The sequence below is a fragment of the Musa acuminata genome, chromosome BXJ3-6 (assembly GCF_036884655.1).
Source record: "Musa acuminata AAA Group cultivar baxijiao chromosome BXJ3-6, Cavendish_Baxijiao_AAA, whole genome shotgun sequence".
NCBI lineage: Eukaryota > Viridiplantae > Streptophyta > Magnoliopsida > Zingiberales > Musaceae > Musa > Musa acuminata.
In genome coordinates this window covers 40,713,051-40,994,662 of record NC_088354.1, presented here as the reverse complement: position 1 = coordinate 40,994,662, position 281,612 = coordinate 40,713,051, and the positions used below count along the sequence as shown (strand labels likewise).

The 281,612-nt window shown below is 40.4% G+C and overlaps 32 protein-coding genes and 2 long non-coding RNA genes across 60 annotated transcripts; 16 read left to right on the top strand and 18 right to left on the bottom strand.

Annotated features, from left to right (window-relative positions):
- Positions 1–6,124: 6,124 nt before the first annotated feature.
- Positions 6,125–13,519, top strand: LOC135581629 (uncharacterized). 7 transcript variants are annotated; one of them, XM_065153357.1, is made up of 8 exons: positions 6,125–6,752; positions 8,733–8,835; positions 8,978–9,043; positions 10,944–11,099; positions 11,174–11,270; positions 11,965–12,141; positions 12,412–12,494; positions 12,587–13,519. In XM_065153357.1, the coding sequence occupies exons 1-6, from the start codon at positions 6,230–6,232 to the stop codon at positions 12,097–12,099; spliced, it is 1,080 nt and encodes a 359-aa protein (XP_065009429.1). In that variant the 5' UTR covers positions 6,125–6,229; the 3' UTR covers positions 12,100–12,141; positions 12,412–12,494; positions 12,587–13,519. The 7 variants fall into 7 exon arrangements, with proteins under 7 accessions (XP_065009429.1, XP_065009430.1, XP_065009428.1 ...); XM_065153358.1 differs by having other exon boundaries at positions 12,584–13,519; XM_065153356.1 differs by having other exon boundaries at positions 12,326–12,494.
- Positions 13,520–14,227: 708 nt separating this feature from the next.
- LOC135640484 (transcription repressor MYB6-like) lies at positions 14,228–15,581 on the bottom strand. Its single transcript, XM_065154951.1, has 3 exons — positions 15,345–15,581; positions 15,066–15,195; positions 14,228–14,946 (listed from the first exon to the last, which is right to left on the bottom strand). The coding sequence occupies exons 1-3, from the start codon at positions 15,475–15,477 to the stop codon at positions 14,310–14,312; spliced, it is 900 nt and encodes a 299-aa protein (XP_065011023.1). The 5' UTR covers positions 15,478–15,581; the 3' UTR covers positions 14,228–14,309.
- Positions 15,582–33,405: 17,824 nt separating this feature from the next.
- On the top strand, positions 33,406–34,564 carry LOC135639683 (uncharacterized). Of its 2 annotated transcripts, XR_010497008.1 has the most exons (3): positions 33,522–33,988; positions 34,125–34,165; positions 34,356–34,564. It is a non-coding gene; the product is annotated as an uncharacterized LOC135639683 (long non-coding RNA). The 2 variants fall into 2 exon arrangements; XR_010497007.1 differs by lacking the exon at positions 34,356–34,564 and having other exon boundaries at positions 33,406–33,988; positions 34,125–34,298.
- An 8,070-nt stretch (positions 34,565–42,634) lies between these two features.
- On the top strand, positions 42,635–43,793 carry LOC135639679 (uncharacterized). 2 transcript variants are annotated; one of them, XR_010497003.1, is made up of 3 exons: positions 42,752–43,217; positions 43,354–43,394; positions 43,585–43,793. It is a non-coding gene; the product is annotated as an uncharacterized LOC135639679 (long non-coding RNA). The 2 variants fall into 2 exon arrangements; XR_010497002.1 differs by lacking the exon at positions 43,585–43,793 and having other exon boundaries at positions 42,635–43,217; positions 43,354–43,527.
- A 17,513-nt stretch (positions 43,794–61,306) lies between these two features.
- On the top strand, positions 61,307–68,857 carry LOC135639629 (casein kinase 1-like protein 2). 3 transcript variants are annotated; one of them, XM_065153474.1, is made up of 15 exons: positions 61,307–61,447; positions 61,524–61,648; positions 61,786–61,826; positions 62,721–62,790; positions 62,887–63,035; positions 63,460–63,555; positions 63,642–63,712; positions 65,167–65,228; positions 65,424–65,487; positions 65,577–65,661; positions 65,751–65,877; positions 66,006–66,088; positions 66,171–66,231; positions 66,494–66,639; positions 68,201–68,857. In XM_065153474.1, exons 2-15 carry the CDS (start codon positions 61,573–61,575, stop codon positions 68,252–68,254), a joined length of 1,185 nt encoding a protein of 394 aa, XP_065009546.1. In that variant the 5' UTR covers positions 61,307–61,447; positions 61,524–61,572; the 3' UTR covers positions 68,255–68,857. The 3 variants fall into 3 exon arrangements, with proteins under 3 accessions (XP_065009546.1, XP_065009545.1, XP_065009547.1); XM_065153473.1 differs by having other exon boundaries at positions 68,193–68,857; XM_065153475.1 differs by lacking the exons at positions 61,307–61,447; positions 62,721–62,790 and having other exon boundaries at positions 61,549–61,648; positions 68,193–68,857.
- Positions 68,858–72,917: 4,060 nt separating this feature from the next.
- Positions 72,918–74,781, bottom strand: LOC135639630 (glycylpeptide N-tetradecanoyltransferase 1-like). Its single transcript, XM_065153476.1, has 2 exons — positions 73,286–74,781; positions 72,918–73,056 (listed from the first exon to the last, which is right to left on the bottom strand). Exon 1 carries the CDS (start codon positions 74,641–74,643, stop codon positions 73,312–73,314), a length of 1,332 nt encoding a protein of 443 aa, XP_065009548.1. The 5' UTR covers positions 74,644–74,781; the 3' UTR covers positions 72,918–73,056; positions 73,286–73,311.
- A 191-nt stretch (positions 74,782–74,972) lies between these two features.
- Positions 74,973–75,733, top strand: LOC135639631 (small ribosomal subunit protein eS30z/eS30y/eS30x). The gene is made up of 3 exons (XM_065153477.1): positions 74,973–75,099; positions 75,201–75,338; positions 75,448–75,733. Exons 1-3 carry the CDS (start codon positions 75,096–75,098, stop codon positions 75,492–75,494), a joined length of 189 nt encoding a protein of 62 aa, XP_065009549.1. The 5' UTR covers positions 74,973–75,095; the 3' UTR covers positions 75,495–75,733.
- A 2,582-nt stretch (positions 75,734–78,315) lies between these two features.
- On the bottom strand, positions 78,316–83,095 carry LOC135639920 (vesicle transport v-SNARE 11-like). Of its 2 annotated transcripts, none has more exons than XM_065153937.1 (6): positions 82,942–83,095; positions 82,434–82,539; positions 82,266–82,324; positions 81,997–82,185; positions 79,971–80,141; positions 78,316–78,587 (listed from the first exon to the last, which is right to left on the bottom strand). In XM_065153937.1, exons 2-6 carry the CDS (start codon positions 82,525–82,527, stop codon positions 78,435–78,437), a joined length of 666 nt encoding a protein of 221 aa, XP_065010009.1. In that variant the 5' UTR covers positions 82,528–82,539; positions 82,942–83,095; the 3' UTR covers positions 78,316–78,434. The 2 variants fall into 2 exon arrangements, with proteins under 2 accessions (XP_065010009.1, XP_065010008.1); XM_065153936.1 differs by having other exon boundaries at positions 82,434–82,566; positions 82,942–83,086.
- A 580-nt stretch (positions 83,096–83,675) lies between these two features.
- Positions 83,676–89,321, bottom strand: LOC135641000 (vacuolar-processing enzyme-like). Its single transcript, XM_065155933.1, has 9 exons — positions 89,059–89,321; positions 86,994–87,158; positions 86,752–86,908; positions 86,222–86,307; positions 85,950–86,149; positions 85,239–85,287; positions 84,934–85,149; positions 84,563–84,769; positions 83,676–84,155 (listed from the first exon to the last, which is right to left on the bottom strand). The coding sequence occupies exons 1-9, from the start codon at positions 89,260–89,262 to the stop codon at positions 83,973–83,975; spliced, it is 1,467 nt and encodes a 488-aa protein (XP_065012005.1). The 5' UTR covers positions 89,263–89,321; the 3' UTR covers positions 83,676–83,972.
- Positions 89,322–91,301: 1,980 nt separating this feature from the next.
- Positions 91,302–95,000, bottom strand: LOC135640159 (uncharacterized). Of its 13 annotated transcripts, none has more exons than XM_065154343.1 (5): positions 94,688–95,000; positions 94,551–94,581; positions 94,401–94,463; positions 93,161–93,273; positions 91,302–91,815 (listed from the first exon to the last, which is right to left on the bottom strand). In XM_065154343.1, the coding sequence occupies exons 1-4, from the start codon at positions 94,898–94,900 to the stop codon at positions 93,245–93,247; spliced, it is 336 nt and encodes a 111-aa protein (XP_065010415.1). In that variant the 5' UTR covers positions 94,901–95,000; the 3' UTR covers positions 91,302–91,815; positions 93,161–93,244. The 13 variants fall into 13 exon arrangements, 6 of the variants coding, with proteins under 6 accessions (XP_065010415.1, XP_065010418.1, XP_065010414.1 ...); XM_065154346.1 differs by having other exon boundaries at positions 94,401–94,450; XM_065154342.1 differs by lacking the exon at positions 91,302–91,815 and adding an exon at positions 92,206–93,078.
- A 4,197-nt stretch (positions 95,001–99,197) lies between these two features.
- LOC103990025 (transcription factor MTB2-like) lies at positions 99,198–101,516 on the bottom strand. The gene has a single exon (XM_009409043.3). It carries the CDS (start codon positions 101,072–101,074, stop codon positions 99,467–99,469), a length of 1,608 nt encoding a protein of 535 aa, XP_009407318.2. The 5' UTR covers positions 101,075–101,516; the 3' UTR covers positions 99,198–99,466.
- A 4,754-nt stretch (positions 101,517–106,270) lies between these two features.
- On the top strand, positions 106,271–109,072 carry LOC135641485 (protein AMEIOTIC 1 homolog). Its single transcript, XM_065156847.1, has 7 exons — positions 106,271–106,292; positions 106,339–106,430; positions 106,508–107,514; positions 107,618–107,762; positions 107,861–107,944; positions 108,090–108,791; positions 108,896–109,072. The coding sequence occupies exons 1-7, from the start codon at positions 106,271–106,273 to the stop codon at positions 109,070–109,072; spliced, it is 2,229 nt and encodes a 742-aa protein (XP_065012919.1).
- Positions 109,073–111,858: 2,786 nt separating this feature from the next.
- LOC103990026 (GDSL esterase/lipase At1g28650) lies at positions 111,859–113,709 on the top strand. The gene is made up of 4 exons (XM_009409044.3): positions 111,859–112,151; positions 112,240–112,604; positions 112,685–112,961; positions 113,356–113,709. Exons 1-4 carry the CDS (start codon positions 111,872–111,874, stop codon positions 113,622–113,624), a joined length of 1,191 nt encoding a protein of 396 aa, XP_009407319.2. The 5' UTR covers positions 111,859–111,871; the 3' UTR covers positions 113,625–113,709.
- Positions 113,710–114,038: 329 nt separating this feature from the next.
- Positions 114,039–119,685, bottom strand: LOC103990027 (uncharacterized). 3 transcript variants are annotated; one of them, XM_009409045.3, is made up of 21 exons: positions 119,526–119,685; positions 118,667–118,746; positions 118,407–118,493; positions 118,210–118,260; positions 117,985–118,102; positions 117,748–117,852; positions 117,580–117,644; positions 117,370–117,453; positions 117,220–117,270; positions 117,062–117,124; positions 116,861–116,907; positions 116,677–116,746; positions 116,491–116,553; positions 116,194–116,283; positions 116,074–116,112; positions 115,711–115,938; positions 115,543–115,628; positions 115,390–115,438; positions 115,211–115,291; positions 115,044–115,137; positions 114,039–114,626 (listed from the first exon to the last, which is right to left on the bottom strand). In XM_009409045.3, the coding sequence occupies exons 1-21, from the start codon at positions 119,641–119,643 to the stop codon at positions 114,358–114,360; spliced, it is 1,938 nt and encodes a 645-aa protein (XP_009407320.2). In that variant the 5' UTR covers positions 119,644–119,685; the 3' UTR covers positions 114,039–114,357. The 3 variants fall into 3 exon arrangements, with proteins under 3 accessions (XP_009407320.2, XP_009407321.2, XP_009407322.2); XM_009409046.3 differs by having other exon boundaries at positions 117,748–117,804; XM_009409047.3 differs by lacking the exon at positions 117,062–117,124.
- A 6,156-nt stretch (positions 119,686–125,841) lies between these two features.
- Positions 125,842–128,354, top strand: LOC135639875 (protein trichome birefringence-like 34). Its single transcript, XM_065153861.1, has 5 exons — positions 125,842–126,216; positions 127,027–127,198; positions 127,305–127,507; positions 127,603–127,761; positions 127,853–128,354. Exons 1-5 carry the CDS (start codon positions 125,843–125,845, stop codon positions 128,208–128,210), a joined length of 1,266 nt encoding a protein of 421 aa, XP_065009933.1. The 5' UTR covers position 125,842; the 3' UTR covers positions 128,211–128,354.
- A 2,709-nt stretch (positions 128,355–131,063) lies between these two features.
- On the top strand, positions 131,064–133,296 carry LOC135639632 (laccase-3-like). The gene is made up of 5 exons (XM_065153478.1): positions 131,064–131,176; positions 131,263–131,414; positions 131,491–131,732; positions 131,889–132,017; positions 132,121–133,296. The coding sequence occupies exons 1-5, from the start codon at positions 131,090–131,092 to the stop codon at positions 133,197–133,199; spliced, it is 1,689 nt and encodes a 562-aa protein (XP_065009550.1). The 5' UTR covers positions 131,064–131,089; the 3' UTR covers positions 133,200–133,296.
- A 628-nt stretch (positions 133,297–133,924) lies between these two features.
- Positions 133,925–145,304, top strand: LOC103990030 (protein RETICULATA-RELATED 5, chloroplastic-like). The gene is made up of 7 exons (XM_009409050.3): positions 133,925–134,687; positions 137,071–137,200; positions 138,480–139,010; positions 142,417–142,524; positions 142,759–143,307; positions 143,793–143,915; positions 144,926–145,304. The coding sequence occupies exons 1-7, from the start codon at positions 134,050–134,052 to the stop codon at positions 145,088–145,090; spliced, it is 2,244 nt and encodes a 747-aa protein (XP_009407325.2). The 5' UTR covers positions 133,925–134,049; the 3' UTR covers positions 145,091–145,304.
- Positions 145,305–148,705: 3,401 nt separating this feature from the next.
- On the top strand, positions 148,706–151,891 carry LOC135641561 (ADP,ATP carrier protein ER-ANT1-like). Its single transcript, XM_065157003.1, has 3 exons — positions 148,706–149,120; positions 150,785–151,156; positions 151,303–151,891. Exons 1-3 carry the CDS (start codon positions 148,794–148,796, stop codon positions 151,615–151,617), a joined length of 1,014 nt encoding a protein of 337 aa, XP_065013075.1. The 5' UTR covers positions 148,706–148,793; the 3' UTR covers positions 151,618–151,891.
- Positions 151,892–152,120: 229 nt separating this feature from the next.
- On the bottom strand, positions 152,121–157,661 carry LOC135641560 (uncharacterized). Its single transcript, XM_065157002.1, has 5 exons — positions 157,515–157,661; positions 156,676–157,431; positions 156,213–156,591; positions 153,873–154,000; positions 152,121–153,058 (listed from the first exon to the last, which is right to left on the bottom strand). Exons 2-5 carry the CDS (start codon positions 156,769–156,771, stop codon positions 152,603–152,605), a joined length of 1,059 nt encoding a protein of 352 aa, XP_065013074.1. The 5' UTR covers positions 156,772–157,431; positions 157,515–157,661; the 3' UTR covers positions 152,121–152,602.
- A 2,555-nt stretch (positions 157,662–160,216) lies between these two features.
- Positions 160,217–162,795, bottom strand: LOC135639705 (aluminum-activated malate transporter 1-like). Its single transcript, XM_065153570.1, has 6 exons — positions 162,397–162,795; positions 162,166–162,306; positions 161,807–162,079; positions 161,292–161,404; positions 160,813–160,965; positions 160,217–160,717 (listed from the first exon to the last, which is right to left on the bottom strand). Exons 1-6 carry the CDS (start codon positions 162,677–162,679, stop codon positions 160,319–160,321), a joined length of 1,362 nt encoding a protein of 453 aa, XP_065009642.1. The 5' UTR covers positions 162,680–162,795; the 3' UTR covers positions 160,217–160,318.
- Positions 162,796–168,103: 5,308 nt separating this feature from the next.
- Positions 168,104–171,306, top strand: LOC135640203 (small RNA-binding protein 11, chloroplastic-like). Its single transcript, XM_065154435.1, has 4 exons — positions 168,104–168,325; positions 170,607–170,675; positions 170,769–170,875; positions 170,938–171,306. The coding sequence occupies exons 1-4, from the start codon at positions 168,166–168,168 to the stop codon at positions 171,043–171,045; spliced, it is 444 nt and encodes a 147-aa protein (XP_065010507.1). The 5' UTR covers positions 168,104–168,165; the 3' UTR covers positions 171,046–171,306.
- An 886-nt stretch (positions 171,307–172,192) lies between these two features.
- Positions 172,193–176,794, top strand: LOC135641791 (uncharacterized). Its single transcript, XM_065157509.1, has 10 exons — positions 172,193–172,363; positions 172,436–172,507; positions 172,598–172,690; positions 173,250–173,331; positions 173,440–173,496; positions 174,267–174,331; positions 174,433–174,528; positions 175,664–175,750; positions 175,844–175,924; positions 176,025–176,794. Exons 1-10 carry the CDS (start codon positions 172,271–172,273, stop codon positions 176,658–176,660), a joined length of 1,362 nt encoding a protein of 453 aa, XP_065013581.1. The 5' UTR covers positions 172,193–172,270; the 3' UTR covers positions 176,661–176,794.
- A 375-nt stretch (positions 176,795–177,169) lies between these two features.
- LOC103990036 (probable F-box protein At2g36090) lies at positions 177,170–178,669 on the bottom strand. Its single transcript, XM_009409057.3, has one exon. The coding sequence runs from the start codon at positions 178,471–178,473 to the stop codon at positions 177,529–177,531; it is 945 nt and encodes a 314-aa protein (XP_009407332.2). The 5' UTR covers positions 178,474–178,669; the 3' UTR covers positions 177,170–177,528.
- Positions 178,670–187,515: 8,846 nt separating this feature from the next.
- LOC103990037 (cationic amino acid transporter 7, chloroplastic) lies at positions 187,516–191,647 on the top strand. The gene is made up of 5 exons (XM_009409058.3): positions 187,516–188,031; positions 188,333–188,555; positions 189,024–189,375; positions 189,951–190,182; positions 190,832–191,647. Exons 1-5 carry the CDS (start codon positions 187,602–187,604, stop codon positions 191,407–191,409), a joined length of 1,815 nt encoding a protein of 604 aa, XP_009407333.2. The 5' UTR covers positions 187,516–187,601; the 3' UTR covers positions 191,410–191,647.
- A 4,684-nt stretch (positions 191,648–196,331) lies between these two features.
- On the bottom strand, positions 196,332–197,857 carry LOC103990038 (B3 domain-containing protein Os11g0156000). The gene is made up of 3 exons (XM_009409060.3): positions 197,020–197,857; positions 196,760–196,933; positions 196,332–196,648 (listed from the first exon to the last, which is right to left on the bottom strand). The coding sequence occupies exons 1-2, from the start codon at positions 197,744–197,746 to the stop codon at positions 196,773–196,775; spliced, it is 888 nt and encodes a 295-aa protein (XP_009407335.2). The 5' UTR covers positions 197,747–197,857; the 3' UTR covers positions 196,332–196,648; positions 196,760–196,772.
- A 5,397-nt stretch (positions 197,858–203,254) lies between these two features.
- LOC135640665 (protein SMAX1-LIKE 3-like) lies at positions 203,255–206,713 on the top strand. Its single transcript, XM_065155347.1, has 3 exons — positions 203,255–204,635; positions 205,121–205,355; positions 205,438–206,713. Exons 1-3 carry the CDS (start codon positions 203,431–203,433, stop codon positions 206,578–206,580), a joined length of 2,583 nt encoding a protein of 860 aa, XP_065011419.1. The 5' UTR covers positions 203,255–203,430; the 3' UTR covers positions 206,581–206,713.
- An 8,732-nt stretch (positions 206,714–215,445) lies between these two features.
- LOC135639647 (NDR1/HIN1-like protein 1) lies at positions 215,446–216,391 on the bottom strand. The gene has a single exon (XM_065153497.1). It carries the CDS (start codon positions 216,310–216,312, stop codon positions 215,680–215,682), a length of 633 nt encoding a protein of 210 aa, XP_065009569.1. The 5' UTR covers positions 216,313–216,391; the 3' UTR covers positions 215,446–215,679.
- A 3,516-nt stretch (positions 216,392–219,907) lies between these two features.
- Positions 219,908–225,148, top strand: LOC103990042 (uncharacterized). 2 transcript variants are annotated; one of them, XM_009409063.3, is made up of 5 exons: positions 219,908–220,040; positions 220,238–220,420; positions 220,582–221,220; positions 223,105–223,203; positions 224,594–225,148. In XM_009409063.3, the coding sequence occupies exons 2-5, from the start codon at positions 220,274–220,276 to the stop codon at positions 224,918–224,920; spliced, it is 1,212 nt and encodes a 403-aa protein (XP_009407338.2). In that variant the 5' UTR covers positions 219,908–220,040; positions 220,238–220,273; the 3' UTR covers positions 224,921–225,148. The 2 variants fall into 2 exon arrangements, with proteins under 2 accessions (XP_009407338.2, XP_065010160.1); XM_065154088.1 differs by having other exon boundaries at positions 220,136–220,420.
- A 1,628-nt stretch (positions 225,149–226,776) lies between these two features.
- Positions 226,777–228,786, bottom strand: LOC135640084 (pectinesterase-like). The gene is made up of 2 exons (XM_065154215.1): positions 227,820–228,786; positions 226,777–227,581 (listed from the first exon to the last, which is right to left on the bottom strand). The coding sequence occupies exons 1-2, from the start codon at positions 228,769–228,771 to the stop codon at positions 226,887–226,889; spliced, it is 1,647 nt and encodes a 548-aa protein (XP_065010287.1). The 5' UTR covers positions 228,772–228,786; the 3' UTR covers positions 226,777–226,886.
- Positions 228,787–235,488: 6,702 nt separating this feature from the next.
- On the bottom strand, positions 235,489–236,874 carry LOC135641484 (pectinesterase-like). Its single transcript, XM_065156846.1, has 2 exons — positions 236,403–236,874; positions 235,489–236,207 (listed from the first exon to the last, which is right to left on the bottom strand). The coding sequence occupies exons 1-2, from the start codon at positions 236,872–236,874 to the stop codon at positions 235,510–235,512; spliced, it is 1,170 nt and encodes a 389-aa protein (XP_065012918.1). The 3' UTR covers positions 235,489–235,509.
- A 5,779-nt stretch (positions 236,875–242,653) lies between these two features.
- Positions 242,654–244,663, bottom strand: LOC135640117 (pectinesterase-like). The gene is made up of 2 exons (XM_065154256.1): positions 243,697–244,663; positions 242,654–243,458 (listed from the first exon to the last, which is right to left on the bottom strand). The coding sequence occupies exons 1-2, from the start codon at positions 244,646–244,648 to the stop codon at positions 242,764–242,766; spliced, it is 1,647 nt and encodes a 548-aa protein (XP_065010328.1). The 5' UTR covers positions 244,649–244,663; the 3' UTR covers positions 242,654–242,763.
- Positions 244,664–253,342: 8,679 nt separating this feature from the next.
- LOC135640085 (pectinesterase-like) lies at positions 253,343–255,352 on the bottom strand. Its single transcript, XM_065154216.1, has 2 exons — positions 254,386–255,352; positions 253,343–254,147 (listed from the first exon to the last, which is right to left on the bottom strand). Exons 1-2 carry the CDS (start codon positions 255,335–255,337, stop codon positions 253,453–253,455), a joined length of 1,647 nt encoding a protein of 548 aa, XP_065010288.1. The 5' UTR covers positions 255,338–255,352; the 3' UTR covers positions 253,343–253,452.
- An 8,670-nt stretch (positions 255,353–264,022) lies between these two features.
- On the bottom strand, positions 264,023–266,036 carry LOC135640130 (pectinesterase-like). The gene is made up of 2 exons (XM_065154282.1): positions 265,066–266,036; positions 264,023–264,827 (listed from the first exon to the last, which is right to left on the bottom strand). The coding sequence occupies exons 1-2, from the start codon at positions 266,015–266,017 to the stop codon at positions 264,133–264,135; spliced, it is 1,647 nt and encodes a 548-aa protein (XP_065010354.1). The 5' UTR covers positions 266,018–266,036; the 3' UTR covers positions 264,023–264,132.
- Positions 266,037–274,300: 8,264 nt separating this feature from the next.
- Positions 274,301–276,310, bottom strand: LOC135640092 (pectinesterase-like). The gene is made up of 2 exons (XM_065154223.1): positions 275,344–276,310; positions 274,301–275,105 (listed from the first exon to the last, which is right to left on the bottom strand). Exons 1-2 carry the CDS (start codon positions 276,293–276,295, stop codon positions 274,411–274,413), a joined length of 1,647 nt encoding a protein of 548 aa, XP_065010295.1. The 5' UTR covers positions 276,296–276,310; the 3' UTR covers positions 274,301–274,410.
- Between the last annotated feature and the right edge of the window lie 5,302 nt (positions 276,311–281,612).

Genomic DNA, 281,612 nt, shown 5'->3' with positions numbered 1-281,612 from the left:
TCCGAATGTTGTTCATCAATCACAAACTATAAAGCATTTATAAGGTCACAATTCCATGATTCATGCTTCCCCAGAAAGAGAGAGTATAAAATAAGCAACAAGTCATAATGTTTCAACTATTTGGTGTTATTTAAACTAGTGTAGTTTAATATTTTACACATGATATTGATTATTTTTTCGCTGACTTTTTTATCATCGTCTTCATCGAGGTCAATCATTGGTCAACTATATCATTATAATTAGAAATGACAAAATATAATTAGACAAGTCCAGAAGTTTTGGTTGCCAATTTTTTTTTTAAAGATACGCTAATATACTAAAATGATGAGTGTTAGTTTGATAATATTTTCTAAATTTCTATACTAAATTATTTTTAAAGATACGCTAATATACTAAAATGATGAGTGTTAGTTTGATAATATTTTCTAAATTTCTAAACTAAATTATTTTTAAAGATATGCTAATATACTAAAATGATGATTTATAGATTCACTCACTAAAGGTTAGATGATTCAAAATCTCATCTGACATATTTTGTATATGTAAAATATTGATTTGATATAGGTGTAGGGGATCAACTTACCAAAGGTTAGAGATTCCAAAATCTTATTCAACATATTTTAGTGTGATAATATATCATACTCTTAGTTTGAAATATCATCCTATATATTTTCACACTTAAAACACAAATATGTGACCCACTTACTAAATGTTAAGATTCAAACTTCATCAACACGTCTCATATTTTCACACCTAAATCACCGATGTGTTGACCCACTTACGAATGATTGAGATTCAAACTTCATCGACACATTTTTATATCTTAATAGTTTGATGGTGAATCAAATTACCAATGTGTTGACCCACTTACTAATGGTTCGGGTTCAAACTTCATCAATACATTTTTTATATCTTAAGCATTAGTTTGATGGTGAATCAAATCACCCATACGATGGCCCACTTAACGATGATTGAGGTTCAAACTTCATCGATATATTTTTTATATCTTAAGCATTAGTTTGTTGGTAAATCAACTCCATGTCCGAGGGTTAAAATCTCATCTGATAAATTTTGAACATGCTAGCTTACTTGTCTAAGTAAAGATTTTATCACATCAACTTAATGATCCTGCGATCAAAACTATATATATATATATATATATATATATATATATATATATCTTGAGAAGTAATTTACAATGCTGGACATCGATTCCCTTCACTGCAGCTCTCTACCCATCCTTTTTCTCATTAGTTTCCTTATTTTTCTCATTCGGAGCAACCTAAGTTGCTGCAGTATTCTTGAAGTAGTGTCGTTTACTTCGGCGCTAATTATATATCTCTTGTATAACATTTTTAATATCTGGATCTTTAGGTTTAAAAAATTTATATTAAAATTCTAGTTATAAAAGTGAAATATCTAGATCTGTTTACCATAATATCATCGGTTTTACATGTACAAATATGAAAATAATAGTTAAAAAAATAATTTCAATGTTTCAATCAGTGGTGACAAACGATGATGCGTGGGGAGCCATGAGTAACTATCATGGATGAGAAGAGCAACGACGAAAGATGAGGGTCACTTTGCATCTACGTCGATGTAGTTGTCAAACGATCTTTTCACTATTCGATAATTGTATCGACGTTGACACAAATGCAAAGCGGTAAAAGGGCCGCTCACTACATCGGCGTTAACACTGTAGCCAAGCGGTAAAAGGGCTACCGATGCAGATGCTGAGTGACTTTTTAGTCGCTCGACAATTGCATTGACGCTGAGGCAAATGTAGAGTGATGAAACAGTTGTTCATTGCATCGGTGTTGATGTAATTGACGAGCGACGAAAGGGCCACTCAGCATCTATATCGGTGGTCCTTTTATCAATCAACAATTGCATCAACGTCGACGCAAATGCAGAGCGACAAAATAGTCACTCGACAACTACATTTGATGCCGATGCAATTGCCAAGCGACCCTTTTGTCGCTCGGTGATTGCGTCAATATCGATGCAGATGCAAAACGATGAAAGAGTCGCTCGGCAATTGCATCAGCATCGATACAGAGTAACCCTCATTTCTTGTTGTCATTTTCATTATCCACCTAGCGGCCTCGTCGTTCGCTTGCTCTCTCAAAGATCTTCTATCAAATCTTACGAGAAAGGAGAATCCCAAAGATATATTGGGTAATTGAATTTTTATCATGTACGAGAATCAAGAGAAATCTTAAAGATTTGCTAATTCCATGAAAAATTAAAGCAAATTCGAACATGACCCAGGTCAAGAAAATGCAAACAATTTGAATACCACACGTGCTACTTGATCTAGTCTGGCCGAATGCATCTGATGCACCCTAACTGGGAAAATAACTTGTATCTCCTTGCATCCTAATTGTACGAAGCATCTATTTGCACCTGATGTGTTCATCCATGACATGAACATTTAGAGCTACCACAACACATTCACCATTTGTTTCCACTGCAAGGTATGAAGATCGTACCGCGGAGGATTAATCTTATTTTTATTAATAAAAATATTTAGGATTATAGATTAATTAATATTAATCCTTATGGATTTTGTTGGAGAGCTGAGGGATTTTAGAGGCGGTGGTGTTGTGGTGGAGCTTGAGGTAGTGGTGGTGGTGCTAGCGGTTTAGGTGGTGGGGAGTCATCTTGGACAGAGGCAGGAAGAGGAGGATGATGATAGCGACGGTGGCGCAGATTACTCTTGTGATGTCTGATGTCTTTGACCTTTTCCTCCTCACTTCCATTGAAGGTCCATGGCGAAGCCATTGGACGTCACAATATCTACATCACCGTCGCTCTCCTTATCCTCCTCTTCATGCCCCTGTCCTTCCGAGCAACCCGCATCGCCACCACCGGCATCACCACCGTTGCCTCGAGCTCTCCACCGTGTGTGAAAAGATATTGCAGCAAGAGAGGAAGAGACGTGTAAAGAGAAAAGAAAACCAAACAAGGAAAGAATGACACACTACACCGCGCCATGGGCTTGATGTTGGTGCATGGCGAGAGGAAAGAGGTTTTAGAATCGAATAAGAGAGAGAAAAGGAAAAAATGTGCTCGATGCCTCATTTTTATTTATGTACATTTTTTAAATCTCATGAGTATCTATCTAGTAATCAGGAGAGTTGAGGGTTTATAGAGGCGGTGGAGATGTTGATGACGACTTTCGTGAGAAGTGGGAAGGAGAAGGATGAGGCGGGAGATGGTGGCGTAGATTAGTATCGTGGCACCCGATGTTTTCGCCATCGACCTTTCTCTCCTGGATTCCATCGAAGGTCGATGGTGAAACCATCGGGTGCCACAACACTAATCTACATCACCCTCGTCCGCCTCATCTTCCTCGCTTCTATCCCCTCGAGTAACCCCCACTAGCACCGCTAGCACCATCACTACCTCTGGCTCAGCCACTCCACCACTGAGTTGAGAGATGGGAAGGAGAAGGATGAGGAGAGAGATGATGGCGTAGATTAGTATTTATGGCAACCGACGTCTTCGCCATCGACCTTTCTCTCCTGGCTTCCATTTGAAGGTCGATGGCGAAATCATCGGGTGCCACAATACTAACTACGTCATCATCGCGCATCTCATCCTCCTCCCTTCTATCCCCTCGAGTAACCCCCACTAGCACCGCTAGCACCATCACTATCTCTGGCTCAGCCACTCCACCACTGAGTTGAGAAGTGAGAAGGAGAAGGATGAGGCGAGAGATGGTGGCGTAGATTAGTATTTGTGGCAACCGACATCTTCGCCATCGACCTTTCTCTCCTGGCTTCCATTTGAAGGACGATGGCGAAACCATCGGGTGCCACAATACTAACTACGTCACCATTGCTCATCTCATCCTCCTCCCTTCCATCCCCTCGATTAACCCCCACAGGCATAGCCAGCACCACCACTACCTCAGGCTCAGCCACTCCAACTTTTGCTGCTGCAGTTTTCTCAAGGCATTGTCATCCTCTTCTTCTCCTCCTCTTGGGAGGGGAAGACCAACATGGATTTCAGTGAAGAGTTATGGGAGCAGGAGCTGAACGAAGGGGAGCTGTGGCATCTGCAAACTACTTATAGAGCTTTAGGAAGTGTCCAAGCTTTTCTTCCAGCAAAATCAAATCTGATCATGTGCAAAAAGAAAATCTAATCCCAAAGATTTGCTGTCAAAATATATATAATCCTTTGAGAAAGACAAATCTCAAAGATCTACTAGCAAATTGAACATTGATCATTTGTGAGAACCAATACAAATCCTGAAGATTTGCTAAGCACACAAAGTTTAAACAAGGCCCAGACAAAGTGGCCAAGCTCGCTTCCTCAACCATAATTGAGTCTTGAAGATCTACTAGCAAATAAATAAATGTTGACTGAAGATCTATTGGCAAATAAAATTTGACCTTGTGAGAAAGGAAAGTCACAAATATATAAGAACAAGACAAATCTTAAACCTGGTAGCAAATAAATTCTGACCCTCTGAGGAAGCAAAAAGCTTTAAAATCCAAGAACAAGACAAATCTAAGAACAAATTGGGCCCCTGCATGATCCTTAAAATATGCATCCACCAGCAGCACTAACTCAAACCATCGTCTGTCTTTGCGTTTGTAGACCACCACTCCTTTACCACAGCACAATTCATGCCTTAATATTAATCTTAATAACAAATAAAAATAAGAAAACCCATTGGTTGAGAGAAAAAAATAAAAAAATATTCATCTCCTTTAGTTAGTCAAATAAAAGATGTTCATATGTTTTATACGTCTACCGAGACAAAAAGCATACAATGCACTTCACATGTCGTAATTGGATAAATTAACTTTCTATGCTTATAATAATGTATTCACTCAGGACATATGATGTGTTCTAATCCTACAAAGACAGCTCTCAATGCATGATGTAATCTCTTTAGGTAATTTCATGCATAGCACCTAATAGATAAAAGCATGAAAAGAGTCGCATTTCAAGCATTGGATAAATCAAAATTAGGTAACATGTCTTAAAGAAACAGCTTTAATCATGTAAAGTTGTCTACCTTACACAAAAGCATCTATAAAATTTTATATTTTGATGATAAGATCAATTAATAAATTTAAATAATTAATATTATAATTAAGTCTAGTGATACAATAGATACTTTGACTATAGCGTACGAACCATCGAAGAAACAGATATCATGTTAGATTATTAGATGTCTTGTTAGAAAAATAAATTTCATACTAGAGAATCGATTGATTATTAGAGGATAAGTCAATACATGGGAAGATATAATAATATGTTAGAAAAATCTATCAATGTGCTGAAAGATTTGATGACACACGAGGAATGATCGATGAGTTAAAGCCTTGGTCAAAGTAAATTGGGCAACGATTTGACTATTAAATGGACTAAAATTGGGCTATCTATCTTAGATGAAGGTTGTGGTGGGACATAGGTAGTAAGGAAAAGTCTTAGACTTGATTATAACACTGCCCTAGTACCTACCACCTGGTAAGTCCTAAATGGTTTGGGCAATATCGTTGCCATGATTTGGTGGCAGAATTGTCAATAACATCATTTGCTTGATTTACTTTATGTTTTATGATGTTTGGAACCTTTATAATTTCTTGAGCCTAAGCGAGAAATTTACTTGTGAGGAGTCATCTTTTAGTTAGTGTATTATCATACTTGTGTGAACCTACTAAAGGCAAAATCATTTGTAACTCCATTGAGTCTTTGTTAATTCTTCTGATATGTCGTTCTTTTCTTTTATGTATCGATGATATGGTATTCAACCTCGTTATATGAATGAACGGTTTAGACAAGGAAGGGCATATAATCGGACGGTTCCCACCGTCGCGGCTTCTGCCGTCTATACTAATTGACGCGACACGGGTGAGCTGCTTTCTATCCATTCGCCGAGTTATATGAAGTTTATGTGGGGCCCGGTTGTTATAAAAGACTTTTTGTGTTTCGTACCGCGGCCGAGACACACAAACCGCGTCATCACATCGAGCGCGTTCTACTGTAATCGGTATCGTCCAGTTCTTATCAGAGCCGTACAGTTACGTGGATCCCACTCCCACCCATCATTTCAAACGTGAACCGTCCGATCATAAATATATCCGAGAGCATGCTTGCGAACGGCGAATCCATGGCTTACTATCCTCCGCGGTGAAAATAGATCTTCCAACACCCCTTTTCGCTCACCCACACCTGTGCTTTTTTTCCTCCTTTCGATCGAAGGTCGATGGCGAAGCCGTCGGCCGCCACAATACTAATCTACGCCACCGCCGCTCTCCTCACCCTCCTGCTTCTCGCCTCCGTACCCCCGAGGACCCCCCGCCGCCACCGCCAGCACCACCACCGCCGCCTCAAGCTCAGCCACAACACCTCCTCCGCCTCCTCCCACCATCAAATCCCCTTCGATCCCATCATCGCAGACATCGAGCGCCGACGCGAGGCCCGGCAGTGGGAAGGGGACCATTTCCGCCTCCCTCACCACGAGGAGTCCCAGCCGGAATGGGACGACTTCTTCGACCCCAAGGACTACGTCGACGGCGAGGATCGCTTCAACATCACCCACCGCATCGTCGTCCTCTTCCCCCGCATCGACGTCGCCCCCGTCGATGGGTTCGTGAGCTCGACGGAGCTTGCAGAGTGGAACTTCCAGCAGGCTGCCCAGCAGGCGATCCACCGGTCCGGCCGCGAGCTGGAGCTCTGCGACAGCAACGGGGACGGATTTGTCTCGTTTGAAGAGTATCGACAATCTGGTCGGTGAGATCCCTCATATGATTTGTCTTCTTTGTATTGTGGTTTCATTCAATCGCAAGTCCCGACCATTAATAGTTACTACGTTGACTGCCAGTATTTACAAGAAGAAAGATGCCATCTTTAGGTAGGTTGTTCCTAAATTCATATATGTTATTTCCAAAGAAACATAGTGCTTCTTTAATCCACTACTTTTAACCGGGTTTGGTTTGTCATGAGGTGGATCGCAAACTTAAGAAAAGCAAGTTATGGAACCTGTTGCAATTGATCGATTCTTGTTCATTTGATTCCTTGCCAAGACATTAATGATGAAAAGAAGATAGTGAAATAGCAGTATGTGTAACTAATACAGGTTTTATTATTTTGATAACAAGCTTAAAAACCTTCCTTACATAATCTTTGTATTATTTTTATATAATCTTTGTATGTAAGATGGTTGAAATCCTACTGTGTTTCCTAATCATGCAAATGTTGAAGTTAATTCTACAAGTCTCAAGCTTCTATTTGCTGCATAACACATGACAACTCATGGCGTTTGAAAATTATTGCAATTTTATTTTCTAAACCCTTACAATTATAAAAAAAAATTCTTGATAAATCATGTCTACTTTGTGATACCACATGCGAGTTCCAATTGTCAAAACTTATATAGGAAACTGCTTCTGCTTGTCCATCTTTGAGCAACTTTTTAACCTATTATAATTTCATATCTGTGATGAAATGTGTATCCACTTTATCCTTCTTTAGACAAAAATATCCATTTCTTTCTCAATATCAAAAGATCACTTTTCTTGCGCTGACTCAGATCATGTTTAGTCAGGGAGTTTTGGTAGCAATTTATACTAACTATTTAGAGATCTTTTTGGATGACAGAACCATCACATCTTGGAAGAGGAGGAAGAATCAGCTCTTCTTCTGTACCTGTCCCACAAGCACTTTTTGTACTGTTTAGCCATGACAAGAAGGCGGCCTGTTCTATCAATATCAAGCATCAGCTGGAACTTGTCATTTTATTGTCATTTATAGCTGTGAATTAAACCCTTTCTCATAAATGCCACTGACTGGAGGAATATCCAACTCCTAACTCTTTTATTTAACTTATGGTTTCCTATATGGTTGGGACATAGTCTTCTGTTTTTGCATAAGATATGTAAGATGTAGTGGTGGGATTGAATAATATAGGGAGTTTTCTATAGATGTCTATTCTTAGATTCACAAATGTTTTTTCATTTTTGTGCCAATTAGCCATGACATTATGAGAAAGTATTTATCTAAGACGAGATTCATAAATGTCACATTACTATTTTCTCAAGGAACTTTAGTAAACCCTAATGGTGAGATCTTAAGTTATTTCTACTAGACAAATTTTGTAAATTACTGTAACAGTCTTGGGACCATGTGGAGAATAATCTGTTCCCACATCTAAGTCTAAGCATTATGGTCATTAGCCTTCTCAAACTCCTTTTTCACTGTTGAGTTCTTTGTCATTTATAGTGGTTTACCTAGGACAGCTTCATATTTGAGCTGACATACACAAGTTAACTACTATCCTGTACAACATCTATTATTCATATTATATTCTTTGAGGCTACCTAATTCTCTAATCTTTTCCCAATGTCCATGTAAAAACTTGGCTTTATATTTTTTAGGAGCTTGTATGATTCTTATAATTACTAAGAATTTTAGTTTTATATTAACATTGCTTCATGCTTTTGAGTTTCCAAAATATTTATATTTTCTCAACATTCTGGTGTAAATGGACAAAATTTATTATGTGGTTCTGTTGATCACAGTGTTTTGCATTATTCTTGCAACACTTATTAATGTTAATTAATGCAAAATTTCTCTATTTTCTGGAAGTTTGTTGTTTGCAATTGATAATGTGCATGATTTCCAAAGTAAAAAATTAAAGCATGCATAAATATAGCTAGCCAAGGATGATCTAATAATCCTAAGTGGGTGTTAGATGTAATATTCTCCAGTTAAAGCTTCGCCTGTTGATGAAACGGGATGGTGGAAGGAAGATCACTTCAATGCCTCAGATACTGATGGAAATGGACTTTTGAATTTGACCGAATTCAATGAGTAGGTTATTGAGAATTGTTATTTTTGACTTGTATCCTTTTTACCTTTCTAGCTGACCCCAAATATTTGGGATTTATGGTTTTGTTGTTGTTCTTGTACTATCCTTTTTACCTTTCTTCTAAATCTATTTCTGCTTCTTCAGCTTCCTACACCCTGCTGACAGTGGCAACCCAAAACTGATCCAGTGGCTGTGCAAAGAAGAAATAAGGTGCAACTCTTTCATTTATCTTTGAACTTTTGAGGTTCATTATTTTATCAATCTAATGTCTCTTTAGGTACAAGCAGTTATCTACAACATAAGCAGATACTTGTGCAATCTTTCAATTACTTATTTCATGTTGTTTGTATATAGTTTATCCATTTAACTATTGCGAAGCTAGCATAGTATGGATCCAAGAAATAAAAATTTGCATTAACATAGGGTTATGTTAGTTTGTTAGACTCTGTTTTAATTTCAATTTCATGTCTTTAGTTTACGATTTACATAGTTTTCTGGAAAACCTATAATCTGACCAACAAGCTCCACTCATTGTTGTCTGGTTTTATTTATCACGATCCAATACAAAAATTTGTTCTTTAAATTCAGCTACTCCTCTCAGCTTTTTGTCATAAACTATCAAAATTTTTGCTTTGTGCGAAACTCCTGCAAAGGGGTTTTTGCGATTCATGCCCCGCAAGATAGTGTGAATAAGATCTACCACACTGTTATATAATTGAAATATATGATGCCATTTGTTAGCCCCCTAACATCATTTGCAACCTAGATATCAAGGATCCAAGCAACAAAATTAGCCTGTGCACAGGCAGGGTTGCATATACATAATGCACCTGCAACAGCCAAATCATGGGAGCCTTGTGTGTGGCACTGCCTCATAGTGCTACAAGGTCTTGCAGCATACAAAGAAGAAATGGAAATATAAGCAGCCAGAGACATTGATGGGCTATCACTTGCATTGGCCACCTGGTGGAAAAAGGGGTTTAGGAATTTCTCTTTTTACTTATTCAGCAGATAGTAATGAAACAAGTCAAACCAGGATACAGTTGTTGGTTACTGAAAATCAACACTTACGGTGCCCAATCAGAAGTTGTTCACATCCGAGATAAAGGAAGTTCTTTTTTGTGCATGGAACAATCTGTTGTCTTTGAATGGAAGAATTGGAAGTTGGTATATATTTTCTAGAGTGATAATTTCATAGGTTTGTCATTACGCAGAGTCCACCTTTATAATTGAGATACAGCTAAAACCATCCGAAGCTCACCTATTGGTTCTGAAATTTTTTTATGCTGTGCAATGATGTGTTGCAGTGTTGATGTTAACATGATTGATGATGCAACTGACAGTTCTGTACATGCATCCATACATACCTGTGTGTCTCTGCATGTAAAGAACTTGAATGACGATGTGCTGCTTACAATGTCACTACACTGAAGAGTGATGTTTCATATAATTCTGTGGAACACTTATATCCTTACTAAATAAGATGTGGATGACCCAAAAATGATGAATGCAATGTCGAGGCAATAATTCATGAAACACTCTTTAGCCTCAAAGGTGTAGAATAGGTCACAAATATTAATTTATTTTTAGATATTTGATATATTGACACAGAATTGGTGTTAGGCCAAATTCTGATATATTTTTTATTACAACTATTCCATGTTTCTTTCTTACGTTCTTCGATTTTAACTGTCCAGGTAAGGCCAAACTCTATAATATTTGTTTTTACGACTGTTCCATGTTGCTTCATTCTTCTTTCTTTGGATTTCGTTGTGTAGAGTTTCAGTCACTTAATTAAGATAAATCTTAATTACTTTTACACAATTCAGTACAGAATTGGCATTGAAATGTCAACTTTCATGTTATCTAGTGTTAAGTCAGATTCTGTCATCATCCCCATATCACCTAGCAACCAAAAGAATACACTATGCAGAATAATAAATGTTTAGAGAAGCTTTTTAACAAATTTCTTTTCTCCTTTGTTTCTTACATGAAAATAGAGTTGGCAGATTGAGCTATTTGATAATCTGCATGTTGTAGTTTTTTGTTACTTTCTGAAACTATATGTTGGTAATCTAATGTTTGTTGGCTCCTAAATATATCCTTCCAGACAAAAAGATGGAGATGAAGATGGGAAGCTTAACTTCAAAGAATACTTTGTTGGATTATTTGACTCGATACGAGATGATGACGGACCCTACAATCATTCTGCCACCTTAGGACAAGCAAAAATGTTATTTTCAAGGCTTGACCAGGACAATGATGGGTATAAATCTGGAAAACTATTGACTAAGCAATTGGAAGCTTATTAATAGTGCTTATATTTGGTACTTGGTATAGGTTCTTATCGGGAGATGACCTCGTTGGTGTGATTGGTAAAATTCACCATTCTGAACGCTACTATGCAAAACAACAAGCTGATTATGCACTTTCAGAGGTTTGTATTTCCTATATCCTGGATCATCTATGCTTAAAAAGTAATATCCTTGGATATCGCGATGCAGATCAGACAATTTTCACTTTATATTGTCAAAGTCACAGGCGTTTGAAATGTCAGCATTAACTCTTTCATTTTTTTTCATCATGCAACTTCATGTCTTTAGCTTCTTGTCTGAGGGATTTGCCTTTAGGCAAACCCCATAACATGATTGTCAAAAAATGGCTTGCCGGAATCACCATTCTCTTGTTATTATATTGTCGAGCTTATGGTCTTCAGATTATGTTGTTAGTATTAGCTATTCCATATCCTCTTCCACCCGTTGTTTTTGTACTAGTGATAATTATGATTCATGTTGGTTGGTAATTAAGAATTAGATTTGTGTTGTATAGGGAAAAACTAAAATAGGAAATTGCAGATTTCCTTTGCATATAAATGAACATATCCTGCTAAATTAAGTATCATCACATGCCATATTTCTCAGCAGATAAGTGTTATTTTATTTCATTCATGGCACTGCTTCTAACCCTTGATAATTGCCATGGTCTGCAATTTACAGTTTCTTTTATGCCCTAAACTGTATATGGTTGTGCTTTCAGCAATCAGATTTTTTGTTTGTGCTAACATGGTATAAAGTTGCAATGCGTTTGAAGTGACGTTTTCCTTTTGTTCTTTTCCTCTTCTAATGTTTCAGGCTGATTCAGATAGAGACAGCCAGCTAAGTTTGAAGGAGATGATAGAACACCCGTATGTGTTCTATAGTTCTATCTTTAGTGATGATGAAGATGAAGACTTTGATGATTTCGATTATCATGATGAATTCCGCTAATGCTCCACAAGTTGCACACTGGGTTTCAATGAGCAACAGCGAGTGAGTTCTTCGTTTCCGGCAAATGTGCTCTTGAAGATCACCTGCTCAGCACTGGGCTCCTTTAAGTTGATTACTAAAGAAGCGATATATTTTCCATTTATATGGTGCACTTTAAATGTCAAAATTTTAAATTCCACGTTTTGTTTTTCCTTGTCAACTAACTTTATCTTTACAAACCGTTCAGCTCTTGGCACATGATTATTTATGGTCAGTGAGCCATTCTCTGCATGCTACCCAGTCAGTCTTGTTTCACTAATATGAATTTTGCAGCTGCTCCAGCCACTACCAGTAAATGACAGCTAAGGGTGCCAATCGCCATCCTAGCTTTACTTTGTGGAACAGGTTGTCTGATGGTAGGTACACTTTATGCATTGTAACATATTTACAGTTAGACTGGCCTAACATGATAGTTCTCTCTGATAAAGAGTTACCTTTCTCCAAGCAGCCAAGCTCTCAGCCGATTGATGATTTGCTTCTCTTGATGATTGATTCATGGATTAGACTGGTCCTTCTGCTACTCTACTTTTCTCTGATGAAGTACAATTTTCCAAGCAGCCATCCTCTTAAGAGATTGGTGGTGACTGTTCAATCAGCCAATTTGTTTTCATCATGTAAATCAATGCATTCCCCCCTAGAATGACAGCAAAGTTGATGATGAAAAATTCTTGTGTTGCAGAGACTATTAGTGTCTCCAAAAAAATTTATACTAGGATTCATGTACTGTGCATATTTGTGGAAACCTACGCTTGCACCAACTGATCTCATTCATAGAGTAATCTGAGATTACGAACCTATGTTGCATATGCTTGCATCGAGGCTTCGCCCAGCAATCTGAGTTGGAATCATAAAGGTAAAAGGTAGTAGACACAACATGAACTAAACGCCTTGTTTCTTGTTCTATCTATTATGTCACTGTTTTAACTTAATGGTTTGCCCAGTGGAAGCAGACCAGGCTTCCTCCATTGCAAGGGTCTGTCTTCCCCCTCACCGATCACATGCAATGTTGAACAGTATGCAGTAAGACACTTATATCATTTGTCCATATGTTCGTGCCTCCTCCAAATGCCAGCAAACTCGAAAGGAGAGGAGGCAAAAGCACAGAGGGGGATTTATGCGATGCTGGCATTTAATTCTATGAGGAGGTACTTCTGGTAAATTCCCCGTGCAGTGGTTTCAGTTCGTCATGCTTTTGGTATCGGTGCTTTAATTGAGTTGGACTATTCACTGTACTGGTCATCACTCTAGAGATGGGATGAGAGAGACAGATAAGTACTTGTTGATGAGACCAAGCATTCTGATCACATCAATATTCTTTGAGCAAACTTTGTTTAGACTTTTAGATTCTTGTATATGTCGATTGATTCTTATTCCAATCAAATTCTGAGGTTAATCATTGATAGCAAGCTAATTTCACTAAATAATTTGATTCATCTTTTTAACCTACTTTAAATTAATAAAAATTATGTTTGCTTGATTTTTTAAAATTAAACTCAATGTGATAGTTGTAGAAAAAGGGAATGAAGAATTGAAACTTTTTTGGTTAAAATGTCAAGATTCAATATATGCAGACTATGATTGGCCAATTTTGATATAGGTACATTAGGTAATGTTTGTCATTAATATTTATGTCGGATCGATAATCCCCTTATTGTTCAACTCAGACCAACTTTTGGCAAGATTTATATAAGAAACCTAACAATAAAATTTGGATGAAATATTAATAATATTGAAAGTGTCAAAAGACAAACCAAAACCCAATTAAAATGTTCTCCCAAGTTCAAGGATTAGTATTATAATGTTCTCCTCCAAGTATTTATGGACCAAAAAGATGAATTGAAGTGTACCATAATAAGATATTGGATATAAAACCCAAGAAAACATTACAGAAAGACAGCGATGCATGACGTACCACAGATGTTGCTCTTCTCTTGTATCCATTATCCATTACAAGGCATAGACTGCCACCAATATATATATATATATATATATATATATATATATATATATATATTAAAATGTCGATCTGACAGTTCTAAGAAGGCTCCCACACTGATGTATGCATATTTAACGCTTACATGATAGCGGCAGCAACTCGATCTTCTCTTCTCCATGTTAATTTTCTATCCAGATTTATACGACCTTTATTCTTGTCCAGGAGAACCTACGCCCTACTCTATCCAATGAGTTTGCACACCAGAGATATCAGCGAGGCTGTCACCGAGCACCACCGCTGGTGCAGACGATGACGCCATGATCGCATCCTTGAACCTCACCGTGTTTATGGAACCCTGAGGGTTGTTCGAGAGAGGCCGGGCGTTAGGGCACTCATTCGGTGCCGCAAAACACTGGATGATCGAGTCCTGGGTCTCCAGGGATTGATCGCAGTTGACTGCGAAACTTGTGGTTGCATGTTTAATGGCTTCTGTGTAATGCAAAGGAAGCGTGAGTTCTTCGTTGAACACCAGGAGATTGTTGCCGTTGTTGTTGTTGTGTTGCAGGTGGTTGTGATGGCGAGGATCCAAAGACCACGTCGAGCTGGAAGTTACACCATCGACGACGAAGCCGGGCAGGTCAGGGCTGTCGTAGCCTACCGGGAGGTTGATTCCATTCAGGAAGTAATACTGCTCCGGGCCACAGAAGAGCTGATTTCGATACGTGCTCAATGGTAGCAGTTCATCAGCACAAGGCATGGGGTTGAGGTTATCCATGGCCTGAGAGACGAGTTTCTTCTTTATGGTGGAGTTCCAGAAGTTCTTGACCTCGTTGTCTGTTCTTCCTGGGAGTTGCTTGGCTATCTGTGACCATCTGCAGAAGAGACGATATGATCCTATGATGATGACACTGTGAACCACACACTTGGAATGGGAAATCAGATACTGTTGCCTAGTTTTCTGTAGGAAGGAGAAGACCGTAAACCCTATTACCTGTTGCCAAGCATTCTGTGGAGCTCAATTATTAGAGATTCTTCTTGGGGAGTGAAGCTCCCTCTTTTCAAGTCAGGTCTGAGATAATTGATCCATCTAAGCCTGCAGCTTTTGCCACATCTTTGCAGCCCTGCGCCATTGCCAATTCATTCACATCTTGCAAAGTCCCACACACCAAACACGCACACACGCGCGCGCGCACACACAGTAGAAAAGGAAGAAGGTGGAAGAAAGTAACATGTCAAGTTCTAAATCAGATGTTGTCATGTAGAAAAGAACCTGCTAATCTCGGGACTGAGCTCCAGCAACCATGGCCGTAGGTGGAAATGTACTTTATGAGCTTCTCATCTTCCTCAGGTGACCAGAGGCCCCTCCTGACCTTTTGCTTGTTGCAGCATGAGTGATGGCCCATCTATTAGTTGCCAACTTCTTCCCCCACCCTTCTCCTACCTTTCAACTTGAGTGCCTCTCCTCCTGTGATCCTGCCACACATGCCAAAAAACGACACTGTGTCAAGTGCCAAACATCACCCAACTAGAGGGAAAAGGATGTTGAAGAAAAATAGAGAGGGAGAGAGAGAGAGAGAGAGTCATGGGTCTAGCCTTATCACTGAAACCCCCATGCAGGTCTGCAGTAGTGCCAGGAGATGGATACCCTGGTGAGGAATTTAATGTGGAGTGGTTGTACTAGGATGACTCAATATGGAGACCTAGATGAGGCAGCAACTGCTTGCCAGTTTGACTGTGGGAGGACATTGTTTATTGAAGAGACTCCTTTAAGAGGGAGGAATGAACAATGTGGTAGCTTCCCTCTGTCAAAAGGATTCAATGCTTGTAGTAGCAAAACAACAATGTTAATTTTTTGGGGAAGTTCTACAGACTAGGCTAGAGTCCTCATAGCATGCTATTTCAGAGCTCTGGTGCTCATATCTTTTTATTCTAACCTTTCCTTTGTATGATCTTAGTTTCAGTTCTTTCTTACATTCTTTCTAGGGTACATAACTCAGTGAAGATGAGATCTGGAGTTCCTAAGAGGATAGAAAGGTGCCACCAGTGCAACCAGTGGCATTACCTACATATGCATCCATCTTATATCTTGCATTGTTATAGTTAGGTAGGTGGTGACCTACTCTGGACTGGAGTACAATGTGGCATAAACTACACAGCTCTAGTCGTGAGTTAGATCTCTCCTTTTCTATTAACATGAAAAAAGATCAAGCAACTAAAATAAGTAGAAAGAGAATCTCCATTAGTTCCTACAAGTATTAGAGTTATAGACTATTGACTCAGATGCTGAAAGACAAAAATGATAAGAATCAACCACAAAAGATTGTAGTAACAGGCAATGCTATCTTCACAGAGAAAAGGAGTTCCAAGAACAGGTAAAAATAGTTTGCTTGCTTGCTGACAACTTATATATCTGACACTGTACTTTTTATATATTCTGGTAAAAGAAGTCAATGGGATTGTCTTGCAACACTTGCTCTGGTAATTTTGTTGCATTGCATCAGCAGAGCTAAAGGGTGCTGCAATTGATGGGTTCTCTTGCGAGAATCAATCTCTTTTTATGAGTTGACTTTTGCCCCATGCCAAGTATAGGATCAGGAACCTCTCCAACTCTGCAGCCCTCGGCTTGCCAGCGTCAGCACACCAACAGTCTCCTATAATACATGGGCCATGCAGAAGGAAACGAGAGAAGGAAACAAGACGAGTACGTTACAGTGAGATCCCCTTAGAGAGAGAGAGAGAGAGAGAGAGAGAGGAGGTTTTAAGGGTCTTGTGTCCTTGTTGCTGGCTTCAATACTTTGGGGCCACAGCTCGCCTTCTAATGGCAAGCAAGCCAGTACTGTCAGCAGTTCACTGGAGTAGGGATGGGGACACCGCACACTCTCCTCGGTGGCCTGCCTTCCCCACCTTCGACAGATGTGAGGCCTCAACTTCCAATCCTTGTGAACTCTCCCACAGTTACCTGCGTTTAATCTTCTCTTTCCTTACTGTTTTTGATGGAAAACATGCAGCGATAAGCATGAAATCACTGCAAACTTATGGCTATCGACACTTCTACGTTATCGATGTGGCGAATGAATCAATGCTTGCGGAGCGGAACATTAAGTGCTTCTTGGATCAAAATCTTGGCTTTTTTCTATACATCTAGACTTGATACACTTGGGAGCATTTGGCATGTTCCTCTTCAGATATGAACACAGTGTCATTGATCGTGAGTTCTCATCGTTCATCTTGTCGTTGTTCTTTTCCTCATTACTTCATTCTTATTTGGTCAGTATCTGCTGGAATGGATGGGCTGACACTTCTAACTGACATGAAGCCTGCTACATCCGGATCAAAAATGACACTCCGCTGACAAGTCATCATCCAACAGGTGGATGCCTTAATGCTGCATGGTCTCCTTCGTCAGCCGAGTGATGATTGCTTAGAGAGTATGCTTTGCTCATGACACGGTCTTACCTACTTCCCTGCTTTCTTTATAGCTCTCATCTGCTGTTTTGCCGTTCTCAGCTCACTCATTCGAAGTGTTAATACCGCATTAATGAAGCGAGGCAACGTTTCTTTCTGTCAGAAAAAGAATGTCTTGATGCTATATGAATACATTACAGATAGCATGGTAGAAGCTGTTTCTCTTTCCTCCAGAAACTTTGTTCCAAGAGAAAAAGTTGTCATCAACAGAAACAAAAGAATTAGCAAGAGAAAATATGTAGATCATGATCAAATTAAAGGAAATGTCAGGAAGACATGAAAGCTATAATTTGACTGGGGCTCTTAAACTGAGGAAACACACTATCAATGTTCGGACAAAAGTCACGGTGGAAGAGAAAAGTCAATGCCAAAATTTCTTTGATAGTTCTCATTAACTTCACACTTATTTCTTCTGCCATCTTTTACAAATCAGGAAAGCATCAGTAGCAGTTCATCGGGCTTTCTACTGTTCCATCATACAAGACAAAGATGTGCATCTATTACGGAAAGAACACATCTTGGAACACTGTCAAGAAAATGCCACATGAGTCATCTGGTTTTAGTTATCTGATGCAAGCTCATTTCAGGTAATTATGTTCAAAGAAGATGTTCATGTGTGAGGAGAGATTGAAAAAGATGACGAAGAAAATAGTCTCATATTGATAAACATCAAGAAAGCCGAATGATATACATTGGAGTCTAACCTATAATTTATTAACTTTAAAATTTTGAATTAAATTGACGTCCAACTCAATTTGAAATGGTATCGCCTATCCTTACGAGTAAACAGTTTGCATCACTTCCACTCGATAAAGATGTATTAATCTATCATTAACAGATTTTCCAATAAACAGTTTGCTTCAAAAGAGCATGCAATTAATAAGCTTGCATGCCAATGATAGAACAATGTTAGCTTTCCATCTCACAAGACTTCCAAGTAGATTCCCTCTAACAATTCTGCGAGGAATTCTTTCCCCTTGCTCTTAGTAGGAAAAGTAAACAGCTGATCCTTTCTTACCCGTCACATGTGGAGCTACAAATGGTCAGATGTGGAGCCTATGATGGATGGCTTGCTTGTAGTGAAAGAAATATAAAGGAAGCAGCCAATTTGTGGGTTCAAGATTGTACATTGTTCACCGGTGACTTGCATGCATGTTACTCTGTTAAGTTGCCAAAGAATCAATGCATGGCATTGATGGTCCTTTGTTTCTTTCCAGAATCTGGAGGAATCCATGACAAGAACTGATCGACTTCCAAGTCGCTGCTCTATGCACAAGGTGACAACTATGTTTCCCATTTGTTGTGGTAGTCCTCAAATGGAGGAAAAGAACCGGTCGATCGAGCTTGAGCGGAGAGTTGAAGCAAAGGACCAGATTCTTGAGCCGTATCTGAAACTGAAAGCCGTGAGTGCTGAATAATGTGCAAGCCTTACCTACCCTACTTAACCGCAGGAAGATAAGGTCCATGGTTCATGTAGTATGTTATCTGTGGACGCTTGCGGTGCCAAAGAAAGAAGATGGTTGCTTATTTAGGGTACTTCTTTCCTTCTCTTCATGGCAATGCTCTTGAGAGAAAACCCCATCCTCAAACAATAGAAAATTTGGTTCTCTCTCTCGCTCTCTCTCTCTCTCTCTCTCTCTCTCTCTCCCTCCCGTGTGAGTTTAGCATTGCAAATTTGGTCTGCTTGTTTAGGATACCTACTACACTGAACTCCTTTTCCTTTTCTTCATGGCAATGATCGTGAGAGAAGTCCCAATCCACAAACAAAAGATAATGTCGTTGCCAATTTCTGTCTCTCTCTTTCTCTATGTGTGTTTAGCATTGCAAATTTGATATGTACATTTCTACAGTATTATTTATAGCTTTCGAGGTGTGGAGATCTTATTGCCATTATGTGCACAGCAACTGAACGCAGGCAAAGGACAAATTCCACCAACAATATCTTCTCCTACGTAGCCATGCAACGTAACTCAAGCATATAATTTATGTCAATCTACTCCAACCTCTTGAAGGTGACAGAGAAACTACCAAGTTTCTACAATAAGCATTAATGTGTTTTACCGATCATATAATAGGTTTCAGGAGTCACAATTGATGATCTCCAAGATGAGATCAACTCAGCGCCCAATCTTGCATCATCTTAACTGCAGATCCCGTGTATATTGACTTCACCTCTTCAATTGTCCTTTCTGCTTGCTTCATCTCCCATGCAGCTCTTTCTCTCTGCATGCCTAACCTGACGTGAGCAGATGTACTGCGTCCTTCTTCGGCCATCAACCCATCCCAAACATGTAACAGTGGAAGAAAATTTTGTCCCCTGGAATACATCAAAGGCCGTAATAATATATCGCTATGCACCCACTTTGAATAAAAAAAAGTTTCGAAAAATATTTATTCCACACGATATATGACAGCATAATCAGTAAGAAAAAAAACAAATCCTGATCAACAATTGAGTTATATGGATATTAATCAATGTAAAACGTTGAAGGAATATTTCACTCATATGGTAGAATATTCATTCGGGTTAAGCCCATCGTGTTATAATAATTGAGATCAGTTATTATTTACTTGAAACTTTTGTCTTTCGTTCTAGGAGATCATTAGAGGAGTCATATCAGAAATTTCATCTAATCTTGATCTTTATATAGATCGACCATCGAGCAAACAAGGTCTATACTAAGTCGAGCTGATATGATCATCACCAACATCCACCATATCACTACCTCTCTCCCATATTTGCCTTCTTTTCATGCTTCTTGCCTTCGTCCAAACAAAATCCATACAAATCACTCGAGTTCATTGCGGAAACTGAAATCGATCTCTTGATAATAATGTAGGTTGCACAAACTCTTAGGATGAGCTTGATCTAGTCAAGTACTAGAGAAGGCTCATCACTATGTCTGTTGTCTTCTTGTAACCTCTGAAAGCTCACCAAGTTTATAACAGGATGCCAAGCATTTTCCTGTAACAAAGCTCCCTATAAATTATGCAGCAGACCGTATTGCTGAGCTTTGTACTTCTGCTGCTCAGTTTGCAAGTATATTCTCGAGTAGGTTTCATACTGATCAAAATCTTTCAGATTTATATAGGTATATGTACGTTATGCAATTCAGCCTTGCCAATATCTTCCTCAATTTCTACGAAGAATAAAACTGATTCCAGCTTCTCACAGATCCTAATGCACAACAGGATCACGCTCGATCGATGCAGTTTGCCTCTTCTCCAAAGAAATTGGTGCATGAATCGCTGCATAGGGCAGGGAGGAAGAATGTTGTATTTGTCCCACATCGCCATTTTAATTAAAGGTATAAACCTTATCTTAAGCTTTGGAAGCGCCTCGATCGCCGAGCCAGGTAGCGTTGGCTTGTAACCCAAGCGGGGGCACTTGAGGTTTGGGATGGTCAAAGGAACCAAAGATGGGTTGGTTGCGATCGTGTAGAAGCCTGGCCTGCCCGTTCCAAGTCAGGTAGCTGAGCCATGCGGCCTGGGCGAAGGCCCGAGCCCCATGGCTCTTAAAGCAGAGGGCACCGCGTCAGGCTGGCTTCACAGAGCAGCGATGACCACTCGCTCTTGACGGTGGGAGGACAACAAGTCGGCGCACATCGCATCCACCACGCCCACCTCGCTCCTTAGACCAAACCACCACCTTTTTTCTTTATTTTGTCAATATTTGTCCAAAAAATTAAAAAGTATTTTAAAATTTAGAAATATATATAATACATATTATTGTTAAAGATATATTATTTTTGATCAATTAGGACTCTTAACACAGAATGTAATCAATGCTAACGGGACTTGGCTATATTAACTACAGTAGAAAGCAAAAAACTTGTTTAGTATGTGCTACCAGTTGAGCATCTTTGAAGTAAATTCTCTAAGAAAATTAATAATTATAAAAATTATATCATTCTTATAAGTATATTTTTATTTTGAAATTTGCTAAATGAGTATTTATGGGTTTATATACACATAGACAGATTTTATCAAAAAAATCCCAAATATAGTTAATACTACCGAACACTTATTGGCCTTGAACCAAAGTGCTATAAGAGATACGGGATACATACATTATTTATTTTGAAAAAAAAATCATCATCTAAGTTAAATCAAAATCAAATAGACTTTATCGTATTGATACTACAAAGAGAATCCCCATGATAATATCATAAAAAATTAAACATAAGAAGTCTTCTGATAATATGGAGATAAAGAAACCTTTCTCTCAACTTTTATTGTAACAATCGATGTTAGGTAAGAGACCTCTACCTTCCTCTTCATAGGAGTATTTCAATCGATTTCAAAATCAACACTAATAATAATAGACTTTGAGTGATTATAGTATTCCTTTTCCTGTCTTAAATTTAGTTCAAGTCATTGTTCTTGCTAAGACCTTCTTGCGCCTAACTTGATTAGTCAAAATCTTGATCGGGATGATAAAAATCATCATGCATCTTCTCTCTAATTAACGCAATAGATAGTGTTACATAATTTACTCAGCTTTATCGACTACATAAAGTTTCTCAACTTGGGTCAATTCAAAGTTTCATAATAAATTCAAATCGGTTGTCCCACCAACTAAGCCAACGTCGTAAACCCCTCGGGCATCACTAAGAAAAATTCATTGATAAGAAAGGCTAAGTCGATTTAGCCTCAATCACCTCTATCTTAATCTGACGCATATTTCATTGATAAGAAAAATTTTGCATTTTATAAATAATTCAAAACAATAGATAGATATCCTGTTGACATGAGACATGAGATAAAAAAAAAAGGAAAAGAGGTAGACAATAGCTCTCTGAAACCAATTTCTTTTCAAGAACTTATCCCTTCTATTTTTCAGCCACGTCAAACTTTTTGTGAAAACATACGTCTATACTAAGTCGAGCTGAAATAATTATCACCATATCACCACTTCTCTCCCATATTTGTTTGCAGTATTTGCCTTCTTTTCATGCTTCTTGCCTTCGTCCAAACAAAGTCCATGCATATCACTCGAGTTCATTGCGGAAACTGAACTCGGTCTCTTGATAATAATGTAGGTTGCACAAACTCTTAGGATGAGCTTGATCTAGTCAAGTACTAGAGAAGGCTTATCACACTGTCTGTTGTCTTCTTGTAACATCTGAAAGCTCACCAAGTTTATAACAGGATGTCAAGCATTTTCCTGTAACAAAGCTCCCTATAAATCATGCAGCAGACCGTATTGCTGAGCTTCGTACTTCTGTTGCTCAGTTTGCAAGTATATACTCGAGTAGGTTTCATACTGATCAAAATCTTTCAGATTTATATATGTATATGTACGTTATGGAATTCAGCCTTGCCAATATCTTCCTCAATTTCTACGAAGAATAAAACTGATTCCAGCTTCTCACGGATCCTAATGCACAACAGGATCACGCTCGATCGATGCAGTTTGCCTCTTCTCCAAAGAAATTGGTGCATGAATCGCTGCATAGGGCAGGGAGGAAGCATGTTGTAATTGTCCCACATCGCCATTCTAATTAGAGGTATAAACCTTATCTTAAGCTTTGGAAGCGCCTCGATCGCCGAGCCATGTAACGTTGGCTTGTAACCCAAGCGGGGGCACGTGAGGTTTGGGATGGTCAAAGGAACCACAGATGGGTTGGTTGCGATCGTGTAGAAGCCTGGCCTGCCCGTTCCAAGTCAGGTAGCTGAGCCATGCGGCCTGGGCGAAGGCTCGAGCCCCATGGCTTTTAGAGCAGAGGACACCGCGTCAGGCTGGCTTCACAGAGCAGCGATGACCACTCGCTCTTGACGGTGGGAGGATTACAAGTCGGCGCACATCGCATCCACCACGCCCACCTCGCTCCTTAGACCAAACCACCACCTTTTTTCCCTTTTTTTTAGATATTAGTCCAAAAAATGTAAAAGTATTTTAAAATTTGGATATATATATATATATATATATATTACATAAATTATTATTAAACTTTTAATATAAGATTTTTAAAGATATATTATTTTTGATCGATTAGGACTCCAACACAGAATGTAATCAATGCTGACCGAACTTGGCTATATTAGCTACAGTAGAGAGCAAAACACTTGTTTATTATGTGCTACCAGTTGAGCATATTTGAAGTAAATTCTCTAAGAAAATTGATAATTATAAAAATTATACCATTCTCATAAGTATATTTTTATTTTGAAATTTGCAAAATGAATATTTATGGGTTATAAATATATTATCAAAGAAACCCTAAATATAGTTAATACTAACGAGCACTTATCGTCGATACATACATTATTTATTTTGAGAAAAAAAAAATCCTCATGCAAGTTAGATCAAATTCATTAGTTCAAGTTGATGATCAAAATAGACCTTATCATATTGATGCTAGAAAGAAAATCCTCGTGACAATATCATAAAAAATTAAACATAACAAGTCTTGAAAAAATATGTTGATAAAGAGATATCTCTCTCAACTTTTGTTGTAACAATCAAATCGATGTTAGATAAGAGGCCTCTACCTTCCTCTTCGTAGGAGTATTTGAATCGATTTCAAAATTAACACTACTAATAATAAGCTTTTTTTGAGTGATTATAATATTCATTTTCCTATCTTGAATTTAGTTCGAGTCATTGTTCTTTTCAAGAACTTATCCCTTAATTTTCATCTACCCAATATGGAGATTTTTGACGGAAGCATTGACCCCTCAAAGCATGTTGCTGCTACATTCAGGGTGCAAATGGCACCAACAATCACCTCCAACACCCTCGTATGTCGATCTTTTCCTATTACATTTTGAGAAAATATCAAAAAATAATACTCTCATCTTTTTCTCACCTCGATCACTTCTTTCAGATATCTAGTGAAAGAATTTGAACTCCATTTTATCGGCAATCGATCGCTCCTCGAGTTGGTTGCCGCTTCTTCAAGATGACCTTTTGCTCGAGTTGGCCGCATCATTAAGATGACTGCTCCTCGAGTCATTTCGTGTCCTTGAAGACGGACGGCCATGTCGCCCCGACTTGATCATAACTTCACATCAGTTTCACCATATTTTTGAGTTCATCGAAGCATCAGTCCATGAGCTACAGTTCTAGTCAATCAAGTCTTATCTCTGTATCTGTTGTTTTCTTGAACCATGTGAAAACTCACCAAGTTCGTAGCATTTTCCTGCGACAAGATGTTTGTCATCCCTCCATTTCTGGCTATGGAGATTTCGTTTAGCCTCCCATAAATCATGCACAAAAAATTATTTCTCAAGTATATATGTTGATTCAGAGTTGTTGCCAATGCCTTCCTCGATCTGAAGCAGACACATCTGATGACTTCTGGAAGCTGAACAGAAGAGCAAAACACAGATTGCTAATAGTTATTAATCAGATGAGAAATTTCCTCCATCTCTACGGGAAACAACTTTTTAAGCTGTGGCCTTGAGGCCGACGCGGCTCGGTTCGGGTCTGGAAGGCGGGGATCTCCCTGGGGGCGCTCCTCGAGCCCGCTGAGGAGGTCGGGGGCGGTGTCCGATCGGGACGATGTGATCGTCTCGGCCTGCGGGACCGACGGGGACCTTCGGCTTCGCACCTGCACAAAGGTCGGGTCGGGGTGCTCGACCCGACCCCTCCGACGATCAAGTTAAAGGAAGATGTGGAGGGAGTTTCAAGAGAAGAAGTATTTTTGAGTGTGTCCCGCCCTCCTTCTAGCGCCAATCTGTTGCGGGAAACAACTTTTTAAGCCGTGGCCTTGAGGCCGACGCGGCTCGGTTCGGATCCGGAAGGCAGGGATCTCCCTAGGGGCGCTCCTCGAGCCTGCTGAGGAGGTCGGAGGCGGTGTCCGATCGGGACGATGTGGTCGTCTTGGCCTGCGAGACCGACGGGGACTTTCGGCTTCGCACCTGCACAAAGGTCGGGTCGGGATGCTCGACCCGACCCCTCCGACGATCAAGTCAGCGATGTGGAGGGGATTGTGGATGAGGCAGAAGAAGAGCCTCTGAGTGTTTTTGTGTCTAAGTGAGTTCGTCTCCCCCCCCCCCCCTCATTGTTCGTTTATAACTCTGGGGTATTTATAGATGAGTTTGATGTTACCTGATGTGGCTGCTTGCAGGGGCAGGACAGTACCTCTCGTGGCGTCTGACATTGCCACTGGGGTTGCATGGAGAACCGGGCTGCCGTAGGGTATGGGCACGCCTCGGTCGACGTGCTCCTTTGCCTCGGTCGAGCGCACGGAGTCAAATGCTGAGGTTGTTAGCTGAGAGCTGGTGACGTTGGCGCACATCAAGTCAGCATTAATGCTTGCTTCCTCGGGCAGTGCGTCCACCTGGCGTGGTTGATGTCGTGGCACGTCGTCATTTTTACCCTTATCATAACTAAATCCAGCCACTCCCGAAATCCCAAATGCGAAACGCAGTTCGTCTCTTCTCCAAAGCATTTGGTGCATGAATCGCTGCAGACGGAAGGGAGGAAGTATGTCGTCTTTGTCCCACATCTTTACTGCTTCTAGTCATCAAAATCCTTATATTAAGGTTTGGGCGATGCCTCATCGCCGAGCCAGGCAGCGGTGGCTTGTAACCCGAGTGGGGGCAACGAGGTGGCAGGGATGGTTCATTGAGCCAGATGGGTTGGGTGCAACTGTGTCTATAACCGGCGTGCCCGTTTCCAAGTCTGGTAGTTGAGTTACGTGGCCTCGGCGAAGGCCTGAGCCACATGGTGTGCTTAAAGCGGAGGGCACCGCGTCAGGCTGGCTTCACAGAGCAGCGACTACCTCCCGCTCTCGACGGTGGAAGGATAACAGGCCGGCACATGCAGCACCATATGCCCACCTGTCCCACTTTGACCAAACCACCACCTTTTTTTACCGTATTATGTATATTTTTAATAGAGGATCTGAAAATAGTATATATATTCTTGTAATGTTGAAAATGAAATATTTGGCTGCATACGTTTTAATTTGATGTACATCTCGGTCAAATATTAACTTGATATTCATCCAAATAATCAATGTATTTCAAAATTTGATAATATAAAAGATGTTAAATAAATTATTTGTCCCCATATATTTTAATTTTATGTACAGTACATCTCGATCAAATATTAACTTGATATTCATCCAAGTAATAAAAGTATTTTTAAAATTTGATAATATAAAATAAGTTAGATATGTTCTAGTCATTGAATTGAGATTTATCAGTAATATCTTTATTATTTTCGATCAATTATGACTCTATACGTAGAATCTAGTCGATATCTATTAGATATATTATATATTAATTAGCAAAGATGATGAAAAGTTATTGATGAAGAAGCATGTCTCAATTTTTACTACGACAGTCAACCTCTTTATAGGAGCATCCGGATTGAGTCTAGATATATGCTATGAATGAGAATCTTAAGTGATCATGATTTTTCTTTCTAATTGGGAATCTAACTCAAATTAGCTTGCTAAGGACTTGTATGGAGTCACTCAATAAGACTCGCCTATGATGATATAGACTATTGTCCCTTTCACTCATAATTGACATAACACATAACAACACAATCTAATTATTTATAAACTATAAAAACATTCATAATCGAGATCAATTTTGAGTATCATAGAGAACTCCAAGTGGATCGTCCCACCGACTGACCCAATATCACAAGCCACTCCTTTATCATCGTAATGATAAAGGAGGTGCACTCCACCAATAACACGAGTATAACTTCGCATGAACAATTGATGACATGTAACACAAGATCCAAAAGGGTTAAGAGCTTGACTAAGTGGTTCTCTCCAATTTTCATCTACCAAATCTAGAGATTTTTAATGAAAGCTTTATGACCCCTTGGATCATGTCGATGCATTCATGATGCAAATGGCCCCACACGTCATTTCTCACACTCATATATTGTGTGACACTGTTAACCATTCGATAAGGTAATGATTTGTTCATAATTAATTATGTTATAAGGTTCAATGACACGATGTTACAAGTAGTCATTTACACCCACCCATGATGATCTATGCATTCACTAATAGTCTAAGATGATGATCCATGCAATCGTTAGCCATTAAACTTTAACGATAATTTCGATCACCTCCAAATGATAAATCAATATATGACAACCGAAGCTTTTACGTCAAAGAAGAGAAAGACAATAAACAATTGGTGCATGAATCGCTGAGGACGAATGTTGTATTAGTCCCACATCGCCATTCTAATTAGATGTATAAACCTTATTTTAAGCTTTGGAAGCGCTTTTATCACCGAGCCAGGTAGCGTTGGCTTGTAACCCAAGCGGGGGCTAGTGAGGTTTGGAATGGTCTATGGAGCCATAGCTGGGTTGGTTGCGATCGTGTAGAAACCTGGCCTGCCCGTTCCAAGTCAGGTAGCTGAGCCACGTGGCTTGGGCGAAGGCCTGTGCTTCATGGCTCTTAGAGCAGAGGGCACCGCGTCAGGCTGGCTTCACAGAGCAGCGATAACCACTCTCTCTTGACGGTGGAAGGATAACAGGTCGGCGCACATCGCATCCACCACCCCCACCTCCCCTCCTTAGACCAGACCACGACCTTTTTACTTTTTCGATATTCGTCCAAAATATTAAAAAGTATTTTAAAATTTAAAAATATATAACCTTTTATAGAAGATTTTTAAAGATATTATAGTCAATAAATTAAAATTGAATCATTTTTATCAAGTTGAATTGATGACTAAATTTGACCTTAGCATAGCGTTAAAAGGAAGGCCCTGAAAATAATATTATAAGAAAATCAAATATAGAAAGTCCCATAAGAACATATTGACGAAGAAACATGTCTCTTAATTTTTATTACAATAGTCGACCTCTTTAAAGGAGCATCCAGATTGATTCTAGATATATGCTATCAATGAGTCCTAAGTGATCATGGTTTTTCTTTCCAATTGGAAATCTAACTCTAAGTCAGCTTGCTATGGACTTGTATGGATTCACCCAATAAGACTCGACTAGGATGATATAGACCATTGTCCCTTTCACTCATAATTGACATAACTCATAATAACACACAATCTAATTGTTGATAAATCATAAAAAAATTTCTTAATCGAGATCAATTTTGAGCATCATAGAGAACTCCAAGTCATCATCCTTCACCATCATAATTGCTTCCTCAATAGGCCAATCGAGTCTAGTCTCAACCATCTCTACCTCAATATGAGGTGCACTCCACCAACAAGACAAGTCTAACTTTGCATGAATAGTTGATGATGACATGTAACACAAGATCCAAAAGGGTTAAGAGCTGAACTAAGTGGTTCTGTCGAGCAAAACTCCTATCACTCATTAAATTCATGAGAAACTTATTCCCTCCAATTTCCATCTATCAAATCTAGAGACTTTTGAAGCTCTATGACCCCTTGGATCATCACGACGCATTCATGAGACAGTTGGCCCCACACACCATGTATCACACTCTCATACGTTACACTTTTCTTTAAGGAAATGCTCGGGAATGATATTCTCAGTTTCATCCGATCATATCTTTTAGATAGTTAGTAAAAGAATTCAAAGTCTACTTCTTAAGCAAGAAAGATGCAAGAAGTCTGCAATGGTGCTGTTAACCATTCGATAAGGTAATGATTTGTTCCTAATTATTAATGAACTTATACGTCATGGCCGAAGAGTCGGCAAGATTTGATCCATGAGTCGATGTCCAGAGATCTCAGTTGGTTGGGCGAAGTGCTAGAGTTGGCTGGATCAGGGGTCGGGATGTTAACGTCGTCTTCTAAGAACACGTCTCTCAGTCATTTGGAAGAAGTGCTGACACCAATTGGATCAGGGGTCGGGATGTTAACGTCATCTTTGGGAATGTGTCTCTTGGTTGGGACGGTCGCACCTCTGGGTGTGGCTGAGTTCTTATACACAGGCCCTGGTCGGGAGGTTCCTGACTTGAGCCCCTCGTAAATTAAGTCAGTTGCCTTTTTTTCTTTCCCCTGGTCAGATACTGGTCAGAGGCTTTTATATTGTTGCTCGATGATCAGTCGTACGCAGATTTGGCATAACGGTCGATTTCCCAAGTGATGATATGGTACCATTATACGATCACCGCCTGGTATGCACGGAACGATGCCATGCGACATTGTCCCAAGTTTTTTAGGACGGGACTCGCCTAGGGGGCGCCTCCTTTGTCACGACCCGGGTCTGTTGAGCTAACTGGTCAATGTAATATCCTATTAGTCCCACATCGGAAGTGGGGAATGTGTATGATTAGCTTATAAGGGCCTGATGAGTGTACTACGTAACCTCCCGCTTAAGCATTTTGGTCCGCCGTTGAGGACCAAAATGGAGTTATTGGCCAGTTAGCTCATCAAACTCGGGTCGTGACATTTGGTATCAGAGCCGACCTAGCATTAGGGCAGGGTGAGAGGGCTCGAGTAGGAAAGGGCTACCACTGAGTTAAACCTCACATGCACTATGCTAGGGTTCGATCTGGGATATGTCGGGCCTTGACGAGGACGTCAAGCTAATTGGGTTGGGGATAATGTAATATCCCATTAGTCCCACATCGGAAGTGGGAAGCACCTCTCATGCTGACTTGGCAGGAGCATGATGCGACGTAAGTCGTGATGTGATCGATCCAATATATGTCTTATCACTAGTTGACTATGTTATAAGGTTTAATGATGAGACTTGACAAGTAGTCATTTACAAAATGGAGTTATTGGCCAGTTAACTCATCAAACTCGGGTCGTGACATTTGGTATCAGAGCCGACCTAGCATTAGGGCAGGGTGAGAGGGCTCGAGTAGGAAAGGGCTACCACTGAGTTAAACCTCACATGCACTATGCTAGGGTTCGATCTGGGATATGTCGGGCCTTGACGAGGACGTCAAGCTAATTGGGTTGGGGATAATGTAATATCCCATTAGTCCCACATCGGAAGTGGGAAGCACCTCTCATGCTGACTTGGTAGGAGCATGATGCGACGTAAGTCGTGATGTGATCGATCCAATATACTACGTAACCTCCCGCTTAAGCATTTTGGTCCGCCGTTGAGGACCAAAATGGAGTTATTGGCCAGTTAGCTCATCAAACTCGGGTCGTGACATTTGGTATCAGAGCCGACCTAGCATTAGGGCAGGGTGAGAGGGCTCGAGTAGGAAAGGGCTACCACTGAGTTAAACCTCACATGCACTATGCTAGGGTTCGATCTGGGATATGTCGGGCCTTGACGAGGACGTCAAGCTAATTGGGTTGGGGATAATGTAATATCCCATTAGTCCCACATCGGAAGTGGGAAGCACCTCTCATGCTGACTTGGCAGGAGCATGATGCGACGTAAGTCGTGATGTGATCGATCCAATATATGTCTTATCACTAGTTGACTATGTTATAAGGTTTAATGATGAGACTTGACAAGTAGTCATTTACAAAATGGAGTTATTGGCCAGTTAGCTCATCAAACTCGGGTCGTGACATTTGGTATCAGAGCCGACCTAGCATTAGGGCAGGGTGAGAGGGCTCGAGTAGGAAAGGGCTACCACTGAGTTAAACCTCACATGCACTATGCTAGGGTTCGATCTGGGATATGTCGGGCCTTGACGAGGACGTCAAGCTAATTGGGTTGGGGATAATGTAATATCCCATTAGTCTCACATCGGAAGTGGGAAGCACCTCTCATGCTGACTTGGCAGGAGCATGATGCGACGTAAGTCGTGATGTGATCGATCCAATATATGTCTTATCACTAGTTGACTATGTTATAAGGTTTAATGATGAGACTTGACAAGTAGTCATTTACACCCACCCACAATGATCTATGCATTCACTAATGGTCTAAGATGATAATCCATGCAATCACTAGTCATTAAACTTTGACAATAATTTCAATCTACTCCAAATGGTAAATCGACAACCGAAGCTCTTACTTAATCTCTATTATCTCATCATGTCAACGAGGCAAATATATGCGCCCAAGGTTGGATCTCACTCCAACTCGACCAATCCTGAGTCAACTAATGATCACTCCTCGAATCAATTACGTCTTTCAAGATCTCGAAATGATCATATAACCACTTTCCTCAAAATGATCACTCCTCGACATTTGGTATCAGAGCCGACCTAGCATTAGGGCAGGGTGAGAGGGCTCGAGTAGGAAAGGGCTACCACTGAGTTAAACCTCACATGCACTATGCTAGGGTTCGATCTGGGATATGTTGGGTCTTGACGAGGACGTCAAGCTAATTGGGTTGGGGATAATGTAATATCCCATTAGTCTCACATCGGAAGTGGGAAGCACCTCTCATGCTGACTTGGCAGGAGCATGATGCGACGTAAGTCGTGATGTGATCGATCCAATATATGTCTTATCACTAGTTGACTATGTTATAAGGTTTAATGATGAGACTTGACAAGTAGTCATTTACACCCACCCACAATGATCTATGCATTCACTAATGGTCTAAGATGATAATCCATGCAATCACTAGTCATTAAACTTTGACAATAATTTCAATCTACTCCAAATGGTAAATCGACAACCGAAGCTCTTACTTGATCTCTATTATCTCATCATGTCAACGAGGCAAATATATGCGCCCAAGGTTGGATCTCACTCCAACTCGACCAATCCTGAGTCAACTAATGATCACTCCTCGAATCAATTACGTCTTTCAAGATCTCGAAATGATCATATAACCACTTTCCTCAAAACGATCATACGCTCAAAATGACTAAGTCGTTAAATTGATCATAGATTTATTGTGAGAAGCTAATGGAAGATTACAACTCACTATTCACTCTAAAAATGAAATTGTTTACCGCCATATTAAGCATCAGCCAATAATAATTAAAACTTGTAACACAAGTGTAAAATAGGGAAATCCAAGTCGGGCCAACCAGTCCTCTTAGATCCCAATGTCAACAGGTCGGGCTTTCTATCCTCCCCACAGCCAATCCTACGTAGTCCCAACCTCTCACCCTCACCAAAACAAAAAAAAAAGAATAAAAGTCTTTATTCTTTTCAACACCAGTCTCACAAAAGATAAACCTTTGCACCTCTAACTAATTAAACCATTGCCATCTTTCTCTCCCGTCATCACCCATACCGACCTCGTACGTGTTAAAATGATTGACAAAGGGCTTATATATATTTGTATGACTATCTCCAACTCTTCCTTCTCTCACTCCACATTCTTCTTCATCGATGCGTCAGGCCAACCAACTCAATCGCCCAATCTCAACTGGTCAAATCCACCTTCCTCTCAACTGGTCAAATCCACCTTCCTCAACTCACGAAAGAAAAGAAACGTAGTTTATGTTCATTCTGATCGAGATTATTATTATTTTTTTAATGGTTGAGAATTTTCACCACCGCGTCACACCATCATTTATGTCAAAAACTATAATATAAACGTATATTAGTCCTTTTTATCAACACATTCTTATATATCCATCCAAATAAAAAAAAACGTATTTGATACGATCAACACATTCTCTTCGTACATGATATATTGTCTATGAAAAAAAAAAATCCAAGACATATGATATGATAAATATACCTTTATCTAAAATGAAAAATCATTCAAGATATTCAATGCGATCAAGTCATTACGCGTGACGCATGTGTTTCTTTTGCATAAGATATATTTATCCAAAATAAAAGGAATATTTGAAACATCTGAACATTCTAAAAAAAATAAAATTTTTAATATGTTTTAAAATATTTTTTTAACACAATATATTCATTCGGAATTAAAAAATATATAAAGCATCAAACGTATTTCTAAGAAAACGCATTATGCAAGGAAAAAAAAAGAATTTGTCCATAGTTAAAAAAATCTAAGACGTTTGATGCATTCTAAAATCCTTTCCTTTTTTTTTTTTGCATACAATATATTCATCCAAAATAAAAATAAATAAATAAAGCATTATTAAATCGTTTATGAATGTAATGATGACTATAAGTCCTCACCTCCAAGGTGACGCCAAAACATGACCCCAACGTTGCGCAATACTACAATTTTGCCTAATACGTAGGTTGGAGTTTGCTGTATGGTTAGTACGCTATTCCGTACAAGCTGTTCCAACACCAACGGGAACAAAGCGTGCCCGAATACGTTATCCTCTGCTTCTTCCCTTCCACTCTCCGCTCTTTTCCCCTTCTCTCCCCTCTCCGTCAAACCCTACTTTTTTGCAAGCAGATCTCTCGTCTTAATTACACTGACATCCTCGTCTTAATTCCTCGATCGATTAATCTCGATTGCGAAATCCTTGCGTGATCGAATTGCCGGAATCCTTGTATCATCTTCTTCTTTCGTTACGGTGCGTCGATGATGTCTTCGTGGTATTGAGTGTGGGGCTTCCCCGTTCTTGTTGGACCCTCTTTTTCTTTGGACAGGGTTTGAGTCGGGAGCGTTGCGGTCGCTCCTGTTTCTGATCTCCGTCGGATGGAGCCTCGCGTGGGGGACAAGTTCCGCCTTGGTCGCAAGATCGGGAGCGGTTCCTTTGGAGAGATCTATTTAGGTCTGTGGCCTCTTTTGGTTTCGATCTTTTCTCAATTCGGGTGCTACTTCGTGCAGATTTTTCCTTCTTTTGTTGCAGGAATGATAAAAATCTGATCGTGTGGGGTTGTTGTTGTTGTTGTTATCTTTTGATGCAGGAATTAATCTCTAAACAAACGAAGAGGTTGCCATAAAGCTCGTAAGTTTTGCCTTTTAACGAGGATTATAGCTTCCAATTTTTTTCCCTGTTCGGTGCCCTGCAGATAATATATTGTTCGTTTAGTAGATACTCTATGTTGATGGGGTTCGAAAATAATTGCTGAATTCTTTCATTGCCTGCTTATATTTTACTCTTGGTCTTGACGTGCATGGTTTCTACTGTTCATCAGGCTTTCTACTGTTCCATCATACAAGACAAAGATGTGCATCTATTACGGAAAGAACACATCTTGGAACACAGTCAAGAAAATGCCACATGAGTCATCTGGTTTTAGTTATCTGATGTAAGCTCATTTCAGGTAATTATGTTCAAAGAAGATGTTCATGTGTGAGGAGAGATTGAAAAAGATGACGAAGAAAATAGTCTCATATTGATGCACATCAAGAAAGCCGAATGATATATATTCGAGTCTATCCTATAATTTATTAACTTTAAAATTTTGAATTAAATTGACGTCCAACTCAATTTGAAATGGTATCACCTATCGATACAAGTAAACAGTTTGCATCACTTCCATTCGATAAAGATGTATTAATCTATCATTAATAGTGATAAGATACATTTTGGCTTTAGGTCATGTCACAATAGAGGTCATGCTACGCTACAGTCAAGTCAGTAAGGGGAGCACCCCCACACACTGAGCCAAAGATCATACTAAGACGCTGCTCGGTATGTCCCGACCCGATAAGCCCGGGACGATGGCCGCATAAAGGTACCATCTCACCTCTCGAGGATCGATCGTCACGCCAATCCCGCGTACGACCAATCCTCGTACAATAGTATAAAAGCTCATGGCGGCATCTGGCCCAGGGGGAAAAAAGGAAAAAAGAGAACTCCACACTGATTGATTGATTGAGGGGTCACGGTCGGTAATCACTCGACGGGTCCTTCTGTGCAAGAGAGCTATCATCCCCAAAGCAAGATCATTTCGATCAAGAGAGATTGCCTCCCCCTATGTGCCGACCAGCATCTCGGCGAAGAACCATCAACCAACGTCTCGAGTAAGAGCCACCAACCAGCTTTCCGACCTCGGCAACCAGCTCAGACGATCGAAGACTCTCGACATCGACCCGTGAATGAAGCCGTGCTAACTCATCAACCACGGTGCATCAGTTCACTAACAACTAGATTTTCCAAGAAACAGTTTGCTTCAAAAGAGCATGCAATTAATAAGCTTGCATGATGTTATATAACTTATATATAACATATAACATGTTATATATAGGCTAGACATGTTATATATTAGTTATCGAAAGTGATGAAGAAGTTAATAAATACTCACTGGTTTTAGATGCTTATGAGCATATATTAATTTACTAGACAAATCCTTGTGTAAGAAGCAAGATAATTATTAGAATGATGTTATATAAGGTGATCTTCTTAACTATGATTTCATTCAAAATTTACTTAACACACACATCGGCTTTAGATGCTTATAGACGTACACTAATTTAATCATCAGAGTGATTTTACCAAACAAACCCTATAAAGTTAAAAAAAAAAAAAAACATGATATAAGGTACAAATATAATTGATTCTTGAATCCAATTGGGTTAAGGGACGCATGATACTGTTCAAATACTTAATGACTTCTTTTTATCATACTCAAAAACAGATTAAGTCAAATCATTTGTATCAAATTGAATTGATGACCAAATTTAATCTTACCATAATGTTAAAAGGAAGTCGACCTCTGAGCATCCAGATTGATTCTAGATATATGCTATCAATGAGAGTCGTAAGTGATCATGGTTTTTATTTTCAATTGGGAGTCTAGCTCAAGTCAACTTGCTAAGGACTTCTATGGAGTCACCCAATAAGACTCGACTATGATGATATAGACTATTGTCTCTTTCACTCATAATTGATATAACGCATAACAACACAATCTAATTGTTTATAAACCATAAAAAAATTCATAATCGAGATCAATTTTGAGCATCATAGAGAACTCCGAGTCGATCATCCCACCAACTGACCCAATGTCACAAGCCTCTCCCTTACCATCGTAATTGCTTCCTCAATAGGCCAATCAAGTCTAGCCTCAACCATGTCTACCTCAATATGAGGTGCACTCCACTAATAAGATGAGTATACCTTCGCATGAACAATTGATGACATGTAACATGAGATCCAAAAGGGTTAAGAGCTTTACTAAGTGGTTCTATCGAGCGAATCTCCTATCACTCATTAAATTTTTGAGAAACTTGTTCTCTCTAATTTCATCTATCAAATCTAGAGATTTTTTATGGAAGCTCTGGATCATGTCGATGCATTCATGATGCAAATGGCCCCACACACTATTTCTCACACTCATATGTTGTACTTTTTTTAAAAGAAATTCTCTACTCTCAATTTCATCTTACTTCGATCATATCTTTCAAACGGTCAGTAAAAGAATTCAAAGTCTACTTCGTAAGTAAGAAAGACACAAAGAAATCTACAATAGTACTGTTAACCATTTCGATAAGGTAATGATTTGTTCATAACTAATTATAAGGTTCAATGACGAAACTTGACAAATAGTCATTTACACCCACCCATGATGATCTATGCAGTCACTAATGGTCTAAGATGATGATCCATGCAATCCTTAGCCATTAAACTTTAACGATAATTTCGATCACCTCCAAATGATAAATCAATATATGACAACCGAAGCTTTTACGTCAAAGAAGAGAAAGACAATAAACAATTGGTGCATGAATCGCTGAGGACGAATGTTGTATTAGTCCCACATCGCCATTCTAATTAGATGTATAAACCTTATTTTAAGCTTTGGAAGCGCTTTTATCACCGAGCCAGGTAGCGTTGGCTTGTAACCCAAGCGGGGGCTAGTGAGGTTTGGAATGGTCTATGGAGCCATAGCTGGGTTGGTTGCGATCGTGTAGAAACCTGGCCTGCCCGTTCCAAGTCAGGTAGCTGAGTCACGTGGCTTGGGCGAAGGCCTGTGCTTCATGGCTCTTAGAGCAGAGGGCACCGCGTCAGGCTGGCTTCACAGAGCAGCGATAACCACTCTCTCTTGACGGTGGAAGGATAACAGGTCGGCGCACATCGCATCCACCACCCCCACCTCCCCTCCTTAGACCAGACCACGACCTTTTTACTTTTTCGATATTCGTCCAAAATATTAAAAAGTATTTTAAAATTTAAAAATATATAACCTTTTATAGAAGATTTTTAAAGATATTATAGTCAATAAATTAAAATTGAATCATTTTTATCAAGTTGAATTGATGACTAAATTTGACCTTAGCATAGCGTTAAAAGGAAGGCCCTGAAAATAATATTATAAGAAAATCAAATATAGAAAGTCCCATAAGAACATATTGACGAAGAAACATGTCTCTTAATTTTTATTACAATAGTCGACCTCTTTAAAGGAGCATCCAGATTGATTCTAGATATATGCTATCAATGAGTCCTAAGTGATCATGGTTTTTCTTTCCAATTGGAAATCTAACTCTAAGTCAGCTTGCTATGGACTTGTATGGATTCACCCAATAAGACTCGACTAGGATGATATAGACCATTGTCCCTTTCACTCATAATTGACATAACTCATAATAACACACAATCTAATTGTTGATAAATCATAAAAAAATTTCTTAATCGAGATCAATTTTGAGCATCATAGAGAACTCCAAGTCATCATCCTTCACCATCATAATTGCTTCCTCAATAGGCCAATCGAGTCTAGTCTCAACCATCTCTACCTCAATATGAGGTGCACTCCACCAACAAGACAAGTCTAACTTTGCATGAATAGTTGATGATGACATGTAACACAAGATCCAAAAGGGTTAAGAGCTGAACTAAGTGGTTCTGTCGAGCAAAACTCCTATCACTCATTAAATTCATGAGAAACTTATTCCCTCCAATTTCCATCTATCAAATCTAGAGACTTTTGAAGCTCTATGACCCCTTGGATCATCACGACGCATTCATGAGACAGTTGGCCCCACACACCATGTATCACACTCTCATACGTTACACTTTTCTTTAAGGAAATGCTCGGGAATGATATTCTCAGTTTCATCCGATCATATCTTTTAGATAGTTAGTAAAAGAATTCAAAGTCTACTTCTTAAGCAAGAAAGATGCAAGAAGTCTGCAATGGTGCTGTTAACCATTCGATAAGGTAATGATTTGTTCCTAATTATTAATGAACTTATACGTCATGGCCGAAGAGTCGGCAAGATTTGATCCATGAGTCGATGTCCAGAGATCTCAGTTGGTTGGGCGAAGTGCTAGAGTTGGCTGGATCAGGGGTCGGGATGTTAACGTCGTCTTCTAAGAACACGTCTCTCAGTCATTTGGAAGAAGTGCTGACACCAATTGGATCAGGGGTCGGGATGTTAACGTCATCTTTGGGAATGTGTCTCTTGGTTGGGACGGTCGCACCTCTGGGTGTGGCTGAGTTCTTATACACAAGCCCTGGTCGGGAGGTTCCTGACTTGAGCCCCTCGTAAATTAAGTCAGTTGCCTTTTTTTCTTTCCCCTGGTCAGATACTGGTCAGAGGCTTTTATATTGTTGCTCGATGATCAGTCGTACGCAGATTTGGCATAACGGTCGATTTCCCAAGTGATGATATGGTACCATTATACGATCACCGCCTGGTATGCACGGAACGATGCCATGCGACATTGTCCCAAGTTTTTTAGGACGGGACTCGCCTAGGGGGCGCCTCCTTTGTCACGACCCGGGTCTGTTGAGCTAACTGGTCAATGTAATATCCTATTAGTCCCACATCGGAAGTGGGGAATGTGTATGATTAGCTTATAAGGGCCTGATGAGTGTACTACGTAACCTCCCGCTTAAGCATTTTGGTCCGCCGTTGAGGACCAAAATGGAGTTATTGGCCAGTTAGCTCATCAAACTCGGGTCGTGACATTTGGTATCAGAGCCGACCTAGCATTAGGGCAGGGTGAGAGGGCTCGAGTAGGAAAGGGCTACCACTGAGTTAAACCTCACATGCACTATGCTAGGGTTCGATCTGGGATATGTCGGGCCTTGACGAGGACGTCAAGCTAATTGGGTTGGGGATAATGTAATATCCCATTAGTCCCACATCGGAAGTGGGAAGCACCTCTCATGCTGACTTGGCAGGAGCATGATGCGACGTAAGTCGTGATGTGATCGATCCAATATATGTCTTATCACTAGTTGACTATGTTATAAGGTTTAATGATGAGACTTGACAAGTAGTCATTTACAAAATGGAGTTATTGGCCAGTTAACTCATCAAACTCGGGTCGTGACATTTGGTATCAGAGCCGACCTAGCATTAGGGCAGGGTGAGAGGGCTCGAGTAGGAAAGGGCTACCACTGAGTTAAACCTCACATGCACTATGCTAGGGTTCGATCTGGGATATGTCGGGCCTTGACGAGGACGTCAAGCTAATTGGGTTGGGGATAATGTAATATCCCATTAGTCCCACATCGGAAGTGGGAAGCACCTCTCATGCTGACTTGGTAGGAGCATGATGCGACGTAAGTCGTGATGTGATCGATCCAATATACTACGTAACCTCCCGCTTAAGCATTTTGGTCCGCCGTTGAGGACCAAAATGGAGTTATTGGCCAGTTAGCTCATCAAACTCGGGTCGTGACATTTGGTATCAGAGCCGACCTAGCATTAGGGCAGGGTGAGAGGGCTCGAGTAGGAAAGGGCTACCACTGAGTTAAACCTCACATGCACTATGCTAGGGTTCGATCTGGGATATGTCGGGCCTTGACGAGGACGTCAAGCTAATTGGGTTGGGGATAATGTAATATCCCATTAGTCCCACATCGGAAGTGGGAAGCACCTCTCATGCTGACTTGGCAGGAGCATGATGCGACGTAAGTCGTGATGTGATCGATCCAATATATGTCTTATCACTAGTTGACTATGTTATAAGGTTTAATGATGAGACTTGACAAGTAGTCATTTACAAAATGGAGTTATTGGCCAGTTAGCTCATCAAACTCGGGTCGTGACATTTGGTATCAGAGCCGACCTAGCATTAGGGCAGGGTGAGAGGGCTCGAGTAGGAAAGGGCTACCACTGAGTTAAACCTCACATGCACTATGCTAGGGTTCGATCTGGGATATGTCGGGCCTTGACGAGGACGTCAAGCTAATTGGGTTGGGGATAATGTAATATCCCATTAGTCCCACATCGGAAGTGGGAAGCACCTCTCATGCTGACTTGGCAGGAGCATGATGCGACGTAAGTCGTGATGTGATCGATCCAATATATGTCTTATCACTAGTTGACTATGTTATAAGGTTTAATGATGAGACTTGACAAGTAGTCATTTACACCCACCCACAATGATCTATGCATTCACTAATGGTCTAAGATGATAATCCATGCAATCACTAGTCATTAAACTTTGACAATAATTTCAATCTACTCCAAATGGTAAATCGACAACCGAAGCTCTTACTTAATCTCTATTATCTCATCATGTCAACGAGGCAAATATATGCGCCCAAGGTTGGATCTCACTCCAACTCGACCAATCCTGAGTCAACTAATGATCACTCCTCGAATCAATTACGTCTTTCAAGATCTCGAAATGATCATATAACCACTTTCCTCAAAATGATCACTCCTCGACATTTGGTATCAGAGCCGACCTAGCATTAGGGCAGGGTGAGAGGGCTCGAGTAGGAAAGGGCTACCACTGAGTTAAACCTCACATGCACTATGCTAGGGTTCGATCTGGGATATGTTGGGTCTTGACGAGGACGTCAAGCTAATTGGGTTGGGGATAATGTAATATCCCATTAGTCTCACATCGGAAGTGGGAAGCACCTCTCATGCTGACTTGGCAGGAGCATGATGCGACGTAAGTCGTGATGTGATCGATCCAATATATGTCTTATCACTAGTTGACTATGTTATAAGGTTTAATGATGAGACTTGACAAGTAGTCATTTACACCCACCCACAATGATCTATGCATTCACTAATGGTCTAAGATGATAATCCATGCAATCACTAGTCATTAAACTTTGACAATAATTTCAATCTACTCCAAATGGTAAATCGACAACCGAAGCTCTTACTTGATCTCTATTATCTCATCATGTCAACGAGGCAAATATATGCGCCCAAGGTTGGATCTCACTCCAACTCGACCAATCCTGAGTCAACTAATGATCACTCCTCGAATCAATTACGTCTTTCAAGATCTCGAAATGATCATATAACCACTTTCCTCAAAACGATCATACGCTCAAAATGACTAAGTCGTTAAATTGATCATAGATTTATTGTGAGAAGCTAATGGAAGATTACAACTCACTATTCACTCTAAAAATGAAATTGTTTACCGCCATATTAAGCATCAGCCAATAATAATTAAAACTTGTAACACAAGTGTAAAATAGGGAAATCCAAGTCGGGCCAACCAGTCCTCTTAGATCCCAATGTCAACAGGTCGGGCTTTCTATCCTCCCCACAGCCAATCCTACGTAGTCCCAACCTCTCACCCTCACCAAAACAAAAAAAAAAGAATAAAAGTCTTTATTCTTTTCAACACCAGTCTCACAAAAGATAAACCTTTGCACCTCTAACTAATTAAACCATTGCCATCTTTCTCTCCCGTCATCACCCATACCGACCTCGTACGTGTTAAAATGATTGACAAAGGGCTTATATATATTTGTATGACTATCTCCAACTCTTCCTTCTCTCACTCCACATTCTTCTTCATCGATGCGTCAGGCCAACCAACTCAATCGCCCAATCTCAACTGGTCAAATCCACCTTCCTCTCAACTGGTCAAATCCACCTTCCTCAACTCACGAAAGAAAAGAAACGTAGTTTATGTTCATTCTGATCGAGATTATTATTATTTTTTTAATGGTTGAGAATTTTCACCACCGCGTCACACCATCATTTATGTCAAAAACTATAATATAAACGTATATTAGTCCTTTTTATCAACACATTCTTATATATCCATCCAAATAAAAAAAAACGTATTTGATACGATCAACACATTCTCTTCGTACATGATATATTGTCTATGAAAAAAAAAAATCCAAGACATATGATATGATAAATATACCTTTATCTAAAATGAAAAATCATTCAAGATATTCAATGCGATCAAGTCATTACGCGTGACGCATGTGTTTCTTTTGCATAAGATATATTTATCCAAAATAAAAGGAATATTTGAAACATCTGAACATTCTAAAAAAAATAAAATTTTTAATATGTTTTAAAATATTTTTTTAACACAATATATTCATTCGGAATTAAAAAATATATAAAGCATCAAACGTATTTCTAAGAAAACGCATTATGCAAGGAAAAAAAAAGAATTTGTCCATAGTTAAAAAAATCTAAGACGTTTGATGCATTCTAAAATCCTTTCCTTTTTTTTTTTTGCATACAATATATTCATCCAAAATAAAAATAAATAAATAAAGCATTATTAAATCGTTTATGAATGTAATGATGACTATAAGTCCTCACCTCCAAGGTGACGCCAAAACATGACCCCAACGTTGCGCAATACTACAATTTTGCCTAATACGTAGGTTGGAGTTTGCTGTATGGTTAGTACGCTATTCCGTACAAGCTGTTCCAACACCAACGGGAACAAAGCGTGCCCGAATACGTTATCCTCTGCTTCTTCCCTTCCACTCTCCGCTCTTTTCCCCTTCTCTCCCCTCTCCGTCAAACCCTACTTTTTTGCAAGCAGATCTCTCGTCTTAATTACACTGACATCCTCGTCTTAATTCCTCGATCGATTAATCTCGATTGCGAAATCCTTGCGTGATCGAATTGCCGGAATCCTTGTATCATCTTCTTCTTTCGTTACGGTGCGTCGATGATGTCTTCGTGGTATTGAGTGTGGGGCTTCCCCGTTCTTGTTGGACCCTCTTTTTCTTTGGACAGGGTTTGAGTCGGGAGCGTTGCGGTCGCTCCTGTTTCTGATCTCCGTCGGATGGAGCCTCGCGTGGGGGACAAGTTCCGCCTTGGTCGCAAGATCGGGAGCGGTTCCTTTGGAGAGATCTATTTAGGTCTGTGGCCTCTTTTGGTTTCGATCTTTTCTCAATTCGGGTGCTACTTCGTGCAGATTTTTCCTTCTTTTGTTGCAGGAATGATAAAAATCTGATCGTGTGGGGTTGTTGTTGTTGTTGTTATCTTTTGATGCAGGAATTAATCTCTAAACAAACGAAGAGGTTGCCATAAAGCTCGTAAGTTTTGCCTTTTAACGAGGATTATAGCTTCCAATTTTTTTCCCTGTTCGGTGCCCTGCAGATAATATATTGTTCGTTTAGTAGATACTCTATGTTGATGGGGTTCGAAAATAATTGCTGAATTCTTTCATTGCCTGCTTATATTTTACTCTTGGTCTTGACGTGCATGGTTTCTACTGTTCATCAGGCTTTCTACTGTTCCATCATACAAGACAAAGATGTGCATCTATTACGGAAAGAACACATCTTGGAACACAGTCAAGAAAATGCCACATGAGTCATCTGGTTTTAGTTATCTGATGTAAGCTCATTTCAGGTAATTATGTTCAAAGAAGATGTTCATGTGTGAGGAGAGATTGAAAAAGATGACGAAGAAAATAGTCTCATATTGATGCACATCAAGAAAGCCGAATGATATATATTCGAGTCTATCCTATAATTTATTAACTTTAAAATTTTGAATTAAATTGACGTCCAACTCAATTTGAAATGGTATCACCTATCGATACAAGTAAACAGTTTGCATCACTTCCATTCGATAAAGATGTATTAATCTATCATTAATAGTGATAAGATACATTTTGGCTTTAGGTCATGTCACAATAGAGGTCATGCTACGCTACAGTCAAGTCAGTAAGGGGAGCACCCCCACACACTGAGCCAAAGATCATACTAAGACGCTGCTCGGTATGTCCCGACCCGATAAGCCCGGGACGATGGCCGCATAAAGGTACCATCTCACCTCTCGAGGATCGATCGTCACGCCAATCCCGCGTACGACCAATCCTCGTACAATAGTATAAAAGCTCATGGCGGCATCTGGCCCAGGGGGAAAAAAGGAAAAAAGAGAACTCCACACTGATTGATTGATTGAGGGGTCACGGTCGGTAATCACTCGACGGGTCCTTCTGTGCAAGAGAGCTATCATCCCCAAAGCAAGATCATTTCGATCAAGAGAGATTGCCTCCCCCTATGTGCCGACCAGCATCTCGGCGAAGAACCATCAACCAACGTCTCGAGTAAGAGCCACCAACCAGCTTTCCGACCTCGGCAACCAGCTCAGACGATCGAAGACTCTCGACATCGACCCGTGAATGAAGCCGTGCTAACTCATCAACCACGGTGCATCAGTTCACTAACAACTAGATTTTCCAAGAAACAGTTTGCTTCAAAAGAGCATGCAATTAATAAGCTTGCATGATGTTATATAACTTATATATAACATATAACATGTTATATATAGGCTAGACATGTTATATATTAGTTATCGAAAGTGATGAAGAAGTTAATAAATACTCACTGGTTTTAGATGCTTATGAGCATATATTAATTTACTAGACAAATCCTTGTGTAAGAAGCAAGATAATTATTAGAATGATGTTATATAAGGTGATCTTCTTAACTATGATTTCATTCAAAATTTACTTAACACACACATCGGCTTTAGATGCTTATAGACGTACACTAATTTAATCATCAGAGTGATTTTACCAAACAAACCCTATAAAGTTAAAAAAAAAAAAAAACATGATATAAGGTACAAATATAATTGATTCTTGAATCCAATTGGGTTAAGGGACGCATGATACTGTTCAAATACTTAATGACTTCTTTTTATCATACTCAAAAACAGATTAAGTCAAATCATTTGTATCAAATTGAATTGATGACCAAATTTAATCTTACCATAATGTTAAAAGGAAGTCGACCTCTGAGCATCCAGATTGATTCTAGATATATGCTATCAATGAGAGTCGTAAGTGATCATGGTTTTTATTTTCAATTGGGAGTCTAGCTCAAGTCAACTTGCTAAGGACTTCTATGGAGTCACCCAATAAGACTCGACTATGATGATATAGACTATTGTCTCTTTCACTCATAATTGATATAACGCATAACAACACAATCTAATTGTTTATAAACCATAAAAAAATTCATAATCGAGATCAATTTTGAGCATCATAGAGAACTCCGAGTCGATCATCCCACCAACTGACCCAATGTCACAAGCCTCTCCCTTACCATCGTAATTGCTTCCTCAATAGGCCAATCAAGTCTAGCCTCAACCATGTCTACCTCAATATGAGGTGCACTCCACTAATAAGATGAGTATACCTTCGCATGAACAATTGATGACATGTAACATGAGATCCAAAAGGGTTAAGAGCTTTACTAAGTGGTTCTATCGAGCGAATCTCCTATCACTCATTAAATTTTTGAGAAACTTGTTCTCTCTAATTTCATCTATCAAATCTAGAGATTTTTTATGGAAGCTCTGGATCATGTCGATGCATTCATGATGCAAATGGCCCCACACACTATTTCTCACACTCATATGTTGTACTTTTTTTAAAAGAAATTCTCTACTCTCAATTTCATCTTACTTCGATCATATCTTTCAAACGGTCAGTAAAAGAATTCAAAGTCTACTTCGTAAGTAAGAAAGACACAAAGAAATCTACAATAGTACTGTTAACCATTTCGATAAGGTAATGATTTGTTCATAACTAATTATAAGGTTCAATGACGAAACTTGACAAATAGTCATTTACACCCACCCATGATGATCTATGCAGTCACTAATGGTCTAAGATGATGATCCATGCAATCCTTAGCCATTAAACTTTAACGATAATTTCGATCTACTCCGAATGATAAATCAATATATGACAACCGAAGCTTTTACGTCAAAGAAGAGAAAGACAATAAACAATTGGTGCATGAATCGCTGAGGACGAATGTTGAATTAGTCCCACATCGCCATTCTAATTAGATGTATAAACCTTATCTTAAGCTTTGGAAGCGCTTCTATCGCCGAGCCAGGTAGCGTTGGCTTGTAACACAAGCGTGGTCAAATGAGGTTTGGAATGGTCTATGGAGCCACATCTGGGTTGGTTGCGATCGTGTAGAAGCCTGGCCTGCCCGTTCCAAGTCAGGTAGATTGAGCCATGTGGCTTGGGCGAAGGCCTGTGCTTCTTGGTTCTTAGAGCAGAGGGCACCGCGTCAGGCTGGCTTCACAGAGCAGCGATCACCACTCTCTCTTGACGGTGGGAGGATAACAGGTCGGCGCACATCGCATCCACCACGCCCACCTCCCCTCCTTAGACCAGACCACCACCTTTTTTCTTTTTCGATATTCGTCCAAAATATTAAAAAGTATTTTAAAATTTAAAAATATATAACTTTTTATAGAAGATTTTTAAAGATATTATAGTCAATAAATTAAAATTGAATCATTTTTACCAAGTTGAATTGATGACTAAATTTGACCTTTTCATAGCATTAAAAGGAAGGCCCTCAAAATAATATTATAAGAAAATCAAATATAGAAAGTCCCATAAGAACATATTGACGAAGAAACATGTCTCTTAATTTTTATTACAACAGTCGACCTCTTTATAGGAGCATCCAGATTGATTCCAGATATATGCTATCAACGAGTCCTAAGTGATCATGGTTTTTCTTTCCAATTGGAAATCTAACTCTAAGTCAGCTTGCTAAGTTGTATGGATTCACCCAATAAGACTCGACTAGGATGATATGGACCATTGTCCCTTTCACTCATAATAACACACAATATAATTGTTGATAAATCATAAAAAAATTTCTTAATCGAGATCAATTTTGAGCATCATAGAGAACTCCAAGTCATCGTCCTTCACCATCGTAATTGCTTCCTCAATAGGCCAATCGAGTCTAGTCTCAACCATCTCTACCTCAATATGAGGTGCACTCCACCAACAAGACAAGTCTAACTTTGCATGAATAGTTGATGACATGTAACACAAGATCCAAAAGGGTTAAGAGCTGAACTAAGTGGTTCTGTCGAGCAAAACTCCTATCACTCATTAAATTCATGAGAAACTTATTCCCTCCGATTTCCATCAATCAAATCTAGAGACTTTTGAAGCTCTATGACCCCTTGGATCATCACGATGCATTCATGATACAATTAGCCCCACACACCATGTATCACACTCTCATACGTTACACTTTTCTTTAAGGAAATGCTCCGGAATGATATTCTCGGTTTCATCCGATCATATCTTTTAGATAGTTAGTAAAATAATTCAAAGTCTACTTCGTAAGCAAGAAAGATGCAAGAAGTCTGCAATGGTGCTGTTAACCATTCGATAAGGTAATGATTTGTTCATAATTATTAATGAACTTATACGTCGTGGCCGAAGAGTCGGCACGATTTGGTCCATGAGTCGATGTCCAGAGATCTCAGTTGGTTGGGCGAAGTGCTAGAGTTGGCTGGATCAGGGGTCGGGATGTTAACGTCATCTTTGGGAATGCGTCTCTTGGTCGGGACGGTCGCACCTCTGGGTGTGGTTGAGTTCTTATACACAGGCCCTGCACGGGAGGTTCCCGACTTGAGCCCCTCGTAAATTAAGTCAGTTGCCTTTTTTTCTTTCCCCTGGTCAGAGTCTTTTATATTGTTGCTTGATGATCAGTCGTACGCAGATTTGGCATGACGGTCAATTTCCCAAGTGATGAGATGGTACCATTATATGATCACCGCCTCATATGCACGGAACGATGCCATGCGGCATTGTCCCAAGTTTTTTGGGACGGGACTCGCCTAGGGGGCGCCTCCTTGTATGGGCTTCGGCTCAGCGTGGGGAAGCACCTCTCATGCTGACTTGACAGGAGCATGATGCGACGTAGGTCGTGATGTGGTCGGGATCTAAAATACGTCTTATCACTAGTTGACTATGTTATAAGGTTTAATGATGAGACTTGGCAAGTAGTCATTTACACCCACCCACAATGATCTATGCATTCACTAATGATCTAAGATGATATTCTATGCAATCGCTAGTCATTAAACTTTGACAATAATTTCAATCTACTCCAAATGGTAAATCGACAACCGAAAAAGCAAATGATCATATAACCACTTTCCTCAAAACGATCATACCGGTAATACACGATCATACGCTCAAAATGACTAAGTCATTAAATTGATCATAGATTTATTGTGAGGAGCTAATGGAAGATTACAACTCACTATTCACTCTAAAAATGAAATTGTTTACCGCCATTTTAAGCATCAGCCCATAATAATTAAAACTTGTAACACAAATAGGGAAATCCAAGTCGGGCCAGCCAATCTTCTTAGATCCCAATGTCAACAGGTCGGGCTTTCCTCCTACACAGTCGCCCACCTATCAACCTCAGAAAAGAAGTCTCCATCCTCCCCACACAGCCATTCCTACGTAGTCCCAACCTCTCACCCTCACCATAAAAAGAAGAAGAATAAAAGTCTTTATTCTTTTCAACAGTCTCACAAAAGATAATCCTTTGCACCTCTAACTAATTAAACCATGCCATCTTTCTCTCCCTTTATCACCCATACCGACCTTTGTACGTGTTAAAACGATTGACGAAGGGCTTATATATATGTATGACTATCTCCAACTCTTCCTTCTCTCACTCCACATTCTTCTTCATCGATGCGTCAGGCCAACCAACTCAATCGCCCCAATCTCAACTGGTCAAATCCACCTTCCTCAACTCACGAAAGAAAAGAAACGTAGTTTATGTTCATTCTAATCGAGATTATTATTATTTTTTTAATGGTTGAGAATTTTCACCACCGCGCCACACCATCATTTATGTCAAAAACTATAATATAAACGTATATTACACACCATCATTTATGTCAAAAACTATAATATAAACGTATATTAGTCCTTTTTATCAACACATTCTTATATATCCTTCCAAATAAAAAAAACGTATTCGATACGACCAACACATTCTCTTCGTACATGATATTTCTGTCTATGAAAAAAAAAAAATCCGAGACATATGATATGATTAATATACCTTTATCTAAAATAAAAAACCATTCAAGATATTCAATGGGATCAAGTCGTTGCGCGTGACGCATGTGTTTCTTTTGCATAAAATATATTTATCCAAGATAAAAGGAATATTTGAAACATCTGAACATTCTAAAAAAAATAAAATATTTAATATATTTTAAAATATTTTTTTAACATAATATATTCATTCGAAATTAAAAAATATATAAAGCATCAAACGTATTTGTAAGAAAACGCAATTATGCAGGAAAAAAAAAGCATTTGTCCATAGTTAAAAAAAAATTCTAAGACGTTTGATGCATTCTAAAATCCTTTCCTTTTTTGTTTTTGCATACAATATATTCATCCAAAATAAAAATAAATAAATAAAGCATAATTAAATTCGTTTATGAATGTAATGATGACTATAAGTCCTCACCTCAAAGGTGACGCCAAAACATGACTCCAAAGTTGCGCAATACTACAATTTTGCCTAATACGTAGGTTGGAGTTTGCTGTACGGTTAGTACGCTATTCAGCACAAGCTGTTCCAACACCAACGGGAATAAAGCGTGACCGAATCCGTTATCCTCTGCTTCTTCCCTTCCACTCTCCGCTCTTTCCCCTTCTCTCCCTCTCCGTCAAACCCTACATTTTTGCAAGCAGATCTCTCGTCTTAATTACACTGACATCCTCGTCTTAATTCCTCGATCGATTAATCTCGATTGCGAAATCCTTGCGTGATCGAACTGCCGGAATCCTTGTTATCATCTTCTTCTTTCGTTACGGTGAGTCGATGATGTCTTCGTGATATTGAGTGTGGGGCTTCGCTGTTCTTGTTGGACCATCTTTTTCTTTGGACAGGGTTTGAGTCGGGAGCGTTGCGGCAAAGATCATACTAAGACGCTGCTCGGTATGTCCTGACCCGGTAAGCCCGGGACTGCGGCCGCATAAATGTACCATCTCACCTCTCGAGGATCGATCGTAATGTAAAACCCGCGTACGACCAACCCTCGTACAATAGTATAAAAGCTCCTGGCAGTATCTGGCCCAAGGGGAAAAAAGGAAAAAAGAGAACTCCACACTGATTGATTGATTGATGGGTCATAGTCGATAATCACCCAACGGGTCCTTCTGTGCAAGAGAGCGATCATCCCCAAAACAAGATCATTTCGATCAAGAGAGATTGTCTCCCCCTACGCGCCGACCAGCATCCTGGTGGAGAACCATCAACCAACGTCTCGAGTAAGAGCCACCAACCAGCTTTCCGACCTTGGCAACCAGCTTAGACGATCGAAGACTCCCGACATCGACCCGTGAATCAAGCCGTGCTAACTCATCAACCACAGTGCATCAGTTCACTAACAACTAGATTTTCCAAGAAACAGTTTGCTTCAAAAGAGCATGCAATTAATAAGCTTGCATGATGTTATATAACTAATATATAACATATAACATGTTATATATAAGCTAGACATGTTATATATTAGTTATCGAAAGTGATGAAGAAGTTAATAAATACTCACTGGTTTTAGATGCTTATGAGCATATATTAATTTACTAGACAAATCCTTGTGTAAGAAGCAAGATAATTATAAGAATGATGTTATATAAGGTGATCTTCTTAACTATAATTTCATTCAAAATTTACTTAACAAACACATCGGCTTTAGATGCTTATGGACGTACACTAATTTAATCATCAGAGTGATTTTACCAAACAAACCCTATAAAGTTTAAAAAAAAAAAACATGATATAAGGTACAAATATAATTGATTCTTGAATCCAATTGGGTTAAGGGACGCATGATACTGTTCAAATACTTAATGACTTCTTTTTATCATACTCAAAAACAGATTAAGTCAAATCATTTGTATCAAATTGAATTGATGACCAAATTTAATCTTACCATAATGTTAAAAGGAAGTCGACCTCTTTGTATGAGCATCCAGATTGATTCTAGATATATGCTATCAATAGAGTCGTAAGTGATCATGGTTTTTCTTTTCAATTGGGAATCTAGCTCAAGTCAACTTGCTAAGGACTTCTATGGAGTCACCCAATAAGACTCGACTCTGATGATATAGACTATTGTCCCTTTCACTCATAATTGACATAAAGCATAACAACACAATCTAATTGCTTATAAACCATAAAAAAATTCATAATCGAGATCAATTTTGAGCATCATAGAGAACTCCAAGTCGATCGTCCCACCAACTGACCCAATATCACAAGCCTCTCCTTTACCAACGTAATTACTTCCTCAATACGCCAATTAAGTCTAGCCTCAACCATGTCTACCTCAATATGAGGTGCACTCCACCAATAAGACGAGTATAACTTTGCATGAACAATTGATGACATGTAACACAAGATCCAAAAGGGTTAAGAGCTTGACTAAGTGGTTTTATCGAACGAATCTCCTATCACTCATTAAATTTCTAGGAAACTTGTTCTCTCCAATTTCTATCTACCAAATCTAGAGATTTTTGATGAAAGCTTTATGACCCCTTGGATCATGTCGAAGCATTCATGATGCAAATGGCCGCACACCATTTCTCACACTCATTCTTGGGAATGATACCAACGTAATTGCTTCCTCAATAGGTCAATCAAGTCTAGCCTCAACTATGTCTACCTCAATATGAGGTGCACTCCACTAATAAGACGAGTATAACTTCGCATGAATAGTTGATGACATGTAACACAAGATCCAAAAGGGTTAAGAGCTGGACTAAGTGCTTCTGCCGAGCGAAACTCCTATCACTCGTTAAATTCATGAGAAACTTATTCCCTCCGATTTCTATCTATCAAATCTAGAGACATTTTGATGGAAGCTCTATGACCCCTTGGATCATCACGATGCATTCACGATGCAATTGGCCCCACACACCATCTATCACACTCTCATATGTTACACTTTTTTTTAAGGAAATGATCGGGAATGATACTCTCAGTTTCATCCGATCATATCTTTCAGATAGTTGAATTCAAAGTCTACTTCTTAAGCAAGAAAGATGCAAAGAAGTCTGCAATGGTGCTGTTAACCATTCGATAAGGTAATGATTTGTTCCTAATTATTGATGAACTTATGCGTCGTGACCGAGGAGTCAGCACGGTTTAATCCACGAGTCGATGTCCAGAGATCTCATTCGGTTGGGCGAAGTGTTCGAGTTAGGTGGATCAGGGGTCGGGATGTTAACCTTGTCTTCCAGGAACACATCTCTCGGTCGTTTGGAAGAAGTGCTGACACTGGTTAGATCAGGGATCGGGATGTTAACGTCATCTTTGGGAATGCGTCTCTTGGTCTGGACGGTCGCACCTATGGGTGTGGCCGAGTTCTTATACACAGGCCTTGGTCGGGAGGTTCCCGACTTGAGCCCCTCGTAGATTAAGTCAGTGGCCTTTTTTTCTTTCCCCTAGTTAGATATCGGTCAAAGTGTAACATCCCTGATTAGTCCCACATCGAAAGTGGGCAAGACTAAGATTGACTTATAAGGGTCTGATGAGTGTACTATTATCAACTTCAGCTTAAGCATTTTGGTCAGTGGATTAGACCAAACGAAGTTGATAGGCTAGTTAGCTCATCAGGCTCGGGTCATTATACAAAGGCTTTATATTGTTGCTCGACGATCAGTCGTACGCAGATTTGGCATGGCGGTCGATTTACCAAGTGATGAGATGGTACCATTATACGATAACCGCCCGGTATGCACGGAATGACGCCATGTGGTATCGTCCCGAGCTTTCCGGGACAGGACTCGCCTCCTTGTATAGGCTTCGGCTTCGGCTCAGCGCGGGGAAGCACCCCTCATGCTGACTTGGCAGGAGCATGATGCGACGTGGGTCGTGATGTGGTCGGGATCCAAAATATGTCTTATCACTAGTTGACTATGTTATAAGGTACAATAACGAGACTTGACAAGTAATCATTTACACCCACCAAAGATGATATATGCATTCACTAATGGTCTAAGATGATAATCCATACAATTGTTACTCATTAAACTTTAACAATAATTTCAATCTACTCCAAATGTAAATCGACAACCGAAGCTCTTATATCATAGAAAAGAAAAATAATAAACAAGCTTGGATGTCACTTAATCTCCATTATCTCATCATGTCAATGAGGCAAATATATGCGCCCAAGGTTGGATCTCACTCCAACTCGATCAATCCTCGAGTCAACCATATTATCATGATGATCACTCCTCAAATCAATTACGTCTTTCAAGATCTCGAAATGATCATATAACCACTTTCCTCAAAACCATCATGCCCATAAGACACGATCACAGATTTATTGTGAGGAGCTAATGGAAGATTACAACTCACTATTTACTCTAAAAATAAAATTGTTTACCGCCATATTAAGCATCAGCCAATAATAATTAAAACTTGTAACACAAGTGTAAAATAGGGAAATCCAAGTCGGGCCAACCAATCTTCTTAGATCCCAATGTCAGCAGGTCGGGCTTTCCTCCTACACAGTCGCCCACCTCTCAACCTCAGAAAAGAAGTCTCCATCCTCCCCACACAGCCAATCCTACGTAGTCCCAACCTCTCACCCTCACCAAAAAAAAAAAGGAATAAAAGTCTTTATTCTTTTCAACACAGTCTCACGAAAGATAAGCCTTTGCACCTCTAACTAATTAAACCATTGCCATCTTTCTCTCCCTTTATCACCCATACCGACCTCTGTACGTGTTAAAACGATTGACAAAGGGCTTTTATATATATATATATATATATATATATATATATATATGACTATCTCCAACTCTTCCTTCTCTCACTCCACATTCTTCTTCATAGATGCGTCAGGCCAACCAACTCAATCGCCCAATCTCGACTGGTCAAATCCACCTTCCTCAACTCACGAAAGAAAAGAAACGTAGTTTATGTTCAATCTGATCGAGATTATTATTATTTTTTTTAATGGTTGAGAATTTTCACCACCGCGCCACACCATCATTTATGTCAAAAACTATAATATAAACGTATATAAGTTCTTTTTGTCAACACACTATTATATATCCGTTCAAATCAAAAAACGTATTCGACGTGACCAACATATCCTCTTTGTACATGGTATATCTGAGAAAAAAAAAATTCAAGACGATGAATATCCCTCTTTTGCTTGTGAAACTCTGTCTACAATAAAAAAATCATTCAAGATATTCATCAAGTCGTTCTCATTACGCATGACTCATGTTTTTCTTTTGTATACGATGTATTTATCCAAGATAAAAAGTATTTGAAACACCTGAAACATTCTAAAACATCTTATTTACATGTGATGCATTCATCAAGAAAAAAATAAAAATTTTAATATATTTTAAAATTTTAACACAATAAATTCATTCGGAATTAAAAAATATATAAAGCATCAAACGTATTTGTAAGAAAACGCATTATGCAGGAAAAAAAAAAAGCATTTGTCCATAGTTAAAAGAAAATCTAAGACGTTTGATGCATTCTAAAATCCTTTCCTTTTTTTTTTTGCATACAATATATTCATCCAAAATAAAAATAAATAAATAAAGCATAATAAAATCGTTTATGAATGTAATGATGACTATAAGTCCTCACCTCAAAGGTGACGCCAAAACATGACTCCAAAGTTGCGCAATACTACAATTTTGCCTAATACGTAGGTTGGAGTTTGCTGTATGGTTAGTACGCTATTCAGCACAAGCTGTTCCAACACCAACGGGAATAAAGCGTGCCCGAATACGTTATCCTCTGCTTCTTCCCTTCCACTCTCCGCTCTTTCCCCTTCTCTCCCTCTCCGTCAAACCCTACTTTTTTGCAAGCAGATCTCTCGTCTTAATTACACTGACATCCTCGTCTTAATTCCTCGATCGATTAATCTCGATTGCGAAATCCTTGCGTGATCGAACTGCCGGAATCCTTGTTATCATCTTCTTCTTTCGTTACGGTGAGTCGATGATGTCTTCGTGATATTGAGTGTGGGGCTTCGCTGTTCTTGTTGGACCCTCTTTTTCTTTGGACAGGGTTTGAGTCGGGAGCGTTGCGGCAAAGATCATACTAAGACGCTGCTCGGTATGTCCCGACCCGGTAAGCCCGGGACGGTGGCCGCATAAATGTACCATCTCACCTCTCGAGGATCGATCGTCATGTCAAATCCGTGTACGACCAACCCTCGTACAATAGTATAAAAGCTCCTGGCAGCATCTGGCCCAAGGGGAAAAAAGGAGAAAAGAGAACCCCACACTGATTGATTGATTGATTGAGGGGTCGCAGTCGATAATCACCCGACGGGGCCTTGTGTGCAGGAGAGCGGCCATCCCCAAAACAAGATCATTTCAATCAAGAGAGATCGCCTCTCCCCTACGCGCCGACCAGCATCCCGACGGAGAACCATCAACCAACATCTCGGGTAAGAGCCACCAACCAGCTTTCCGACCTCGACAACCAGCTCAGACGATCGAAGACTCCCGACATCGACCCGTGAATCAAGTTGTGCTAACTCATCAACCACAATCCATCAGTTCACTAACAAATAGATTTTCCAAAAACATTTGCTTCAAAAGAGCATGCAATTAATAAGCTTGCATGATGTTATATAACTAATATATAACATATAACATGTTATATATAAGCTAGACATGTTATATATTAGTTATCGAAAGTGACGAAGAAGTTAATAAATACTCACTGGTTTTAGATGCTTATGAGCATATATTAATTTACTAGACAAATCCTTGTGTAAGAAGCAAGATAATTATAAGAATGATGTTATATAAGGTGATATTCTTAACTATGATTTCATTCAAAATTTACTTAACATACACATCGGCTTTAGATGCTTATGGACGTACACTAATTTGATCATCAGAGTGATTTTACCAAACAAACCCTATAAAGTTAAAAAAAAAAACATGATATAAGGTACAAATATATTTGATTCTTGAATCCAATTGGGTTAAGGGACGCATGATACTGTTCAAATACTTAATGACTTCTTTTTATCATACTAAAAAACAGATTAAGTCAAATCATTTGTATCAAATTGAATTGATGACCAAATTTAATCTTACCATAATGTTTAAAGGAAGTCGACCTCTTTATATGAGCATCCAGATTGATTCTAGATATATGCTATAAATAGAGTCGTAAGTGATCATGGTTTTTCTTTTCAATTGGGAATCTAGCTCAAGTCGATGATATAGAATATTGTCCCTTTCACTCATAATTGACATAAAGCATAACAACACAATCTAATTGTTTATAAACCATAAAAAAATTCATAATCAAGATCAATTTTGAGCATCATAGAGAACTCCAAGTCCATCGTCCCACCAACTGACCCAATGTCACAAGCCTCTCCTTTACCAACGTAATTGCTTCCTCAATACGCCAATCAAGTCTAGCCTCAACCATGTCTACCTCAATATGAGGTGCACTCCACCAATAAGACGACTATAACTTCGTATGAACAATTGATGACATGTAACACAAGATCCAAAAGTGTTAAGAGCTTGACTAAGTGGTTTTATCGAGCGAATCTCCTATCACTCATTAAATTTCTGGGAAACTTGTTCTCTCCAATTTCCATCTGCCAAATCTAGAGATTTTTTATGAAAGCTTTATGACCCCTTGGATCATGTCGAAGCATTCATGATGCAAATGGCCCCACCCGAGAATTTAAAAAAAAATCTCGGGAATGATACTCTCAATTTCATCTTTCATATGGTCAGTAAAAGAATTCAAAATCTACTTTGTAAGTAAGAAAGACACAAAGAAATCTACAATAGTACTGTTAACCATTCGATAAGATAATGATTTGTTTATAGTTAATTATGTTATAAGGTTCAATAACGAAACTTGACAAGTAGTCATTTACGCCCACCCATGATGATCTATGCATTCATTAATGGTCTAAGATGATGATCCATGCAATCGTTAGCCATTAAACTTTAACGATAATTTCGATCAACTCCAAATGATAAATCAATATATGACAACCGAAGCTTTTACGTCAAAGAAGAGAAAGACAATAAACAATTGGTGCATGAATCGCTGAGGACGAATGTTGTATTAGTCCCACATCGCCATTCTAATTAGATGTATAAACCTTATCTTAAGCTTTGGAAGCGCTTCTATCGCCGAGCCATGTAGCGTTGGCTTGTAACCCAAGCGGGGGCAAATGAGGTTTGGAATGGTCTATGGAGCCACAGCTGGGTTGGTTGCGATCGTGTAGAAGCCTGGTCTGCCCGTTCCAAGTCAGGTAGCTGAGCCATGCGGCTTGGGCGAAGGCCTGTGCCTCATGGTTCTTAGAGCAGAGGGCACCGCGTCAGGCTGGCTTCACAGAGCAGTGATAACCACTCTCTCTTGACGGTGGGAGGATAACAGGTCGGCGCACATCGCATCCACCACGCCCACCTCCCCCCTCCTTAGACCAGACCACGACCTTTTTTTTCTTTTTCGATATTCGTCCAAAAAATTAAAAAGTATTTTAAAATTTAAAATATTATATAAGATTTTTAAAGATATTATAGTCAATAAATTAAAATTGACTAGTGATATGTTCTTTGCTCTAATAAAATTATAAATATATTTGATTCTTAAATCAAATTGGGATAAGGGCGCATGATACCATTCAAAAAAAAATTTCATCATCCAAGTTTTAAATACTCAATAATTTATTTTTTCATATATGATAGTACTAAAAAACAAGTCTAAGTCGAATCATTTTTACCAAGTTGAATTGATGACTAAATTTGACCTTAGCATAGCGTTAAAAGGAAGGCTCTTAAAATAATATTATAAGAAAATCAAATATAAAAAGTCCCATAAAAACATATTGGCGAAGAAACATGTCTCTTAATTGTTATTACAATAGTCGACCTCTTTATAGGAGCATCCAAATTGATTCTAGATATATGCTATTAATGAGTCCTAAGTGATCATGGTTTTTCTTTCCAATTGGAAATCTAACTCTAAGTCAGCTTACTAAGGATTTCTATGGAGTCACCCAATAAAACTCCACTAGGATGATATAGATCATTGTCCCTTTCACTCATAATTGACATAACTCATAACAACACAATCTAATTATTTATAAACCATAAAAAAATTCGAGAAGAATTTTTAGCATCATAGAGAACTCCAAGTCGATCGTCGTACCAACTGACCCAATATCAATAGCCACTCCTTCACCATAGTAATTGTTTCCTCAAGAGGCCAATCGAGTCTAGTCTCAACAATATCTACCTCAATACGAGGTGCACTCCACCAACAAGACAAGTTTAACTTTGCATGAATAGTTGATGACATGTAACACAATATCCAAAAGGGTTAAGAGCTGGACTAAGTGGTTCTGTCGAGCGAAACTCCTATCATTCATTATTAAATTCATGAGAAACTTATTCCCTTCGATTTCTATCTATCAAATCTAGAGACTTTTGATTGAAGCTCTATGACCCCTTGGATCATGTCGATGCATTCATGATGCAAATGGCGCCACACACCATCTATCATACTCTCATATGTTGTACTTTTCTTTAAGGAAATGCTCGGGAATTATACTCTCAGTTTCATCTTGCCTCGATCGTATCTTTTAGATAGTTAGTAAAAGAATTCAAAATCTACTTTGTAAGCAAGAAAGACACAAAGAAGTCTGCAATGGTGCTATTAATCATTCGATAAAGTAATAATTTGTTTCTAATTATTGGTAAACTTATGCGTCGTGGTCGAGAAGTCATGACTTGGTCCACGAGTCAATGTCCGGAGATCTCGATCGGTTGGGCAAAGTGCTAGAGTTGGTTGGATTAGGGTTTGGGATGTTAACGTCATCTTCTAGGAATGTGTCTCTTGGCCGTTTGGAAGAAGTGCTGACGTCGGTTAGATCAAGAGTCGGGACATTAACGTCATCTTTGGGAACACGTCTCTCGGTCGAGATGGTTGCGCCTCTGGGGGGTGGCCGAGTTCTTGTACATACGCCCTGGTCGGGAGGTTCCCGACTTGAGCCCCTCGTAAATTAAATCAATTGCCTTTTTCTCTTTCCCCTGGTCAGATACCGGTCAGAGGCTTTTATATTGTTGCTCAATGATCAATCGTACGCAGATTTGGCATGACGGTCAATTTCCCAAGTGATGAGATGGTACCATTATATGATCACCGCCTCGTATGCACGGAACGACGCCATGCGGCATTGTCCCGAGTTTTTTGGGACGGGACTCGCCTAGGGGGCGCCTCCTTGTATGGGCTTCGGCTCAGCGTGGGGAAGCACCTCTCATGCTGACTTGACAGGAGCATGATGCGACGTAGGTCGTGATGTGGTCGGGATCTAAAATACGTCTTATCACTAGTTGACTATGTTATAAGGTTTAATGATGAGACTTGGCAAGTAGTCATTTACACCCACCCACAATGATCTATGCATTCACTAATGATCTAAGATGATATTCCATGCAATCGCTAGTCATTAAACTTTGACAATAATTTCAATCTACTCCAAATGGTAAATCGACAACCGAAGAAGCAAATGATCATATAACCACTTTCCTCAAAACGATCATACTGGTAAGACACGATCATACGCTCAAAATGACTAAGTCATTAAATTGATCATAGATTTATTGTGAGGAGCTAATGGAAGATTACAACTCACTATTCACTCTAAAAATGAAATTGTTTACCGCCATGTTAAGCATCAGCCCATAATAATTAAAACTTGTAACACAAGTGTAAAATAGGGAAATCCAAGTCGGGCCAACCAATCTTCGTAGATCCCAATGTCAACAGGTCGGGCTTTCCTCCTACACAGTCGCCCACCTATCAACCTCAGAAAAGACGTCTCCATCCTCCCCACACAGCCATTCCTACGTAGTCCCAACCTCTCACCCTCACCAGAACAAAAAAAAAGAAGAATACAAGTCTTTATTCTTTTCAACACAGTCTCACAAAAGATAATCCTATGCACCTCTAACTAATTAAACCATGCCATCTTTCCCTCCCTTTATCACCCATACCGACCTTTGTACGTGTTAAAACGATTGACGAAGGGCTTATATATATGTATGACTATCTCTAACTCTTCCTTCTCTCGCTCCACATTCTTCTTCATCGATGCGTCAGGCCAACCAACTCAATCGCCCAATCTCGACTGGTCAAATCCACCTTCCTCAACTCACGAAAGAAAAGAAACATAGTTTATGTTCATTCTGATCGAGATTATTATTATTATTATTATTTTTAATGGTTGAGAATTTTCACCACCGTGTCACACCATTATTTATGTCAAAAACTATAATATAAACGTATATTAATCCTTTTTATCAACATATTCTTATATATCCATCTAAATCAAAAAAACGTATTCGACATGACCAACACATCCTCTTTATACATGATATATCTATCTGTGAAAAAAAAAATTCAAGACATATGATAGGACGAATATCCCTCTTTTGCTTGTGAAGCTATGTCTACAATAAAAAAATCATTCAAGATATTCATCAAGTCGTTCTCATTGCGCGTGACCCATATGTTTCTTTTGTATACGATGTATTTATCCAAGATAAAAAAGTATTTGAAACACATGAAACATTCTAAAACATCTTATTTACATGTGATGCATTCATCAAGAAAAAAAATAAAATTATTAATATGTTTTAAAATATTTTTTTAACACAATATATTCATTCGGAATTAAAAAATATATAAAGCATCAAACGTATTTGTAAGAAAACGCAATTATGCAGGAAAAAAAAAAGCATTTGTCCATAGTTAAAAAAAAATCTAAGACGTTTGATGCATTCTAAAATCCTTTCCTTTTTTTTTTTTGCATACAATATATTCATCCAAAATAAAAATAAATAAATAAAGCATAATTAAATCGTTTATGAATGTAATGATGATGACTATAAGGCCTCACCTCAAAGGTGTCGCCAAAACATGACTCCAAAGTTGCGCAATACTACAATTTTGCCTAATACGTAGGTTGGAGTTTGCTGTATGGTTAGTACGCTATTCAGCACAAGCTGTTCCAACACCAACGGGAATAAAGCGTGCCCGAATACGTTATCCGCTGCTTCTTCCCTTCCACTCTCCGCTCTTTCCCCTTCTCTCCCTCTCCGTCAAACCCTACTTTTTTGCAAGCAGATCTCTCGTCTTAATTCCTCGATCGATTAATCTCGATTGCGAAATCCTTGCGTGATCGAATTGCCGGAATCCTTGTATCATCTTCTTCTTTCGTTACGGTGAGTCGATGATGTCTTCGTGGTATTGAGTGTGGGGCTTCGCTGTTCTTGTTGGACCCTCTTTTTCTTTGGACAGGGTTTGAGTCGGGAGCGTTGCGGTCGCTCCTGTTTCTGATCTCCGTCGGATGGAGCCTCGCGTGGGGGACAAGTTCCGCCTTGGTCGCAAGATCGGGAGCGGTTCCTTTGGAGAGATCTATTTAGGTCTGTGGCCTCTTTCGGTTTCGATCTTTTCTCAATTCGGGTGCTGCTTCGTGCAGATTTTTCCTTTTTTTTGTTGCAGGAATGATAAAAATCTGATCGTGTGGGGTTGTTGTTGTTGTTGTTATCTTTTGATGCAGGAATTAATATCCAAACAAACGAAGAGGTTGCCATAAAGCTCGTAAGTTTTGCCTTTTAACGAGGATTATAGCTTCCGATTTTTTTCCCTGTTCGGTGCCCTGCAGATAATCTATTGTTCGTTTAGTAGATACTCTATGTTGATGGGGTTCGAAAATAATTGCTGAATTCTTTCATTGCCTGCTTATATTTTACTCTTGGTCTTAAGGTGCATGGTTTACAAAATTGCAGTCGCCCGGTGGTTGTGCAAGAGGTCCTTGTACCTTAAGCAATATGTATGGAACTTCATCTGTCAGGAACTTATGCTAAGCTTAGGGCATTTGAAGTCAAAATATGTTCCTTGATTCCCATTGGTAATGCAGAGAAAGGGTGCTACATTATTTGGATAATTACCTGGGTTCCAGACTCCAGGGAACAATAGTAAATGGATAATATAGTTGTTATATGTCTTATTGCTGTGTGTCTGCCTTTTTTTTCTGTTTCCAGAACTACAAGGATATGACTGCTAAGTTTACATGGTTTCACTTGTCTTGTAGCCCGTTGCATGTATAATGATTTGCTTAAGGGGAACTAGCTTATATGATAGTTGGGTGATTCTGTTTCCATTCTCATTAACAGCTGAGATAAAAGAACTGATTTGTGTACCATCTTAATTCAGGAAAAAGAAGTCAAATATCTTTGTTGCTGTTATAAAAGAACTTTCTCTTTTCTTGTTTCCCATAGTATTCTTCTATCTGTCCCGTGTGATTTGATGCAGATATCATCTGTCATATTTTTTAATAATTGTTTTAAGTTCAAGACATGGTTTTGTGTTGTTTTGACTTGTTGAGAGTGTAGAAAGGGATTCTTGTTTGGTTGTAAAAGTTTTCTGCTGTAGCCATGGTGGGTTTTCAAATCTTTTTCTTGTTTAAGATGGTTATGTGTTCTTTCTTATTAGGAAAATGTTAAGACAAAGCATCCGCAGTTGTTATACGAATCAAAGCTATACAAGATTTTACAGGGTGGAAGTATGAAATTTTTTTTCTTTTTTGATTGTTTGGAACAAGTTTTTCTACTTTTCTTATTCATCATTGCAAATTTCTTCTTTTTCTTTGTTTTGGCAGCTGGAATTCCAAACGTGAGATGGTATGGGATTGAGGGTGAATACAATGTCCTTGTGATGGACTTATTGGGGCCAAGTCTTGAAGACCTGTTCAATTTTTGCGGCAGAAAATTTTCTTTAAAGACAGTTTTGATGCTTGCAGATCAGATGGTATCACAATAGCATACTGGGCATTTTTTAATATTATGGACCACAGTTTTCAACTTTAACTGAAATTTCATTAAAGATGCCTGTTTTACAAAGTTGTTTTGATGGTATTCACATATAATATCTTAAGCCTCGTCTTCAGCTTTCTTGTCTGTTAGCTCTGCTTATCTCTCTGGGTACGCTTTCATATTTGATTCTGTTGATAAACAGTCTATGATCACTAGTGGCAGTTTGTCAGAATGGAATTTTTGTATTTTAAGCAGTGCCGTCTCTCACCCTAACTTTGTTTGCAAGCACCATCCTTTAACATTTTCTTTTTTGAAACTAGAAGTGATTTTATCTCACACCATACCCTTGTTTACAAGCTCCACTCTTTAACTTTTTTTCTTTTCAATTGAGAATTTAATTTTTTATTTTTCACTTACAGATCAATAGAGTTGAATTTGTGCATTCTAAGTATTTTCTACATCGTGATATCAAACCAGATAACTTTCTTATGGGTCTTGGGAGACGAGCTAATCAGGTGGGGCATTTAGTTTCTGTTTTATATATGTAAAACAATCAGGTGTATTGTCTTTTTCTATTAAGGTTTTTTTCATTTTTATTTAGGTTTACATTATTGATTTCGGACTTGCCAAGAAGTACAGAGATAGTTCAACACATCAGCATATTCCATATAGGTAAGTTCTTATTAACCAATTCTTTTATAAATGTATTCTCTCTAGAATTATTGCTCTGAATGTTCGCAAGTAGCAAAGACATGTTTGGAATTTAGAGATTTCTATTGAAACATACCTTGTAACCTTTGCTTTGAGATGATTCAGTATTTTTCTGGTGGAGGCTTGCAGTGAATCAGTTGTCTCAAGGCATAAGATGTATTCCATATATTATCATTAACAAGTAGTCTTACCATCAGTAATATGTTTTTTCACTGGGAATTTGGAGTTGCACTGAACTTTTTATAACCATAGTTACTAAACGGGCACTTGAATGGCCAGTCTGACTAGTTACCTGATCCTTGGCCTGTCCAGTTTGATAATTGACCAATTTTTAAAAAATCAATATTGGTCTTATAGTCATTTTTTATTTACTTTTTAAGAGTATTTTAATCTTTTTTTTAAAAGAAAAAATTGGATACCTCCTTAAAGCATGCGTTACCTGACACCATTTAGTCCTCCGCCCCTCTCTTTCTCACCCTGTAGATTGTAGAATGATGACCTTACAGTTCCATATTTTGAGATAATCCAAGTTCATCTGTGCCATGTGGAATGAAAGTGGACAAGGAACTTTATTTTTTGCTTGTTTCATATCAGCATTTTGGCTGGACCCCACGAGCTTTGCTTTTAACCATCCTAAATGTGTACTTTTTGTAAATTTTGATTTTTTATTGATTACAGTCCTTCCAAGTATAGTGATCTGTTCTTATGTCCAAATGAGCCTCTGGTATGGCCTTGCATACTGGATAAGGTGGACAGTCATTTTCTAGAACAAATAGGGGCACTCGCTGTCAACTTTCTTGGTATGACACAGGAGTAACTAGTTTATCCTATCAGTTTCCACATTGCTGTGTCCCCTTATTTTCCAAGAGCTCAAAGGTTTCTTTTGGGAGAACTGGAAGCATAGCAAATACTCGTACATAGTTGGAAGGTTGCATTTTGAGAGAAGTGGAAGTATATTAAGCGAATACCAATTTTGTTTAATTTGTTCAATTGTGTTCACACCTGCTCATATCTTTATATAAATATGGAGTAAACTTTAGAATGATATGCATTTGCTTTCAATATGTTTATTCAGTTTGTTCTTTATCTGCCTTCAAATTAATTATCAGTTAAGTTTGTTCATTTATGTGGTCTTTTCTTCCTTAACAAAATGCAGCATTAAGATTTTGGTTGGTTATATATCATTTAATATGTATTTAGCTATGCTGTAGTTTGTTGGTGGGTCTGGTTTAGTTGAAAATATCTGTTTGACAACATTGAGTTTACATCTACTTGGTCCAAGATGATGCTAGGATGCATGACTCTTTTCCAGAACCTTTTTGGACTCTCTTTGGATTGTGGATCAAGTGCTTACAACATATTGAATGAACTTGAAGCTCCTTTTTGTATTATAATGTTATTATGAACTATTGCAGAGAGAACAAGAACTTGACTGGGACAGCAAGGTATGCAAGTGTTAACACCCATCTTGGCATCGGTATGCTGTCTTCTTTTTTCACATCACTTTTTAAATATTTTTTCTGAATATCTCCTGTATATGTTGTCTTAGTATTACTAGATAGTACTCTGTTGCTCCTGCCTCTTGTGCATCTTTATGTTGCCCTTCTTGTTTTTCTCTCCACATTTTGACATCTTTAGTCTGACTGTTATCTTTATGCTTTTGACTGCCAAGAGCAAAGCAGGAGAGACGATATGGAATCTCTTGGATATGTTCTTATGTACTTCTTAAGAGGAAGGTCTGCTAATTTTCCTCCAGCCTTCTTTCTCCTTCCTTGAATTCATTACTCTAAACTTTTTGTCTCTTTTCCCTTTTTTTTTTTTTCAGTCTTCCATGGCAGGGTCTAAAAGCTGGAACTAAGAAACAGAAATATGAAAAAATTAGTGAAAGAAAAGTAGCCACATCCATTGAAGTAAGTTCTCTTATTTAAGTCACTTGTTGCAGTCATTATGTCTTTCTTCCCTTATATTTGATAATAGAAGAATTTCAAATTATTTTCAGGCTTTATGTCGGGGTTATCCTTCGGAGTTTGCATCATACTTCCACTATTGTCGATCGCTACGTTTTGATGATAAGCCAGAATATGCATACCTTAAGAGATTGTTCAGGGACCTTTTTATTCATGAAGGTTAATTTCTTCAAATAAATTTTAAATTTCAAATATAGATACATGTCAATTGGCAAAAGCTATATTACTGAAGATGCAGAATTTTCATGTTCAGGATAATGATTGTTTACTACTTCTTTATGATGCAGGCTTCCAGTTTGATTACGTTTTTGATTGGACAGTTTTGAAGTCTCAGCAATCACAGAATGCTAGTGCTCCTCCACGTCCTATTGTTAGTCAAGAGCATGTGTTATTTTTTAGTTAATCCCTCTTTTCCCCTGAAGAAATGGTTCTTATTTTATCATGTTTCATAGATCTCTGGTGTTGGACCTAGCTCTGGTTTGGTTCCTGCCACTGCAAATGATAAACATTCTGGTAAGCTACTTCTTTAAATTGTTCTATTGATATCAATGGAACTAAGTGACTCCGTGAAGCTAGTCTTATCTTTAGTTTTCAGTTTGTCTTGTCACACTTGTCTGCTATTTGTGCTAATTTGTTGCCTGTTATGTTTTGATTTCTTTATTTTAGTTTGATTTTCAATTCATGGTTGTTTAGCATATCGACTCGTATTGATGAAAGTATATCCAATCATCTTAATTTTAGAGGATGATATTTACTGGTTCAACTTGTATTCTAGGTGGTGAAGAAGGAAGGATAAGTGGCTGGCCAGCAGCAGACTCCCCCCATCTTGCTCGAGTTCCACCTCCAGCTGTACATGCAGGGACCTTGGCAAAACAGAAGACTCCTCTTGGTAATGAACCATCTGTCAACAAAGAAGCTGCGGTGAGTTTGTTATTTCTTTCTTTCACTCCAATAGAGATGTCGAATTTGTGGTGCTTGAAACTCGATAATATGCTATATTTTATTGGTCTGGTGCCGTGCTGGATGAGGTTGATAGTCAATCAATAAAATATTGTTTGGTACACAGGTCTTCTCCCAGTATGGTAGGTTGTGGGATGGTAATTGAGGTTGTTATTGGACACCTAGAAGATCATTGATATATAAGCAGAGCTACATAAATGTGTAACTTGTATGACTTAATAACATGATATATGGTGCCTTCTTTCGATATGATATACACATACGAAACATTGACTATAAATTACATAGGCATTGTAAGATAATGAGGTTCTTTACACATTCTTAATCTGGAACTTTTGGGGTTTGAGGCTCATTAGGTATTGAAAATTTGAGTTGTAGTATTATTGAGCTAGGGTAGGTGTTTTTGACACCAATATGATGTACAACATGTTTCTCTTATGCCAATCTGTTGTAGGACAAATGACACTGATATCAATTTGATGTAGAATTGATGTATGAAGTTCTCTTGTAATTAAAACTTAAACTAGGCTTTGATGGTTGTGGAATAGAAAAAGAAGTTTTAAAGAAGATAGAAACATGATAAAATCATACATCACTCAGGGATTAATGTCCAGAAATGAATGCTGAGGTACAATTCAAATGTGGAAGAAAACATCACATTATTGGGATAACTACTGGATGGACTCACTCTTGCTCTTGAAATCATTCTAGGGATGTGATCACACACCACATATATATTGTGGAGAAAACTTCTGTCAGTTCAACTTTTCTTAATTTACAGGAAAAAAAGAAAACTAAAAGAAGATAAATAATCAGGATGTAAATCAAGACATAACAATCGTTTCTTTTTTTTTTTGTCTTGAAGGAAGATACATTTTCATATTTATTTTGACAAATAACTTTTTTTAGTGACAACATATTTTATCAATAGACTTCCTTCCATATATAATATTGTTTATGCTTTTTAGATTCTTTTGTTTCCTACAACAGTAGCACTATTTTTCTAGTTTTGCTCATTCCCAAATATCTATTTGGTTATAAATCCTGAAACTACCACACTTAAGAGAAGGTAACTGGGAACTTCATTTTTTGAATTAGCTGCAGTACAGTTAAAATGATAAATCCAGGCAAACTTAGGTTGACATCCACTGTTGTCTTGGGTTTGCAAATTCTGAATTAAGTAATTTTTAGTAGTTATAAATGTTACTATAAGGAATCATTTTCAAGGTGACAATAATAATTCAGTTGTCAGAAATTTATAGTGCTCTCTCTATTGGTAAAGCTGTTTGTTTTCCTCCTGCTGTCTATCTGTGTACCATGGTAAATTAAGCACATGATTTTTTTCCTAGAGATTGTTTGATCTTTTCCAAGTTAAAGTCATTTGTGGGACATGTGACTACGATGCAAAATTCTTGATAAACGGCAACTGCATTTGCATGATATGATTAATGTTAACTGTTTAACTAGTATTTCTGCATTAAGTATATCTCCTGATGTTGGAGGCATGCATGTAGTTTTCCAGTTCGACTTTTCTGGGGCAATCAAGCGGATCTTCAAGGCGAGCTGTTGTTTCTAGCAGCCAGGACATGTGGGGCTCTGGGGCAGATCAATCATGCACTCACACCACGGAGCAGAGTCCTCGGACTATCTGTAAAGTTTCAAGTTCCGAGGGGAATTCCCCCTTCGATTCTGCAGATCCCAGGTGCATTTCCTCTGGAAGGAATTTAGCAAACACTAAGAACTATGAATTCACCCTCAAAGGTATCAGGGGTCTTAGCTTCGATCATGATAAGAGGATCAGATACTAGTGTTGTAAACCAAGCTGCTGCCGTGGCCTTGCTTTACGTTCACTCTGTAAATATGTATAACAGAGCATGAGTAAGATTAGTCATTTCCTTGCCATGAGTTGGTCTCTAGACCTGCTGATTAGAGGAAGTGTCCCCATAGACAGGAAAAGATTGATGGTGGATCTGAGGAGCTATGATGTCCAGCTTCTGGATACCCGTGGTATGGCTGTACATTTATTTAGAGTTGTTGCCATGGCTCATGATTTCTATCATTGCATCAATGCTATTTAGTATGTTGTTTGTAAATTTTTTTTTTTCTGTATTTTACAATTACATTAAAATGTTAGTTTTCAATATTTAATGTTATCTTGATTATGGCTTTGTTTGTGGAATTTTCTGCATGAGAAACTGTTCATTATAACTTTAATATCTATTGTAGGATATTAACTGTATGTTGTTTGAATAATTTAAGGTTGGATTTAGACATCCTCATCCTATTTATACACAAACTATTAGTTTGGAATGAGGGTTTAAAATTTCATCTGATATAATTATATCTTAAATATTGATAGGGTACTAGATTCAATTATCAAAGGTTGAATGTTTCAAATCTTATCCATCATATTTTGAAAATATCGGTTAGCTTAATTGATAAAAAATCTATCATTGTAAGGTCTTGGTTCAAATCTCATATTCATCGCTTATCATTTGTAAAATTAAAATATAAAGTGTGAAGTCTTAGCATTTGGATCAAGAGTGCTACTCAATGTCTAAAGCCTCCATCAACATGGTTTTTTGGATTTAAAGTCAAAAGATCATTTAATTACATTGACTGTATATTGTGTTGTGTCTCTTATTCACATAGTTTGTACATGGATCATAGTATTATATATACTTGTTATGATTACCTTTCAACTTAGGTTCTTTCATTGCATACAAATTTAGTTTAGCCTCTGCTTTATATGAGAGCTTAACAGATCAAAGCAGGGGAATACTTTTTCTTGTTTTCAGTGTTAAGATGATTTCCCACGAAGTCAATGTTACTCATCTGATGAATAAGCAACAATTATAGAACTCACTGAAGCTCCAGACCAACCATTTGAGTGGTAAATGGTATCTTGATGCTTTCTGCTTCTCTTTTAATGCTTAAAAGGATCTTTTGTGGTTCCTCAAGCTGAATCTAGAATGAAGTGCTTATTACAATTTAGATGATATTTCTTACAGAATACCATTTGTGGTTCCTTTTTTTCTTTTTATTTTTCCTTATTTCTGATCAACCATGTCTTCTTTCATGCTGGTTTCAGTTTCCTAGAATTTTTTTTAATCCCTCACTGAGAATCCCATGCGATAGTTTTAACATTTCTGATCTATAGTAGTGGTAAATAATATTTTGTGATTATCAGAAAGGAACTTACAAATTTGGTTGGATAGAAGGCAGTTTGAATATGGAAAGTTTTGTATCCTGAAATTGGATGTTTACATGTAAAAGAGTTGGTATTACCACGTCAACTATAATAAGCTCATGTATCACAAATTATCGTTTTAGATAAATTAACTTAAAAAAATTTATTAGTGAGTTTTAGATATCATTGCACATTAACTTGAGTACTTGTTTGCTGATATTAGAGGCCTAAGGTTTCTCCCCTTACTAGTATGTGATAGTTGGGCAAAGGGAAGCCTGTAAGGAAAATGTCTCTTTGCAAATTAATTGATGGCCTTTATCTCCCTATATTTTCCATTTCTTGTATGAAAATTGTCTGATAGCTTCTGTGTATCAACTCATGGCAGGAAAATACTATGTAATCACACCTAAATATTTATCTTGAGGCTGAGATGATGATGTGTGGTAAAATTACCTTTGTCATGTGCAAATCAGTCATTAGCTGCTACAGGCAAGTGCAATTCTTTTGAACCCCTGACTCCTTGAGAAACCTGTGGTAACATGACTACTATGATTATTCTATAGGCACACTCATAGGGATGTTTTTACCAGGTAAGGCCTGATCATGTGGGGTTGACTACATGATCTTTAATGAGGAATAAAAGGTTATTAATATGATTAAAATGGTAATCTCAACACACAGTCTGGAAGATTCACTACGTTGTTCTCTGGGTTTGTTGGATATTTTTGCTCAAATGGACTTAGCCTACATGATCTTTAATGAGGAATAAAAGTTATTAATATGATTAAAATGATAATCTCAACACACAGTCTGGAAGATTCACTATTTTGTTCTCTGGGTTTGTTGGATATCTTTGCTCAAATGGACTAAGCAATGATCGACAACGAGCTTCGGACTCACATGTTTCCTCCTTTCTGCAAGTTGCTTTAGAGCCTACAATCAGGTGTTAGTGGTTGCAGTTACCTGTCTTTGTCTTATTTTATGAGAGTTGTCGAAAAGCCAAAAAGTAGGGCCACAACTGTTTTAATATTGATGATTTTCCAAGAAACAGTTGATATATTTTTTTTTTTTTTGTTGGGTGGAGTCATCATATCAAGCAAGTTATTTAATATCGCTCTGCTAGATTTTTTTTTTTTTTTGCCCTTTTGTGAATGGTTTCATCATCATCGACACGTACCATCTGTGACATTGGATAAAAAAGGTTTTACTCTAATGAGTAGTTTTACTAAATGATGGTGATGTCGATCTTGGCCAGCCCACATCACCCCTCACCAGCAATGAACGTGCGAAAACCTATCGCCTTAGTGAACCCTAACTTTGGGGAAAGCAATACAAGGCAGTAACTCCCAGGCAACAAGCCGCCCTCTCTGCCTCACCGATGGATAAATCACCTGTTAATGATATAAGTAGATGGCCAGGAAACTCGACACAACTTCACTATTGTGATAAGGAACTTGCGACATCTTTAAGCAACAGACGAAGCAAAATGCTCTTTTTAAGTCGGCATGTCTGTAGACGTATCAAAGCTAAGTAAACAAAGAAAAGTATGATCACAATATGCACAGACATTAATGGTGAACATACTTCATTATCAGAGATCAAATGTTGTTTGCCAATCCAAAAGGCAGATAGCTCAAGGGAGGTTCAACCTACGACGTGCAAGAGAAGAACCAAATCCAGAAAGGTGATACACTAAGATATGTTAGGATTGCACAAGCTTCAGCAATAAATTGCCATCAAATTTAGCTTCACATTGGGCCACAATGTGATGGCATCTGATTTCCAACTTGACATGGAAAATTGAAAATACTGGCATTCAAGCAGTTTTTTAATGTAAAGTGAAACAAATACAGAACAATGAGGGTAAAATATAACAGTGTGATGGAACATATATGAAAGCAATGGAGAGCTATGAAACTTTAAGTGATGTAGTCACAGAAAAATAAAAACAAGAATCATATGGTATGATCCAACCACAGATGCCCAATAGGACAGCAAAAATGTAAAAACCTAAAGACTGTTAACAAAGGTTGATGTCGCATGTGGACCACAGTATTAAACAGAAAGACTTGAAAAGATGACGAAGCTATTCTTTAACACTAACACAATATTTCAAAAAGAAATATGAGTCCAAGTTATAAAAATTTGTGTTTTACAAATAGCTACATAATGTGCACACTCCAAGTAGACGATGTAATTTCCATGTGTATCTTACCATGCGCTTTGACTGTATTTGCTGTTGCATTTCATGGGATATGATCTATTCAACAAACCGCATTTTTATAGACTTTGTGTCTCATATTATAAAATGTCTAAATCAAACAAAATATGTCTCCTTAAATGGTAGTTGCCATAGCCTAGAATGCAATACTAAACTTGTCCTGCTTGGGGAACCATATAAAATTTGATACTATAACAGAAACAGGAAATAAATTTGCACAAAGAAATCAAAGTGAAAGAAAAGAAGGGTTTTCTGAAAGAAAAATAAACCACTATTTTCACCCAATGATAAAGCGGCACTCCCAAAACTAAGAGCTATTTTCATCCAAACATGGAAAATGCAATGTTATGTTATGTATGCAATGGGCGCACTTCTAAGAGAACATCACATTGGCTTAGATGATCTTTAATTTACCAAGTGTCTTTAGATACATACTCATCCGCCAAATATTCGACTTACTAGGTTTCCTTTTCTCAAGAATAATATTTCCTTTCAAAAGCATCTTTGTTATATATGAATATTCATGCTTCATCATTGTTCAGTTCCACAAGTATGTCCACAGATGATAAAAACTCAGCAAGTTGATTGATGATGAAGACACCTATTTCTTTGGTTTAAAGCTCCACAACATGCAGTTTTTTGAGATAATAACATACAATAACACATGCTTATTGATGTACCAATAATAAAAGCTACATCAGCAATAGGATACATCACACAGTAGAAACAAAGAACTGCTTAGAACCAAAAGTTCCGACAAGAGATTGGAAACTAATGCAACAAAACCATATGCAATTTAAACAGAGAGCACAAGCCTGCAAATCTAGCACACATATACACACAGACAGATGCAATCAATAGCAGCAAAACAACGCAACTATTACACCTTACTTTCGGTTCACTATGAGAGTCTGATGCTTTTAAAGTCTTGCCACACCTTTCAGGATTGCCTTAAGACAGTTGGAACCTAGAAGAATAACAGGTCAATGTTGGAAAAAGGACGCCATAAATTTCACATTTAATCAAGTTCCAATCGCATCTCCGACAGTGAATGCAAAAGTAACTAAAAGCCCAGCCCATGATGGACTCAATGCAAGTATCCTGATTCAGACTCACAACGACTAGCATGATGACCACATAATGCAGCAAATTGTAATGAAAGCAACATGGACAAAAATGAAAGGGCAATTACCCACCATAATTCCAGCATGGCTACAACAACCTACAGAAGAACGAGCCCTAGCTCCGAAGGCTGTAAAGCACTCCTAAGCCGGTAGTTGTATAGATAGTAGTGGAGTTGTCCATCACCAGGCCCAAACTTCAGCTCCTTCAGGAAGACCTCATTGTGCATGAGATCAAGTGCATTGAAGACATCATAGTCCTTCTGCTTCGCCACGATAAGTGCATCGTTCATCAGCTGGAGCAGAGGAGTCCTCATAGCCACATTGTAATATGAATAAGCAGCCTTCAATCCCGAGTAGTTTGGGTTATTCAGAATCGAAGAAGGAAGAGAATAGAAGCTACAGAAGTCCGTCACTTCATGAGTCTCAGGGCTTTCAACCACAAAACTGTCGACCACATTCTCCAAAGGAAGAAGCCAATGCTCCACATCATTCTCGTCGAAATCTGGCGCAACCACAAACTGGCTCAAGTAATCCCTCAGCAGCCGGGTGACTGCTGCGACATCGCGAAGCTCCATCTTCCTGAACCCGGGTGTCACAGTTGCCTCTGGAAGCTTGTAAAGCCTGATCGTTCGGCTCATAGTCATCCGAGCTCCGAGGCGGGAGAACCCCACATCGATGAGTTTCTTTGGATTCAGCGAGCGATGCCAGTAGCGGCAGGTCGTGATGGGAGTCGGCAGGACGACCCCGGCTGTATAGGCTGCCTGCCAGATGTTCTCCAAATGGACCCGCCTGGTGACCTCCTTTATCATCACGGGGGCGAGCCGCTTTGAGCGTAGTTTCTTGTGGACGCAGAGAAAGTTGACCTCGGCCATCCGGACGACTTCATCCCGCACACGGATCCTGGCGGGCACGCCGGTGATGAAGGCGACGAGCTTTTTGGTGGCCTTCACGCGGACGCCGATGTGCCAGGCCTTGAAGTAGCCCGGCGGGCGGAGCGCCCACCGGAGGAACTCCTTGGAGTAGTTGAAGCGGAACATGTTCTCATCGTCCTCGACGTAGTTGTTGGTGAGAAGATTGTAGACTTCCGCGCAGGTTTGGTCGTCGTCGATGTCGCAGGTGGTCCACTCGTAGAGAGCGGGGAGGTTGTAGGGCTCCTGCTTGACGGCGGACACGGGGATCGGTGGTTCGATAGGACCCTCCGGGAGGCTACCATCACGGGCGTCCTTGAATTGCCCCACCGGCTGGGTCTCCCAGAATCGGTGCCGACTCCCGACGGCGAGAGCCTCCTGGATCCTGCGCGCCAGGGACTCGACCTCGCCGTCGCCCTCCGCCGCCGCCCTCGCCGGAGGGGCATCTGAAACTGGCTGCGGATCCGGGTTAGCCGTTTGCTCCTCAACGGGGGAGGAGGAGTCGTGTTCGCCGAGCACCATGGCGGAAACTTTGGATGGATTCGACAGAGATCGCAAAACGAATCTCAATAAAGGAAATCGACGACAAGGGATAGATCACCTATGCGGATCGGCAGATCTCCATGGAACGAGCAAATCAGAGCCTTGGTGGGGAGTAGATCGACCGATTAGGGTTTGGAGAGGAGCCGTCGAAGGAATCAGAGAGAGAGGAACATTTAGGCCGTTTTATTCTGACTGCTAAAGTAACGGGAGAATGACGATAGTATACCGGTTTTGGGCGAAACCTGTTCTTTTGTAAACATAAGACGGGCAAAATAACGCCTCCGAATAACTTACGTGCATCTCACGTGATCGACTCTATCGCCGCTCTATAAATAGCGTCACTTACCTCGATACCGAACCCTAATCCAAAGGTTTGCATTGACGCCGCTCGTCTCTCGCCGCCTCGCTGAAGGAGCTGATTCACATCTGCCATGGGTGAGGGCGTTCGTTTCTCTTCTTCGATCTGCGAACTCTCGAGTCACACCTTTTCTTATTCTTGTTTTCTCCTTTTCATTGCCCGGTAAATCTTTTCTCAGGGAAGGTGCACGGATCTCTGGCTCGCGCCGGGAAGGTGAGGGGGCAAACCCCCAAAGTGGCGAAGCAGGACAAGAAGAAGAAGCCCAGGGGCAGGGCCTACAAGCGGATGCAGTACAACCGCCGGTTCGTCACCGCAGGTACCTTCCCTCCCTCCATGACCTCTAATTTTGATAGATAAGCTATCGATTATATGATTGTGATGCGTAAAAGTCATTCGAATATTTCTTGTTCTCTTGTAATCTTCAGTTGTTGGATTCGGGAAGAAGAGAGGACCCAACTCTTCCGAGAAGTAGGGAGACAAAGGTTTTCAGGAGTGAAGCACTTGGAGCATTTTATGTTTTCGTATTAAGCATGTAGGGCTTAGGTTTCAGGACAATGTACTGCTTATTTATGCGTGGTGATGATCCACGAATTCAACTACTTTGGATTGGAGTTGCTTACTTGATTTTGTCGCACCGAGGATATAGGGTTTAGCTTTCAGTATGTTGGACTAATATATGCATGGTGATGATCTATTAAATGTCTTTGATGATATGCATTTTCTTGGAATTTAATGCTATCAGTGCTTTTGAAACTTCTCATATTTGCTTTAGATTTGGTGCCTTGGATTTGTAGGGTGTCTACTTTTCACTGGGGATTGGAGTTGCTTTCTAAACTGAGCCTATTCAACGTCTTTGATGATATTTATGTTCTTGTGAAAGATCTCATCGTTGCTTTGGTTTTGCTGCCTTGGAATGTAGGGTTTTATTTTCACTATTTTGTTTTCAGTTTCATGTATTGGCGTTATGTGACATTATTATATTTATGTCTTTTATTAAATGTCTTTGATCATACACATTTACTTCAAACAAATTGTATTCTTATTTTGCTTTGTTGGAAATATTGATGTGGTGAAGAATTAGGGAATGAACCGTTCTAAGAAACCATAGAAGTAGGAAAAGACAATCGATGATAAAGGTGTAAAAATATGTGAGATAAAAAGAGATATTGTAGTTTATTATCAATAAGGATTGAAAGTGTTGTCTTATGTCCTGTAACTTGTTAAGTTGTGGGGAGTTTTTGGTTGCATTGGTGTGTTAATTTTGATGAGATTGATTAAGATCCCATTGTTAATGGATTTATGATATGCTTTGTTTGTCATTCGTTGGTTGTGAAATCCTTGCCAAATATTGCTATGGGGAAATTGACGCTAGAGATTATGGTAGGCTTTGCGTTGAACTACTAAAGTGTAAGGAATCTTAGGTGAGAGCTGTTCACGTTATTATCGTTGTGGGTTTAAATTTTGGGTAAATAGGGGGAAAGAGAGTTGTAATTGGAAGTGGGAAGAATTGAAAATGGAGCACGCACCGCGGTTCGCGGTGTAAAGGAACACCAGCCTTTGAGTTGCTTTGCGTTGCCAAAAGTGAGGTCATCGCATGTGTCGACGTTTTGAGTCAACCCAGTTTCGAGGGCGTAGTAGTGTGAGGTATCGAGCTTTTAAGGCATCATTTGTGCTCAGTTCGATGCGGGGAGAAATTTGATTCATTCGTTTCCTTGGGCATTCAAGTTAGTGATCAGGGTTTTTTTTTTCTGTAGAGATTAACTTTTATAAGGGAATAATTTATAATCATCTTAACATTTCTCTCTTGATGTTTTATCAATGTGGACAGCACGAGGGAGATAGTTGTGAATAGTTGTTTTAAATTTTTGTCCACGTTGATAGATGGATGGAGAGTGATTTAGATTTTTTTTTTTTTCACGATAGTTTTCATATGATGATTATATGTCAGATGATAGATATTCCTTTTCATATGTTCTCTCCCTCTCTGGTGTGTTTCTGGGTTCTTGTTAGAGGGCTTTCTTGACTCATACATCTTGGGCGTATTTCATCCTGAGACGTTATGGTGGATTTTTTTTTTGTTCAAGTCGGGTTTCCTGACTCATATACCTCGGGCGCATTTAGCCTTTGGTCATCGTGGTGGATTTTTTTTTGGCTTGCTTAAGCTCTAACTTCGCTTATCAAGGCGAGCCCAAATCAAAGTTCCTCTTTGGAGGGTTTTTTTCGTCAAAGCTCTCAATCCATACTAAATGCCAAGTTGAATGGTGATTTTTTCAAGCTCGTCTTTGGTGTCGTCGTAGGGTCAAGCAGGAGCATGTCTCTTTTGTAGCGTAGGATCTCATCCATCCAACTTGAGTCCTCTGCAACCATGAACACATCGTGTTTTTCAATGATTTTAGTTGATAGCATCTCGACCAACCCTCCCTTAGATTTCAGGTAGAGGCTAACCTAATGAGTGCTCAGCCTATGTATTTTTTGCATGAGGACCCATAACACATTAAATCAGGAGAAACTGTAAGCTAACCTCCGCACCTCGACGAAGTATTTCATCATGGTTATATCTTTATAGCTCCCCTTCGCTCGGCTTTAAACTAGTTGCGAGTCTTTAAACAGACAAACAATTATAAAAAAAAAAAAAGTTGTATACAATTATTCAAACAATTATAAACCCATGTGCTGCTTGGCATAACCGCAGTCGACCTACAGATGGATAGACAAAATCGTCGAAATAATGTTGACACGTTCTAACCTGCGATGATCGCAACACAAGGTTGTTCCCTGCACGACCGAAAGGTTAGCTTAGATCGCACGGTGATGCAACAAGATCATCAAAAATGTAATTGTAGACGTCTTACTATTATCCTCTCGTCCGGCAATCAATCCCCTAAAGATCGACATGATTTACGTTATAGCTAACAAAGTACAAATGAAATATACACAATACATGTAGCCAAACCGGCAGCCATTCCCACCCTAATGTTGATTCAGGTCAAGAAGTTTGATCTTTAAGATCTTAATTTCTAATGAATTCCAACCTCCCTATGCGACGTTTAAAAAGAAAAGATAGGGCTTTTTTAACACACTTGCATGTTCCAGTCAAACAGATTCGCATATTTCATCCGACTCACAGACGGATTTCTATTTGGTTTTAGACATTTGATCAAATTAAGATATGCTAAAACGACATTATCAACTATCAGATCACGTGTTACGTTTCTGTCGAGAACAGACGAGGCTGGTCAACGAAGCAATCGTCACCACACACCCAAAGCACCGCATAAGAGAAGCTCAACCAATGAAGAAGTTCTTCCATGGAAATAAACGATCATGCGATGCAAACGAACGAAACACACATCAACCGTAGCAAGACTTACGGCACACTCATCAGAACCCAAACCATGAGTTGGCAAGGTCTTCAATGAGTGAGCTTAAAGTACAGGATCACCAGAATCGCCAGAACCAGAGCCACCATGATTCCCCCGATGATCCACTTGTTCCGATCCATCCTTCTTGACATGGCAGTCAGGATCTTCCTGCTCTTGCTGATGTTGTCGTCGACTCCATGCAGCTGCAATCCAACAGGAACTAAGAATCATCACATATCATCGTACATCATATGCAGAATAGAGAGCTTTTGTTCACTGCATGCAGAATAGATTCTGCAGAGCCCTTTTGTTTTCCTACATCTACAACAATGGGCTAAAACAACTTACTGGTGAAACACAGTCTTCGCCTAGAAAAGGTTGCAAAAACAGACTTCAATGGAGGATGGAACTCCAACAAAGCAGATTAAAATAATCATCGGCCACCAACCTAGCTGGCATTGTCAACCCAGGGATTCTACTTGATTCCCAAATGTAACACTGGTGAGTTGATCCCTAATTCAACCTAATGCAACACTGATGAAGTCTACATTTTGTCAGGTAAATCCCTAATTCACACCCAAATGTAACACTGATGACCTTAAAGCAACCCGACGTTTGGATTTTTCCAACACTAAAAATCTACCAAAGGCATCCCACCATACAGTTCTTAAAAACACCTATTCTGGTTAAATGCATTAGTGAAAGCCTATAACACTTGGAAGGAGTGTTCATGCCCCTCCAGGTTGTCCTATCCAATGCGAAAGAATTTCATATTAAGTATCCTTTTTAAAAGTTAATTTAACTCTCAAAAACCATAGCAGCTTGCTTTCATGATCATGTAAAAACTACAGCATGTTGAAGACAAGAAGTATCTACGTGGATGTCTGCCATTTGTCTACCAATGACTGATCAACTTAACAAGCCAAAAACTCCTTGTATAATATATAAATGAAATCAAGGAATTTTCTTGAAAGCAACATATTCTAAGAGTGCATTGTGTGTGTAATCGACATTTCTAAGTTCACCTTTTGGAAATATGTTTATGATTTAACTAAAATAACCAACACAGTCCCTAGGAACTGCTAAAGCATTTATTCAAAAGATCATATTCAGAATTTGGAAGAACTAAATTTCAAAAACTTTTGCACTGGAGAAAGTTTTGGATTTGCAACACATGTTTCCAGATAAAGTCATTTATGTTTGTAATCCTTGATACCATTGGCACTTAATTTCCCTCTGTTCAGCATTAAACCATAAAAACACATATCACATGTGGCAAGTATTAGATGATTGATGAAAAGCCAACCCCAACTACGGCAGTCATGAACTACATTTATGACATCAATTTCAGCTTATGAATAAATATCATTTCACTAGCATGCACTAATCCTAGTAGGTTAGCCGGAAAAAAGAAACCAAAATTTTTTTACAGTCTCGAATTTTATGATTCACCGTCAGATTGGTTTGGACTGTGATTTTCACATAAACAAGCATTAAACTATTAATGAAACTGATATGATAGATTAACTCATAGATAAAGACCAAAAAGTGATAACAAGAAAAATATCATTAGCAAAGAAACATACCGTGTTATGGGCATGCAAGAGAGATTGCCGTTGTTGATGTAGGTCCTGAAGAATTGAAACACCAAGTTCTTCTGTCTCTAGCATCGTCCTTCTACCCTCCTTTATCCTGTCAGTAGACTGATTAAGTCTCTCTGTTGACATCAATAGCCGTCCCCTTTGATCAGCAGAGACCTGCAGCATAAAATATTCCAAATATAATGGCATATACAGTCGGAAAGGTTTGAACATTTTGCACTTAATAACCTCTAATGTCTGATAAGCATGTTAACATGTTAACAAAGCACAAGTAAAAATCATTTTGTACAGTTCAGTGATTTAAAAAGCGCTAAGCGCCAAAAAACGACAAGGTCCCAAAATGCCCGAGACACTAGGTGCTCATCCAAGCGTTTGCTTGAGCGAAACGAGATGCTCTAAAATATAAAAAATATATAATATAATTAGTAAAGGGATAAAAAATATCACTGACAGTGGAAAGTAGGTAGAGAAGCAATGGTGGCGGAGGATTAGTCTAAGACAGCTGCGGCAGCGCTGCGAACGACAGTAGTGGACAGCAGCAACGGTAGCGAACAACAACGACAGCGAAAGCAACGGGAGAAAGACTTGGTTAGCGATAGAGAAATATTCAGTTCGCTACGTCTGCGGCGGAGGCAACGACAGAAAGTGTCGGCAGCGGAGGCAGCAGGAGAAAACACAAACGAGGGTTGGCTTGGGGAGTCGGGGTCGCGTGCAGCTTTTGAGGTAAGGAACTACATGCGTTACTTGGTCCAATCGAACCAACTAACTGCTATCGAACTAAACCAGACTTAAAAGTCGAGTTCGGTTGCCTTATATGAATCGCGGGCTAGCCCGAAGCGCCCGGCGCCTAGGCTCGGGCGAGCGCCCAGGCGGCGCCTCATTGAAGCGTGTCGCCTGGTCCTCATATAAGGTGCTTGAGCCTCGCTATGACTCACCCGAGTGCCTGGGCGAGCGTTAGAGTGCTTATTTAAATCACTGGTACAACTTGAGGCTAAGATATGAAACACCCATAGTTACATAGATCCACATCTCATAATATATATGCTACTATGTACTCGATAAATTCGAACCTACAAATCTATTGATAACGTGATTCTCTTTCTCTAGAAACAATGCAGGTATCATTAGAAAAAATAAGGATAGAAATACCGCTACTCTAGCAAGGGACCATTCTTGATATATCCACCATAATTGCCACCAACCAGGCCCAAACTACAACATCCAAATCCACCAAGTGAAAATCCAGCAATTAGGTTTAGGTGAAGTATTAATTATTCTTTTCTTCTATGCCAGACACCTTCCAGCTCCATGTCATCTCCAAATAGTCAGTTATGCACATCACATTGTTTTAGAATTTAGAGTACACTTCCAACCTAATGTGTATAACCCGTACATAAAAAGGGATTCAGCTTTTTTTTCCACTCTTTCTTCTTCATAGTGTTCAATAACATTCAATTTCACAGAGGCATGATGTAAAAAAAACAAAAAATTAAAATGGTGACGAAAAACATGGAAAACAACTTTCTACCATAAGTTTTTATTTCACCTCATATGAGTTGACCTAGATTAGTCTTATTTAATTCTTACTAAAGTATTGACATTTTTGAAGCTCTTGATTAATCTCACCCAGTCATAGAGTCCAGTGCTGCTAATTGGTTAATTGCATATAGATACAAAAAAAAACCTATACTTGGTAATTTATAATGCAACAGGTTTTTCCTTCTTCCAATTGCTTACTGTGTAGGGCTAACTACCAAGGCAAGAATAATGAATTGCCTAAATATTAAAAAATTCCAAGAGCGAGTTGGAAACAGCATAGAGACAACAAAAAAGTTAGGATCGCAAATAGGTGCCCTATCGGCCTGTTGGTCCAAGATACCAATGTAACAAATCACAGAATTAGAAAAAGAAACAAAGTAACATATAATTGCATGGCTACTGGATTAACATGCATGCAGTGTGGTGCCCAAACTCTAATAAGTGTAAAACAAGAATACGAGGCCTGTCATACCGCTATCATGTCAGCCTTCCCCGACTCCAGCAGCTCTTCCCTTGAAGCTTGGGTAGGATTAGGGGTGGTAATTCTTTTCAGTTCACTCTTCAAGTTGTTAAGGTCTGATTTGTATTCCCTCAGCTTTGCCAGCAATCCTGCCTTTACACTTGGCTGCAAGCTTCTCGCTTCAAGATCCATCTTCCTAATCTATAAAAGCAATCCTTCAAACGTTTCAGGATAAAGATCTTGCTTATGAATGTAGCAAGTATACCAATCGGGTACATTACCAAATTTTCTGCATCATCCAGGCCAGCTTTGATTTCCGAGACCTTCTGCTTCTTTTTCTCTGCCAAAAGAATCCATTTTTTTGTTCAAAACAATTAGATCAGAAATAATTGTTCACGGCAAAGGCAATGGGAAAATTAACAGTAAATTCGCTAATAAAATAATGATACCTCCATCGAGATGAGCAGCAGATGTGCATTTACGCGAGAGAGACGCGGAGATCTCACAGTATTGGCGCTCGTAGCCATCGAATACCTCGCTCATCGTGATCGTACGCTGCTAAACCCAAGTCGACTCCAATGTCTAAAACATATTAGCAATCTTACCAAAGGGGAAAACGCATTCATCACATAAGCCTAGTGATCAATGAATCCTGATGCGTGAGAACCGATAATTATCCTGCGTCAAAAATCCTAACCCTAGACGGGCAAAAAGTGTCCTCAAATCCAAGGACGACGTAATCGAAATACAAGAATTCGACTGCAAGAAGAAGAACCAAAAGAATCTGGAAATTAAACCAACAAATGAAGATCGTGGTAGAACTTATTGAGGAATAGTGAGATGAAACCCAAATCGGAGAAGAAATCCACGAGGATGGCATCAACCAGAAGGGATAAAACATTGAATTATTCAAGAGACTAATAATTACTGATACAATTAAGAGTCATCGGAACTTACGGCTAATGAAGGACGGGGACGACGATGGAATCGGAACCAGGGAGAGAGAGAGGGAGAGGAGAAAGGGTAAAGAGCCCGGACGCGAAGAAGGAGAAGGTGGCATCGGATCGGGGACTCCTCCCTTGTTATAGGCTCGCGTTGCTCCGTCTCATTCGTCAACGATCAGCCATCTAGGCTAGACCGCCATCCAGCAAAACGCGCCCCTGGGTTCCACCACATCGATCTCTCTGTCTCTTTGTCTTTGGGTCCCACGCTTAAGCTGATGGATAAAAGGCGTTTTTTCCTCTTTGGTAATTGAGCCAAGACGCGAAAGCCGCCGCACCCATTTGGAGACACGCACTAGTGCGCCACGTCGGAAAAAAGAACATAAATGTCTGATTTCGTCGCATCGATTCACCCGAATACAACAACATAATATTTATGTAACATATATATTTAGCACCTTAAAAATAATATATATACTTTAAAAATAATATATTTAGCACCTTAAATTTATTAATAAAAATCAGATAATTAAAACAGATAGTAAAAGAAAATGTTTGTAGGCTAATTATTAAAATATTCATGCTTTGGTCGATCTAAGTATTTGTATTGGTAGATGAAAATATTGAGCTTGATTGATATAACTATACTTTACATATAATGTTTAGCTAAGCGTAGGCGTTCGTTGAGAAACCAGATTATATTTGAAGCAAAAGGCAGCTGGATATTATGTTGTCATGATAATTCAGAACTTACAATAAAATAACATCTGATTAACACCTATATATATCACTATTACAAGCCATAATTTTAGTATATCATGAAGTTTAATCGCAGGACCGACTATTGAGAAAGGGCCATTTACATACTTAGGCCTCAATAATCGAGCATGAACGTTGTACACAATTACATGGAATTAAATGAACTTGTCATATTCAAATTTCTCCAGCCTTCAGCAGTATATTTGCATCGCAGGAGAAGATTGCTAAGCAACTTCCTTAGAGAGTAGGAACAATTTGCTAACATAATAATGGTTTTTCATGTCCACATCAGGCACTGAATCCCCTGTGGAGAGAGCTCCAGCGGTTGGAGGGGACAGCGGCGCACGCTTGAGAAGCCACCTCGGCCATCGTCTCCTTGCTAACACCCGCATTGCAGATGTTCGCCAAAGACCGCATATGTTTCATCCCATATTGCGATAGAGATCCACAGTGGCTTTCGAAAGTCCTTACCTGGAAAGAAAAAGAGAAGAAGCATCAGGTCATTGTGTCACTAAATTGTACCTCGCTATATTTGCCCAAAAGAGCTGGATAAAACACACCGATTGATTTGCCAATAAAATATCCAACACAAGAGGCTTAGCTTAGGTCAAAAATTGTACCACGTCTAACAAATACGATACTGACACGTAAAGCCTCAAGGATGCCCAATTGCTAATAACATTATTATTAACGCTATTTTCTTTTCTTAATTCAAGACAAGAACATGTATAAAGGCCTGTCTAGAACGTGACGTTAACATTTATAAGAACCCTCATGACAACTTCCATGCGAGCATACAATGCAAAAAATGAAAGGCCAAACAATTTTAAACCAGTCAGACCGAAATTGTTCAGAAGTAAACCAATCAGTCTACTCACCATTGACTTGAGGCAGGACCAGTCATCCACTAAAGGTTGGCCTGCAGTTCGAACAGATTTCAGCAATTCTGACGCTTTCCCAGAACCAAACAGCAGCTTCCCAATGAGTTCTATGCTATTATCTATATGCAACCGATGGGACATTACTTCGAGCAAATCCTTCTGAGCATTGAGTTTATGAGAAGAGCCTTCGGGCGCCCTCCGATACTTGAATAAAGAAAAGAAGATTTCAGTCATAAACAAATGAAGAAATAAGAAAATGGTCATAATCATGAAATTTTGCTGATCCAAAACCATGTAATGTGTGTAGAGACCAAAAATAATCAGAAGAATTAACTACAAGCAAACTACAGATAAAGGATAATGCCAACCTTATGCCAGAAATAAACTAGATCTGCATCCCGTTGGTTCACAACAGCCTTAGAAAATGACAATAATGAGTTATCATCAACGAATGTGGCATTTTCATTTAAAGGATTTGAACCCAAGTATAAGAAAAGGTCTTTCATGTTGAGTTCTAGATCCCCATATTGCATGACATGTGAACCAAACCTATATGTTTCAGAAACTGCAGTCCTGGTCTTGACCTGCAAACACCATTCGAACAAGTATATCAGACCCAAAGGCCATCCAGACAGGTGATATGCAATAAGGAAGCAGAATCTCAAGCACTTACAAGATGATACTGCTGCTTCAATGTTTCAGTCCGCAGATTGTGTATATCACTGCACATGAAAGTAAAACTTAAACTTCAGATATACAACAGAAGCCACACGAGTCATTTCTCCATGATTGAATCTTAAGGAAAGAGACAGGAACTCAGAATTCAATAAAGGAACCTAACCAAACAATTTTCATAAATTCAAGCTAATCCATATTAACATGGACAAGATTAGGATCATTCCTATTCTTGGTTTTGGTTACAAAATCTTCCAACTTTATTAGTTATACTACAGAACCACAGTTCTTTAATCTACTTAACCATCACAGTCAAATGCTGCAAGTTGTAAAAATTACTTGGACAAATCCAAAAGGGAAATTTTAGTTGATTTACATTAATGCCAACAGAGGTGAAAACAGAACCAGAACAAAAATTTTGTTGCTCAAGTATATTACTGTTAGAAACTTGCACCTAAAAAAAGAAATCAATTACAAGAATTAACAATACATCTCTCAACATATATATATGTCTCCAGAAAAATAATTTATAATTTATTTTCAAATGAAAAGGTAATATAACCTGTAAATATCTTTTATAATAAATACGTATCTGAGAAGGATATACCAGAAATGTTTGTAAGTTTTTAATTGCATAAATTAAGATTTTAATGATCTATCAATAAAAAAATCTTAACCAAATTTCAGTTAATAGATTTGGTTCATGCACCTGTCCTCCATCCAAGCAATGCTGTACAAGTCTCCCAAGCAGGTATAGTACTCTTGGGGAGGGCTAGGGTCTTCTCCAGGGCAATAAGTTCCCCAACTACTCTCGTAGGCATTCGATGCTGTGGTTGCATAGATATTTATGTCTTCAGGGAGAAGACCCTCAAATATGCTCCCAGATTCACAAGCTTCAAGATAAAATACCTGAAACAGTAGCAAAAGAAGGTTTTCAAACTTGGCAGTTCTATGCAACTATGAGATGTAAAGAAATCTTACCATGCTCTTGTAAGATCCAGATGCGTGCTTTTTCTTTAACACAGAAATCAAATCATCAGCATAAAGGTAAGGATTGGTGGGCATCCCTGCAAAGTTTCAGTCAGTCTAATGCTTTTCAAAATTGCAGATTTTATTAACATATACTACAAGTAACAATAAACAATAAGTTAGTAACCCGTTCCCCCCGTGATATTATCTAATGGTACTCTCTGGTTAAATGGGAAATTCTCAAATGAAATAAAGAAGAATTTTGCTTAATATGATATAAAAGTATTACAACCATCAAAATCATGACTATTGGGTTAGATCAAACTTTATAAAAAGCAGAAACTATGATTGTCTTTAGAGCATGCAATCAGGAAAAGGAGAACAAGAGGGAAGTCAAGTGTTATCCATATGGTATGGGTCAAATTTCTTGACAAGCAGAAAGAATAATTTCCTTTCGAGCAAGAAATTAGGAAAAATTAAAAAAATATATCATGTAATATCTACTATGTAATGGCTTGACATCAGCTAATCAAGTTACTAACCAAGAACCCCAGGTCCACCATGATCAGAGTAGAATATGAAGATATGATCATTTGGACCGCTATCAACAACCTTTCCACTTCCTCCAGTTAGAGCGGTTTTATTTCCAAGAAGAACAGCAAAGAAGTTGTTCACATTGACATCATCTCCAACATAATCCTGAAAGGAGTTATATCCCCAGACTTAGACAGTGAATCACTGGTGAATGACACAAATAAAAGGTAAACTATGATACAGTGTGCACCTTTGGAACTCCAGCATAAACATCCCCACCCTCTGGGTGATTGATAATGGTCCCCAGTCTAGGATTATCCTCACTGTATGCAATGTCATCATACATGAAAACAATAATATTCTCATCTTTCAGTCCACCATTCTTCATGATTTGATATGCATGACAAATATCTGCCTGAGTTCATGTTTAAAATGAGAAGTGTTAGAATATTCACAAAAGAGATGGGATTCTTGAATTTTTTATTAAAGATAAATAAATTTTGAAAAGGGATTTTCTCTGCCAAGAACAAGGATCAGAAGGCACAAAGTGCAGAGCTAAGGTGAATTTGCATAACAAGAAGAAAGGGACATAAATTTTAATATTCCAAAATCTCCAATCAGGACCAAAATCACTATCTCAGTTTTTATAATTGAGACGAATTATTTAAGTATTTCAGCAGACAGCAAAAAAGTAGAAATTATAACCACCTTCCATATCATCAAAAAGATTGTAGACAATTTGAACTTAATTTATGCTCAAGAGTTTCATGTACCAATGAAACACAAAAAGAAAGCAATATAAGATTTACCACATCAAGCTTGGACAAAAAGAAACCTTGAGTGAACAATGTTTGTGATATGGCATTATATAGAAATTCTAAGTCGTAAGCATCTGACAAAAATATAACAAAATGAGACTAGGTTTCACCTAAAGCTCATAGAAATTTTAACTAATGTTGTTGATAGCTAAAGACAACACACAATCTTATGTCACCTAAAGCTCACAGAAAGAAAAAGGAGAACAAGGAAATAGTTAACCAGTAAAATTGCAATACAAACCATGTAATACGTGCAAGCTGCATAGGCAAAGCTGATACAAAGAAAGAAAGAAAAAAAAAAAAGCAAAGTCAAAGGGATTAAGAAATCTGGAAACAAGGAAAAATTGAGATTCCAAATAATCATACTAAAGGTCATAAAAGAGACTTCTCTACAAGTGCTTCCAAGATGCATTTCGAATATCCGACCCCACCATACTTAAAGAAGTATTACTCATTTCTCCAAACATATTATGCTCCATGTGTGGTCCCTGGGCTCCAATTAGGTTGTACAGATAACCCACAGTTACAATCAGTCCAAAAGGATATGAAAAGGACCATCAAAGATACCTACATCAAGTTCTTGCAACCAGTGTAACTCTTCCCCTTATCACCTTGAGACACATAAGCAAAAGATTTTAGATTCCTGCAGCCTTCGTGTCACAGTTCTAACCAAAACTTGTGGAGTCAAGTAATTCAGCATCATATATATATATATATATATATATAGTTTTTAAAGATAATTGATGCAAGTTTGAGTTTCAACTGACAACTAACTTATAGTGGCTGATGGGCATTAACTACAATGGAATATATACAAGTTTTTCAGGTTTTGGAGGGTTTTATATGCAGAACTTCAATTTAAATGGATAAATAAGAAAATCACTGAACAATTTTGGGAGAGACATTTAATTTTATATATACAATTTTGCATAAAATAAAATTGCGTACTTCTTTCACATAAATAAGTTATTTATAAGCAAATTTTAAGCAACATGAAATTCGAACATCTAATCAAGTAGAGTCATTTTTTGGGCTACATATGCTATCAGGTAACGACAGACACCCAAGAGTGGACCAAATGAAGCGAATGAAATAGGGAACAAGCACATGAAGACGCGTTACAACAAAAGATCTATCATGTATCCCTCGAGGTCAAACTCCCATGAAGTCTTCCACAGATCTTCCAATTCTAAGACTCATGCAAAAGAAACGAAAAACAAAAAATATTTCTTATTCTAACTCTGCTCTTTAAATTCACAGACCAAGAACAGTAATTAAAGCACAACAATATAAAGGTCTCAACATATTAGAGTTAGAAAAATCCACCTTGATGTCCTAAAAGGTGATCACCCCAATAAATGACTTTTTTATTAGAAAGGAGAATAAGTAAAAGATTACTCCATGCCAAAGCAAACATTATACTCTCCCCAAAGAGAAAAAGGTACACAACAAGCGCAAGAAAGAAGAAAGAAGGGATCGAGGAAGAAGGACAGCCACCTGATGCCGGTAGTTGAAGAATCCGTTGGACCCGGCGATGAGGACGGCCCACCTGGTACCCACCGCGTCATCGTCGCCGCCGAGATGCAGGCCTGCGGCGCGATCGGACGGCAGCCGAATCGTGTTCGGTCGGGCGTGGGCAAGCAGCAGCAGCGGCAGGAGGAGGACGGCGGCGAAGGGGGCGCCGAAGGCGGAGCTGCCCATCGTGACGTGTCGTGTCGGGTCCGGTCGGCGGCGGGGTTGAATGAAGAAGCGGGGGTGCGGAGGACCTTTTATAAGCGGCTCGATTCTTGGAACGTGGCCCACGACGACCCCGTGGCACATGTTTTAAAGGTCGTGCTGTTCCTGATGGACTAATCGTAGCGGTTCGCCGTGGAATCGGAGTTGATTGCAAGTTTGGTGCGGGACCCACAAAAAAAAGGAGGCCTCGTGATGTAGTAGACCCGCGGAGCAAAGAACGGTAACGTAGTCTGAGCTACTGACTTGAACATCTTTGAGAGAGAGAGAGAGATATATATATAGTATTTTAAATTTTAGTGACAAATTGACTCCTTCTCTTTACACTACGTTTTGATGAGCTATAGAATAGAAATAAATTACATTAATCACAACAATTTCATGTCAATTTCAAGAAAAGAAGAAGATATGAAGTGATGTAACCATGACAAGAAGAACATCCATTTTCTTACATAAAAAAAGTACAGCAAAGAAATATGAAATGTATTTTTAACTCAGTTTAAACGGAGGAATTGGTAAGATTTACCAAGAAAATTTGGTGAAAATAATTTATTAAGTAAATTAAGTGTATATATGTAATATGTGTAAATAGGATATATTTTAAAAGGCAAAGATGTGAAATAATGAAGATCTCTCTTGAGGAAGAAGAGATTCAATCCACATCTGCATAAACTAATATAAATGATTTGAGAATGATGTTCTGAAAATGATACCGATAAATAAATATTTTAGAGGACATGTAAACCCTCCCAAAGAAATAGTTTGTGCTTGAATAGTTATTTGAATCTTTTGACAACAGTATCACCTTTATTTTCAGTACTATCAATCAGCAAGAAGGTGACATTTTACTGTGAACCAATTCAATGAATTAAGCCAACATGAATGGGGGGTCGGCGTCCAATTCAGTGGTCATTTACTTGACGCAGAAGGAAGCAGAAAAGACTCCCACCCTTTGAGCAACGAGTATAGCAAACAGTGAATGAGTGTATGGGGGCAAAGTATTGGAAACAGGGGGTGGATTCATGAGTGTCTTTTTTATCTTTCTTTTGTTCTTTAAGAAATCAAAAGGGTGCATGCAGCAAAAGTATCTTTGAACAAGTTGATGCATTTTCTCCATCTAATTTAACAACAAGTTGTGCGGAGAAACAAGACAAAAAGTCTCATACATCTTGTCAAAAGTGGGGGGGGGGGGGGGGGTGTTCTTCGTTGATGACACAATGCCTCCTTGTTTCTGCCAATAGAAGATGATGAGATGAGGCTTGATAGAAAAAGTCTCTTGTAATAATCACTCAATTCATATATTTATCCTTTTCAGTGACAATGAAGTGTAATTATCCATCCAAAACTAACGAGCATATTACTATTAATAGTGATAATATTCGTCATCCTCTCTCATGTCAAAATAAAAAAATATATTCTTAAAATTAAAATTATAAATAGAAAACCCTCTAACGATAATCTTAGTTTACTAATCAAAACATCAACCATATTATGTCAGACATGGATCAGATCGGATTGTAATTAATCTTTATTAGTTATTTCAAATTAATTATTATGCATGTAAAAATTTAATTTACATTAATATAATTCAGAAACCCATTATGCAATTAAAATGTTAAAGGTATTCAAGTATATTTCCTTCACTTAAACGAACAACATAATTTCCCAACTCTTATAAAACAAAGGAGGACATGTCCATATTAGTGGGCATGATGAGCTTGTCAAAGATTCCACACAAGTATTGACAGGTTGCGGGTCAAGACGCACACTCGAATCCATTCGAATCAAACAAATTTGGACAGATTCCGAACCCGTGGGGCCCATTTAGATTCGGATCCAATGCAGGGGTTAGGAAGAATGAGCGCAAGCACATCCATGTCTTGGGTTCGATTTAATACATTGATTTGGAATCCACCCTGCTTATCGTGTGGGTATCAAAGCAGGGATTATTCCCTTGTTATCTAATGGACTAAGAGAAAGACAGTTGACTCTCTTTATTGATTGGATATTGACAAAAATCTCATGTATTGGATCATCATTTTTCAGTCGAATATAAAAGCGCTTAAAAGCTTGACATCATCATCATCTAGAACAGGCATGGATTTCTATGTCGCTTACCCAAGAACTAAGTATCTAAAATTTTCAAAGGAGCCTTAGCTGGAAGGAATCTTTTGTTGTGTACGCAACCACAGAACAAATAGTGTTCACTGATCGAGATGGAGATTCATTGTCGGCTGTCAATCCATTCCTTGCAATAATCACTACCACTACTACTAAGCCACGGAACCAGAGATTGGGATGGATGGACTGATTGCTACTTGTATTGAACTCTTCCTTCACGATGATGTCGGCAAACAAAAAATTGCTCTGCAGTCAGTAGGGAGGGACATAGGACCAGATGTAAAAACCAAACATCTAAGAATCCGTCGGTGACACCCATGTAAAGGCTCCTTTTTATTTTAAATCACGTTGTTGCATCATCCAAAGTGATTATTTTCCCAATAGCTGGTGTTGGTACACCTACGTTACCCGAAAGAGACAGAAAAAATTAGATGGAAATGATCATATCATACACGAAAAGGCAGAAAATGGCAGAGGCAAATAGAGCTATTGCATATTTTTGTTAATCCACCATGAATAGGAGGATACACGTGAAATCCATTCATTTCAATAAAAAAAATTAATAAAATAAATAAATTATATCTTTCTCGAAAGAAATTAAAAGGAAAAAAAAAGATGAAACAAACAAATCCACTTGAGAATAAGAAAGAGAAACTTATGAAATAAGATCTGGTCCTGTGGGTGTAAACATCCATCGAGCATATTTAATATTTTGCATCTTAGAACATCATACAGGGCTTTAAGGATTTATATCAAAAGTAGTCTGGATTCAATGAACCTCAAGAGGTGGATGGAGAAGGATCGTGGAAATTTCACCACCCTCTTGAATTCCATGGATTTATATCAAAAATAGTCTGGGTTCAATGAACCTCCAAGAGGTGGATGGAGAAGGATCGTGGAAACTTCACCACCCTCTTGAATTCAATGGTAAAAATCGACTACTTAGTCGATGTTTATTTTCCTAATCTATAAGAATGATAAGAGTACACAATAATTTGCAGAGAGAAAAATTAACACAACCATCTCTCTCTCTCTCTCTCTCTCTCTCTCTCTGTTGTGGATCTAAGCTTTTTGATAGTGGACCCAATAACAGTTGTTCATCCTTCTCCTTCACAGGCAAGCAAACCGATAGGCTCCTTGTCTTCTGTACTTCTGCTACATCAGGTGATGACAACAGGTTTTGCCGCACACATTCCTGGCGCACTCAGCCACTTGGAATCTCCTCTCTCTCCCTCTCTCATACTGTGTGGCCTATGTCCAAGATTCCATATTCCAAGGTGATAAGACTCCTATCTTTTTCTCTCATTACAATTGGTGAACCTCAAAGAAAGCAACATCACTCGAACCTATCATGAATTATTGCAACAGCATGAGTCACTGTAATTGATGATCCATGTACAGTGGAAATCCAAGACTAATTTGTCCTTCACAGGAGCTTTCTTCTTGGTTTATATATATATATATATATATATATATAACACATATCTATCGCTTGCACGCTTCAACAATCATGGCCAAGTTTTTCTGCAATTGGTCCCATTGTGCCATGCAACAAAATATCAAATCCCAGTGTCTTGATCTCAGTACTCGATTGATGTCTAATCGATAAATTGTTGGCCTATTTAGCAAGTATGTTAGAGAGAATAATCAGTTTGCATCCTCCTGAGACAATTGAGAATGAAATAAAAAGACAGGCAAAACATAGTAATTAGAATCCTGATCGTCGAACATGATGAGGCAGTACCTTTTGAGGGTTAACCAGGATGTAATAAAGTCAGGCTCATGTATGGCATGAGATCCTCCAATCCACCTGCGGCTTGTGATGCTTTTATTTACTGATGTCCTCTTGGATCATTCCTGCATAGAATAAAAGAGAAAGGAGGGAGATTGCGACACAAAAATCTAGATAAGAGTGGCTATCCAGATTGACTCATCATGCACTAAACTTAAATCTTATGACGTTTCCTATAATATTTTTTTGGAGCATCATAAGTTTACTTTATCAGCATCCATAGTCTTTCTATTTCTTGCTTAAAATAAGCCAACTTGTGCATCTCATTCGATTGTTGTTGTTATCGCCTACAAGAAGATAAATCATCATAAATAAATCATAACAAAACAGCTTGAAGTTTCTTTCAAGAGCATCACTACCCCAATCACTCTCGTCAGACAACACAAGTGGTTTAATAGATAAGATAATAATAAAACTACATGAATGGTCCAGATGCTAGCTTTTTTTTCTCATAGTAGTATGTTTCTGATAGCATCAACGTAAAGATTGAGAAGCATCGTCAAGGTTTCTGTTTTCAACAAATAGCCTCAACTCGTACAAGGTCTGGCTTTGGGAGAAACCTATCACAATAATATGGCCCTGAATGCACAATTCCAAATTTTGGATGGGAACAAATACATGGATTTCGGTGATTGGTAGTGTCAATCAGGTTCATCAGTCAAAAGAAAGTTCCTGCACAATTTCAATATGAACATGAAATACCTCACCTAGCTTTGCAAACAGTCTATTATCACCCTCAACCTATTATGACACAATCCCATAAATGAGGGATAGATAATACAGAGCACTTTAGATGCACTGTACACAAGCTGAAGCAGTGCATGATCCTTTGCCCTGAGACAACAAAAAGAACAACATTTTTGCAAGAACAACCTGAACTACAAGGTTTTTGGATGTTCATATTTTCCGAACTATATAATAAGCATACAGAATTTTGATAACATTTTTTAAAGATTTAATTGGGTGAGAACTTGCTAGAACCTGTAAGCAGGTAGAATAGAACCCAATATACGCTTCAACATCCCCAATAGAGCCCAATATGTACTTTAATATCACATCTCATGAGCTCCTATCCATCTCATGAGCCCAATATACTATCTTAAAGTTTTAATTGGATAGCCACAAATCCTAAAACCTTAAGCTATTAGGAAAAGAGACCAATATTCTTTAGCAGCATTTAACATGTCGTTACCAGTTCCCCACGGATACCAAGTTTGGTGGAAGATGGAGTGGACGAACACACTGCAAGAAACAGCTGTCAACAAGAAAACGAACAGTATTTTGGGAAAGGGACGAGGATAATGGGTTCAAGAACGGATGGATTAGAAGAAGGTTACTCTACCGGGCGTGCTCCCGGACCGTCTCCTCTTGATCTGTACCGGAAAAGGAACCATCGGAAAGGAATTGGTGTAACAGAAAAAGGCAAGATCGTCATGCCGAGCCTACAAGGAGTGATTAGGGGAAGAAGAATTCTCCAACCTCGGAAGTGCATAGCGTGGGAGTCGTGCTCGACACCGCCAACGCCTCCTCCTCGATCTGCACCAGAAAAGGAACCGGAAACGAGTTATTGGAGGAGGAAAAGGCAAGATCGTCGTGGTACCCCTGCAGAGAAGCCGACACGGAGCATTGGAAGTCGATAGCCTGGGAATCTCCGCCTCCTCCTCGAGGATGCTTCGTTCGCCCCATTACCATTTCAGCTTCATCGATCGATTGATCGTTTCTCCGTAGCAGAAGCGGAGAGGGACTCGTCGCGCCGTAATGCGCGTTCCAACAAAGAGGCCCACTTAATACCCTTAGACTATGCTTTAGCCCATTTCATGGAGCCCATGAACACTTGGTTGGATATATATATTATATTATATTATATATATATATATATATAACATTTCTGCTCAAATTTATAATTTAGACTAAATATCATCTTTAGGGATATACATGACAATTAAATATCACATATACTTATAATTAAAATTAAATAAAATTACTTCTTAAAACATATAGTTATTGAATAGGAAAGAAGTTGAATGTATTGAATAAATATTTTTCTTTTTTATTGTGAATGAATTAAAATAAATACTTATATGAGTGAAATAAAACTGCTTAGAAGTTTGTAGTAAGAAGATAAAATATTATTTGTGTGCACAAAAATAAAATTGAAGTAAGCATATGCACTATAAATTATTTACCCCAAGATTGATAAATTTTCGTTTGTCATCATACTATCAAATTAGATGTAGCAAGAACTATAAACAACTAGTTTGAATAGTGATATTGATAATATCTAAATGATAGGTCGATAATCCAAGCAACTTGTCGATTAGATTCGAACGACATGTGATGGTCATATCCGAGGACACATGGTCACAAACGCATCGCACATAACCAAATGTTTGATTATTCGACTCCATGATAGACATAGTCAAATAAATAAGCTTTCAGAACGACTAACATTATACCATACCTTTGCTCAAAACGTTGCACGATCTCCTATCACTATTACTGATTTCAAACATAATAATTTCCAAACCACCTATAAAAGGGACCTCAAGATACATATTTGCTATTTCAATATTATTAGGTAGTCGAACGAATCCAACTAATTATCAACATTCTGACTTTGACAACTAACTTGATCTTCGAAGGAACATTTGTCCGAAATATCCCCGACTTAATCTTATAGTGTCAACGCCTCGAGAAACTACGACTTATATCTCTAACTCAGACAATTAGAATCTGACTTAACAAATAGTAAATTAAATATTTGATTTAAAAGGATAAAAAACAAGTGCTTGATTATTTGATTTAATACAAATCAAAATTAACTTAAAAAATGTTATTTAAGTTTGTAGCAGTTATAAAAATTATTTCAGGAATATAACTTTCCCAATATATCAAAATCTTAGTTTATGTTTGAGAAAATTCGGAATTTAAAATTAAATTTTTAGTATAATTTATATTTAAGATTTCCTTTTTCAAAAAGATTAGCAAATTTAAGCAAAGGAAAAATCTCAGAATTATTATAATTACTAAAGAAATCCAAGTTCTTTTACTTTAAAATTTCAAAAATTTTATAATTTCCTTTTTTTAAATTAAAAAAAACAAATAAATTTCAATACTTTAATTTTCACATAAAAGATTCTTTAAAGTTTGAAAATCAATGTCCTGTTTCCAAAAATAATTTCTTTTCATAACAAATGTAGCAATTAATTTGCTATAATTTTTCTTAAAAGAAAAGGCCAAAATAGATATCGAACTTTCCTTTTTGACTTTCCAAATTCAGACACACTTAAATTGGTTATTCTTGTGTTAGATAAGGATTAAATGCGCAAACAATTATCTCAGTGTGGAGCACAAATGTGATAGCAAATTACAAAAAGTTTAATTATTAATAGAACATTAACAAATGAATAACTATAAATCGTCATGTTGATTACCAATAAGAATCTATAAACGATTGCATAATTTCATTAGAAGTTAACCCAATTACTACTATTATTTATATTCAACGACAATACATCAATCAATTAATTAATCAGACATAATAAAATATTGATTTTCTTTCACTTAATCCTACCGACATTGATTTTGTAAAGTCAGACATAATAAAAAAAAAGGAAAAAGAGAAAGAAGGAAAGAGGAAGAAAACAGAAAAAAGAGAAAAAAATGGAAACAGTAATAGGAAAGTTTTGATTCTCACTTAATCCTACCCTTAAAATCAAATTATAATAGAAACTGGGACTTGAAGTTCTACATAAACAATTCTTCATAGGGTATCAACTCTCTCTCTCTCTCTCGTTTGCTTATATTATAAGATTTATTTTTTCATCAATTCTTGGTTTTTTTTTTTCTTTTTATGGATGGATGCTCGATCATGTTTTGCTTCGGGACATTTACTTTTGTTGTTTCATTGTGCATTGTAGTCGAGAAATATGGATGTTAGTGATGCCGCTACGATGACGACAATGGCAAGGATCCCCGAAGACATCCGCCATTATGATATCTTCCCATGGCTCCCCTGTAAGACCATCGCAAGGTTCAAGGTTGTCTGCAAGAAGTGGTATCATCTCTTCTCCCATGACATAGTATTCGCACGCAAGAAGTTGCAACTTGAGTCACCCATCTCCTCCGGCATGGTCTACCGATGTGACAAACATATCGAGTTCTTCCCATTGGACATCCCAGGAGAAGTCAACATCGGCATGCCCGACTCCTTCTTTCCCTCCCTTCCTGATGGCATGACCCTTGAAAGCATCGTTGCCTTCGTCGATGGCCTCCTCTTGGTGGTGTTACGAAAAGAGATGGATGAGAATCCGCTATACCATTTAAACTACGTGTGGGATGTGGTGACAAAAAAGGGTCATATCATCCCTGGGAATTGCTTTTATCGAGATGTTGGACTGGCCTTCGATCCCTCCACCACTCCTACTCGTTACACGCTTATAAACATCAAATGGAAATTGCATGGACAAATCCAAGAGTTCTCATTCGACATCTACTCCTCGAGCACGAGAAGGTGGACGGTCTCGGATCACAAGGTTGTCATCCAAGGAATCACAAATTTGTATCCCATGAACAATATATCCATACGAAACGTCATATACTGGAACAGTCGTACCCACCTGCTGTGGTTCGATCTCGATAAGGATGTCGCAGGCAACTCGCGTTTGCCACCGGTAGACGAAGAAGGAATCATGTATCATCAAAACATTGGGGTTGCCAGAGACGACCGAGGGATTTTGACGCTAACTCGAGTCATGTTCAAGAACACGATAAATATATGGGCATTCAACGAGGAAGGAGAGTGGGTGCAGAATCGTACCATCTCAACCACGTACTTCCTGAGCCGTGCAGGACCCGGTGCCTTACGGATCTTTCGTGCCTTTCTATCGAGGGGAGGTGATGTGCTCTTCCTGGAAACCCAATTTTCGACGACCAAACGAAAGCTTTTCAGCTACAACATAGTCACCGGCGAGACTACAACGATCAGCGAGTTGAAGAGCAGCCATCGCCAAGGACCATGTCACTACATATTCTTAAATCACAACAGTTTGATCAGATTCAAGCAGTTTAGTTGATATGCATGTAAATTAATATTAGTGTTTTTTGTTGGTACTCTCGATTGATTGTTTGTTAATCTTGACTCCTTGAGACAAATGTGTTCAATATGAGTGTCGATGGAGTTGGTCGTTCCAATAAAAGGATGAATTTATGCATCATTTATAGGTTAATATTCTGTTAATTTTTTATAATTTTCTATCATGTTTATGGCACTACACTTAGATATGTTTGTACATTTATAGCTTTTTTTTTATCACAAGAATAACCTATTTAAGTGAATCTGAATTTGGAAAGTCAAAAGAGGAAAGATTGAAATCTATTTTGAAAATTTTCTTTTAAGGAAAATTATAGCGAATTAATTACTACATTTTTATAGAAAATATTTTCGGAAACAGTTTTTCTTTTGGAAAATTATAGTGATGTTTGGTCGAATATGTAAGTGTCATTCCCCCTTATCACCTACAAAATGCATCCATATCCCCCCACCTCGAGACTACATCAACGTCACAAGCTCTTTGAGCACACGATGGTACACACGATCGTGTCCCGATAAGACCGAGCCCACCATACCCATACTACATCCCCTTGCTATCCTTCTCTGGTTTATCTTCTCACACCAACAGCCCTAACACGGACACAAGAGATGGTAGCCAAACCACAGTAAGTAAACTGGAAGCATGTTTCTTCTCCTCTCTCCGTTAAGACTTCGATTACAGGTGAGGAAGCTTGCAATATGAATACAAAATGGTACCTGTGAAACATTGCCCACCACCAACACACCAAAGAGGAGAGAAAGAAGATGAGAACTAAAGATGCCATGCTTTCCAAGGGCACATGTGCTGTCATCCAATAATGCATGTGTTTTTTGTGTGCACAAGTAGCTGGCAAGACAGGAAGCAGATCCAACTTATATAGCAGCTGATGTCAGGTCAGTGGATCCCATGTTCTTCGAAGACCCAAAGCACATCGCTTATCCATTTCCAGATAGATAGATAGATAGATATAATTCATTAAAGAAAATAATCAAGCTAACCTGAATTTGAGTAGAACTATCTGTCCAGAATTTGGAGACTCATACATGTTCCCTTTTTGAAGACTATGACCGATAAGAACCAGAACAAATCTGCTTGTGATCACAGACATGGAAAGATCATGCTGAAGGAGCCGAAGACTGCAACAATGGCAGCAGCAACCTGTGGGTCACAGGCTCAAACACTGCGGCTTCCTTCTGTTAACCTCACGAGTAATAGCAGCGAGTAGCTTCTCCCTCGTCAATTGCTGGGACTCCACCACAAACGTGTGCATCACTGTGTCGTCGCTCACGACGACCTTCGATTCCACCACGTTGATGTGTGACTCGTTGAGAGCTCGGATGACTCCTGAGACAGGATGCGTGTGCGATGGGCAGTTCACTCGGACCATCAGCTCGTCCTGCACCAATTCCACGTTGAGCATGGGGCGATGCGTGTGGATGTCGCGATCCATGAATGCAGGTTGCCGCAGCATCTCCTTCTCTGCCTCCATCTCCTTGAGCTTCCTCTGCATCTCGGTGATGTACGCTATGGCGTCGGCGAGCAGGGATGCCTTGTCCGTCTTGGATACGTTGGGCACCACAGCTCTCAGTGCGCAGAACCTCTGGTTAAGCTTCTCCCTCCTCTGACGCTCGGCCTCCACGTGGTTGAGAGGCTCTTCTCTCCCGTTGGCCGGCTTGCGGCCCCTCTTTCTCGGCTTACGGTCCTCCGGCGTCGCTGGGGTTCCCAAGCGACCCGTCGACTTGCTGCTAGAACACTGTGGCTTCGGCTGCTGCTGCTTCTCAGCCAGGAATTGGTTCGTCACAGGGTCCTCCTCCCTGGCAACGCCACTACTATGACGCAAACACGCTTCGTGAACTGGCGTCGCTTCCTCGACGCTGTGGTTTAGATTCCAATTCGGCACCTTCGTGCTCATCTGCGCCGGCGCGACGTTCAAATCCTTGCCGAAGATCTTTGGATGCTGGCGGACGGCGTCGCCGAAGCGAGAATGTGATGACGAACATGTGGCGCCGCGGCGTTCCGTCTCGCCTGACGCCGCTGCGGCCCCTTTGTTCAGGTCGTGGCCGAAGACGGCCCTGATCCTATGCAACTCGTCGGGGCTCTCCGGAACCGCATCAAAGGAGGCCAATTCGAGCACGCCCGCGTCGATCGGTATGAGCACGACGGTCCGGAAACCGGCGGTCCTCGCGAGGAACGCCCGGACGAAGTAATCGGCACCCGGGAACGCCGTCTCCGGGATCCATATGTGATTCTCGGAGAGCAGAGCCCTCCCCGGCGCGCCCTCGCCAGGGTGGAACAAGAAGTACATGGACGCCAGGAAGTACATCTCGGAGTCGGCGAGCCGGTCGCGGCAGAGCGCGTAGTTTTCCTCGTGGGAACCGCCGGAGAGCACGTGGAGCCGCTCGAGCACCCGCTTCCGCATCCGATGAAGGGGACCGGCGCCCTGGGGGTACCGACCGTTGGTGCCATCGTCGTCAACGCCGGAGACAAGCTCGCGGCAGTGGCCGTCACCCCATCTGAGGACCAACTCGCCGGACCGGGACCGGGAGATCTGCCAGAAGACTGCGCAGGCCCACACCGAGCCGTGGCCCTCGACGAGGCTCTGGAGCTTGGTCTGGAGGTCGGGCACGCCTTCGACGACGGCATCGGGATGATCAGAGGAGGACACGTGGCTTCCGGCCAGAAGGAAGTCAAGAGCTCGGCTGCCTAGGACTGCTGCCGCCTCCGCACGGTCCTCTACGGAGCAGCGCGAGCCCATCCCTGTCTCCCACCTCATCCACTTCCCAACAGCAAAGCAAAAGGAGTAGGAACTCAACGCAACTGCAGAAACTGTGAAGTTTTGAAGTGGATGAACAACGAGATAGGACGGTGGTGCTCTTGCGACGGAATCATAGCGACGTGATCGCGAACGTGGTAAGCGGCGCAGAGCGCGAGAAATGGCGACCGGGAAGAAGGAAGGCGACTTACGTGCGGGCTGCGTGATGAGATGGCTAGCGGACCAGCCATAGATTTGATCAAAGCTACATTGTAAAAGATATTGTAGAAGCACTCTTCACATCAGACCGTCCGTTTGCACGAACTCGGATCTACCGGCCGTCCATTTCGGGCTGCGTCCTTGCGTTGGTTGGATCGGATCCGGTGTAACTTGCGAGGTCGTCCGTACCGTACCGTGATGGTGGGCCCAGAGGGCTGTGACAAGGCGCACGTGGTTCTGACACGGGTAGACGGGACAGTAACGGAGTAGTAGGTGCGTTTACGTGCGCCACAGGTGCAGGATTTAATGAGGCTCATTTTTACCTGTAAACATTTCACTATTATAACCTTAGCCATTAGTTTATGTTGAGATATCCGAATTGATTATTATTATATTAAATAAATGATAGATCTCAAGTTTGAACTTACATATGAATATCATATATGTCACTTTATGTAATTTAATTTCTTTTTTTTTTTTAAATTATTATAAGTTATTAAAGTTATTAAAGATTATATTTACTGAAAATTATTTAGCAGTAATTGAGAGAAAGAAAGAAAAGAGGAGGTGCAGCTGTTGTCATATGAACCACTGTGATGCATTATGCTTTCTGAAAGATTGCTGCAGATCATAATATCAGCAATGAATATATCTCAGCACAAGATTCACACATCTGCAGATCTTATTGACCTGCATCAATTGCAGCGCATGGATGGTCCATTCTCACTGTAAACTTTGGTGAAGGAATCTCTTTTCTTCATTGAAATCTTTGTTGAGAGGAAAGTAAAGCAAGCCCCAGATAGAAGATGGCGTGTACTCACCCAAAGGAAGAGAGAGGCAAACAATGATACCCGCTGAAAGGACAAAAGTTTCAATTACGAAGGGCCATTAATTCAACAGCTCCGAGTAGTGATGAGCATAGTTTTTGTCAATAATGCAACATTATTATTAGACTTGTGACTATTGTTCTCATGTAAGATTTACATGTTCTTCCCTCCATGACAAGATTTCAGTCATCTAAAACAGCAGCAGAAGGAAGAAAACGCATCACTCTGCAGAAGTCTATGCAGGTGGATATCTAACTGAGAGAGTTGGGTGTGTGTGTGTGTGTGTGTCAGAGAGAGAGAGACACACAGATTTTACTCCCTCCATGGCATCTCTCTGCTTGTTCTCGATTGGGTTATCGTAGATGGGGATTAATTTGCATCAGCTTCTCCCAGGTCAAAGTTTGCTGCTGAGGCAATTCCTGCTTCTTTGGCTCATGGCAGAATAGGACAAGAGAGGTGAGAATCTCCACCAGAGACCCAAACTCCATTTTGCTTGAATTGTACAATGTTTTTGATTGATTTGCCAAATTGCTGCCATCCGATGATAGTGGTGTTGAAAATTTCCAATATGTGTACCAATTAAGTTAAGGATTCTCTTAATTAATCGAGCCAACCTTTTTCTTATTAAATATTACCTAATTGAAATATTTTTATCATATAGCATAAGCACATCATATATAGTGTAAACACATCTTTAATAATGTGAATACATCTTATAAATACTAAGCAAGAAATTGCTTAGATCTTTTACATGTATCTATTTAAACCCATTGTATAAATTATTATTATTATTATTATTATTATTATTATTATTATTATTATTATTATTATTATTATTATTGCTTCTATTCTTAATTCTTTGTTTATTCTCCTTCAACAATTTCTCCTTATTGACGTAACAATGGCATTTTCACCCTTTCATTTATGGTTATTGCAAGTCCCAACCTCAAAAGATTTCAAAGCCCAATACAATTCTTTGTGTTCTTACCATTTAGAAACAAGATTATAACTAATAATAAGATGGTTGTAATGCTAACCATGTTTTCTCGATGATCGAGATATTGGAAGATTAGCAAAACAAACATGTATAAGAAGTTAATGTAAGCGTGTTGAAATGTTGAGATGAATCGGCGTAATTACTAAATATGATAAACTAAAGAAAATTTTCATTTCTAAACAATTAGATAGAGAAAAAAAAATTAATTGTATGAATACATTCATATGTAGCTATTTTTTCCCTCTATATTTAAACTAATATAGCATATAAATCCCTCTTTAAAGTTCAAAAGTTTCATAATTTTCGTATTTACTGTATAAAATTTTAATTTATGATATTGTCATTTAAGCATTCAGAATAATACTTAAAATATTAATTTTGTATTTTACATTTAAATAAAAATAGAATTAGATATTAATTATAATATATTATTCATCTCAATATATGAAATTATCATGATAATCCTTTTTACGATACAAGTTTAACTAATTAATGAAATATTACTCCCGTATGATTTTTTTTATTTGTAGATTGATAATTGAGTGAATTCTAAAAATTAGATTTTTTTTCTTTCAAAATGATCATCGTAACCCTATCAGCCATTGCCCTCCACTTAGCCCGTCGCCCCCATCTACCTTGTCGACCAACCTCCCCTAGCCATCTACATTTTTGCTCACGAGCTAATCTTATCGGTCGTCCTCTCTTCTCCCCTAGCCACATGCGCTTTCGCGCATGAGCTAACTTGATTAGTCGTCCCCTCCTCTCTCTTAATCATATGCGCCTTCACGTGCATGCTAATCTTACTGATCGACCTTCTCCACACGTTTTTTTGTTTCTAGAGTTTAACTAGGATGACTAGAGTTGGCATGAGCACCCATGATTACCTTGGGTTCAATGTGGGCACAAGGGCGATAACGATTGTAACACAAGAAGAAGCAGGCGACAATAGATCCGACAGGATAAAATGATATTTTCATATGATTAGAGTCGCTTATGAAAATTTTTCAAAGGTGGGCCGCATTATAGGAAATTCTCAAAATTTATAGGCTTTTTTTCGAGAATTTGTCATTGATAGTTCATATTTTAATTATGAGGGGTGAAATCGTAGTTCCATAGAGTTTTGGAGGGTCGAACCGTCATCCAAAAGGCGACGCACGATTACCCCAAACGCTGGCCGCAGCACGTGAGCGGGGCACGTGTCCAAGGAAATTATCCCTCTTCTTCCTATTATCGCAAACTAACTCGTTTTTGGGATGATGTCGCGCACCAAAACACCCATCCGACCCGATTAACTGCACTATGGTGGGCCCAGAAACGAGCTCTAAAAGCCTCCAATCATCAACTGGTAAACTAGAGAGGTAAGTCGAAAACTGTTGTCCTAAGGCGCATTCCTCTATATAACTACCTCGGCCCCCTCTCTTCTCACGCTCGTCAGAAGAATGGTCCGCAACAAACACCAGTTCTAAGCTCGTCTTCTCTCCTCCCCTCTCCTCGTGACGAAGAAGGAGGACAAAGAGGAACCAAAGAGAAGAGGGCTCCGGATTTCTTCATCCGGATCCACAAAGAAGCTCCCAAGATCGCTTCTTCTGAGGTGCTCCTCTCCCTCTTCCCTCGAATTCAGCTCGATTTAGCTTATTTCTTGTTTTTTTTCTTTCTTTCTTGCAGTATTCTGTTCCGTTCTTTGATCTTCGTGCGTTGTATTCTCTCCGTGAGCTGATGATGGAAATACGCTTTCTTTGCTTTGCTTGTTCGTAGTGGTCTATCCGATCGGATCCGATCGTGCCGGATGGAGGCGCCCCGGGAAAAGGTCCGTCCGCATTCTTGATAGCTTTCCTTTTCTCCCCTTGTTTTGGTTAATGTATCGTACTGCATTCGTTTCTTTTTCTTCGGTTTTTGGAAGACTCTGAACTCCGATTAGTAGCTTTCTTTTGACTTCAAATGCGAACTCTGAGATCTTTGCGCTGACCAGGATCTGATTAGTTCATCACGTCCTTCTTTTTACTGATCCATGTAATACTCACTAGGAAATTAAGAACATATTACATGCAGTTGCCTAAGATGATCTGAGTTCGAGGGAAGCACTGCAAACGCTTAAATCTTCCAGTCCTCAACTATTTTGTTCGTTTCTATTTCTTCGCTGGACTCACCACGAGTCAAGACGTGCTTTCTTTATGACCTACAAACCATTTCTTTCTGATGCTTCTTTTCCGTCCTCTCTCTCTCTCTCTCTCAGTTCCTGAGTTCTTGCAGAGATCATAAAAACCTCCTATTTGTGCCTTTTCCAAGTCCCGGACCAAAGGAAGACAAAAAGAAGAATAGAGCATGGAAGCTGCTGCTGCTGCTGCTGCGCTTGCCGCTTCGGCGAGTAGTACGGTATGATTCTTCCTTTTTTCCCCCCGCAAAACCTAAGTCTTTGATCAAAACCAAAAAGAAAAGAGGCAGGAAGAAAAATATATCTTCTATTTCTTCGCCATCTTTTATGAGGAAGGATCGGAACCGTCGGATCAAGATACTAGGGCGGATCGGGTGTGATCGGACGATCCAGATTTAGGTGGGAATGGTGATGACTTGGGTTTGTAATTTGGGCGGTGTTGGGAGGTCGTTATAACCACGAGGAGATCGTATATTCGCGTTCTAAGGTGAACAAACAGAAACGGGAGGGAGCGCTTGTGATGATGACGACGCGACTCGTGCAAGCAATACCTGTCCACCTTTACCACGTATATACCCGCTGCATCACCTGCGTTGTGACTGGTGAGACTGTGATCTCATGTGGGCCGCATCTGCTCGCATCAGGGAAGGAAAGCGCAGCTGTTTGTACTCGAATGTCAAAAGATCTGATTTGTTTGTTCCACAAATGGGAAATGATGGTGATGATGATGATGATATTAACATGATGTTGTTGTCTGCTTGCGGGGACAGCTGAAGTATTATTACTCGAAAAGGAATGACTCGGAGCAGCGAGGGCGGTCGGCTTTGGGAAGGGAGGCGCTGCCCGATGCCAATTCGAGCGATGCACACCCATGCAACGGTACGAACCATGCATACCCATGCCTGATGCCAATTCTCATCATGACGCCCGCGCGCGCGCGCGCGCACACACATACACTCTCGCTCCTCTTATTCCTATGTTCCTACAATACCCTCCTGAAGAGCAATGCAACGATTAAACAGATGTGGGCATTTTGGGGAGTCGGTGAAGTCGAGCTGAGCATTATATGGTGTTTCGATTTGTTTCGCAGGAGTGTTCGAGCTCGGCGCCTTCTACGAGATCGATCATGAAATGCTTCCCCCCAAGTCCCCGATCCAGCTGAAAGCCATTCGAGTCGTAAAGGTTTCAAAATTTCCGTCGTTTTAGCTGTTCTTTTTTATACTGTAAATGCTTGCTTAGTGTTTGTGATTGGAACATAGGTGGGCGAGGCGACGAAGCTGGACGTAACGGTTAGCTTCCCAAGCACGCTCGCGCTGCGGAACTACTTCGCGATTTCACCGGAGCCTGGCCGTGATCCGGAGCTGGACGAGAGGTTCGTCATGAGCTCGAACCAGGCGGGAAGGATACTCCGACGGCCAGTGCCCCCGTCGGAGCTGGAAGAACAGAAGCACCTGGAGAGTTTCTGGCTGTCGACTTCCAACCTGCACGAGTTCCCACTGCCTATGGTGCCCATCGGATCAGTAACGGCAGAAGACGAGATCGGTAAGCGAGCGTCGCCAGTTGGAAACTGCCTCTTGACCATCAAGCGCCCAGGCTTTCTTGGCTGGGGGATCCGAAGAAAGGTTAAGTACATTGGGAGGCACCGGGAGATGTCTTTATCGATGTCCGATCAGAAAGACGAGGAGCAGCAACATGAAAAGAAAAGAAAACGGGAGGTCGTCGAGGAGGAGGAGACGGAGAAGAAGAAGGAGAAACAAAGGGGAAAGAAGGGTGAGAAGAAGACAAAACCTCGGCGCGACAACAAGGATAAGTGGAGGTGCGTGAAGGAGCAGCAAAAGGGGAAGGGGAGCAGGGACCGGTGGTCTTCCGAGAGGTACGAGGCGGCTGAGATGAAGCTGCTGGAAATCATGAAGGTGAAGAAGGCCGGGCTCGGGAAGCCCATCATGCGGCAGGCGCTGAGGGAGGAGGCGAGGAAGCACATTGGGGACACGGGGCTCCTGGATCATCTGCTGAAGCACATGGCGGGCAAAGTCGTGATGAACGGCACCGAGCGGTTCCGCCGGCGGCACAACTCGGAGGGGGTGATGGAGTACTGGCTGGAGCCGGCGGACCTGGTTGAAGACCGCCGGAAGGCCGGGGTGGTGGATCCCTACTGGGTCCCTCCGCCAGGGTGGAAGCCTGGCGATGCCACGTCTGCGTGCGCCTGCGGTGGTGCTTGCAAGCCTGTGATAAAACAACTCAGAGAGGAAATATTAATTCTCAAGAGGTACCTTTATCTCTCTCTCTCTCTCACACACACACACTCTCGCTCTCTCACACATACACATGGCTCATTTACTTGTTTGGTGAAATGAACGTGGCACATGCAGGGATTTGGAGCAGCTGAGCTCACCGAAGGAAGTCGAAAAGGTCGTTTTAGCTGTGCTTTTTCTTAATCACATGCATGTTTGTCTTCTGGACCGTTTCACTGAAAGCTGGCAAAGAGTAATAATACACATCAATGGGCACATGAGAGTAAACTAATATAGGATACCACATGCGTGAATTTGCTTCTTCATTTATTAGTAGCTTATTGATGACTCGACTCAGCAATCTGCGTAATTGATTACCAGGAGGACTACAGTAGTTTTATGGAAAGGAGTAAGAAGCTTGATGAAGAAATAAGTGTCATTTACAATTGTTTGCAGGGCTTGAAGGTATGAGGAAGTTTTCCGTTTGGTTGTACAAGCAGCTTTTACTTTGAATCCATGTAGCACTTCAAAGATCGGTTGTTTTACTAATTTCCACGGAATACGTTCGACACTACGCATGCACCTTTTGATTGTTTGCTGGGTGATGCAGGAAGAGATCCGACTCATGAAGGAGCAGGAAAACAAGAACATGGAGATAGAGGTAATGAGAGAAGACAGGGGAATGCAGTACGAAGAAGATGTGGCCATGAAGCAGGAGGGGAATGAGAAGAAGGGAAATGGAGACGCCAGCAACAGCAACAACACCACTGACAGTACCACGAACGACACCAATAACAACAGCAGCAGCAACATAACCAACCAAACCATTACCACCATCGGTACTAGTAAGAGTAGCAAGAGCACCACCACAAACAACAATAAGGCGGGGGTGCGCCGGAGTGGGTTCAGGATCTGCAAGCCGCAGGGGACATTCCTGTGGCCGGACATGTGGAGCAGCAACAATGGCAGCGCCACTGGCGGCGGCGGCGGCGGCGGAGGGGAGCTACGTTCCCAGGGCCCTGTGTTGGTCCCCAACACCATGATGACCACCACGATGGCCATGACGACAGCGGCCATAGAGGAGCACCTGATGCTGATGGGTGGTGTCCCCACACCTCCCTCGGCCTCATCCGCCACCTCGGCCCCCAGACTCCTCCTGCTGCCATCTCCGACGTCCCCAGTCCTGACACGTCCCCCAGAGGTGGTGGCGGTCCCCCCGCCTCCTCCTCCCTACCGCAGTCTGCAGCTGCAGCAAACAGGCAGCTCCCACAACATCTGCCCTTCCGTTGTGTACCATCACATGGTTGCTCGCGTACTCTCTCTCTCTCTCTCTCTCTCTCTCTCTCTCTCTCTCTCTCTCTCTCTCTCTCTCTCACTCTCAGAAGAAACGGAGAGTGCTCTAACATTCTGCTGCAGGTTTGGGCGCAGACAACATCTTCGCCAACAATGCTGCCTGGCGTAGGGGATGAGCCGGAGGGAAACACGAGATCAGAGTCAGCAACCGCGGCTTCTAACTGGAATGCACACAAGGGAGGAAGAAGCAACATCACCACGGATTTATCCCTCGCCACGCCCTCCACCACCTACCAGTGAACCAATGTGTCTTTTCTAGAGACATTACTTACCCATTCATATTAATCAACGTTTAGTAGCTCCACTGCTGCTTAGCTTCTCTTAATCGTCCACCTTAGCTAGCATACCTTACCCTGCGAAGCATATAGTAAGATGGAACAACAAAAAGAGCTGATGTAGCATCATCCCCTAACTGTCTCCGTTGCCTCTGTTGTCTACGACATCTATCTGTGCATAAAAGTTTCGGAAGCCTTGGGAAGCAAAACTACAGAGGCTTTGTCAGGGATACAAGTGTTGATGCACTAATTAGTACCTTGTTGTTGTGTTTCTAACCAACATATGATTTATCGTCATCAGAAGAAAGTCTTTTTATTTGTTTCCCAGAAAAAAATAATAATGAGGAACTTGTTTGTCATCAGAAAGAATGGTGCAGGAGGAGGGCAGCAAAGGCAGGCACAAGCAGCTTGTCTGCTCCAAACAGGGAATTTGCTAAGCTCGGCTGGATACTGCGTGGGTGCAGACAGCAGGTACTACTCAGGTATGCAGCTGCCACACCGCTTTCCCTGGTACTATTCAGTGTCTTTTTCAGAGTGCAGATTGTGCATGTATCTGTGTGGGCTCTGATCCACCCCACACCGCATCGGCGACAATGAAGTCGGTTCTGAACTTAACATCTCTAAACGTAACACTAATTCCTTAATAAAATGGATATTTGATTATGAAAGTGACCCAATTCGTCCTTATTATGGGAACGATTGAGATAGATAGCCGGTGACTACATAATTCGGAAGGTAGAAAAACAAAAAACCACGAAATGATGATGATAATGATGGCTGAAGAAAATTTTATGCATTTCTATCACGCACGCACATGCATTCTGTTTATGCAATTGTACTCCCAAATCGATATTATATATTTTCAAGTCTCCATGAGGATGTATATATGTCCCACCAATTGGTTGCACCAATTTCCTCAATTCCCCCACAATAATTCTACTTCCTCTGCCATAAATTGCTTGATAAAATGACATACATCATCGTGACGTTAAAGACCCATCATCATATATCCATCCAGCTTGATCTCCAATGCAGGTGGCTTAACATGTGAATTGTATTGGCATATTTAAGTTACTTTTATAGTATGTATGGTAAGTGAAATTAATTTATAACTTGGGTGGCTATGTTTCTTCGATACTTACGTATCTTAAAAAATCGAAGCATCGTATATATATTCCTATCATTTGGAAGTTGGGATTATAATATAACTCAAGTTGTAATTCATTATACAATACGGGGATGCTGGCAGCACACATAGATTTAATAGACTTGCAACAATGAAAATATTTTATGATAATATAATAAGATTTCTTCTATCAAAAATGAAAATTTTTGGGCTTAAATTGAACTGTACATCGAACTTTTGAATCGTATTTATCTCAAATCCGAGAAGACGATATCAAATCGAACTAAATATTAAATTCTATTTACTCGTATTCAATGAAGCGATATCCTAACAAATAAGGAACAGAAAATTGTTAACGGCGCAGAAAAGACTGGATACACCAATCCACCACCACAAGTTGAGATTTAATCTCCCATATCTGTTCCATGTGGATGTGCCAAGGCAAACTTAAATCTCCTAAACATTAATGTGGAACATGAAGACAAGACAAAGTTTATGGTCTTTTTCTTACCAAAAAGATGTGGACTTGGCAAGCAGACATAATTTTCTCACCAACCCAAACTCTGACCGCCCAAATTTGCAAATAAAAAGCCTGAATATTAATACAATAATTGATTTATAAATAATTGTAATATGCTTAGTGCTAATTTTAGATCCGATGTTTGCGTACGTGAGAAGAGATGGCCAAATAATCGTCGTCACCAAACATCATATCTTTAGGTTCTTACAGAACAAAAAGGTCGATGTCTCTCACCTACCATCCCATCCCACTTGTCTCTCCATGACTTTGGACCTAATCCATTGAAATGATCCTTACCGTAGAAGAGTTTTGAGGCCTTCCAAGCTCGAGGAGGCTACCTTTGTTGACTCAAACACCACCTTTCTCTAACTATTAGTTTACGTGCAGACGACTCACGATGGCGACGAGGGAGAGCACGATAAGACCACAGATCGAGTGCAACAAAACTGCACGATCTCGAGTCCCGTGCACGACGCAATCACTTGATCTCGTTGTGTCTGCTCAATCGCACCTCATGAAGTCAGTCATCGTTGCTCAAATGATGCAGCCATCATTTGGGGATTTGATGAAATCATGTGTCATCTCATTCTTTCCCCCATTATATGTTGGCTCTATCGCACCCGTGTATACCATACATTGCCTCACCACAACCCAACACAGTGTTCGGACATGAAAACAAATGACTTGTACTCTAATCTTCGATGTCTGTCTCATGTTAAGATAAAGATACTAGAAAATCCCAACATGATATCAGAATCAGATGCACAAATAAAATTGGTGTCAGATTATCATAAAATTGTTCTTTGATTTAAAAGTAAAAAAAAAATGAATAAATTACATAATTATCGAATGAGAAATTAACTTTTTAGATTGTGACAATAATTCAATCTAAATATATATATTACATAATTAATTGTTTACTTTTTCTTTTGATGACAATATGACAATTTTCACAAGTTTTCTTTCCGATCCCCTTCCGCAGCATCAGTACGCGGAATTGGATCATTCCACCCTGCAAGAATCGACGGTGGATGATGATGACGCGTGGCTGAACAAGCCGCTGTCGTCCCAAGCTTATTTATACCGTCAACCAGGCCCCAACCCGACCCCTGCTTCCTATGGCTATGGCAATGGCCTCCCCGGCCTCCGGTTTCCGCCTTCGCCTTCGCCTTCGCCCTCACCTTCTCCTCCTCGCCATCTGCCTCGCTTCCCTCAACGTGATGCTCGTCGCCGGCTGCTACAGCGCCATCTTCAGCTTTGGGGACTCGCTCGCCGACACCGGCAACCGCCTCCACTCCCACCGGTTCGACCCCGTCGGCCGGTTTCCCTACGGCGAGACCTTCTTCCACCACCCCACCGGCCGATACTCCGACGGAAGAGTGATGCTCGACTTCATCGGTAATGGTTCCCCTTCACTCACTTCTCACGCGTCCACGCTCTTCCTTTACGCATCGGCTCCGCTGACGAAGCCCGATGGTGCGTGCAGCACAAGCAATTGGACTGCCGATGGTGCAGCCATACCTCGCCGGCACGCACGACGGCGAGGACTTCAGGTACGGAGCGAACTTCGCCGTCGGCGGAGCCACCGCGCTCGACAACGAATTCTTCAGATCGAAGGGGATGGAGGTGTCGTGGACCAACGACTCGTTGAGCGTTCAGTTGGAGTGGTTCAAGCATCTGCTGCCGTCGCTCTGTTCCACCAACTGCAGCGATCTGATGAGCGAGTCGCTGTTCTCGGTAGGGGAGATCGGGGGCAACGATTACAACCACGCCTTCTTCCAAGGAAGAGGCGTGGATGAGATCAAGACCTTCGTTCCCGGCGTCGTCTCCGCCATCGGCTCCGCCATCGAGGTGACCTCGGTTCTCGGCTCGCCATTGCGCTGTCGGCATCTCTGATTTCATCGGGCTAACGAATCCAGTTCGATCGCCAGGAACTGATCAAACTCGGTGCGAGAACCATGATTGTGCCGGGGAACTTCCCGATCGGGTGCGTCGCCGTCTACTTGACCATGTTCCAGAGCGACAGGCGCGAGGATTACGAGTCGGGAACGGGGTGCATAGAGTGGTTGAACCAGTTCTCCATGTACCACAACCGGCACCTCCTTGATGAACTGAGCCAGCTACGGCGACGGTATCCGCAGGCGACCATCATTTACGCAAATTACTATGAAGCCGCCATGGCCATCTTCCGCTCTCCCCAGGAATACGGTGCGCTCCTCCTCTCTTCCTCTTTCCTTTCCATCAATTATTTATTTGCATGTGTTTGCCATGTGATTAAGAAATATCATGTTATGTCATCGAGACCACACGGTCGGTGGCGTTGAGTTACATGTGGAAAATGATATCTCCCCAACTCTCTCTCTCTCTCTCTCTCTCTGTCGGTCCTCTCACATAGGCAAGCCTTTTTCCAATCATACAGTGCACAACATGACCACCACCGGCTTATAAGTATAATTTTGCCTGGGTGGCAATGATGATATTAAACCTTATCGTGTGGTACATGTCACTAAGGCTTTGCATAAATGAACTGCAAATTTAATTTAATATAGCAAGTGTTGGTCACCCATGCCTGCCTGCCTCACACAGCGTGGACTGAGTGCAGGATTTGGGAAGTTTCCTCTTGCCGCGTGCTGTGGAGGTGGCGGTCCCTACAACTACAACCACTCCACCAAGTGCGGAAAGGACGCTGGCGTGTGCAGCAGTCCATCGACCCAAATCTCCTGGGACGGGATACACCTGACCGAGGCAGCTTACCGGGTCATCGCTCGTGGCCTGTTAGGGCCATACACCATCCCTTCCCTTTCACGATCATGTCCGACCATAAAGTGGAATGTTCTCGACTCCGACGACGAGTACTCCGCTCAATCCTAATGTCGACTTGTTATGTGCGGTTTGGACAGGAAACTCCGGCGACCTCAAGTTACTGGGACATGAAATTAATTGTGTTCAATTTTTATGATTGCTTAGTCAGCCATATTTATTTTCTCCATTCACGTATTGGAATGCAAACTCACAGAAGAAATAGAATTGTGTCGAAAAAATTACCAAATCAAAAAGCAAAGGAGCATATCTTTAACATACTAACAAATTTGTATCTACCTATCGTATGGAGCTTCTTAAGAGCATATCTTCTGCAAGAGTTCACATTGAAACATATTCACTAATCAAAGGTTCTGAGCTTGATGTAAACATGAATTAGATTTAGTCCACTCCATGGAGAAGTAATTAAGGACTCCTCAGGTAATGCACTCACAAACTTTGAGACTGCAGTTCTGAAGATAAATGCTAGCAGAAAGAGTAACAGATACAATTGCTAGTCACAATTGATCTTGAGCAGTCAACAAAACACAACTATGTATGTATGTGTGTATGTACACACATCGATGCCTCTGGAAGGCTTGAGCAGGCTTGAGATTGTTACAAAGACATTCTCCACGTACAGAGAGAAACCAAAGCTTCTTGAACAAATTCAAAACACTTCCCAACCTATATATAAAGGACTTGGACTTCTAGCAGACCGAAATGCATAGTGTTCCCCTGCTAAAAACCCAGGATCGAGCACCATTCATGCAGCTTACGCAGTCAGAAACCCTGGTGAGGTAACTTACTCGTCAGACATGCATTCCATTGCCATTGGAGCAGATGTTCCTGTTTGACAGCCTCGTAGCGGGCTTCTTCGAATTCCCATTCCCGTTCTGGTGGGATTGAGTGGGTGAGAAGCCATTGCTTGTTGTAAGTCCTTTGAATTCCCGTTCTGATGGGATTGCATGGGTGAGAAGCCATTGCTTGTTGTAAGTCTCCTTGTTAAGGTGCTGCAGTGGCTGGGATTTTGCAGCAAAAGTTCGAGTTGTCCACAAGCAGCTCCTACAAGTCCTGCCAAATGATTCACATTGTTTTATTTATGACATGCTATATTCAGCTTCCCTGTGAAATCATGAGAGAAGTATGAAAACAATATAACAGATCATCAAAGCGAGATATACAACAAGAATAGTATTTCAAAGCACCATGAGAAAAAAAATAAGCTCATGGTGCTTTCATCATGGTCAGCATGGACTGGAAATGGAGAATTTGTCTGCTCAGCACCTGTTCAGCTCACCAGTAATCGAAAACCTGAGTGCTAAAACTTACAAAGTGTTTCAACTAAAAGATAAAAGCATGGACTGTGAATACACCATACGATGTTAAATGAATATAAAAAGGGCATGACATTTTCAAGCGCAAAATTGGACTCAGGAATTTCACCATATGCTGTGATAAAAGTGGACATGTTTGCAAATGAAACATTACCTGAGAAAAGGGCAGAGGGTTTTCCAGGTCTTGACTTGAACTCCGGATGAAATTGCACACCAATGAAATAAGGATGAGTATGCAACTCAACAATCTGCACCAGCATATAAATATTTAAAAGAAATTCAAAATTCGCAAAACCAAAGTAAGTGCTATCAGATGCATACCTCCATACGTCTTTTGGTTTCGTCTTTACCAACAAAAGCAAGACCAGCCTTTTCAAATTCTGTAATCATGGAGGGATTCACCTGCGTATACAATGAAAACAAGAAGCCTAATGAAGAGAATATTTATTCAAGCTTCTCAAAGTTGCTGCAATTTTTAATTTGTGTGCAAGTGTACAGGCCTCATATCGATGCCGATGTCGTTCATCCACAAAGCTGACATTGCCATACCTAAACAGAAGGCAAAATTTTAGAGTTTTTCAGCATAGGAGAAATGCAGAAAAATTGACAATAGCAATGGCCATTAAAAGTTCAAGGGATATTTGTCTGCATACAACTTTGCAGCTTTACTGTCAGCAACCTCAAAATAGGTCCTCCTTGATCCAAGTCGCATTGTACCTCCCAGGTGAGTTTTGCAGCCCTTTATTTATCGTTCTTAGATATGTCAGGAAGCAGAAGATTTCCATAAAAGAAATAACGAAAGAGATGGCCATACGAATTACCTCTGGCATAAAAACAACACATGGATTTGTTGTATCAGGGTCAAACTCCGTGCTGTTTGCATCCTCCAAGTTCATAACAGAACGGGCAAATTCGATGACAGCTATTTGCATGCCAAGACAAATGCCAAGAAATGGAACGTTGTTTTCACGGGCATATTTAACAGCAAGAATCTTTCCTTCCACCCCTCTATCTCCAAAGCCTCCTGGGACTAGTATACCATCTGCACCCTGAGCTAAAAGATTATTAGATGGCAGCAAGAAAGCTGCATAACCTACTACCCATGTTAACAACAGCTGAAAACATGATAATGCACATTGTCTCAAGAATCTAAGACCAATGGCTTAAATAAGAACGACACACACCCTCAACCGTCTCCATGCTGCTCTGTAAAGATCAGGAGCCTGTACATGGGATTAATCATAGTCATTAATATCGAAACACAAACCATCAACAGAGACTGGAGAATATGAAAATAAACAGACTTCTGCTTTGGTGCTGTCTTCAAGGTCAGAAGATGGGACCCAATCCACCACAAGTTTCTTATGACAAGCAATAGAAGCATGCGAAAGAGCCTGCGAATAGGTTCACGATTAAATTGATTACAAAAAATATAGAAGTGGAGAGAAATCAAGAGCTTATTTTCCATATCTTGTCCTTCTAATGGAAAGTATAAATAATCCAAACAAAAAGTTAAATGCTAATCAACCTAATCTTTCCAGCCAATAGCCAATTAAATTTATGGACAAGGATTGATATCATTGAGTAATACATGCATTCACCTTCAACACTGAGATATAAGAATCAGAAAGGCCGGTATATTTTCCAACCATGGCAATTCTGACCTGAAAATCAATAATGGGTCAGATTGCAACCAGCAAATGAAATTAAGGCATCCAACAGAGGGATAAAAGAGAAGAAGAAGAAGGGGAGAGAGAGAGAGAGAGAGAGAGAGAGAGAGAGCTCACGGGATCATGCGAGATGTCATAAATTCTAGCTATAATCGTCCATTCTTCCAACATAGGTTCTTTAGCGATCCTAGCAAATACAAAAGGTTTTGATTTATTTCATGTCTATCTACATTTGCATATAGATAAAAAGTTGATAAATCCAAAAATTTCGAAATAGACAGGTCAAGTTAATCAAACTGACCCTTGAAGCTTCAATAGCTTTATAAAAGCTTCATGTGCCTTTTGCTCCTACAGGTACAAAAACAAAATAGAATGAACCATTTGCTCCTAAGGGTACAAAGTTTGAATGTACAACTGTACATTTAAAAAAAAAAAAATAGAAGGAACCATTTGAGTATCCTGAACATTATGTCCACGATTCTATCGGGAATATAGACTCTACCCTCAACAGTAAAGGAATGTGCCAAATATTTGTAACATCGTTCAGAGTAATAATATTTGCTACCTGCAAAAACAATATGCTGATCAATTAGCGGACAGTAGTATGCATTTATTGCAAAAAGGTTATGGGCCAATTGATGAAACTCAACAAAAGAATACCGGGATATGGCAAAATTGTGAAAGTTTCTCTTTTATATTTTCGTCCAGTGGCTGACAAATGCATCAAAAATGGAACTATCAGAAGGCAATGTAAAATGACAATAAAAAGAAGCCTGAAAATGGCAGATGGAGAAAGAAGTTCAGTGGAACCTTAGTGCTTCGGCAGGCTAGAATATTTGGCATCAACCCAAGTCCTCTTAGGCTCCGAACACTATGTTGTGTGGGCTTAGTTTTCTACAAAATTTTAAGCCAAAACTCTCATCTCAGATTGCCACAATAAATATATAGACTAAATATAGCGGCAAAACTCAAACTGTTGCACAAATTTTTGCACAGAAACTGTAGACTACAGTCACTGACCTGCTCGCCAACTGCATCTAAAACAGGAACAAGACTGACATGAACCAGACAGAAGTTCCCAGGACCTGCATGAAGAACAATTTGAAGAAACACCCGTATGTAAGAGTGACTGAGATAACAAGTCAATCATAAGAAGCAATTGACACAAAACAAGTGCTGTCTCCATACCTACACGGTAAGAGAACTGACCCAAAGCTTCTATAAATGGCATAGACTCTATGTCCCCTGCATCAAGAATGCCACTGTCGTTATGCCCTGAAAAGATCGTGGCTCCTGCACCGCATACTTACACCACTATCGGTAACATCTTGCAAACTAAAATTCTCCACAAAAAGTGCCAACTTGCTGGCTGATATATACAATATTCCACCCTCATTATGAGGAAAATCAAACAATGTGGCATACCTATAGTTCCACCCAATTCTATAATACAAACATCAGCAGGTCCTTCATTACCATCCACAGGTATCTTAGCTACACGTTCAATCCACTCTTGTATGGCATTTGTAATGTGCGGCACAACCTTGGAAGAAATAATGAAAGAAGTTCAGGAACACAAGGATAAAACCAAAATATGATCCATCCCATATATCAAATGATTTAGATAAGTGCTGCAGAGAAGAGCCAGACTTGGACTGTCTTCCCCAGATAGTCTCCCTTCCTCTCCTTGTTAATGACAAACTACCACATAACAACAAGAATATAATGGCGCATCAGTTCATATAGGTACAACTGGACAGAATGACAAAGAATAAAAACAAAAGATGAGTTTACAGATGTAATATAATTGAAACCGTGAGTACAGAAGGCATGGATCAATATAGCACCTGATAGATCTTTCCAGTTGTGATGTTGTTGTCCCGAGTTAATTTGATATCAAGAAATCTTTCATAATTTCCAAGATCCAAGTTCACCTGCAAATAACAACATTCATCAGGCACAATTTTTTTATCATTTCAGTCACAGTGAATAAATCAGATAAACAATGATTTCTGGGATATCTGTCAGATAAATAAAATGTCACATAAAGCAGAAGGCGTGTAACAAAGTTAGGCACACAACAATACATGTAGAAAGTATTACTAACCTCACCACCATCATCTAAGACAAATACTTCCCCGTGCTCAAATGGAGCCAACGTCCCGGCATCAGTGTTCAGATAAGGATCTGCAACAAGTACCACATGTAAAAGCACAAGACATCGTCGTCAAAAGAAGAGCAACCTAGTGACATTGTTGCCACACAATCAGAAACTCCGGGTTCTACAAATCCTTCAACACAATAAATTAAATGACACTGTCCATTTTTACGCATTCACAGATGTCTTCATGACCTTACAGAAATTGGAAATAAATGGACAGATGCTAGTTTCAGCATGATTTATGTGTTCTCAGCTTGACTTAATTCTACTCAAGATCTAAAAGAAGTGGAAATAAATGTTAAAATTGATATTCCTTAAATAATGATGAGTAAGGTTTCAAAAATCTACATGTATGTCTCCCAAAGCTAAAGAGGCTAAGAGGATCGAACATGAAGTTGGTACGAACTTAGGATCCCAAACCAAAAGGCAAACAAAGTTAAAACCAAGGAAGTAACTGTTACCCAATACCAAGTAAACAAACTGCCACACTTTCACTAGGACACTCGCCACAGGAGTTGCTTACACACCAAATTGGTGGCCCTAAAAGTGTGGAAAATGCAAATATCATTGCCCCTGAAGAGTGGGAAGGCCAAACATGAAACTTCTTTTTCGGCATGATTTTTGCCCTTGCGAATGAAAAGCTAGGTTGGAGATGACGATTTCAAGAAAAAGAGAACGGATTGTTCCTTCCGAGCACAGAAAAGCCATCTCCGAGAGAAATACGAAGGGAAAGGACAGACGAAGTGCAATTTTGATCGGCGCAGGTGAAGCCTCATCCCGATAGGATAGGGGAGGAGAAGAATACCGATTTTTATCGCCGTCACCCGGAGCCCGCATGCCTTGAGGAGGACTCCAATGCTGCTCGCTGTCACCCCTTTCCCCAGTCCACTTACCACTCCTCCCGTCACCAATACGTACTTCATCTCTCTCTCTCTCTCTCTCTCTCTCTCTCTCTCTCAGAGCGATGGAGAGTAGGACGGGAGGACGCAGCGGGGGTGCTTAAATACTCCCTTCCAAGCCTTTTACCTCTGAAATAAAATAAATTAAAATAAAGAAAAACATTAAAATTAAAAAATTAAAATTTTGTTACCACTAAACATGTCAAAATGTAAAGGGTAAAATTTTGACTAATCCTATATTCTTTCCCATTTAATTCTCAAAATTGAGAGTTAAGTAATTTTGTCTATATGATCATGTTTGACTATAAACTAGAAAGTCGAAAGCTCGAACTGAATTATAAACGGTTATTATCTTTTCTTTTTTATTCATCATGTGATGTGATATGATGTGATGTATATATAATTAAAATTTAAATATAAAAAATAAAGTTATTATCAAATCATATAATTATAAATATTATAAAAATGTGACGGATTATATACTTCCTTCATCCTATTTATAGATGGGAGAGTATATACGTGAGAATTGGCCATATAAACAGCAAAAAAGAAAGCAAGTCTGCCTTTCGATTGAATTTACTTTTATTTTAGATTTGCAATCACATCAGGCTAATTGAATGCGAATGAAATAAGATGGCATTCAGACATAGTATCCAAGTTCCTTATTTGACGCTTATAGGATATTAATGGAAGGAGAGGAATTCTTATACAATCTTGACATTAATGAACCACATGGCGTGGAATTAGGACTCGATTTCCAGATCGATGGGCCCATTTAGGCTTATCCTCTTCATTTTTAGTAGATTGCGACGACAAAAAAGAGCGGGGTGGAGCTCCGTGACGCCATTCACCCGTGGGTCCCGGGACGCGGAGAGAGGTCGACGGTGGCGGGGCCCTGTTGGGTGGGTGGGGTGGGTGACGACGTGGGGAAGGAGGAGTCGGCCGGTGCCGGCGTTCTCGGCGTGTCCAGTCAAATCCGCCACGTCAACGCGACGTGTGTCCTCCCACGTGGCCGTCCCGCGGCTGGGTGGCATGCCTCACGTGGGTCCCAAAGCCGCTACCAATCGTTTTCCGAGAGGGACGTCCTCCACGTGGCCCATGTCAGAGGCTAGACTTTTCATTATTACACATCTACCCCTTTGACAAAATAATTTTCTCGTAATGACTACTACTAATCGTAATATTGAATTCAAATAACATGTTAAAAGGATAACTCGTAATAGATAGAATTATAATCTATCGGCTTCGTCTAACTGAAAAAACCTTCAACCTAACGGTCCACGACCACCGTGCAAAAGACTCAACTTCGTCCCCATTGACAATGACTGTATCATCGAATACACAAGTGTCGATGAACGAACAATACAGTCGTGTGTGAGCCAATGGTGATAGTTTGCTTGGTGGAATAGAAAGCACGAAGCTGCTAAAGTCTTCTTAACATATCTACGTTGACCAACCACAATAATCGTAGTCACACGTCAACGACACAGCCTTGGAATCCGAGCTAGAGATGCGTCGGCAGGGTTGATTTGTTCGATTCCCACCTAACATCTCAATCCTCCGAGAATTCACATGGGATGTAATGAGTACAATTTAATATGAGTCGATTAACATGGGATGTATGGAGGTATGTGACAATACATCTCGTCAATCGTTTCTTACGAGAGCAAGGAGGGAATCTACACTGTGTATTGTTTGTATCATTTCCACTGCACTGTGATTTATGAAAGGCAGTGTAACTTTTATCTTCTAGTGACCGGCAGCCAACCTAACTCAGCTTACATTTGCTCGGCCACATCATGCAGGCACATATATCGCAAGAGCTTCTCTTCTCTTTCACTTTTCCTTGTTATTGCGTTTAAACACTCAACTTCAAGAATTCTGCTCTCGCAGCTAAGAAAGGCTTCTCATGCTTTCAACGTGTGTTTGCTGTAGAATGGAGTTCTTCGTGATGAAGCAAAAAAGTCACGGGATGATCAACCAAAAGCCATCTCATGTCAAACTATTCCTTGACATGGCATAGAAAGGGTTTCTGTTATCCGCTTCTTCCATGGCAGTCGAAGGCCGACATAGGATGATCAACCAAAAGTCACGGGGAAGCCTTTCTACGTCACTTCGCATCAGCTTCTATAACCTCTCATCGTCGCTATCCTTCACCTTAGACACCTCGATGCTTGTTGGGATCTTTGGGATCCGTAAGTTGTGCTTCAATCATCTTCTTTGGTAGAGAGATCGCTGTTAGGCAGTACCACCGAAACTCTCGAGGATCACTTCTTAATTCGTTGATGCTAGTCTTGATCGAGAACTTTATTATCATGTGGTACGTGGATACCACCACCTTCAACCGGTTGAGGGTAGGTCGACCAATGATTACATTATAGGCTCAGGAGATTTTCATCATCATGAACTTGTTCGTTAGGGCCTTGGAGTATGGTTCTTTACCGAAGGTGATGTAGAGGCTTACTATCTCATGGGGGGAGATGAAATCTCCTGTGAACCCAATCAATGATGATGTCATTGGGGAGAGCCGTCGACAATTTGAATTTCTGAAAGGCATCAAAATAAAGTACGACTATGAAGTTGCCCATATCGATCATAACTCTTTTTGCTCGGGAATTAGCCATCCCGATCAAGACCACCAAGGTGTCATCATGGTTAGGGTCGAGGTGCTCGATCTCCCCTTCATTGAAAGTAATCTTCAACCTTTCCTCGTGTTTTTCCATGGTGGCTGGGGCACACGCTTTGCTTCTAGAGGAATTATCATCCCCCTTGGTCCACCGAAGATGACATCAATTTATTTTTTCACAAAGCAATGAGAGTGAGGCGAGAGCTCTCGGGGATTGTGGAGGAATCTCCCAAGATGACATCTTCGGATGAGCTTCTCGATCTAGTATTTGAGGTCCCGACATTCTTCTGTGTTGTGATCGTAGTCCCAGTGGAAGTGATAACACTTTGTCTTGTTTCTCTACTCCAAATGGGATTTTATGGGTATCAACACCTTTAGGAATCATTTCTACCTTATTTATGGTAAGATCTTCATTCTTGTCATGTTGAGGGAGACTAGCCCGAGCCTTAGGTGTGCCTTCTAAGGTCTAGCGTGTCTCCTTAATGGCAAACTTGAGGTCGATGTCCAGGGCAGTTCTTGGCATAGCCTCTTGTGGGGCTTCTCACGTTGGCCTAAGATCATTGCTTCTACGATCACATAATGGTTGGCTCTTTGGAGCATCTTAGGGATAATTACGGGCGATTTTTCGATCAATTACTAAAAGAATCAGAAAAGCCGTAGGCTTATCATAAAATCTTATATTTCCAACAAAGGTTGGGCATCTTGAACCCTCTAGATTTCATTAGTGAACTAGATAACAAAATGGGAGAGGGGTTCATCCTTCCTCTGCCTTAACTTAAGTAGCATGGCTGCGGAAAACTTCGAGCACATATTAACAACAAAATGAAGCTTGAATTCTTTTACAAGTTGGTCGAAGGAGGACACCGAGAGGGGCTTCAAGCAAGTATACCATTCCTGGGTCAAACCTATCAGTGTTATTCGGAACGCTCAACGTATTAGAGTGTTTGACATGCCATATAATGACATATAGGCCCGGAAGGCCATGGTATGCTCCTCTAGGTTGGAGCTATTATTGAAAGCCTCCAACATTGAGAGACAAAAGTTGGTTGGGAGGGGTTCCTCCTAGATGCTTTGGACGAATGAGGAGCTGCCTGAGGTGGGGTTGTTGGCATCCCCTTTCGAATGATGAAATTCTTATTACACCTCGTCCAGGCATTGGGTCACTAATCACAGTTGAGCCCTGAGTGAATCCTCCATCGAGTCGATGGATTGTATCTCCGTCTCGAATAAAGTTGGCTCATGGTGTGGGGGCATGTTGAATTCCATTATCGGGGATAGTGGTGCTTCGGGCGATATTTCAATCGGCCAAAAGCAATCGAGGGGGATATGCAATGGGTTTATCGGGGAGGCCTTGAGAGGTGCAGGAGTAAGTGAAGGTTGGACCGTTGGTTGTAGTGTTAGAGGTGGGGTCGCTTATTGAGCCAACTAGAGAGCGAGCGATGACTTGAATCATCCTAGCCAACATCTGCATTTGATGTGTGAGGCTTAGGAAGGCCTCAATAAGGACAAGCAGGTGCCCTATGTTCGGTCTCAAAGGTGAGAACCTGAGATCATTAAATAGATGCCAGTAGTGCCTCGAGATTTGTGCTGAGGTGGAGGCATCCACTTGTGAAAAGGAGGGTAGTTGTCCTCCTTGCCCGAAGGAACCGTGTGCATGCGATGACACCTCCTCTTTGGAGCGCTCATTGAGGAGATTTGCGAGTGGACATAGTTGTGACATTCGGCCCTCTTTCTAGTGCCAAAATATTGTTACATTGATGCCACCGACTGTGAATTGGCACAACTTGATTCTATCCTAAAAGCATAAGATCGTATGGATGACCTGTGTGACAATTGAGCGAGGTGGTTAGCGTCAGGGAAGGTTCGAGTGAAGCGATCTCGAGGTGATAGTAGAGTGTTCGAGCTAGCTCCTAAGTCAAACTGAGGTTGGTTCCGGCCTCTTTAGGATTCTGGGCTGAGCCAAGGTGAGCCTTGGTCTCCTCGAGGAACTTGCACAAGCGATTAATGTTAGGAGGGATTTTCTGACCGACCCATCCAATGATAAAATTAGTTTTGTGGGATTGAAACAGTAAATGATTCGAGTTCGATCCCTTTTTCAGACCCTAGGGACCAGTTTTCGTACTTAAGCAACTGACAGAGGGAGACCGATGGTTGACTATTGATTGTGAGAGACGACTAGGGGGGCAGATAGGTTTTGTTGCTTTGGAGTTACTGCCCTCGATGATCGATCCATGCTGCTTTCTCCTGAGTCACGATCTGTTGGGGGCAGTAGGTTGCCGCCCTACAGTTTGCTATTGGGTAAGGGTAAGGGTGATCTGGGCTTTGCTTTGCCTAAGTGGCAGCGCCAGCATATTTCCAATCACTTCCCATTCTCCCATCTCATCATTTGATTATATATACATACAGTTGATATTCACATTAATGGTAGATAAATGAACTTGAATCTGTTAGCTCCTTGAGATGCAAGGATGGACTTAATTGGCGGATATTGTCGCTTGGGAATGCAGTATTCTGAACTAAACACAAACTTGAGATGTTTGGATGAGACCTATAGGAGATTAACACTATTAATCTAGTCATAAAATTAATTATGTTTGTTTTTAAAATATAAAACATATCATTTTTGGATTAGCATACCAATTAATCTTCAAAACTTAATTTTCAATTTAATTAAATTGTATAGGATCAAATTTTTACACATAGATTAATTGCTGCATTCTTAATAAAATAGATTAAATTGCATTGTGCATCGGGTTATCAATCTCATGATCCATAGTAATAGTCTTTATTATCAAAGCTTAGGGTTTGAAGTCTTATCCAATATATTTTTTTTATGATATATTTTCTTTCATAATTTTTTTTGAATAAAGTATTTCAAATCTATTTATCATTCATTGATTGATGGTAGTGTACCAAATCTACTTATCAAAGGTAAGAGTTCAAAATCTCATCCAATATTATTTTCAAGATATTATATAACTTAATTGATTCATACTTTGACAAATCATCGTACAATAATCCTAAGCTTAAATCATATCTTCATCTTTTATCTTTAAAAAGTAATAATAAGAATATTGAATTCCCTGAAATCATTCTTAGCTACACGTTTCTCCTTTGAGTAATTGCTAACTCAAGCAACTCCATAACTTGTGTTCAAAGCAAATGATCCATCTATGCTTGTCGAGGAAGCCTTTGTTTTGAAGGAAACATGAGGAAATACTCTCGACCTTGCCAAAATTAAATCTTTCCCAATCTCATTCAAAACCCTAAATAATTCTGCATCAAGCATTAATCTCAATCATCCTTCACCAATTTTAGGGAAATCATCACCTGACAAACTTAACAGTGCATGCATGAACCCACGTTTCAGGTGCATGGTATTCTTGCAAGCCCTCAGCAAAGTTCTTCCACGCATGCATTCATCGGTTTAGTATTATGCTTTTGGGGGGGGGGGGGGGGTTGTGCGGGAGGAGAGAAGTCACATCGTATGACCGGCATTTCCGAACCAACCTCACCTCACGATAGGCTGCTGCTCACCTAATGGAGAGCCATAAAAAGACGGTGGTGATGGAGATGATGATGGGTGCATAGGTTTTGATGGCCAAGAAGAGCAATCCTGTCCTTCAAGAACCATGGTGGATGAGGACGCCACTGCCATCTGTCTTCTTCATCATCATCTTAGTCTTCGTCGTTCTCTTCATCTCCCTCTCCTACGACAAAGTGGAGTATTTGTCGCCCAAGATTTTTGACCGCCAGCAGGTGAACCTGATGTCGGTATCGGCAGACGAGACGAGGAAGCAGAAGTGTGACTTGTTCTCGGGGCGGTGGGTCTACGATTACTCGACGCAGCCGCTGTACTCCGGGGTGGGGTGCTCGTACATGAACGACGAGGTGGCCTGCGAGAAGTTCGGGAGGAAGGATCTGGAGCATCAGCGGTGGAGGTGGCAACCCCATGGCTGCAGAGTTCCAAGGTATGCGTACTGTCTTGCAATGCTTGCAGATCTTTTGGTTACTGCATTTGCATTTGAAGGACGATCCCATAATTTCCTGCACTTCTTCTTCTTCTTCTTCTTGCCTGCATCATTTCCAATGTGATACTCTTTCTTGAAAGGAAAGAAGAAATCTGAGGGGTCAAATTGACTTTAATCAGCAATGAATAATAAGGTATACATTGTTTTCCAAGGATTTGATATTTATTTTGTTGAATTTTATTTTAGGAAAAGTTCCAATGATCTTAATTTTGTAAACGTAAAGGAGCAAAAGAGTTGTGTTGATTCATCTTTAAGGAATCGGCCCACCACATTGCTATCGCATATCGGAACACGTCGCTCGCAGCAGTCCTTGCCATCTCTCGCAAGTTAAGAAATGGAAACATTACGAGGTGGCCAAAGATGAACAGTCATTAGTATTTGGGCTTTAATTAGATACCATTATAGGGTATTTTAGATCCAATCCTCTATTGTCGTCGAGCCAAATCCATATTAGCCTATTAATTGATTCTCCTATTGTCTATTATCTCAGTTATGATCAGATTTTAGACTGATAATTAAATGTACGGCCATTCCCTCAACCAAAAACAAAAGTTTCCTTTTTATTTTTTTTCAAAAATGTTTTTATTTTTATTTTTAATTTTCTCATTTGATATTTTTTTAATTCGAATAATATCCAAAATATCTCTCATCGATACCAATGGTATCTTTTGAGAAATGGATTCCTCCTTCCTAAGCTCTATAGAATCGAACCAAACCCACCATCACTAAGATATCAATGCTGACGAACAGGTTCGATCCCGAGAAGCTGCTGAACAGATTAACCGGCAAAAGAATGGTGTTCGTTGGCGACTCTCTCAACAGGAATCAATGGGTGTCGATGGTGTGCATGTTGGAATCTGCCGTAAGTAGTGACGGCCATTCTATGAGCCAGAATGGTTCACTCAGGTCCTTCAAGGCAAAGGTAACTATTTGGTCCCTCCTATGACTTCTCCGTCTTCCGAACAATACATTCGATTCATTCCCATTCGTGTGTGTTTGAGACTTGTACTAGTTCTTTATATGTGCAGGATTTTAATGCGTCGATCGACTTCTACTGGTCTCCACTGCTGGTGGAATCCAACTGTGATGACCCGGTGCACCATCGGTTGTCAGATAGGATGATGCGGGCTAATTCGATCGATGCGCATGCTCAACGATGGGCAGATGCAGACATACTCGTCTTCAACTCTTATCTATGGTGGAAGAAGCCCGGGATGAAGATGAAGGTCATGTGAGTTCTGGCTGTGCGAGTTCATGGCACACATGAACTCGGGTGCTAGCTAAAGCCTTTCCGATGACCTAATGTTCCTGTATCTAATTGGTCAGCTACGATGGTTCGTTTGAGGACGAGGACAACAACATGGAGGAAATGGAGATGATAGATGGCTTTGGGTTAGCACTGAAGGCATGGTCCGATTGGCTGGAGTCGCATCGCAACCGCAGCACCCAGCTCTTCTTCGTCAGCCTGTCACCGACGCATGCATGGTGAGGATCCATCCGTGCCTCATTAATGAGTACTTCCTTTTCCCTCTGTCATCGATGATGAAGAGTGTCGACATGGATCTTTTTTGTGCAGGGGTTACGAGTGGGGTGCAGAAGGCAATCAGAACTGCTACAACCAGACGCAGCCGATCGAAGAAGAAGGGTACACAGGTAAAGGATCAGACTACAAGATGATGCGAATGGTGGAGGAGACAGTCGAGAGGCTGAGCAATAAAGGCGTGGATGTGCAGATACTCAACATTACTCAGCTCTCGGAGTACAGAAAAGACGGGCATCCCTCCATTTACAGGAAGTTTTGGGACGATCTCGGTAAAGAACGAGTTGCGAACCCTAGTGGATACTCGGACTGCACGCATTGGTGTCTTCCTGGGGTCCCTGACGTATGGAATGAGCTCCTATATGCCTTCATTGTTTCCCAAGAACAGGTGTAGGTTTTTTGCATGGCGAAAGGAGACTGCTGGAAGCAACATCGAAGGATGCTTAATTGTTGTCTCCTCTCCCCCCCTCCCCTCCCTTTTTTTGGCGTTAAAATTGGAGGAAGAACATTTTGTTAACTCTACAAAGTTAAAAGCAAAATCAAATCCCTATTTTTTTTGTTACGATCAAACAGGACGTATCAGTTTTGCATAGCAGGAAAAAAAGGCTCCAAGTGATCAGATATTAGAGTTTAATCTTTTTGGACTAAATTTTTATCATATGTTGCCCATCTATTTAGAAGCTTAAATGTCAAAAAATATTGTATGGATCCATCATATTTTGGTGAAATAAAAAATAGAGAAATAGAAAAAAAAATAAATTATTGATATTGAATAGATATTTTTTTAAAAAAAATATCTAAAATAGAAATATAGTGATAGATATCCATCTGGGTCTAATTCAAACCTTTTATAAAAATTTCAAATCATTTGAATAAGTCTTTATATGCGATATACTATTTTCTATTTGATCAAAAAATAATGTATTAGATATCAGAACATAATATTTTTGGACCAAAATTTTATTATAGATTATCCATCTATTTAAAATCTCAAATATAAAAAACTTTGCATGGATCCAACATATTCTAAACAAATTAAAAAATATAAAAAATTTTAAAATAAAAAAGTTAATATATGTCCATCTGATTCCAATTTAAAGCTTTACTTTATAGTTATTTTTTTAATTTATTGATTGTACTTTTTCTTTTTTTATTATTTTTATAATTTATTATAATTTATATGTTTATTTATTAATTTTAATAATATAAATTGATATATATCATTAAATTATTTAATATAATTTATTTTTGATATTAAGATTATATATTCTTGATATTTTCTATGCAAATTTAACTTTTTAAAGGTCAAAATTAGTAAATAAACTATCTTTAAAAAAATTAAAATAAAAAATAATGGCCATATATACATTTCAAATTTATTTTTAAGTATCTTAAATATAATTAAAAAAAAACATATATATATATTAAATATGTAAATATTATTATTTATTACTCCTAACTTTATAATTAGAATAATTAGTTTTAATTTTATTATTTTTAATAATTTAATCTATATAATTTTTAATTATATATAAGTAAATTATTTAATATAATTTATTTTTGACGGGTTCAAGTTTTAGATTGGTTGAACTTATTCAATTGTATGAATTAAATTTCTTAAAATCAGGAATTATTTTCGAGAATTCACCTATATATATATTGTTGAAAAGAATATTAATTAATTTGAATGAAGAGATTGGAAAGTTGGGAAGGTCATTTGCTTCTCCAGAAAAATGAAATGCTTATAATTCTTATATGGTTGGCCAACTAATCGGCTACCTGATTACCCCTTACCTTTTTTATATTTTAAAGAATGCATATAGTATTAGCTGACTTACAATTCTCATATGCTTAAGTCCAAAATCATAATAACCAAAAACATTATGCTGAATTATCATTCAACACTCTTCGCTATGCTGAATCACAAAATCTACTATATTCTTATGACCAAAAGCATTATACTGATTTCATCTGGCACATGCACTATGTTTTTGGCACAGACAGCATTAGGTTCAAGTCTGAAGTGTATAATATATTAGCCGAATTATATTTCTCACCATCTGCTAACTTCACTAAAAACCATAATTCACCTTTTTAAGCCACATTATTGCAACTTCTGTACCACTTTTCCTTAATTTCCTACAGAAACTTAATTTTCAGATTTTTTTTTACTGTTAAGGCCAATAAACCTGTTGCATGAGAAGCATCCCACAGCACAGTGAACCAGAGATCCAGTTAAAGTTAGTAAGTATATATATATATATATATATCCAGGATCGGTGCTATCTGCCACGGTGTCACCATCTGCTTGTTGGTGGAAATGCTTCCTCTTAACTCTTACCTTTTTCCCCTTATGTCACCCACTGAAAGATCTAAAGATACATTTGCATGGAATATTGGCCATTCAAGTGTCAATGCCACCTAAAGCCTATCTCTGTCCTACCAACAGTGCCGTCTCTTTTTTGCTGAACTACTACTATCTTGTAGTTGAAGATTTGATGGTATGTTCGCTGGCAAATTGCTTTGACAAAACATCTCTCTCCACCGTCTCAGTTCCTTGAATCACAAGCGACACCCACTGATCCCATTGAACCACTTAGTTGTTGGTTATAGTTTCTATCTGTCATATCTGATGAATTAAATTGGCATTGACATTTGAGAAGAAGCCATAGGCATGTAAGTTTGTTTGACCCACATGTTGTTTTGCTCTACAAGCAATAGCCAAATGAACACTGATGCCACCTCCTTTGTACACGTGCAGAAACAAGGGGGTCAGATGATATCTACTGAGCCAAAAGTTGCATCTTGTCCACCCACCCAAACCAAACCTCTGAATAGTGGCTCTTGCAAGGAGCTCAAGTCTGGAGAAGAACAGTGTTACAAGGCAAACACCTACAGCTTCCATGGTTTCATGAGACCGTGCATGAGTTCTTCCTGCAAATATATGTATCTCGTTGATGTTAGTGTTGTTCTTAAGATTGCGTCATGTGGAAGCTTGTAAAACAAGCATTTGAAGGATCACTATACCTAACACAGAGGCTAGCAAAGTGGGTGCACCAACTGGTGCAGGGTTGAACAAGGAGCTGCTTGACCATACATCAGTGGGTGGAAATCTAAAAGCTTGGAACAAATCGAAAATCTAATCTGCTAACCACAAAATCCACCTCATGTCTCCCATGCAACATATCCCTTGAGCCTCTATATAAGACGTCCCCTTTCCTTTGTATTTCATTACCTCCTCGAAGCTTTCAAGAACAGGGACTGAGTTCAGTAATGGAGTCTTGGCTACTTCCTTTTCTGTTAGCTCTCTCTCTTCTCTTTCGTTACAGCGGCGCGGAAGTTCACTACCATGAGTTTGTGGTAAGCTTTCTCCAAGCTCGGACCATTCTTTGACTCATTCATCGTCTTCGACCTTCGACCTTCGACGTTTGTGTGGATTGGTGCAGGTGCAAGCGACGCCAGTGAAGAGGCTGTGCAAGGCCCACAACATCATCACGGTGAACGGGCAGTTCCCCGGGCCGACCATAGAGGTAAAGAACGGAGACACGCTGGTGATCAACGTTGTTAACCGAGCGAGATACAACGTCACGCTTCACTGGTACGTAGTGATCTGCATGTCGACGTGCGTGCGTTGATGAAGAGAGCATGCGGTACTGATCGTTGTGTTGTTGAAGGCACGGGGTGCGGCAAATGAGGACGGCGTGGGCGGACGGACCGGAGTTCGTGACGCAGTGCCCGATCCGGCCAGGCGGCAGCTACAGGTACCGGTTCACGATCGAGGGACAGGAGGGGACGCTGTGGTGGCACGCCCACAGCTCCTGGCTCAGGGCTACTATTTACGGAGCTCTCATCATCCACCCCAAGGATAACTCCTGCCCATTCACCAAGCCCAAGAGAGAAATACCTGTTCTCCTTGGTTCGTCTCTCTCTCCCTCTCTCTCTCTCTCTCTCTCTGAAAGGCAAGTAGGAAATATTCCATAATAAGAAAGGCAAGTAGGAAATACTCTATAACAAAAGATCCAGTTGTTTTTCTTGCAAAGGCCTCAACCATGGCTTCTTTCATGAGGAACAGGAGAGTGGTGGAATAGGAATCCCATTGACGTCGTGCGGCGAGCTAAGCGCACCGGAGCAGCTCCCAACAACTCCGACGCCTTCACCATCAATGGCGAGCCCGGTGATCTCTACAAATGCTCCCGCAAAGGTGTGCTCACGTCCAATCTCAAAAGCATCTCATCTCTTGAAAGTTGTATCGTATCAGTACATAGAAGTGTGTCGACTCCTCTCATGTTTGCATCCCTGTACAGACACCACAGTGATTCCGGCGATGGCTGGAGAGACCAATCTCTTCCGGTTCATCAATGCGGCGCTGAACACCGAGCTCTTCGTCGCGATCGCGGGTCACAAGATGACCGTCGTCGGAGCCGACGCGTCCTACACCAAGCCCTTCACCACCTCGGTGCTCATGCTTGGACCGGGGCAGACCACCGACGTGCTCGTCACCATGGACCAGCCGGTGTCTCGCTACTACATCGCTGCCCGGGCTTACGCCAGCGCGCAGGGCGTGCCCTTCGATAACACCACCACCACCGCCATCCTCGAGTACGACTGCGGGTGCTCCGAACCGGTACGGGTCGTGCAGCCTGCATTCCCCGCCCTCCCGGCCTACAACGACACCAGAGCCGCCTCCGCCTTCTCCGCCGGCATCAAAAGCCTCTCCAGGGTTAGGGTTCCCGGGCCGGTCGACGAGAACCTCTTCTTCACCGTGGGCTTGGGCTTGTTCGGTTGCCCTGCAGGGAAGACCTGCGGCGGGCCGAACAACACTCGCTTCGGGGCGAGCATGAACAATGTCTCCTTTGTGTTGCCCAACAGCTACTCCATTCTCCAAGCCCACTACCAAGGCGTGCCCGGCGTCTTCACCACCGACTTCCCGGCGGTGCCGCCGGTGCAGTTCGATTACACCTCCCAAAACATCAGCCGCAGTCTGTGGCAGCCGATCGCGGGGACGAAGGTCTACAAGCTCAAGTACGGCTCCGTGGTCCAGCTGGTGCTGCAAGGCACCAACATCTTCGCCGCCGAGAACCATCCCATCCACATCCACGGCTACGACTTCTACATCCTCGCGGAGGGGTTCGGAAACTTCAACCCAGCCAAGGACAACGCCAAGTTCAACCTCGTCGACCCGCCGATGAGGAACACGGTGGGAGTGCCGGTGAACGGCTGGGCGGTCATCCGATTCGTGGCGGACAACCCAGGAGTGTGGCTCATGCATTGCCATTTGGACGTTCACATTACCTGGGGGTTGGCCATGGCGTTCCTGGTGGAGGATGGAGTGGGAGAGCTGCAGTCCTTGGAGGCCCCTCCGGTTGACCTGCCTCCATGCTGAACATATTCATAGATTACTTGCCCTTCATATCAAATATTATATCGTATTTAATTCATATGCTTTATATCGTTCATGAATGAATCATAAATGCAACGAACATTATGTTTGTTACAGTCAAGCGAAATTTGATATGCTCTCACAAGTATATCAGATCTTTTTTTTTTGCATCGTCTCACAAGTTTATGATATGATTGGGCGGACTTTGGGGGTTGGCTTGTTCGGATAATGTAAGACCGCTGTTATTATTGACCTGTCAACGAAACTATATATATATATATATATATATATATATATATATATATATATATATATATATATATATATATATATATATATATATATATATATATATATATATATATATATATATCCAAATTCGTTCCTCTACCAAAACGAATGAGTGAACTGTGTAGGAACACATCAACACCACCTCAGCAGCTGCAGCAGAGCTTAGTGGCCACACCTAAACGGCCACGTTGCTTTCGCAACTGAGTGGTCAGTGTCCGGTGGATATCGTCGACGCCATCGTGCGCCACTCACCCTCGCGGTGCCCATCTTTCCACGCAAGCATTTTATACGTACCAAAATAATTTATGTGATACGAGAAAAATTGGTATTTTGGTCCAGAAAATTAAAGTAAAGTCTGAATTTTGACAAAGAATTTAAAAGGAAAATAGTATTTGGGATATTTGTCTTGTTATTATATTTGAAGCTACGATGATAACGGAATGGCCAATCCATGTATTGAACGGCGTTAAGTGAAAACGGTTATCGATTGCAACGTTCCGAGCGATAGCGCGGCGGGGACGGGGGTGTCGAGTTCACCAACGAGCCACGTCCGCCGCTGGAAATGATCGCCAACTCCCATAACATCGCCGATCTCAAATCCTCGTACCTTGCCCGGTGCCCCTCCCCTCGCCGACCCTGCGGTCGCCGCGCCCGCCAGTTCTCCCCCGCTGCCCTCCGCCGTGACACCGCTGTAGGGGATGGCGAGGGCCGGGCGGTCCTCGCGGCGAATAGGCGGGAGTTCTTGCTCTTGCCCTCCTTGGCCATGGCCGCGGGCTTCCTCCACTCGGTAGCAGCCGCCGCCTCCGCTACGGCGACGGAAGAGAAGGCCCCCGAGCCAGTCCCCTCCGCCTCCGCACCACCCTCCGTCGTAGACGTGGAGAAAGGGAACAACAGGAAGAAGGAGAAGAAGGAGGAAGGACAACCTGAGATACTATCTAGGGTTTACGACGCGACGGTGATCGGGGAGCCGCAGGCGGTGGGGAAGGACAAGAGGAGAGTGTGGGAGAAGCTGATGGGCGCTCGCGTGGTGTACTTGGGGGAGTCTGAGATGGTGCCGGATCGGGACGATAGGGTTCTTGAGCTGGAGATCGTGAAGAATCTTAGGAATCGGTGCTTGGAGCAGCAGAGGACCGTATCTTTGGCTCTAGAAGCATTCCCTATCGATCTCCAACAACAGATCGATCAGTTCATGGATGAAAGGTTAGTGTGTCTCTAACAACAAAAAGATTTGGTACTGTGTCCACTCTTTCCTGCATCGTTTCTTGGAACAAGCATTATTTTCTCAATTTGGATAAGGTTAAAGTTGCAATGTGCTATAATGCAACGTAGGCCGGTTTAGAGTGTGTTGTTTGTTCATTTTGGTTTGGGGTGTATGCTATTTCTCTTAAATATTGGTAAATGAAAGGGAAGAGTGCATTAAATAATGACAAATAATGGCCTCAAATGCATGTGACTATCTCGTAACACTACGAATTATATTCTATAATTTTGCAAAATTTTTCTCCTTTTTCCTGTATCTATTATTTGAGGAAAACTGTTTCCATTATTCGCCTCCTAGTGAAGTTGATAGCAAGGCCTCAATTTTGAAATATGCTCAAGTACATTATCCAGATAATGTGCTGTTGGTGCTGGACACAATATCTACAGGGCTGCTTAGAACTGTTGTTGATGACTTACCATAGCAACATGAGACGGAACATCACTCCAAGATCTCTTGTTTTGTTGATTATGTGGACCAACTTATCTAGGGCTTTGTTTGGCTTTGAAACATGCTCGAGGGACCATGACAGAAGGTGATTCATCATGGGTCCTCATCTTCGACATGTGAACTGGCGCATTAGAATTCTAATGAACCATTTCGTATGAAGACATGGATTATGATCTTAGCACATACAAACTTATAGTAATAATTCTATTCAGAATTGCAGTCAGACTAGATTAGGATCTTTTTAAACTTTTAGCTACTTTTCTGACAGATTTTTGTTTATAGCTTTGATAGTTAGTTTAGTAGGTCAAAAGAGTCCTTTTATGAGTTTTAAGTGTTTCATATAGTCCATATGGGTATAGTACGCATTAAAATAGTTACTTTATAATTATAATTTGCATTTTTGAGAGTTCAAGAGTCATCTTTTAGAGGGATCTGGTGTAGTCACGAGACTGACTCTTTCCCCATGACTCTTATGAACATTTTAGCTGTTAAGGCATGTAACAAATATTATTATGTTTAATTGCTTAGTTTGTCTCTCTTGTTCTTCTCCCTTTTATTCTCTCTATCATCTTCTTTCTCCCTCAAGTCTCTTTTAGTTGTAACTACCTTCCTTCCATGGTAGCATTTGATATGAATCAATTCATTTTATCAAAGTGTTGTTATAAGAAATAATTTATGCCCCTTAGAATCCAGTTGTAAAATCATTTTCAGGAGACATTATGCATTAAAGAGTATGTAGTACAATACCAATTTGACTTTCAAGGCCTTAACATGCATTACAATCATCTACTTTCATAAATATTTCATTAAGTTTATTGGTTGTAGATAAGTGTTGGCTTCTCGTTGACATTATCCTTTTCCTTAAATATGTCATTACAGTCTTTTTGATCAAGACCTAAAAAGTTACAATCCTAAAATTCAACGTTCGCAAATGCAATCACATGTTCAACTTTCAACTTCCTATTTATTTTGTAATAGGACAATAAGGTGCCTTTTTGGTGGTATATATTACTTGTATGCTAAAGGTACAGCCCACATATGATGTGGATTTGTCTTCCCTCTCAAATATCTACTGTTTTCGTTAGGTCTATGCACAAATCACATACATATTCAATTAGATCTTCAGAATTCCCAGGGATGTCGTGGGATTTTAGAGGCATCATGGCTCACCATGCCACTGATACCATCTACGGTGCCTATTCTTGTCAAACAAGAGATTCATCGTGATACAGAGCATGTCTGAACGTGGTCCAGACACTCAAGCGTTTGTTGCTCTAATAGATTAATATCATATATGTCATGAATTGAAATCAAGATTCAAGCCAAAGGTTGTTTATAAGGTGAATTTGGGACATGGACAAATGCTGACATACTATTTTGAGATATAGTCTATATCCAATGTGAGATCATGTTTGGAAATCATAGTTACAGGACCTAAACTCATAGAACTAGCTTTTTCCTTGTAGTCAAATTCCTTTTGTTTCCCTTTTTGCTTTGCACCTGGTCTTTTTTACAATATTTTTTACTTTCTACTAAATTCTACCCGGCAAACAATTCAGTTTCACTATTCTAGAAACCAGGCAACATTTTTTTGACCACTTTGTTGTCTCATAACAAGTTCTGCAAGCTTCTATTCATCTGGTTTATTATTTGTCAGCCTGTTCTTTTAAGTGGTCCTTCTGTGTTGTGAAGGAATATGCTTGTATAGTTGATACCCAAGTATAAAACTAATCAGGATCATTATCACTGTTGTAAAAGCTGATCTTTGCATGATCCATGTAAAATTCCTAGAAAGAAATATATCATTTTTAGATCCCAAAGTCCTGGTTTATTTTCTTTTACATTCTTATCAAAAAACTATTATCTCATTAGCAGAATTGATGGAGGAAGCTTAAGATCTTACACTTCTCATTGGCCACCTGAACGTTGGCAGGAGTATGAACCTCTTTTAAACTATTGTCGTGACAATGGAGTCAAGCTTATTGCTTGTGGTACACCACTGAAGGTAATTCACCTGTGTATTCGAAGATATGCATGAGTATGACAATAAAATTTGGACTTGTGTGCTTTGTGCCACTCTTTCCTCATCCATGCATCACAATTAGTTTTTTTTTTTTGCACCGAAGCTCTCAATGTCATTTTATAAAACTAGAGACCCAATAAAATTAACTCATTGTGAATATAGCATTTTCTTGCATTTTATTTATTAACTTAATTGGTACACTTGTGATTGTCAGGTCTTTTCTTCTTATTTTAGAGTACTTCGAAGCTTACCATTTTATTCTGGATGAGAGGAAAGGTCACTATGGTGGTAATAGCAGCCCTTAGTTTGGTTATGAACAGAAGTATGGAAAAGACTTAATAACTTGGCACCAGTAGGATGATGCTTTATCTCAGCTTCAAGGAGTGAAATGAATTCAATACACTTCATTTTGGAACATTCCTTTTGGAACCATAATATCTCGAAGATGCATTTTGTCACACTTTTATTTAGTTTCCAAAGTGTTATTTATCTCAAATTTTACTGTCTCATAGTTACGTGGGAAAGTATATTTGCATAAGGAGTCACATGGTCAGTTATCTTTTTATGTTTGATGGCTCCATTTTGTGTAGAGAAAATTTCGTTAGTTGATGGATAAAGAAACACAAATGTGGTTGAATATGGTCTTATCAATCTTAATTTATGATGAATATGGATTTGAGGAGAGTAATTGATATAGTGCTGACACGAAAGAAGGGAGAATCCTTAAGCTACTGTGTCTTGTATGCCAAGTGGATTAAGGCAGTGGATTCACAATCCATTAATTGATGCATCCCAATCGAGGAGCCAAATATTTAGTGTACAATAGGGATTTTTTATCGAATTTTTAGGGATTTTAAGTATTTTTATTAAGTTTAAAATGTTGTATTTGTGCTGTATGAATTATATCTTGTAATTTAAAATCTTATACTTGCATGAGCTTGAATTGAGCAAAGAAGATAGAAATCTTATATCATCAAATCATAGAAATATTTGTAAATAAAAAATTTAAGTGAATTAAACATGTATGAAAATGATCTGATAGATGTTTTGTAAATAAAAATAATCCACGGCCTCAGACCCTCTCGCCTTTCCACTCTTATTGCGTTGAATTAATTATATTTCATTAAAGTATTGTCTTTAAACTTGTGATGGGTGCTAAATGCTATATCAAATTATAGCGCAGGCTTGCACTATTGTTGTTCTTAGTTTTTATTGCAACACCATCAAGGAGACTGTTGATTTTTCCTACTAAATTTATTAGGTTCTGAGAACTGTTCAAGCTGAAGGTATTCGAGGTCTTTCCAAAAACGAACGGAAGCTATATGCTCCTCCAGCTGGCTCAGGCTTCATTTCTGGCTTCTCTTCTATCTCTGGGCGATCAATGATAGACAATATCTCGTCAAACCAATCTGTTCTTTTTGGTCCTAGTTCATACCTGCCAGCGCAAGCAAGAGTTATTGATGAGTATACCATGTCCCAGAGTATCATGAAAGCTATAAACAGTGGCAGTTCAGCAGATATGCTTATTGTTGTAACTGGTGCAAGCCATGTAATTTATGGATCTAGAGGAACTGGAGTTCCTGCTAGAATATCAAAGAAATTGCAAAAGAAAAACCAAGTTGTCATCCTACTTGATCCTGAAAGGCAACAAATTCGGAGGGAAGGTGAAGTCCCTGTTGCTGATTTCTTGTGGTACTCTGCTGCTAAACCTTGCAGCAGAAATTGCTTTGATCGTGCCGAAATTGCTCGCGTGATGAATGCAGCTGGTCAGAGACGAGAAGCACTACCTCAGGTACCTGATTGCTAATTTCCTATGCCTCACCTTCTTTAGCCTACAGATCTTGTGCTTTCTATGATTTGGTAGTCACTGTAAGAAGCCAAAATTTGGTTTTTGTCTAAGGGAATTAATTGCCAAAGCATAGGATTGTTGGCCCTAGACCTTGGACTTATCAGGTCCAAGTATAAAAGGGAATTTGGAAAACTAAGGTGCAAGATTTGCCCACAAAGGAGAGTGATCACTTTGTGCACCTTAGATCAAAAGGAAAATTTCATAACACAATCATAAGGCCAACCATTCTTATAGGTTGGAGTGTTGGATGATTACGAAACATGAATAACATGTTAGCGTAGCTAACATAAGAGCAAGGATTTTAATTTCGTACCATATCGTCCGGTATGGGCGGTACGTACCGGTCTGCTAGTCTATCGGCACGCGGACCGCTCGCTATCGAGCGATACCAGATTTTTGGCCCCGTATCTGGCAATACAGAGCTGTATCGGGCGGTAACAGTCAAAATTTTGACTATTACCGACTTGTATCGGGTGGTACCGGTCGATTTCACGTTTCATCACTTAGGTTGGATTTCGCGTTTTCTGAAATTTCTACTTGATGAGGCAAGAGATCCTTAACGTCCTTCATGTTTTATCACCGAGGCAATAAAAGAAGAGGAAGCACATCCCTAGCAGGAGGAAAATCCCCCTCGGTCAAAACGTGGCGGAAGGAGCCAGACAAGATCGAGTCAAACTACTCTAGGAACTAGAGACACCTAACTGTCATAGTTGTTCGCCCAACATACAAAGGCAATGACAAAGGCAAAGCAGTAGCATCAACTACATCGTTGGAAAAACTCGAGTCGGGCGATGAGACACCTTCATAATCACATTCAACAACTCACTCAATTCAGAGACATGGTAACGATGTGTACAATAGTGCCTCAACCGATGATGGCAACGATGCCGGGGAATCGTTGGTCCCATCTACACAATTTGAGTGTAGTGCATGAATCGAGGAATAATATTTTACACATGCCACCCAAGATTTAGATCATGGAGCGTGATGAGGTACTGGTCAAGTTTATACACGAAAGAGGAAGGGGAAGCCAATGGATGATTTTCAGTAGATGTGACAAAGCCTACACGACGTAGACACAGAACGAAGCTCATCGTATTCACAGTCGTATGGAGAATCTTACTACTAACAGTAGTGCGGTGATAGTTGGTCATACTTATTCGAGCAACAGTATGATACAGAGCAATAGATCAGTAGCGAAAGTAGAAGTTCTAACATTCACCAATGCATGCCTCAAGAGCCGTCTGGGACATAAGTGATTTATGATGATCAACCTGCGACCATCACCACATTGATGCACTATGTCATGGGATCAATACACTATGTCATGGGATCAATTTCAGGATTGAGTCCGACAAATATATCATATTGATATATAGATACATAGGATCGAGGACCCCGATCCACCACCTATGGAGGCCCGTCATTCGTTTCGATGGTAGAATCAAGTATATCTACACATGTGATTAATTCATTTGAATCTTAAGGTTTAAGTTATACATAAAATAATATAATAATTTAAATAATTTTTCTGTAGATAATTCAATATTAACGCAAGGGTTATTGGGAACAGACAAAAATTGCGAACCTTGCACAAGGCTACTCCTCGAAGCCCGAAAAAGATATGTGGCACTATTCTTACCTAATTTACATTAATTTTGTCAAAACTATACTAAATGTATATTTATTTCTAACTTAAAAACCATATTCTATTTTTTTTTTTTCTATTTTTAGGCATTTCGGAGGGTTTTATGCCTATTTTAGGTATATCGCTCGATACACCTAGCGTACCACTCAGTACGTGCCGTACCGAGCAAGACTCGGTATGCCACTACGATACGAAAATATGAACCTTGCACAAGAGTATTGAGTTGGATGTGCAAAGTTACTAGAAATGATAGAATAGGAAATTTTTTCTTATGAGAACAATAAGTGTAGGTGGTATAAGATAATATGAACATATACAAAGGAGACTTCATATATACTGTAATTAGATGATGTGAATTGATTAAGATAGGTGGTTTAATAAGATTTCTAGGAAATAATAAAGATATGTTAAATTTTTTTGGTGTTTCAATATTCGAATTAACAAGAGTTATTGTATTATGTAGAGCTCACAGAAGTCCAAATTCACTTTTCCTGTAGGGGAGGCTCATGAGGGTTCTCACTAGTCGGGTTTATGAAGGTAGAAAATAAATTTGGTAGTCTAGTCAAATGAAAGAATCCAATTTTTTTCGGGGGGGCACTTCGGTAAGACCTGAATGATGCCAAAATATCCACATAACTAAACTGAAATAGTTGGGACATTATTGTTTGTTGTTGCTGTTATTAGGTGCAAGCTTAGCTAGAGACTCCCACTAGAGACTCATCTATTGACAAACCCCCCAAGTTGGTTGACAAATAAAGTTCAAAGAGCTTTAGATTTCTTTATAATGCATAATGCTAATAGCTAAGTTTCCTATCACATAATTCCTATTTAGTTTCACTTTTTAAGCAATACTTTCACGTGTAAAACATGAAATAAAGGCATTGGGAAAGGTTTTCAATACCATATGCAATGTTGAATAAACTCAACTTGAATATTGTAATTTATTTTAGGATTTGAAATACAGGTTCTTTTGCATTAGTGTGTTTGATACCTTTTTTTCCACTTCCATTAAAAATCCTGAATTTAACTTGGATTACTTAATGGGTTTATTTGATGAAAGTTATATGATAAAGATACCATGGATCTCCATTCTTTCCCTGGAATTTAAGAAATGGCCAAAGGGACCATTCATCTTTTGTTCACTAATCTCTTTTCAAATTTGCGAAACCCCAGCTTCTTTCCTAAATCAGTGAAGCCTCTGGGAATTTAGCCATGAATAGTCACTTGAGATCATTAAGGACTCGATTCAGTGCAAACATTAGAGGATGTATATGCGAATGTGAGTACTGACTACTTTAGAGGTACAAAGTCAAGTATTTATTATTGCAGAGTGTATACATGAAAATATGAACTTTCGAGTTGTATGTACTCATGTAACCATATCTCGAGGGTATATACAAAAGAAAAAATTATTAAAATCTCTTTGGCCAGACAGGCTTGGCCCGTTTGTAAATTTAGTCAGGATGATTAGTGCAATGAGACCATATTATTTGGCCCTAGCTCAACATCGTGGTCTAGTGACTGACCCAGCACTTTGGTATTCTGTTGCTCATTCTTTTATTCTTGAAGATGAAAATAACTTGAAACCATATGTGTTGTCAGTATTAGGTAACTGATTTTTCTTCTAGTCATACATTCTGTGAAGCAGCATTTATGTAATTCAGAATGATTGCTGATTTTTTTACTTTGTTTATTATACAGGACCTTCAGAAAGGATTGGATCTTGGAATAGTATCGCCAGAGATATTACAGAACTTTTTTGATCTTGAGCAGTATCCTTTGATCTCAGAACTTATTCACCGATTTCAAGTAAAAGTTTCTCCTTCCCTTTGGTCAACTTTCTTTTCTTTGTAATCCATGATGTGATGATGATGCGCTAAATCAGTGAGCATCTGAGAATTTTCAAGCTCATGGAAGAAAATGATAATCTCATATTTTGTTAACATGACACTGTCTTTAATAGCATATGAATTTAGGAATGATTCTTTTGATAGCATGGATTATATGCCTTAATAACTATGCTCTTCTTTTTGGGTCTTGCAGGGTTTTCGGGAAAGACTTTTGGCAGATCCTAAATTTCTACATAGGTTGGCCATAGAAGAGGCTATTTCAATAACAACCACACTTTTAGCACAATATGAAAGACGTAAAGGATGTTTCCTTGAAGAAATTGACTATGTTCTAACTGATACGATCAGAGGTTCTGTTGTTGATTTCTTTACTGTGTGGCTTCCTGCTCCTACTCTTTCATTTTTGACTTATGCTGATGAAAGTTCATCCTTTGAGGACTTTGAAATACTAACAGGCCTTTTAGGATCAATTCCAGATAATGCCTTCCAAAAGAATGTTGTGGGTAAAGATTGGAATTTTAGTCATAGATTTGCATCGGTGTTTTTTGGTGGTCTGAAACTTGCTGGGGTGGGATTTATTTCTAGCATTGGTGCTGGAGTTGCTTCAGATGTTCTATATTTTATTCGCAAAAATCTGAGGCCTGCATTATCTGTGAATAGCAGACGGAAAAGGTCTCCCATATTAAAATCAGCAATGATATATGGAAGCTTTCTTGGAACATCAGCAAACCTGCGTTACCAGGTATTTGTAACTCAGTTTTAGTTTGATCAAATCTGTACACATGCATCAATTAACAATGACACAAACTAAAAGACAAAAAGACAGAAACTAAATAATTTCCAATCAAATACTTCTTCTACAGTTTCTTCTTTCCTGTTAACTATATTCATCTTCAAGTAAAACATGTTTATAACTTTTACTGGGGCAAGAAGATGCCATCCAATTGCTGCACCAATAGCATGTATGTCCATTGATGCAATTGATCGTGCAGTGTATCTAGAAATTTACGTGGATTGTGCACTATAATAATGTCCTGGAGCTATTCTAGCCTGCACCTGATGGTAACATTGTTTAATGCTTGACCATGAATAAGTAACTGTTAAACATGAAGATCCTTGTTCTGGATGATTGATAATCCTGTTGACAGTACTTTAAAGCATCTTTCGAATTCATGAAAATGGATAACTACTCTCAGGATTATTAATATAAGTACCTATTAAATGCAGATAATTGCTGGAATAGTAGAACACCGCCTTTCAGATTATCTAATATCTTACAACAATGGACCACTGCTTGTTAATGCATTGTCTTTCACTGTCCGCACAATCAACTCATATTGGGGAACACAGGTTAGTCTTGCTTTGACTTCTTTTCCAATGTTCTTGCTTGTTTATGCATGCAAGAAACATGTGATTATGATTTATCAGGACATGGAATTTTTTCTGCTGACATTTGGTTATATTATCAGCTCTTGCATGAAGGTTTACTAGTAAAGAGAATTAAGTGACAATTGTTTTGAAGTCAGCTCTATGACACAGTATGACGTGGCATGGTAGTCCAACTGATGGTTTACAGAACCAATCTGGTACCATTGCCGTAACCATGTTTGATTGGTATGAAGGATTCAACACACCCCAAAAGAATCTAAAGAAAATTGCTTAATCTTGGATTTGGTGAGATATGACTTCTCAACACAAACACGTGATGTCAAAATTAGTACATCAAAATAGGTTTGAAAATAGTTGAAAATTTTAAGAAAAAACTTAAAAACTTTAATCTAAGTTCAGTAAAAGTACAACTAACTCTTCATCCAGGATTGGGATGCATCATTCCACAGCGGAGTTCTTTTATGCTCTGCAGTTCCTTTATGTTACTCCTTGCTGATTATCTTGTTTTGTGCTCATTCTGCCATTGCAAAGACCAACAGAGAGGACTTACTGTCAATTTTTCCAATTGAGAGTCATAATTTTCTACGTGCTAAAGATAAAAGCAACCGTGTGACACTTTCCACTCAAAACCCCAGCATCATTCTTAATAAATTTATATACATGTTTCATGTATGTTCGAGTAAATGGGTATAGTTGCCCTTGAGTTTATTGGGTTGCATTGACCTCCAAATCCTGACAAATTGGCCTGCTAAGCACGATCATTGACTGAGACAAACTAAATATTAGACAAAGCGTTCTAAGCAACTGATATATGAAGAATATGATTCTGTTCTGTTGATTTTTTATCATCCGGTTTTGATGAATTCAATAATTTTGCTTATATGAATTTAGGATCTTATATCTTAAATTAGATACATGCCAGTGCTAGTATAATTGTCTTCACCTGATCTTTCCTTTTTTTATTTTTGCAGCAATGGGTAGATCTAGCACGATTTACAGGACTACAGACAAATAAAAAGGGAGCTATCCCTGATCCGATTGCAGAAACACCTGATATCCCACTTTTAGAGTGCAGCTCTACAAAATTAAACAATATAGATGAAAGCAATAATCAGTCTGGTGACACCTCTCCATAATGCATCCTCCTCACTGAGAAAGATGGTTTCAGACTCGGCAACAGACAGCATGGTGGTTCATCTGCCACATGGCCACCACAATATGCTACAATTTTGGTCATTAAAGCTCAATTATTTAGCTTTTCTTTCTTGAGATCTAAACTTGCAATTTTGGTCCCTTAATCTGTATCGAATTGTGAAAATCCAGCACTAATAGAAATATCATATTCTTCAATTCAAAATGATTTATTTCTCAAGACCAAGATGCCAAAATTTTGGAACCGCTGAGACTTATCGGGGCAGACATGCAAAACAAACATTTCTTTATTTTGAAGTTTCAGAACCCAATAGCAGAATAATAGGTATGACCATTCTCTACAGATACACACAGCAAGAGTAAATTGTCTGGGTTTTTTTTTCCCGTCTACAGTAATGGCTAAAGGTTGACTGTGAGCTGGCTTGGTTGGGTCTCGACCTAAAGTTGCAAGGGCATCCGAGGAACCCGAATGGTTGTCCTACAAGACTATTGATGGGGTATTAAGGCGTCCGTGATAGATTCAAGACGGCCTTTGGGTGGAGTTCGACTCCGCGTTGAGTTCCTGTACAAAGGTCAATATCAAGGGAGAGTTTTTCGACCCGACCCTTCTTATACTCAAATTAGCTTTTGGATTAGAATATGGTATAAAGAGTTAATTTTCGAGAGATCCGACCAGTAGGCTAACACCAAGGGTCAGCTTTTATAACCGTCTAACAAAGAGAATCACTTGTAACAATTATTAAGCCTTTCCTCTAGCGTTTTGTCCACGGGGGTGACAGGCCCGTAACGGTCGTAACACCTTCCCCTTTTTTTTCCGCGGGGGTAGCAGGCCTGAACAACTTCTCTATGGCATTTTGTCCATGGGGGTGGTAGACCTGTAGTGACCGTAATACCTTCCTTTTGATGTTTTGTCCATAGAGGCAACATGTTCGAATGACCTCTCATGGACTATTGTCCACAGGGGCCGACCGAGGAGGGACAGACCCAAATGACTACCCATAGACTATTATCCACAGAGATCGATATGGCCAGCTTGAATAGCCTCCACGTTACTGTCCCGTGGGGGGTGACTTAACCCTCATTGTTCACATTGGCGCTTATATGGTTACCAGCTAGTTGGATGAGATTGATTATCAGAATATTCCCTATCCGGTAGATGTTAAAGATGACAGTTTTAATTTTATGATATAATAGTTTGGCATCTAAACAATTAATGTAAAATTTATATAGTTGTCATATATATTTTTTTATTTTCTTTTGGAGAATACCTTGTTCATATATTTTTATCACAAGGGAATGCTCGTGCTACAAAGTTGTGATGCATTTTCCCTTGGTGTGTAACCTAATTTTTTGTTTTGAAGATTCCATAAATTTCTTCAGGGTTACGTGGTTGCTTTTAGTTTTGCTAGCATGGTAGCTTGCTTGCTATTTATAGCATCATGTTGTAATATGCATTTTTTTGGCAGAAAAAAAACAAAATTATAAATTATCTTTGATCCCGATGTATTTAATTTTGCAGTAAAATTTCTTATTTATTATTTATAACAAAATTATTTATTTTAATTTTTTATTAAACCTATCATCCAATAAACTAACCCACTACTCTGATTAATGGTCCATTAACTCGAGACTAGATTGAGTTGATGTTCTACCTAGTTTTGATTACAAGTGAAATAAGCATAAACTAATCTTTTCTTTCAGTTTTCTGGAAACATTAGTGTATTATTGTACACTAGGTATAATATTGTACAAGTGAAGATGTTGTTTGATGTAATGGAAATTTATAGGGTTTTTTTCTTATAAAAATAAATCTCATTCTTGCATACTTTTACCTCTTTTTCCATTGTCAACCCTTGAAATAAAAAGAGAAAAAGAAATAAGTAGATGTCAATTTTGATTGTCAGCTAGGGTTGGTTATAAAAAAATTGAAGTATTTTATGGACAAAGGTATGTGATTGATGATTATTTGAAATTTACTATATTAGGTTTATTGAATAAATATTTTATGCTGAGATTTATTTTTTTAAAAAAAATATATCAATTTCAAATACTCAATATTTTGTCCATCCTCACCAAACAAATATTTTATATTAAAATTTATATCTTATGAGATTTTGGACCTTCAATTTTTCAATAAATAAATCTAAATGGACCGATATTAACAAAATTTGTCTAATTGAAGGTATATATCTTTTGAGGGATTGATCTAAAATATTCACATGTCAAACATATACAATCAATATGTCGTTATAGTTAAATTTTCATAATTAGTTAGTATAATGACATTGAAATTCTAATCTAATGTAAAATTTTAAATAGAAGTGTGGGAGAGGAGAAAACGAGAGAACACTTTTAACAAAAAAACAAACAATAAAAGGAAGAAAAAAAATAACTGTCGTGAATAATTCAAGCATTATAAATATTTTTAAATTTTACATAATATTTAAAATTATTTTTATTTATTTTTTTATTTTACAAAACACAAGGGGACTATATTATCATATTTACCAATTAAACTAATTAATATTTTTTATAAATTTATTAGATGAGATTTTAAATTATTAATTTTTACTAAATAATTTTGATATATCAGTAGTTTTTACGTCTGACAATCATATACCAAGACCTAATTTTTACGTCTGACAATCAAAATATAACTTAACATATCATATACCAAGACCTCATCATCATCATCATCATCATCATTATTGCGGGAAACAACTGTATGCCGTGGTCTCGGGGCCGGGGCCGTCGCGGCTCGGTTCGGGTCCAAATGCAGGGGGGGGATCTCGCGCGGCGTTCCTTGGGACAGCCGGGGTGGCCGGTTGCAATGGTCGGGACATTGCGTGTGGAGCGAAGCCTCCTCGCGGCGCCGGGAAGGTGCGACCTCGCCTTTGTTCCTACACACGGGCTGGGTCGGAAGCTCAGCCCGACCCCTCCGACGATCAAGTCAGATGATGTAGAAGGGAGTTTTTCTGGTGAAGATGTGTCCTCCCCCTCGTTTAGAACTCGGGGGTATTTATAGGGTGGTTTAGTGTTACATGATGTGCCTGCCTGCGGGGGGCAGGATCGTACCTCTAATGGCGTTTGACGTTGCTATAGACGTTACGTGGAGAACCGAACTGCCGCAGGGTATGGGCGAGCTTCGGTCGTCGTCCTCCTCTGCTTTGGTCAAGCGCGCAGGGTCAGACAACGACGAAGTTGTTGTCCGAGAGCGGATGACATCAGCGCGTGTCGAGTCAGCATTATTGCCCTCCTTCTCGGACAGATTGGCGCCCAGGTGGGGCCGACGTCGTGACACGTCATGTCGTCATTATTACCCCTATCAATCATCATCATCGAGGACAAGGTATTTACAAATAAAATTAATTAATATTATTATAAATTTATTAAATGAGATTTTTAAATTATTAATTTTTACCAAATGATTATGATATATTATCACTAAAAAAAAGTTGAGAAAATTGATGTTGGCCCAATCAAGCCCGCTTCAACATCATGGGTTGCGGGATCCAGATGAACTGTACCCATATCTTATTGTGTGTCCTACTCATCCGTGACATGATGATTCGAATCATATATCTCAACCTCTCATCTCTCGTCACAGTCATCTTTTTCTTCGTCATTTTCCTCTTTATTTACAAGAACTTAATTCCCACCACTTCCAATTCCATATTTAGTCACAGCATGCGATGGAAAGTTTGTGACGCAGAGGGCGAGATGGGGCCTCCCGCCGACGCTGCCATGGTGGCGGCGGCGGCGCCGCCGTCGAAGAAGATGGCTGCGGACTTCCTCATGGGCGGGGCCGCCGCGGTGGTGGCCAAGAGCGGGGCCGCGCCCGTGGAGCGGGTGAAGCTCCTGCTTCAGAACCAGGGGGAGCTTATGCGAAGGGGGTACCTGACGATGCCGTACGGAGGCATCCGGGACTGCTTCGCTAGGGTTCTCAGAGAGGAAGGGGTTCTGGCATTCTGGCGAGGCAACCAGGCCAATGTCATCCGATATTTCCCAACCCAGGTTGGAAATTTCTAGGAGTATGCCTCGAGAATTAGGGGTAAATTTGCATGAGAGTATTTGTCGTAATCGTTCTTAAATCTGCTTTCTTTTGATGATTTTTAGTAGAATCAAAGTTAAAAATAATTTCATATTATGCAATATTCAGAAGAAAAATATGAAATCACAATGTTTTACTGGTGATATCATTGGTTAATGATGTCTTCATGAGAAAATTAATCACATCAGCAAAACTCATGATACAACTTGAGATAATATAGGTTTAGAGCCTATTTTTCAGTAACCCATCTTTGAACTAATATTACTGAATTAATTGATTACAAGGAGGAGAAGTTCCACTCTAGTTAGGTGGAATGTTTGAAATTTTAATCGGATTCCCTTGGATGGCGCCGATGCTTTGCATGCTTGGTTGGGGAGTGCCTAAAGCATCTTCTAGCACAGAAGATGTGTGTGACGTTTTAGTTGTCAGCTGGTGTAGAGTGTCCTATAGTTATTGCAACACCTTGATAGATTAGGTCTCCTCTTATCAGATAGCCTTGCAGTTTCACGTCCCGCTTGCTCGACATGCTAAATGTTTGCAGCTGTTGAGTTTACAGCAGATTGTTTTAATGGAGTGCATGAGTCATCAGAGAAGACAACAACAGGAGAACCAAATTATAAACAAGACCAAAGTAGGAAAAGGCTGATTGGTCATCACATTGAATAACAAGTTTATTACATTTCTCAGAGCATTAAAAACTCTGAACATTCTAAATCACATTTATGTTTTTTTTTGTTATCATGTCCTTGCATGAGGCATCTACTTTAATGAGTGATTTGTCACCAAAAGATAATATGATATGCTATAAACGCAAGGTGTTCATTGTTGCAGTGATGAACTTACTCTTTTTTTTTTAATATGAGTAAATTCTCCTATAAAAAAATTTGTAAACAAACAATAAGCTAGATTGTCGTTCTAAGAGAGAACAATATGAACAAGCTGTAATGTTCCAACTGTTTGGGATCATCTTCATGAATGATTTTCCATCTTTGAGCTCTATACAAAAATCTCTAGTTAAATTAATAAAATTCAAATATTTTCTTTAGTCTCCCTTTATCTCTCCTCACCTCACTAACAATGTTTATCGATTTGTCTCATTTAGCCACAATATATATAGATCTCCTTAAGTATGAGCATGCTACCTTAGTAATAATTTTTCCTCATTTTATTTACTATTTAGCATTAGGGTTGCACTTGATTGTCCATGAATAAACATATTATTTTTCTTCTATTGTTCCTGCTAAGTGTGTTCATCTACCTTAACATTCTCATCGCAACCATACAAACTTTTCAAACATCTTATAAGAGATCATAAAGAAAATATAAGTTATATAAATAAAATGTGCTTCAAAGGAAGTTGTATTCTGCTTCTATTAGACAATACATCAAATTTTCAAACACTTCAAGTTTTACACAATTGACATGCATGCCTCAAAGAAATTTGTTCCTTGCATCTAAATAGACATAGCTCAAAAGTTCAAACATTCAATTTTTAGTGAAGTCCACACTTGTAGTTATTGTGCTTCATACCCTTGCTTTAATATCCTTCAACACAATTTTTTAATTGTATTATTATTTGAACTATCTTAAACAGTAACACGGTTGGCCCTGCCCTTTTTTCCAATAGGCCTTTAATTTTGCATTCAAGGGCTACTTCCGGAGCCTTTTTGGTCGCTCAAAAGAGAAAGATGGTTATATCAAGTGGTTAGCGGGGAATGTAGCTTCAGGTAGTGCAGCTGGAGCAATGACATCCATGTTACTGTACCATTTAGATTATGCACGAACCCGGCTAGCCACAGATGCAATTGAATCCAAGGCTAACAGTCAACGCCAGTTTAAAGGGCTACTTGATGTGTACAGGAAGACAGTAGCAAGTGATGGCGTTGCTGGCTTGTATCGAGGTTTTGGGGTTTCTATAATGGGCATCACTATGTATCGGGGCTTGTATTTCGGCATTTACGTTACCTTGAAGCCTGTTGTTCTAGTTGGACCGCTAGAGGTAATTGTCTAACACTTACTCTTCATATGAGATTGTGAGCTGTGAATTTACTTGATCATAGGTGCTTCATTTCTCGCTCACAAGCAAATTTCTTTTTCCGCTTCTGTTCTTTATTGGCCATTAAGAAATTGATTGATTTGTTGCAGGGTAACTTCTTAGCCAGTTTCATTTTGGGCTGGAGTGTGACGACATTTTCTGGCATCTGTGCATACCCTTTCGATACACTGCGCCGCAGAATGATGTTGACTTCTGGACAGCCTGCCAAGTATAAAAATGCATACCATGCAATGAGAATGATCGTCTACAGAGAGGGTTCATTTGCTCTGTTTAGAGGGGCTGCTGCAAACATGCTTTCCGGTATGGCAGGAGCAGGAGTTCTTGCAGGATATGACCAACTCCAACGAATTACAAGTGGGCACGGTTATGGTCTCGAGCACAAGCTTAGAGAGGGTCTGAAATGATGTTGACCTGTTTGAAAAATGAATAAAGACCATTTTTCATGATACATATTTGGTTGTGAATGATGCTTCTCATTGCAAGAAATGCAGTCTTTGGAAATTAGAGGAAGAGAGACTGGCCGAAGAGAATCTCTATGCCAAATTTAATTACCTTGTACATAAGGAGACAAGATGTAAAGTATGTGAAATTGTACTTGTCAATTTTCTAGATATAATTTGAAACAATTCAACAGCTAAAGATCAAGCAATAGAAAATAGTGTTTTGAAGGTTGTGCCATTTTTTTTTTGGGGGGCAATTCTTGGTGTTAGCACTCTGCTTCACGTTCTTCCTGCTAAGTTGTAATTTTGGTTCAGCCATGGCTTGAAATGAAAGCATGTATCCATATTTAAAGGTATATTTGATGATCACCCAGCTATGCTTTTAGCGAACCCTGAATCTGAGGCAACAACAACATGGAGAAGACAAAGCCCAATCATTTCCTATTTATTCTGAAAAGAAGCAGAAATCATCAAATGACGACAGTGCCTCATATATGCTTCGCTTGGTTAGAGACATAGTAAGTAAATGTCTTTCAATGCTACAACTCAGATGTAATCACCATCCACAGGGAATGAAGTTGTAACCAAACAGATCCATTCATACAGTTTCACATTTTGTGTGTAACTGTCTAAATTGAATGTTCCAATCAAAGATCATTGGACTCGGCCAACATAACTTTGTTTTATGTATCAACCGAAAGGAATATGGAATGACAACTGAATCTAGTGTACAAAATTTTACAAACACACGATTGCTTTCATCTTCCAAGAAACCCATCTGAACATTTTAAGCAGGACAAGCTCTATCTGAAATGTTCATGCAAAATCCACCTGATGCTACCTTCATACTCTGTAAGCTGTAACATTCTTTTTTTCTTTCCTTGAGATGGACTTTCCTTGGTCATTCCTCTTTCTTGGATAACTTCCATGCTCTTACCTCGTTAAAAGCCTAGTCATCCCAGTCTGCATCCCAACCATCTTTCTTTGGAGTCCTTGAAGTAAGACCATTCGATGAAACACTAGGAGTAGTGTGTTTCTGAGGCCTTGTCACTGATTCGTCATCCCAATCATCATCCCACTCATCCCAGCCATCAACAGTCATGGAGTCAGCTGCAGAACTGGACTGTGGGTGTGCTCCCATCTCAAGCTGCTGGTATGGGATGCCAGAATCATCTCTCTTTCCTCTCTTCCTAAATCTGCAACAGACCCATGTTCCGCCAACAAGAACCACAGTAACAAGTAAAAAGTAGGTGCCATAAATTGGGGTCAGACGAGTTGCATAAGCAAGGAACTGCTGGAGAAGGTTCCAGTTAGAAACTGATGTTGCAATGTGAAGAACACAGTCCCCTTTTCCCGCATTTAGAACAATTTCTGTAACATTCCAATAATTAACTGGAATATTAATCTGCAAGAAAAGCCATTGCATGCATGTAAATGTGTTGCTTTTCCACACATCAGGAATATATATATATTCCAAAGAGAAGAAAGATGTATAGACCCGTATCCAACAAGAGTAATGATAAAGGTAACTTTCGGGAAAAGAAGATTATCATATATTTAGCTTAGCAAACAATGCATCTGAAGAGCACAAGCTCCATAAATTCCAGACTTTCCGTGAGATGACAGCTTGTGATTTCTTCATCCCTTCCCAAGCCATAGGAATTAAAAGAGATTCCTACATGGCTAGATGAGCTTAAACTGCACATGACAAGGTAAAATTTTCTATACAACTAATATACTTGATCTTAAAGCAACCTTTTTTCATATATCTTCTTTGACATAATGCCAGCAATCAATCTTGTATAAGATCATCAATTTAGTCACCACTACTTTTTTGCTAAATTCTTTCTTATACTTTATATTCTCTAGTATTGTTATTTCATCTATCAATATTGGTAATGGAATCAATTATGGATAATATTATTGGGATCAATGTCGGATTGGATCAATGGGTCCAAGTTGATCAAAATAATAAATAAAAAAATAAAAAATAAGGCATATATTTATTTCTTAGTTTCAATTACTAATAAATGCTTTAAGTAGAAAACAAATCTCTTCATTTGCACAGCACAAGAAATTTAAGAATAACCTAGGCATAGTAAGCATTGTTGACATTTTAACATGTTCAACGATACTATCTCCCACATATCTAAATAAAATAGTTGTTCTAAACATTGCAATTTAAGGAAAGCCATATGGTAGTGAAAAGGAGAATGAACCTTCTTGGAGATGTTTCTGGATAGAGGTCCAATATCATGATCAATATGTAAAGCAGGTGTTCCCCAAATTTTCACATTAAAATCATCATCCCCAATATTCTGGACTAAAAGGGACAAATTATTTGAATCTGCAAATAATGGAAGCAGAGAACAAACAAAGATACGATGAGGTGGACAAAATGACTAATACAAAAGCTTCATGGTTTTCTTGGATTTTTTTTCATCTGACAATTGCATGTAAAAGAAAGAAAGCAGTGTAGAAACAAGAATTTTATGAAAGGCGCTCGATCGTGTAAACAACTTTATCCTCAAAATACTTCTTTTGGGAAAAACAATCAACACAGAAAGGAGATACAAAGAAATCTATGAAGAAAAGCAGAAAATCAGGATATCTTTGCTGGCTGCAAACAGTATCCCATTGGAAAAGGGACCTATTCATCGTTAGTAATTGTCAAACTTCTGGTACCTATTGCCATGCTACAATTGCTAAAAATATGGTACCTACTTGAATTTACTTGGAAACTTGCTTTATGTATCCCCTTTAAACTACTTACATCTGAATAAGTTTCAATAGTGCCATGAGATCATTGCTTTAATTTGGGTGATTCCCAGTCATTTTTTTCTTTTAGCTTTTGGATCTTATGAATTTTTAGCAAAAGAAACTGAAAATTCAATGTATAACATCATCTGGAAGCAAGCTTAATTCTTTCATAGAAGTTTATAAAATTCTTATAATCAAGCCAGTAACCACATTCATTTTTTCTGAAATTTGTTGGTGAGAAACTAGTCTAACGCCATGGTATAAAAGGTCAAGTCTGAGATTTTGAAAGGTAGCTTAACCTAGTTAAGCCTTTGCTTCCTCTTGGTGAATTTCCACTAACTAATGGTGCAACTTACATTAGGACAGAGGGATGTAAACTTTATCCTGGACATGACAAAGACCTAGATTTAAGTAATGTTCTACCCAACAAACCATGGATGGCCAGAGCTAGGGCAAAAACAGCAAGCTCAGTGCACAAGGCTCCCATCAATTGGGGAGGTAGAGTCAGTATATGCATCTTGAATTCTACAGAGAGACAGCTTCTGTCACTTAAACACTTGCCACATAGATCATACACGATAAAGTAGAAACCAACATAGAACATGTCGGTAACATTAATCAGTTCATACAAAGAAGGAAATGGAGAATACTGAATGCAAAAGATAATAGAAGAATTAGCAGGAGAAAGATGCAAAATCTTTGATTCTCGTATCTTGTTTGCCTTTGAGGTATTTTACAACGGACGAGTAAGGTATTAACTATTATTACAAAAATCTTCTGCCTAGGCAAAGACAACATAGAGGGAGACTAGAAAGGCCAACATTGACCCCTCTATTATTTAAAGAATGTGCACTCCCCCAACCCCTCACAGCCGATAATTGCAAAATTGTGCATGTACATGTTCAAATGGGCTCTTCCAACTTATAAAATGCCTTTGCAACAGTAAGTTGCAGAAGTGATGAGGACATACAATGGTTGGACTAAAACCCTAAAACTCTATAAAAGTAATTCTTGATGTTGTCTATGTTGTAGCTAATTTAATAAAATGTAATCTGTCTAAATTCTATTTTTAAAAACTAACTGCACAATATATAGAGAAATAATTTATAGTTCACATAAGACTCTTATGTTGTCCCAAACCAAACTCCAATAACAAATCATACTGAGGCATCAGTACAAATTTTGAATGCCATAACTACAATGTACTCGGTGCTGAGATCTTCTGCTTGCATTAGGTGGACTGGAACAAATTGTTTCAGCGATGAGAAGAGGCATATGTTATGAGAAACTGAAGTGGTGCTACAACAGCTTGGAGCAGTATTTATCAAGTGAAAATAGTACTGCTACAAAGAGAAGCAGCAATATGATGGGGCAGCTCAGATCATTGAGTTAGGAGATTGCAAATGTACAATCCTTTGCAAAGCTTTATAAAACTATAAAGAAGATTGAATAATTTTCAAAGAAAAAATGAAGAATCTGAAAAGGGTTTAGACAGGCTTCAAGAAATAAGTTAAAATACAATAAAAGGTATCCCAGTATCAGGAATGCTGACAAGAAATCGTAACTAGTCATTATGGATTTCAAAGGTAAAGAACAATTATTAGATTGAAGGTCTAATAGAAGTAGGAATTGCTCCTGAAGACCAGATTCCATCTACATTTTCTGCAGGAACGGGAGATCATCCGAAAAACACTACAGATGTGAAGGATAATTAACCATCTAGTAACATTATTCCACTAGAACATACGACTATGCATAGCTTGGACTGCAGAATTAGAAAATCAAGAGGGTTGTTTTACCATTTTCAGAATGTTGAAGACAAGCGACCAACTTATCATTAACGCATCTAGTAGATTGAGGTCCGCAAGTCTCCTTTACCACATAATTATCTTCCAGTTTAGTCGGGCTCATACTTTTCTCTTTAGTCGAGCCAGAGCTTCCAGATTTAGCATTGTCTTCTTCCCTTCTCGGATATCCTGTTGCACCATCATCTTTCTTGGTTTGCTCTCCAGAGATCGAATTTTGTGGAGATTTATTCTCTATCTTGCTGGGTTGTGGTGGATAGGTAGAACCACCAGGATCAGTTGAGTTGTTAGGTTTTGGTGGAGGCTTCTGGCTCAATCCAGAAACATTGCTTTTCGCTGAAGCAACCGGATTCGGGGCCGCAGATACCGAAACCTGATCTGGAACTTATCAGACATCTCCTATACCCCAATTCAAGAACGACGCAGGAGCAAAAATAAGGAAAAATTCAGACTTTACCTTATCATCATCAAGTAGAACACGAGATGAAACAACGGATGCAACCAAAAGGAAAAGAACCGACAGGATCGCTCCTAAGGTTCGGATCCTTCCCATCCTCGTGTATCAAGAACTGCGGGGAGAGCAGAAAGATCTACAAAGATCGCTTCTAAAAGCAGCCAGATGAATTGGAGCAAGAATGATGGTGAACGTTGCGATCGAGACGAGTGGAAATTGCTAATCCTCCGTGGAGGACTGAGGGAAGAAAGAGAGAGGGCTTGAAGGACGAGGAGGGGGCGACGCAAGATCGCTTCTAAAAGCAGCCAGATGAATTGGGGCAAGAATGATGGTGAACGTTGCGATCGAGACGAGTGGAAATTGCTAATCCTCCGTGGAGGACTGAGGGAACAAAGAGAGAGGGCTTGAAGGACGAGGAGGGGGCGACGCGACGAAGACGAATAGCAGTTGGCCGGAAACGTCGAACTGAGAAGACCACCTTGGGCCGCACCTGCAAAACGGATCGGATTCATGCCGGAACGGAGTCAATTCGTCGGACCCGTTTTGATGGATTCGGATCCCGTTGTCTCACACTCCGATCTAAGATACCGGATCTGAGCCGGCTATGAACTGGACATCCAACCCGTGAGGAGAGGGAGAGGCGGAGAGCTACGAGAGATCGCCAGAACGAGGCGCCGCCTTCGTCATCTCCATAGCTGGACTGGTACGCTCCGGAGATCCGCTTCATCGTCCGTGGGAGAGCACCTGAGGTCCGCGATTCTGCAATCAGTAGCAGAGATGGAGCCCAGAATCAATAAAGGGCGACACGAATCGAGGGAGATAGATATGGATTCGTGGGGAACCCTCGACGGAGAAGACGCATCGACGGCGATCAGATTGCCGTCGCGGGGAGGAATCACCGCGCCGGTGAGGATGGAGGCAATCGGTCCGGATCGATTTCGTAATTATGAGAGATGTGACCACGGATCGGGTCGGATTGATTTAAATCAGGTTTCGATCCGAATTGAAACCGTTCGGCTTTTAAATTGGATCATCCGTCTATCTTAACTTCAAAATGCAGTCATCATGTCTTTTTACACAATGGATGGTCAATAATGACCAAGACGTCACAATCGTAGGCTATTATCTACACCAACCTATCTCTATATTATACAAGATAAATGTGTGTGTTTTACCACATGCGATTATGGTGTATCTTCGTCATCATTCATCAGCCAATAGCTGTACCTTCATCAACAGTGCCCTATATGCGTGGTGGTGGAGCTCGTAAAGTAACCATAGAGGCTTATCATCTATCTCTTAATTAAGTAGCTCTTTTGAGATGGCCGGACACAGGAGAATCCGTACGTACACACACCGTGCAGCAAAGTTCTATGGGAATCGTGAAGGTTAGGTATTCCCCAAAGCATGCGTAGCCTCTTCTGCGAACAATGTGATAACAAGTAAACCCTAAAACCTAGAGACCTATTGAAGAAGCTGATGGTGGGAAGAAAGGGGGAAGTCACACGCTCGTTGTCGTTGCACAGCTCAGCACAGTTGCTCGTGGTCACTAGATCGACAAAGAGGACGAAGATTAAGAGGGTGTGATATGCTCCTTTATGTGATGTTGGTCCTCGCTTTCTCTAAAGCTATAGCTGAATCTGCATGCCTTGTCTCCTCAGAGACTAAGCGAGCGGTCCAAATCTTCTTCCTCTAAGGCCACTTGGATATCAGTGGGGCACAGCTCAAACTCCACCTCAGGGGTTGCTCTCGTGCATGCAAACATCAACATTGTTCCATCTTCTCAGAGGGATTGATCTGTAGATGGTTCATATTTCGAGTGGTACTCACTCACTCACTCACAGCAGTTCCAGATTTAATCTTCTTGTTGTATTGGCTTGCATGCTTTCTGTCATAAACCTGGATTGCTTAGCCGATTAGTGTATGTGCATTTGTCATAGAGTTACTTCTTGCTCGTTAAAGTGACAGTCTTTTATTTCCTTTACCGCACTCGAAACAGGTAGAGAGATGCAATGGTGATTTCACACGTCAGTTTCTTTGGAGACTCGGGCTAATATTTGATAGCAGACATCATGTCGACATTTTACCTAATGCCAACACCAACTGGATGCTTCCAGGAAGAACATATATACCGAGAGTCAACCCACCCAAGGATGGATTCCTTTTACTTTTTACCTATATAGCACACCAAGGTTCAAATTTAGGAGAGCTTTAAGAAAGAGGATAGCATTCATGTCTGACTTGGTAGTCACATTTGGTTGGCATTTTACTTTGTAAAATAGGGTGAAGATCGAGATTATTCCGATTAAATAATTATTTCTAAAGTATGAAATTGATGAAATAAATTATATATATCGAATAATAAAAGAGGAGATAGAAAACCATATGCAAATATTATTGAAAAATGAAGTGAAGACTATAGAATAAACAACTTCTTGTGCTGCTCTTACAAATTATTTGGGTACAAAAATTGAAGTGATCGTTGCAGTTGAAGTTGAATTCCAAGCCTCATTTTCGACAAAAAAACAAAATGTATCATGACTTGGTAATAAGATTATATAATTGGTAGGTCTAACTTTTTGTATATAAATTGCAAATTTTGAAAATTGCATATAGGCCATTATGTTTAATCTTAGTTAGTTGACTATGTTTGACCTTTCTAATTGAAACTCTAATGTATAGGAATACCCTTTGGATTCTTACCATGGTATTAAGAGTATTGGCGTTGTAACCATGGTTAGAAGTGGTTAACTTGAGTATTCTCGATGGATGTTCTCCAAAAGGGGTATATGTTGAGGATCTTACCATTTGATGGGGCATATATGCCATACATGCATGTAATATCTTTGCTAGAATTAAATACATACATGTATGTAAAAAAAAAACCTAATGTATAAACCATGGTGAAATTTTAATTATCCATAATTTTTTTTTTCAAAATCTTAATTTATAATTTACAATATCACAAGACACCTCAAAGTAGACACTATGGTCTACACTAAGACAGCCTAAATCATATATTGTTCATGTATGACTTGTTGACATCTATAAAATCCCACAAAACCAAAGGGCATCAATGACCACATGAAGGTTGAGTACAAAACTAAGAATACACAAAATTGAGTTCTGGATATCCTTAATATGATCGATTTAACTTAAATTTGGCAAATTGCATAAAAGCTAATTTTTATACTTTTATCCAAAAAGATTTGGCGTCAAAATAGTTGAGGTCATTATATAATAAGTACGACAACACAATATAAACCACTAATTCCCAATTACTTAAAGTTAGCCATCGATCAACAATAACAGTCGATCAAAATATTAAATCATCGAATGATATATGGCCCATCTTATGCCACGCGAATGACCTCATTTTCTATTAGAATTTCTTTCTTCTTGGTTACATATGTGTATATTATTTCATGTACGTGTACAAGAAATGTCTATAATCTCGGTTTAGTCCAATTCGTTGATTTAGTCGGACACAAATCTTTAATTGAGCTATTGAAAGAATATTTCGGCACACAATCTTTATTTAAGAATATTATCACATGACAAGTTTTGAAGTACCACGACCCATCCAATATTCTTCTTTATATATATACATATATATATATATATATATATATATATATATAGACTCTTATTTCTCTAAGGTAATGGACAGGTGTGACGGGCTATCTTCGTCGACAACCGGCTTAATCTTGGCATCGTGAACTGGCGGCTCGGGTTGCTTGAAGTGGGCGAGGCGAGCCAACTCTTCAACCGAGCCCGCGATCTTCTGGACCCGGAGGACCAAATCGGCGAGGAGGGAAGCGGTGGTCGCCACGTGGAGGAATTCGGGCAGGGCGATGTCGTCGGAAAGGGAGTCCCTCCATTTTCCGATCGCCGCCACGGCTGCCGACGCGTGCCGGCCGGCCGCGGAAGGCACGGTTATGGTCCGGATAGCCGTTGAAAGCTCCTTCAACGTGTTGGCGGATTCGGCGGCCATCTCCTTGCATGCAGCTCGGATCCTTAGTTGGAGATCCGGATCCGTGTTCGTCTGCGGGTAAACTCAACTGGGTCTTTAGATTTCCTTAGCACGACATTATTATTATTTTCTTTCTCTGTTTTGATAGAGAGAGAGAGAGAATGTACCTTGGATTTTGTGGAGGTGGTGATGATGTAGGCAGCAAGAGCGTCCATGGAAGAAGCACACTGACGACTGAGAGCTCCAATCTTTAGGTACTGTTTCCACGGGTGACGGAACCAGAAACGACCATGGCACGGCTCCCACCTCGCAAAATTTGCCTGCAAGAAGGAACAATAGTGAGTTGCAGCAACTCGTGGGACATTGATAGATTGCTGCCATCTTATGGCGTGGCGTCGTCTTGCTCACTACAATAACTTGTTTAGATTAAGATGGGTAATTGGCTCAGGTTGGGACGACAAAAGCAGTCTCCGTTAAAAAGTGTGATGTTGGTGCACTTGCACTTAAGATGACGACCACTATAAAGCACACAAGTTAAAGTTTAGCTTGTCCATCAGTTAATTGATTAATAAAAGAAGAAAGTAAGACCATGATTGCCCTAGAAACCTCTAGTATTATAACACATTGGAAGGACGGATTGACTTACCAAGGAGTCCTCAGTGGGCTTGGAGTTGAGGACACTCTTGTAGGCCTGCAGAAAGGTTTTGCCCTCCAAATTCTCAATCCCTCCTTTCTCCGCAAAGCATTCTGCCGACAGTCCTGCCATTTCCATCCATCAATTAGAACCATCGAATGTTTTTTTCTGCAGAAGTTGAACTTCATGATTGTTTCTACTACTTGTACGGCAATATAGATCGCGCTCTTTGCCTCTACACCTTGGGATGGGTGGCACCACATGTCTACTGAGTCAAAACAAAGCGTGGGCACTTGCGGAATTGGAGACGCACCAAGTTGGTGGAAGGCCCATGATGCCATGGGCAAAACATCCTGTCTCCGATTCGTTTGCGAATGAATGCTTTTTTGTTCTAATGACAATGAAGAATTGTACTGTTCTAAGGTGCACATGTAAGCATGCTTGCTGTTCTCAGCTGCAGGATATTTAGTGTTAGGGTGGACATGCCGGGCCACGGCCTGTGGCCCTCGATAGCACTGTTCGTATACCTTCGAGGAAGCTCGCAAGCTTTTCCAAGTTTCCAGCCACAAGCTTGTGGAGATCTTCTCCTGCCCAGATGGGGAAGACGAAGATTGAGGTGCACAGGCAAGTGGCCACGCCAATGGCAATGGTGGAGAGCCTCTGGTGAGCCAGCTGCACCAACTCGTCCACCCGATAGCTCGACACCGCCACAAGGCTAAACGTCAGTATAAATATCGTCACCCCGTAGTCGTATCTTGCTTTGATCTCCGGTATGAATCGAGAGAACGTCGCCGCCGCGGCTGGAGGGATGACATGCAGTACTGCATCGTCAGAACCCCATGCATGGCCTCCCATAAGATGAGAAAGTATGAGAAATTATGCTTACCAAGTGCGAAGACGAAGAGGCCGAGAAGTATCGGTTCTCCTTTCTCTCCGCAGTGGACCGCTATCTGATGAGCTGCTACTCCCAGTGCACCAGCAAGTAGTGTTGCGAAAGCCCTGTTGAGGCCCTTGCTTAGAGTTCCACCTAAGGAGCAACATCACGAAGATGTCAGTTTTTCGTTACGTTCATTATAATCGAACATCGAGACACATGGCAGTACAAGATCTCACGAACCAACTGTGTATTCCATCACCACCACTACGGTGAGCACCGCCCACATGGTGGAAACCCCGAAGCCATCAAAGAGGGGCGTCACGTAGTAGAAGACGGAGACCATTGTGAGAGCCAACCCAACCTTGAAGGAGTGCCCGATCCGTCGCGGGTCATCTTCTCCGGTCTTCTTCACCTTCCTGAAGAACTCGACGACTCTTGTGCTCAGGCAGTCTACTAGTGAGATAGCGTTGGACCACCATGGCGAGAAGCCAATCTTCTGACTGCTTTGGAGACCGAATTCCATAGCTTGATCTTGACGGTGGAAATAAGCGGGTGGAAGAAACCCCACAAGGTAGTGGCCTTCCGACCGAGGCTTCTCTTTCCCTCCTTGGTCGGGTGGTCAACCTGAGGTTACGGGACAAGGAGGCAAAGGGGGATGAGAAGGAAATGGTGCTCCAACGTCGTTTATATAAGATTGGAATATGCGTTTGCACGCTGGACAAAATTCCTTTGGCTTTCTAGGTAGCTAAAGGATTCTTCGAGAGAGAAGGGTAGTGAGAATATTAAGAAATATCTTCAGATTCTCCTTTCGAAATTGGAATGATCACAGTGCCACAGCATATATTCGAGTCACAAGGAATGTTCAGTGCATCACTTGCCATCGCTCGGGAGAGGCACAAAAGTAGTCAAGAGACGTCACTTCCAGAGTTCTCATGGATCGAAAATAATATATTTCAGTCGTTTCCACCCACTTGACCGCATGCATATGTACCAATCTCTGACGCATTCTTTTAACCGGATCAAGCTGTACAGAACCCGCTGCTCCATCTGTAAAGCAGCAGTCCGTAGGGCCGTACCACCGGAGGGGAGTCAAAAGACCTTTTTGTTCTCACCAAAGTATTTTACCGACATGAGAGTTGGTGGCAGCTAGCTGTTCGCCACACTGTTAGATGCGTGCCGAAGATGATGAGTCGAGGAACATGGATTAAGACCTACCGTGACTTGGATGCATACGTACGCTGCAAAACATTTTTTACTTTGAACAAGTAATGATTTGTTTTGAATTATTTTCCTATATGAAATTTATTTTTAAGATTTTTTTCTTGAAGAACAAGGGTCTGTGTATTTGAGGGTTTGACACTTTAAAGTATTTTGTATTCTCTTTTGAGACACTTTGAGAGTAGTTGTGTTGCATCAAAAAAATTGTGCTCGATATTATGTCTTTATCCTTGAGAATATTATGTGTTTTTTTTTTCTTATTTTTTTTATTTTAAGAACTATATTCAATCTACGACAAGTCATCATGATGAGAGTCATTTTCGTTTAACAATGACCGAGGAAAACATGATCATTGGAAAAAGACATATGTTAGTCTAACACTAGAGAAGAACGAAAGTGATGTGCAAACAACTTTAGTTACTAATTATCTATGTTTGTCGGATGAAAATTTCAAGTTAATAGAACCATAATTTTGACTCAAATCCATCTTTTACGACTCATATTTGAGCTAAAACCAAGTTAATTTCATGTTAAAAGATGAGATATTTAGCGAATATTAATATGCGAGATGAAGAGAGGGAAGAGAGGATTAAACATATTGATATCATATATACCAATTATATTTCTCTTTGTGATATTATCATAAAAAAAAGATTAGTGTGGTTAGATTGTCCAACAAAGTAAAGTCCATTAATGAATTCCTTAGATTTATTAGATGTTACTTACACAGATTGATTTCACTCTTGGAGTCTTTGGCAGCGAGGAGTAAGAAAGATTCTAATACTTACGACATGTCTTAGGTAGCTTTTCTATATGGACTTCATTTTCTATTAATTGATTTAATCGTAAGTATTTTTTGGGCGAACTAAATAAAATATCCTTCAATCTTTTTAAAATTTATTATTAAATTATATCTTAAATATTGTGTAAATAAATAGTACGACTGTAAAGGCCATTTGTTACTTTCATCATCAGTTCATCGAAGATGGTATCGAGCAAGTGGATCAAAGGAAGCGGACGTCAGATTCAATGGATGTGGACGACTACTTTCCAATCCAATGGAATAATTATCTTAAAATTGCGTTGTGTTCTTATCATTTCCATATTCTCATTTTGAGTCGTCTCAGATAACTAATATCTCAATTAAATTACGTTCAAACTTGTCACAAGTCTCCTATTGAAGATTCGTTCATTGATCCTACAAAACTATATAGATTGTATTTAAGAGTTTTTAATATATAATCGAAGATAGAAATTTGAGTAAGCATGAAGTGCTTTGAATATTTAATAAATAGGAGATGAAAACTGTAATTTAAATATGCATTGAGGTAAATAAGTGTTGCTTGGTAAAATTATATTTCAATAGTCTATTAAATATTTTATAACAAATTTATCGTTTTAATATTTTTAATATTTATTCAAAATTGAATACATAATTTTATTTAAATTATTAAATAAAATAAAATAAATGATTGTATGTATGTAATCTTATAAAAAATTTCATATGGCCCAAATATATAATAAATAAAAATACAATCAAATAAATAGGTATAAAATAATCTTTAAAATAAATAAATTAAATTATACCTTTATAAAAAATATAAATCATATTATTTTTCGCTAAATTATTTTAGTAACATTGTGATTTTAGATAAAGTTATAGGGTACTTTCGAATTTAAAAAAAATATATATTAGCATCCTGTAAATGTTAAAATGCTAATGCTACCCTGAAAAAGTATCAGCATTTTTAATACGGTATCCAAGCTAGATATGATTTGAAATGTGCATTGAGCACTCCATGCACATTTCAAATATATTCTTAAATGCATCCATACGGGCAAAAACCTATATGATATTTAAGTTAGTAAAGGTTAATAAGATTTAAGGATAAAAATATATGATTATTTATATGGTTAGTAGATGCATTTGGGAATCTTTAAATTGAAATCGAAGTGATCAATTTATTGGTGAGATGATTATACGAAATCTATGGTCATCATTTAGTCGTGAAGACAACTTTGTTCTCGATCGACGTACGATGGATAGACAATTTCGTTCGTATCGAGTTCATAAGGTAACGTATTTGTTGTCAGGTAACTGTTGACTTTAATTCATTTTGAAAAATGTGAAAACTATAAAATTGAACCCCTATATAGAATCGGACTAACATTTCTTGTTCCCTTTTATGCCAAAATGAATTGAATAATGAATTCTATATGTCAGGTCAGGTCAAGATCCAAAGCAAGGAAATCGCATCAGATAGATAGCAAATAAGGCACATACCCCACCCATCCACGAGTCAATCTTCAGACCATACATCCACAAGAAGATATTGTCTTGAGCTCCTCCTCATCTGACATCTTGTACCTTCCAAGAAACTGGTCTTCCATTCCTACCCAAACTCTCTTCTGCTAGAAAATATTATGCATTTTAAGCAAGTATAAAGTCTATCGAGCAAACTTAAGCTTGTCAGGTCTAAAATCTAACAATTATGATGTTATCATGTTGAAATATAATACGTGCATTGAATTAATAGCAAATCTAACTCTGATAGATGATCTACATCAAGAATACGAATGCGGCTTTTCACTACGTGAAAAGGACATGCACGTAAGCTCTCTCTTCGTCATTCCCTACGGATTCCTCCTTGTCTTTTCAGCCTATCCCGATCCAAAAAGATGACATTTTGATGGTTTCCTTTTCTGACAATAGGCATTCCCAACTACGTTGATATCGTATGGTGGTTAAGCCTCTACACTTCCATGGCCATTCGACTAGCGCTTGGGGAATTTAGTTGCTTAAACACTAGGAATATGAGGAGATAAAGATCCATTATATTCCTATCCCACTCTCATGCTAATAATAGGAGGAAGAATGAAGATATATTCTTCTAAGCCACTCCAACTTGTTACTTTGCTGAGTGAGACATCTACACACACATGTGGCCCCTAATGTTCGGTCTGTCGGAGATTCTTATCAGTCCACCAAAATGTTGTGCATAAACAAAGATAATTCGATGTAGAATAAGAAGGCCATTTGTTGTAGGTGTTACCTAGCCATGTGGCTCGCCACTTGATACGTATACCAACACTAAACAAAGCGCAGGAATGATTAGCATGTATCGGAGTGTCATAGCTCGGTGCTTAGTCTGTCTCTCTATTTGATCTTGAGTGGATCGATCCTTGTGTCCAATGCTTCTCCGGTCTATTTAATCTTCTTATGCATACAGGTTTTTGTGTTTTTGTGGAGTAACACCCTCATCGGCTCATTGGCTATGGTACATTCATATACCCCTTCCTTGCTAGCTAGCTAGCTAGGCATAAGCGACTGCATTTATCTTTGCAATTATGATAAGCGAGTAGCGTTTATAGCTTCTCCAAAGCGTCGTCGTTCTTTGAGATTTGGTCACCGTTTGGAATCTACTTTGGGTTGAAGATAACTCAAGTAACGCTTTTCTGAGTGTGTGAAATGTCAGACTGCCATGGACGGGAGATGGAAAGCTCCACTGACAAGAACATCCTTAGTGGACTTGGATAGTGGACAGACCATTCGGAGAGCAGTTCATATCCTAATGGGTAATGGCCGCTCTTTTCGTCGGACTCGATGCTGATAAGGACATGCGTCCGATGTATCAATCCGTACCTATGCGTAGCTGCAAGTTTTCTTGCACTTGTGGGTGCGTAATTAGGTCACATGAAGATCTTCTCGGTCTCGACAAAAAGCTACATCGTTCTCTGTCAAGCATATTGGAATAAGCAGTGCTTTGTCTCGTTGCTTACATCAGGTCGTGAGACGGCTTCCGTAAGGTCAAATCTTCGGCAACTGATATCTGAAGAAACGATGTGAAATTGTTTCATGTGGTATTCAGATATCAAACCCAGTTATGTGTCGATTATGAAGGTCTTTGTTCTTCCAAAGAAAAGATGATAACTCAATTGATCTGAGTTGAAATATAAGTTGGAACTCCTCCTACATGGATGATAACAAGTTTCGAGAGAGCATTCGTAAAATCAAAATATCTTTTTACACAAATATGAAGAAAAAATGCTTACTTGTTCTTTTGACTTTTGTCGTATGAATTGACTCAGACTCCACTTAGTGAGAAGCGAGTGCCTTTCAGGATTGCCATATGAACAAGTGGGAAAAGTGATGGTCTCCGTCCTCCATCTGCGATCAGTTTCAAAGGAGCAGTTGCTTGTACTGCATTTGCTCAGGTTCATGTGATTCATCAAATCTATCGATTATAAGTTTGATCACATTTTATTTCATTTGATTTAAATGTTATATCTATGAAAGATACAACATTTTCTAGGACTAATTGTTTTTTTTATTTCAGATTAAAAAATTGTTTCAAAATAAATTTAAATTATGTCATATTATGATCTTAAATTAGTCCAATTTGTAGTATATCCCATGATAAGCATGACAAATACAATGATGTATTATTATTATTATGTGTTCATAAACACTTGATATGTATTATGACGAGTAAGATGAATTGGTGGTTCCTGTATCTTGTATCTTGGGCCTGACAAGGTGAGCCCAACATGAATATAAATAATGTTCAATATGAAACACAAACCCTAAGGAGGCAAAATTAGTCGAAGAATGAAACGGTCCGGTTCTTCGCCTGACCGCTAATACGAATTTGTCCGGTCCATTGCCGGTCGGATCGGACGTCTCAGCTAGTTCTTATCATGATCGATATCTGTCCGTCGATCTTGTTGCGGCCCATAAACGGTCGCTCGCAAAGTATTCGAGGGCTTTCGAGGGCTTCCTCTTGCAGATCGATGGCGGCTCTCCGAAGAGGGATGATGCAATCCATCCGTAGCACTGCAAGGTTTAAGGATCATCGTATTCATGGAAACTCTAATCTTGACAACTGTGGACTTCTCCGTCCCTTCCAACTCGTTTCCGCAAGAGGGATCGTCTCCAAGCTCTTCGTCGGAGGTAAGCTCAAATCGATTATAGCTTGTCTTTTTCGTTTTGGGTGATGATGATTAATAAGTGGTACAAGTAAGGTTGAATTCGTTTTCTGTTGTCTAATTGATGCTATCCTCTGAGGAAATAAATAACTAGAAATCGTACGTCATGTCGATCTGGTATCATATTCTCTGGTAAGGTATGTCTTCTGGCCTTCGGATTGGACTAATACTTTTTGTTTGTGTGGGTGATGTGACAAAGAATTTGGCTTGAATTGTTGTATGCAACTGATTTCCTTGGATGGAGGCTATGGGAGTTTAACCAGAATAACGGGTTGCTTCGCTTGTCAGACGAATAGCTTAAGCTCTATTGAGATGAGCTGTATTGGCCATATCAACATAAGCAACTCAAGGAGGCTTAGGTTATTATCACTTATTTTACATTCACCATGTCTGAATCATATTTATGGCACAAACTAGATGATTTATGTGCCTGTTGTAGTGTCATGCTCTCATCTACCAGGGTTCAACATGTTACAAGATTGGAGACTGTCTTAGTTGTGGGTTATTTCCTAATCATTCGTAGGTTGCAGCTCTTGTAACTGTTTGTATCTAAGAGGTTGGACCAATGGAAATTAAAGTGGGATCAGATTATTGCATTTCACTTAATTGTACAGCAAAGCTTAAGGATTAAAAATATTAAATTGGTCGAAGCTTAATTTCATTGAAAATGTACTTCTGTATAGAAGCTTACAAGTTTTTAGGGTCATTTTTCTTGTTAATCAACTCATATTTCAAACTCTTTTGCTTGAGATCTGGAGACTCAAGTACTAGTTGGACTGGTTTGGCTTAGTCTTTTATCTTGTGTCTTCTATCTTTGGCGGAAAGAAGGGATCTTTGAAGAGCGAACGGAGAGGGGAGAAAAAGAAGGGGGTTAGAATAAGATTAGAAAGATTTGGAGGCTGCGTCAATTAAGAGAAAGATTCATTAAAAGACTACTATTCTAACTTACTTATTGCGGTTACATCACTGAATTTGGACGGCTTAGCTAGCAACTCTGGTTGAGTGATTTTAGCCTTTTTTGATGTCGATCGAGAGATGTATGGGATAAATTTTGGTAGGATACAGCTTCTCTAATCAGAGGTGATAAGTCAGACTGCATCACTCTGAAACCTGGTTTGGTTAGGAGTCTCAATTGTACACTAGTCAAATGTTGTCTAATCCTAACAAGTTATCTAATAAGATTGCTGGTTTGAGGGTTGATGTGGCAAGTGAACCCTCCCATGGTCCCCAATTCTTAGCAATCTAATTGTTGATTGCCCCCTGTTAATGGGTGGTTTGGTCCTTGAGTTGAATGGCCTCGACTCCCACTTGGCCAGCCACCCAATCCTAATTAACATTGGGTCCTTTTGCCTCCTCTTCATTGGTCTCAAGGCTAAGGATTTAGGCTCTAGGTTGCTTGGAATTTATTTCATAATAATTTGCTCTCTAGTCTCAACTTATTTCTAGGTTGAAATATCTTTGGTTTGCAAAGAAATATCTTTATATGTTGCCCTCTGAATCAATCTCCATGTTATCTGAAATATTTGAGGCTGTTGGAGAACTTTCTAGAGATCATGTTCGGATAAATTTTAATAGCTTTAAAGGTCTAGAATTGAGTTTCTGGGATAAAAATTTGCTTTGTGATACCATTTGCGGCTGAAACTGCCATGGTATGTTGTGCTATCTTTAGGTTGATGCCGAGCCTATAGGTGGCTGCTGTGGAACTTTGTACCTTTCAGCATAATTCACCTACACGTAAAGCTGATAATCAACCTCACATGTTTCTGATTTAAGTAGGGAACTTGTTTGACTAATCGCAACATACCGAGAAATATATAATAAATTTTAATGGCATACAGTATAATTATGCCTCACATTCTTGTCCACTACAATTCTACCTCACTTTTAATGGTATACTGTATAATTCTACCTCACATACTTTTAAGATAGGGAACTTGTTTTTCCTTTTGGGGAGTCACATGCAGAACTATAGCATGTGCCTCATGTGCATAGCACCTACAAGAGCTGGTCTGCATAATGGTACATACTTCTACCTAAAGTGTATTTTACACTTTAGAAGCATGATCTTCAGCCCACTTAAACCTCAACTACGTGTTGTATAGCCTCAACTTTGTTGTCCATGACAGCCATAGTTGTGATTATGAAAAATGATTTATCCATTATAACCAGCTTTTGCTTTAGCAGAACAAGGTATTCGTTGTCTCCTTTTATGTTGGTTTGGTTTTAAGTTTTGGTATGTTTTGCAGGGCTTTCGTCCTCTACGACAGAAGACTGTTTATCTGAAGCCTTTTCACAATTTGGGCAAGTGATTGAAGGTGTTCCTATGCCTATCAAAATATAGTTGTACCATATTTTTTCTTACCGGATGAGAAATAAAATGACTCATTATAAGCATCATATACTTGCAGCTAAAATAATTATGGACAAAGTTTCCAAGAGATCAAAGGGATTTGGGTTTGTGACATTTGCCTCAGAAGAAGAAGCCCAAAAAGCTCTTGAAGAAATGGACCGCAAGGTAAGTAACGCACGATGCTCTCTGGCTGTGGATGTGGAATAATTTGTCAAATTCTTGAGCAGGTTCTGAATGGTCGAGTAGTATTTATTGAGCATGCTAAGGTCAAACGACGTTTCGATGATGCTGGCCCAATTGCAATTGGACTTTCTAAGCCACCTGGGTGCCAGTGAGATCTCCATTGCTGCTTCTTTACTGTGTATTCATCCAAAACCTAGACCCAAGAGTTTCCGATTAGGTTTATAACCTATTTTAAATCCAGAATATTCAGGATTCTTGTAAAACAAAATTTTCATTCCCTCAGCCGAAGGGTAATCTTAGGTTGTCTTCATTTATGTTAGTCTTTGTCGTGTGCTGTGTGTTTAAATTATTGAAAGCTGTGACACTCTGGAGTTCGTTGACATATTAATGATATCATTATCAGGTAGCAGTCACTGGATTTGAGTCAATTGCTTTTGCAGAAATGCTTGAAATAGATGCATGTCGCAGCAAGCACACCGGTCACTTTTCTTCTTCACTGTTTTCTTGATTCAGCAAATGCTGATGTGTTACGCCATCCTTGTATAACCAAACAGGATGTCTGCAATTTCTTCTTCACTGGTTAGTTTAGTTCACACATTGTTCTTATATCTTATTGATAAGTAGTATGTTTATTGCCATATCTTATTGATTAGATTAGAACTCTGTCCTATCTAATCTTTATTTATTTCATAACCTTAATTTGAGTGCATAATTCACCAAATTAGGGAAAGAAAAGGTTTCACAACAATATCTTGTTTCGACTATAACTAAACCAAATAATGATACGAAACTATCATACAGTTAAAATATATTAACTAGATGCCAATGCACATTAGTGGGTTCATATGATGTATATTATTTTAATCCACAAACAGTAATGGTAGGTTCTGATGTTAGGATTAGAGATGCTGGAAACATTTCTTAACCATGTTTAATTAATCCTCTGGTTAATTTGACTCAGCTATAACAATGTTTAATTTGATAACTATGATTGTCGTGAAGAGAATATTTCAAAGCATTTATTTCATTAATTCTTATAATAACTATCAAATACGTAATTTATTGTGATAAATAAAAAGGCTTATCTTTATCTAAAAAAAGTTATTTAAAAAAAATATAAAAAAATCCCTAATGTAACATTTACTTTCTTTACAGTAACAAATATCTTACAACAAAAAAATTACAATTTTCACAATAGATTTATGACGAGTAATTCCAGGTTGGCTACGGACGTATACTTAAATAGGACATCGCCGAGGGGTGTATTTATAAAAACATTGATCGAATCCCAACTCTTAGGGTTTTCCGCGTCCTACTCGGCTCGCTCTCTGCGTCCCAAGTGCTACCTACTATAGGATTCTCTCTTCTCCGGAGGCCATGGCGCGCCTCACCCTGGAGCAAATCTCCCACGAGAGCAAGGATGGCACCGCGACCACCTCCCTTAGTCTCTCCCATCGAGCACTTTCCGATGTGAGCTGACAAATCCCCTTCGCCGCTCATTTAAGAAGATAATCGGCATTCATGTTGGCCTCTGTCTTGCAGGTATCGTGTTTGAGCAATTTCCGGAACTTGGAGCGACTCGATCTCAATTGCAACTGCCTCTCATCTCTCGAGGTTGTTCTCTGCCATGGTTTACTCCACTAGAACTTGGTCCACGTCCAGACTACGAAATCAGCTATTCTCTTTTCTTGGTGGTGATTGCAGGATCTGTCGTCATGCGTCAATTTAAAATGGTTGTCCGTGGTGGAAAACAAGCTTGAAACGTTGAAAGGTGTCGAAGGCCTTTCCAAGCTGATGGTGAGTTCGATGTGCATTCTTTTATGGAGTGTGCTAACATATACATCAACGATCAAGTGCGAGATTTTTGGTTTTTGAGCAACAATTCAGACCAATGTGGGAAGTAGCACTTTTAGCTAGTACATGGTTTGCGTTGGTTGAAATTAAACCATTTACATATCCAGTGCTGTGCTGGAGTAAATGGGTTTTAATGTATTTTCTCTTTTGAAATGTTGCATCCAAATGGATCAGTAGTACTTTTAAAATTTGGGCCTTGGGATAATCGATTTGTTGATTCAAAACTATTTTTTCTTGGAATGGACATGAAGCGTTTGCTAGTTTGAATCAACAATATAGCAAAGTTTTAGAAGAGATTGCCAGCATAATAAACCAATCGACTGATTTTTCTTAGCAAATTTATTGAAGTTTGGCGTGAGTATCCAGTCACTTTCTTAGGAAATATTGATGCTCATTTTTGTTGAGCAATCACAATTGCATTAATAGCCATTTCTCAAATACTATGTATTACCAGGACGTTTCGTTATTATTATTGTTTATTGATATTCTCCTTATGAAGCAGGTGTTGAATGCTGGTAAGAATAAGCTTCGGGCAATGAGTGAGATTGAATCTATAACTAGTCTACGAGCTCTAATCTTGAATGGTATTGTTTCTTATTAGGACACTAAATAGCTTTTCAGCACGTCACAGCTGAACTGAATTTCCTTTTTTGTATCTATTTAATTCCTTTATCATATTATATTCTTTTCAGATAACAAGATATCCCACATTTGCAAGCTTGATCAGCTGGGATTTTTGAATACGCTTGGTATGTATGTAAAATAATCTTCATCCTTGTTATAGTGCTAATGGTAACTAAGTCATTTATGACAAGAATTGCGTGTTTGGATTAATTAAGTTCTTCAACGTAACCCTTTCGTAAGTATAGGTATTATCAGATTATGTTCAAAAATTTAGACTTTTCCTAAGAATTGACCTATTGCAAAAAAGTTATATTAGAGATTTATTAACAGTGCTGATAGTTGTTGTTCCTAATTCTCATGGGCAACAAGAATACAAAAAATGCCTAAATCATTTCTTCCATATGTGTTGAAAACTCTCTTTGCTTAGAATTCCATGCTTTTTTTTTTGTGTTCATCTCTTCTTTTCTTAAATGTTTCTGTACTGAGTATTTTATTTATTGCGTTAGTACAAGAATTGCTTGTCTTATTCACGTACCTCTAGTACAGAAACTAAACAGCTGGTTGGTTGGTTTTAATGAAATTGTTGTCTTACAACATAGCACATTAAATTTAATATTAAACTTAAATAATATAAAAATATTAGAAAAAGGAAAATATTTGGAAAATATATCTTGAAAATGATTCAGTAATGTATTTTGTGACATTTTTGTTCTCATTGACTATAGTGCAATGTTAAACATGATTTTATCAATATATAGAATAATTTTTTTGAATTCACATTGTATATAATTCACCTTTCTGTGTGATTTTAACCAATTTGTATCATATTTCAGAATTTATACACAATATTTTGGAGATTGTGGAAATTTATGCATTTCTTGTTTCTTATTTGCAGTTCTTTCTCGGAACCCAATTTATGATATTGGTGACTCCTTGATGAAGGCAAAATCTATCACAAAAGTGCGATAATATATGAACTTGTTCAATTGTTCATTTTAACTTACACAGTTATATAATTGAATGGTTTACATTTAACTTTTTTGTCTTGTCACCTATTTCAGCTATCTCTTTCTCACTGCCAAATTCAAGAGATTGGATCTTCCCTCATTTCATGTGTAGACTTAAAGGAAGCTAAATTTGCTCACAACCAGATCGGAGTATGTTCTTTTCTAAAGTGTCATTGCCCTATGCTTTTGTTTGATTATATTTACAGTTTCTTAACAATTTGTAACTATGTTCCTGATGCTTTTCCAAACTGCATACTTGGTTCGTGCTTTGTCAAAGCAAATAATGTTTCACAATGATTTTGAATTAGGGGAAAATTTGTGATTTAGAGAAAAACTACTGGATTATGTTCTACACATGTGGTATAACAATCCTAATTCTAGTTTAGCTTCATTTAGTAACCATGTTTGGTTAAAATCTTGTTATACTATAGAAAAACCTGATTGAGCCTTTGACTCAGTTATGAGCAAGGCTTGCAATATCACTTGGTCTGGTTCAATGTGTGCAGTGTTTACCAGTTTGATAGCATACTGGTACCTGATATGCTTGCACAGGTCAGTACACGGACTAGGGTAAAGTGGACGATATGCCTGGTACAAGGCCCTATACTAGACAATTTTATTTCTAATTTTTCAGCTTCTTTTAGGTTTTTTTTTTTTTGAAACACAGTCTGTAAAGGCGTACTGACACTTGGTAGCTTATTGAACATGTAGCTTGTTGAAAAAGAATCAACAAGTCATTCATAAAAAGGGGCCTCTTTTGCATCTCAGGTGCTGTAGATGCTTCTTAGTTCCTATATTTGCTGTGCACGGTTAATCTCATGCAGTATCCTGTTCTTTTGATGTTATCTGACTAGGGCTCATCATCTTTGCTTTTGCTTGCTTATATTTGTGGTGATCAGTATTTGATCTCCATCAAATTAACTCTGCATTTTAATCAAGTCTTCTTCCAATCACCTAAAGTGGTCAAATTTGATTATTGAAAAAAGGAATTGGCCAAATATGATGTCAGTGAAACAATCACACCAACTTATGGGATGTAGTTTCATATTATATAAAAGGACTCTGCTTTTAGCAGAATTGCAACCATCCTGCAGTTGTATGGCAGTGCAGTCCACCTATCTATGAAGTATCTGATGCTCTTAAGCAAAAATTGCAAGGTGCTGCTTATAGTTTAATGATCACATTATGTTTGTGCCATCTCAATATTTATTACAGCAGCCGTATCCCATCAATTATTTGTTCATCCGCTACAATTTACGTCCTAAATATGTCTTACTAATTTCAGACTCTCCCAGCTGACTTGGCTCAAAACACCAAACTTCAAAATTTGGATGTGGGGAGTAATTTAATTGAGAACTGGTCAGACATAAAGGTTAGGAAGAAGAAATCAAAATTCATTTGTCTTGAAATGTTACTGTCGTGGTTCATTCAAGTTGAAAAGCTTGGCTAACTGTTTTGTTGACAGGTCCTTTCTGCGTTACACAATTTAAAAAACCTCAATTTGCAGGGAAATCCTATTGCCGAGAAAGATAAACTAGCCAAGAAGGTGAATTTTTCTCCAACCTTGCATTTCTGTTTCATACTTCTGTGGATTAATTTGTCGATAAAATAGGCCTGTGTCTTATGTGTCTTTAACCATATATCAGGTCAAAAAAATGGTACCACGCTTGCGGATATTTAATACTAGGCCAATTGAAACTACAGCAGGAGCAGAAAGATTAAGTCACAGCAAGGATGATAATTTTCTTCCCTATTCCAGCGAAAATGAAGCAGCAACTAGACTGAACAAGAATAGACTGAAATCAGACGTTAATGTCTCTAAGAATGTTCTGCACAAGTCCGGCAATGGTGATGATAATCGACCAGCTTCCACTAACGTAGTTGAAAAGGAAATGAAAAAGAAAAAATCGAAATCGAGAGCCAAGAAAGCAGTTGCGATGGATGACAATCCCCCCAGGGATTCTACCGACTCACGAGTAGATAAAAAGGCAAAAGGGAAGCAGCATATGGATAAAGAAGAAATCAAGTTTGAAGGGATTGATGATGTAGAAACACCATTTGTGGACCTTATTTTCTCAAAAAATACCACCACTCAACAGGTTGAAGGGTATAAGAAAGGCTATGAAATGGTTGCTGATGGGAAACTTGTTGGAGCGTTGGTTCTGAATAATGCTAAAAAGAGGAAATGGTCCAAAAGCACATCAACAGATGCATTAGCACTACAGCTCCAGCCCCCTGCCTCAGATGTTGGAATGGGTGGGCCATCAACATGGGGAGATTAGTTCATAAGCGAACTCCTGCAATTCGTGATCTTGTTGAAACAGGCAATTTGCGTGGAAGGTTTGAGCTTTATGTGCAATCCTCCTGTCTTGACATAAATTTTCAATTCAATCATTTTGGTTTTTCTTATTGTTCAGTGTCACTCTTGCTAAAGATCCATGCTTTATTTAAGAGTTATTTAGTAGTGTGTTGGCTCATTTATGCATGTATATGGAAAGAATAAATCATGTATATGTGGATTCGAACTTTAGACTTATTACTTAATACAATAATAAATTAATCAATTTCAATCCTGTCGGTTAAAAACGAAAACATTATTTCTCAAGCACAGAAACATATACTTTTATTGCACTCCATCATTTTTATTAAATTATATTGTCGTCGTATAAGAGTAAATATTGTTTATTCAACTATGCTAGAGAATTATTGCTTGGCTCATCAACAGGGTGGCATATCAATAGATGGAATCAGTGGCAATCAGAATCATTTATGTGATGTCAACGTACTACCGTGCTAGAAAATGATGCTTTTATTATAAATGAATTGCATCTTCCAATTAGGTGGCACTTTATTAGGTACATAACCACCCAAAAGGAATCTTTCGGTACCTCTTTATCTCCCTGTCGTGACATATATTTCCCTATCGCTTGTCTAAATTATTAGTGTTGACTTGACCACTAACAATCCCAAGTATCCAATTGGATCCTATCCGATGCGACACTTTCATCGACCATCTAATGATCACATATGCTCACGTGCCCAGTGGACGGCTACGATATGAGAAGAGGTCCAATTCACGGTCCAGATGTGAAAAAGAGGTGAGAAGCGACCCACCACTTCTCGGTTTCCGCCAGACCGGGCGATCGGGGACTACCTAAAAACCGTAACCGCGAAGAGCGCCAGCAACCCCGCCGCGGCCACGGCAGCGTAGGCCAAGTCCACCATCTGCTCCCGCCGCGAAACCGCCTCTTTCCGCCTCATCCGGAGCCCGGAAAACTCCTCCCAGCGCCTCCTCTCCGCCTCCGCCGCCTCTTCTCTCCTCCTGCTGCCCTCCATCGCAGCCCGCAGTACCGCCAAGCCATCTCTCCCGCTCAAGCAGACCCCATCGACGCACTCCGCCGTCAGGCTCACCTCGCGCACCTGCCCAGTCTCCTCCACGCACGTGGCCACCACCCCGATGGCGCACCCATCGCCCAGGACCGTCGCAAACCGGACCACCGTCTCGCCGGTGATCCAGTGCTTATCGATGGCCACCGGCCGCCGGCTCGTCGCTCTCACGGCCCGCCGCCGGTGGGGGTCGATGAAGATCCAATTCAGCGTTAGGTCTTCGGGTGTCGCGGCGGCGAGCAGCGTCGGCAGAGATGAGTCCTTCGGGTCGAGGGCGTCGAGGCGGAAATGGGCGCCCCTGAACCAGGCGGTGGAGGTGTCGGTCTCGAGGACGCGAGATAAGATGGGGGAGCCCCGGTGTTGGAGGTCGACGGCGGAGATAAGTTCGGATGGGAGACTGGCCTCGTCGTCGCCGGCGGCGGGGGGGATTACGGTAAGCGGGGAGGGGGAAGGAAAGGCGTCGGAGAAGAAGGAGCGGTAAGAATTGGGGAAGAAGGACAGGAGGCGAAGGAGCCGGGGGTGGTGGAGGGCGGGCCAGGTGGCGAGGCAGAGGTCGCACCAGAGGTCGGGCTGGGAGGCGAGGGAGCGAAGGTGGACGTTGGCGCAGCTGGCAGCGGCGAGAGCTGGTCCGTCGAGGTGGCGGAGGGCGCGGGTTAGCATGTCCGCGTGGAGGTCCTCTATGGTGGTCGCCGGCGACGCGGTGGCCATATGTAAGTACGGGCGTTGTTCCGAGTGGTCCAGAAGGCATAGAGGGAGTGGGTTTTAATAGGAGGTCGATTGGTTGGTAATAATAGGAATGGGAGTTGTGTGTATATAATGTTTGTGTGAAGTTTATGGCAAGAAGGATAGATCAGACCTTCTTTTTGTTTATGTCTTATCATTGATTAGAAAGGATGACATGAAAAGATACAGCACATCCGAGTGGTTAGTAAGAAGATTCACACTTGGTTATCCCGATGTGGTTGGCGCCATATATATATACTCCACTCCGCCTTTGGTATCTATCGAGTGGTCCTCACTGCTATAGAGATTAAATATCTTAGAATTTTTTAGAGAATTTGGATCACATCTTTTACCCGAAAAATCTGCTTCTGTGTTTGGTTATATCTTCTACTTTATTTTTTATTTTTTTAATATTTTATTCATGTTCTCTATTAAAAAAAAGTATTTTTTGATCTGAGATTTTTCATGAATATAAATTCTCACATATTTGGAGCGATGGGATAGACGAAGAAAATCCGAGTGGAATTTTTTATACTAAAACATAAATTATACACCTAATGTTTAGGATCAATTAAAATTTTATTTGTAGAGCCTAATTAATCACACTTATCATGAACTAACGAAGGATATTCTTCAAAATATTATTTTTTATTTTGATTTTATAAATATTTACTTTGATAACTTATAATGGATATGAATTCTTTCTTTAATTAATTTTTAATTTATACTTGTTGATTTGAATATTTAGTTTTCAGGGCATACATATTCTAGACATTAATTCAGGAAACATTTAGAAGAAGAATTCACAAGGACTAGTCAATCCATTTCAAATTTATTTAAAATCCTTATTTTTATTAATATTAACATGCTTTATGAGTCTAATACGATCTTTGAATTGCTTTCTCATGGAGGCTGAAATTTGAAGACTTGTATGACCCCTCCCTCCTTAGCATAATTGTAAGTCTACTATAAAATTTAGAGATATAAATTTTATGACATTGCTACTATAAAAGTCTACTTTTTTAAATTTTTATAATCTCATTATGAAGTCTACTATAAAGGCTATTATAGTTTTATGGGTCTTATGAGCATGTACTTTGGTTTATTTTTCTAAATTATCTCAGATGAAGGAAATTAAATATGGTGGATTTAGGTGTAAAGAATCACGACCTTCGAAATTGTCTTTCTAGCACAGTGAATGCGGATGTAAGTTGACAATGTGTTTAGGATACCAAATGAACTTATCGCATCTCATTTATTTGCTTGAGAGCGATCAAAGTTTAAACGTGATATTGCGGACAAATATATGTATTCAATCCACCACACAACTCGCAAAAGTCAAAAAATTTGAACTTTGTTCTCATGTTGGGAATGTAACAACAATGCGTAGATATATTCGTAGAGATAAAAAGAGAGGAATTGAAGTCGGTCATCATGCTTTCTTGGATCACAACCCAATGAAAATTGTAAATTAGATTTTGTTTAGAATAATAGACTTTCATCAGCATTATAAGTTTTTAGATTCATCGTAATTAATTTTTTTATTTATTTTTTAATAGGGAATACATTGTCGTTCGATCATCACCATATACGTAACTATCACATGGTGTCCAGAGAAGAGGAGAAGACGAAGATCACTCCTCCACCCATCAATTAACATAAACGAAAATCTAAAATGGATAATCATAAACTTGCTTCTTATTCTTTATGACTAGAAAGAATCATAAGTTTCTTTCTTAACCTTTATAACCAAGTATGAATATTCATCTTGAACATTATAAAAAGAAAAAAAAAACTTATCATTCTAAAGGACTGACCACTCGTGTTTGCACTCATACAAAAAAAAATTGCTATAGTAGAGGCATAACGCTAAATGTGCCTGAGATACAAAAATCGAAAAAACTTGATCCATATGAAGAGAAATATGTTAAGATGGAGATATAAAGTCGAATGTGCCTAAGGCGTATAAGTTAGAAAAACCCAACCCACGTGAAAAAAATCCGTCATGGTAGAGGTATAAGGCCAAAAGTGCTTCAGGCACATAAGTTAAAAAAATCTAACTCACGTGAAAAGAAATTCGTCACAATAGAAGCACAAGGTAAAATATACCTGAGGCACGTAAGTCAAAAAAACCCAATATGTGTGAAGAGAAATCTATCATAGTGGAGGCACAAGGTAAAATATGCTAAAGACGCATTAGTCAAGAAAACCTAAACCGCATAAAAAGAAATTCACTATGATGAAGACATAAGGCCGAATATGCTCGAGGTGCATAATATTGGGAAAACCCGACCCATATAAAAAGAAATTCGTCACGACAGAGGCACAAGGCCAAATGTGCCTGAGACATATAAATCAGAAAAACTCGACTTATATGAAGAGAAATCCGCTACGACAAAGACGCAATGCAAAATATATTCGAGACATGTAAATAAAAAAAACTCAACTTCTATGAAGAGAAATCCATGATGATAAGGGCACAAAGTCAAATGTGCCCGAGATATATAAGTCAAAAAAATATAACTCACGTGAAGAAAAGTTGGTGAAAATGCAAGGTGAAATGTTCGAGAAAAATTTAATATGCATGAATAAAAATCATGGCATTAGATACACAAGGCAGAATGGATGTTTCACGCGGATGACACCATGGTGATAGTGGAGAAGCAGAATACACATTGGGTGTGGCTGTCATCGTCTCCAACACGCTAAAGCACGAAAAAAAAAATAGGACAAGCAAAGCACAGCAGATTCCCAATCGATTATGGAGAGCAGTTGACGTCCGATTGTTGGTTTATGCACCGTTGACTTGTGCTTATTGTCTTCTATTCTTCTCGTTCACCGAACGTGCATCATAATTCGAGGAGTACCCAAAGCTTCTTCAGATTGCATCTTTGTAGTGAGATACACAAGGGTTGTTCATAGGTCTCTTTCACTAGGTTGATAGACAGACGTCACCAAGTTTCTTGGTGATCGCTAAGTTGTCTACGACATTAATTGATAGAGTCTTATGTAAGTATAGTCATGGATTCGAACACGAGACTTGTCAAGCATGTAATAACATATTAACGTAAAATCTATTTTTTTAATATTATATTAAATGAGGTATATGATACTCACATATAGATGGAAGCCTAAGATCAATAATTCACTAGTTAATTCGAATGTCTCAACTTTCATCAGTTGTGTATAAAGACGAAACATTAAATTGACATGACTCCACGAGAACGTGTCTTTGGTCACAAGGAAAGGTATGGGTTTAGCATCACGGGATAATTAATAAGATGAAGCATGGTGGTGAGTCCATTAATCTACAACTAGGGTTCAAGTTTACTGCCGTGTGATGGCGAGTTGGGCCAACCTACCATGTCATTGAGGTGCACAGGCTGGTGTTCGCGTCATGGACCGCATCATGCATGGGGTTAGCGGATGCAGGTCTATCTCTCATCATTCATTCAGATGTAGGTGTGGGAATCTTCTTGACCACCACCCATTGGATCGATTTGAGATCTGTTGGAATCGAGGTCAGATCCGGCTCGAGATGGGGGCTCGCTGGTTGGGTCACATGTTTAAAGCATGGAGGTGGCCGCGATTAGTTCGAACCACACTCCGATCGGGTCAACGGTTCAACGGTTTTAAAGCAAACTATAATTAGATTCTGATAGTTTTATTATTTTTTTATATATATAAAAAACCTAAACAATCAATCGATGAATTAATCTTTTTTAATAACTTAATAAATAATAATAATAATAATAATAATAATAATAATAATAATAATAATAATTTGAGTGATATTTTTAAAAATTAAAAATTAAAGTTTGAAACCAAAACTTTTAATTCGAGAATCGGATTATAGCTAAAGACCGATATAACTTTGTGTTCTTACGTTGGAAGTCAAAAACCATGATCCAAACTAAAAGAGCCACAGCTACCCATCTAGGATGGTTCTTTTAAAATTATTTAAAGAACTTAATCTAAACTTTGGGGTTGTAAAGTCATACTCCATCCAAGACGAAACCAAATTAGACAAGCTTAGGTTAAAAGATGGTGGGCTTAATCATCATCAATAGAAGGGTAGAAGACAATGGTACAATACAAAATCCAAGTCATAAATGAAGCCTTTGGATTCAAGCCAACAAGGCCTAACATTTCAGCCTTTGTTCTTTTAGATTTATATCTCCCTCACTCACTCATCTCTTTTCTCCACCATCTTTTTACGTCTCAGCCATCCATTTCTCGTTCACTCGCACAAGTAAGTGGATAATTACGATCTTAGATTGGAGAGGGAATTATTACCCTTTGCTACTTACCCTCTTCCCAAAGTAAATCAACTAGTCCAAACATCGACACAAAATCCACGTGAAGTTTATGAAGCATCACGGCAACAAGGTAAGATAATTACAGAAAATTAAGAGTCAAACCACGCACGTCAACTAAACATCGAGCAAGCGTATACGAAACGAAGCAAACCATTGAGCCTTTCCCGAAAAGCTGAGATCGACGTTTGAACACGTCGTGACGATACACCTCACTCGTCCTTAACTTCACAACTTTATTTCATAATTTTTTAATAAGTAAAATATTAGTTTAATGATGATCCATCGAATACTTATCTTAGATAAAAAAAAATTAAAATCTTATTTTACACATAAAATATTAATCGAATGAGATGCATGGCTCTGTTTAAGGCTTCAAGTCTCATCCTATTATATATATCTCGCTAGATGGAGGTTTAAGATTTTTTTTCTATAATTTTATATCTAAAATATTAATATGTGATATATATATATATATATGACTGACTTGCTATAGATTTTTATTCCACAAACTAAAACAAGAAAGAACTCGAATGCGATTAAAGAGCTACAAAGTGTCGGAGCAAACCAAAATTTTCAACCCCTTTGATAAGTTCTGCTGCTCGCATGCATATACAATAGAGTTTATCCAATTTAACATGAAGAGTCAACCGAAGTGTAGATCGATTGTTCTCCCTTAAACAAACCCTCACAAAATAGTTTGAGAAATGGTTATGCCAATATTCAAAATGGATGATGAAAATGAATTGTCATTAACAAAAAAAAACAGTAATGTCACATCTCGAAATTAGCATAGATAATTGGGTTTGAAATCTTATTATATAAGCTTAAAAAATGAATCAATTTAGATATTAAAAATTGCTATTATTGATGATAAAATGTTTGAGGCCGCAAGGAAAGTTCCAACAGAGGCATCGCAGTCAGAGAGGCCGTCTAACAAACGCTTTGTCCTCTTTCTTTTAATGTCGGGGAAGCTTCCACGGCGGCGTGTGGCGCCCATTCTCCACGCCCTCTCTCTCCCCAATCTCTTCTCATACTTATCTACGGTGAGTGGAGTATGCTTACTAAATGTCTGATTCAAATGCTTCTTCGCCATCGCATCAATAGTGAGTGGAGTACGGCAAGGATTTTGGATGAAAATAACAGTGGAATCGGCATTTAGAATGAATCAACAGTAACAACGGCGACGGACATGACAGCGAGTGGTGTCGAAAACAATTGGAGGAGTAGATATTATAATCGAAATTAAGAGGATTATCCATGTAAATATAGTATATATATATATATATATTAGGTTAAATTAGGATAAAAATAAATATTATATATATATATTGAATAGCTTAATAAATAATTAATTAAAAAATTTAGAAAAATAAAATAAAACATTGATGAAGTTTCTATTCTAAATTCGATAGAATAAAAAATCGTTTATTTCGAAACCTAATTAGAGAGCGTCTTATGTATAATTACATTACGATGAGCCAAAGAAAGTAAAGGCGTCGGGTCACGTGTGAAGTCGGCGCACTGTGGTTGCCTCGTGGAAAACCCTTCGTGTCGTGCTTGAGACACATCCCAACTCACGATAATAAATGCGACGCAAGTCACAAGGCACTTGCGCGTCCCGAATCGAGACACATGTCGTGTCATGGAAAGTCGGCCCAGGGTAAATCGTGACTTAAGTCAGGAAGTGATACGCAGGAAATGCTTGGGGATTTCGCGAAAAAGATAGGCCAACACATGGCACACGACAAGATCCACTACCCATAGCATAGCATCCATCCCCCCACACATAGTTGCTGGTGTCTGTATCGAAATGGATGGGACTATGGGGATGGAGTCAACAAATTGTGCACAAGGAATCGCACGCCTTCGCATGCCGAATCACATATAACATCTACCTGTCCTCCTCATTAGATTGTGGTTTGGTGGATATTGTGATTTCTCCTCGCGTGATTGATTTGGGATGTAATTGGTTGACGTATCATGAAGATGCGATGCGATGCGATGAGAGCTTTCCCAGGTTTGCATGAATGCTCACTCGATCGGCATCTATCTATGTATACACGGATGTAGAGGTTTTGGGATTAGCTAGTGAGATGAGATATCTCAAGTTACAGCAATGAAATATAGAAATTTATGGTATGTTCTTAGAGTATTGTCCTTTGTGCTAAGCAAAATAAATACGTAAGTAGTTAGTTGGGTTTTGGTTTAGGTAGCGGGTGGGTGGGTGGGTTCCGATTTATTGTGATTCCTCTTAAATGATGTGGTGACTGTCTATCCACGTCATATGTTTGGTTTTGGGTTTGGATAGTTGAATTGAGATTTTAATTCGGATAAAATTTTGTCATAACATGTCCCATAAAAAATATATTCATGAAATCTTAAAAACAACATATAAATTCGAAACCTTCTGTGCTTATATTTATTTATATAAAGATGTTAAATTATATATTTAATTAAAGTAAATAAATAAATACTGCCAATTAGTCAAATTGATAAGTAATGTTTACAAAAAATATTAGAATGGGTAGGAGATGATGGATATAACCGTTATCTGTTCTAGAAGGTTCTAAGATCGAATCTCGTTCCAAAAATTATTATTTTTCATTAAAGTAATAAATTAATTATATAAAATAATTTGTTATATAAGAAGAAGAAGAAGAAGAAGAAGAATAAAAAAAAGAATAGCAGCAGGGTTTGACCCATCGGCTTACGAAGAGCCCCCTATCCAACCCACACTCATTAATTTGGATCACGCGGATGCGGTGGTCCCGATCAAGAAAATAACCCTCGATTTGGACCACCGATCGATCAGTTGATGATTGGGCAAGAGATGTAGCTGCACTGCACCAATCACCAGCGGGGGGATGAGCCCTCCTCCTCCGTAATCACCGAGCTTTGGGCCTCTCGTTTCCTGAGGTGCTCTCATACATGTAACCCAATTTGACTTCGAGTCTCTCTCTCTCTCTCTCTGCGTATGCTACGCTTTAGTTTTCCCTTTACTCGGTGCATTCTTTCCGCCAAATGATCAAGCGTTGCTTTGCTTTGCGTTGTTTTGTTTCGCTTTTCCTTTTTTCCCTTTCCCTCCTCGCCAAAGAGGCCCGTCGCTCGTGCACTAATAGGGCGCAAGTTGGATGACGGAGAGGCTGCTGCTGCTGCTGCTGCTGCCTGCGCATGAATGTATGTATTCATTCATCCCCCATTGCGCTTTTTGGATCAAAACCACGTCCGTTCAAATATTCAATTATGGGAATGTGCAGTACTTCCGCGAATCGCTTACCTCATCGCTCTCATAAAAAACAGTCATGTTCTCCACCACACAAAGTAGGCTTTGTGGTGGCAAAAGGGATCGATGGGTGTCTGTGGGCAGTGCCTGTTTCCGCAAGGATCACCTCATCGGCTTTTTGAACATACGCCAAAGTAAGTACAGCAGAGTACACACTGTGACAAATATTATGGAATTAAATACATCTATGCTTTTTTTTTTTTGTTTGGTCACTCGATCTACAATCTTACGCTTCCAGTTTTTCTCTCAGCCATCTTTAATCTCTTTTCAGAGTAAAGAAAAGAAAGATCATCTAAAGTCTGATCTATTACAATATTAAAATTAGTTCCTCAAATAATTGGAGCATGGATCCTAAGAATATAAATAAATCTAAATACATTGAGCTCGATAACTGATGACAAAAATATCAACCTCTCGAAAACCAAGGAATGGTGTTAGGATTATTTATGTATCCTATGCAAATACAAACAAGCTATTTTATGACTCAACATATTACCTACTTATTAAATAATAATAATAATAATAATAAAGAAGAAAGGGCTAATTTGTTTTATATATAAATAAAATAAAATAGAAAAATATAATAGACATACTATGTTGCGTTTGGAGTTTAGCTAAAATTTGAGTGAAAGCCATCCTCCACACGCACACTGCATCCATCAACAGCATGACAGCCTTGCCATCACGGATTCACGCCGTATGTGGGCCCATCCAAACCTCCGGATCCTCCATCCATCGTTGTCGAAGACGATAACAATGATGCACAGTGAATGAACCTACATAACGCCAGCTTCGTTCATTGAATTTGATGACGCCAACCACAATCAAAAGAAATATGGCCTAATAAATGATCCAAAAAGAATGAACAGGTAGCTCACCGTAACACCAGTTGGAGTTGGAGCAGTTGTCCGATCCTTTCTTATTTCCACGCCAAACTTTATCCTGTTATCTACATGTATCGTCCTGCACATCTCGCAACCCTTTTGCCCACTTGTTTGTCTCAGATCGCTCGACTCCACACACATGCCCAAACGAGCAGCTGGGTCCCATTCATATCAAACCATGAGCGTGTGGTATCAATCGTGAAGACAACCGCTAGTGCGTCTACTAAATCTTGTTTTTTTCTTTTCTTTTTGCTCTCATTTTACTCCTTTCCTGATTAATAATTCATCTAGTCATTAACACATATATATATATATATAGAGAGAGAGAGAGAGAGAGTGAGAGAGACAGAGAAACTGTAGTCGTTATAATTACCCACCAGCGCATACGCCAAACAACCTTTATGGGCTTTGCAGCGACCGTTTCGCTTGCACATAAATCTCTCTTTGTCTTCTTCGCCGTTCCTCCGTCACGTTACTCGCCGTTATCTTCCCTCTTCTCTCTATATAAATAGATGTTATCCCCTCCTCTCTCCTCGCACTCGCTCGCTCTCTCTCTCTCTCTCACTCTCTCTCTTTCTCACACACACACACAACGCACGAGTCGGAAATAGACGATAGAGGAGGTGGATGGAGAAGGTTCAGCTGTCGAACGCCACCTCTTCCACTTCCTCTCCCGCGCCGCAGACGTCGTCGTCGTTTTCGAGCCTCGCGGCGTACGGGCGAGCGCTGGCAGATACCCACCGACGGCTCGGGCGGCGGGCAGGGTCGGTAACGACAAGCTACGAGGAGATGAGCCGGGTCAGGGCCCGGTCGGGAGCCGACATGGCGCGGTCGCTGCGGTGGCCAGACCTCGTCGGGCTGGGGCTCGGTGGGATGGTCGGCGCCGGCGTATTCGTCGCCACCGGCCGCGCCGCCCGTATCTGCGCCGGCCCCGCCATCGTGCTCTCCTACGCCATTGCCGGGCTCTGCGCCCTGCTCTCTGCCTTATGCTACACTGAGTTCGCCGTCGACATGCCCGTCGCCGGCGGGGCTTTCAGCTACCTTAGGGTCACCTTCGGTGAGTAATTTATTGCGGTGCCAATTAATTTTCTGCAACTCTACCTTTCCTGCAGTTGCTCCTTCCTTTTTCTTATCGTCGTGGTTCGATGTCTTTCTTTTCTTTTCTCTGCAAAGTGGGATTTTGACAATTTTGGTTGAATTTTAGTTTCTGCTAATATTATTCTTAATATTTTATTGTAAATTTCTGCAAGGGAATTCAGCACGGATAAGATTTGATCTGTAAATTGTTTGGTTTTATTCCGCGTCTTTCTTCTCTTTGGCTTTATTATATCTTCTTCTTCGTGTCTGTTGTTATACAGGGGAATTTGCGGCCTTTTTGACGGGGGCGAATCTGATAATGGAGTACGTCTTCTCCAACGCGGCCGTGGCGCGCAGCTTCACCGCCTATCTTGGGACGGCCATCGGCGTGGACACCACCGCCAAGTGGAGGATCACCGTCGTCGGCCTCCCCGAAGGCTTCAACCAGATCGATCTCCTGGCTTTGGCCGTCGTCTTGCTCGTCTCCATCTGCATCTGTTACAGGTAAACCGCGCCGCCGTTCCTATTATATTAACCGAAAGAAAAGAGACAGCTGTTGTCGCTCCATGTGTCGCCGTCCTGTTAAGGTGGGTTACTTGTCGGCACCACCGAGCCGCTCGGCCTTATGGCCCCGTCCTTTCTCCCCGTTTCGTTTGTCTTGTTCTGCTCCACGTATCATTTATATGGATAGTTAATAGTATCGCACTACGTCGTTTCGTGTCACCCATCATATCCATCAATTACTACCGCTTCGTCTTCCTTCTGTGCGGTTGTTCTTCCTTCCTACGCTTCGCTTCCTGTTATGCATATTTTATTGGAAAGGTCGCTGCTTTTTCATAAATAGTGGAAAATTCCTAGTCGATTTGCTTCTGTGAAAATGGAGAATTTTAGTTTTCCACCCTTGCAAATTCCACTTTTTCTGAGTGCTTTGTTTATTTTTCTTTTTGTTGGGAATTATTGGATTGGGTGCAGCACCAAGGAGAGCTCGGTGCTGAACATGGTGCTGACGGCGACCCACATCGCGTTCATCCTGTTCATCATCGTGGTGGGGTTCTGGCGGGGGGAAACCCGGAACCTGAGGCACCCGGCCAACCCGGCGAAGAGCAACGGCGGGTTCCTACCCTACGGGATAGCGGGGGTGTTCAACGGGGCAGCGATGGTCTACCTGAGTTACATCGGCTACGACGCCGTCTCCACCATGGCGGAGGAGGTGCGGAACCCCGCCCGCGACATCCCCATCGGCGTCTCCGGCTCCGTCGCCCTCGTCACCCTCCTCTACTGTCTCATGGCCGCCTCAATGTCCATGCTCGTTCCCTACGACGCCGTAAGTTACCGCACTGCTTTGTTTTTTTTTTTGTTTTTCCTTTCTTCATCTCTCGTTATTTTAAGTGGGACCCACAAGGGTTCTTTTCCGGGTGGGTATAAGAGACGGTTGGGACGTGAAGCCCGTGGGACGGAAGTATTTGTCGTTTGAGAAACGATCTGTCCACCCACGTAATCGACCCATACAGAAACCCAAATAAATCTCACACTTAACCGTGAAAGGCTCGCTTTCCTATTGATTCGCCCTTGGTGTTCGTCAACCTTTGGTTTCTTTTATCGGCGTCCAAAGCAATGTTCTTATCGTTTAGTAGCTTCAGTACTTTTAAAGCCGATGTCGGCCGTTGATCGGTGGGCCAGGGGCTAGCGATCTCGTTGGGCTTGCTTCGCTGTTAACAGTAGGGATGATAGTGTTTCAACAGTGACTTACCGACAGCAAAATAAGAACACTGGTGGACGTGTATGTACTCCGGATGGACACGGCGGGCCAGGGGTTCGTGATTTCGTTGGGCTTGCTTCCCTGTCCACAGTGATGATGATAAGGACTAACCTGAGTGAACATGCATGTATGTACTCCAGATCGACGAGGAGTCACCGTTCTCGGCGGCGTTCAGAGGATCGGACGGCTGGGGATGGGTGTCGAACGTGATAGGGGTGGGGGCCAGCTTCGGGATCCTGACGTCACTCCTCGTCTCCATGCTGGGCCAGGCACGCTACCTCTGCGTCATCGGACGGTCCAGCGTCGTCCCCGCATGGCTCGCCCGCGTCCACCCCAAGACCGCCACCCCCGTCAACGCTTCCGCTTTCCTCGGTCAGCCTCTCTCTCTCTCTCTCTCCCATACTTCTCCTCTTTCTATACTTTTGTCCGCTACCATCCATCTGAATTCTGCACCGTCCTCTCTCGAAGTCACACGTACGGTTTTGGCAAAAGGGCCATGTGCTCATGATTTTACCGTCGTCTGTCCGATCAGTAATATGCAGATAAGATCTATAAATCATGCACCACTATGTTGTTGTCTTCGTCCGTGGTAAAGCGACAATAAAGTGGCGCACCTATGATCATGGTTATCCCTATGCATGTGGCTAAGACCGGTTAGTGTACGATGGTTATTGTTGGGATGACAAATTGACACGTTGATTGAGAGCGAATAACTCGAGGTGCGAGCCGAATAGTCGCATCACATAAGCTGCAATGTTCTCTTTTTGATCAATTGTCTATATGTGCCTGTGAGAGCGACACACGTCCCCACGCACACATGAAGGCATTTGCGAGCCAGTCGCAGTGGGAGATCTACCAACCGGTGGTGGATCAAGCAAATTCCATCCACAAAAACGCGTTACATAAAGAAATTGTTGCACAGATGCCGAGCCTTCGTTTTTGGTGATCTTCCTCTTGTCTTGATAATAGCTAGTGACCATACATGATGAGATTGATCTCTTTTTACTATCGAACGATGCAGGAGTTTTTACGGCGGCAATCGCTCTCTTCACCGACCTCAACGTCCTCCTCAATCTCGTATCCATCGGCACGCTCTTCGTCTTCTACATGGTAGGCAACGCCGTGGTGTACCGGCGCTACGTCGCGGTGGGCTCGACGAACCCCTGGCCGACCATATCCTTCCTGCTCTCCTTCTCCTCCGTCTCTATCACATTCACCCTGATATGGCAATTTGCGCCCGCCGGGTTGGCCAAGGCGGTGCTCCTCGGCGGCTGCACGGTGATAGCGGTCGCCGTTCTCCAGGTCTTCAACTACCTGGTGCCGCAGGCTCGGAAGCCGGAGCACTGGGGGGTGCCGCTGATGCCGTGGATACCGGCCGTGTCCATATTCCTCAACGTGTTCCTGTTGGGCTCGCTCGATGGGCCGTCGTACCTGCGGTTCGCCTTCTTTTCCGCGTTTACTGTGCTCGTCTATGTCTTTTACAGCGTGCATGCCAGCTATGACGCAGAAGAAAATGGTGGCCTCGTAAAAGTTGCAGATAGCATCAGCCATCCTGCGGGAAAAGATTGTGGTGGTGGTGGTGGTGGTTTCCAAGTGTGATTCGGGGGAAAGCCCCGTTTTTGTTCGAGTCTCTTTTCTCTTCCTCTGTAAGTTGGATTAGATGGGGAGTTACAGTTCCAATGGACGGAAAAGAACTAGTAACAGTGAAACGGGCTGGAAGAAAACAAGCAAAGCAAAAGTATTATATACTCCAAAGCTGTAACATAGTAGCTTTTGTATCCTATTTTAGGGAGACTATATGATCCAGATATATTCCAACTATATTCGTTTTTTATTATTATTTTGACTTATGCTGCTGTCATTGATTCGGATGACCGATGCAAACACTGCATTATTAGTAGACGAGTGATATAATACAATATACGAGTCCTTGCATGGGAGGCTGTACATAATCCCTACTTTCTTAGCATGTTATGGATTTATAATCTACCCCCTAATGGCTAATAATAATACCATTTCCCTCCGGATTTGATTTCATTTGGAAGTAACACTCATTTTCAAAAAGTATATCTGACACTCAACAAGTAACAGAGGCAAAGAAACAAAAAGAGAAGCTGCATCTGAACCAAATCCATGCGCTTTTAATTTCCACTCCTAGTCGCTCGAGATGGCATTGGATTTTTGATTCGATATGATGTGTCAATCAAAAGATGTACACATTTCTATCCTTTGCACAGACCTAATCCCATCAAATCTTCTTTTCTCCTCGGAAGATATCTTCTCGTATCATTCAGAAAGTTGCAAGTGAAAGGTGGGCTAAACCTGTCTTCCTACTTTGTCCGGGATAAGTCAAACGATTCGTTTTCAGTTGTGGGTGCTAAAAAGCATACATGTTCTATTTGAACATTGGTCTATGATTCACTTTTAGGCTTAGTAGATTCGCATATAAGTTTGATGATTACTTGTGATACGTACATTTGGGTCAGCACGGCAATGACGCATGCGGGAAAAGACTGATGGCGTTTCGAGGAAGCAATGAGATCTACCATGTTTTACTTATGTTCCTTCCATCTTAAGTTTTTACTTGTTGACGTACCGAAGACGTCATTCGCGTTTTAGTTGAGGGGAAATTAATTAGTTTGTCTCAAAGCTAACATCCACCGAGGATCACAAAAAATGGGGTTGGTAATTCCCCATATAAAAATTAGAGTTATAAAGTAATAATGCTTAAGATGAACAAAATTCAACCTGGAAGCAAGCAGATGGATGCATGAAACTATGGGTTGGAGACCCCGATGGGTCTCATTTAGTAGAGTTGCTGAAGTTGACGAGGTAGAGGGAGTCTAGACTCGGTGACGTAGGTTCTGATGCATGGCTTGCTTAAAGCCCTTCAAGGGTAGCAAATGCTTTGCCTGTGAGAGCTGACGAGACGTGATAAGTAAGTTTTGTTATATTATATGATTTTATCTAATTAGATAAGATATATTATTGGATATGATTAGATTATGATTATGATTATCAGTGAATAAAAAAATCTAATTATAATAAGATTATTTAGAAGACGAGTTTGATGAAATTTACTTTGTAACTATTAATTCCTCTGTTCTTGCCTATAAATACATAAGATCTTTTAACGACTAAAAATACATGGATACTCACATAAGATAAGAGGAGACAAGGATATATGACATTATGGAGAGAGATTATATATTTTTTCTCATCTCCCTTTAGTCACGTGAATAAGTCAACTAGAGATTATAAATTTTCTCCCATCTCCTCTTTGTCCTTTATCTATTGTTTAAAGCGATCATGTGAATGATAAAAAGAGAAGAATTTGTAGATCGACATCTCTATAACTTTTAAATCTGATGACTGTGCATCCATAGATCAGATAAAAGTTTTCTGAATGATATCGAAAGACATTCATCGTAAATTTGATATTATGTTATTTGATCTCAAATTTTCGCATTTAGGATTTTTTTTTTGTATAACAGAAGTATAAGGATGATTTTTATACTAACAATTATTATCATATTACTAACAATTAGTATTAATAAATCCTCCTTTAGATGATGCTTCTCTCAAGGTCCACAATCATGAACTCTCCACCGATAACATGGGCAAAATAAGACACTACCTTGAAGAAAGTTTGAAATCATCACATGCAAGATTAGTATTATGCTAATGTTCTCCTCGTTGGCGGAAATCATATCATTATATGTTTTTTATATCATAATCATAAAATTATGACATATTAAAATTTTTGTTTGACAAATCAAAGATCATAAGTATACAAAGATATTTATCTGTATGAGATATAAAACAAAGATTAAGAGAGTCTTACCTTTAGTGGTCGCATGATTCATCAAAGGATTTCATTAAACTAAGTATAGCTAAATCTTATAGTGGCACGGTCAAAGTCTATCAACTTTTTATCTTTTCATTATCCACAAGGAATATTGTATAATATAATAATCTAGGTGATGATATTATCATATCAAGTCAAATTTTATACATACGAAAGGAATATTATAAAATTTAATAATCCAATTGATGATGGCATTATCATATCAAGAATACGTGTTAGATTTAGTACATTAATTGTTGATAGAAAAATAATGATATGATTAACACTTTCATTTCATTGGGCATGTATTTGATATCTCAGCAGTCATGTTGTTAATATTTTGACGTCACACGACTAATACTTATCGATGATTCATTCCTAATATTTATTTTTACTATATATTGCTAATATATCCTCGTCTTATTGACATTATTAACAACATCATAGTTGTTGTATGTCTAACAAATTCAACAGGGTCAAGAGATGTATGTAATCATCCCTAGCATCAATACATATCTATAAGCGTAACGGTGTAAGAGCCTCCTCATGCATGTTCTCCTACATAATATTTTTAGCTTTTTTAATAATTCAACTCTAACACTCTTAATATTTTGCAAACACCTCATTCCTTTGACCGAATTAAGTATTAAAGCGATTATGTCGAGTATGCCCTCTTCAAAGGCAAGAACATAATATGACTCAATTGATTCCGAGTCAACATCTCAATTGAACAATTAGATTTTTAACATAATAATTATCAATAATATAACTAATATTAAAACATATGTTTTGCATGAGTTGATATTTTTCCAAATCGTTCAAAGATAGACATAAAATATGACTCAATTGACTCCGAGTCAATATCCCAATCGAATAGATAGATTTTGATGTACTGTTGTCGATAATATAACTAATATTAAAACACATGTTTTGCATGATTAGGTACAAAATGGAGAAATACCTTGTGTTGATGTGGAAAGCCAACCAAATGGCCATCACGTTTAGTTCCGCAGTGGAAGATCATGCAAATAGCCAACCAAATGGATGCTCTCCTCGAGCACTAACGATGGACGCCATTGACGAGACGGGGCTCCAAAGATTAGGCTGAAGACACCTCTTATCCGAGCCAGTGGATGAGGTCAACCACTTGTCTTAGAGTTCTCTTTCACAGTCTCTTAAAGAAGAATAATTGCTGCCGCAATAAAACTTTTTATTCCATCTCAATCCATCCGAATCTCTTGTCTTTTTAGTCTCGGACATATGATGAGCATGAAAGTTAAACTTAGATTAAATCTGAATTCTAGATGTATCGGACCACTAGAATATAAATTAGAATCATCGATATCAACCCGATCTTTTTGAGTTTCTCGACCGATAGATAGATCGCTCTCTAAATGAAAAATAAAAATAATTTTGCATTCATACAAAGGATCTTTAGAAACTCAAGAATCATGAAAATAACTTCCGTTCTATCTCTACAACGTTGTTCGAAGTGTGAAACACAATGCACGAACTCATTCTCGAACAAATCAACATCCGAAACGTGAGTCCGAACCCAAATCAAACCAAAGGAGATTCGATCACACTCGAAACACCTAAACGACTGCCCATCCACACCCAAAGAAGCCTAATCGATCCAATTCTGAACTAATAGCCCACGGCTTGCTAAGTGGACGGACAGGTGCGAACTCCGGTTGGGTGAGCCGCAACCCAAATCACATAAATTCGAGCCCATCATTAAAATCCCGACAGCCCGCTACAATTATCACGACCAATAATTTATGGGTCAATGAATAATCCTCGACATCAAGCCATGAGATATAAGTCATGGGAAGTAATAGATCGAACACCGCATCCAAGTGTTGGACAATTCTAGAACTTGACATCTGATACATGATTGATAAAAGCCAAGTTACCATGAGATACAAGTTATTATATTTCCATGAAATATATTAACTTTTATCTAGTTTGTATTTGAGAGCTTGATTCTTTTAAATTATTCTTTTTATGCCTTTTTTATGTTAAGAAAAATAAAAATCTCTTTGTTGAGAATGAATCATAAATAAAGATAATTTCCTTGTCTCTTTTCCAAAAAGCATGGACACTCATTCGCAAAAAGCTGGTTGGGAAGCTTTGCAGTCACACAGAAAGGAGGAATAATTTGAGGGAGGGAGGGAGGGAGGGTGAAGAAAAGAAGAGACCTCACATGAGGGCAGCAGCCATCATGGTTGGACCATGCTACAGGTTAGGTTGATGATGGCAGTGACTTGTCAAAGAAAAGATGGAGATGGGAGCATATAGTGGGAGGCATTTTGTAGGCCCTCAATGGATTCATTTTCCGCGGAGTGGACCTCTCATCTGATGCATGATCATCTCCATCATTTCCTACTGCATCGTTTGCTCATCGTCGTGTCCTTGTCATATTTGTCCTTCAAATGTATCCTGACGTCTCTTCCCACTTCGCTTTTCTTATGATCTGCACGCTTTTACTGTTATGTCATGCCGCTGAGTTCATTTGATAATTCTAAGGACGACACCTTTCGTCACCATACGATCGTTTTCTTGTGATCTCTATGATATGATTCCGCAAGGAGTCGCGTCTGTGTTCATCCTATCCTCTTACATTCTACTGCGAGTGTGAAATGATAAGAAAGTAAATGACAGCAAAAATCAATTACCACAAGATGATCTCTTCCTTCTTTTTCTTTCTTTTTGAGAGGATTACAAATATAAGAACATTGGCTAAGGTTATCTAGAGGTACTGCTGCTGTTTCCTTTCGATCTGATGTTTCCTGAGATCTCACCCGGTAAGTAGTATCCCATCCATGAGGACATCGACCGACAGGGCCCGTACAGGGTGGTCGAGTCAACCCAAAACGTCACTTGGGAGAGGGGAGGGTAGGTTGGTGGAGTTTGGGAACATGGCCTCGGATCTCCTCATCTCTCTTCCACTTCACTTCCTCCACAACATCCTCCCTCATCCATCTACTCCTAAGCATGCAACCACAAACTAGTTTCAGAGCAAAATGTACTACGTTAAGCAACAAGAATCAGAAATAAGTAGCATTCTTCGTCCTCTTAGGAGACGGATGAATTGGCAACCTGCAGTTGATATCTAGAGGTTTTGGTGGGCATGAAGTTGCCCTGTTTCTGGGGCAAGAACCAACTGCGTCTCTAGCTCCGGCACGCAGTCTAAATTGACGCCAAACAATCTCAAACGCTTAGAGTGAGTCGGACGTCCCATCGCCTTGCTTCTCACTACATCAACCTCGTCATCTGTAAACGGATGCGTTTCGCCAATCTATCAGCATGTGAATCAGTCACTTGGCACTAAATGGTGCCGCAATGCAGCAAAATCCTACCTGCGCGAAGAGCGAGTCTCGTGGTCGATGAAGCTCTCGCCGTGTAGCACATGGGGATCCACGGAGCTGCCGCGTTGGCCATGGTCAAAGTGCAAGCTGCCGGTGGGCTCTCATCTTCACTGCGCCGCCTGCAACTAATGTAGAACCGGTCGCCGCGGTGCCGAAGACGCTCGAAGAAGACGACGTCGCCAGCATCGAGCCTCTTTTCCTTGACAAAGCCGCTCCAGCCCTTGGTCAGCACGTAGCTCTGGCTACTGGTCCAGTACGAGTAGCGGAACCGCCATGGCTTGCCAGACTCGTCCTCGAAACTCAAAAGATGGCCTTTCTCGCCCGAGTCGCCGTCGAGGGGGAAGTACTTCTCAGCGTGCTGTTTCGGTATGACCAATCTGTTGAGTTTGCCTACGTCGCTTGGAGTCAGGGGCTTCTCAAACATATGCTCCCTCTCATGCTCGACTCCTTCCTGCCCTACTCGGTACGTGTAATGGAAGTACTGGCGTGGGTTGATCATGGGAGACTCCTCCCAAGTCCAAGCTTGCGGATGATGTCGCGCTAGGGGGTTCATGGACATGTTAGAAACGAAGCAGAAGCGAGGGGGAGGGGGAAAGAAGAGCACGGGAAGTTGGTATATATGGGAGACGACGAGAGTGTTGTAGTTGCTGCAGAGAAGCTTGTAGAAAAATATGCGTCTCACAGTAGCAGAATAAATCTCAATGACACAAATTAACATCTAATTCGATTAAAATATAGAATTTGGATTCGGGGAGAGGGGGCCTAATTCGATGAGCTGCGACACAACAGAGGTACATTATCAAGACGAAGGCGGACAGGAAGAATCAAGTCTCTGTAGCTCCCTACATTATCAAGTGATAAGGAATGATCAGGTTGTGCATGCTGCTACTTTAAAGGAGCGAGTGCTGCCGTTGTGGCTTTTTCAGAACCATACAGGACGAGACCGAGCGATTCCATTCCATGTGGCCGGTTTGGTTACATACATTTCAATCATTAGAATTGGGTTTGGTTTATTATATCTTACCTGCTGTCTCTCCGACGGATGCTCATCATCTTCTTGCGACATTGAATCGACCGTGAACCCAATTTGGCCCTCCGTATTTACCGGTTCGGTGTATGACCACGAAACCAACACTGAACTCGGTGCTTTTACTTCTGACTACAAAGATCCACAAGTGCACGTCAAGAGGAATAATATGTAGGAAGGCCTAAGTTTTGGTCAGGATCAACTTTTCTGCAGATTCTATCTATAGCAAATCTACCCACACAGTGGACTTTTGTCAATATTGCATGTGTGTGTGTGTGTGTATATTTATCATCAAGTCGGGTGATTTTTTTTTTTTTTTTGGTTATCTTTTTTTGTCCAAATTTAACTGTTCATAATAGTACTGTTGAAAAGGATAAGAAAGCCATAGATTTCCTCAACTGAGTTTGGAGATAAGATTTGTCTCAAAGAAACCTTGTCCTGCTGACGTCACTCAATTCCTTCGACTCTCTTCTCTCTCTCATGATGCGTTTATGTGTTCTCCTTTTCACCGTCGTCTGGTAGTGCAACCCATGTGGTCGGCACCCTCGTAGGTAGGTTTTTGGGCAAGCCTACCTCGTTCTACTTAGCCTGCCCCCTAACTTCTTTCGAACTGCACATGACTGAGTGAACCTTTCGTGGTGCTTAGTATTTATTATAGGAGACGGATGAAACACATGCAAGTGTTCTTTTTCTTTAATTCCAGGCGTCTTGATCCGCCCACGCCTCTTCCACAGGATGCATGCAAGTGGTGCTCGACTCTTCGTCTTTTCCAACTTTAATGTTCTTTTAGTTCCAGAAGGGTGCAACGATTTGTAGGGATTTGAACTCTCTACGCCAACATAACCTAGCAAAATAGTGTTGAATGCAGGCATGCTTTCGGATGAATCTGACTGCATTTTGCATAACTTTTTTCCCCCACAAAACCCTGCTGGAACAGTCACAATAGACAGATTCGGCAGCGTTGGCTAAGCTGAGAGAGAAGGCAGTCACACAATCGCTAACCCATAGCGACAAATTTAGAGCAGACGGACCAAACCAGGAGAGTCGCTGCCACTTCTACCTGCTCACTATCGACTAACAGTGTGTCGATCCTTGTAAGACCAACCAACACCCATATGGACTGAGGTCAGTATGACAGTAGGAGTGATTTGTCCCCCTTGGGATAGCTGACACGAGCATACATATATAGAGGATTGCTGGTCTCAAGGGACAACACGCTCATGTTGGTGAGCCTGCATTGTTAAGTCATCGGTTGTGGTAAAGGTGCAGCTCACAAGTACTTTGGAATTGGAACTTATAAGGTCTCGATGCAAGTAGTTGTTAGGCCACCTGCTCAGGAGAACAGTCCAAGTGTTGTGTCCTCTAGGAGGTGTACTCACGCCTGGCCACGGCTCCAGCTTTGCTCCTCACTGATGTAGGACTTGGGAGAGCTGATCTATTGCAACCACTCATCACCCACCTGCCTGGTTCCACAATAGGAGGCATCACCGCTTCCAGCTCTTGGAAGTTGCAGATGCATGTGAGACAGGATCGCGGATGGGTAAGTCTGCATCGATAAGACTAGTGATTCCGCTATGCTGGAGCAGCAGAGTGTTCTGTTCTGAGCAAGATAAGAAAACAGACCCCGAGCTGTCTAATTACTTGGCGACACGAGGTAAGAATGCAAGAATGTTTATTCTCTTTCTACTTGTTATATTTCCCATGGTTTGTGGTTGCTGCATCGATTCCAACTTTAGGCTGGAAGTGAGGGGGACCCTTAAGCCATGCCAAAATACACGGCTGGAGATGGAGTTCTCCGAAGCTTATTCGGGCATTATTGGAATAGCCGTCATAGATTTGTATTGTAGTTCTTTTCACATGTGTTGCCTAAAACATGGGGTACGGCCTAACAGGCCTCTATCTATCTGTGTTGTCTTTTTGTCCTTTCAGCACTAGATTTCATCTGACATACTACGACTTTTGGAATCTTTTGATCAAAATACTACCATACTTATTCGGAAAATTGATTGGAAGAAGCTAATACGAAACCTATTTCTTTCATCCGCAAGATAGGTTTAGCTATAAAATGCGGTATGATCTAAAAAAAATCAGAAAATTCGCCCAACATCTACTTTTAAAGAATTAGATCTATCAGATCTTGGACGATTTCGCCGGTGTGGCCCAGCCTCGTGGTGCTTAGGCCCTGTGCTGCTTAGGCCCAATAAGACGAAGGCCCATCAAAGGCCCTATAATTTATCTAAGGATGGCCTGTAGGATCAGGAACCTATGAGGAAATAAGATCCTTTCTTTATATTTAAACAAGTATCTTAATTTTAATTCAATCAAGGTTAACATATGAAAACAAGAAATTGAATTACTAATGGAACAAATTTTAGACTGTAATTGGAAAAGGGAAATTAATAATTAAAGGAACCATTCAACAATATATGATGTGTTTGTGATTTTTATTACGAACATGCATCCCAAAAAAAAGATTAAAAGGCTTCATAAAAACTCTATTTATATCAATTATAATTATATTTTGATTTAAGTGTATATTGAAGGTGGATAAAAATATAAAATTAATTTATAAGGATTTAACGAATGTACTACTTCGATCAAAAGACACATGAGAATTAAAAGTAAATTCATCCATATGAGATTTTTGTTTTTGAAAAGGTATCAAAGTTTTTACTAACCTAAACTGAAGAGCACATTTGATTGCGAAAAAGAAATATGATTATGCAGGAACAATATAACATTAATTTAAGCAAAAAAAACCCCAGCATAAGTCATTGCAAATGGTTGTTCTTTTCCTCCCACATGGCCTCGTACTGTAGACCGCATTAAAATGAGGAGATCTTTAGGGCAGATAATGCCCGTATTGCGGCTTTATGACGGTGCTTTCTTTACTTTGAAGACACATGAAGTGGTTCCATCGCAAAACAAAGGAAAGATAGCAAGGTACAAGTTGCACTTCACTTCTTTTCACTTTTAGCATGCATTCGAGTGGTTTCTTCGATTTTTATTATATGGTGATCGATGGATAAGTTTGGAGAAAGAATTTCTTTTATTTATTTATTTATTTACTTTATGTTGCACTGCATTTTCTTCCTTCCAACACCACTTCACTTTTGTTGCGTTCCACAGTACCTTTGCCTTTCTAATTATTAGAGCTGTCCTTTGTATCTTTTGGACCATCTTAGACCAAGCTTTTGACTGTGGCCATGACTGGTTTCAAAAGAACAACCCATTGCACATAAGCCTTTCAGCATTTAGAGCTGCAGGAGACGGTTGCATTTCTCTTCACCGGCAGATGTGCATCCGCCAAACATGTTCTGAAATCAATGCAAGAATGGGACTGATGATGCATGGCCTTAAGTGCTTCTTTAATTTGCTTTACCTTTCTTTGTACTTGCGTCTACATGTGGAACTTTATAAAGAATTAGATTCTTCCATCTTCTTCTCTTCCCTTTCTCCTGCCGGTGAAAATAAGAAGGTAGCGACGTATGAATACATTCGATGGTCATCTCTTTCTTTCGGATGGGTAGATGGTCAAACTTCTTTTTACTCTCTTTATCTTCGCGGTCTGCTTGGTTGTGGGTTCTAGTGATACAACCAACAAAGTAATATGATTGGGGAATGCAGAGTGATCTTGGTAGGAAGGCGAGGAAAAAACCAAAGGAGATGGTGGAGCTCTGCTTTCCATGCAAAGAAAGGCACGCTAAGGAGGACCATTCGATGCTGCCCCTAACAAGTTAAGAATCTATTCAAACTATGCATCTTTACAGTACGTTTTGGTTGTCAAAGAAAAGCCAAATGCATAACGAAAACGTCTCTACGGTATGTTTGATTAAGAGGAGTTTACGATCATTCGTTCAGCTAAACCAGTTATTTGTGCCGCAGTCGTCAGTGGAAGTTCAACTCAGTTACTAAGCTTTTATGGAAAGAGAGAGGGAGGGAGGGAGGGAGGGGGGGGAGAGATGTGGAAGGGGAAAAGGCAGACCTTTATGGAATTAATGGGGGTGGTGATATCCATAAGGTGATGACTTTATTCCTTGTTCTTTGAGTCATCAGGGTAAGGGGGGGAGCCGTACGCAGTTCCCGATTCTTTGAGGTCAGAGCAGACCATATGTTCGAAAAAAGAAGTCCATGTCATTTAAGAGGACCCATCCATCAAAAGATGGGCGGTCACAGACCCACTTCAGATGACCCACCCATTCATTCATGCAAAATCATTGTTGTCGGCAATCCAGCTTCCCGTCGAAAAAGAAGCAAAAGGAATCCCTTTTTCCACTTCGTCAAAGTGTTTCTGGCCTCTCTGTAATGCCACCCCAACCTCATTTGTCGGTGTAAGACTCATCATTTTAGCAACAGGATGTGGTAGTGTTGCGTCGTTTGCTCGTGTGAAGAGATGTGTTTCAGTCTTGCTCAACAAGTGTCCAAACTGTGGTGGGAAATAGAGTCAACATCTCCTGTTCTGCTACTGTTCAAGTAAATCCAGCATGTTTCTTCTTTACTTGTTTCCATATCATTTTGTTGTACTTTTATGATTTGCTTCGGCAACAGTCTTCTAAAGGTTCGGTTGTTGATGAGTAATTTGGTGGGAATATTTTTGTGGAAAAAGACTGCTTTGACGTGAATTGTGTTGGCGAATGACGCTACAGCTTATGTATGTACAGATGAAGAGTCTCTCTCCATTAGGTAAATGGCTTATGTATGGTTACAAATGTGGGAAGAGCTCAATTTATGATTTGATTCATATATAGAAATGAATCTTTAAGATATTCGATCAAGATTCGTAATCTTTAATAATATAATTTTTTTCTTTTTTACGTATGTTTTTTTCTTTTTTGGATATGCATATACATGGAAATGGAGAAAAGGTGGTGTCCCTTTGGATGCAGTGCTCGTCAACACATGCAGTGCAGTTTCCACTACAAAATCGACTTTGGACCCCCCGATTTAACCTCCCCTACAAGAAAAGCACAGTTCAAAGCCGGCGGATATCACTCTCCACCCCGTAAAGCAGATTAACTTAGACAGGAAAGCATAAAAAGTAGATAACCACTTCCGCATACACAGACATCCCCAACACTGCCTCATTCTCTCACATCCACATAAGCTTCATAGTCATAGATTAAAGCAGGTTGACAACCTAACTACACTCCCCCACTCCCTTTCCAAAGCCCTCTCATATATTCTCCAACAATCCCCAGTTCCCATCTCCAACCCATTCTTTCTCATCTATGTCTTCTAAAGGTCCATGAATTCCATCATGATAAACACCCCACAACCACTTGTTTGATCCTTCTTTCTTCACCTACTACCATCCATCGCTGCAGCAACAACAACAACAACAACGAGGAAGAGAGAGAGAAGCACATCTCCAGAAGATGAGAGCAGGTGGTTGCGCTGTGCAACAAGCCTTGACCCCGGAAGCAGCAGCTGTTGTGAAGCAAGCCATAAACCTAGCTCGACGGCGAGGACATGCACAGGTGACGCCCCTCCATGTGGCCAACACCATGCTTTCGTCTTCCACCGGCCTCCTCCGTGCCGCCTGCCTCCGGTCGCACTCCCACCCGCTGCAGTGCAAGGCTCTGGAGCTTTGTTTCAACGTTGCCCTCAATCGCCTGCCGGCCTCCTCTTTATCCACTCCCATCCTCGGTCCCACCCAAACCCATCTCCACCACCACCACCACCACCCTCCGTCCCTCTCCAACGCCCTCGTAGCGGCCTTCAAGAGAGCTCAGGCCCACCAGCGCCGCGGATCCATCGAAAGCCAGCAGCAGCCGCTGCTTGCGGTCAAGATCGAGCTCGAGCAACTCATCATCTCCATCCTCGACGACCCAAGCGTGAGTAGAGTCATGAGAGAGGCTGGCTTCTCCAGTACTCAAGTTAAGAGCAATGTGGAGCAAGCCGTATCCATGGAGATATGTGCATCCGCTTCTCCCACCCGTAGTCCTGGCAAGCCCAAGGACTCCGCCACTCACCTCACCACCCCACAAAAGACCAAAACGAGGTCTCTGCTTCAAGTGAAGAACGAGGATGTGATGAGTGTCGTTGACACTTTGGTCAGCGGGAGGCGGAGGAAGATCGTGATAGTGGGAGAGTGCTTGGCTACCGCAGAGGCTGTCGTTGGAGCAGTGATAGATAAAGTGGACAAAAAAGAGGTGCCTGAGGGTTTAAGGGACGTACAGTTCATAACACTCCCTCTCCTCTCGTTTAAGCATATGCCATTGGAGGAGGTTGATCAGAAGATTGGGGAGCTGAGGTGCTTCGTGAAGAGTTGCTGCGTGGAGAGAGGGGTTGTCTTGTACTTGAAGGATCTCAACTGGGCTGCCGAGTCCAGAATTGTTCGTGGGGAGAAGGGAAGAACTTATTATTGTCCTTTGGAGCATGTAATCATGGAGATTAGGAACTTGATCTGTGGTGGATTCGAGGGAGCAAATAGTAATGAGAGGCTTTGCCTCGTGTCGGCCGCAACATATCAGACCTACATGAGATGTCGGATTGGGAACCCTTCATTGGAGACTCTCTGGGGCCTTCAGCCTCTTCAAATTCCTGCAGGAGGCTTAGGATTAAGCCTCGACTGTGACAGGTACATCATCATGTTCTCTATGATTTCACTGTATATATATTGCAATGCCATACTCGTCAACATCCAGAATAATCATTTGTTACTCAGTAGTTATTATCCTTAATTAGATTGTTCTCTAATTTCGAGATTAGATTAAACAACTATCACACTAGCAATTTAATCTTTTGCATACAGGATGTGTTTTCTTCTAAATCTTTTAAAAGTTTAATCACTAGTCATTTCTTTTGACACTACAAAAGTTGGATGCCTGAAATTTTTTCCTTCATTCTCTTTATGTTCTTCTTAATTTCTTTCATCGCAAATGGGATTTTATCCACCAGAACAAAACAGTGGGCAGTGTCTTTTTCTTTTAATGAAGAATCACTTGTTCCAGAAAACATAGATGGAGAAAAAAATGTCTCGATAATTCACACTTTTTTGAGTAAATTTATATACATAGGTACCCTTTTTGTCTAACTCAAGTACTGTATCCAATTTTTCCTCAGTGATCTAAACCAAATGAGAAGCAAAATTGGTGGAGCTGCGCAACTTGTGCCTCCGGCAGAAGATGAAATAGGAAGTCATCTCGCGTGCTGCGCCGATTCTTCTATCAATTTTGAAGCTGAAGTTGAAATCTTGCGCAACCCTTCTTGTGGTAGCCACGGTTCGATATCCTCAAGCTTACCTTCTTGGCTCAAAAGATATAAAGAAGAGAACAGCAGAGCAAACAACGTCGATCAGGTAATCTAATCCGTGATTGATATTATTTTTGACTTAAGACAGTAGATACGAATGATAGATGCCTTTCTCTCTCCTCTTCCAGGGCTGTCTCCGACTAAAAGATCTATGCGGGAAATGGAACTCCATCTGCGGTTCATCCCATAAAACCAGTACTCATAGATCTGAGATAACAACTAATTGCTCTTCAGTTTCTCCATCTTCGTCTTCCATCTGCACGTACGGTCATCACATTCCCAGCTTGCAACAGAGCCACCAACCTTGGACTCTATCTCTCGGGGCAAAACACCCATCTAGAGGACACATCTTGGTGGCAGAAGCTGTTGACGAGGAACCTGAACATAATTCAAGAATCAACGATCGAGAGAATGCAGGGCAAACATTGCCGATCTTACCATGTGTTTACCCCCAGTCAAACCCTAACTCAAATTCTTCGAGTGGTACCATGGAGATGGAGTTCCTTTCCAGATTCAAGGCGCTCAATGCCGAGAACCTAAAGGCCCTCTGCAATGCACTGGAGAGAAAGGTCAGCTGGCAGCAGGATATAATACCTGAGATCGCGAGTACCATCCTCCAGTGCAGGTCGGGATTGATAAGAAGGAAAGATAAGCGGAAGCCTTCAGAGAGAAAGGAGGAGACGTGGCTGTTCTTTCAAGGAAGTGACACCGCAGGCAAGGAGAGGATAGCTAGAGAGCTCGCCAGACTCGTCTTTGGTTCTTACACCAACCTCATCACGGTTGGACTCGGTAACTTGTCGTCGACACGGTCCGACTCCACCGAAGACCCTCGGAATAAAAGGTCGAGAGCAGAAGCCAGTCGTAGCTATCTCGACTGCCTCTTTGAAGCCCTACGCGAGAACCCACACCGTGTTATCACGATGGAAGACATCGAGCAGGTAGATTACTACACTCTAGCGAGCATCAAGAGAGCCATGGAGGGAGGGAGGCTACAGAGCTACGGTGGTGAGGAAGTTGGTCTTTCTGATGCTATCGTCATCTTGAGCTGTGAAAGCTTCGATTCCCGGTCAAGGGCTTGCTCGCCTCTAGTTAAGCAGAAGGCCGAGGCCGAAGACGAGAAGCAAGAAGCATCCGAGGATGTGGATACGTGCCATTCGATAGATTTAAATGTTTGTGCCGCAGGCGACATAGATCTCGGGACCTTTGACAATGCCGGGGTGATTGAATCTGTGGACCGGGCGTTCTTCTTTAAGTTGCCTGAGGAAATATAATTTGTTTGTTTATTCAGATCTTGAGATATATGTTCGATATTTTTCTTTGAATGAGAGGAACCAAAAGCTATGGTGTTTAGGTTACGTTTGCATGTAGGGGAAGATTGTATATTAGTAGTTATCTTTGTGTAAGTAATTACGAGTTCTCTTGGGATTATATTGACCATCTCATAGTATTTGACCTCCTCTCTAAACCAAGTTTTTATCTTTAGTAAATACTTAATAATATGTTATAGCCTTTCTGAAAATTGTGTTTTAACCTCTCTCCTAAAGGTAAAAAAATTAATTTCCATTCATTTCCGATAAACTATTTAATCAAATTCAAAAAATTATTATGATATATAATGCACTAACCGATACATTTTAATTAAATTATGAAGTAAATCATTTAGGATAAAATACTCGTATCAGATTTTCTTTTTTTTTTTTTACGATAAAAGATTATAAAACTGGAAGTGAGAAAAACAAAAACAGAAAAGAGGGATACAATTCATAATTTCTAATATATTCTCCAAAATTCATAATTTATAGATCTTTAACCACATTTATTGTTGAAAGAATTAAGGCTGTCCAGTGAATTAAAATCAACCTTACAAGTCAGTGGGTGAACTATTATTCATCTCCCATTTGCATAAAATAGTTGTGTAATTCTTCTACAATGCAAAGAGGGCTAATACTCCTATCTAATCCAAGTGGGATGAGGAGTCCATTCAAATCCAAGTAGTAGGGTTCCCCTTCTTCTTGACTTGGATCTGCCACCAATGGACTTGCTTTATTTAGGTGATCGCGCTTCGACATGGACACACCTGTGGGTCCACCCCCATTGCTTTTGGAAAGATTAGGTATGACTTGTTTATACTTCGTCTTGTATGAATGAATCTTCTACGCTGACTTGTTTATTATACCTGTGGGTCCACCTAAAGCTTTGCATCATAATGAATCCCTGCCCTCAAAGCTACTACTCACGAAAAGTCTAATTTAGTGAAGCGCTAATCTACTTTATGGTTTTCATTTGGAATGTGCTTAGTTTGGCTTATATGAATCTCAACTTTCAACCATTTGATCTGAATCTCTAAGAAGAACGTTAATTCTTGGCAAAGGATGGAAGTAAATCCTCACTGGTAGAGTTAAAAATGGGCTCATCAACATAGATTTGTAAACTGAGAATATTGTTTCCGCCAGTCATAATATAAACAATAATATGGCATCAATTTTGCTTTTTTAAGAAATTGTTTTGAAATAAAAAAATCTCTCATACCGTATAATAAATAATCACCATAAATCTTAAACATGGAGAGTTAGTGTGAGACATAAAGAAATCTTCTTTTTACACAAGAAGAAAAACCTAAAACTCAATCCGACAGTGGAAGCAATAATGATTAGCACAGGACACTCAATCCTGCAAAAGATCCCCAGAATATTTGAGTATGTCCTGTAGACTCGATTTGTAAGCTTTGACAAAAGAAGTTGTTTCCTTAGTGGGTGTTGCATAAGGATCAAAAGCATTGCCGCGTTTCAGCAAAGCGAGAAGCATTCGGCTGTCTATTTCTGCACCACCCAGTTTGCACGAGAAAGAAGATGGCCATAAGTGGGTTCACTGTACTTTCAATCGATCCATCATATCGGTTTTTCCTCACTATAGGATCTTTACTTGAATGCAACCAAAGCAGGAGCTTCATCTTATGAGATTGTCCACTTTCACACTCCAAATAATAATAATAATAAAATGATTATCAATAGTCTTATCCTGATTTAGAATCAGAATTAATAATTTTGCTTTTATTATATATGAAATAAAAATAGATCGATTCTACATGATTTCAGCTTCGATTGAAGGATTGATTGTCCATCAATTGGATCGATTATGTTTCTACCAAATTTAAATTTAAAATAAATAAAAATAAATTGACCTTAGACCATTTTGATTATAGTTCAGGAATCGATGGTTTGGATTTCGGTAAACTTGAATCGTGTATTTTAATTTTAATTTTAATTTTTAGAATTTTTTTCTCCAATTAATTGTTAAAAGGATATGTTCGAATATTTAGGTTTTTAATTTTAATTTTTTTTTTGACTGGTTTAGAATCGAATCCAAACAATTGGAATTGGAATTAAATCGTCATAATCTGTTTCTAAATGGATTGGAACCACTGAACCATCAATCCGATTCGATTTTAGTTCTTAATCAATTCGATTATGGTTCGACTTAGATTTGAACGGTGATCGGAATCGATTGCAGGATTGTGTACGCGCATCACCGAAAACGAAAGATAGTGGAACGGATGCACAAGAGGACTCCACTTGAGGGTTACGCAAAGAAGAGTCGCTTTCGAAGGCAAAAGCACGATCTTCCTTGGAAAATATGAAAAGGGCACTACTTTTGATGTTTTGGTGATTCGATTTGGAAAGGAATCCCTTTCTTTTCTCTGCTTTAGATTCAATAACCCAACATTCTCATCCCCGGAAAGCAGCTGAGGCCATGGAATAGATTAAAGTTAAGCATCTAGTCTTTAGACCTTAAAGTTGGTGCTTTAAGAATCCTAAAAAGATAATAATCTACGCTCCTCTCTCTCTCTCTCTCTCTCTCTCTCTCTCATGCGCACTCTCCCTGAATGCAAGTGGATGATTAAGTGGATTGCATGGAATACAGTTCTTTTTTATGTCGCCAATCATTTGATGGGAAAAAAAATATATATAAAGTGTGTAGCTAATCTAATTAGAACTCGACGTATCAATAGACTCCTGTTGACGAGGCTCAACAGTCTCCGTTCTCGTAGAGCACCGGACGAGGAGGCTACGTCTAAAACCAAGTGGGAAGAAGAGAATTGTTTGGTCAGTGTTGGCTTTCCAAAAGATCAGTGCTTTAAAAGTAGTGGACATGTCATATGTGGCCTCCCCTTTCGCATGCTTATCCTGTCTGTTCTTTTCTTTTCTTTTTTTTATATTGAAGTCCCAAATGTTAACATAATTCTCCCTCGTCTTCGATCTTGAAAAGGGTGAAGTTTGAGGCCACTTTTGTTCTCTTTCATCGTGGTGCATATTGTGCCAATAAATAAAGCAAAAGAACTTTATATGTGTTTGTGAGTGAGCCGCGGATTTACTTGTAAAAAAGGTAAGAAAAGAGAATAATTAAGTTCAGAAACGAACCAAGATTGCATGCGTTGTATTTGAAGTGAAATGCAAGAAACTTTGGGGGTTAGAAATATATATACATACATATATATCATGATTTCACGAGAGAAAAGTAGTACAGAGATAGGGTTCATTCTCCACAAGATGCAAAGCTTGGTCGTAACATAAACAACTCTTCTTTGTGTACCTCGAAAGCATCAAATTCGCTCGCCTCGTTGTCTGGGGCATAACAAGTCATATCCAAGGAGGTGATCGTAACAGCTTTATGGCCACAGACTTGCCCGCTGTGGTGCAGTCGTCATCCAAACGCATCGACAAAAGCCGAATCGACTAATACGTTACACGAGTGGTGGATTCATATTCATAATCAATGTTGCAACATGAAATATATAGAATAATTAGTCGGATGATTTGACTATTACATTAGTCGGATCATTTGGTCAGTCGATCATTGATACGTCCTGCAGACTCGTGAGGAATTGTCCGTTTTTAATGATGAGTATTCCCACACAATTTTATCCTTCTGGAACATGTGAACTCCAAAAGGCACCTCTGAGGGTAAGGAAGACCTGACAGACTTATAAGTCCTGATTCCCATACTCATCAACCAATATGAAACTAAATGATCTTATCAGTGCTCCCTCCCGTAGTAGAGCTAAGGGCTCATAGCCGAGGTACAGGCATCGGACCCTCCTTCTAGCGCCAATATGATAATGGACTATTTGGTCAGTCGGTCATTGGTGCGGCCCGTAGGCTCGTGAGCAATTGTCCGCTTTGAGCGATGGGCATACCCGCACGATTTTGTCCTACTGAAGCTTGTGAACTATAATACAATGCATTATAGTATTTTTAACAATATCAGAAAAACATCACAACGTAATATGAAAATATTATATTACAATATTTTTGTATTGTGTTATAGTATTTTTTTTATATCACTGAATATATTATAACATAGTGTTGTTACTTTTATCCTTTGTTAAACACAGTGTTATTACAAAGTTTATACAAAAACATTGCATACTATTTATGTTACAGTATTTTCTGACATTGCTAAAAATATTATACCATAATATAAGAACAATGCCAGTGGATTAGTTTACCTTATGGACCAGTCCATCAAATTAAGAATATTTCACAATATATATATATATATATATATATATATATATATATATATATATATATATATATATATATAGTAATTTTAGAAATGAGGATATTTTTGAGAAAATTTCAACAAAAAAAAAGAAGAAGATTTTTTTTCCGAAAGTTCACTTGTAATGTTTAACTCTCTCCTCCTCCTCCAACCCTTACCCTAATATCTGCTAGTAACAGTTCGATGCCAAAACGAGGTTTTTCCCCCACACACAATATTAGAACAGTATGCTGCGTCAAGGCTACAGAATCATTTTCCTCAGCATAAGACCACCTAAAAGTTCAAAGATGCTTCTCAAACCAACTGGTCGATAGCCAAAGCAATAGCCAAACTTTGCACGAGGCACAGGAAAGCATCAGAAGCTAAAGGCTAGAGAAGCCTTCAGGGTACATTAGGGTATCCCAGTGTTTGTTCCTATCTAGCATAAAGAAGAGCCTCAAGATAAAATCAAATGATTCAATTAAAGCAAGCATATTTAGGTGTCCGCTACACTAAACTATCCCGTGTAGCAAATTCCTCGACATGTCACCACCAGAGAGGCCGCATCAACTTCTCATTCTTTATGTCCTACTACTGGCAATGCGCCAACCTAAGTTTATCACTGCTTTGTTTGCGAGCTTATATCAAGAGAATTCGAATGCCACCAACACACTGCAGCTGCTACTTTTGTGTCTTGTTGGTGTTCAGCCGAAAGCATCGTTATCTTTTTCGGATAAAGAAGAAGTTGGAGATGAATCCTTGTCCGGAAGCCATCCTTCAATTGTCCCAGGTAAAATATCTCATCTTTCATTATTACTCGAATCAGCGATGTCAGTGCGCCTTTTAATTGCTTCAGTGGCTATTAAAATGTTCGTACTGCAGTCCTGTAATCTATTTGTGACATCCAGCAAAATGGCAACCATGTCGGTCTTTCCAGCTCGGAAAGAATATAAACCATCTCTAAAATGCGCAGGCCTTCTTTGGATTAGTTTACGACAAGGATAGCTAGATGCTTCGCTAGGCTTTTGTTGGTAGGCAACTGTACTTGGTTCTGTGAGCATCGTCTTTCTTCTTTGTTAATTATCTATCTCCTCTAAGCTGTCATTCTTCATGAATTGTCGTACTGTGGAGACATGTTCCGTTGGATTGATTCACGACGGGGCCAATGTGAGGAAAAAGAGAAGATGCATGCGTCTTGGATCACGTAAAATATTTGGAGGAGACCACATTGTTGTCGTTTCACCCCTTTTTTTTGGCCCTTTTGGGGCTCCAATATTTCATGTACCAGAAGGCTCCTGTTAGGGTTGAAGGGGCTTAAAATCTTCCATTGGCTATAGGGCAAGGCTTTTATACTTGGTAGCATTCATGGCGACACGAAAGGCGAAGGCCTCGAGCTTTGCCCCGAGATAAAGTAAGACGTCACTAAAGCCATGCATGGTGGCTTTAACGGACAGATAAGTAATAAACGATAACTGGATATATGATCGATCGAGTTTATATGAATCGGAACATACTGATGATGAGACCAATTACTTCGTCCAAAGCTAATGATCCTCTCCTTCACTGTTTTACTTAGCTCTGAAACTCGTACCTCCTAAACTAAAAGAGAAGCCATGCATGAAGGAAAGTTTATTTCAGCTCATCTCGTCGGCTATTTTAATTACAATATGTTACTACGTTGGAGCATTCATATGCTCTTTAAAGATAAACAGTGGACAATACTTTCAGCATCAAAATCAAAGGCAGTGTCTCGAAAATCACAGCGTGGAATGCATTCTGACAAAGAATATTGTAACTGTTATACCATGTTGAGAACATCAGTAGATCTAACCGGTTCAAAAGATAAGCATGCAGACAGTCTATGAGAAGACAAGCTGCCAAACCTTCCGTTTTAGCTCAAGGAAAGAACATCTTGTTGGCATCTGCAAAAGATAAGCATACAGAGTCTCCACCTCTATCAACTTTTCCAGTCTTTAGTAAAACGAAGCCTGCATTAATTGGCCTATCTTTCGGTAAGAGTCTCCATCCGGCCTTTTCCTTTTTCTTTACCCTCGTTAATCTTTCATGTGAGATTGGCTGCATGGAAGTAAGAGAATTCTTGGATCCGGGAGCTCTGCAATCTGCAATGATTGCTAGTCTATCCGATAGAGATCATATCCCTGTTTTTTGGCGATATCATCATTTGAAAGTGATGATTTGGAGGAACCAAGGCGATGATGCATGCTTCAGTTGTAGGAAGCAAGGCAGTGAGCTTTTTTACTTTCTTTTTACGATCTTTTTCATTTTAAATCCAAGTTTCTTAAGATGAGGAGGTGGACTGGTCAACTACTACTAGTCATAGAGAGTAGAAACTGCATGCATGGCATGAAGGACGACAATATATGTTGGGGAAATGATGCTTTTGCAATGATGTGTCTCCGTCCTGAGATATTTGTTTGATGGAGGTTGTGGGCAAGGAGGGCCTCCCTTGGCAACAAAAGCTGCTGCTGGGTGGCTAATAGTGGAGCTCGGAAAAAGAGAGCATCGACAAGTTGCCCTGCTAGCTTGTGATGAGGGCATAAGAGAAGGTAGCGATCCCGAGACAAACAGTTTCCGGTGAGGCTTTGTATACAAGGAAGGACGGCACTCATACTTGTGCACAACCCCTAATGCCTTCATCCTATCGCTATATATGTTATCTGTTAGATATGGCGTGATGACAACTCTGAAGAATATGGTAGCTTTTCCTAGTGATAGATCATAGAGAATCGATGGAAGAATTACGTAGGAGGTCCTTAATTTTCTTGGTCATCTGTATTATAGTGATTGTTATCGGCAATCCTTTTTGTTATTGGCAATCTCCTTATTTCATACTATCATCTAAAAAATAATAAAATATAATTCTCATACTCCCTCAAAAATTGTTACTTTATACAACTCATTTCATCCGTCGATCAATTGTCTCTTAAAACATCAAACTCTAATTGCATCTCCTCCGAAGGAGAAGAAGCAGAAGAGTGATAAAAAGAGGTTTATGGAGTTGAAAGGGTTCGTTTGAAATTAAGTGACAAGCTGAGAGAATATTTAGAGATATTAAAAATTCTTAAAATTAGGTTATAAATAACAAAGAAAATACATTGCAAATAGAAATCTCGTTTATTATTTGTGTATGGCATCTCAACACGTCTTGCTTCTCTGGTAAGTGAAGCTTTAGTACAATCGTATAACTCAACGTAATACCATGCTATTTGAATTAGGAAAACAACCACTAATTGCAACAAAAAAGGTTTGGAGCTCGGCCCGATATTCTACATGGGCTGGAGCCCAAAATTTGATAGATATAAATTCGATTAGATCGAAATCTACTATAAGTCAATTGCGTCAAAAAGTCAATTTGACACCCTTTTCTCCCTAAGTGATCCAAATCATTTAGTCATAACGAGTTCAAATTTACTTGGACCCAATCATATCGATCACTAATTCTTCGAACATGGTTTGGTGTATGATCCATTCAAAACAAGCAAGTTGTCTACAGTAGGCTTCTTATGTAGAGAGTCACACCGAATGAGAATTTGCTTAGTTTATGCCCCTTTGAGTTTTTAGGATCCAAGAAAGATAAATTTAGTTTTTCATGCTTGTAAGAATCTAATTAATCGTCTCTTTCGGATAATCAACATTATCTGTTAGATGATTTGGCTTACTGTTGGAAGAGCCATAATAAATAATAATTATATTAGGACTCAACGAATCTCATGTAACCATGATTTAGCTAAGCTTAATCAATTGATCCTAACAACAATTTACATATCAGTTAATTTGAAGTATTTGGAGTGATAAGTTTCTCATGTTTCTTTTCTTTTTCCCCTTATTCCTTCTTTCTTTCTAGCTTCTTCTTCTTATTCAATCGTCATAATCTATTCTTGTCTTTCTAAGTGAGACTCTAACTCGGTCCATATCTGTAGTGATTTAGTTGTTCCCCACTTTTGTTTTTGTTTTTTATTGTTCCTAGTCATTTTAATATCTGATAAATATACGTATTCATTTCCAATACGGCTGTCATTAGAACCTGCCGTGACATCACAAACAAGATTTAGAGCATGAGTAACATCTATTGGACCATAGGAAGGCTCTATTTGGTGGTGCCAAGCTCAGCATTTCTCGTTCATGAAGTCCTGTTTCATGTGGAATACGGTGTTCTTTCCTTGTGTTGCTCGTTTGGGGTCTCCAATATGTTGTCTCTTTCCTTCCAAGCCACGCTTTCGACCCATCAATAGAGTACGCTGGGGTGAGAACGAGATACCAACCACTACCACATGCTCCACCAGTATGAGGAGACTATGGGAGTTCGTGGGTCCTTCTTCCACCCTCCTCCGGCTCGGCATTACTAAGCATAACATCGATGGCGTCAAGCGTTTGATTGGGTCGGACAAAGTGGCCATTGGTTACCTTGTGGTGCCAACTTCATGCACCCATCGCCTACTTTAGAGCACCAATTGGTGATTCATCTTGATCAATACAGTTTTCTATTAGTTCTAATCGAGAAAAAAAGCACTGTTATTTGTATTGTTATGCACAAAAGAAAAAAGGTTAGATAGTGTCATCCCAATCATCAGATATATATATAAACATGTGATGCTTAGTATTCAACATTTGGCTTGCAAATACATCAGTTGATCTTGGTGGAATTTATAAACCATTATTAATTTCTCCCATCATCATCCTCCTCCCCTTAATGTGTCTATCACAGCCTGGCCTTCTGCTACATAACATGGAACAGCGTGCGTTACGGCTAATTAAGCCTAAAGAGAGAAGAAAAAAACCTGCTAAAGACAGACTGGAGCTCGGCGTCCTTAGACTTCGACGCTGCAGGCGGACATCTGCTGGAACCTGACGGTGGCGTCGGATCCTGACCTCCCGGTTTGAAAGGTGAGGAAGGCCGGGCAGCTGACGAAGAGGTGGTAGTGGTCGGAGGTCCAGGAGCCGACCTTCCATCTTATGCGGCCGTCGATCTTGACGTGGAGGATGAGGAAGCCGGAAGCCTTGTCTTGGGTGAGGGCGTCGCAGAGGTAGGGCGCCACCGGGACGTTGGGGCCGAAGAGGTAGGGCGACCAGATGACGACGTCGTTGTGGCCCTGGTACATCGGGGGCAGGGCGGTGGCGAGGCTGATCTGCTGGTTCTTGTAGGCGGCGTAGACGAAGATGCGGTCGTAGTAGATGCCGATGCGGTCGTTGGGGTTGCGGGAGGCGATGGTGACCTGGAAGACGGTGGAGAGCAGGTTGCTGGGTGGGCCGGTGTAGTTGAACTGCAGCACCACCGCGCCCTGCAGGTAGAACCGGGGCTTGGTGGGGCGGAGCACCAGCCAGATGATGAGGATGATGAGAAGGATCAGAATTATGAAGCCGACGATGCACCCTATGATGCGCCAGAAGCGCTTCCGGAGCTTCCACCACTTGCTGTGGTCGCCGCAGTTCTTGTCCGACATCTTCTTCAAAACCACACGCAAATTGAGGGATGAACGCAGTAGAAATGTCAATGGAGGAGACAAGGAAGGTTCGGTGGCAGGCAAGTGAAGCAATATATAAGAAAGAAAAGAATGGTAGTACTACACCATGGCATAGAAGATTAGTGCGATGGCATGGTGTGCTCGGGTGTGCGGTGGTGAGCCTGTGACTGATGATTAAGGATAAGATTCTTCTCCTATGCTCGGTAAAAGTAAAAAAATATGGGAAATATTAGGTGATCCATCGCTTGTTTACCGTATGATATGATTCCCGATTCTCACGGTAATTTAGTGCATCGAGTGACGAGCGATTACCATCATTCCTTGTCTCAGACAGATGCTTGTCCAAAGCTGTGGGTCGGCAGTGATGGAATGAGTTTAGACACCTTTCTATCCTCCACTACTGCGACGTGCCACCAACCTTTGGCTTCTTGCAATCTGCGCACGCATCATTCGCCACTCCTTTTCCCCTTTAGACTCTCTTCCAGTGAGAGGTTTGCTCCGTCGTCCTACACTCGCAAATATTCTATCATATCACAAAGCAAAGATGGCTTAACCACTCGTAGGGTGATGGATCTCCTAACGTACGAAGTAGCATAATCATAAGAAACAGAAGAAGTAGCAAAGCTAAGTCACTTTTCTACGGCAGGAAGAAGGGTGGTAAAAAAGAAGGCGTCGTCGTCGTTCCTTTTGGAAGAGACACGTCTGCGGCGACGATGCATGTCTCCGTGAGGTCTCACAAGTATCTCTGCTACGCACGAATTATTCTTCCCGTCATTATTATGTTGACGGGTAAAGGAGGTCTACGATGTGGACGTGTGGAAATACGAAGCGTATAATAATCTAAGATGATCAAGCAAAAGTCAAATAGATGACCGATCGCGTTGTTCCTTTCGAAGCCTGGCATAAAAAGCATAGCCAAGTAGCTACAATCATGTATTTATATATTGTTTTCACCCTACGGCATTTTAAGCCACCAAAAGGAGTTACACCAAACCTCGGCATACAAGCGATTCGATAAGATCGAAGGCAGCAGCCCACAACAGAGAGATCCTTTCCAGCCGACAAAATTTAGAGATAGAGAGGAATGGAAGTATCCACGAAGCACTTTTTACCTCAGTGTCCGATGTGATCGAACGAATTAAACAAGCACAGGCCACGCTGCGCCACTCAAGTCAATTTCTCATTCGTAACACAAAACAGACATGCGGTGGGCCCCGAAAGGAAAGCATTGACGCTATGGCGGATGATCTATTCCTCCTTGCGTCCCTAATACGTTATTATATTCCTTGTAGTCGAGTCTTCTATATATATATATATTCGAAAATTAAGAATTTAATTTTAGTGGATTGTGGCTAAGCTAATTATTATTTTATTAGATCAATATTTTATAGGTTAAAAGTATAGATTCCAAACTCTAAATATTTAATAAATGGGAGTAAAATATTATTATTATCAATTAATATTTAAGATATTAAAATATATAGGACTATTTATCGTCTCGCGAACCACCGCATGCATGTTAGGCGAGCCACATACTTCCACCTCCTAGAAAAACGTTAATAGCTACATCTCATATTAACTTCCATCATCGTTGTGAGAGGAAAGAACCTCGTCAACTAATCACGACCTGTCCCATTAATGAAATGAAGGGGGCAAATGAGACAAAAACACATCTTACCAACCAGAGAAGACACTAATTGTATCTCAACCACACGCTGCCATCCTCATCTAGTTAGGAAGCATATGAAACATGGAATCTTCGTTTATCGAGCATCGCTCCAGAAGTTGATAGTGCGAGAGATAGAAAGATACAAGAAGAAGAGCTGTACGGAGTGACGGCTTCTCTTGAAAGGATTTAATAGTTTCATTTTTGCAAGATCAAGTAAAAGATGTATATGAAGCTAATACTACGTGAGAGGATAAGGAAAAGCGCTTCATGTAATCGGCCCAACACATGGAATTTGGGTGCTTCGTGAAACACTTTCCATGTCCTCTTAAGAGCATGGAAGAGTGCTTCACTTAATCGCCCAATACCTATTTGGGTCCTTAGTTGTCTCGATTTATTAAGTATCTTACATAATCAATAGTAATATTTGATGATACTATATAATTATTTCCATAAATTAATTCTTTGCTTAAGTTTTTTTTTTTAATGTATACTTTTACTCGAGAGAAAATATATTTAATTTTTGAATCCTTTGAATGTTGTATTACTCTACTACTTTATATATATCAATTTAAACATAAGAGAAGTTTTTATCATAGTATACCCTACATAATTTATATCATCCCTTATTGTACCTATTTCTTGAGGTGGTCTATTACCATATACTTTTGATGATCTTAATCGCTAGATCTTTTTGAACCAACTCAAGGAAAGACTCAATTAAGAGGTTGAGGTGCTTCCTCATACGAGTCATGCAAGGCTCCTCTTGTTGGTGATTTGGATGAATGCTACATGAAGTCTCACTATCAACCCTTAGAGATGGGACATAACTTAGCTTCAATGAGCTAATATTCGCTCATCTAAGTAATGACATTCAAGTTGGACAAAACTTGGGTGATTTAGGTTAATTATCCCTTTTTAGCTCCGATCAATCTCGGAGGGAAAGGATCGTATGGACAAAGAAGACTAAGCTAAAAGACTCCTTGTTGCTTCAAGAGATTCAAAAGAACCCTCCATTTAAGTCCTTATTAGAGCTTGAAAACCTACACTCATGTTAGGCCAAAAGGTAAATGATTGATGTCCTGAATTAAACATTGTAATATGTATATGATAATATAAATATTGCGATAATATTGATATCGAGATATTCCTCGATGAAACTTGTAAAGTAACATTATGAGTTGGGTGCTAGGTTGATAGATGAGATTTTTCGGATAAGAATGTCCTTAATAAAAAAAGAAAAAGAAAAGATGGAGGGATAATTGAAACCCAACCTCTAGTATATCAGTATAGATATAAAGATAGCAATTTAACATATATGACTAATCATTAAGTTCAGTAGCTATAAGCTTAAACTCTAGTGAAAGAAAAATCGTTAATGACTCTAATGCTTGATGGTCAAGCAAACCTATTACAAAGAGTTATGTTTGGTAATCTTATATGAATGCTCATGCAATTATCTCTCTGCTCCATATTGATGGTTATTAAAGACTCGATAGGCAGACATGAGGTATGATATTTTCCTAAAGAAAATATACTTAATTCACTAAATTATTTGAATATTTATATGAACTTAAATATTATTAAAGTATCATAAAAATGTGTTAACTAATTTAACTGTGAAATATTTTAATAGTTTATCGTAAGATATTGGGATCGAATCTCTTTAAAATTAAGGATTGCATATCTTACGAGACATTTTAGGAATTTTATTTTATTTTTAAAAGTTTGTGGGTCTTTTGGTGTTTAAAATAATAGTAAAAAGTGAAAAGATACTTTTTTTTTTGGATAAATCACCTAAACAACGTAAAATTAATTTTTTATATAAATTTATTGTATATTTATTAAGTATGCTATTATTTTATCAATTCTGCAATCGGATTGGTTGATCCATTGATTTTTCATCTTTGTTAATCCAGCAATCGGAGGAGTCGCGAGCCCTAACTCTGCGTTGTGGCGCCACCGCAGTCGCGCGTTCTCCCTCTCCGCGCCCTTGCCCGTCGCCCGCGGCCGCCGGTTGCCCGCCGCCGCCTCACCTACGGTATTCCTCTTCCTTCATTGCCTCCTCCTCCTCCTTCCTTTCTTTCTTTTTTCTTCTTCCGACCTCCTTTTTCCTTCTTCTTCCCCCTCCTCCAGCTGAGTGACCGGACCCGTAGTCTGGTACGGGTCCCGGTACCTGAAATTTCTTTCCTTGCGTAAGCCCTCAACGATGTTGGCCTTTATAATGGGTTGCCCTAGGAAACGGTGGAGGGAACAGGATCCAGAGGCAGAAATATGGGATCGGGAGAATGGTTGGAGGAGGCGTTGGTGGAACTCTGCGGGAGGATTGAAACTGGCTTAGATTTGGACGGGGATCTCATCCGCGGTCTCGTGTCCTTCTGCGAGCTCGCCCCGCCTCAAGACGCCGCCGATTACCTCACCGTTCGTATCCCTTTCTTTCTCCCCTCTATATGTTTTGCTTTTTCGGCAATAATGATTTCCATCCTCAAATAAGCGACTCTTAGGATGGTCATCATGACCTTCGATCCTTATATATCAGAAAGTCTTATGCTAGTAAGGTTTGCGATGCCCTTATTCTGCAGAATATCATTGGCCTGGAAGCTGGAGAAGATATGATTCAAGAATACATGAAAAAGAGGGGGTTTGTTGATTCTGCTGCCAAAGTTGCAGAGATAAAAGCATCAGGGTTTCAAGCCTATGCGAAGCCACCGGCAGATGAAGGCATGGTTGTTGCAGCCAAAAAGCAATCAAGGCCGTCTAAAGACATAAATTCAACAGTGATTCATGTCAATCAAACGGAAAATGGGTCCAGAGGTGCATCTAAAGGAAATTCAAGTGTTCCAAAAAAGAAAAAGGGTGGAAAAACTGTCACCCTTGCTGAGGCAGCAAAGGGGTCTGTTGTTTTCCAGCAAGGAAAGCCCTGTTCTTGTCAAGCTCGACGGCACAAGCTCGTGAGCAACTGTTTATCTTGTGGCAAGATCATATGTGAACAAGAAGGAGAGGGTCCCTGCAGTTTCTGCGGTGTGCTTGTGTTGAGAGAAGGCAGTACATATGCTGGTCTTTCTGACCCCGGAGTTCCTCTTTCTGAAGCTGAAGCTGCAGCAGAAGCATATGCAAAAAGGCTTGTAGATTATGATAGGAACTCTACAGCACGGACTAAAGTTATTGATGACCAGAGTGACTATTATGAGATCGAAGGAAATAGCTGGCTCTCCACAGAGGTCTTATTCTTTAAACCATCAATTTTCCATGTCTTGATTGCATCAAGTTTCTTCAAAATTGTGCTTTTCTTCAAACTGCTTTTGTTTCCTGATTACAATAAGATTTTGGTTTTGGAACTCTGTTCAAAGATAAATAATCAACAAGTAGTCGTTGGCTCACCATTTTCTTGAATCATTTATACTGGAAAAGAAAAGCATTCTGATGTACTAGTCTGCTATACAGAATTTCTCAGATCTGGAACATTTCCTAGTTGGTTTTTCATCAAACATTTATGATCTCTCTATTTGCTTAATGCTAGTCAGAGAAGGCTTAGTAGAAGCACCAATGAGTAATCATGACTGAATATATATCACTAATAAAAGGCTTAACAACTGAAATGGGCTTAAAATTGGATACAAGGAGTGGTTTGGAGATTCATATGGAAGTTATCGTAAGCATAAGCATTAGATTCTCAGTTTGTAAATCCAGATAGTAAATATTCAAGTTACCCTAAGTAATAGACATTAGGAAATTATCATTTTGATTTCCTTTTGATGAGAATAAAATGGCACAAACATTCTATGTTAACAGAAAGTTGATGCTATTGCTCATTGGACTGGTTTTTTTGCATCAGTGAAATGGATATGGGCATTCCTGTTAACTGTTAACATTTTGTTCTTCCAAATGTTACGTGCTAAGTAGACATTGACATTCCTTTCTATTTGGTCGCAAGTCGTCGGTTTTTTTTGTGGGATGATTTGGAGGCCTAGATTGGGCAACTTTGGCCACTATTGGTTTGGCCAAAGCTATTCCACTGGTGTTGAAAATTTTATCTTCGATAATGAACTGAACCTGATGGTAGACTCGACTTCAAGAGCTAGGCCTGACTTCAATATCAGTTACGTGGACATTAATATAGTCTTTTCACATTAGCTCCCGTCTCATAGCGTTGTTTGCTAGTATAAAGATACTTCTGGTCCTGAGTTGTACCTATGTATCAAAATCAACCTATCTGAGCCCTATAGATCAATTTTGAGGGGTTCAGCACTAAATTGGTAGACAAACCATTATAGGTTTACCTTGTCTATGTGCAAACTGCAAACCAGCCCCTACAGTGATTTGATAGAGTTTGATAGTTGTTTCCTACCTCTAAACTGGACTAAAGAACTATATGTATAGTATTCATCATGATGCCTAATTATAGTAGGATTTTGTTTAGTTGCAATTTGATGATCAATAGTTGTGTCAAGTCAGATGGACAATACTTGAGAATCCCCATCCTATCCACAGAAGCCAAGGCCATATAGCAAGAGAGTAGGTCTTCTTCTACATTGAAATAGGTATATTCGTTACTGCTTTAGTGAGTCTTGGAGGATTTTACCCCAAATAGAGAGACAAATTGGTGCTCAAAGAGGCTGACTATGGTTATGAAGTCGGGCAGGCTAATTATATTTCAGCAAACTTCACTGAGAAAGAGTATACAACTATAACCCACCTATATCTTCTCTCGATCCTCCATAGCTGTATCAATCTGCTAATAACATATCTGGAGGTTGAGGATAGCTGACTTACAACTCTTTCTTGAACAACATGTATGGTCTAATGCAACAATCAATTCACAAGCATCAACAACCAATTAAGAAGGTGAACACTCAAGTCGTGTCATTACAAGTTGGACAAGGTCAAATCAACCTGCTTTAACAAAAAATTATCATTCATCAGCCGAGTTGAAGTTCATTCTTGCTGTTTACAATTGGATTTTATTGGTTTACCTGTTTACGAAGCTGTAAAGAAGCCATATCATGCTGTTGAATGCTGAAATTTCTATGTAATATTGTTATCATTATTGTGAAGATGCCTTAATGTTGCATGGAATTGATCTCAATTAAGCTTCTGTACTTCAGGAGAAGCAGCTTTTACAGAAAAAGCAAAAGGAAATTGAAGAAGCTGCTGAAGCAAGAAAGAGAAAAGTTATTGTCACATTTGATTTGCTAGGCCGCAAGGTTGGTGACTTGTAGTTTGGCAATTGTAATTTCTAGTTAAAGTGATGGAAAATTGTTTATTTGTCCTATCATTTTGTGGTATTGCTCCTTTTAAGTATATGTTTACTGTTGCTACTGCTCCAATAATTGGTCTTCATAATGCTATAAACTATACTTGATTGTAAACATGTAGGGTCTAGAAACATGACATTTTCTCTATGCAGCTTGCTCATACCTATCAAAAATGGATACTTCAGGTACATGCGGTATCAGTGTTGGTTGTATAATGTAGGGCACTTTTAGGATATTTCTAAGATACTTATCAAAATTTCCATTTTTGATCATGACAACAAGCCATTGTCTGGTCAATTGAGCTTTATTTAGTGAAACAAGTAATTAAAGGAGCAGAATGCTTTTTTAATGAATAATGGATACTGTTGAAAAAAGTTTCAGTGAATTTTGTGATATTTGAATGTTGGAACTTCTATAGAAGAGACAAATATATTATCAGATATAACATATATACCTTTTGTATTATCATCATATAATTAACGAAGATAACTTAAAAATCTCACTTCATATTTTATTAGATCTTGTTGTCTTTTCTATATTTTTTGAGTACTGTCACTAAAATTACTCTCTTTCATGGCTCATATATTACGAATTCTACTTAATTACTTGTTATTATTTACTAATTTTTTTGTTATCGTATAAAAGTATCATATATATGATACCTTTTGTTGTCATATTATTTACTATATTATATATATCATATGCAATATTGTATTTTTGAAATGTTTTCTTATTGCCTTATTCATATTGGTATCTTATTTTTTTTTAAGATGTCATATTAGCATATATATCCATTATCCATATTCCTGCTTCATAAGTTCGTTCCTCTGATTTCTTATTGTTCTATAAATAACCTCTAATATGGATGTTCCTCGTAACATTATTAATGTAGGTTGAAGGTGAAAGTGGTACTAGTTAAATGGCTTAGATTATGCATAGGAAAGCAGTCTTAAGAAGTCCATTTGTTCTGTATTCTGGTTCCAGTTCGATGGGCAGTTCATCAGTCTATCAACTTGTGAGAACTAATTGAAAATTTTTCTACATTTTTTTTTTTGATACTATCCATTTCTGATGCAAGTTTTTTCTTTGCTTCAATAGACATATTTGTGCTTATGAAGGCTTTTTATGCCAGACTTGATATTATTTAATTATAATTCATTTGTAATTATGCAGTATCTGTAGATACATGATATGATGCGGCAGTTAAGTATTTTTTTGTCTGTGTTTGGGTGGACTTTAAATTTAAGCTTTGCCGGAGATAGATAGATATCCTGCAGTTGTGTCCTGAACATAGCACTTACGTTTTGTTCTACTGCACTAATCTCTGTTTTGTTTTCAGGTAATCTTGAATAAGGAAGAAGCTTCAGACACAGAGTACAGTATATTAAGACCTGAAGAAAGAGAATCAAATCGCATAAAGCCTAATCCAACCGTTAGTCTGCAGCCAGTCTTTGTTTCAACAGGCCCTAGAAAAGATCCAGCCAAAGGAAAGCGAAGAAAGAGAATGACAAATGGTTTATGCCTGGAAATAAGTGGTAGAGTCCAGCACGAGAACATGGAGATGCGCCAGTTTCATCGAAATGATCACAATGATCATGGTCTATCAGGCGAAGGCTTTTGGCAAGATAAAGAAGATACACACGAGTGTTCTCTAGATTACAACTAAGAGAGAACTTTAAGTGGAGCTGCCATTGTGTTCCAACTCTTCAATGGTTTCTGTCGATGCTGTAGATCGACATGACCTTGGTATTGAGATAAATGAAACAAGACTGTTGATACTTCAACAGTGACTGTTTTTTGTTCAAAAAAGAGTATATTACATAAAGGTTGTATATTTGTTTTAATAAAAAGAGATCCCTGCTCATCCAAAAGTAATAAATGTGACAATTCAGTAGGTCGATGGATCTTGCCGAGCTATGAGTACATTTGATCTCAAAGAAAAAAGAAAAAGTGAGTTTGCAAATATTTCAAGTGCATTCGATATGTTTTTAGAAAAGAAATTAAGATCCAAAGCGAGACGTACATTTAGTATTGACCAAGGTGGTCTTACAACATAGTTGACGACATATTAGTAGTTAGTAGTTGTGTTGATAACATATTAGTAGTTAGTAGATGTGTTCCTTAGACAATTTTGACCATTGCTAATTACAAACCCTGGGTATAAATAGTCTTTCTTATTCTTTTTTTTTTTTTTTTTTTACATTTTTTTGTTTGTTTGTTGATACTTGATACTACTGTCTAACTTGAACGTTAAAGAGATCGATACAGACTTGATACAGGCTTTCCCCACCTGATCTTCTTTTAGGATCTTAAACACTGTCACAAGCAACACGGATCACAATAGAATCTAGATCAACATTCAAATCCTTATCAATAATCTCATAACGCGTTTGGTTGATTGATCTGCTACCACCTCGAGACTCTGGTGGTGTAACACTCCATTGTGGCCACACCTCACCATTCAACTTTGATGTTAACACTTTCCATGAAGGCATCGGTGCATGATGATCCATCATATTCGTGCAAACCGAAACCTCCACCTCAAACACCATCAGATTCTAGCCATGAACCATTCGTGTTTAATTTGAGCCAATTAGGTATAAAGTAATTACTTATGTCATTCTTCTCTTGGTTGAAAGAAATAAATTTTTGTGCCTCCAATTTAAAAAAGATTAATGGTAGACAAAAAAAAAAGTTAAACCAAAAACATAGTTACTTACAAAAATTACATAAAATTACAGTTGGGCCATGAACGAGTCGTTTGTCGAATCAGACGATAAGGTGTTGGGCTCGGGGAAGATCGGTGCAACACGCTTGAGTGTGGGGGTGCTGCACTCCACTGTGAGCCTCAAGTCTCCTGACTACTCCTCGGTCGGGGGATGGACATATGGATGCTAAGGCAGTTGTCTGACTAGGGATGTGTCCTGGAACGCAAGGATGAACGCTGGCTGTGGGGAAGGTCGGTGCAACACACCCGAGTGCGAGAGTGCTGCACTCCACAATCGTCCTTGGGTCTCACGTCTGCTCCTCGGTTAGCGAATAGAAGTTTGGAGCTTGGGGTAGTTTTCTGAATGGGGAGGTGTCGTGAGACGTAGGGATGAACGACGACTAGATCGGTTATGGGGGAGGAGTCATATGTTGTGTAAGCTGAGGGATGAGGGGGATGTTCATCTACATCATGGCGGCATTGGGGTTTATAACATAAGACTAGATAACATCACCGAATAAAAGGTTCCATTAAACCTATTGTTTTGATAGAGTCAATCATTGTATTAGTACATGCACTCGTAACGGGTTATTATATCTCTTTCATAAACTGAAATAAAGGAATTATCCATATTTTCGTTGCTCGAAGTAACGTAACAACAAACTGACATGTGTTAATATAACATAATATATCAATCGATCGATATCACAAAAGGTAATTCAACCACTACTTCACGTAAACGAAGGAAGGAAAGTTACGAGGATATAGAAATAAAGATGTCAGAAAATTTAGTAGAACACCAGCACAACAACATATGCCACTAAAGGAGTATCAATCAATAATAATGAAATTAAGGAAGAAGTCTCCCATAGGAACATCCCACCTCTCAATCTCCGACTTTTTTATTAGGTAGATAAGAAGGACATCAATTTGTAAACCCACCAAGATAGGGTATGCCCGAAAACTTGATCCACCGGTGACCTTGGATTAGGGAATTCACTGTGTACGCTTGAGCCGTCTGCCTGTTGATGACATGAAACCCAGGCCAATTCACCCTGCCGCTGGTCCCGGCACCGGGCCCACGGTTGCCATACTCGGCATAATATAGTGTGTTCAAAAACTGGTCGCCATCCCATGGCAACCATCCCTCCGGTTTGATCAAGTCGCCGATGGTGGATTCCATGATGATGGTCCTCGAGCGTGCCTTCCAAGGCCGACCAAGGTAGCTGGGGATCGTCAACCTGTCAGGGAACAAGCGCTTGTCGGGGACGATGCGGCAGTTTTGGATCACAAGTGCGGTCTCTTCCTTCTCCTCCTGTCGTCCGTGTGCTGTCACCGTGTTCTGTTGATTGTCCATGGGGCGCCGCACCACGATGAGGCAGTTTTGAAGAATGGTGGAGGAGTCACCGAAGATGAAGTCAACAGTCCCCGATACCACACAGTTGCGGTAGAACTGCCGATGGGCCTGCACGTAGAGAGTGTCCTGGAACGCATCCATACGACAGTTGAAGAAGGCTGACATGTCCCCTTTCACACGAAGCGCCACGGCTTGGTGCTTCTCTGGTCCAGCGGTGTTGCTGAACCCCATATACTTGCCAATAAAGCCCTGCCCTTCGGCAGCTGGAAAATGCCAATTGCATAAAACTTTAGGTCAGACATGCATATGTTCTGCATCACTCTCGATATTTCATTGTCTCTACTATCAAGATTTAGTTTGGCGTAGTAAGTGTTATATAGATTGATTGCAGTAATATGTTTGCTATATCTAACTTAGGTCACAACTGATATGTCAGATGGTAAGTGAGTAGATGTGAAACGTAGCATAATATAGGATTTATGAAAGCAAAGAAGGTCAGACCGAAGGTCGCAGTATTCATGGTTTGAACGCCATCGACGTTGTTCTTGCTGCCAGTCACGACTGTCTTCCTTGGTCCATCACCATACATGAACACGTTCACCTTGTCCTTGGTGACGAGGACATTCTCCTTGTAGATCCCGGCCTTGACGTAGATCACATAGCGGCCTGTGTACTTCTTGGGCATGGCATTGAGGGCAGCGTTGATAGTCTTATAGTCTCCACTCCCATCCTGAGCCACCACCATGTTAGGCTTCAACTCACCTCTCGCACTGGCAGCCAAGAGCTTCCTGTCATGGGCCGAGAACCACGTGGGATAACCCTTGGCATCGCTCCCGTGAGACAGTAGCCGGCGGCTGGCGATATTGGTCACGTTGATGGGGACTTGGAAGTTCTTGAATAATGAACTGAGCCCATCGACGATGGCAATGGCATTGCTGGTGACCTGAGAGGCCGTGACAAGCCCGTCCTTCATGGTCGAGTGTAGGTCGGGTTGAGTGATGCTATCGAGGCAGGTCTGCTGGTAGGAGATGACGGCTGAAAGCCAGCACTTGATGTCATCGGTCCTTCTCGCCAAACCGTCAAGGTCATGAGTCTCCGAGAAGGCAGCTTGTAGCTCCTCGGTGGCATCCTCGAAGAGTCGACGACAAATGTCGAACCCATCCTTGTTCATCGAGTCAGTGGCTTTCAAACTCACGTTGTTGGACAGGTGGGTGGCAGCTTCGATTTCTTTGATGGCAACCATGAAGGAAGCTTGTATGATCTCCTTGGGAGAGGCAGAGCCATTGATGGCAGCATTGAGGGTCCGTTCGCACACATCAGCGTAGTCAGTGGAGGCGCAGATGGCCGTCACGGACTTGGAGGAGGCGACAGGGGAATCGTCACTCGCCGCCCCTATCACGGCGGCCACAAGGAGGACCGCCGAGAGAGCACCCAAGACGACCTTATTCGACATCTCTTTACGGTCCTCGTATTGTTTGCTAATCCAAGAGAAGCGTGTGCATTTACTTTGGATTGTGGACGGAGTGAAAGGAGGAAACCTAAGAAAGATACTTTGGGGACGGAGCTCCCCAAGTATCTGTCCGCCTGCCGTCGAGAGGAAGGAGAGGGCGTGCTTATATAACGGTCGAACTAACTGATAAAAAGGTAAAAGATGAGAGACCGTCGCGTCGGTTTTCTTTCTTGACTTCGTCCAGACGAACAATACGTGGATAAGAGCTCTTTTTGGCAATCGTTGCATTAATCTCGACGTTTTTTTAGCCATCTTAATTATCGGTTCTTGGCAATACATGCAGCTAAGCATAAAAATGCATGGTCTTCCCTGCAGTAAGGCGGGTAAACCGATCTCGTTCAGTGCTATATTAAGTTTCTTCGCCTCCTGGTTCGAAGGGAACGAGTCAATGGGAACGACAGAATTAGCGGGAAGCACGTCCGAACTAATGTGATTGAAAATGAAAACAATATATTTTTATGATAAAATCTAATTGATTTATGAGTCTTAAAATTGACAGTAGGTAAACACAATATTCTTTCTCATCCATTATTATAAAGAAGATAATTACAATTTTTTTCATCCATTATGATAACGAAGGTAATTGATTTATGAGTTTTAAAATTCAGGTAAACACAATCTCGTGTCCTCTTAAGACATAAAATTCATAAACTTTTTTTTATCCTCTCAAAGTTTAAAAAGATATCTTAAACCCAATGTAAGAGACTATTTTCACAAACTCCTTTCTCATCCTCTAAGATATAAAAATATATCTTAAATCCATTGTAAGAGACTCATTTTGAACATTTTGAATTCATAAATTCCCGTATTAGGTCGAAGGGATTGAGTCAGAAAACATCTCTCGATCTCGATCTTCATGTAGGTGATACTTGGGGAGCACGAAAATTTCACCTTGGAGATACTTCGGATAGTCTAGAACATACGGGTTCAGATCACATCGGGTTGATCAAGACGTCAACAATATTTTCTCCTGATATTTTGATACTAGAGGAAGGGTCCGATGTCGCAAGAACGTTTGCCTACCAACCTTCTCAATGAACGCTCGAGCGAGGAGGCTGTTTCTATATATGGATGTATCCACCTTGGCTTAAATACTATTGTGACACGGGTGTCTGCTCAACGACCCAGGCCTCTCGCCCCCGGAGGCAACCCCGAGCCACCTGCATGTCCTCGTTGAGATGTTCCTATACCTCACCCAGTAGGTGCAAACATTAATGGGAGTGATGCAAACTGTTATTCCGCTCTTGCCCTAGCAACCCTAATAAGTGAGGCTACTATCTCAACCACAATCAGCAACTCAACCGTCATCAGTACTGGCAGCCAATAAAAAACCCTAACAAGATAAAAGGGGATAGCAAAGTAATACCATGTCTAGTTTGTGGATAGGATATTCTAGTTTGACCAACGATCCTTCTCGATGGTAGAGATAGACGATATTGACCGTGATAGCCTACTCGGCCACCATAGCCCCGAGCTAACATCAATCAAGACGATGGAAAGTACATCACCCTCGATTAGCTCATCAAGTGCGTCGGCAATGCTCACAATGGCAACACCATCGAGAACGATGGCTATGCCTCCCCATAGCACCATGTCCTCGAGCTTAATGACTTCACCCCTGGAGGTGATGCCGACTACCACTTGGCCTTTCGCCTCTATCCCCTTCGTCCTCATCTTCATCAATTTCTTATACAACATGAAAAAGCACTAGAAGTTGTTGCACTTAAATAAGAATGACCCCACCATTAACCCCATCGTCAACCTTGGGATGTTAGAGGCGATCTCCTGGATCTAAACGGTGTTGAATTTCATCTTTGGCAAGATGAGGGACGGGGATATCTTCACGGTGCTAAGGACGAATGGCTCCAGCAAGTCCACCTTGATCAATGCCTTTGTGAATTGCATCATGTGGGAGTCGAGAAAATTCGACTCGCTTGAAGAGAATATGCTACGATGAAGGTGCAAGGCTAAATGCGCTTGAAACATGTGAGTTGGGAAAATCCAACCAGTGTAAAGAGAAATCACTATGGCAAAGGCGTAGGGCCAAATATACCTGAGATATGTGAGTCGAGAAAGCTCGACCCCTATGAAGAGAAATCTATCATGATAGAGGCGCGAGGACAAATATGCCCAAGACATATAAGTCAGAAAAACCTAACATGCATGAAGGGAAATCTACTATGACAAAAGTATAAAGCTAAATATGCTTAAGGCGTGTGAGTCGAGAAACTTGACCCACACTAAGAGATATCTACCATGAAGGATGCATGAAGCTAAATGTGCCTGAGGCACATGAGTCAGGAAAACTTAACCCGCGTGAAGAGAAATCCACTATGACGAGGGCCCAAGGCCAAATGTACTCAAAAGACATAAGTCAAGGAAACCCGACCCATATGAAGAGAAATCTACGATGGCGAAGGTATAAGGCCAAATGTGCTCGAGATGAATGAGTCGAGAAAACCTAGCCTACATAAAGAGAATATACTACAGTAGAGTTGCAAGGTCAAATGCGCCTGAGATGTGTGAGTCAAAAACACTCAACTCGCGTGAAGTGAAATCCACTATGACGGAGGCGCAAGGCTAAATGCACCCAAGGCGTGTGAGTCAGAAAACCCGATCCACGCCAAGATATATCCGTTATAAAGGAGATGCGAGGCCAAATATGCTCGAGACATGTGAGTTAGGAAATCCAACTCACGCTAAGATATATCTGTCACGACGGAGGCACGATGCTAAATGCGTCCGAGATGTGTGAGTTTAGAAAACCTGACCCATGTAGAGAGAAATTCATTATAGTAGAGGCGTAAGGCCAAATAAGCCAAAGATGCGTGAAGCGAGAAAATCTAACCCTCATGAAAAGAAATCCGCTATGACGGAGGTGCAATGCCAAATGCAAATAAGATATGTGAGTTAGTAAAATTTGACTCATATGAATATAAATCCGTTATGAGAGAGGCACAAGGCCAAATGTGCCCGAGGTGTATGAGTCAGGAAATTTGACCCACACCAAGATATATCCACCATGTCAGAGGCATGAGATTAAATACACTCGAGGCGTGTGAGTTGGGAAACTCGACCTGCGCCAAGATATATCTGTCATGGTGGAGGCATAAGATCAAATACGCCTGAGATGCATTAGTCAAGAAAACCAAACCCGCATGAAGAAAAATCTACTATGACAGAGGTGCAAGGTTAAATGCGCCCGAGGCATGTGAGTCAATAAACTTGATTCGCACTAAGAAATATTCGCCATGATGGAGATGCGAGGTAAAATGTTCTTGAGATGCATGAGTTAAGAAAACCCGATCCGCGTGAAAGAAATCTGCTATGACGGAGGCACAAGGCTAAATGTGCTTAAGGTATGTGAGTCGGGAAACTTGACCTACGCCAAGATATATCCGCCACGGTGGAGGCACGAGGCCAAATGCACCTGAGATGCATGAGTCAAGAAAACCCAACCTATATGTAGAATACTTAGCTATGGTAGAGTAGCAAGGCTAAATATGCCTGAGATATGTGAGTCAGAAATACCCAGCTCACGTAAAGAGAAATCTGGTATGACAAAGATGCAAGGCCAATACGCTTGAGACATGTGAGTTAGAAACTCGACCCATGCCAAGATATATTTGCCACAATGGAGGCATGAGGCCAAATGCGCCCGAGATGCATGAGTCCAGAAAACCTAACCCGCATGAAGAATAATTGATATGATAAAGGCATAATGCCAAATTTTCCCAAGACATGTGAGTTGAGAATACCTGACCCGCATGAGGAGAAATCCACTATAACGGAGGTGTAAAGCCAAATGTGCTTGAGAATCAAAGTTGAAAAAATCTGACCCCCATAAAGAGAAATCTGCTATAACAGAGGCATAAGACTAAATGTGCCCGAGATATATGAGTCGGGAAAACCCGACCTGCGTGAAGAGAAATCCACCACGGCAAATAAATAAGGCAAAATACACACATGACATGTGAGTCAAGAAAACCTGATTTATGTGACCAGAAATCTACTACGATAGAGGCGCTAGGCCAAATGTGCCCGAGACACATGAGTTGGGAAAACTCAACCCATGTGAAGAAAAATCTACTATAACGGAGGCACAAGGCCAACATGTCTAGGATACATGAGTCAGAAAAACTCAACCAACATGAAGAAATCCGCCATGAGTGAGGTACAAGGCCAATGTGCTAGAGACATACAAGTCAAGAAAGCCTAATCTGCGTGAAGAAAAATCCGCTATGATGGAGGCACGAGGCCACACTAAGATATATCTACCATGACGAATGTATGAGGCCAAATACGCCAGAGATATGTGAGTTAGGAAAACTTGACCTACGTGAAAAATAATCTGTTATAGTAGAGGCACAAGACCAAATGCGCCCGAGATATGTGAGTTGAAAATACTTGACCCGCATGAAAAGAAATCCACTACAATAGAAGCGTGAGGCCAAATGTGCCCGAGACACATGAGTTGAAAAAATCTAACCTATGTGAAGAGAAATTTGCCATGGCGAAGGAGTAAGGCCAAATGTACACAAGACATATAAGTCAAGAAAAACTGGCCTACATGAAGAGAAATCCACTATAATAGAGGCACAAGGCCAATTGTGCCTGAGATGCTTGAGTCGAGAAAACTCGACCTGCTTGAGGAAAAATCATCCATGACAGAAGCATAAGGCCAAAGTGCCCAAGACAACATAAGTCAGAAAAACCTAATCCACATGAAGAAATCCACCGTGGTGGAGGCATAAGACTAATGTGCCCAAAACACTTCAGTTGAGAAAATCGAGCCCCTATGAGAAGAAATCCGTCACGACGAAAGCACAAGGCCAATTTACTCGAGATGCATGAATCAGAAAAACTCGACCCGCGTAAGAAAAAAAAATTGCTACGACAGAGACAAAAGGCTAACATGCCAAAGATGCATGAGTCGGGAAAACCTGACTTGCGTGAAGAAGTTCGCTAAGATGGAGGCACAAGCCAATGTGCTTAAGATGTATGAGTCAAGAAAACCTAACCCACATAAAGAAATTTACTGTGGCAGATGCACATGACGAAATATACTCGAGGTATGTGAGTTGGGAAAACTCGACCTACGCTAGTAGAAATTCAATATAGCAGAAGCATAAAGCAAAATGTGCCCAAGATGCACGAGTCATAAAAACTCGACCCCCATGAAGAAATCTATTATGGCAGAGGTTGAAGGCCAATGTGCCTAAGACACATAAGCAAGAAAAATCTGTCTCACGTAAAGAAATTCGCTACGATGGAGGCATAGAATGAATTGTGCTCGAAGCATATAAGTTAGGAAAACCCGACCTATGCTAGTAGAAATTTGCTATAGCAGAAGCATAGGGTAAAATATGCCCAAGATGTGTGAGTCAAAAAAGTTTGACTTGCAAGAGGAAATCTCGAACGCTCCCATAATGAATGAACTAAATAATACACTTTGAGCCTCTCTCACAAGAATCCTGAAGGATACTTTTGGGAGAGGACAAATGATAGGGAATACAATGTCAACATGTGATCACCACATAAGATCTCAAGCACCCTCTATCCATCTGGATGAAGATTCAAAGTAGGCAAACTTAAGCTTTCTTTTTATCCATTACGATAAGGAAGATAATCATAAACTTCCTTCTCATCATTTATAGTAAGGAAGGCAATCACAAGCATCATTTTCATCTATTATGACGAGAAAGACAATCATAAACTCTTTTTTTATCCTCTAATGTTTAAAATAATATCTTAAACCCAATGCAAGAAACTCCTTTTAAACTACTAGAACCCATACTTAGGGATCTCGAATTACTAATTTGAGCAATGAAAGGACCAATTGAAAAATATCTCTCGATCTCAATCTTCATGTAGGTGACATATTAGGAGTATGATGTTTTCACCTTAAAGACACTTTAGACAGTCTTGCACATATGGGTCCATATTACGTCGGGCTGACCAAGATATCAATGATATTTTCCCTTGAACAAAGTATTATCAATGAAAACAATATTTACTATCATAAAAGTACAAATTTGTTAAAGGAATTTATGCTTCAATTAAGTGAAACATCTAAATAGTGAGGAATTGTTATCAAGGGAAGCAAGTAATCAAAATAATTAGGATCAACTATACAAGCAAGATTGAAAAACCCAAACAAGAAATAGAAAGGAATACAGTACAAATGTGTTTTTTATATAGGTGATACAAAAAATACTTTTGATTAACGATGCAAACAATCAGAATATGAAACATTAAATCAAGGATTTAGATATTGAGCCAAGGAATCCGATGTAAAGCTATAGAATTTGATGTTATATCAGAAAATAAGATGTTAAGTCTAAGAAATAGATAACAAGCCAAAGAATTAGACATTAAACTTAAGGATTATATCAAAAAATCAGATATTAATTCTAAAAATTCGGCATCAAGATAAAGAATTAGACATAAATCCAAAAGATTGAACGACAAAAAAGATATTGATAAACATATCATAAAAAATTGTCGATAATATAACTAACTGAATGTTAAGTTATATAACAACAGATTTATCCGAAAATTTTGTTGATCCCACCTCTCAATCTCTCCGTCTTTCGCTTTATTATTTTCATCATCATATCCACACGTCTCTTACATCTTATATCTCAAGATTGGGTGTACGCATGCAAGATAGGAAGGACATCAATTTTTAAACCCACCAAAATAGGGTATGCCCGAATACTTGATCCACCGGTGGTGACCTTGGATTAGGGAATTCACTGTGTACGCTTGGGCCGTCTGCCTGTTGATGGCATGAAACCCAGGCCAATTCACCCTGCCGCTGGTCACGGCACCGGGCCCACGGTTGCCATATTCGGCATAGAACAGTGTCTTCAACAACTGGTCGCCATCCCATGGCAACCATCCCTCCGGTTTGATCAAGTCGCCGATGGTGGAATCCATGATGATGGTCCTCGAGTATGCCTTCCAAGGCCGACCAAGGTAGCTGGGGATCTTCAACCTGTCAGGGAACAAGCGCTTGTCGGGGACGATGCAGCAGTTTTGGATCACAAGTGCGGTATCTTCCTTCTCCTCCTGTCGTCCGTGTGCTGTCACCGTGTTCTGTTGATTGTCCATGGGGCGCCGCACCACGATGAGGCAGTTTTGAAGAATGGTGGAGGAGTCACCGAAGATGAAGTCAACAGTCCCCGATACCACACAGTTGCGGTAGAACTGCCGATGGGCCTGCACGTAGAGAGTGTCCTGGAACGCATCCATACGACAGTTGAAGAAGGCTGACATGTCCCCTTTCACACGAAGCGCCACGGCTTGGTGCTTCTCTGGTCCTGCGGTGTTGCTGAACCCCATATACTTGCCAATAAAGCCCTGCCCTTCGGTAGCTGGAAAATGCCAATTGCATAAAACATGAGGTCAGTCACATCGGGCATGCACATGTTTTGCTTCACTCTCGTTATCTCACAGTCTCAACTATCAATATCTAATTTATTGTAGTACGTGCTATATAGATTGATTGCAGTAAGTGAGTAGATGTGAAGAGTAGCATAATATAGGATTTAGGAAAGCAAAGGTCAGACCGAAGGTCGCAGTATTCATGGTTTGAACGCCATCGACGTTGTTCTTGCTGCCAGTCACGACTGTCTTCCTTGGTCCATCACCGTACATGAACACGTTCACCTTGTCCTTGGTGACGATGACATTCTCCTCGTAGATCCCGGACTTGACGTAGATCACATAGCGGCCTGTATACTTCTTGGGCATGGCATTGAGGGCAGCGTTGATAGTCTTATAGTCTCCACTCCCATCCTGAGCTACCACCATGTTAGGCTTCAACTCACCTCTCGCATTGACAGCCAAGAGCTTCCTGTCATGGGCCGAGAACCACGTGGGATAACCCTTGGCATCGCTCCCCTGAGACAGTAGCCGGCGGCTGGCGATATTGGTCGCGTTGATGGGGACTTGGAAGTTCTTGAATAATGAACTGAGCCCATCGACGATGGCAATGGCATTGCTGGTGACCTGAGAGGCCGTGACAAGGCCGTCCTTCATTAGGCTATGGTCCATGATCATTTGGTGTGATTGTTCATGTGATATGTGATTACTTATATACATACTAGATACTTTATATATATATATATATATATATATATATATATATATATATATATATATATATATATATATATATATATATATATATATATATATATATATATATATATATATATATATATATATATATATGATGCAGATATATATTTAATATGTATGTGTGACATGTCATATTAGGAGATCGAATCAAAATCCTCTCATGATAATATTAAGTCGGTAAGAGTGAGGTAATTAGATTCGACCTTCCATTGTTATAAAGAGAAATTAATTTCTAACATATGTTGAGTTGGTCAAGTCACTCGAGGCTCACCTATATTACGATTTGAGATATTGCCTATGACATAGAGATGTCAAGTGACCTGAGAACATGGTATGCTTAGTCGAGTCCCTCGAGGGCGTATCATCAAATCAAACTTATCTTATAATGATAGTGATGACTTAACCGAACATAGTGGTTGGTTAATGGTTTAGAGGCAGAATAAGATGAGAATCATAAAGAGTTATGATCAATAAAAGTTGGCTACCTTTTCGGGCTTAGTATGATTGGTTGAGTCCCTCGAGGTTATATTAAGACATTGATTGGATCCCGATCCCCACTAAAGATCCACCGAGGGTTCTCCAATTCACATACAGAAGGAAGTTGTTTTTCGTGAGAAAAATAGTGGGAGTAGATTTAGATATAAGTTCATAACTTGATTGTTTAATTTTTGGCAAAAAAGTAACGATAGTGATGATTTAACCGAACATTATGGTTGGTCAAGTCTCTCGAGGCCATGATGGTTCGGAGGTTGAACATAATGAGAATCACAAAGAGTTATAATCAGCAAGAGTTGGCTACCTTTTCGGGCTTAGTGTGATTAGTTGAGTCCCTCGAGGTTATACTAAGACATCGATTAGATCCCGATCGCCACTAGAGATCCACCGGTGGGTCTTCGGTTCATATACCGGAGAGAGTTGTGTATTTTATGAGAAAATGGTAAAAGTAGATTAAGATAGAAGTTGATATCTTGATTGTTTACTCTTTGACAAAATATACATGTTATTTATTTCTGTTACATCTTTTGTCAAAAACATTTGGCTTTCAAATCCCTTATATGACATACTTGATGTCAACCATCTCATTGGTCGAAACTATATGGATTGGCTCCACAACTTGAGAATCATTCGCACGATGGAGAAAATCATGTATGTCCTTGACACAATGATGCTCACGCCTAAAGAAGGGGCAAGTGAGGATGAGATCACTTGCTATATAAAGTACATAGATGACTCCACTCTCGCTCAATATTATATGTTGGGTTCCATGACTTCCGAGTTACAGAGGCAGCATGAAAAGAAAGATACTAGATCCCTTCTCCAGCATCTTTGTAAATTGTTTAAGGAAAAAGGAAGAACTTAGTGATATAAGATATCTAAGAGTCTTTTTCGTACCAGAATAACTGAGGGGACACTGATTAAGAATCATATCCTTAAGATGATTGAGTGGATAGAGAAGCACATGGGTCTAGGAATGTTCCTAGAAGATAACCTGTGTGTGGATCTTATACTTCAGACTCTCCAAGATTCCTTTTCATACATCATTATGAATTTTAACATGAACAAGCTTAAGGTGACTCTACTTGAGCTCTTCAATATGTTGAGGGAGGCTGAGAGCACAATCAAGAAAAAGAAGCTAGTTTCTATGCTGGTTAGACCAAAAATAAAAGGAAGCCAACGAAGTCCCTTAAGAAGGGCAAGGGTAAGGGCAAATCGGGCAAAGCAAAGATTGCTAAAAATAACTTGATAAAGGACAAAGACTAATACTTCTACTATGACAAAGATGGGCACCGAAAGAGAAACTACAAAAAGTATATTATAGAAAGGCAAAACAGAAGCTTAGAGAAGCTTTAGGTACATTCATGATTGATCTCTATTTGTTAAAAAATTATGATAGTGCATGAATAGTGGATATCGATAATGCACCTCATATCTGTAATTCATTGCAGGTTCCGACAAAACCTAAGAGATTGGTGAGAGGCAAGGTAGACCTCAAGATGGGAAATGACACAAAGGTTGACGTTATTGTCGTTGGAGAAGTCACCCTACAATTGCCTATTGGAGCTTTACATACATTATATGCTAATTATTTTGTTCCTTTAATTATCAAAAATATTATTTTTATTTTTTGTTTGATAAATAATGGATATATATTAGTTTTTAAGAATAATAGTTTTTCATTGATCCTAGATGATGAGATCATTGGTAGAAGAACATTAAATAATAATTTATTCATATTAGATATTCCTCTCCATGCGCACCATAAAGCTGCACTATGAACAAGAAGGGGCTAGTCGTTCTTCTTGACCATACGCCCCAAACTGAGGCTATCGATTGGGAAGGATATAGGAGGGAGTAGAATAGGAGCGGCCCAGAGGAGACTAGCCTATGCCACCTTTTAGCCCCTCGTATTTATAGAGATTCATACCACTTAACCATAATGGATCTTGTCTTATTGGGTACTAGAGCTCTATCTAATTACCAAAATCTCTTAAATTAGTATATCTCTATCCAATAATCTCTATTTAGTTGTGTTGTGTCTCACTCAAAAGATCCAATAATTTTGAGGCTTACCAGACATCCAGTAAGATAGGAGCTCCAACGGATATCTCATATCCGAACATCTACTTGTTGCAATACCTACCATATATTTGTATGACCCTCTAGGCCTAATATCGAGCTGGCCATGAGTTGTACCTATCAGAACTCCTTTTAACTCAGTGAATTATTATCTTCATAATAATTCACTCGACTCATCGACTACGGACGTACTAGGCCACTACGCTATAGTCCCCAAACAATACAAGTGAATCTAATCCATTGGACTTGTCTATCTATAGTTACCATGTATCTATAATCCCACAGCCATCTAATATTCTAAAGACTATATACTAGGCATGGTGGTATCAAGCCTATACAAAATCTATTCGAGTCTCGCTCTAATCAGATTTTTCCAGAAAACTCTTTCTCTCTCAATCTGAATGACCCTTGCTAGGGATTTGCTTGAGCAAAAATATATTGTATATTCCTCTCATGACACCGAGAGTGAATGACCCTCTATCGATACTATTACCCTCGTAAGGTTGGCTACTATTCTCGATGACCAACTGTGCTAGATTTGAAACTTATAGACCCATAAGTCTAATATCAAGGAGTAGAGTATTTATATAGGATATCCTTGGTATCCCAAGTTTAAGGACCAAATACACAACTGAGATGATGGAATAGCTATTTAATAATGAGGTATCACCAATCATCCAACATTCAAAGAGCGGATCAATCAGTAAACTCATTCTTCAATGAGCACATGCATTGTATCCCTAGTGTCCCCACACAAGCAGTTATGAGACCAGCCACCTCCATCATATGGACGAATATACAACACACAAATCTATTCGGTTATCTCGATATCCCTCTCAACTAACCTATGATCGAGACTATTTAGAGTTTGTGTTTAAAGGTGAATCAGTTTCATTATCATGATCTCATCACAATCCGATTCATTGCATAGATCCATGGACATTATAATATATACAACATATAACATAAAGTGAGGAAATAATAATAATAATAATAATAATAATAATAATAATAATAATAATAATAATAATAATAATAAGCAAAAAGATTGCACAGCGTGTCACATGTCTTATAGGGCACATATGACTAGTAAATAGAAGGCCACAGGGATCAATCTTATTATCTCATGTTTACCGACTTGATATTATTTTATAGAGGTTTTTAATTTGGTTTGGTGGTTAAATATTATCCCCAACACTCCACTAGCTTTTACTATCGATCTTCTTTTCAATGGCTGAAGATCAACTGCCCTTATTACAATCGTTTCCCCTTTCACAAGCTCCGGAGAGAACCTTTACAATCCTTTTTTACAAAGGGCCCCATCGAATTGTCTGGTATGTCATTAGGTTATCTAGCACTTCGTTTGAGCCTTCATCGTATTGTCTTTCTTTCGGCGTATTGCCCAATCCATTAATATGTTGACCTCTCATAAAATCCGATCTTCTTGCTGTAATACTCGATCCTTCTAGCCCGATGCCCGAACTAATGGCACGAAGTTCATCCTCTGACATATCGACCAATCCTTTGGCCCGACATCCAATCTCTAACATGTTGCTCTCCGACCCAACGTCTGATTCTACTTCAATGAATCAAGTCCATGATCAAAGTTTATCTTGCGTCCCTCATCTTAAACACTTGTTAGTTCATAAATTCATCAATTGATTTTAACATCAAACACTTTTGTGGTCCTCACGTTTTCCTACCACTAGTGCCTCGGTAGTGACGTACTGGTTGGAGCACTAAAGTATCTCGGGAGTAGTCATTGGTGGCTTCTCAACCAGTGACCAAAAGAATCTTGACGGTCACAGGGCCATCAAGAATGCTTGCATAACCACTGAGGGGTGAGTGTCAGGGACCCCTTAGATCATAGTGGTGAAGTGAGCGACAAAGGGAGATAGGGATTCATCCTCCTTCTAACTTAACCCGAGGAGCATGGCCACAGAAGGTTTAGTTTGTTCGTTGGCCAATAAATTTAGCTCGAAATCTCTTGCGAGCTAATCAAAAGACAAGACCGAGTATGGCCTCAGTCAGCTGTACCACTTCCGAGCTGGAGATCAGAGGATGGTGGGAAATGCCCAACACATGAGAGCGTTGAGGTGTCATAGAGGGCCATCTAGGCTCAGAATGCAGCGACATGCTCTACTGGGTTAGTGCAGTCGTCATATGCCTCCAAGGTCGAGCGACAGAAATTGAGGGGGATAGGTCTATCTTGGATTTCCTGGACAAAGGGGAACATTACCGAGGAGCCTTACCCGAGCTTTTTCGTCGATTTATGGAACACCCTTTGGACCTCGTATAGGCATTGATTCACTAGGCACAGTTGGGCCATGAACGGGCGTTTGTCGAATCAGACGATAAGGTGTCGGGCTCGGGGAAGATCGGTGCAACACGCTTGAGTGTGGGGGTGCTGCACTCCACTATGAGCCTCAAGTCTCCCGACTACTCCTCGGTCGGCGGATGGACATATGGATGCTAAGGCAGTTGTCTGACTAGGGATGTGTCCTGGAACGCAAGGATGAACGCTGGCTGTGGGGAAGGTCGGTGCAACACACCCGAGTGCGAGAGTGCTGCACTCCACAATCGTCCTTGGGTCTCACGACTGCTCCTCGGTTAGCGAATAGAAGTTTGGAGCTTGAGGTAGTTTTCTGAATGGGGAGGTGTCGTGAGACGTAGGGATGAACGCCGACTAGATCGATTATGGGGGAGGAGTCATATGTTGTGTAAGCTGAGGGATGAGGGGGATGTTCATCTACATCATGGCGGCATTGGGGTTTATAACATAAGACTAGATAACATCACCGAATAAAAGGTTCCATTAAACCTATTGTTTTGATAGAGTCAATCATTGTATTAGTACATGCACTCGTAACGGGTTATTATATCTCTTTCATAAACTGAAATAAAGGAATTATCCATATTTTCGTTGCTCGAAGTAACGTAACAACAAACTGACATGTGTTAATATAACATAATATATCAATCGATCGATATCACAAAAGGTAATTCAACCACTACTTCACGTAAACGAAGGAAGGAAAGTTACGAGGATATAGAAATAAAGATGTCAGAAAATTTAGTAGAACACCAGCACAACAACATATGCCACTAAAGGAGTATCAATCAATAATAATGAAATTAAGGAAGAAGTCTCCCATAGGAACATCCCACCTCTCAATCTCCGACTTTTTTATTAGGTAGATAAGAAGGACATCAATTTGTAAACCCACCAAGATAGGGTATGCCCGAAAACTTGATCCACCGGTGACCTTGGATTAGGGAATTCACTGTGTACGCTTGAGCCGTCTGCCTGTTGATGACATGAAACCCAGGCCAATTCACCCTGCCGCTGGTCCCGGCACCGGGCCCACGGTTGCCATACTCGGCATAATATAGTGTGTTCAAAAACTGGTCGCCATCCCATGGCAACCATCCCTCCGGTTTGATCAAGTCGCCGATGGTTGATTCCATGATGATGGTCCTCGAGCGTGCCTTCCAAGGCCGACCAAGGTAGCTGGGGATCGTCAACCTGTCAGGGAACAAGCGCTTGTCGGGGACGATGCGGCAGTTTTGGATCACAAGTGCGGTCTCTTCCTTCTCCTCCTGTCGTCCGTGTGCTGTCACCGTGTTCTGTTGATTGTCCATGGGGCGCCGCACCACGATGAGGCAGTTTTGAAGAATGGTGGAGGAGTCACCGAAGATGAAGTCAACAGTCCCCGATACCACACAGTTGCGGTAGAACTGCCGATGGGCCTGCACGTAGAGAGTGTCCTGGAACGCATCCATACGACAGTTGAAGAAGGCTGACATGTCCCCTTTCACACGAAGCGCCACGGCTTGGTGCTTCTCTGGTCCAGCGGTGTTGCTGAACCCCATATACTTGCCAATAAAGCCCTGCCCTTCGGCAGCTGGAAAATGCCAATTGCATAAAACTTTAGGTCAGACATGCATATGTTCTGCATCACTCTCGATATTTCATTGTCTCTACTATCAAGATTTAGTTTGGCGTAGTAAGTGTTATATAGATTGATTGCAGTAATATGTTTGCTATATCTAACTTAGGTCACAACTGATATGTCAGATGGTAAGTGAGTAGATGTGAAACGTAGCATAATATAGGATTTATGAAAGCAAAGAAGGTCAGACCGAAGGTCGCAGTATTCATGGTTTGAACGCCATCGACGTTGTTCTTGCTGCCAGTCACGACTGTCTTCCTTGGTCCATCACCATACATGAACACGTTCACCTTGTCCTTGGTGACGAGGACATTCTCCTTGTAGATCCCGGCCTTGACGTAGATCACATAGCGGCCTGTGTACTTCTTGGGCATGGCATTGAGGGCAGCGTTGATAGTCTTATAGTCTCCACTCCCATCCTGAGCCACCACCATGTTAGGCTTCAACTCACCTCTCGCACTGGCAGCCAAGAGCTTCCTGTCATGGGCCGAGAACCACGTGGGATAACCCTTGGCATCGCTCCCGTGAGACAGTAGCCGGCGGCTGGCGATATTGGTCACGTTGATGGGGACTTGGAAGTTCTTGAATAATGAACTGAGCCCATCGACGATGGCAATGGCATTGCTGGTGACCTGAGAGGCCGTGACAAGCCCGTCCTTCATGGTCGAGTGTAGGTCGGGTTGAGTGATGCTATCGAGGCAGGTCTGCTGGTAGGAGATGACGGCTGAAAGCCAGCACTTGATGTCATCGGTCCTTCTCGCCAAACCGTCAAGGTCATGAGTCTCCGAGAAGGCAGCTTGTAGCTCCTCGGTGGCATCCTCGAAGAGTCGACGACAAATGTCGAACCCATCCTTGTTCATCGAGTCAGTGGCTTTCAAACTCACGTTGTTGGACAGGTGGGTGGCAGCTTCGATTTCTTTGATGGCAACCATGAAGGAAGCTTGTATGATCTCCTTGGGAGAGGCAGAGCCATTGATGGCAGCATTGAGGGTCCGTTCGCACACATCAGCGTAGTCAGTGGAGGCGCAGATGGCCGTCACGGACTTGGAGGAGGCGACAGGGGAATCGTCACTCGCCGCCCCTATCACGGCGGCCACAAGGAGGACCGCCGAGAGAGCACCCAAGACGACCTTATTCGACATCTCTTTACGGTCCTCGTATTGTTTGCTAATCCAAGAGAAGCGTGTGCATTTACTTTGGATTGTGGACGGAGTGAAAGGAGGAAACCTAAGAAAGATACTTTGGGGACGGAGCTCCCCAAGTATCTGTCCGCCTGCCGTCGAGAGGAAGGAGAGGGCGTGCTTATATAACGGTCGAACTAACTGATAAAAAGGTAAAAGATGAGAGACCGTCGCGTCGGTTTTCTTTCTTGACTTCGTCCAGACGAACAATACGTGGATAAGAGCTCTTTTTGGCAATCGTTGCATTAATCTCGACGTTTTTTTAGCCATCTTAATTATCGGTTCTTGGCAATACATGCAGCTAAGCATAAAAATGCATGGTCTTCCCTGCAGTAAGGCGGGTAAACCGATCTCGTTCAGTGCTATATTAAGTTTCTTCGCCTCCTGGTTCGAAGGGAACGAGTCAATGGGAACGACAGAATTAGCGAGAAGCACGTCCTAACTAATGTGATTGAAAATGAAAACAACAGTATTCTTTCTCATCCATTATCATAACGAAGGTAATTGATTTATGAGTTTTAAAATCCAAAGCAGGTAAACACAATTTTGTGTCCTCTTAAGACATAAAATTTACAAACTTTTTTTTATCCTCTCAAGGCATAAAAATATCTTAAACCCAATGTAAGAGACTATTTTCACAAACTCCTTTCTCATCCTCTAAGATATAAAAATATATCTTAAATCCATTGTAAATATAGCTGACTACTCTAACCCGCAAACTATGGAAGTTGCCGTAACTTTAGAGCATCAGCCTATTATAGTTTTGATTGATACTGGTAGCACTAACAATTCTATGGACAGTGAGACTGTTGACCGATTGGTCCACAACATTGAAGACTATGATAGATTCGAAGTAAAGATCATTGATGGACGGATTTTTACTTGTGATATATATAGCATACGATGTAAATATATATTAAATGTATATATGTGGCACATCATATTATGAGATCGAATCAAAATCCTCTCTTATGATAATATTAAGTCGGTAAGCGTGAGGTAATTAGATTAACCCACACAGCCTTCCACTGTTATAGGGAGAAATCAATTTCTGACATAGGTTGAGTTGGTCAAGTCCCTCGAGGCTTACTTATATTGCGATTTGAGATCTTGGCTATGACATAGAAATGTCACTAGTGACCTAAGAATGTGGTATGCTTGGTCAAGTCCCTCGAGGGCGTATCATCGAATTAGACTTATCTTATAACGATGATGATGACTTAACCGAATATAGTGGTTGGTCAAGTCTCTCGAGGCCATAATGGTTTAGAGGCAGAACACGATGAGAATCATATAGAGTTATGATCAACAAGAGTTGGCTACCTTTTCGGGCTTAGTGTGATTGGTCGAGTCCCTTAAGGTTATACTAAGACATCGATTGGATTCCGATCCCCACTAGAGATCCACTAGGGGTTCTTCAATTCACATACCGGAGGGAGTTGTGTTTCATGAGAAAATAGTGGGAGTAGATTTAGATAGAAGTTCATATCTTGATTGTTTAATTTTTGGCAAAGAAGTAATGATGGTGATGACTTAACTGAACATTGTGGTTGGTCAAGTCTCTTGAGGCCATGATGGTTCGGAGGTCAAACAGAATGAGAATCACAAAGAGTTATAATCAGCAAGAGTTGGCTACCTTTTCGGGCTTAGTGTGATTGGTCAGTCCCTCGAGGTTACACTAAGACATCGATTAGATCTCGATCCCCACTAGAGATCCGCCGGTGGGTCTTCGATTCATATATCGGAGGGAGTTGTGTATTTCATGAAAAAATAGTGGGAGTAGATTAAGATAGAACTTCAAATCTTGATTGTTTAATTTTTGACAAAATCTATATGTTATTTATTTCTGCTATATCTTTTATCAGAAACATGTTCATTTCAAATCCCTTATTTGATATACTTGATGTCAACCACCTCATTGGTCCAAACTATACGGATTGGCTCTGTAACCTGAGAATCGTTCTCACGATGGAGAAAATCAAGTATGTCTTTGACACAGTGATGCCCACGCCTAAGGAAGGGGCAAGTAAGGATAAGATCACTTGCTACGTAAAGTATATAGATGACTCCACTTTTGCTCAATGTTACATGTTCGGTTCCATGGCTCTCGAGTTACAAGGGCAGCATAAAAAGATATATACCAGATCCATTCTCCTACATCTCCATAAATTGTTTGAGGAACAAGGAAGAACTTAGCGATATGAGATATTTAATAGTCTCTCCCTCGCCAGAATAACTGATGGTACACTGATTCAGAATCATATCCTTAAGATGATTGAGTAGATAGAGAAGCACACGGGTCTAGGAATGGACCTAGAGGATAACCTGTGTGTGGATCTTGTACTTCAGTTTCTCCCAGATTCCTTTTCGTACTTCATTATGAATTTTAACATGAACAAGTTTAAGGTGACTCTACCTGAGCTCCTCAATATGTTGAGGGAGGCTAAGAGCACTATCAAGAAAGAGAAGCCAGTTTCTATGCTGGTGAGACCAAAAATAAAAGGAAGACAAAGAAGTCCCTTAAGAAGGGCAAGGGCAAATCGAACAAAGCAAAGGTTGCTAAAAAGAACTCGAGAAAGGATAAAGATTAATGCTTCTACTATGACAAAGACGGGTACTAGAATAGGAACTACAAAGAGTACCTTATAGAAAAGGCAAAACAGAAGGTTGGAGAAGCTTCATGCACAGTCATGATTGATCTCTATTTGTTAAAAAATTATGATAGTGCATGAGTATTGAATACCGGTAGTGCACCTCATATATGCAATTCATTGTAGGTTCTGACAAAACCTAATAGATTGATGAGAGACAAGGTGGACCTCAAGATGGGAAATGATGCAAAGGTTACCGTTGGAGAAGTCACCCTACAATTGCCTAGTGGAGCTTTACTTACATTATATACTTGTTTTTTTGTTCCTTTAATTTTCAAAAATATTATTTTTAATTTTTATTTGATAAATATTAGATATATATTAGTTTTTAAGAACAATGGTTTTTCATTGATCCTAGATGATGAGATCATCAGTAGATGAATATTAAATAATAATTTATTCATATTAGATCTTCCTCTCCACATGCACCACAAGGATGCACTATGAACAAGAAGGGGTTAGCCCTTTTTGTTGACCATACACCTCAAATTGAGGCTATCGACTGGGAAGGAGAGGAGAGGTAGGATAGGGAGGAGAATAGGCAGGGTGGCCAAGAGGAGACTAGTCTATGCCACCTTTTTGCCCCTCGAGGTTCCTACCACTTAATCTTAATGGATCTTATTCTATTGGATACTAAAGCTCTATCGAATTACCCAAACCTCTTAGATTAGTTGATCTCTATCTAGTAATATCTATTTAGTCATATTGAGTCTCACCCAAAAGATCCAATAATTTAGGGGCTTACTAGACATCTAATAAGATATGAGCTCTAACGGATATTTCACATCCGAACCTTTACTCGTCGCAACACCTACTATATGTGTGTGACCCTCTAGGCCTAATATGGAGCTAGCCATGAGTTGTACCTATCAAAACTTCTTTTAACTTAGTGAATTATTATCTCCATAATAATTCACTTGATTCATCGACTACGGACGTACTATTCCACTACGCTTTTGTCCCCAAACAATATAAGGGAATTCAATCCATTAGAACTATCTATCTTTAATTACCATATATCTATAGTCTCTTATGTTGAATCTCAAATTTTGATGATGAAACCAATTGATAATGTTTATGATTTGATATGTGTTTTGAGTGACATAGGAAACTTCGATCGAGGAGAGACAATTGAAGCAGGAAGAATCATGCTAGGCCAGAGAAAAATGTCAGAAGATTCGACTTTACATCGAAGGATCGATTGACGTATCGACAGAAGGCTTCGGGCTATAGTTTCGGGCATCGGGCCAAGAAGAGAGGATATTGCGCCAAGGATATCAGAGTTGCGGAGGTCAACTGGCCGATTGGGCAATAGGTTGCAAAAGAGGACGATGCGTCGAAGAATCGGACGAAGCGTCGATGAACTAATGACATGCCGGATAACATGATTCAAGCTTTGTAATAATTATCAAGATCGAAGTAGGTTTTTATGTGTGTATGATTAACTACGATAGCAAGGCATAAAGCAAAATGAACTCCCAGAGTCAAAAACACGATTTCGTTGGGAGTTCGAGAGTTCGTCGGAAGTTCGGACGTTCGTTGGAAGTTCTGTCGGAATTGACCGAGAAGTCCAAGAGCTTGCCAAAGAAGCCCATCGGAACTCGCCAAGAAAATTGTTGTGAAATCCAGGAGCTTGCTGGGAGTCTTCTGGAACATTGCCGAGAGATCGTCCGAAGTTCACCGGAAGATCGTAGGAAACTCATTGGAAGAAACTTAGACTTATGGACTTGTTTAGCTTAGTAAATGTCTTAGAATTCGTAGTTAGTATATAATTGGGATTGGAACTGGACCAACCAAATTAGGGACCAGTTGGGCTCATGTATAGACTATGTTGGGCCCAATGAAAGGCCCAAACAATGACCCAACAAGTGGCACCATCTTGGCACAAACTATGTCAGGTGGTGGTACCGCCCAGACATAGTCTCCGAGAGGCTGTCAGGCGATTGTACCGCCCAATGTTAGGGTGTCAGGCGATGGTACCACCCAATGTCAAGGTGTCAGGCGGTGGTATCGCCCAGTGTCAATGTTGCAGGCAGTGGTACCGCTCGTTCCAAGGAAACCCGGGATGAGATATTTTTAGGCTCCAAGTTGAATCAACTTGAGGCCTATAAATACCTCTCTTATCCTTGGTTAATACACACAAGCATAGAGAGTTTAAAAGTGAGAAAACGCTGTAGAAATCACTTGAGAAATCCTCTCCTCTAGCATAAACTTAGAATTCTGTTTAGAGAGGAGTTTGTGCTTGTAAAGGTTATCTCCTAAACTTATGAAAAGGAGAGGAGGGGTGTAAAAGGTGGTTGGTCTTCGCTTATTGATGGAAGATGGATAGTGGATGTCAATGGCCTCGACGGAAGAGGAATCGGTAGAGTGGATGTAGGTCACAATGATTGAACCACTATAAAAATCTAGTTTGCATTTCTTTTGAGCAATTTACCTTACTATAAACCTCCATACGTGCTTTACTTCCTCATTACTTTTGCTGCATACCTTTCTGAACGTATTTCAGTCTAAGCAACTTTATGAAACTATTTTATTGTACGAAGGTTTTTCGAACCGACGTGATTTTAACCGCTACACTAATTCACCCCTCCCGCCCCCCCCCCCCCCCTCCTCTTAGTGCCGACTTGTTCCTAACACCTCATTCATCTAATATTCCAAAGGTTGTATACTAGGCATAGCGGTATCAAGCTCATACGAAATCTATTCGAGTCTCTCTTTAATCGGATTCTTTTAGAGAACTCTTTCTCTCTTAATCCGAATGACTCTAGCTAGGTATTTGATTGAGTAAGAACATATAGTATATTCCTCTCATGACACTGAGAGTGGAAGATCCTCTATCGACACTCAATTACCCTCGTAAGATTGGCTATTGCTCCCGATGACTAACTGTGCTAGATTTGAAACTTCCAGACCCATAAGTTTAATATCAAGGAGTGGAGTATTCATACAGGACATTCTTGGTATCTCAAATCTAAGGACTAAATACACAACTGGGTTAATGAAATTGCTATTTAACAATAAGGTATAATCAACCATCTAGCATTGCATGAGCGGATCAATCAGTAAACTCATTCTCCAATGACCACTTGCACTATATCCCTAGTGTCCCCACACGAGCAGCTATGAGACCAGCCACCTCTATTATATGAATGTATATACAACACACTAATCTGTTCGGTTATCTCGTTGTCCCTCTTGAGTAACCTATGATCAAGATTATTTAGGGTTTGCGTTTAAAGGTGAATCAGTTTTATTATTGTGATCTCATCACAATTCGATTCCATTACATAGATTCATGAACACCATAATATATACAACATATAACATAAAGTGAGGAAATATCATTAATAATAATAATAATAATAAGACTACAAAGCGTGTCACATGTGTTATCACTCACGTGATTGACTTCTGAGGCACATATGACTAGCAAATAGAAGGCCACATGGATCAATCTTGTTATCTTATGTTTACTGACTTAATATTATTTTATAGAGATTTTTAATTTGGTTTGGTGGTTAAATATTATTCTCAACACTCCACTAGCTTTCGCTATCGATCTTTTTTTCAACAATCGAAGATCAACTACCCTTGTTACAATTGGTTCTCCTTTCATAAGCTTAGGAGAGAACCTTCCACCCCTCTTTTACAAAGGAACTCACATCTCCTTTAGAATAACTTCTAAACATAAGGAGACTCAATACTTTCAAGAGCTTATAACACTTTTATCTTTAAGAATTCTTTCTCCTTTCTTGCCGCATCAAGCAAGAACGAGTGGGGTATTTATAGGCCACAAATGACTTCAAAAATAGAGCTAAAAATTTAAATTCTCAGGTTTTTGGAGTACTGGCAGTATCACTGTCTACATTGGGTGATATCACTGCCTTCCTAGGTGCTATCACTGCTTGACACAATCTGAGAGACTATGTTCTAGTTGTACCACCACCAGTGTAGGCGGTACCACCACTGACCCTATCGATACCATCGTTGGATTTTTTATAAAAGTACATTTCATACTTTCCAACCCATATATGGTTCCACCGCTTGGCCTAGCGGTGCCACCGCTCGGTCCAATCTTAGGTCACTGAATTGGCATTCCAAAAAGCCCAATTCAACTCTGATTCAGGCCCAAAAGGCCTTTAACTAAGTTGGCATGGTTACACTTAAAACTAAATTAAACTCTAAACTACTTCGATCATAACACAACAATTACAAATCATGAAGCCTACGTTATCCGATATGTCATTAGATCATCCGACACTTCGTCTGAGCCTTCGTCGCATTGTCCTTTCTTTCGGTGTATTGCCCGATCTATTAACATGTTGACCTCCCATAAAATCCGATCTTCTTACCGCAATATTCGATCCATCTAACTCGATGCCCGAACTAATGGCATGAAGTTCATCCTCTGACATGTCGACCAATCCTTTGGCCCGACATCCAATCTCTAACATGTTGCTCTCCGACCCAACGTCTGATTCTACTTCAATGAATCAAGTCCATGATCAAAGTTTATCTTGCGTCCCTCATCTTAAACACTTGTTAGTTCATAAATTCATCAATTGATTTTAACATCAAACACTTTTGTGGTCCTCACGTTTTCCTACCACTAGTGCCTCGGTAGTGACGTACTGGTTGGAGCACTAAAGTATCTCGGGAGTAGTCATTGGTGGCTTCTCAACCAGTGACCAAAAGAATCTTGACGGTCACAGGGCCATCAAGAATGCTTGCATAACCACTGAGGGGTGAGTGTCAGGGACCCCTTAGATCATAGTGGCGAAGTGAGCGACAAAGGGAGATAGGGATTCATCCTCCTTCTAACTTAACCCGAGGAGCATGGCCACAGAAGGTTTAGTTTGTTCGTTGGCCAATAAATTTAGCTCGAAATCTCTTGCGAGCTAATCAAAAGACAAGACCGAGTATGGCCTCAGTCAGCTGTACCACTTCCGAGCTGGAGATCAGAGGATGGTGGGAAATGCCCAACACATGAGAGCGTTGAGGTGTCATAGAGGGCCATCTAGGCTCAGAATGCAGCGACATGCTCTACTGGGTTAGTGCAGTCGTCATATGCCTCCAAGGTCGAGCGACAGAAATTGAGGGGGATAGGTCTATCTTGGATTTCCTGGACAAAGGGGAACATTACCGAGGAGCCTTACCCGAGCTTTTCCGTCGATTTATGGAACACCCTTTGGACCTCGTATAGGCATTGATTCACTAGGCACAGTTGGGCCATGAACGGGCGTTTGTCGAATCAGACGATAAGGTGTCGGGCTCGGGGAAGATCGGTGCAACACGCTTGAGTGTGGGGGTGCTGCACTCCACTATGAGCCTCAAGTCTCCCGACTACTCCTCGGTCGGCGGATGGACATATGGATGCTAAGGCAGTTGTCTGACTAGGGATGTGTCCTGGAACGCAAGGATGAACGCTGGCTGTGGGGAAGGTCGGTGCAACACACCCGAGTGCGAGAGTGCTGCACTCCACAATCGTCCTTGGGTCTCACGACTGCTCCTCGGTTAGCGAATAGAAGTTTGGAGCTTGAGGTAGTTTTCTGAATGGGGAGGTGTCGTGAGACGTAGGGATGAACGCCGACTAGATCGATTATGGGGGAGGAGTCATATGTTGTGTAAGCTGAGGGATGAGGGGGATGTTCATCTACATCATGGCGGCATTGGGGTTTATAACATAAGACTAGATAACATCACCGAATAAAAGGTTCCATTAAACCTATTGTTTTGATAGAGTCAATCATTGTATTAGTACATGCACTCGTAACGGGTTATTATATCTCTTTCATAAACTGAAATAAAGGAATTATCCATATTTTCGTTGCTCGAAGTAACGTAACAACAAACTGACATGTGTTAATATAACATAATATATCAATCGATCGATATCACAAAAGGTAATTCAACCACTACTTCACGTAAACGAAGGAAGGAAAGTTACGAGGATATAGAAATAAAGATGTCAGAAAATTTAGTAGAACACCAGCACAACAACATATGCCACTAAAGGAGTATCAATCAATAATAATGAAATTAAGGAAGAAGTCTCCCATAGGAACATCCCACCTCTCAATCTCCGACTTTTTTATTAGGTAGATAAGAAGGACATCAATTTGTAAACCCACCAAGATAGGGTATGCCCGAAAACTTGATCCACCGGTGACCTTGGATTAGGGAATTCACTGTGTACGCTTGAGCCGTCTGCCTGTTGATGACATGAAACCCAGGCCAATTCACCCTGCCGCTGGTCCCGGCACCGGGCCCACGGTTGCCATACTCGGCATAATATAGTGTGTTCAAAAACTGGTCGCCATCCCATGGCAACCATCCCTCCGGTTTGATCAAGTCGCCGATGGTGGATTCCATGATGATGGTCCTCGAGCGTGCCTTCCAAGGCCGACCAAGGTAGCTGGGGATCGTCAACCTGTCAGGGAACAAGCGCTTGTCGGGGACGATGCGGCAGTTTTGGATCACAAGTGCGGTCTCTTCCTTCTCCTCCTGTCGTCCGTGTGCTGTCACCGTGTTCTGTTGATTGTCCATGGGGCGCCGCACCACGATGAGGCAGTTTTGAAGAATGGTGGAGGAGTCACCGAAGATGAAGTCAACAGTCCCCGATACCACACAGTTGCGGTAGAACTGCCGATGGGCCTGCACGTAGAGAGTGTCCTGGAACGCATCCATACGACAGTTGAAGAAGGCTGACATGTCCCCTTTCACACGAAGCGCCACGGCTTGGTGCTTCTCTGGTCCAGCGGTGTTGCTGAACCCCATATACTTGCCAATAAAGCCCTGCCCTTCGGCAGCTGGAAAATGCCAATTGCATAAAACTTTAGGTCAGACATGCATATGTTCTGCATCACTCTCGATATTTCATTGTCTCTACTATCAAGATTTAGTTTGGCGTAGTAAGTGTTATATAGATTGATTGCAGTAATATGTTTGCTATATCTAACTTAGGTCACAACTGATATGTCAGATGGTAAGTGAGTAGATGTGAAACGTAGCATAATATAGGATTTATGAAAGCAAAGAAGGTCAGACCGAAGGTCGCAGTATTCATGGTTTGAACGCCATCGACGTTGTTCTTGCTGCCAGTCACGACTGTCTTCCTTGGTCCATCACCATACATGAACACGTTCACCTTGTCCTTGGTGACGAGGACATTCTCCTTGTAGATCCCGGCCTTGACGTAGATCACATAGCGGCCTGTGTACTTCTTGGGCATGGCATTGAGGGCAGCGTTGATAGTCTTATAGTCTCCACTCCCATCCTGAGCCACCACCATGTTAGGCTTCAACTCACCTCTCGCACTGGCAGCCAAGAGCTTCCTGTCATGGGCCGAGAACCACGTGGGATAACCCTTGGCATCGCTCCCGTGAGACAGTAGCCGGCGGCTGGCGATATTGGTCACGTTGATGGGGACTTGGAAGTTCTTGAATAATGAACTGAGCCCATCGACGATGGCAATGGCATTGCTGGTGACCTGAGAGGCCGTGACAAGCCCGTCCTTCATGGTCGAGTGTAGGTCGGGTTGAGTGATGCTATCGAGGCAGGTCTGCTGGTAGGAGATGACGGCTGAAAGCCAGCACTTGATGTCATCGGTCCTTCTCGCCAAACCGTCAAGGTCATGAGTCTCCGAGAAGGCAGCTTGTAGCTCCTCGGTGGCATCCTCGAAGAGTCGACGACAAATGTCGAACCCATCCTTGTTCATCGAGTCAGTGGCTTTCAAACTCACGTTGTTGGACAGGTGGGTGGCAGCTTCGATTTCTTTGATGGCAACCATGAAGGAAGCTTGTATGATCTCCTTGGGAGAGGCAGAGCCATTGATGGCAGCATTGAGGGTCCGTTCGCACACATCAGCGTAGTCAGTGGAGGCGCAGATGGCCGTCACGGACTTGGAGGAGGCGACAGGGGAATCGTCACTCGCCGCCCCTATCACGGCGGCCACAAGGAGGACCGCCGAGAGAGCACCCAAGACGACCTTATTCGACATCTCTTTACGGTCCTCGTATTGTTTGCTAATCCAAGAGAAGCGTGTGCATTTACTTTGGATTGTGGACGGAGTGAAAGGAGGAAACCTAAGAAAGATACTTTGGGGACGGAGCTCCCCAAGTATCTGTCCGCCTGCCGTCGAGAGGAAGGAGAGGGCGTGCTTATATAACGGTCGAACTAACTGATAAAAAGGTAAAAGATGAGAGACCGTCGCGTCGGTTTTCTTTCTTGACTTCGTCCAGACGAACAATACGTGGATAAGAGCTCTTTTTGGCAATCGTTGCATTAATCTCGACGTTTTTTTAGCCATCTTAATTATCGGTTCTTGGCAATACATGCAGCTAAGCATAAAAATGCATGGTCTTCCCTGCAGTAAGGCGGGTAAACCGATCTCGTTCAGTGCTATATTAAGTTTCTTCGCCTCCTGGTTCGAAGGGAACGAGTCAATGGGAACGACAGAATTAGCGAGAAGCACGTCCTAACTAATGTGATTGAAAATGAAAACAACAGTATTCTTTCTCATCCATTATCATAACGAAGGTAATTGATTTATGAGTTTTAAAATCCAAAGCAGGTAAACACAATTTTGTGTCCTCTTAAGACATAAAATTTACAAACTTTTTTTTATCCTCTCAAGGCATAAAAATATCTTAAACCCAATGTAAGAGACTATTTTCACAAACTCCTTTCTCATCCTCTAAGATATAAAAATATATCTTAAATCCATTGTAAATATAGCTGACTACTCTAACCCGCAAACTATGGAAGTTGCCGTAACTTTAGAGCATCAGCCTATTATAGTTTTGATTGATACTGGTAGCACTAACAATTCTATGGACAGTGAGACTGTTGACCGATTGGTCCACAACATTGAAGACTATGATACGAAGTAAAGATCATTGATGGACGGATTTTCACTTGTGATATATATAGCATACGATGTAAATATATATTAAATGTATATATGTGGCACATCATATTATGAGATCGAATCAAAATCCTCTCTTATGATAATATTAAGTCGGTAAGCGTGAGGTAATTAGATTAACCCACACAGCCTTCCACTGTTATAGGGAGAAATCAATTTCTGACATAGGTTGAGTTGGTCAAGTCCCTCGAGGCTTACTTATATTGCGATTTGAGATCTTGGCTATGACATAGAAATGTCACTAGTGACCTAAGAATGTGGTATGCTTGGTCAAGTCCCTCGAGGGCGTATCATCGAATTAGACTTATCTTATAACGATGATGATGACTTAACCGAATATAGTGGTTGGTCAAGTCTCTCGAGGCCATAATGGTTCAGAGGCAGAACACGATGAGAATCATATAGAGTTATGATCAACAAGAGTTGGCTACCTTTTCAGGCTTAGTGTGATTGGTCGAGTCCCTTAAGGTTATACTAAGACATCGATTGGATTCCGATCCCCACTAGAGATCCACTAGGGGTTCTTCAATTCACATACCGGAGGGAGTTGTGTTTCATGAGAAAATAGTGGGAGTAGATTTAGATAGAAGTTCATATCTTGATTGTTTAATTTTTGGCAAAGAAGTAATGATGGTGATGACTTAACTGAACATTGTGGTTGGTCAAGTCTCTTGAGGCCATGATGGTTCGGAGGTCAAACAGAATGAGAATCACAAAGAGTTATAATCAGCAAGAGTTGGCTACCTTTTCGGGCTTAGTGTGATTGGTCAGTCCCTCGAGGTTACACTAAGACATCGATTAGATCTCGATCCCCACTAGAGATCCGCCGGTGGGTCTTCGATTCATATATCGGAGGGAGTTGTGTATTTCATGAAAAAATAGTGGGAGTAGATTAAGATAGAACTTCAAATCTTGATTGTTTAATTTTTGACAAAATCTATATGTTATTTATTTCTGCTATATCTTTTATCAGAAACATGTTCATTTCAAATCCCTTATTTGATATACTTGATGTCAACCACCTCATTGGTCCAAACTATACGGATTGGCTCTGTAACCTGAGAATCGTTCTCACGATGGAGAAAATCAAGTATGTCTTTGACACAGTGATGCCCACGCCTAAGGAAGGGGCAAGTAAGGATAAGATCACTTGCTACGTAAAGTATATAGATGACTCCACTTTTGCTCAATGTTACATGTTCGGTTCCATGGCTCTCGAGTTACAAGGGCAGCATAAAAAGATATATACCAGATCCATTCTCCTACATCTCCATAAATTGTTTGAGGAACAAGGAAGAACTTAGCGATATGAGATATTTAATAGTCTCTCCCTCGCCAGAATAACTGATGGTACACTGATTCAGAATCATATCCTTAAGATGATTGAGTAGATAGAGAAGCACACGAGTCTAGGAATGGACCTAGAGGATAACCTGTGTGTGGATCTTGTACTTCAGTTTCTCCCAGATTCCTTTTCGCACTTCATTATGAATTTTAACATGAACAAGTTTAAGGTGACTCTACCTGAGCTCCTCAATATGTTGAGGGAGGCTAAGAGCACTATCAAGAAAGAGAAGCCAGTTTCTATGCTGGTGAGACCAAAAATAAAAGGAAGACAAAGAAGTCCCTTAAGAAGGGCAAGGGCAAATCGAACAAAGCAAAGGTTGCTAAAAAGAACTCGAGAAAGGATAAAGATTAATGCTTCTACTATGACAAAGACGGGTACTAGAATAGGAACTACAAAGAGTACCTTATAGAAAAGGCAAAACAGAAGGTTGGAGAAGCTTCATGCAAAGTCATGATTGATCTCTATTTGTTAAAAAATTATGATAGTGCATGAGTATTGAATACCGGTAGTGCACCTCATATATGCAATTCATTGTAGGTTCTGACAAAACCTAATAGATTGATGAGAGACAAGGTGGACCTCAAGATGGGAAATGATGCAAAGGTTACCGTTGGAGAAGTCACCCTACAATTGCCTAGTGGAGCTTTACTTACATTATATACTTGGTTTTTTGTTCCTTTAATTTTCAAAAATATTATTTTTAATTTTTATTTGATAAATATTAGATATATATTAGTTTTTAAGAACAATGGTTTTTCATTGATCCTAGATGATGAGATCATGAGTAGACGAATATTAAATAATAATTTTTTCATATTAGATCTTCCTCTCCACATGCACCACAAGGATGCACTATGAACAAGAAGGGGTTAGCCCTTTTTGTTGACCATACACCTTAAATTGAGGCTATCGACTGGGAAGGAGAGGAGAGGTAGGATAGGGAGGAGAATAGGCAGGGTGGCCAAGAGGAGACTAGTCTATGCCACCTTTTTGCCCCTCGAGGTTCCTACCACTTAATCTTAATGGATCTTATTCTATTGGATACTAAAGCTCTATCGAATTACCCAAACCTCTTAGATTAGTTGATCTCTATCTAGTAATATCTATTTAGTCATATTGAGTCTCACCCAAAAGATCCAATAATTTAGGGGCTTACTAGACATCTAATAAGATATGAGCTCTAACGGATATCTCACATCCGAATCTTTACTCGTCGCAACACCTACTATATGTGTGTGACCCTCTAGGCCTAATATGGAGCTAGCCATGAGTTGTACCTATCAAAACTTTTTTTAACTTAGTGAATTATTATCTCCATAATAATTCACTTGATTCATCGACTACGGACGTACTAGGCCACTACGCTTTTGTCCCCAAACAATATAAGGGAATTCAATCCATTAGAACTATCTATCTTTAATTACCATATATCTATAGTCTCTTATGTTGAATCTCAAATTTTGATGATGAAACCAATTGATAATGTTTATGATTTGATATGTGTTTTGAGTGACATAGGAACCTTCGATCGAGGAGAGACAATTGAAGCAGGAAGAATCATGCTAGGCCAGAGAAAAATGTCAGAAGATTCGACTTTACATCGAAGGATCGATTGACGTATCGACAGAAGGCTTCGGGCTATAGTTTCGGGCATCGGGCCAAGAAGAGAGGATATTGCGCCAAGGATATCAGAGTTGCGGAGGTCAACTGGCCGATTGGGCAATAGGTTGCAAAAGAGGACGATGCGTCGAAGAATCAGACGAAGCGTCGATGAACTAATGACATGCCGGATAACATGATTCAAGCTTTGTAATAATTATCAAGATCGAAGTAGGTTTTTATGTGTGTATGATTAACTACGATAGCAAGGCATAAAGCAAAATAAACTCCCAGAGTCAAAAACACGATTTCGTTGGGAGTTCGAGAGTTCGTCGGAAGTTCGGACGTTCGTCGGAAGTTCTGTCGGAATTGACCGAGAAGTCCAAGAGCTTGCCAAAGAAGCCCATCGGAACTCGCCAAGAAAATTGTTGTGAAATCCAGGAGCTTGCTGGGAGTCTTCTGGAACATTGCCGAGAGATCGTCCGAAGTTCACCGGAAGATCGTAGGAAACTCATTGGAAGAAACTTAGACTTATGGACTTGTTTAGCTTAGTAAATGTCTTAGAATTCGTAGTTAGTATATAATTGGGATTGGAACTGGACCAACCAAATTAGGGACCAGTTGGGCTCATGTATAGACTATGTTGGGCCCAATGAAAGACCCAAACAATGACCCAACAAGTGGCACCATCTTGGCACAAACTATGTCAGGTGGTGGTACCGCCCAGACATAGTCTCCGAGAGGCTGTCAGGCGATTGTACCGCCCAATGTTAGGGTGTCAGGCGATGGTACCACCCAATGTCAGGGTGTCAGGCGGTGGTATCGCCCAGTGTTAATGTTGCAGGCCGTGGTACCGCTCGTTCCAAGGAAACCCGGGATGAGATATTTTTAGGCTCCAAGTTGAATCAACTTGAGGCCTATAAATACCTCTCTTATTCTTGGTTAATACACACAAGCATAGAGAGTTTAAAAGTGAGAAAACGCTATAGAAATCACTTGAGAAATCCTCTCCTCTAGCATAAACTTAGAATTCTGTTTAGAGAGGAGTATGTGCTTGTAAAGGTTGTCTCCTAAACTTATGAAAAGGAGAGGAGGGGTGTAAAAGGTAGTTGGTCTTCGCTTATTGATGGAAGACGGATAGTGGATGTCAATGGCCTCGACGGAAGAGGAATCGATAGAGTGGATGTAGGTCACAATGATTGAACCACTATAAAAATCTAGTTTGCATTTCTTTTGAGCAATTTACCTTACTATAAACCTCCATACGTGCTTTACTTCCTCATTACTTTTGCTGCATACCTTTCTGAACGTATTTCAGTCTAAGCAACTTTATGAAACTATTTTATTGTACGAAGGTTTTTCGAACCGACGTGATTTTAACCGCTACACTAATTCACCCCTCCCCCCCCTCCTCTTAGTGCCGACTTGTTCCTAACACCTCATTCATCTAATATTCCAAAGGTTGTATACTAGGCATAGCGGTATCAAGCTTATACGAAATCTATTCGAGTCTCTCTTTAATCGGATTCTTTTAGAGAACTCTTTCTCTCTTAATTCGAATGACTCTAGCTAGGTATTTGATTGAGTAAGAACATATAGTATATTCCTCTCATGACACTGAGAGTGGAAGATCCTCTATCGATACTCAATTACCCTCGTAAGATTGGCTATTGCTCCCGATGACTAACTGTGCTAGATTTGAAACTTCCAGACCCATAAGTTTAATATCAAGGAGTGGAGTATTCATACAGGACATTCTTGGTATCTCAAATCTAAGGACTAAATACACAACTGGGTTAATGAAATTGCTATTTAACAATAAGGTATAATCAACCATCTAGCATTGCATGAGCGGATCAATCAGTAAACTCATTCTCCAATGACCACTTGCACTATATCCCTAGTGTCCCCACACGAGCAGCTATGAGACCAGCCACCTCTATTATATGAATGTATATACAATACACTAATCTGTTCGGTTATCTCGATGTCCCTCTTGAGTAACCTATGATCAAGATTATTTAGGGTTTGCGTTTAAAGGTGAATCAGTTTTATTATCGTGATCTCATCACAATTCGATTCCATTACATAGATTCATGAACACCATAATATATACAACATATAACATAAAGTGAGGAAATATCATTAATAATAATAATAATAATAATAATAAGACTACAAAGCGTGTCACATGTGTTATCACTCACGTGATTGACTTCTGAGGCACATATGACTAGCAAATAGAAGGCCACATGGATCAATCTTGTTATCTTATGTTTACTGACTTAATATTATTTTATAGAGATTTTTAATTTGGTTTGGTGGTTAAATATTATTCTCAACACTCCACTAGCTTTCGCTATCGATCTTTTTTTCAACAATCGAAGATCAACTACCCTTGTTACAATTGGTTCTCCTTTCATAAGCTTAGGAGAGAACCTTCCACCCCTCTTTTACAAAGGAACTCACATCTCCTTTAGAATAACTTCTAAACATAAGGAGACTCAATACTTTCAAGAGCTTATAACACTTTTATCTTTAAGAATTCTTTCTCCTTTCTTGCCGCATCAAGCAAGAACGAGTGGGGTATTTATAGGCCACAAATGACTTCAAAAATAGAGCTAAAAATTTAAATTCTCAGGTTTTTGGAGTACTGGCAGTATCACTGTCTACATTGGGTGATATCACTGCCTTCCTAGGTGCTATCACTGCTTGACACAATCTGAGAGACTATGTTCTAGTTGTACCACCACCAGTGTAGGCGGTACCACCACTGACCCTATCGATACCATCGTTGGATTTTTTATAAAAGTACATTTCATACTTTCCAACCCATATATGGTTCCACCGCTTGGCCTAACGGTGCCACTGCTCGGTCCAATCTTAGGTCACTGAATTGGCATTCCAAAAAGCCCAATTCAACTCTGATTCAGGCCCAAAAGGCCTTTAACTAAGTTGGCATGGTTACACTTAAAACTAAATTAAACTCTAAACTACTTCGATCATAACACAACAATTACAAATCATGAAGCCTACGTTATCCGATATGTCATTAGATCATCCGACACTTCGTCTGAGCCTTCGTCGCATTGTCCTTTCTTTCGGTGTATTGCCCGATCTATTAACATGTTGACCTCCCATAAAATCCGATCTTCTTACCGCAATATTCGATCCATCTAACTCGATGCCCGAACTAATGGCATGAAGTTCATCCTCTGACATGTCGACCAATCCTTTGGCCCGACATCCAATCTCTAACATGTTGCTCTCCGACCCAACGTCTGATTCTACTTCAATGAATCAAGTCCATGATCAAAGTTTATCTTGCGTCCCTCATCTTAAACACTTGTTAGTTCATAAATTCATCAATTGATTTTAACATCAAACACTTTTGTGGTCCTCACGTTTTCCTACCACTAGTGCCTCGGTAGTGACGTACTGGTTGGAGCACTAAAGTATCTCGGGAGTAGTCATTGGTGGCTTCTCAACCAGTGACCAAAAGAATCTTGACGGTCACAGGGCCATCAAGAATGCTTGCATAACCACTGAGGGGTGAGTGTCAGGGACCCCTTAGATCATAGTGGCGAAGTGAGCGACAAAGGGAGATAGGGATTCATCCTCCTTCTAACTTAACCCGAGGAGCATGGCCACAGAAGGTTTAGTTTGTTCGTTGGCCAATAAATTTAGCTCGAAATCTCTTGCGAGCTAATCAAAAGACAAGACCGAGTATGGCCTCAGTCAGCTGTACCACTTCCGAGTTGGAGATCAGAGGATGGTGGGAAATGCCCAACACATGAGAGCGTTGAGGTGTCATAGAGGGCCATCTAGGCTCAGAATGCAGCGACATGCTCTACTGGGTTAGTGCAGTCGTCATATGCCTCCAAGGTCGAGCGACAGAAATTGAGGGGGATAGGTCTATCTTGGATTTCCTGGACAAAGGGGAACATTACCGAGGAGCCTTACCCGAGCTTTTCCGTCGATTTATGGAACACCCTTTGGACCTCGTATAGGCATTGATTCACTAGGCACAGTTGGGCCATGAACGGGCGTTTGTCGAATCAGACGATAAGGTGTCGGGCTCGGGGAAGATCGGTGCAACACGCTTGAGTGTGGGGGTGCTGCACTCCACTATGAGCCTCAAGTCTCCCGACTACTCCTCGGTCGGCGGATGGACATATGGATGCTAAGGCAGTTGTCTGACTAGGGATGTGTCCTGGAACGCAAGGATGAACGCTGGCTGTGGGGAAGGTCGGTGCAACACACCCGAGTGCGAGAGTGCTGCACTCCACAATCGTCCTTGGGTCTCACGACTGCTCCTCGGTTAGCGAATAGAAGTTTGGAGCTTGAGGTAGTTTTCTGAATGGGGAGGTGTCGTGAGACGTAGGGATGAACGCCGACTAGATCGATTATGGGGGAGGAGTCATATGTTGTGTAAGCTGAGGGATGAGGGGGATGTTCATCTACATCATGGCGGCATTGGGGTTTATAACATAAGACTAGATAACATCACCGAATAAAAGGTTCCATTAAACCTATTGTTTTGATAGAGTCAATCATTGTATTAGTACATGCACTCGTAACGGGTTATTATATCTCTTTCATAAACTGAAATAAAGGAATTATCCATATTTTCGTTGCTCGAAGTAACGTAACAACAAACTGACATGTGTTAATATAACATAATATATCAATCGATCGATATCACAAAAGGTAATTCAACCACTACTTCACGTAAACGAAGGAAGGAAAGTTACGAGGATATAGAAATAAAGATGTCAGAAAATTTAGTAGAACACCAGCACAACAACATATGCCACTAAAGGAGTATCAATCAATAATAATGAAATTAAGGAAGAAGTCTCCCATAGGAACATCCCACCTCTCAATCTCCGACTTTTTTATTAGGTAGATAAGAAGGACATCAATTTGTAAACCCACCAAGATAGGGTATGCCCGAAAACTTGATCCACCGGTGACCTTGGATTAGGGAATTCACTGTGTACGCTTGAGCCGTCTGCCTGTTGATGACATGAAACCCAGGCCAATTCACCCTGCCGCTGGTCCCGGCACCGGGCCCACGGTTGCCATACTCGGCATAATATAGTGTGTTCAAAAACTGGTCGCCATCCCATGGCAACCATCCCTCCGGTTTGATCAAGTCGCCGATGGTTGATTCCATGATGATGGTCCTCGAGCGTGCCTTCCAAGGCCGACCAAGGTAGCTGGGGATCGTCAACCTGTCAGGGAACAAGCGCTTGTCGGGGACGATGCGGCAGTTTTGGATCACAAGTGCGGTCTCTTCCTTCTCCTCCTGTCGTCCGTGTGCTGTCACCGTGTTCTGTTGATTGTCCATGGGGCGCCGCACCACGATGAGGCAGTTTTGAAGAATGGTCGAGGAGTCACCGAAGATGAAGTCAACAGTCCCCGATACCACACAGTTGCGGTAGAACTGCCGATGGGCCTGCACGTAGAGAGTGTCCTGGAACGCATCCATACGACAGTTGAAGAAGGCTGACATGTCCCCTTTCACACGAAGCGCCACGGCTTGGTGCTTCTCTGGTCCAGCGGTGTTGCTGAACCCCATATACTTGCCAATAAAGCCCTGCCCTTCGGCAGCTGGAAAATGCCAATTGCATAAAACTTTAGGTCAGACATGCATATGTTCTGCATCACTCTCGATATTTCATTGTCTCTACTATCAAGATTTAGTTTGGCGTAGTAAGTGTTATATAGATTGATTGCAGTAATATGTTTGCTATATCTAACTTAGGTCACAACTGATATGTCAGATGGTAAGTGAGTAGATGTGAAACGTAGCATAATATAGGATTTATGAAAGCAAAGAAGGTCAGACCGAAGGTCGCAGTATTCATGGTTTGAACGCCATCGACGTTGTTCTTGCTGCCAGTCACGACTGTCTTCCTTGGTCCATCACCATACATGAACACGTTCACCTTGTCCTTGGTGACGAGGACATTCTCCTTGTAGATCCCGGCCTTGACGTAGATCACATAGCGGCCTGTGTACTTCTTGGGCATGGCATTGAGGGCAGCGTTGATAGTCTTATAGTCTCCACTCCCATCCTGAGCCACCACCATGTTAGGCTTCAACTCACCTCTCGCACTGGCAGCCAAGAGCTTCCTGTCATGGGCCGAGAACCACGTGGGATAACCCTTGGCATCGCTCCCGTGAGACAGTAGCCGGCGGCTGGCGATATTGGTCACGTTGATGGGGACTTGGAAGTTCTTGAATAATGAACTGAGCCCATCGACGATGGCAATGGCATTGCTGGTGACCTGAGAGGCCGTGACAAGCCCGTCCTTCATGGTCGAGTGTAGGTCGGGTTGAGTGATGCTATCGAGGCAGGTCTGCTGGTAGGAGATGACGGCTGAAAGCCAGCACTTGATGTCATCGGTCCTTCTCGCCAAACCGTCAAGGTCATGAGTCTCCGAGAAGGCAGCTTGTAGCTCCTCGGTGGCATCCTCGAAGAGTCGACGACAAATGTCGAACCCATCCTTGTTCATCGAGTCAGTGGCTTTCAAACTCACGTTGTTGGACAGGTGGGTGGCAGCTTCGATTTCTTTGATGGCAACCATGAAGGAAGCTTGTATGATCTCCTTGGGAGAGGCAGAGCCATTGATGGCAGCATTGAGGGTCCGTTCGCACACATCAGCGTAGTCAGTGGAGGCGCAGATGGCCGTCACGGACTTGGAGGAGGCGACAGGGGAATCGTCACTCGCCGCCCCTATCACGGCGGCCACAAGGAGGACCGCCGAGAGAGCACCCAAGACGACCTTATTCGACATCTCTTTACGGTCCTCGTATTGTTTGCTAATCCAAGAGAAGCGTGTGCATTTACTTTGGATTGTGGACGGAGTGAAAGGAGGAAACCTAAGAAAGATACTTTGGGGACGGAGCTCCCCAAGTATCTGTCCGCCTGCCGTCGAGAGGAAGGAGAGGGCGTGCTTATATAACGGTCGAACTAACTGATAAAAAGGTAAAAGATGAGAGACCGTCGCGTCGGTTTTCTTTCTTGACTTCGTCCAGACGAACAATACGTGGATAAGAGCTCTTTTTGGCAATCGTTGCATTAATCTCGACGTTTTTTTAGCCATCTTAATTATCGGTTCTTGGCAATACATGCAGCTAAGCATAAAAATGCATGGTCTTCCCTGCAGTAAGGCGGGTAAACCGATCTCGTTCAGTGCTATATTAAGTTTCTTCGCCTCCTGGTTCGAAGGGAACGAGTCAATGGGAACGACAGAATTAGCGAGAAGCACGTCCTAACTAATGTGATTGAAAATGAAAACAACAGTATTCTTTCTCATCCATTATCATAAAGAAGGTAATTACAAGGTAATTGATTTATGGGTTTTAAAATCCAAAGCAGGTAAACACAAATCTTGTGTCCTCTTAAGACATAAAATTTATAAACTTTTTTTTATCCTATCAAGGCATAAAAAGATATCTTAAACCCAACGTAAGAGACTATTTTCACAAACTCCTTTCTCATTCTCTAAAATATAAAAATATATCTTAAATGCGATGCAAGAGACTTCTTTTAAACTATTCCAACTCATATTTGAGAACTTTAGATTACTAAATTGAGCGTCGGAGGGACCTAGTCAGGAAACCTTTTTTAACCTCGGTCTTCACATAGGTGATGACATCTCAGGAGCACGATATTTTCACCTCGAAGATACTTTGGACAATCTTATATACATGGGTCTAGATCATGTCGTGCTAACCAAGATGTCAATAATATTTTTTCCTAACATTTTAATGCTAGAGGAAGGGCCCGATGTCGTCTGCCTACCAACCCTCTCAACGAATGCTCGAGTGAGGGGGCCTTTTTTGTCTATAGATACATCCATCTCAGCTTATATACCGACAAGATATGAGCATCTATTCAATGACCTAGGCCTCTTGCCCGTTGAGACAACCTCGAGTCACTTGCTTGTCCTTACTGAGGTGTTCTTAAACCTCACTCAACAGGTGCATACATTAATGGGCACGATTGGGATATTAGATAGATGAGAGACTATAGATAATGATAATTAAGGATAAACAAGTCTAATAGATTGGATCCTCCTGTATTGTCTGGGGACTACGATGTAGTAGCCTAGTAAGTTCATAGTTGATGAGTCGCGTGAATTATTATAAAGATAATAATTTATTGAGTTAGAAGGAGTTTTGATATGTATTACTCATAGCTAGCCTGATTTTGGGTCTAGAGGGTCACACACATCTGGTATGTGTTATGACGAGTAGATGTTCGGATATAACATATTCGTTGGTACCCCTATCTTATTGGATATTTAGGAAACTCCTGAATTATTGGATCTTGTGGATAAGATCTAATAAGAGCTAATAAGATACTATATGGTAGAGATGTATTAATTTAAGAGGATTGGGTAATTGGATAGAGATTCTGTACCCAATAATCCAATAGGGTTAAGTGTCATGAACCTCTATAAATAGGAGGGCCCAAAAGGTGGCATAAGCTAGTCATTTCGTGGTCGTCTCTTCTATTCTCTTCCCTCTTCTCTCCTCCTCCACTGACAGCCCTAGTTGAGGTCATATGGATAGCACGAAGGGCCAACCCCTTTTTGATCACGTGATGCGCGTGGAGAGAAAGATTGTACAGTAATTTTATGAGCATCTTTGCCACATCTACCATATGGATCACCACTAGAGATGATGACAATTGACCTCCTTCATCTACTCCTATAGATCTAGGAACTTTCAGGGATGTACGCTCTCCCTATGTAACAAATTTCACTTGATATACATGATTTTTGATTTTCGCATTTTGCGCACTGATCTTCGTACGACGATAAGATACTTTTTTTGGGAAATCTATGCTTTTGTTTTCTGGTCTTCCACTATCATATATACTATGATTAGACTTCCTAATAGTAGTATCAAAGCTAGTTTGATTCATGCGACAATTGATTTTTAAACTATGATAGTGCATGGGTATTGAATACCAGTAGTGCACCTCATATCTGCAATTCATTACAAGTTCTGACAAAACCTAAGAGATTGGCAAGAGGCAAGGTGGATATCAAGATGGGAAAAAACGCAATAGTTACCGTTGGAGAAGTCACCCTACAATTGCCTAGTGGAGCTTTACTTACATTATATGCTTGTTATTTTGTTACGTTAATTATCAAAAATATTATTTTAATTTTTATTTGATAAATTATATATATATATATTAGCTTTTAAGAATAATCGTTTTTCATTGATCTTAGATGATGAGATCATCAGTAGATGAATATTAAATAATAATTTATTCATATTAGATCTTCCTCTCCACGCACACCACAAGCATGCACTATGAACAAGAAGGGGCCAGCCCTTCTGGTTGACCATACGCCTCAAATTGAGGCCATCGACTAGGAAGGAGAGGAGAGGTAGGAGAGGGAGGAGAATAGGAGGGGTGGCCACGAGGAGACTAGTCTATGCCACCTTTTGGCCCCTTTTATTTATAGAGGTTTCTACCACTCAACCATAATGGATCTTATCATATTGGGTACTAAAGCTCTATCCAATTACCCAAACCTCTTAGATTATTGGATCTCTATCTAATAATATCTATTTAGTCGTATTGAGTCTCACCCAAAAGATCCAATAATTTAGGGGCTTACTAGATATCCAATAAAATAGGAGCTCTAACGAATATCTTATATTCGAACCTCTACCCGTCGCAACACCTACGAATAGGCCTTTAATTAAGTTGTTATGGTTACACCTAAAACTAACTAAATTAAACTCTAAACTACTTCGATCATGATACAACAATTACAAATCATAAAGCCTACGTTATCCGATATGTCATTAGATCATCCGACACTTTGTCTGAGCCTTCGTCGCATTGTCCTTTCTTTCGGTGTATTGCCCGATCTATTAACATGTTGACCTCCCATAAAATCCGATCTTCTTACCATAATATTCGATCCATCCAGCTCGATGCCCAAACTAATGGCACGAAGTTCATCCTCTGACATGTCGACCAATCCTTTGGCCCGATATCCAATCTCTAACATGTTGCTCTCCGACCCAACGTCTGATTCTACTTCAATGAATCAAGTCCATGATCAAAGTTTATCTTGCGTCACTAATCTTAAACACTTGTTAGTTTATAAATTCATTAATTGATTTTAACATCAAACACTTTTGTGGTCCTCACGTTTTCCTACCACTAGTGCCTAGGTAGTGACGTACTGGTTGGAGCACTAAAGTATCTCGAGAGTAGTAATTGGTGGCTTCTCAACCAGTGACCAAAATAATCTTGATGGTCACAGGGCCATCAAGAATGCTTGCATAACCACTGAGGGGTGAGTGTCGGGGACCCCTCAGATCATAGTGGCGAAGCGAGCGACAAAGTGAGAAAGGGATTCATCTTCCTTCTAACTCAACCCGAAGAGCATGACCGCAGATGGTTTAGGTTGTTCGTTGGCCAATAAATTTAGCTCAAAATCTCTTATGAGCTAATCAAAAGACGAGACCGAGTATAGCCTAAGTCAGTTGTACCACATCCGAGCCGAAGCTCGGATGGTGGTGGGAAATGCCTGACACATGAGAGTGTTGGAGGTGTCATAGAGGGCCATCTTGGCTCGGAATAAAGCGACATGCTCTACTGGGTTGGTGCAGTCGTCATATGCCTCCAAGATCGAGCGACAGAAATTGAGGGGGATATGTCTATCTTAGATTTCCTAGACAAAGGGGGAGCTTACCGAGGAGCCTTACCCGAGCTTTTCCTTCGATTTATGGAATACCCTTTGGACCTCGTATAGGCATTGATTCACTAGGCACAATTGGGCCATGAACGAGCGTTTGTCGAATCAGACGATAAGGTGTCGGGCTCGGGGAAGATCGTGTTAGGAACCTTTTTCTGAGCTTTTAAATAATGTTTATTGAGTCTGTTTAGTCCAGTTGTTTATTGAGTCGCTTTAGTTCAATTAGAGTCAAGTAGAGGTTTATTTAATATTTATTTATTATTAGAGTTCAAGTCCTGATGGACCTTGGGTGGAACTCTATAAATAGGGATGTAACTACTTCTTTTCGATAATCTATGAAAAATAATATTCTGTCTTTGGACAAACCCTAGGAGGCCGATCCCCTCGAAGTGATCAAGGAGGGTCGATCCCCTCGAAGTGATCAAGGAGGGTCAATCCCCTCGAAGCGATCATTATCATCCTCATTTCTCCCCTTTCTTCCACGATAAGACTTTAGGGTCTTATCATTTGGTATCAGAGCCTACGATCCTCGGCGTTCTCGTTGCAACGTAACAAAAAAAAAAAGGCAAAGAAAGAAAGAAAGAAGAGAAAGAAGAGAGAGAAGAAAAAGAAGGCGCGGCCACGCACCCCTGCTTCCACTGCTTGCGGCCAGCCCACCGCCGGCCGTCGCTGCTCTCCGGCCAGCGACCGTCCCTGCCCCGCTTCCGGCCAGAGTCCACTGTGGCCGTCGCCTCCCACTCGAGCCACCATCGCTGCTAGGAGACGACGCTGCCAGCGTCTCATCCTGCCGCAGCCCCGCTTCCCTTCTGCCCCACTGCCGCTGCAAGGAAACTTCTTCCCCACCGCCGCCGCTGCTTCCCAGCCGCTCCATCACCGCCGCCCGCCTCTCAGCAGCAACCCTAACCGAGCCCGCCTCCCACCCCCTTGGGTCGCAGCCGCAGCCGCAGCCGCCGGTTGCCGCAGCCCCTCCTTGCAGCGGTTGCAGAAACAGAGCTTCCTCTGTTACCGCAGCCCCTCGTCGATCGCAGCCACGCCTCGAGCGCCGTCGCCTTCCAGCCGACCCACCACCACTGCCAGCCACCGTGCGGCGACCGCTGCTCGCCTCCCAGCCGCCGCTCCCCCTGGCTCGGGCGAGAACGACCGCCGCCACTCCCCCTTGCTCTGCCCCCTTTTGACCGAGAAACAGGGCAATCCTCTTGCTGCTGCGAACGCCGGTTGCCACCACCGTCGCCACTGCTGCCCAGCCAGCGACGACGCCGCTCGCCGCCCAGCCTGCCACGACTGCTGCTGCCAGCCACTGCAGCCTTCACCTCAACCCCCTCGATCTGCACAGTTGCTGCAGCCCCCTTGCTCTGCATCTTTGCCGCAGCCGCCGGTTGCCACCACCGCAGCCTCAACCCCGGCCGCTTCAACGCCACCTCCCTCTTGTTCTACCTCCGCTGCTGCAGTTGTTGGTTGGCATCACCGCAGCCTCAACCCGGCTGCTCGGCGATTGCTTCCTTGGGTCACAGCAGTCACAACCGTCGCCTTTCAGCCTCGGCACTCTCATCTCACACAGTGACAAAAACACAGGGCAGCAACTCTTCCTCCATCACAGCCACTGCAGCGGCGAGTCCTTGCCGGCGTTGCCCCCAACCACATCACCATCGCTACCTCCCAGCCCTCAGCAGCAGCGATCCCTCCACGCAACGACTGCAACAAGCATCGTTGCCTCTCACCAGCGCCTCCTTCCGCAGTGTGACAGAAACAGAGCAACGCTACCTTCCATCCGCGCCGTCGCAGCCATCGCAGCGGTGAGCCCTTGGCGGTGCTGCCCTAGCCACACCACCATCGCTGCCTCCAAGCCCTCAGCAACAACGATCCCTCTACGCAGCGACCGCAACAAGCATCGCTGCTTCCTACGCGGCGACCGCAGCTACATCCCCGCATCCTCGTAGCAACCCTTCATTCCCATAGTGTTGCCACCGACTGCATCACAACAGCAGCACCGAATAGGGCAGTAATTGATGCCCTTGACCAACACCAAAAATAGGAGTTGAGATTACAGATTTACAGTCTTACAAAATGGCCATCGATAACTCAATGAAAGCACAAATGGAAGCATTGGAAATTAGAATTGAGAACCAGTTACAAGAAATACTTAATGATTTCAAAAAGGATTTACTGGGGAGCCTTAGTAAATTTCAACAAGGTGAGAGCTCAAGTTCTACATTGCATAGATCTGGAAATATTAGAAAAGGGCCCCAAGATTGTGACACAATCTACTCATACATGAAGGTGGATGGATAGCTCTAAAAAATTTGTCAGACTTCTACAGTGTTGGAATATCAGAGTAGGTTTGAAATATTATCAAATCAAGCTAGAGATTGGTCGGAACGACAACTTCTGGATACATTTATTGAAGGTCTTATTCCAGAGATCCGGTGTGAAGTTAAGGCTCGTCAACCTCGCACTATGATAGCTGCGATCTCATTCGCACATCTACATGAGAAAAAAATCAATAGGGAAAATCATGGAAACAGAAGTGACAACCACCAGATGATCAATATGCCACCCACCATATCTATTCTCAACCAAAGCCTTGGCACCTGAGGACTAACCCAAGAAGAACTCAAGAAAAATTCAGCAAAGGGTTTGTACTATGATGAAAAGTGGAGTATGGAGCACTAACGTAATCAATGGCAGCATATGATGATTGAGCCAATTGGAGAGGAACCAAAATCAGAAGAGTTGGACTCCGATCATGAAGGTATAAATTCTAATGAAGACGTTGAACCTATTGTACATACAATGCATATATTAGCTGACTACTCTAACCCGCAAACTATGGAAGTTGCCGAAACTTTAGAGCATCAGCCTATTATAGTTTTGATTGATACTGGTAGCACTAACAATTCTATGGACAGTGAGACTGTTGACCGATTGGCCCACCACATTGAAGACTATGACAGATTCGAAGTAAAGATCATTGATGGACGGATTTTCACTTGTGATAGCAAAGGTTCAAAGATAAAATTGATTATACAGGGCCAGAAGTTTCATGCAACGATTACTATACTGAAAGATCAACCTGTTGCTTACACTCTCAAAAAGTGGAGACCATACTTACTTGATCAACAAGTTGTGATGCGTTGCAGATAGTCTATGGCTAAAGTGCTGAAAGAGAAGCTCCCCGAGATTGATGCTGCTCAGCCTTGAGGACAAGGCTGATTTGAAGAGGGAGGAACCGTTAGGAACCTTTTTCTGAGCTTTTGAATAATGTTTATTGAGTCTGTTTAGTCCAGTTGTTTATTGAGTCGATTTAGTTCAGTTAGAATCAAGTAGAGGTTTATTTAATATTTATTTATTATTAGAGTTCAAGTCCTGATGGACCTTGGGTGGAACTCTATAAATAGGGATGTAACTACTTCTTTTCGGTAATCAATGAAAAATAATATTTTGTCTTTGGATAAACCCTAGGAGGTCGATCCCCTCGAAGTGATCAAAGAGGGTCGATCCCCTCGAAGCGATCAAGAAGGGCCGATCCTCTCGAAGCGATCAAGGAGGCCGATCCCCTCGAAGCGATCATTATCATCCCCATTTCTCCCCTTTCTTCCACGATAAAACTTTAGGGTCTTATCAGATCGGTGCAACACGCTTGAGTGTGGGGTGCTACACTCCACTGTGAGCCTCAAGTCTCCCGACTACTCCTCGGTCGGCGGATGGACATATGGATGCTAAGGCAGTTGTCTGACTAGGGAGGTGTCCTGGAACGCAAGGATGAACGCTGGCTGTGGGGAAGGTCGGTGCAACACACCCGAGTGCGAGAGTGCTGCACTCCACAATCGTCCTTGGGTCTCACGACTGCTCCTCGGTTAGCGAATAGAAGTTTGGAGCTTGAGGTAGTTTTCTGAATGGGGAGGTGTCGTGAGACGTAGGGATGAACGCCGACTAGATCGATTATGGGGGAGGAGTCATATGTTGTGTAAGCTGAGGGATGAGGGGGATGTTCATCTACATCATGGCGGCATTGGGGTTTATAACATAAGACTAGATAACATCACCGAATAAAAGGTTCCATTAAACCTATTGTTTTGATAGAGTCAATCATTGTATTAGTACATGCACTCGTAACGGGTTATTATATCTCTTTCATAAACTGAAATAAAGGAATTATCCATATTTTCGTTGCTCGAAGTAACGTAACAACAAACTGACATGTGTTAATATAACATAATATATCAATCGATCGATATCACAAAAGGTAATTCAACCACTACTTCACGTAAACGAAGGAAGGAAAGTTACGAGGATATAGAAATAAAGATGTCAGAAAATTTAGTAGAACACCAGCACAACAACATATGCCACTAAAGGAGTATCAATCAATAATAATGAAATTAAGGAAGAAGTCTCCCATAGGAACATCCCACCTCTCAATCTCCGACTTTTTTATTAGGTAGATAAGAAGGACATCAATTTGTAAACCCACCAAGATAGGGTATGCCCGAAAACTTGATCCACCGGTGACCTTGGATTAGGGAATTCACTGTGTACGCTTGAGCCGTCTGCCTGTTGATGACATGAAACCCAGGCCAATTCACCCTGCCGCTGGTCCCGGCACCGGGCCCACGGTTGCCATACTCGGCATAATATAGTGTGTTCAAAAACTGGTCGCCATCCCATGGCAACCATCCCTCCGGTTTGATCAAGTCGCCGATGGTTGATTCCATGATGATGGTCCTCGAGCGTGCCTTCCAAGGCCGACCAAGGTAGCTGGGGATCGTCAACCTGTCAGGGAACAAGCGCTTGTCGGGGACGATGCGGCAGTTTTGGATCACAAGTGCGGTCTCTTCCTTCTCCTCCTGTCGTCCGTGTGCTGTCACCGTGTTCTGTTGATTGTCCATGGGGCGCCGCACCACGATGAGGCAGTTTTGAAGAATGGTGGAGGAGTCACCGAAGATGAAGTCAACAGTCCCCGATACCACACAGTTGCGGTAGAACTGCCGATGGGCCTGCACGTAGAGAGTGTCCTGGAACGCATCCATACGACAGTTGAAGAAGGCTGACATGTCCCCTTTCACACGAAGCGCCACGGCTTGGTGCTTCTCTGGTCCAGCGGTGTTGCTGAACCCCATATACTTGCCAATAAAGCCCTGCCCTTCGGCAGCTGGAAAATGCCAATTGCATAAAACTTTAGGTCAGACATGCATATGTTCTGCATCACTCTCGATATTTCATTGTCTCTACTATCAAGATTTAGTTTGGCGTAGTAAGTGTTATATAGATTGATTGCAGTAATATGTTTGCTATATCTAACTTAGGTCACAACTGATATGTCAGATGGTAAGTGAGTAGATGTGAAACGTAGCATAATATAGGATTTATGAAAGCAAAGAAGGTCAGACCGAAGGTCGCAGTATTCATGGTTTGAACGCCATCGACGTTGTTCTTGCTGCCAGTCACGACTGTCTTCCTTGGTCCATCACCATACATGAACACGTTCACCTTGTCCTTGGTGACGAGGACATTCTCCTTGTAGATCCCGGCCTTGACGTAGATCACATAGCGGCCTGTGTACTTCTTGGGCATGGCATTGAGGGCAGCGTTGATAGTCTTATAGTCTCCACTCCCATCCTGAGCCACCACCATGTTAGGCTTCAACTCACCTCTCGCACTGGCAGCCAAGAGCTTCCTGTCATGGGCCGAGAACCACGTGGGATAACCCTTGGCATCGCTCCCGTGAGACAGTAGCCGGCGGCTGGCGATATTGGTCACGTTGATGGGGACTTGGAAGTTCTTGAATAATGAACTGAGCCCATCGACGATGGCAATGGCATTGCTGGTGACCTGAGAGGCCGTGACAAGCCCGTCCTTCATGGTCGAGTGTAGGTCGGGTTGAGTGATGCTATCGAGGCAGGTCTGCTGGTAGGAGATGACGGCTGAAAGCCAGCACTTGATGTCATCGGTCCTTCTCGCCAAACCGTCAAGGTCATGAGTCTCCGAGAAGGCAGCTTGTAGCTCCTCGGTGGCATCCTCGAAGAGTCGACGACAAATGTCGAACCCATCCTTGTTCATCGAGTCAGTGGCTTTCAAACTCACGTTGTTGGACAGGTGGGTGGCAGCTTCGATTTCTTTGATGGCAACCATGAAGGAAGCTTGTATGATCTCCTTGGGAGAGGCAGAGCCATTGATGGCAGCATTGAGGGTCCGTTCGCACACATCAGCGTAGTCAGTGGAGGCGCAGATGGCCGTCACGGACTTGGAGGAGGCGACAGGGGAATCGTCACTCGCCGCCCCTATCACGGCGGCCACAAGGAGGACCGCCGAGAGAGCACCCAAGACGACCTTATTCGACATCTCTTTACGGTCCTCGTATTGTTTGCTAATCCAAGAGAAGCGTGTGCATTTACTTTGGATTGTGGACGGAGTGAAAGGAGGAAACCTAAGAAAGATACTTTGGGGACGGAGCTCCCCAAGTATCTGTCCGCCTGCCGTCGAGAGGAAGGAGAGGGCGTGCTTATATAACGGTCGAACTAACTGATAAAAAGGTAAAAGATGAGAGACCGTCGCGTCGGTTTTCTTTCTTGACTTCGTCCAGACGAACAATACGTGGATAAGAGCTCTTTTTGGCAATCGTTGCATTAATCTCGACGTTTTTTTAGCCATCTTAATTATCGGTTCTTGGCAATACATGCAGCTAAGCATAAAAATGCATGGTCTTCCCTGCAGTAAGGCGGGTAAACCGATCTCGTTCAGTGCTATATTAAGTTTCTTCGCCTCCTGGTTCGAAGGGAACGAGTCAATGGGAACGACAGAATTAGCGAGAAGCACGTCCTAACTAATGTGATTGAAAATGAAAACAACAGTATTCTTTCTCATCCATTATCATAAAGAAGGTAATTACAAGGTAATTGATTTATGAGTTTTAAAATCCAAAGTAGGTAAACACAATCTCGTGTCCTCTTAAGACATAAAATTTACAAACTTTTTTTTATCCTCTCAAGGCATAAAAATATCTTAAACCCAATGTAAGAGACTATTTTCACAAACTCCTTTCTCATCCTCTAAGATATAAAAATATATCTTAAATCCATTGTAAGAGACTCATTTTGAATATCTTGAACCCACAAATTCCCGTATTAGGTCGAAGGGACTGAGTCAAGTAACATTTCTCGATCTCGATCTTCATATAGGTGATACCTGGGGAGCACAAAAAATTCACCTTGAGGATACTTCGGATAGTCTAGAACATACAGGTTCGGATCACATCGGGTTGATCAAGACGTCAACAGTATTTTCTCTTGACATTTTGATGTTAGAGGAAGTGTCTGATGTTGCAAGAACATCTGCCTACCAACCTTCTCAATGAATGCTCGAGCGAGGAGGTTGTTTCTATATATAGATGTATCCACCTTGGCTCAAATACTATTGTGACACGGGTGTCTGCTCAACGACCCAGGCCTCTCACCCTTGGAGGCAACCCCGAGCCACCTGCTTGTCCTCGTTGAGGTGTTCCTATACCTCACCCAGTAGGTGTAAACATTAATGGGAGTGATGCAAACTGTTATTTCTCTCTTGCCCTAGCTAGCCTAATAAGTGAGGCTACTATTTTAACCACAATCAGCAACTCAACCGTCATTAGCACTAGCAGCTAACAAAAGACCCTAACAAGATGATATTGACCAACGATCCTTCCCGATCCTTCCCGATGGATATTCTAGTTTGTGGATAGGATATTCTAGTTTGACCAACGATCCTTCCCGATGGTAGAGGTAGACGATATTGACCATGATAGCCTACTCAGCCACCATATCCCTAAGCTAACATCAACCAAGACTTAAGAGGTTGTGACGATGGAAAGTCCATCACCCTCAATTAGCTCATTAAGTGCGTCGACAACACTCATAATGGCAACATCGTCGAGAGCGATCGCTATGCCTCCCCGAAGCACCATGTCCTTGAGCTCAATGACTTCGCCCCTGGAGGTGATGCTAACTATCACTTGGTCTTTCCCCTCTGCTCCCTTCATCCCCATCTTCATTGATTTCTCATACAATGTGAAGAAGCACCAGAAGTTGTTGCACTTAAATAACAATAGCCCCACTATTGACCCTACCGTTAGCCTCACGATACCAGAGGCGATCTCTTGGATATAAGATATGGTAGGCGTTGCGAGTTTAGATATGAGATATTCGTTGGAGTCCCTATCTTATTTTATATCTAATAAGCCCTTGAATTATTGGATCTTGTAGATAAGATCTAAAAAAGAGAGATTATTAGGTAGAAATCCACTAATCCAAGATGCTTGGGTAATTGGATAGAGATATAGTACCCAATTTGACAAGATCCATTAGGGTTAAATTGATAATAACCTCTGGAACCAAAGGGGCATAGGCTAGACTCCTTTTGGTTACCACTTTCTGTACTCCTCTCTCCCTCTCCTCCTCAGCCGACAGCCCCAATTAAGGGGTGTGTGGACTGCAAGAAGGGTAGACCCCTTCTTTATCATGTGGTGCACATAGAGAGGAGGATTATGTAGTGATTTGAGTAGCGTCTTCACCACATCTATCATGTGGATCACCGCTAGATAGGAGGATAGTTGATCTCATTCATCCTCTCCCACAAATATATATGTTTTCAGGGATATATGATCTCCTCAGGTAATACATCTTTCACATATGTGCAATTTTTAGTTTTACAGGTTTTTGCGCACTAATCTTTGCATGACGATGAAAAACTTTTTCTACGAAAACTTTGAGATTTTGTTTTCTATTCTTCCACTATGCATATAATGCTGCCCTAAGTTTCCCAATAGATTTCTTGACCAATACTATATTGGACAATCATTGAGGGTATTTTACCTCTATTGTATATCGTGCTTTTAGTAGCTGGTCTACCTCATTACTTATGGCTTATTTCCAATCGAGAGAGAACTTTTGCAACTTTTGCTTCACGGATCGTGCTTCAGGAAGAATATTCAATTGATGTTGTGTGACCCTTGGGTCGATTCCTGACATGTCCTTTGGGGACCAAGCAAATACATCGGCATTTTTTACAACGAAATCAATAAGTTGAACCTAGTCCTTTTTCAAAAGAGCAGACCCAAATTTTATGACTATGTCTGATTGACTTTTATCAAGGGGGACCTCTAGCACTCGCTCCATTAGTTTAGGGTGAGGTGGTGCCTTTGCCATATCTCGAGGGTCCATTATGCTAAAGGAAGGTTGTCCACCATAAATGTGATCATCATAGTCTTGGATCTTGGTTCCTCGCCGATGGTGATGGGCAAGGTTGTGGTCCCAACGGGAGAGATGGAATCCCTTGTGAACCTAGTAAGAGCCAAGGTCATCGGGGTGAGGTCCTTCTCTACTAAACTGAGCTTTTGGAAAGCGTCAAAGTATAAGATATTAACGAAACTTCCTGTATCCACCATAATTCTCTTTACACGAGCTTTAGTGATTTCGAAAGTGACTTCCGAGTCATCCCTTTAATGTGCCGAGTCATCCAACACTCTAATGTGCCGAGCGTTTCCCACCACCCTTGGAGGACCGGGTCGGGTGTAGTACAATCGGCTACAGCTATTTTCAATCACATCTTTTGACCAACTCGCTAAGATATTCGAGTTACACTTCTTGGTCAATGTACGACCCAAGCCATCTATAGTGACGCTCCTCAGGCTAAGGTAGAAGGAGAATGAGTCTCTCTCTCTCTCTCTCTCTCTCTCTCTCTCTCTCTCTCCGAAATGCTCGCTTAAAGCCCCTACTAGCTTTCTATTGGCTAGTCGGATTCTCCAAAAATTATAGTGCTTTCCCTTCTTTCAAGGAGGACTTACTTTTCTTATGTAATAGACAGTTGGCCCCGACAATACAAAGCCTCTCAGATCGCATGAGAACTACTTATATGCTCACTTATTAAGCAATTTCATGCACATTTAGACTTACCCACAAGATTCTTTTAGTCATTAGTCGAATGCCCCAGTGACAGTCTTTGAGATGTTCCAGAGGGCTCATTAGTTCATTACCACCGAAACATTGTTGGCAGCGAGGCGCGAGGAGACAAATAAAAGGCCCTGTGCAGAATAGCCCTGAGATTCATCCCTAGGACTATCCAAGAAGAAATTCAACAAGCTGGAGCCTCCACTCCCAAGGCCGCCACCACCACCACCTCTCAATTCATCAAGAATATAAATCTTTCTCCAAATCAAGGAAAAGGGGCTCTTAAGGGAGCCCAGACCATTGAAGACCTCGTTTGAGTTTAAAGATAAAATAAGATATTGCAGGTACCATTGAGACTATGGCCATGACACCAAAGAATATCGAGATCTGAAATACTAAATCAAGGACCTTATCCATAGAGGACACCTCGAGCGATACCTTCAAAGGACTAAGAGCCCTCTCCTCACCCTCATGGCCCCATCGAGAAACAGATTGATGTGATTATTGGCAAACCAACATTTGGTGGTGACAACATAGTCGGAAGAAAAGCCTATGCATAAGCCATAGTGGAAAAACATCCAAGGTAATGACATATTCTGTCGGAAGGCAATGACATATTCTGTCGGATCAACACCACCATCATAGGCCTCCAGTGTCAAGAGGCAGAAGTGGAGCAAGATAGGTTTGTCTTGAATTTCTTGGGTGAAGGGGGACCCTCTTATCATACCGTCCCCATAATCCTAGTAGGTTTTATATACTTCCTTCTGGACCGCATCTAGGTGTCGGTTCATCCTCCACACTTGAGCCTACAATGAGTCCTCCACTAAGTCAAATGACATTGTATCTGCTTTGGGAAAGGCAGGAATGGTATGTCGAGTGTCATGCCTTGATGTTGGTCTTAGGTTTCCTGGTTGTTCCTCGATTGGATGATCAATGTCAGGAGCCATAGGCGATGGGCCAACTGGAGAAGTGTCGTGCCTCGGGAGAGCAAAGGCTAGTTGAGATACAAGTGATGAGGATAAGGGAGGGGCAACTTCTTAAATGAGTTGTGGTATATAGGGTGAGATAATCTGCATAATCCCTACCAATGCCTACACCGATACGTGAGGGTAAGGAATGTCTCTGCGGGAACCACCATTTATCTTATGTCAATCCCAAGAGGTAAGAGCCCAGGGTCATTGAATGAACACCAATAGCCCGTAGAGATCTGGGTGGTGGTGTTCCCATTGATCTGTAGAGGAGCAAATGATTGGCCTTTAAGGCAAAAAGGTAGAATGGGTAGCAGGCACCTCCAAAGGGTGCTCATTGAGGTTGTTTACTAGTGGACGTTCTTGCGATATCAAGCCCTTCTTCTAGCACCAAAAATATTATAGTTTTTTATGTCATGGCTTGGGAAGGGGCACAGCTTGGTTCGATCCTGATAGTGTAAGGTCATCCGTGTGATTACTTAGAAGAAAGGCTTCACGGAGAAGGGATGAAGAATTATGGTCACCCATCTTCTAGGGTGTTTTATGGTGGATTTGCAAGGGGCTTCTGTTCCTGAGTGCTTACACAACAGGTCAATGTCGGAGATGGGAGTTCTAACTTGATCCATCTGAAGCTTAATTCAGTCTTTGTGGATAGTGAATCCCATCCCCTAGCATCTACCTAGGGGTGATTTTTATACCTTTTGTAGGGAGTCGGCTCCTCCTGTGCTTGTTGGTATTTATTGATATTTCTAGTGGGTGGTTTGTCTATTC

Coding starts and splice junctions, on each gene's coding strand:
- LOC135581629 (XM_065153357.1), top strand. CDS start 6,230: ATGGCGAAGCCGTCGGCCGCCACAATACTAATCTACGCCACCGCCGCT. Junction 6,753..8,732: donor TGAAGAGTATCGACAATCTG/GTCGGTGAGATC, acceptor AATATTCTCCAG/TTAAAGCTTCGCCTGTTGAT. Junction 11,271..11,964: donor CTGATTATGCACTTTCAGAG/GTTTGTATTTCC, acceptor CTAATGTTTCAG/GCTGATTCAGATAGAGACAG.
- LOC135640484 (XM_065154951.1), bottom strand. CDS start 15,477: ATGGGCCATCACTCATGCTGCAACAAGCAAAAGGTCAGGAGGGGCCTC. Junction 15,196..15,344: donor CTCAGTCCCGAGATTAGCAG/GTTCTTTTCTAC, acceptor GCAATGGCGCAG/GGCTGCAAAGATGTGGCAAA. Junction 14,947..15,065: donor CACAGAATGCTTGGCAACAG/GTAATAGGGTTT, acceptor TCTCTTCTGCAG/ATGGTCACAGATAGCCAAGC.
- LOC135639629 (XM_065153473.1), top strand. CDS start 61,573: ATGGAGCCTCGCGTGGGGGACAAGTTCCGCCTTGGTCGCAAGATCGGG. Junction 63,556..63,641: donor TTGGGAGACGAGCTAATCAG/GTGGGGCATTTA, acceptor ATTTTTATTTAG/GTTTACATTATTGATTTCGG. Junction 66,640..68,192: donor CTGTCAACAAAGAAGCTGCG/GTGAGTTTGTTA, acceptor GCATGCATGTAG/TTTTCCAGTTCGACTTTTCT.
- LOC135639630 (XM_065153476.1), bottom strand. CDS start 74,643: ATGGTGCTCGGCGAACACGACTCCTCCTCCCCCGTTGAGGAGCAAACG.
- LOC135639631 (XM_065153477.1), top strand. Junction 75,339..75,447: donor CCGCCGGTTCGTCACCGCAG/GTACCTTCCCTC, acceptor TGTAATCTTCAG/TTGTTGGATTCGGGAAGAAG.
- LOC135639920 (XM_065153937.1), bottom strand. CDS start 82,527: ATGAGCGAGGTATTCGATGGCTACGAGCGCCAATACTGTGAGATCTCC. Junction 82,186..82,265: donor TGGATGATGCAGAAAATTTG/GTAATGTACCCG, acceptor TTGCTTTTATAG/ATTAGGAAGATGGATCTTGA. Junction 80,142..81,996: donor GGAAGGCTGACATGATAGCG/GTATGACAGGCC, acceptor TTTATGCTGCAG/GTCTCTGCTGATCAAAGGGG.
- LOC135641000 (XM_065155933.1), bottom strand. CDS start 89,262: ATGGGCAGCTCCGCCTTCGGCGCCCCCTTCGCCGCCGTCCTCCTCCTG. Junction 84,770..84,933: donor TAGTTTATTTCTGGCATAAG/GTTGGCATTATC, acceptor TCTTTATTCAAG/TATCGGAGGGCGCCCGAAGG. Junction 84,156..84,562: donor GGTCCTGCCTCAAGTCAATG/GTGAGTAGACTG, acceptor TTTTCTTTCCAG/GTAAGGACTTTCGAAAGCCA.
- LOC135640159 (XM_065154343.1), bottom strand. CDS start 94,900: ATGGTAATGGGGCGAACGAAGCATCCTCGAGGAGGAGGCGGAGATTCC. Junction 94,464..94,550: donor ACGGTCCGGGAGCACGCCCG/GTAGAGTAACCT, acceptor TCTTGTTGACAG/CTGTTTCTTGCAGTGTGTTC. Junction 93,274..94,400: donor TTGGTATCCGTGGGGAACTG/GTAACGACATGT, acceptor TATTCTATGCAG/GAATGATCCAAGAGGACATC.
- LOC103990025 (XM_009409043.3), bottom strand. CDS start 101,074: ATGAGGTGGGAGACAGGGATGGGCTCGCGCTGCTCCGTAGAGGACCGT.
- LOC135641485 (XM_065156847.1), top strand. CDS start 106,271: ATGTGGGCATTTTGGGGAGTCG. Junction 106,293..106,338: donor GTGGGCATTTTGGGGAGTCG/GTGAAGTCGAGC, acceptor TTTGTTTCGCAG/GAGTGTTCGAGCTCGGCGCC. Junction 107,515..107,617: donor GAAATATTAATTCTCAAGAG/GTACCTTTATCT, acceptor TGGCACATGCAG/GGATTTGGAGCAGCTGAGCT.
- LOC103990026 (XM_009409044.3), top strand. CDS start 111,872: ATGGCTATGGCAATGGCCTCCCCGGCCTCCGGTTTCCGCCTTCGCCTT. Junction 112,152..112,239: donor AGTGATGCTCGACTTCATCG/GTAATGGTTCCC, acceptor TGGTGCGTGCAG/CACAAGCAATTGGACTGCCG. Junction 112,605..112,684: donor CCATCGGCTCCGCCATCGAG/GTGACCTCGGTT, acceptor TTCGATCGCCAG/GAACTGATCAAACTCGGTGC.
- LOC103990027 (XM_009409045.3), bottom strand. CDS start 119,643: ATGAAGTACGTATTGGTGACGGGAGGAGTGGTAAGTGGACTGGGGAAA. Junction 117,645..117,747: donor TCAGTTCTCTTACCGTGTAG/GTATGGAGACAG, acceptor TTCTTCATGCAG/GTCCTGGGAACTTCTGTCTG. Junction 116,113..116,193: donor AAGACAGCACCAAAGCAGAA/GTCTGTTTATTT, acceptor TCCCATGTACAG/GCTCCTGATCTTTACAGAGC.
- LOC135639875 (XM_065153861.1), top strand. CDS start 125,843: ATGGCCAAGAAGAGCAATCCTGTCCTTCAAGAACCATGGTGGATGAGG. Junction 126,217..127,026: donor CATGGCTGCAGAGTTCCAAG/GTATGCGTACTG, acceptor GCTGACGAACAG/GTTCGATCCCGAGAAGCTGC. Junction 127,508..127,602: donor GGGATGAAGATGAAGGTCAT/GTGAGTTCTGGC, acceptor CTAATTGGTCAG/CTACGATGGTTCGTTTGAGG.
- LOC135639632 (XM_065153478.1), top strand. CDS start 131,090: ATGGAGTCTTGGCTACTTCCTTTTCTGTTAGCTCTCTCTCTTCTCTTT. Junction 131,177..131,262: donor TTCACTACCATGAGTTTGTG/GTAAGCTTTCTC, acceptor GGATTGGTGCAG/GTGCAAGCGACGCCAGTGAA. Junction 132,018..132,120: donor CTACAAATGCTCCCGCAAAG/GTGTGCTCACGT, acceptor ATCCCTGTACAG/ACACCACAGTGATTCCGGCG.
- LOC103990030 (XM_009409050.3), top strand. CDS start 134,050: ATGATCGCCAACTCCCATAACATCGCCGATCTCAAATCCTCGTACCTT. Junction 134,688..137,070: donor GATCAGTTCATGGATGAAAG/GTTAGTGTGTCT, acceptor TCTCATTAGCAG/AATTGATGGAGGAAGCTTAA. Junction 139,011..142,416: donor GACGAGAAGCACTACCTCAG/GTACCTGATTGC, acceptor TTTATTATACAG/GACCTTCAGAAAGGATTGGA.
- LOC135641561 (XM_065157003.1), top strand. CDS start 148,794: ATGCGATGGAAAGTTTGTGACGCAGAGGGCGAGATGGGGCCTCCCGCC. Junction 149,121..150,784: donor TCCGATATTTCCCAACCCAG/GTTGGAAATTTC, acceptor TTTTTCCAATAG/GCCTTTAATTTTGCATTCAA. Junction 151,157..151,302: donor TTCTAGTTGGACCGCTAGAG/GTAATTGTCTAA, acceptor GATTTGTTGCAG/GGTAACTTCTTAGCCAGTTT.
- LOC135641560 (XM_065157002.1), bottom strand. CDS start 156,771: ATGGGAAGGATCCGAACCTTAGGAGCGATCCTGTCGGTTCTTTTCCTT. Junction 156,592..156,675: donor TTCTACTTGATGATGATAAG/GTAAAGTCTGAA, acceptor GTTCCAGATCAG/GTTTCGGTATCTGCGGCCCC. Junction 154,001..156,212: donor TCTTCAACATTCTGAAAATG/GTAAAACAACCC, acceptor CATTATTTGCAG/ATTCAAATAATTTGTCCCTT.
- LOC135639705 (XM_065153570.1), bottom strand. CDS start 162,679: ATGGAATTCGGTCTCCAAAGCAGTCAGAAGATTGGCTTCTCGCCATGG. Junction 162,080..162,165: donor CCTCTTCGTCTTCGCACTTG/GTAAGCATAATT, acceptor TCATCCCTCCAG/CCGCGGCGGCGACGTTCTCT. Junction 161,405..161,806: donor GCTTGCGAGCTTCCTCGAAG/GTATACGAACAG, acceptor TGGAAATGGCAG/GACTGTCGGCAGAATGCTTT.
- LOC135640203 (XM_065154435.1), top strand. CDS start 168,166: ATGGCGGCTCTCCGAAGAGGGATGATGCAATCCATCCGTAGCACTGCA. Junction 168,326..170,606: donor CTCCAAGCTCTTCGTCGGAG/GTAAGCTCAAAT, acceptor TATGTTTTGCAG/GGCTTTCGTCCTCTACGACA. Junction 170,876..170,937: donor TTGAAGAAATGGACCGCAAG/GTAAGTAACGCA, acceptor ATTCTTGAGCAG/GTTCTGAATGGTCGAGTAGT.
- LOC135641791 (XM_065157509.1), top strand. CDS start 172,271: ATGGCGCGCCTCACCCTGGAGCAAATCTCCCACGAGAGCAAGGATGGC. Junction 172,364..172,435: donor CCCATCGAGCACTTTCCGAT/GTGAGCTGACAA, acceptor TCTGTCTTGCAG/GTATCGTGTTTGAGCAATTT. Junction 173,497..174,266: donor GGGATTTTTGAATACGCTTG/GTATGTATGTAA, acceptor TCTTATTTGCAG/TTCTTTCTCGGAACCCAATT.
- LOC103990036 (XM_009409057.3), bottom strand. CDS start 178,473: ATGGCCACCGCGTCGCCGGCGACCACCATAGAGGACCTCCACGCGGAC.
- LOC103990037 (XM_009409058.3), top strand. CDS start 187,602: ATGGAGAAGGTTCAGCTGTCGAACGCCACCTCTTCCACTTCCTCTCCC. Junction 189,376..189,950: donor TGCTCGTTCCCTACGACGCC/GTAAGTTACCGC, acceptor TATGTACTCCAG/ATCGACGAGGAGTCACCGTT. Junction 190,183..190,831: donor CAACGCTTCCGCTTTCCTCG/GTCAGCCTCTCT, acceptor CGAACGATGCAG/GAGTTTTTACGGCGGCAATC.
- LOC103990038 (XM_009409060.3), bottom strand. CDS start 197,746: ATGTTAATTTGTGTCATTGAGATTTATTCTGCTACTGTGAGACGCATA. Junction 196,934..197,019: donor GAGACTCGCTCTTCGCGCAG/GTAGGATTTTGC, acceptor ATCCGTTTACAG/ATGACGAGGTTGATGTAGTG.
- LOC135640665 (XM_065155347.1), top strand. CDS start 203,431: ATGAGAGCAGGTGGTTGCGCTGTGCAACAAGCCTTGACCCCGGAAGCA. Junction 204,636..205,120: donor TTAAGCCTCGACTGTGACAG/GTACATCATCAT, acceptor ATTTTTCCTCAG/TGATCTAAACCAAATGAGAA. Junction 205,356..205,437: donor GAGCAAACAACGTCGATCAG/GTAATCTAATCC, acceptor CTCCTCTTCCAG/GGCTGTCTCCGACTAAAAGA.
- LOC135639647 (XM_065153497.1), bottom strand. CDS start 216,312: ATGTCGGACAAGAACTGCGGCGACCACAGCAAGTGGTGGAAGCTCCGG.
- LOC103990042 (XM_009409063.3), top strand. CDS start 220,274: ATGGGATCGGGAGAATGGTTGGAGGAGGCGTTGGTGGAACTCTGCGGG. Junction 220,421..220,581: donor ACGCCGCCGATTACCTCACC/GTTCGTATCCCT, acceptor CTTATTCTGCAG/AATATCATTGGCCTGGAAGC. Junction 221,221..223,104: donor ATAGCTGGCTCTCCACAGAG/GTCTTATTCTTT, acceptor TCTGTACTTCAG/GAGAAGCAGCTTTTACAGAA.
- LOC135640084 (XM_065154215.1), bottom strand. CDS start 228,771: ATGTCGAATAAGGTCGTCTTGGGTGCTCTCTCGGCGGTCCTCCTTGTG. Junction 227,582..227,819: donor CATGAATACTGCGACCTTCG/GTCTGACCTTCT, acceptor GGCATTTTCCAG/CTGCCGAAGGGCAGGGCTTT.
- LOC135641484 (XM_065156846.1), bottom strand. CDS start 236,874: ATGAAGGACGGCCTTGTCACGGCCTCTCAGGTCACCAGCAATGCCATT. Junction 236,208..236,402: donor CATGAATACTGCGACCTTCG/GTCTGACCTTTG, acceptor GGCATTTTCCAG/CTACCGAAGGGCAGGGCTTT.
- LOC135640117 (XM_065154256.1), bottom strand. CDS start 244,648: ATGTCGAATAAGGTCGTCTTGGGTGCTCTCTCGGCGGTCCTCCTTGTG. Junction 243,459..243,696: donor CATGAATACTGCGACCTTCG/GTCTGACCTTCT, acceptor GGCATTTTCCAG/CTGCCGAAGGGCAGGGCTTT.
- LOC135640085 (XM_065154216.1), bottom strand. CDS start 255,337: ATGTCGAATAAGGTCGTCTTGGGTGCTCTCTCGGCGGTCCTCCTTGTG. Junction 254,148..254,385: donor CATGAATACTGCGACCTTCG/GTCTGACCTTCT, acceptor GGCATTTTCCAG/CTGCCGAAGGGCAGGGCTTT.
- LOC135640130 (XM_065154282.1), bottom strand. CDS start 266,017: ATGTCGAATAAGGTCGTCTTGGGTGCTCTCTCGGCGGTCCTCCTTGTG. Junction 264,828..265,065: donor CATGAATACTGCGACCTTCG/GTCTGACCTTCT, acceptor GGCATTTTCCAG/CTGCCGAAGGGCAGGGCTTT.
- LOC135640092 (XM_065154223.1), bottom strand. CDS start 276,295: ATGTCGAATAAGGTCGTCTTGGGTGCTCTCTCGGCGGTCCTCCTTGTG. Junction 275,106..275,343: donor CATGAATACTGCGACCTTCG/GTCTGACCTTCT, acceptor GGCATTTTCCAG/CTGCCGAAGGGCAGGGCTTT.